General features: G+C 45.8%; 3 protein-coding genes across 7 annotated transcripts in view; all 3 read right to left on the minus strand.

Moving 5' to 3' along the window:
* Window positions 1–49,801, minus strand: part of LOC144687964 (scavenger receptor class B member 1-like) — an 84,449-nt gene extending 34,648 nt beyond the window's left edge. The window contains exons 1-9 of one of the 2 annotated variants that reach the window (XM_078554621.1): window positions 49,570–49,801; window positions 33,367–33,527; window positions 22,302–22,443; window positions 18,746–18,949; window positions 15,321–15,416; window positions 15,028–15,143; window positions 8,121–8,287; window positions 4,926–5,044; window positions 1,071–1,144 (exon numbers count right to left, since the gene is read on the minus strand). In XM_078554621.1, coding sequence (XP_078410747.1) covers window positions 1,071–1,144; window positions 4,926–5,044; window positions 8,121–8,287; window positions 15,028–15,143; window positions 15,321–15,416; window positions 18,746–18,949; window positions 22,302–22,443; window positions 33,367–33,527; window positions 49,570–49,686 — 1,196 coding nt within the window. In that variant the 5' untranslated portion in view covers window positions 49,687–49,801. The remainder of the gene's footprint in view (window positions 1–1,070; window positions 1,145–4,925; window positions 5,045–8,120; window positions 8,288–15,027; window positions 15,144–15,320; window positions 15,417–18,745; window positions 18,950–22,301; window positions 22,444–33,366; window positions 33,528–49,569) is intronic. The other variant, XM_078554620.1, reaches the window with a different exon arrangement.
* Window positions 49,802–72,203: 22,402 nt separating this feature from the next.
* Window positions 72,204–243,244, minus strand: scarb1 (scavenger receptor class B, member 1). Of its 4 annotated transcripts, none has more exons than XM_078554622.1 (12): window positions 242,947–243,244; window positions 228,122–228,282; window positions 187,690–187,831; window positions 178,931–179,134; window positions 174,096–174,191; window positions 168,918–169,033; window positions 147,680–147,846; window positions 139,276–139,394; window positions 122,614–122,687; window positions 121,177–121,228; window positions 119,542–119,697; window positions 72,204–74,294 (listed from the first exon to the last, which is right to left on the minus strand). In XM_078554622.1, exons 1-12 carry the CDS (start codon window positions 243,052–243,054, stop codon window positions 74,178–74,180), a joined length of 1,512 nt encoding a protein of 503 aa, XP_078410748.1. In that variant the 5' UTR covers window positions 243,055–243,244; the 3' UTR covers window positions 72,204–74,177. The 4 variants fall into 4 exon arrangements, with proteins under 4 accessions (XP_078410748.1, XP_078410751.1, XP_078410750.1 ...); XM_078554624.1 differs by lacking the exon at window positions 72,204–74,294 and adding an exon at window positions 88,268–88,446 and having other exon boundaries at window positions 242,947–243,227; XM_078554623.1 differs by lacking the exon at window positions 72,204–74,294 and adding an exon at window positions 100,096–100,194 and having other exon boundaries at window positions 242,947–243,226.
* A 34,721-nt stretch (window positions 243,245–277,965) lies between these two features.
* Window positions 277,966–278,910, minus strand: LOC144687967 (polyubiquitin-B). Its single transcript, XM_078554626.1, has one exon. It carries the CDS (start codon window positions 278,765–278,767, stop codon window positions 278,075–278,077), a length of 693 nt encoding a protein of 230 aa, XP_078410752.1. The 5' UTR covers window positions 278,768–278,910; the 3' UTR covers window positions 277,966–278,074.
* Between the last annotated feature and the right edge of the window lie 885 nt (window positions 278,911–279,795).

The following is a 279,795-nucleotide window of genomic DNA, read 5'->3' on the forward strand; positions in this document are numbered from 1 at the left end:
CGGGCCTCTGTTCAAGGAAGAAGCTAAGGGCCCTCAGACCATCCTGGTGGGGGATGGAGGTGTAGAGGGATTGGACGTCCATGGTGAAGAGGAGGCGGTTGGGGCCAGGGAACTGGAAATTGTTGATATGATGTAGGGTGTCAGAGGAATCACGAATGTAGGTGGGAAGGGACTGGACAAGGGCAGAGAGAAGGGAGTCAAGATAGCATGAAATGAGTTCCGTGGGGCAGGAACAGGCTGACACGATCGGTCTGCCGGGACAGTCCTGTTTGTGGATTTTGGGTAGGAGGTAGAAGCGGGCCGTCCGTGATTGGGAGACTATGAGGTTGAAGATTTTTAAACGTATTTCCATCCATTGTTTTATCTCTACCTTTTAGCCTTTTTCGATTCCTTCACCCCACCCCCACTAGGGCTATCTGTACCTTGCTCGTCCTGCTTTCTACCCTTAATTAGCACATTCCTTCAGATAATATCACCACCTTCAACACCTCTTTGTCCTTTTGTCTGTGACATCTTTTGGTTATCTCCACCTATCACTGGCCCTCTATCCAGCTCTACCTGTCCCACCCCCCCTTAAACCAGCTTATATTTAACTCCTTTTCTATTTTTCCTTAGTTCTGTTGAAGGGTCATTCGGACTCGAAACGTTAACTGTGTTCCTCTCCGCCGCTGCTGCCAGACCTGCTGAGTTTTTCCAGGTAGTTTTGTTTTTGTTTTGGATTTCCAGCATCCGCAGTTTTTTTGCTTTTATTTCATAAGTGGGGTCCTGATTCTCTCAACTCCTGAAAATTGATTCCTCATTCCACATACAAACCTCTCTCTCCATTACACTCATTCACTCAATTTCCAAAATTCTAAATGATGAGTACGTTTTATATATTCTCAGCTTTAACCAACTTTTCCTCTTCACATTCTCCTTGTGCAAATCCCGTCTGATCGAGTTTGGGTGGTTCGGGTTAGGATTCGTATTATTTTCCTCTTGATTGTCACAGCCTTCAGTTTTAAACTGCAGTCACTTTTCCCTGCTCTTTAAGTAGCCAGAAGTTTATAAAAATGATCTAATAAACTCACTTTATTCCTTTTGCAGATTTCAGGAACAGGTTTAACTGTAATTTAATTGAGACATTCATTGGGATTCCAGATTCCTGCAAGAGAAAAATAAAAAGACCGACTTTCAAATATTTTCTCTGAAGTGTCAGTAGTTGCGCTTGTTCAGTAATTGCTCATGTTAATCAGTGTTAACTTCTCCTAACTTTCCATTAGTTTATTCTTGCCTCAAATGGCTAAGTTAAGAGGCAAAGTGATCACTAAGTTGGATATAACTTTCACATTCCCTTTTTCCAGAAATATATCCCTCAGGATTTGCCGGTCACTCTGACTTCATCAGATAGAGAAATCCAAAATTTACTGAGCTTTTTATAACATGTCAGCAGCTCCATTGAAAAGCACAGGTCCGACCTCGACGGGACAGTCCGACTGCAGCAGGGGTGGAGACAGCCTGTGCAATGGTTGACCCTGTTGCCTCTGGTGTCCAGCTGCTGCTCCTCCTCCCTTTGGGTGCGCAATGGTCCTGGCCTGACTTCTTGAGGCTTCTCTTCTCCTTCCCTCAGGCAGCCAGTCCCTCAGCTCCATCCACTTCCTCACCTCCAGCCAAGGGGCCACCTCCTCCATTGAAGAGCTGGAAATAAGCAGCCTGGAAGACCCCTCACAGCGCTTACCCTCACCCTCCACCAGCGCAGAGACACACACCTCGGTGGGACCTAGATCTATAGCAGGCTCGGGTTCACAATCTGGTGGTTACTGCACGGACACCTGTCCTCAGCAGGAGGAGGCAGGTTCAGCCGAGCTCCCCGGCACTCGGAGAGCTGCTGGGGAAGAGGCATCTGTGAGGTCCCAGTCAGATGATGAGCCCCTGGATTTGACTCCCAACTCATCGTGGAGAGTCAGCAGAAGGTGGGGGAACATCACATAGAGCTGTTGGAAACCCTCACCAGAGTGGCCCGCAAATCGGAGGAGTGCATCTGCCTGCTCTCTGATGAAATGGTGCCCACATGTGCGCGTGTGGGGAGGATGGAGGATGCCATGGAGACCCTGGTACGCAGAACGCAGGGATGTGTGCAGACCTGCACTCCATTGCGGAGCCATGGATGAGTCCCTGCATTGGCAACACGAGAGGGAAACGGGGCACCTCGATGTCCCTTCAGGTGCTCCTTCCCCTCAAGAAGTCAGGCCAGGACCATTGGGCACCCAAAGGGAGGAGGAGCGGCAGCTAGACACTCCTGGGTCATTCCCTTAGGAACCTCAGAGGCTGTCCTCTCCCTCCGAGTCCCCTTTGCCTGTGACTCCCTCAACCTCGTCCTCTGTAACCACAGAGGGAGCAGCTGGCCCACAGGAGGACAACTAGAGCAAGTCAGGGCCCCCAAGGCCCCAGCTCTCCAGAGGACCCACGCCAAAAGCATCAGAGGCAACAGGGTCAACCATTGCACAGGCTGTCTCCACCCCTGCTGCAGATGTCAGGGCAGCACCTAGAAGTCTAAAGCTGAGAAAAGTTAAGAATTTTTGATCACAAGCAGTTGAATGGGTGAACACATTTTCTTACATTATAATCTGAAAATATATTCACTTTAATGTGTAATGGTGTCTTTCAACTTCATTGACAGGCTCTGCGAGTCCTCTCCCACCACCCACCCCGATCACTAGCCGTTCAGCTGCACGCAGTTGGCCCACGAGTGATTCTGGAGGGAGAAGCGTGTGTGTGTGTGGCAGGGTCTTTTGGAACCTCATGCAAACACTCTCCCACGCACGCGGATCCTTCACGTATCAAACTCACCTCAATGTCCCGAGCATTTTCAATGCTGCCCGCTGGGGTTTGCTTTCAGTTGTCCATCTGAGCTGAACGGCATCTCCGCCCACCCACTGACCACACTCCCCTGCAGCACCCGTTCCCACCCAGCATGAGGCTCCATTCACTTTCAATTTTGGAAGGTTTGTCTTCAGCTCCCCTGTCCTTTCCCCTCCCCCAGTCACCCATTTCCTTTCCTCATCACAGTTTACCCCCTCCTGGCGTCACCTTCCACCCCCCCACCATCATCTACCAGCCACAAGCCTTTTCCTTCTGGGATATCCAGGTGAATGTGCACGTTCCCTACCTTCCCGAATTTCCCACCCCCATCCACATTCACCTCCCCGCCCTCCTCCTTCCCACCCCAGGGTCAGTGTCTGTCTCCGAGTCCCCACCAACCACCCTCGCTTTCCCTTCTAGCGATACTGTCACACCCTCACCCACCCAGCAGACCGGCTCACTCTGCCCTCTCTCATTCTCACCATTCCCTCCTACCACACCCACCCTCAGTTCGCTCCCCAGGAGGCAGCCATCAACTTCACACATCCCTCCCTTGCATGTTCATCTGGACATCAACCCCCCCCCCCCCCCCCCCCCTCAACCTTTACTCCTTCCTCACCCCCGGGCTCCTTCCTCACCCCTGGACTCCTTCCTCACCCCCGGACTCCTTCCCCCCTCCGGACTCCTTCCTCACCCCCGGACTCCTTCCCCCCTCCGGACTCCTTCCTCACCCCTGGACTCCTTCCTTCCCCTGGATTCTTCCCCCCTCTGAACTCCTTCCCTTACACCTTCCTCCCCCCTTTTACCTACCTCCCCAGTTGCCGTATTCTCCCCCATTACAACCTCCTCCCCTTGACTCCCTCCCCCCTAACCTTACCCCCACCCCGACACCATTGTGCCCCCTTCCACACCTCACTCCTCCGTGTCCCTGGTACACCTTCCCCTCCCTGTCAAACCTGCACCTTCCTCTCCAGCCCCTCGCTGATCATCCGGAGCAGACCATGGCCGAGACTCTGATGTCCTGAAGCAGACCCTCACTGGTGACCTTCCACCTTCCGTGAGCTGCTTCGCGGTGGAGCCATGTCCATGAGAATCCAGCCGGCATGTCATGGACGTTCCTCCAGGGTCCCGTTGCTGTCGGGCTGCAGAATCTCCTGCTCCTCGGATGTCCAAGATGTGAGCAAGGCCCTGGTGGTAAATCCCGACTTCCACATGTCACACTTGTCAAGGTGTGTTCTACACCGGCGTGTTTTGCCGATGTGGGTGATAAGTGTGACCTCGGGGGGTGATTCCGACGGGCTGACCTTATAAAGATTATGCAGATATATTAATGAATTTCCTGATGTCTGACGGTTGGAAACATGGGCGCCATCGACGGGCAGAGTGGACAATCGCAAACTGGTTTCACAATGGCATGAAACTGGTTTTTGGCCTTCCCGCCACATTGTCCGCTCACGCCCACCATGACCCCCATTGCCAGAGGGCAGCGAAAATTCCACCCTAAGTCTTTTCAAGAGGGCATTGCTGGTCTGATGGGTTAGGCAGATGGGTGTCAGCTAAAACTTAATGCAGAGACACAAGGTGATAATTCTGAGATGAGATAAGAAGAGGAAATATACCTCAAATGGCAAAGCGTGAAAAGGAATATTGGAGCAGAAATTTTTAAAGGTTAAGGTAGTAAAATTTAAAAACTATAATAAAAGCAATGAGTTCTTAAGTTCTAAAAATAGGGACATTAAGGACAAAACCAGAAAGTTAATGTTAAACCAAATGAACTCAGCTGTTAATTGTAGTTTAAATTTTAGGTCCAGTTCTGTGCACCATTTTTCAGGTAAGCCAATGAGAAGGCTCTGAAGATTCACTAAGATGATCCCAGGGATAAGAGGCTTTAGTTATGAGGGAAGACCAGGGAAACTGAGGAACTATTTGTTTTGGAACAGAAAAGGATGAGGGAAAATTATCTGCTCTGCGTTGGGATCACATTAACTTATCACAGAGTCATTCTTGAGATGCCAGCTACCTTGACGCGGTTGGTTAGTTTTGCTAGTTTTATTGATTGACCTGTCTGTAAAGATCTTACTTACAGGATGGATGTCAATGAAAAGTGCATGATCTTTCTCATTGGGATGTAATCCATCGACAGCCTCCAACAGGACTGGGTCAGCATTGTAGAAGTGCGGGTGCGAGATGAAGATTTGAGCATCTGAAGATGAAAAATTTATAATAAGCCCAAAATAAACTATTACTGTTCTTCCCAACTGAATTATACAAGACAAATCATGCACACAACTCAGCAGCAACCCATTCTCCTCAGATCTGAAGGAAAGATATCAGGTGAGCATTTCATTGAGGAATATTAAAACTCATCACTCCTACCCTGGCCCTGAACTCACATCTTCCTCTAGTTTGTCTTATCTCCTCTCATGCTTCACCAAGTTCATCTTGTTGATGAAATCCACCTCTTGTTCCTTCTCCCTTTTGCCCACTAAAGAGCTTCAACTTCCAAGTTCCCTTCCTGGTGCCCACATTGGCTGTTATTGTTAATGGTTCCCTCTTTTCAGGTACTGTCCCTCTATCCTTCAAACCCTCATCTCAAAACAATCCTGACCCCTCCAATCTTGCAAACTACTGCCCCATCTCCAACCTTTCTTTCCTTTCAAAAGTACCTCTTACATGTCGCCACCTCCCAAATTTGTGCCATCTTCATGGAGCTAAGAATTTGAATGTCTTTAATCATTGTACCAAAGCGACTCTCATCAGAGTCACAAATGACATCCTATATGACTGACAAATGTGAACAATCCCTCCCTGTCCTCCTCGACTTGGCTGAAGTTTCTGACTAAGTTGGCCAAACCATCCTCCTCTAATCTGGTTTGATTGTTTCACCTTTCTTAGATCATGGAGTCACATTTCCAATTTTCCAACCAAACTCCTGAATTGAGAGAACTTTGGAAGATTATGGCTGGAGCATCTGCAATTTCTTCACCTACTTTTCCTTTATAATCCTGGGGTGGAAAGGTCTCAGTTCCCGGGGCAGGATTTTTTGCTTGGTGTGTCGGCGCGCACCTGATGCAGCTGAGCATAAGATAGCACACAATGACATAGGGCAAGCATCCCGACATCCTCGCGCACTCGCATGACATTTCGGTCGACGGGTGCATGCGAGAGTTGCCAGTGTGCCTGCCGACAATTAAAAGGTCAATTAATGTATTAATTAACTGCGATTTTTTGCTGCCTGCCCAAGGTTACGGATGGCTGGTGAGCGAATCAGCCAGGCAGCCTTTGGATTTTTGAGGAATCCTCATCCAAAGGCAGGTTAAGGCTTCCGATATAATTAAAAAATAATAAAAATGTTTGGGCAGAATTTTTCTAATCTATACGTTTAGGTGAGAGAGTTCGAGGTGTGGACATTTTTTTCGCAATTTAAAATCTTTATTTCCTGGTTTGAAATTCTTCACTCTGAGGCAGCTCTCTGCCCTCAGGGAGCTTTCATTCTGCGCTCCCCTGTGCCCACGCTGACCTCAGTGCCCACCCTCCTCCTGCCCCCCTACCCCGGCAGTGCTGGGCCTTTCAGCCGTTAATTGACCAGCTGGTGTGAAATCGCGGTCAGGGGCCAATCGCAGGTGGTGACCCATTTCCCAGCCTCTCCAGGGCCTGTCCACTGCGCCCACCCGATAACCTCAAAATTCAGCCCCTGGGGATTTGCCAGGCTGTCGTTTCATTTCTTCATCTCGTACCGTTATCTTGCCTACGGTAACTTTAGTGAGTTTTAGGCCCAGATTAATTTTCATAGCTTTATGTTCTCCCACATCAACATTAAATCATCAAATTGTAGAATGATACAACATGGAGGAGGCCATTTGGCCCACTGTGCCTGTGCCAGCTCTTTGCACGATTAACTTAGCTAGCTCCACTCCCCTGCTCCCTCCCCACAGCACTGCATATTTTCTCCCCTCCAAGTATCCACTCGGAGAGTCTGCTTCATCCCTCTTCCAGCAGATGATTCCAGATCACAACAACTTGTTGTGTAAAGACAGTTTCCTTGTCTCCACTTTGGTTCATTTGCCAATCAGCTTCAATCTGTGTTCCTCTGGTTACCGACTCTCCTGCTCGTGGGAACAGTTTCTCCTTATTTACTCTATCAAATCTCCCCTTAACATTCTCTCCTCGAAGGAGAACAATCCCAACTTCTCCAGTCACTCCACATAACTGAAGTCCCTCATCCCTGGCACCATTCTGGTAAATCTCCGCTACACCCTCTCCAAGGCCTTGCCTAAAGTCTGGAGTCCTAGAGCCTGGAACTGGACACATCAGTCCAGCTGCATTGGGCCTAATCAGTGATTTTACAGGCTTCATGTAACTTCATTCTTTTTCTATAATTTAATGTAATATGATGCACCGATGTTGTTTAGTTGTTCCTTTTCAGAATGATGGAACTAAACAGCATGTCTGATAAACACATATCTTCAATGTCATTTCTGTTGAAGCAATGTGGTTCTGTCTGATTATGAAAAGCAAAATCCCTAATATAAATGTGATAATGACCCAGTCCTGGTAAATTTCTCTAAACCCTCTCCAAAGCCTTGATCTCCTTCCTTAAGTGTGGTGCCCAGAATTGAACCCAATACTCCAACTCGAACCTAACCAATGTTTGTAAAAGTTCAGCATCACTTCCTTACTTCTGTACTCTATACCTCTATTTATAAAGCTAAGGTCCCGTATGCTTTTTTAACATCCTTAACTTGTCCTGCCAACTTCCAACATTTGTTTAGACACCTCCAGCTCTCTCTGCTTCTGCAGCCTCATTTAAACTTGTACTATTTTGTTTATATTGTCTCTCGTTGCTCTTCCAGCCAAAATGCATCGCTTCACAATTGTCTGTCACCAGGTGTCTGTCTGTCCTCTTCATCGTTTATTACATTGCTGAGTTTGGAGCCTCTGCAGACTTTGAAATTATGCCCTGTCTATCCAAGTCCAAGTCATTAATATTTATCAAAAAAAGCAGCGGTCCTTATACTGACCCCTGGGAACACCCCTGTACAATTCCCTCCAGTCTGAAAAACATTTCACCACTACTCTCTGCTTTCTGTCTCTTAGTCAGTACTGTATCCACACAGCCACTTTCTCTTTAAAGGTTTCAATTTCGCTAATATAATCATTACTGTCATCATCAACATAAAAGCAAATCACAATTGAGGAAAAGTTGAAATGTTAATATGATTTCTTGCATCCATTTGGTTTTCTTTTTTAACTGGGCATTATACAGATTATATACTCACAGTCTCTGCATGTGCTCACATTCAGCACCCCGGACTGCCTGCAGGGACAGAAGCCTTCATTGGGGGGATACACTGTCCCATTCGCAAACATTGTCTTCGGAGCAATGTATCGGAAAGAAGGTATCCCAAAGGTCCTGCCTGATTGTTGGTAAACTAACTCTAATGACCTGTTCAAATTTAAAAATAAGATTGTTTAATGATCAATTTCCTGCCAATGCTATAACTGCAAAGTGAAATAATTAATCTAAAGGACATAGCTGCTAGACTGGGTCTGCGACAGGTGGTGAGGGAACCAACAAGAGGGAAAAACATATTTGAACTCATCTTCACCAACCTGCCTGTCGCAAATGCATCTGTCCATGACAGTATCGGTAGGAGTGACCACCACACAGTCATTGTGGAGACGAAGTCCCACCTTCACATTGAGGATACCCTCTATCGTGTTGTGTGGCACTACCACCGTGCTAAATGGGATAGATTTCGATCAAATCTAGCAACTCAAGACTGGGCATCCATGAGGTGCTGTGGGCCATCAGCAGCAGCAGAATTGTACTCGAACACAATTTGTAACCTCATGGCCTGGCATATCCCCCACTATACCATTACCACCAAGCCAGGGGATCAACACTGGTTCAATGAAGAGTGCAGGAGGGCATGCCAGGAGCAGCACCAGGCACACCTAAAAATGAGGTGTCAACCTGGTGAAGCTTTAACAGGACTACTTGCGTGCCAAACAGCATAAGCAGCAAGCGATAGACAGAGCTAAGTGATCTCATAACCAATGGATCAGATCTAAGGTCTGCAGTCCTGCCACATCCAGTCGTGAATGGTGGTGGGCAATTAAACAACTCACTGGAGGAGGAGGCTCCACAAATATCCCCATCCTCAATGATGGAGGACACCAGCACATCAGTGCAAAAGATAAGGTTGAAGCATTCACAACAAACTTAAGCCAGAAGTGCCGAGTGGATGATCCATCTCGGCCTCCTCCGGAGGTCCCCAGCATCACAGATGCCAGTCTTCAGCCAATTCAATTCACTTCACGTGATACCAAGAAATGGCTGAAGGCACTGGATACTGCAAAGGCTATGGGTCCTGACAATATTCCGGCAACAGTACTGAAGACAAAAACAGAATTACCTGGAAAAACTCAGCAGGTCTGGCAGCATCGGCGGAGAAGAAAAGAGTTGACGTTTCGAGTCCTCATGACCCTTCATGAGGACTCAAAACATCAACTCTTTTCTTCTCCGCTGATGCTGCCAGACCTGCTGAGGTTTTTCAGGTAATTCTGTTTTTGTTTTGGATTTCCAGCATCCGCAGCTTTTTGTTTTTACAACAGTACTGAAGACTTGTCCTCCAGAACTTGCTGCACCCCTAGCCAAGCTGTTCCAGTACAGCTAGAACACTGGCATCTACCTGGCTATGTGGAAAATTGCCCAGGTATGTCCTGTACACAAAAAACAGGACAAATCCAACCCGGCCAATTACTGCCCCATCAGTCTACTCTCCATCATCAGTAAAGTAATGGAAGGGGTCATCGACAGTGCTATCAAGCGGCACTTGCTTCGCAATAACCTGCTCACTGATGCCCAGTTTGGGTTCCGCCAGGGCCACTCAGCTCCTGACCTCAATACAGCCTTGGTTCAAACATGGAAAAACGAGCTGAACTCCTGAGGTGAGGTGAGAGTGACTGCCCTTGACATCAAGGCAGCATTTGACTGAGTGTGGCATCAAGGAGCCCTAGCAAAACTGGAGTCAATGGGAATCAGGGGGAAAACTTTCCGCTGGTTGGAGTCATACCTAGCACAAAGGAAGATGGTTGTGGTTGTTGGAGGTCAGTCAGCTCAGCTCCAGGACATCACTGCAGGAGTTTCTCAGGGTAGTGTCCTTGGCCCAACAACCTTCAGCTGCTTCATCAATGACCTTCCTTCCATCATAAGGTCAGAAGTGGGGATGTTCACTGATGATTGCACAATGTTTAGCACCATTCGCAACTCCTCAGATACTGAAGCAGTCCATGTCCAAATCCAGCAAGACCTGGACAATATCCAGGCTTGGGCTGACAACTGGCAAGTAACATTCATGCCACACAAGTGTCAGGCAATGACCATCTCCAACAAAAGAGAATCCAATCATCGCCACTTGATGTTCAATGGCATTACCATCACTGAATCCCCCACTATCAACATCCTGGGGGTTACCATTGACCAGAAACTGAACTGGACCAGCCATATAAATACTGTGGCTACAAAAGCAGGTCAGAGGTGAGGAATTGTGTGACGAGTAACTCACCTCCTGACTCCCCAAAGCCTGTCCACCATGTACAGGGCACAAATCAGGAGTGTGATGGAATACTCTCCACTTGCCTGGATGAGTGCAGCTCCCACAACACTCAAGAAGCTCGACACCATCCAGGACAAAGCAGTCCGCTTGATTGGCATCACATCCACAAACATTCACTCCCTCCACCACCGACGCACAGTAGCAGCAGTGTGTATCACCTACAAGATGCACTGAAGGAACTCACCAAGCTTAGACAGAACCTTCCAAACTCATGACCACTACCATCTGGAAGGACAAGGGCAGCAGATAGATGGGAACACCACCACCACCTGGAAGTTCCCCTCCAAGTCACTCACCATCCTGACTTGGAAATATATCGCCGTTCCTTCACTGTCGCTGGGTCAAAATCCTGGAACTCCCTCTCTAACAGCACTGTGGGTGTACCTACACCACATGGGCTGCAGTGGTTTAAGAAGGCAGCTCACCACCACCTTCTCAAGGGCAACTAGGGATGGGCAATAAATGCTGGCCCAGCCAGCGAAGCCCATATCCTGCAAATGAATAAAGGAGACTTGTGTGGTGCCTGAGCACTGAAGTATATTTACTGACGTGTGCAGCTTGTGTTTGCTTTATGTAGTCTAGAGACCAGCAAAATGACAATCGCTCAACAAATTACACAAAATGTCAAATGCAGTCCAATTAGGCAGCATCTTTGGAGGATGAAACAGGGTTAAGAGGAGTGAAATTGGATAGCCCCTGACACTGGCTGCAGTGATCACAATGTGCAATGAATCCATGCCCAGTTGAAGTGATGCAGGCAAACTTCATGCTCCTGACCATTTGCAAGGCTGAGCTGAGCAGCCCAGGGCCAAACCTTCTGTTGAATGGCTGCACAGCTCAACAGGGGCCCAGGGTTGTGTGAGGCCAGCACCAATTAAAGTTCACCTGCAATACTTAAAGCCAGACAGAACCGCTTAAAGGTAAGGGTGTGTTCCAGCTGAAGCAGGCCTAGAATTGGCTGGACAAAACTGGAAGAGCTACAGCAAGTACACAAAATGGCATAACAGGCAAGGAAGTGCCCCCCAGGTTTGCAAATGATGCAAAGGATCTGGATGCAATGCTGCAAGAAGTTTAATAACATCACAAGAGTGGTCAAGGTCAGTGAGTGCATCCTTAAAGTGCACCCTTAAGAGCAGTGGGAAACCAGGGGATTGGGAAGCCTACAAAGACCAACAGAGGACAACTAAAAAATAAATAAGGAGAGAGAAGATTAAATATGAGGGTAAACTAGCCAGTAATATAAAAGAAGATTGCAAGAGTTTTTTTAGATATATAAAGGGTAAGAGAGAGGCAAAAGTGGACATTGGGCCGCTGGAAAATGACGCTGGAGAAGTAGTAGTGGGGAACAAAGAAATGGCGGAGGAACTGAATAGGTGCTTTACGTCAGTCTTCACAGTGGAAGACACGAGTGACATCCACAAAGTTCAAGAGAGTCGGGGGGCAGAGGTGAGTATGGTGGCCATTACCAAGGAGAAGGTGCTAGGAAAACTGAAAGGTCTGAAGGTGGATAAATCACCTGGACCAGATGGATTACACCCCAGAGTTCTGAAGGAGATAACTGAAGAGATAGTGGAGAGGGTATTGGTGATCTTTCAGGAATCACTGGAGTCAGGGAGGGTCCCAGAGGACTGGAAAATCGCTAATGTAACCCCCCTGTTTAAGAAGGGAGTGAGGCAAAAGATGGGAAATTACAGGCCGATTAGCCTGATCTCGGTCGTTGGTAAGATTTTAGAGTCCATTATTAAGGATGAGATTTCAGAATACTTGGAAGTGCATAATAAAATAGGGCAAAGTCAGCATGGTTGCATCAAGGGGAGGTCATGCCTGACAAATCTGCTAGAATTCTTTGAGGAGGTAATGAACAGGTTAGACAAAGGAGAGCCAATGGATGTTATCTACTTGGACAAGGCCTTTGACAAGGTGCCGCACAGGAGGCTGCTCAGTAAGTTAAGAGGCCATGGTGTTAGAGGCAAGGTACTAGCATGGATAGAAGATTGGCTGTCTGGCAGTAGGCAGAGAGTGGGGATAAGGGAGTCCTTCTCAGGATGGCGGCCAGTGACTAGTGGAGTTCTGCAGGGGTCAGTGTTGGGACCACAACTTTTCACTTTATACATTAATGATCTAGATGAAGGAACTGAGGGCATCCTGGCTAAGTTTGCAGATGATACAAAGATAGGTGGAGGGACAGGTAGTATTGAGGAGGCGGGGAGGCTGCAGAAGGATTTGGACAGCTTAGGAGAATGGGCAAAGAAGTGGCAGATGGAATACAACGTGGGGAAGTGTGAGGTCATGCACTTTGGTAGGAAGAATAGAGGCATAGACTATTTTCTAAATGGGGAGAGAATTCAGAAATCTGGAGTGCAAAGGGACTTGGGAGTCCTAGTCCAGGATTCTCTTAAGGTTAACTTGCAGGTTGTTAGGAAGGCAAATGCAATGTTGGCATTTATTTCGAGAGGACTAGAATATAAAAGCAGGGATGTGCTGCTGAGGCTTTATAAGGCTCTGGTCAGACCACATTTAGAATATTGTGAGCAATTTTGGGCCCCGTATCTCAGGAAGGATGTGCTGGCCCTGGAGAGGGTCCAGAGGAGGTTCACGAGAATGATCCCAGGAATGAAAGGCTTAACATATGAGGAACGTTTGAGGACTCTGGGTCTATACTTGATGGAGTTTAGAAGGATGAGGGGGGATCTGATTGAAACTTACAGAATGCTGAAAGGCCTGGATAGAGTGGACGTGGGGAAGATGTTTCCATTAGTAGAAGAGACTAGGACCCGAGGGCACAGCCTCAGAGTAAAGGGAAGATCTTTTAGAACAGAGATGAGGAGAAACTTCTTTAGCCAGAGAGTGGTGAATCTATGGAATTCATTGCCACAGAGGGCTGTGGAGGCCAGGTTATTGAGTGTATTTAAGACCGAGATAGATAGGTTCTTGATTGGTAAGGGGATCAAAGGTTACGGGGAGAAGGCGGGAGAATGGGGTTGAGAAACTTATCAGCCATGATTGAATGGCGGAGCAGACTCGATGGGCCGAATGGCCTAATTTCTGCTCCTATGTCTTATGGTCTTATTCCAAATCCCACCAACTGCACCTCCAGCATCAGCCACTGCTTCATTACCCACACCCAATTCACTCACCTACCAATAATCTCAACCAATCACAACTCAAACCTCACATTCATAGCCTCAGCTCAACCTCACACACCGAGCACACCCACATATCACAGCTCCTACACACCAGCGATACCACTAGGAAGGCAAATCATCCACATGGACAAACCTCCCCGTCTCTTGGAAGGAAAGTTGCCCAGCAGTAAAGCAGGGAGGACAGGCAGGCCTGCATGTACTGACCCTCATGGGGAAGACAATTCCTTTCATAATTCCGTGGTGATACTGCTTAATCAGATTATGATATTTTAAGTGCCTTTTACCATGTCCCGAATAGTACATTCTGGCATTTTCCATATTACTAATGTCAGTGAAAATTGGACTATATACCCATGTTTTCTCTCTCCCTCCTTTCTTAAATAATGGGGTCGCATTTTCTACTTTCCAATTCTTCAGAGTGTTCTAGAATCTAGGGAATTATGGAATATTGAAAAAAGTGCATCCACTGTCTGTATAGTTATCATCTTTAGAGGATTTATCAAATTTTAGTGCCACTAATTTCTCCAACTTTTTTTCATTAATAGTAATTTCTTTCAGTTCCTCATTCTCATTAGACACTTGATTTTGGTAATATGTCTGGAATGTTTTTGGTGTTTTTTACCATGAAATATTTAGCATTCTGCATTTGTGATTAATGCCTAGAAACACACTGCCCATGATGTCCTCACTGAAAATTGTGCTTGTAGCGGATAATTTCAGTTAAAACTCTGACTCCATCGATTGAATTTTACACCAGCCCCCACCTGACCCCCTTTACATTTTAAACTTTGACCTTTTACCAAAAATTTTATTTACAACCATTCCTTCACCATCTACAAGGCACAAGTCAGGAGTGTGATGGAATACTCCCCACTTGCCTGGATGAGTGCAGCTCCAACAACACTCAAGAAGCTTGACACCATCCAGGACAAAGCAGCCCCGTTTGATTAGTACCCCATCCAGAAATATTCACACCCTCCACCACCGACGCACAGTAGCAGCAGCGTATACCATCTACAAGATGCACTGCAGGAATTCACCAAGGCTCCTTTGACAGCACCTTCCAAACCTATGACCACTACCATCCTGAAGGACAAGGACAGCAGATAGATGGGAACACCACCACCTGGAAGTTCCCCTCCAAGCCACTCACCATCCTGACTTGGAAATATATCGCCGTTCCTTCACTGTTGCTGGGTCAAAATCCTGGAACTCCCTTCCTAACAGCACTGTGGGTGTACCTACACCACAGGGACTGCAGCGGCTCAACAAGGCAGCTCACCACCACCTTCTCAAGGGCAACTAGGGATGGGCAATAAACGTTACCCCTAGCCAGTGATGGCCACATCCCACGAACAAGTAAAAAAAAATATTTCTTGAGTCTCACAAATCTTTTCTGATGACATTTTGATTCATACCTACAGGCATCAGGGCTAAAAAACTTCAACGTGTCAGATGGGTCCATGAATGGAGGCCACAGTTCACCTGCTGTTCCATTCAACATGTTGCACTGGTCAGAATGCCAGAAGTTTACCTGGAATACCAGAAATGCATTTATAATAACTCCCATTTGTTGATATACAAAATAAAGGTTTCAAATATGGCGCTTGATTGATATTATCAGACAGAAACCCTGATGGGGCTTGTGCTGCCCACTTGTCTGTTCCCATTATCCGCTGTTTACTCACTGTTCTGCAGGGAGGGACTCTACCTTTTTAAGACCATTCCAGGTGCTAATTTTATGGGCTTTATTAATGTCATCAACTCCTGTATTAATTGTGAATAATCCAGTATCTGTGTTGTTCAACTGTAACAGAATTAGAGAATAGGCTGTTAGATCATTTATACTTCACATGAAGAAACAGTTTAAATCTACTTACTAGCAGAGGAATTTTCAGATAAGTAAAGTTAATCACATCATGATAGGAAGATAGAATAAATGACTAATTCTGACATGTCGTTTCCTATCTCCAGCTGCAGTTTCGCTGGAAGTGGATTAATTAATTAAGGCCATTTGCATTTGATAATGTAAAACCAGTCACTAACAGGAGCCCTGCTCACTTCCTGCACTGTGAGAACATGAGGCTGAGGAGTGTCCATTACATTGTGAGCAGCAGAGTTGAGTGGAATAGGAGCCAACACTTTGAATGAGGCAGGTAATGGGAAAAGCCTTTGGCAGCTGTGTCAAGGTGGCCACCTGGAGGATCAGGCATGTGGACCAAGACCACTCGAGTAGCACAAAGATCCTTCTCACAGCAGGGTTGGAATATTCACTGCTTCACCTTGTGTGAGAGAGTCATGCTGCAGGAGCCAGTGACCACACAAACGTCTCCTCACCATCATTAATGCTCTTTTACCATGATGGATTGCTGCCTTCTGACTTGCACTAGGAAATATAAACCATATCCCTAACATACAGCAACAAGGAGCCAAGTTTTTGTGGGATTTATCTTAATAATCATTCAGGGGATGTGGGCTTCGCTGGCTGGGCCCAGCATTTATTGCCCTTCCCTAGTTGCCCTTGAGAAGGTGGTGATGAGCTGCCTTCTTGAACCACTGCAGTCCATGTGGTGTAGGTACACCCACAGTGCTGTTAGGGAGGGAGTTCCAGGATTTTGACCCAGCGACAGTGAAGGAACAGTGATATATTTCCAAGTCAGGATGGTGAGTGACTTGGTGGGGAACTTCCAGGTGGTGGTGTTCCCATCTATCTGCTGCCCTTGTCCTTTCAGATAGTAGTGGTCATGGGTTTGGAAGCTGCTGTCTAAGGCGCCTTGGTGAATTTCTGCAGTGCATCTTGCAGATGGTACACACACTGCTGCTGCTACTGTTATATTGTTAAAAGGTGGAATTCAAAGGGGCTGGTGATACAATGAGAATTTACATTCAATGAGCTGTGTTGGATATAACAGGCAGCAGTTTTTGTGTGTGCAGGGCAGAGACAATGTAAGATCAAAGCAGCTGTAAGCCTACAATTGTCTCCACTGGGGCCAAAGTGAAAGGAACCTCATTTTGAATTTGTAAGATGAAAATACTTTGCCTGGTGTCTGGTTAAGTCTATGGGTTGCTGTTGCCTTAATGGAGATTAGTCTGGGAATTTGTTAAAAGTTATGACAGTAGTAATTTTTTTTCATTCATGTGATGTGGGTGTCACTGGTTTGACCAGCATTTATTGCCCATCCCTAATTACCCTTGTTCACAGGGCATTTAAGAGTCAAGTACATTGCTGTGGGTCTGGAGTCACATGTAGGCCAGACCAGGTAAGGACAGCAGATTTCCCTCCCTAAAGGACATTAGTGAACCAGATGGGTTTTTACAACAATCGACAATGGTTTCATGGTCATCATCAGACTTTTAATTCCAGATTTTTATTGAATTCAAATTTCACCATCTGCCGTGGTGGGATTCGAACCCGGGTCCCCAGAGCATTACCCTGGGTCTCGGGATTACTAGCCCAGTGACAATACCACTGTGCCATCGCCTCCCCTTTATAAAATAACAACATAATAAATAATAATAACCTAATAAAATGTGGACATAGGAGAGGGTACCACACATCCATTTGTGGAATTCACACATCTCATTGTTTAAGGATGGGCCAACATCTAAAGACTATGGTGATTCCAGGCTGCCTGTCTCCATGTTTCATACTGGACAAAAGGTAAGATCGACATTTAATGGCCACTATCAACTTCCCATTGGATCATGATGGCCTCCCCCATCCAAAATAGCCTGGGTGGACCTCAGAAGTGTAAACCCAGCAGTCACATGATCAAATCTGTTTTCAGGGACTGCACCCTCATTATCCAAGGACCTAGCAGATCCATCAGAACCACAAGTCCTCAGCCAGTCTGAGAACCAGACTTGGAAACTAGCTGCAAATCATAAAGCAGCCAAAGTAGTTAAACCTGTTCTAGTTGTAAAGTTCACCTGAGCACCAACCTCCTAGATATTTGACTACATGAAACCTCACAACCAGCTGTGAACCCTTTGCTTTTCAGGACCATCACTTCAACTTTAAATCATCCATTCAAGGGAGGGGGTGGGGGTTGGGGTGGGGGTGGGGTGGGGGTGGGGGTGGGGGTGGGGAGGGGGTGGGGGTTGGGGTGGGGGTGGGGCCGGGGTGGGGGTGGGGGTGGGGCGGGGGTGGGGGAGGGGGTGGGGGTGGGGGTGGGGGTGTGGGTGGGGGTGGGGGAGGGGGTGGGGGTGGGGGTGGGGGTGGGGGTGGGGGTGGAGGTGGGGGTGGGGGTGGGGGAGGGGTGGGGTGGGGGTGGGGGTGTGGGTGGGGTTGGGGGTGTGTGTGGGGGTGTGGGTGGGTGTGTGGGTGGGGGTGGGGGTGGGGGAGGGGTAGGGTGGGGGTGGGGGTGTGGGTGGGGGTGGGCGTGTGGGTGGGGGTGGGGGTGGGGTGGGGTGGGGGTGGGGGTGTGGGTGGGATGGGGTGGGGGTGGGGGTGGGTTCGGGGTGGGGGTGGGGGTGGGGGTGGGGGTGGGGGTGGGGTGGGAGAGAGGCGGTCAGCACAAAGGGCAGGTGGTGGCTCTCAGCCGCCTCCCTCTTTACCAATTCTGGGTCCCTTAATTACGCATCGAGTGCCTTAGAACAAGGAACATCACCCACCCACCCCACCCCACCCCTGGGAGTCTCCAAGCAACCCCACAGGGGTTTGTTTGTAGTGCCCCCTGCATGGTGAGCTCCCCAGCCATCGCTGGGTTCATACCAGCAGTGGATGAGGCCCTTTAGTGGGCATTAATTACCTACTTAAGGGCCTCAGTTGGCAGTGGGATGGGAGGGCCATCTGCTGGCCTTCCTGTCACAGACTGACTCAGGGCAGAGGTAGGAAGGTGGCACGGTCACCACCAGCCCCTTCCCACCTGATTTAATACCCCCGATACCAATCCTACCACCTGGGAGGACACAAGATTCTATTCTTCATGTCTGGGTCTGTGGTCGACTCCTCGATAGAGACCGGTCACTGTGAATAACACCATTATCATTGGATCATGTGGTCAGGGTGGCAGCAGGTGAACGAGATGGAACCTGACACTTTCCAGCTCCCAATTCCCTTGTTCTATTTTGTTCATTTTATTAAATGTTGAAAGCTACAAACTCTTCCTATCTGATCCTGCAAATAATACTCACATCTGCAAACAAACCAAACTTGTCCTTAAATGGCAGGCGGTTTGGGAAGAGTTTGTGAAGGAAGTTAATAAATTCATCATCGTAGCCCCACATTATCTCATTTACTGTCTTTGTGAAGAAAGCAGTCTGATTAAAATTCCTCATGGCCGTGTTGAACATGACCTTCAATAACAGAGGGAATTTCTCAGCCAAGATCGCTGCTCCCTATAGTTAAAACAAACAACTATTTAATAAATATAAACCAATGATGTGAACTCATGTGACACTGAATTCTAAAGAAAACACAGGAGTTTAAGCAGATATTTCAGTTTCACGTTAGAAAGGTGAATGTATTCCAAGTATCACTGACATTGAGAAAAAGAATGTGCATTTTGGGAGCTGAACTTGTTGAATAATCCAGAAGATCAGACTGACTGTTTTCACTCCCATCCACTGTCAGATTCCGATCAGCCATCCTAATGGGTCAGGGTGTTACTGCCTGAAATTACGCCTCAATGCACACAGTTTACAGCAGAGATAAGTAAGATGAGCAACTGATGGAAACAATTGCAGACAGTGGGACCAAGGTGAAGATATGGTCACCAGTAGTGCAGCAAAGGAAGCTGAAATACCTGTAATGTCAGAATTGGCATTATCTCCTTTTGTGCCAGTTCTGATCAGCTGTCAATGAATCCCACTCTCCTGCCTTTAACATGGTCATGAATCTTTCTCCCCTTCAAGCACTAATTTAATTCCCTTTTGAAAGTTATTATTGAATCTGCTACAATCCCCCCCTGAGGCATTGTAATCCAGATCACAACTCATTGTCTCAAAAACTTCTCCTCATCTCCCCTTCTGCTTATTTTACCAATAGTGTCTTCTGCTCATTAACCTCTCTTGCCAGCAGAAACAGTGTCTCCTTATTTAGTCTCGCAAAACCTTCATGATTTTGAACACCTCGATTAAATCTCCGCTTAAGCTTCTCTGCTCTAAGGAGAACAATCCCGGCTTCTCCAGCCTCTCCACATGATCCAAAGTTGCTCATCTGGGTATTATTCTAGTAAATCTCCTCCCTAATAGCAAAGCATTTTTTCACAGCTCACAAATATATTATAATTTTCAAAGATCTTCACAGCTTCAGATGTAAATTTATTGTGATTTGTAAACGGTAACATCATTAATTAATATCTGATCAGATGGTTTCAAGCTATTCCAGCCTAGTCTCACTGACACCTACCAGACCGAGTCTGGTCACACTGACACCTACCAGACCGACCGTGGTCACACTGACACCTACCAGACCGAGACTGGTCACACTGACACCTACCAGACCGAGTCTGGTCACACTGACACCTACCAGACCGACCGTGGTCACACTGACACCTACCAGACCGAGTCTGGTCACACTGACACCTACCAGACCGAGTCTGGTCACACTGACACCTACCAGACCGACCGTGGTCACACTGACACCTACCAGACCGAGTCTGGTCACACTGACACCTACCAGACCGAGTCTGGTCACACTGACACCTACCAGACCGAGACTGGTCACACTGACACCCACCAGACCGAGTCTGGTCACACTGACACCTACCAGACCGACCGTGGTCACACTGACACCTACCAGATCGACCGTGGTCACACTGACACCTACCAGACCGACCGTGGTCACACTGACACCTACCAGACCAACCGTGGTCACACTGACACCTACCAGACCAACCGTGGTCACACTGACACCTACCAGACCGAGTCTGGTCACACTGACACCTACCAGACCGAGTCTGGTCACACTGACACCTACCAGACCGAGACTGGTCACACTGACACCCACCAGACCGAGTCTGGTCACACTGACACCTACCAGACCGACCGTGGTCACACTGACACCTACCAGATCGACCGTGGTCACACTGACACCTACCAGACCGACCGTGGTCACACTGACACCTACCAGACCAACCGTGGTCACACTGACACCTACCAGACCAACCGTGGTCACACTGACACCTACCAGACCGAGTCTGGTCACACTGACACCTACCAGACCGAGACTGGTCACACTGACACCTACCAGACCGACCGTGGTCACACTGACACCTACCAGACCGAGCCTAGTCACACTGACACCTACCAGACCGAGACTGGTCACACTGACACCTACCAGACCGAGACTGGTCACATTGACACCTACCAGACCGAGACTGGTCACACTGACACCTACCAGACCGAGTCTGGTCACACTGACACCTACCAGACCGAGTCTGGTCACACTGACACCTACCAGACCGAGTCTGGTCACACTGACACCTACCAGACCGAGTCTGGTCACACTGACACCTACCAGACCGAGTCTGGTCACACTGACACCTACCAGACCGAGTCTGGTCACACTGACACCTACCAGACCGAGTCTGGTCACACTGACACCTACCAGACCGAGTCTGGTCACACTGACACCTACCAGACTGAGCCTGGTCACACTGACACCTACCAGACCGAGTCTGGTCACACTGACACCTACCAGACCGAGTCTGGTCACACTGACACCTACCAGACCGAGTCTGGTCACACTGACACCTACCAGACCGAGTCTGGTCACAGTGACACCTACCAGACCGAGTCTGGTCACACTGACACCTACCAAACCGAGCCTGGTCACACTGACACCTACCAGACCGAGTCTGGTCACACTGACACCTACCAGACCGAGACTGGTCACACTGACACCTACCAAACCGAGCCTGGTCACACTGACACCTACCAGACCGACCGTGGTCACACTGACACCTACCAGACCAACCGTGGTCACACTGACACCTACCAGACCGAGTCTGGTCACACTGACACCTACCAGACCGAGTCTGGTCACACTGACACCTACCAGACCGACCGTGGTCACACTGACACCTACCAGACCGAGTCTGGTCACACTGACACCTACCAGACCGAGTCTGGTCACACTGACACCTACCAGACCGACCGTGGTCACACTGACACCTACCAGACCGAGTCTGGTCACACTGACACCTACCAAACCGAGTCTGGTCACACTGACACCTACCAGACCGAGCCTAGTCACACTGACACCTACCAGACCGAGTCTGGTCACACTGACACCTACCAGACCGACCGTGGTCACACTGACACCTACCAGACCGAGACTGGTCACACTGACACCCACCAGACCGAGTCTGGTCACACTGACACCTACCAGACTGAGCCTGGTCACACTGACACCTACCAGACTGAGCCTGGTCACACTGACACCTACCAGACCGAGTCTGGTCACACTGACACCTACCAGACCGAGCCTAGTCACACTGACACCTACCAGACCGAGTCTGGTCACAGTGACACCTACCAGACCGAGCCTAGTCACACTGACACCTACCAGACCGAGTCTGGTCACACTGACACCTACCAGACCGAGACTGGTCACACTGACACCTATCAGACCGACCGTGGTCACACTGACACCTACCAGACCGAGTCTGGTCACACTGACACCTATCAGACCGACCGTGGTCACACTGACACCTATCAGACCGACCGTGGTCACACTGACACCTACCAGACCGAGCATGTTTGGCAGGACAATCTGGTCGCTCTCATTGCCAACCGACCGCTCAGGAACAAAGTGAAACTGGCGATAAGTCCGATATGAAACGGTGTAATTCTCATGAAAGGTTATGTTGCCTTTTGGTCTGTTTTCTCTGTCAAAGGAGAAACATGGCAATAATTACAATATTTCGTTTTATTTCATTATTTAATTGGAAGTTTCACAACCGTTAAATGATAACTTATCCCGTCTGTTAATGCAAAATCTGTAACACTTGTTAGGAAATAGGGATAGTTTAAGTCAGTTATTTGTGTATTTGGAGGTGTTAGGAATGGATTTGAGCTTTAATGTTTTGGTTTGAGTTGTGTTTCTGTATTTTGTGGGTTAAAAGTTTGAGGCTGAGTTTTAATTCCACTTTAAAAGATCCCTGCATTCTAATGAGTTCTATGACCCTTGAAGTGGGGAGCTGTGTTATCACGGGGTGGGGGGTAGTGATTTAGGGTAGTTAAAACAAAGCAGAAAAACTGTGCTCTTGCCTAGCAACAGGGGTCCAGAGAGAGACCACCCCCCCCCCCCCCCCCCACACACACACACACACACACACACCCACAGGGAAACTGAAAGCAGTTTGTGCTCAAAAGTTGAAAGAGGTTGGCAGCTGAAGTAGTAAAGGAGAGAGACAGATAACAAGTCACAAACTAAAGCTGAAACCAGCTGCCAGGAGAAGCCAGCAGGAGAGGGAACTGCAGGAAGCAGATTTCCCCAAAGAACAGAAGAGGGGTCCTGAGAAGACCTTCTAGTCAAAGGGAACAAACAGGAATCTGGGAAAGGTCCTGTTAAGTGAAATTAAAAGTGAGGAGCAGAGAAAGGCTCCAAGCTTAAATGGAGAAAGCTGCAGAACGCAGATTTAAAGCAATGTAGGCTTGGGAGAAGCCAGAAGATCCAAAGAGACAGTTGAAGCTCTGTAACTCTTTACTATGGGCATGTGAAGCTGCGTTGTCCTGTTCACATGGGCTGAGTCAGAGAGAGAGAGTGCGTAGAAGGAAGTGAGTGAGTGTGTGTGAGTGTGTGTGAGTGTGAGTGAGTGTGAGTGAGTGTGAGTGAGTAGTGACCCAGGGTAGAGGAACATCGGAAGTAGAGGTCAAAACCATGGAGGTGAACCCTTGTGGAAGGCATCTGAGAGAAAACGTTAGTTTGGGAGAAGATTCCAAAGTGAGTTGTTTGAGAGTGGAGAGTGGAATCCCTCGTGTGAAAGACGGAGTTCAGTGAGACTGGTTGGCTCACAGTGTGACAAGTGTCTGGGGGGCCTTGAGGAGGATCCATAGCATCTGTCTGGGGTGACACCTATCACTTGGTTTCAGAGTGTGGTGTGTCTGACCACAGGTCACCTATTGGTTTACCTGGACTGTGTATTTACTGTGGACATTAGAGTATCAAATAGCTTTTGTAACTTGTGTTATCCTCACAGATCTGTATATATCTGTAAAGGTATAGTTGTGGGTGAAGGAGTATTGTAATATAGCTCAACTTTATTTGTTTAATAAATGTTTTATTCTTTTGTTAAAAGTTCATGAGCGGACTCCTGTGACTCTGTTCAGTGGCCACTCTCCACCTATCTAAACAAAAAATAAAAGTTAGGATCTATCAGGCCGGGTTCCACCCTGGGATCTGGCTTATCCAGGGGTAATCTCAGCTGGGATCATAACACATTGTTCATTATGGAAAGTAGATCCTCAGTTAAAGTCACTGTGCTCCTGAAAAGTGCAACTTTAAGTGAAACAATTTAAAACCAATCAGATTTTTCCATAAAACCCATGTAAAAGCTCCAGTTTGGTTCTGTACCTATTCATCAGAAGACAAAAAACACTAACACATTATACCCTGTAAGTTGAAGCACTACATTGCCAAATTCCTGTATTGGTAAGTGAAATAACTTTTAAAATAAAATACATTAAAAAAAAGAAATATGGTAAGTTTCTACTAACCTCCCACTCACCACGTGTCCCACTCCCTGTGCACTGTCCCTCTCAATCTCAATCACTCTCCGCTTCATGACCTCCATCGCTCCCTGACCCTCCCAGTCACTGCAGACCCTTCCTCTCACTTAACCTCCTGCTCCCCACCTCTTCTACCCTCAGCCTTCCTCTCCTGAACCCTCCCAGTGAGTGAGGACTCTGGAGATGAGGGAGAGGCAGGAAGAGGAGTGTCAGGTTGCCGGAGCTGAACCACGGGCTGGTGAGGTGAAGGGAGGTGGGGGTCAGGGAGAGATGCAGATTTGGTCACCCGGCCATACTTCAGGTCAGGTGTGAAACAACTTTAACAGGAAATTCCTGATCCTAAAGGAGAATGTGCAGGTCCCATTAACTGGCCAACATTACATCGAAATGACTTAAAATGTGGCAACTTTAAGACAGGGAGTTACCGTACAGGGAAAGGATTTCACTGTCCTCAGGTAGCCCAATCTGACATTCTAAACCAAGCTTGTACAACATGCTACCATCCACTCTCCGCCCCTCCATCCAACCTGTGGACCAGGCGGCAAAATGCCAGTAAGTGAAGTCAGAGATCCTGCGAGGTGATGCTCCTCCAATCACAGGCCGTTTCTCTCCCACATTTGCTATTGATAGGTTCACTAGGGAGCCTATCAGTAGCAAACATGGGAGAGAAACTATCTCTGATTGGAGGAGCTGCTTTCTTCATCCTGAAGCCTGAACACCGGAGCATGGCAGTGATGAGCCTGGTGGGGAGAGAGGGAGAGAGAGAGAGGGAGAGGGAGAGAGAGAGAGACTGCTGGTGCGGAGAGAGAGAGAGAGGGAGAGAGAGAAAGAGAAAGAGAGACTGCTGGTGGGGAGAGAGGGAGAGAGAGAGAGAGAGAGAGAGAGAGAGTGATGGTGGGGAGAGAGGGAGAGAGAGAGAGAGAGAGAGAGAGACCCCTGGTGGGGGTGGTTGTGAGTGAGTGTATGTGAGTGAGCGTGCGTGAGTGTGTGTGTGAGCGTGCGTGAGTGTGTGTGTGAGTGAGCGTGTGTGAGTGTGTGTGTGTGAGTGAGCGTGTGTGAGTGAGCGTGTGTGAGTGTGTGTGTGTGAGTGAGCATGTGTGAGTGAGCGTGTGTGAGTGAGCGTGTGTGAGTGAGCGTGTGTGAGTGAGTGTGTGTGTGAGTGAGCGTGTGTGAGTGAGCGTGTGTGAGTGAGCGTGTGTGAGTGAGCGTGTGTGTGAGCGTGAGTGTGTGAGCATGTGTGAGTGAGCATGCGTGAGTGAGCGTGTGTGAGTGAGCGTGCGTGAGTGAGCGTGAGTGAGCGTGTGTGAGTGAGCGTGCATGAGTGAGTGTGTGTGAGCGTGCGTGAATGAGCGTGTGTGAGCGTGTGTGAGTGAGCGTGTGTGAGCGTGTGTGAGTGAGCGTGTGTGAGTGAGCGTGTGTGAGCATGTGTGAGTGAGCGTGTGTGAGTGAGCGTGCGTGAGTGAGCGTGTGAGTGAGCGTGTGTGAGTGAGCGTGTGTGAGTGAGCGTGAGTGAGCGTGTGTGAGCGTGCGTGAGTGAGCGTGTGTGAGCGTGTGTGAGTGAGTGTGTGTGAGTGAGCGTGAGTGAGTGAGCGTGAGTGAGCATGTGTGAGCGTGTGTGTGAGCGCGTGTGTGTGAGCGTGTGTGAGTGAGTGTGTGTGCGTGAGCGTGAGTGAGTGAGTGTGTGAGCATGTGTGAGTGAGTGTGAGTGTGACTCGATGGGCCGAGTAGTGCAGTGTTTGGACCTCAGATCCAGGATCTGAAAATTTCAATGGTCTGAATCCAAATCCAATGTTCATCTGAATCCCTTTAAATAGAGAGAAATCAACAGTTAAACATTATACAAAGCAGTTATCATAAATATATCTGCACTTCAAGAACGAACCAATGACACCAAGGTTTACAACAATATTTTATTTACCCACCTAATAATGAGGAGTCATGGGATCCAATTACTAATACTCACTTATAACTACATTACTTATGAATCATCAGGGCAGCCCACTTGCAAGGTACCAATCATATCCCACTGCTCATCATTTAATTTTGCTTGCATAATTTTGCAGCATTTAGATAGTGCAGGACTGAGACAGACTCCGGCAATGCATATCATTGGCTTCAATTAGCAACCAACAACAGGAAACTGAGTGATGCAGTAGCAGTCACTGAGACCTGACTTTAAATCCAGCCTGGATCAAGCAGATGAAATTCTCCAGTGTCTGCTGCATGGATCCCACATGAAATAAGTTTGTAAAGTTTCAAGACAGTATTTAATGGGCAGAGAACAAAAATACCTCACAATCTGCCCCTGACACTCACTCATAGGAGGAGTAGGCCATTTGGCCCCTCGAGCCTGCTCCGCCATTCAACTAGATCATGGCTCATCTTCTATTTCAATGCCATCCCCGTATCCCTTGATGTCACTGGTATCTGGAAATCTATCAACCTCTGCTTTGAACATACTCAATGACTGAGCCTCCAGGGTAGGGAATTCCAAAGATTCACCACCCTCTGAAGAAATTCCTCCCCATTTTGGTTCTAAATGGCCTACCTCTTATTCTGAGACTTTGTCCCCTGGTTCAGGTTCCCCCAACCAAAGGAAACATCCTTCTTGCATCTACCCTGTTGAGCCCTGTAAGAATTCTGTACACTTCAATGAGGTCACCTTGCATTCTTCTAAACTTTAGAGAATACAGGCCCAGTCTCCTCAACCTCCCCTCATAGGACAATCCCACCATCCTAGGGATATGTCTGCTAAACCTTCTTTGCACTCCATCTATGGCCAGTATATCCTTCCTTAAGTGAGGGGACCAAAACTGCACACAATGCTCCAAGTGCGGTCTCACCAAGGCTCTAAACAACGGCAGCAAGATTTCTTTACTCCTGTACTCAAATCCTCTTGCAATAAAGGCTAACATACCATTTGCCTTCCTAATTGTTTGTTGCACCTTAGATTTCAGTAACTTATGAACAAGAACTCCCTGGTCCCTTTGGACATCAGCACTGAGAACCATCATACAAAGGTAATCATGTCTGGATTATTACCTCAATCACATGCAAATTGGCATCGGGCAAATAAGATTAGAGAGATGAACATGTGGCTCAAAGTCAAAGGTGTGGGGAAAGTGGGTTCTGGTTCATGGGACACTGGCACCAGGTACTGGGGAAAGTGGGTTCTGGTTCATGTGGCACTGGCACCAGGTACTGGGGAAAGTGGGTTCTGGTTCATGGGGCACTGGCACCAGGTACTGGGGAAAGTGGGTTCTGGTTCATGGGGCACTGGCACCAGGTACTGGGGAAAGTGGGTTCTGGTTCATGGGGCACTGGCACCAGGTACTGGGGAAAGTGGGTTCTGGTTCATGGGGCACTGGCGCCAGGTACTGGGGAAAATGGGGCCTGAGCTATGCTGGGACCGATGTTCTAATGAGCCGCATAACTGGGGAAGCAGAGGGGGCTTTAAACTAAACAGTGGGGTAAGGGATCAAACTTGGGAAGACGTGGTAAACAGAAGAGTAGAGACAAGGCAAGAGAGAGACAGGTATTAATATAGGAAATGATAAACAGACTGTGACAGGAAGGGACGGAGATACAAACCTAAGAGTTAATCAGCAGATAAGGCTAAACATTACAAAAATAATAAAAGGAGAAAATTAAAGGCTCTGTATCTGAATGTGCATAGCATTTGAAATAAAACAGATGAACTGATAGCACAAATAGAAATAAACAAATATAATTTAATAGCCAATACAGAGATATAGCTACAGGGTGACATTGATTGGGACCTGAATATTGAATGTGACATTTAGGAAGGACAGGAGGTTAAGAAAAGGTGGAGGGGTAGCTCTGTTAATTAATGATGGTATTAGCACATTAGAGAGGGGTGACCTAAATTCAGGAAACCAGGATGTAGAAGCAGTTTGGGTTGAGATGAGGAATGATAAAGGCAAGAAGTCACTTGTGGGAGTGGTGTACAGGCCCCTAATTGGACAGAGTGAAAAGGAAGAGATGATGGGAGCTTGCCAAAAAGACACTGCGATAATCATGAAGGATTTTAATCTACATATAGACTGGAAAAATCAGATGGGCAAAGCTAGCATAGATGAGGAATTCATAGAATGTTTTTGGGATAGATTCTTAGAACAGCACGTTCTGGAGCCAACCAGAGAGCAGGTGATACTAGGTCTGATATTGAGCAATGAGATAGGATTAATTGATAACCTCATAGTGAAGGTACCCCCAGGTAGCAACGATCATAATGTTATTGGATTTTACATTCAGTTTCAGGGAGAGAAGAGTTGGTCCAAGGCTAGTATTTTAAACTTAAATAAGGGCAGTTGTAGGGGCATGAAAGCAGAGCTAGCTAAAGTGAACTGGCAAATGAGGTTAAGGGATAGGTCAATAGAAATTTGGTGGTGGACATTTAAAGGGATATTTCAGAAAACACAGAATAGATACATTCCAATGAGAAAGAAAAATCCCAAGGGGAGGGCCCACTATCCATGGTTAACTAAAAAAGTTAAAGACAGTATCAAACTTACAGAAAAAGCAAATAATTACGCAAAGATGGGTGGCAGGTCAGAAGATTGGAAAGAATAAAAAGAACAGCAAAGAATGGCAAAAAGATTAATAAGGAGGGAAAAACTAGAGTATGAGAGAAAGCCAGCTAGTGATATAAAGACAGTTAGTAAGGGGAAAAGAGTTAACAAAGTGAGCGTTGGTCCTATAGAGAGTGCATCTGGGGAATTGATAATGGAAAGTAGGGAGATGGTGGACGAATTAAACAGATATTTTGCTTCTGTCTTCACTATAGGGGATACAAGTAACATCCCAGAAATAGCTGTAAATCAGGAAATGGAAGGGAGGGAGGAACTCGGGAAAATTACAATCACTAGGGAAGTGGTATTGAGCAAATAGTTGGAGCTGTGGGCTGATAAATCCCCAGGTCCGGATGGACTTCACCCTAAGGTCTTGAAAGAAGTGGCTAGTGAGATAGTTGATGCACAGGTTTAAATTTTCCAAAATTCCCTAGATTCAGGGAAGGTTCCATTAGATTGGAAAATAGCAAATGTAACTCCTTTATTCAAAAAGGGAGGGTGACTGTAAACAGGAAACTACAGGTTAGCTTAACTTTCATCACAGGGAAAATGGTAGAAGCTATTATTAAAGTTGCAGGGCACTTAGAAAAGTTCAAGGCAATCAGACAGAGTCAACATGGTTTTGTAAAAGGGAAATCATGTTTAACCAACTTATTGGAGTTCTTTGAAGGAGTCACATGTGCTGTGGATAAAGGGGATAAAGGTGGATGTACTGTGGATGATAAGGAGCCACATGAAAGGTTATTGCAGAAAATAAAAGTTCATGGTGTAGGGAGTAACATATTGGCATGGATAGAAGATTGGCTAGCTCACAGGAAGCAGAGAGTTAACATGAATGTGTCTTTTTCTGGGTGGCAGGATGTGACGAGTGGTGTGCCACAGAGATCAGTGCTGGGGCCTCAACCTTTTACAATTTATAAAATTGTAATGGATGAAGGGACTGAAGCAGTGGTGGCTAAATTTGCTGATGACACAAAGATAGGTAGGAAAGTAAATTGTGAAGAGGATGTAAGGAGGTTACAAAGTGACACAGATAGGTTAAGTGAATGGGCAAAGATCTGGCAAATGGAGTATAAGGTGGGAAAATGTGAAATCATTCAGGCAAACCTGGAAGGAAGAATAAAAATCAGAATAATAAATTTTTAAAAATTCTTTCATGGGATGTGGGCATCACTGATCAGACCACTTCAATAATTACCCTATTCAGAGGGCATTAAAAGCCAGGCCAGGTAAGGACAGCAGATTTCCTTCCCTAAAGGACACTAGTGAATCAGATGGGTTTTTATGACAATGGTTTCATGGTCATCATCAGATTTTTAATTCCAGATTTTTATTGAATTCAAATTCCACTACCTGCTGTAGTGAGATTCGAATGCAGATCCTGAGAGCATTACCCTGGGTCCCTGGATTACTAGTCTAGTGACAATACCACTACACCACCACCTCTCCAGAGTACTGAGATTCAGAGGGATCTGAGTGTCCTAGTGCATGAATCACAAAAGGTTAGTATGCAGGTACAGCAGGTAATTAGGAAAGTTAATAGAATGTTATCATTTATTGTGAGGGGAATTGAATACAAAAGTAGGGAGGTTATGCTTCAGTTGTACAGGGCATTGGTGAGACCACATCTGGAGCATTGTGTACAGTGCTGGTCTCCTTATTTAAAGAAAGATGTAAATGTGTTGGAAGCAGTTCAGGGAAGGTTTACCAGACTAATACCAGGAATGAGTGGGTTGTCTTATGAGGAAAGGTTGGACAGGCTAGACTTGTATCCACTGGAGTTTAGAAGGGTAAGAGGTGACTTGATCAAAACCTTTAAGATCCTGAGGGGTTTTGACAGGGTGGATGTGGAGAGGATGTTTCCTCTTGTGGGAGAATCTAGGACTAAAGGTCACTGTTTAAAAATAAGGGACTGCACATTTAAGACAGAGATGAGGAGAAATTTTTTCTCTCAGAGGGTCGTGAGTCTTTGGAACTCTCTTCCTGAAAAGGTGGTGGAAACAGAGTCTTTGAATATTTTTAAGGCAGAGCTAGATAGATTCCTGATTAACAAGGGGGTGAAAGGTTATCGGGGGTAGGAGGGAATGTGGGATTGAGGTTACATTCTGATCAGCCATGATCTTATTGAATGGCGGAGCAGGCTCGAGGGGCCGAGTGGCCTATTCCTGTTCCTAATTCGTATGTTTGTATGTATGTATGTATGTACATATGAAACAGAGGAGGAGCAGCAGCAGAAAGCTGAGCCCGAACTTCAGAGTCAAACAGACAGAACTCAGAAAAACTACAGCAACGAAGCTGGAAAGCTGGAGTTTCGAACTTACACACACAACACAGAGTCGATCCTGGAGCAGGACAGCAGCGACCATCAACCCACCAAGACAAAACTCAGGGAGGCACACGTGCACGTGAAGAAACAGAGCGCAGCATTAAAAGCCAAACTGCAGGCTGAGCTCAAGGCTGAGAAACATACAAACATAACAGTGATAAGCCTTTAACTTCCAGGAAGAACCTGGTGGACCCATGAAAAAGAAAACCCAAGTCCACTCGATGAACAGGAAACATTCCCTCCGGATGAAGAGGGTTAATCCCTGGTATCCATTCCCTCCGGATGGAGACGGATAATCCCATGGTATCCATTCCCTCCGGATGGAGAGGGATAATCCCATGGTATCCATTCCCTCCGGATGGAGAGGGATAATCCCATGGTATCCAACCAAGGAAAACAGATTGTCAACAATGAAAAATACAACAAAGGAGTGCAAAAAGTGAACCAGATGTTGACACCCGAGTATTTGAAAACCAAGTACTGCAACTTCAACTCCAGTTCAACAAAGTCAGCCCAAAGCAGTCGAGACTATCACTCCTCCAAACATGAAAAGAACAAGATCTGGAAGAATGTGAAAACCTCCAGACCATCTGAATCTGTAAAGTCAGAGACTTGGGGAGGGAAGGAGTAACATGTAAATATTATAAATACATTTGGGTAAAGACTTGGGGGGAGGTGTAGTATTAGGGTGTTCAGGACTGTAAGATTTAATGTGGGACTGGGGAAACAGCACCGCCTACATTATGATGTAGAGAGTCACATGGGGTAGTAGAGTGTAGGAGTGAGTCTGGTAAAGGCATGGGGATAACACCTAGTCAGGACTGTATCCTGCATATATGAATGAGGTGATGTGTTTTTAATGAACAGTTATTGTTCAACCATACAAACCTCTAGACCTCTTCATGAGAGGACATACAACCTTACAACACTTTCTTCCAGGAGGCAGTTACACCCCTTACAATCAGTTCTTCTGATTTAGTTTGTACTCAGCAGTAGGAGGGTGTGACAGTGAGTGAGGCAGGTAAGGGGGGGAGAGGTAGCAATGCAGGAGCTTCAGCCCTTGCAATTGTCCAACAGGTTCAATGTCCTTGCAGCTTGTGTGAATGAGAGAAGGGATTACCAGGAGGATGAGCAAACTGACCACGGCACAATGTACAGAAAGTGATTCAAGTGGGAGTGTAAATAGGGATGTCGTTGTATTAGGGGACAGTCTAGTCAGGGGAATGGACACTGTTCTCTGCAGCACAAAGGCTGTGCTGCCCGACCAGTGCCAGGGTTAGGGACATCTCCCCAGACCTGGAGAGGATGGGTGGCAGGGAAAGGATCCAGTTGTCGTGGTTCACGTGGATACCAGCAACATCGGTAGGATTAAGAGAGGTTCTGCTGAGGGAGTATACGTAGCTCAGGGCTAAATTAAAAAGCAGAACCACAAAGGTAATGATCTCTGGATTACTATCTGAGCCACAAACAATTTGGAGTAGAGTAAATCAGATTAGAGAGTAAATCAGATTAGAGAGCTAAATGACGGGTGTGGGAGAAATGTGTTTCAGTTCATGGGGCACTGGCACCAGTGCTGGGGAAAGTGGGAGCTGTACGTTGGGATGGTCTACACCTGAATTGTGCTGGGACCTCTGTCCTGGCAAATCGTATACTCGGGCTCTAGAGAGGGCCATAAACTAAGGGGGTAAGAGTTCACATGAGGGAAGATTTGGATGGTTGCTATGTAACTATGCATGCCTCACTCGGGCACAACCTTTGTTTCTTTACTATACCCATTACCACTCTCTTTGGCTCTTGTGCCATGAAGCTTTTTGTTCTTTAATCTCTCCTGCCCTCCGCCCTATCACAGAGTTTCCCTTTCTTCTTCCTACCCCCTCCCCAATTCTGCTGATGGGGAAACTCTGACATTTCCATCTTTCTTCATTTCTAATGAAAGGTCATCTTGACCTGAAACTTTAACTTGATTTCTCTCCACAGGTGCAGCCTGACCTGCTGAATATCTCTCGTCATTTTTATTCTTATTGTTAATTAATTTTCTCTCCATTTTCTATTCTCCCAATTCCTATAGAGATGAATATAAATATCTACAATTCCTGGGAGCATACCATTTCGTTTTGGGATAAACACTAAAGTAATAAACGATGCTAAGTGACAGCAGGTACCTGTAAACATATGGTCCACGTTGTGCAAGAACAGGTTTCTCTCCACGGAGAACTCCCTCGGGATTCATGATGTGAAAGAAATAGATGGACATGTAGAATGGAACAGGCACATCCTGCCAAAACTTGTAAGCAAATCCATTGCTGGGGTCAATCTGGACATTCTGGATCCAGAAACAAAACAAAAAGATTAAATTCCAACTTACTGCATAGAAAGAGGCTATTCAGCCCCACCAGTCGTGCTGTAGTTTACCCACCTACAAGCAGCGTCCTCATCCCATGTTTTCACTTTGTTCCCATTCCCTTTGTTCCCCCCTTTCTTCAACTTGTCTAATCGGCTCCATAAATTTTCCCAACAACGAGTGGGAAGAGGGGGATAAAAAGGTGAACGAGGAAGAGGAGAAGAAGGAGTTGAGAGAGCAGCGTGAGGAGTGTTATATATTGTTGGACTATCTGTAAATATCAGTAAGAAGCTAGGAGCTGATGTGTTATGTATAAGTGTTCCAGGGGGCCACATTTCACAGCTGCACCAGAGACTGAAGTGATGTGTATGTAGGCTGTTCAATCCAGACAGCTTGGAAAAATTAAACATAGAGTTTCTCATCTCTATAAACCGTAAGTGTGATTATCAACACCATCTTGGAACCAAAAAACAAGAACCCATAGTAAGTAGAAAGGGGCGGGGGGGAAGAGGAAGAGAAGGAGGCAGGGAAGAGGATGAGGAAAAGGAGAGGAAGAGGAGGAGGTAATGAGGAGGAGGAGGAGGTAATGAGGAGGAGGGGAAGAGGATGAGGAGGAAGGAGGAGGAAGAAGAGAGGGAGGAGGATATGCAGGAAGAGCAAGGCCACCAAATCTCAACAGCTGCCAGAAAATGGCCCAACTGAGGGTTTAATATCGCCAAATCCCTCCTGATCCAACTCAGCCATCACACTGTTAACTCTCTGGACTCCGTTCTATTCCAGAAAGTCAATTAGTGAAGGATAGAACTGAAACCAATCTTTACACATATGTCTAATTACATAAAGAGTGTTACTTTGCAAACAGACAGATTCTAACCCAGCAACCAGAGTTTTGGTCTATGTCTAGTCGTATCAGGTCAACTGTATCCCCAGTTAATATCCACCACCTAAATACAATGAAACACATCAGATTCCCTTCTCTCACTTTAAACAAAAATTGGAGTTAATATGTAAATTTTCCAAACAACTTAAACCACAAGCCTCCATATTCTGCATCAATCGTTTACACTAAGACACTGCCCCTCCTCAAAGACCCTCAACAATCGTTTACACTGAGACACTGCCCCTCCTCAAAGGCCCTCAACAATCGTTTACACTGAGACACAGCCTCTCCTCAAAGACCCTCAACAATCGTTTACACTGAGACACTGCCCCTCCTCAAAGACCCTCAACAACCGTTTACACTGAGACACAGCCTCTCCTCAAAGACCCTCAACAATCGTTTACACTGAGACACAGCCCCTCCTCAAAGACCCTCAACAATCGTTTACACTGAGACACAGCCCCTCCTCAAAGACCCTCAACAATCATTTACACTGAGACACAGCCCCTCCTCAAAGACCCTCAACAATCGTTTACACTGAGACACAGCCTCTCCTCAAAGGCCCTCAACAATTTATTGGCATTTTGTAAAACAAGCTGATAGTTGATCATTTGCATTCTCCAATTTAATTTTAGAGATTTCCTTTCTCTCCAGCATTTGCTTCAAGCCAACAAGTTCAATCTGTAACCTTTCCTCACTCTCACCTTCCTCCGAGTGTACATTATCCAACAATGAACAATTATCTACATAATATTCAACAGGTAAACCATCTTTGGTGTGCTTCATTGTACAGATCCTCACTCAAACTGTTTGACAAATAAATCTGATATCCACTGTCTTGATAGGAGCCAGTGTTTCAGCAGCTAAAGTGCTTTTGACAACCTTTTATTTAATTGTATTAGCACCCCTGCTAAAGGACAAGTCTCATTTTCACCCATCAGAAATATTACAAAACCAGCTGCACATGAATATTCACCACGAAGATTAACATATGAAGCATTGCTAAGAATGACGACTTCCATGTTCTTTGGGTCACCGAGGGATGGGAACTCGGGTACACATTTCACCAGACTGAATTTTTAAAATGTTTTATTTGACCTTAATACTAGGCATCCATGAGGTGCTGTGGGCCATCATCATTTGACAAGGTGCCACAACAAAGATTATTACAGAAAATAAAAGCACATGGTATAGTGGGTAACATATTAGCATGGATAGAAGATTGGCTGGCTAGCAGAATGCAGAGAGTGTGCATAAAAGGGTCTTTGTCTGATTGGCAGGATGTGATAAGTGGAGTCCCGCAGGGGTCTGTGCTGGGGCCTCAACTTTTTACAATTTACATCAATGACTGGATGAGGGGAGTGATGGCATGGTAGCTAAATTTGCAGATGACACAAAGATAGATAGGAAAGTATGTTGTGAAGAGGACACGAGCAGATGGATATGGATGGGTTGAGTGAGTGGGCAAAGATCTGGCAAATGGAGTTTAATGTGGGAAAATGTGAAGTTGTTTACTTTGGAAGAACAAAAAAGCAGAGAATTGCTTAAATGGAGAACGGCTGCATAATTCTGAGGTGCAGAGGGATCTGGGTGTTCTAGTACATGAGTCACAAAAAGTTAGTATGCAGGTACAGCAAGTAATTAAGAAGGTTAATGGAATGCTATCCTTTATTACAAGAGGGATTGAACATAAAAGTAAGGATGTTATACTTCAGTTATACAGGGCATTGGTGAGACTGCACCTCGAATACTGTGTGCAGTTTTGGTCTCCTTATTTAAGGAAGGATGTAAATGCATTGGAGGCGGTTCAGGGGAGGTTTACTAGATTGATACCTGGAATGAGTGGGTTGTCTTATGAGGAAAGGTTGGACAGACTGGGCTTGTTTCCACTGGAGTTTAGAAGAGTGAGGGGTGATTTGATTGAAGTTTACAAGGTCCTGAACAGCCTTGACAAGGTGGATGTGGAAAGGATGTTTCCTCTTGTGGGTGAGTCCAGAACTAGGGGACACTGTTTTAAAATTAGGGGTCGCCCTTTTAGGACAGAGATGAGGAGAATTTTTTTTCTGAAGATTGTGCGATTTTGGAATTCTCTGCCTCAGAAGGTGGGGTGATTGAATATTTTTAAGGCAGAGGTAGATAGATTCTTGTTAGGCAAGGGAATCAAAGGTTATGTGGGCTCGATGGGAATGTGGAAATTGAAACACAAGAAGATCAGCCATGATCTTATTGAATGGCGGAGCAGGCTTGAGGGACTGAATGGTCTACTCCTGTTCCTATTTCTTATGGTCTGACAATAATGGATGTGTCTACCAGGTTTCCTGAAGCAATATCTTTGAGAAATATTATAACAAAGAAAATTGTGGAAGAGCTAATTAAATTATTTACAAGATATGGTTTACCTGAGGAAATACAATCAGATTAGGGTTCAAATTTCATGGCACAACTATTTAAGGAAGTAATGGACAGTTTGGGGATAAAACAGTTTAAGTCAACAGCTTATCATCCAGAGTCACAAGGAGCTTTGGAAAGATGGCATCAAACTTTAAAAACTATGAGAATGTATAGTCAGGATTATCCACAGGATTGGGCTGGGGAATTCCATTCTTGTTATTTGCTATCAGAGACATTCCTAATGCATCGACTGGTTTTAGCCCTTTTGAACTAGTCTATGGTCATGAGGTAAGGGGACCACTGAAATTGATTCATGAGAAATTGGTGAGGGGATGGGGGTCAAAATTCAGAAACTACTCTCCTGAATTATGTATCAAACTTCAGAGAAAGATTGGACAAAGCATGTGAGTTGGCCAGGGAACATTTAAAGATATCACATGGGAACACCAACACCTAGAAGTTCCCCTCAAAGTCAGGATGCTGAATGGCTTGGAGTGGAACTTCCAGGTGGTGGTATTCCATGCAGCTGCTCTTGTCCTTCTAGATGGTCGTGGTCGTGGGTTTGGAAGGTGCTGTCTAAGGAGCCTTGGTGAGTTCCTGCAGTGAATCTTGTAGATGGTATATACTGCTGCCACTGTGCATCAGTGGTGGAGGGAGTGAACATTGAAGGTGGTGGATGGGGTGCCAGTGAAACAGGCTGCTTTGTCCTGGATGGTGTCAAGCTTCTTGAGTGTTGTAGGAGCTGCACTCATCCAGGCAAGTGGGGAGTATTCCATCACACTCCTGACTTGTGCCTTGTAGATGGTGGACAGGCTTTGGGGAGTCAGGAGGTGAGTTACTCGCCACAGGATTCCCAGCCTCTGACCTGCTCTTGTAGCCTCAGGTTATTATATGGGTAGTCCAGTTCAGTTTCTGGTCAATGGTAACACCCAGTGTAATGATATGCCTAGGTAGGAACTTTAGTCATAGGAAATTTTGTAGTCCGGGAGTGCTACTGCGTGGGGGCAATATTGTGTGACACATTCCTCACTGTAGGAGTCCACGTTTGCTCTTGTCTGTATTCTGTGTGCATTCAATAAAGCACTGTTCATTCTCATAAACGTCTCCGAATATTTCAACTAGGTACAAATCCCAATATGGTGTCAGAGGTAAACATCAGCTAAATGTAAATACTTACGGAGGACAAACTACACGTGAATACCAACGCTAAAAAGAAAGATACATGGCACCTGGGAAAATTCAGCCCGCCAGACAATTTCGACTTTAACCACCCGGAGCAGTGGCCTAAGTGGAAGCAGTGCTTTCACTGGTACAGGATCACCACCAGGCTAAACAAGGAGCCTGGTGAAGTCCAGGGATGCACACTAATTTATGCACTGGAGAAGGAGACAGAGGAAGTCATTAAAATGTCCTCATTTGAGGCAAGTGAGGAAAATGATTTTGACAAAGTGCTCGGGAAACTGACTGCATATTTTGTGCCTGGATGTAACATCATTCATGAAAGAGCTAGATTTCACCAAAGAGTGCAAAAAGAGGGCGAGTCAATAGCAGAGTATAACAGGAGCTTGAATGGACTCGCAGAAACCTGCGAGTTTGGGGAAAGGGGAAAGGAAAATATCTGGGAGAGGCTTATAATTGGGATTATTGATAAATAATCTCCAGCTACAGTTACTGCCCAACTTGGCACTGGAGAAATCTGGACAGCTAGCATGTCAGTCAGAAAAGGTAAAATTGAGACGCAGTAACAATGGCTAGCAATGCACTGTGTGGAGAGTTTTGGAAAGTTGATAAACAAACAGGGGCTGAGTGGATGAAAAAGGAGCAGAGGAAGGCGCATACTAAGAAAAATGCACATTTGAAACATGGTGATGACAGCATAATTCACAAGCAAGGCCAGACATTCACAGCAACAAAAAGCTTGAAATATACACAGAATCTCACAGTGCAGAAGAGGCCCTTCGGCCCATCGAGTTTGCACCGACACATGAGAAACACCTGACCTACCTACCTAATCCCATTTACCAGCACCTGGCCCATAGCCTTGAATGTTATGATGTGCCAAGTGCTCATTCAGGTACTTTTTAAAGGATGTGAGGCAACCCACCACCACCACCCTCCCAGGCAGTGCATTCCAGACCGTCACCACCCTCTGGGTAAAAAAGTTTTTCCTCACATCCCCCCCCAAACCTCCTGCCCCTCACCTTGAACTTATGCCCCCTTGTGACTGACCCTTCAACCAAGGGGAACAGCTGCTCCCTATCCACCCTGTCCATGCCCCTCATAACCTTGTATACCTCGATCAGGTCGCCCCTCAGTCTTCTCTGCTCCAACGAAAACAACCCAAGTCTATCCAACCTCTCTTCATAACTTAAATGTTTCATCCCAGGCAACATCCTGGTGAATCTCCTCTGCACCCCTCCAGTGCAATCACATCCTTCCTATAATGTGGCAACCAGAACTGCACACAGTACTCCAGCTGTGGCCTCACCAAGGTTCTATACAACTCCAACATAATCTCCCTACTTTTGTAATCTATGCCTCGATTGATAAAGACAAGTGTCCCATATGCCTTTTTCACCACCCCACTAACATGCCCCTCCGCCTTCAGAGATCTATGGACACACACGCCAAGGTCCCTTTGTTCCTCAGAACTTCCTAGTGTCATGCCGTTCATTGAATACTTCCTTGTCAAATTACTCCTTCCAAAGTGTCTCACCTCACACTTTTCAGGGTTAAATTCCATTTGCCACTTATCTGCCCATTTGACCATCCCGTCTATATCTTCCTGTAGCCCAAGACATTCAACCTCACATTAACCACCCAGCCAATCTTTGTGTCATCCGCAAACTTACTAATCCTACCCCCCACATAGTCATCTATGTCGTTTATCTAAATGAATAATAGGGGACCCAGCACAGATCCCTGTGGTACGCCACTGGACACTGGCTTCCAGTCACTAAAGCCATTGTTGCAGAGCACATGCACAATGAGATCATTGCATTGCAGGGTACGTGGAGCGCTACAAATGTAAGAAAGTAGGCTATTTTGCCGTTGACCGTGTGGTCAACAAAGTAACTGCAGGCGATGTGAGAAATGAAGATGATGAATGTCTTTTCCTTGGCTCTGTCATGCAGGTAAGTGATGATAGCAAGCCTTGGAGACTGGACCTTCCAATTCAAGGAGCAGTTGAGAGTTTCAAAATAGATACTGGAGCAGACACTGGTATAATTCCCGACAAAACACACTTTGCCTTGAGGACCGGCATCATACTGCACCATCAGTGAGTGCAGGTTTCAGTCATGCTCTTCTCTTTCCCATCCTAGCAATATTATCAATGTTGCATACATATCCAGGGATATCTTCTCCCATTCTGTCCATATACTGCTGGAACAGGCCCTGACTGATGGATAAACCAAAGGGCAATCTCTGGAAGCAGTATCTTCCAAATGGTGTCCTTAAATTCCTCTGCCAAGTGAACCATGTTTGGCATCCAACTTAGAAGAAAACCTTGCTCCTGTGAATTTGGGATTCAATTCCTCTAATGTTGGGATCTTGTGAGGGCATCTCTTTTAGAGTGAGGGTTAGACGTCTTGTGTCTAAGCATGCCTGGGTTGTGCCTTTTTTCACTGCTCACGTGATGGAGCTGGAGTGTGCTGATGAACATGATGGATAATGCCATTCCACTCCACGTCATCTAACTCATTCTTTAGCTGCACTTTCTAGGAGGGTTGGTCGATGGAATCTCATTTTCTCTGAGGTGCAGTACAGCATCAACATCAACTCTGAAATCCCCTATGGTGCTGAATCTGTCTGGGATTATTCTTGGCCTTTCCTGCGCGATTAGTATCTTGGTGATCATGTATATGGTCACAACATTGAGTTCCGTACATACCAGTGATTCTGCTACTGCTGCTCTGCTCATGTCCACCTGGTAGAATACTTGTGGTTTCCATGGAGACTTGCGATAGTTGCATTTCAAGGTCAATGTACCTATGCAATAAATGGGTGATACATTGTACACAGTTAGTTGGTCGTAGGTTGTATCATCGACTTCCAATGATCCAGATAGATATCCTTCAGGATTCTGACTGGGATGATGTTCACATTCACCCCTGTGTTGACTCTGGCTGTCAGTCTGTGTTTGCTGCTTTTCTCTGGGTAATAATGATATTGACAGTAACAAAACCTTCTGATTGTTTGACTTCATCCACACTTTGTGTCCACATTCACAATGTGGAAAACCTGTTCATTTTCCAGTTGAAGATCTTTCTGTTCTGTATCTTCTTCCTGTTCTGTCTTGCCACTAATCTGGAGGATACGCTTGTGTTTGTGCAGGTCTCTGGCACACTCCCTGCTGTTGCTGCCAAGGTGCTGCACATACTTTTTGTTTGGTTGCATCAAATCCCAGGTCACACCTCCGGAGGTAGGTTTTCTATGTAGCCAAGCCCAAAGTCCTCTTACACCTCATAACTTACAAAGGTCCTGGAACATGAGAGCTTCTCGGTGGGTGCATCAGACTGCACTTCACACAAGACTTGCTTACTGCCTGTGTCCTGGCTACTGTATCAATCCTGTTCGGTTTTTTGAGGTGTGGTTACCCAGTTTCAATGGCTTCATATTTTCTGCCATCTTTTAGCTGTGTGTCAATATCGTGACCTTTCTTTTTCTCTAAAAGATCTTTTTGGAAAGTTTCAATTGATGCTGAAGTTACAGCCAATTCCATTGTCCATTTGGACAGCTCAGCTTCTGAGAAATCACAGTCCTTGCCCTTATCATGGCACCTGCTGGAGAACTGATCGATTGCCTCTCATGGCTGTTGTCTATAAGCCATCAGCTCAGTGTATTCTAAAGTTTGCCTTCACACGAAGCTGATCCTGCAGCCTGTTCCCCAGCTCGACAGGGTCCTGCTGATCCTCCTCAGACAGGCCCAAAGTGCTGACTCTGTGCAACTCCCCATTTCCAATGGCTATCTATATTTTCACCACTTGTTTATCCAGTTCTGTTACGGATAAATCTAAGAAGAATTGCTCCAACCTTTGTTTAAACATCCTAAATTCAGATGAGACATCTATGGCCTTCCAATTCATGCTGATGTTATGATCCTAGCTGGGGTTACCCCTGGACAAGCCTGATCCCAGAGTGGATCCCCGGCTTGATAGATCCTAACCTTTATTTGTTTAGATACGTGGAGAGTGGCCACTGAACAGAGTCACAGGAGTCAGCTCATGAACTTTTAACAAAAGCATAAAACATTTATTAAACAAGAAAAAGGTGAACTGTATTACAATACTCCCTCACCCACATCTAAACCTTTACAGATATTTACAGATTTGTAAGGATAACACAAGTTACAAAAGCTATTTGATACTCTAATGTTCAAAGTAAGTACACAGCCCATGTAAACCAATAGGCGACCTGTGGTCAGACACACAAAACTCTGAAACAAAGTGACAGATGTCACCTCAACCAGATGCTATGGATCTCTCCTCATCTCCCCCCCGAGACGCTTGTCACACTGTGAGCCAACCAGTTTCACTGAACTCTATCTTTCACACGAGGGTTTCCAATCTCCACTCTCCAAGAACTCGCCTTGGAATCTTCTCTCAAATCGTAATTATAATACAGTTCACCTTTTTCTTGCTTTCTCTCAGGCGTCTTCTGCAAGGGTTCACCTCCAGGGTTTCGAACTCTCCTTCTGATGTTCCTCTTCCCTGGGTCTCCACATGCATTCAAGCTGTCTTTCACATACTCTATCTCACTGACTCAGCTGTCAACAGTACATCACTGCTCCACATGCCCATTGCAAAGAGTTACTGACCTTCAGTTGCCTTTTTGGACCTTCTGACTTCTCACAAGCTTTTATCTCACTTTGACTCTGCTTCCTGCAGCTTGGAGCTTTAAGATTGAAGCTTGGAGCCTTTCTCTGCCCCTCACTCTTAATTTCACTTAACAGGGCCTTTTCCAGGTTCATGTCCTTCCTTTGACTGGAAGATCTGCTTGGGACTTTCCCCTGTTCCACTCCCCCTGGATTCTTGGGGTCTTTCTTGTTTAGCTTGGGGCTTGCTATCAGTCTTTTCTGGGGTGTGTCAGCTTAACAACTGTCTTCAAAACTAGACTCAAAAACTGCTGTTTCTAGTTTCTTCTGCATTTGTCTGTGAAAGGGACCTGCCTCCCTAGACACCTGTTGCTAGGCAAAACAGCCCAGCTTTTCTACTTTTGTATTTGCTGAACTTGTCTTACAGTTGTAAACTCTCATTAGAAATGCAGGCACCTTTCAAAGTGAAACTAAAACTCAACTTGACTTGTTTTTAACACAGACACAGAAATACAAATCAAACTTAAACTTTAAAGTTAAAACTCATTCCTAACACCTACAAATACCAATACAACTTATTTAAACTGTCTCTATTTCCTAACACTGGGGAGTTTGATGGTCATTTTCCTGATGTTTCCTGACTTTTACGAATGCTGTCAATGTCTTGGTGATTTGTAGCTTCTCTGCTCTGTGGGGAGATTCAGCAACGGAAATGATCTGTGATTTCTTTTTCTCTCTCCCTCTTTTCCTTCTGGTGTGAGCTCAGGTTTCTTTTGCTCTGCACATGTCCTGTCTTTTGTGCAGGAATGATACCCGGGAAACTGCAGCTAAACTGAAGGCTCCTCTGAACAAATCTGCTGCACCATGTGATTTACATCCTGGCTACTTATTTATTCACATATTTTCAATTAAAGTGATATCACAAGAGGTTCGAGCTACGCCTGCCTTTTTGTGGGATATATGGAACATTCTTTGCTCCAATCCACAGGTTCTTCCTTAATTTCTTTACCCAGTACATTGATAACCGTATCACTGCTCTCCCTCTCAACAGGAAAATTTCATCAGTAAGAATTCCATTTCACTGTTCCTTGAACTTGCCCCCAGAAGCAGCATTCCTGGAGTTGCCACTGGGGGCAGCGTTCCTGGAGTTGCCACTGGGGGCAGCGTTCCTGGAGTTGCCACTGGGGGCAGCGTTCCTGGAGTTTCCACTGGGGGCAGCGTTCCTGGTGTTGCCACTGGGGGCAGCGTTCCTGGAGTTGCCACTGGGGGCAGCGTTCCTGGTGTTGCCACTGGGGGCAGCGTTCCTGGAGTTGCCACTGGGGGCAGCGTTCCTGGAGTTGCCACTGGGGGCAGCGTTCCTGGTGTTGCCACTGGGGGCAGCGTTCCTGGAGTTGCCACTGGGGGCAGCGTTCCTGGAGTTGCCACTGGGGGCAGCGTTCCTGGTGTTGCCACTGGGGGCAGCGTTCCTGGTGTTGCCACTGGGGGCAGTGTTCCTGGAGTTGCCACTGGGGGCAGCGTTCCTGGAGTTGCCCCCAGGGGCAGCGTTCCTGGAGTTGCCACTGGGGGCAGCGTTCCTGGAGTTGCCACTGGGGGCAGCGTTCCTGGTGTTGCCACTGGGGGCAGCGTTCCTGGAGTTGCCCCCGGGGGCAGCGTTCCTGGAGTTGCCCCCGGGGGCAGTGTTCCTGGAGTTGCCACTGGGGGCAGTGTTCCTGGAGTTAGCTGCTTGTTCTATGGTTGATTGTATGATGTCGTTGTTGCCAATGGGATCCCATTCAAGTTGAATCACAACGCCTCTATAATATCTGCCATTATGGATCATCTAATTGGTGGGTTGTCAAAGTTCCTGGTGTACAGCAGTCAGTCTCCTTTTATAGACTATGCAGTTTCACCATCTCATACAGTGTGTGTGAAGTGGGATTGCTGTAAGACAGGGAAAAGAGGCTTCAGCATTCTGCTTCTGAGCAGAGCCCTGCTATATGTTGTCTGTCCTATAATGGTATTTGGGACCCTGAGTCCATTACCTGCCAAACAACCCAGGTGTCACATCCTGAGGATGGTGCTGATCACATGGTCAATGACAATGAACAGAGAGTCAGTTCCCAACCTCAGGACCCCTGGTTTCTGTCTAAAATGCAGCTCAAAATTTCCCCAGTTTCCATCGCTCAATCGAGTGTTATTGTTATCATTGAACCCAATGCAATTAATTGAGTTTTCTTATTTTTACTAAATGAATATCGAAGATTTAGTTCATGTGCAAAGTTTGGTCTGGAATAAAGTTTATGGTAATCACAATGTTAAGAGTCATTACATTAAACTTTAGGGCCCATTAAACCCTCATGTCATCTTTGGAGGGCAATTTATGTAGGTTTCAGATAAAAAAAGCAATTGAAAATCTTAATAGTCCTAAGGTTAATTTCTTTGTCTTATACAATATGTTGACTCAGGCTTTCAAACGTGATGGAATATTGCTGCTTGCTGGTGAATTAATCAGCAGAGACCTATCCAGCTGCTCTACCATTTTGTTACCCAGGGCAGTTTAGATTTTTGGATTTTTATTCTCTGCCTTTTGTGAGTGCAGTTGGAGAGGATTTAAACTACCTTAGCAGGAAGATGTAACAACAAAGTGCACAGAGGATTAGAAGAGACAGATAGCACTAGAGGAAGAAATAGAAAGGGTTCAAGTGAAGTCCCAAGTAAGAGGAAATGAAATAAGGTCTCAATTAGATTTACTGAGCATGTAGTGAATATACGGAGTGTAGTAGATAAGGCTGTTGGCACAGATAGACACATGGGAATATGACATCATGGCAATAACAGAGACCAAGCTCAAAAAAGGGCAGGACTGGGTACTAAATATTCCTGGATAGAAGGTGCTCAGGAAAGATAGGGAAGGAAAGAAAGTTAGTGTGTTGCAGAACTGATTAAGGAGAACATTACAGTGCTGGAGAGAGAGGATGTCCTAGAGAGGGCAGGAAAAAAACTATTTGGTTGGAGTGAAGAAACAACTGATGTTGTATTACACCAGTGGGTGTAAACCATAGGCCATCATCTGGTGGGAAAGATACAGAGGAAGAAATTTTCAAAGAAATTTGTTATGAGATCCAGCTTACCATCTCGTGGAGTGGGGACCCAGAAACGTCAAGTCCTGACAGGCCTCGGGAGTAGTGCACGTGCAGGCCAGGAGGGGGCGGTACGTGTGCGGGTCGGTACATGTGCAATCTGACAATTAAAGGACTCAATCATCCATCTGGGTAAAAAGAAATGAAACAGCACAAAAACCCAGGTCATGTGACTGGGAGTGGAGTGCCATAGTCACAAAGAGTTCCAGACAGGGGACAGGGAGAGGGGACAGGGAAAGGTTCCAGGTAAGTTAAAGAAAAAAGGGGCAGTGTAATAGGCTCCAAGCAGAAAAGGGCTGCAGTTAGCAGATGTTAAGTGAAGAGGGCTCAGGAGAAGCCTTGAAGATGAAAGAAGGCAGCAGAAGGTTGGTGACTCCGGACTGTGGGCCTTTGGGGTGAAGGCGAACCCTTTGGAGCAGGAGTATTCTGCTCGGCACGGCCGAAGAGCTAAGGTGTGCTTGTAGGTTGACACTGGAATGCAGACTCAGGGATCCAGGGGAACGACTGTCATGAAGAGATATTAAAGTATATAATGTTATTGGAATTTTTTTTAATAGAGGTTTAGTCTGTGTGTGTGTTAATTGGATTAAAGCCAGCTAGTCTGGGTGCTTTAATGTATAGTAGTTTTGAGATGCGAACAATAAGGTAGAGGATGCATTTGTATTTTGTTGAATAAACCATTCAAAGACTGGGGGTGAAATCTTGCACCTAGCTGGAAGACACCAAGCAATGTTTATATTACTAATAAAATTGGTACTATGGAAGGGGTTCAAAGGGTCTGGTGATACAATGAGAATTTACATTCAATGAGAAAGGCTGGGTATAACAGAAAGGAGTTTGTGTGTGTAGGGCAGAGGCAATGTAAGATCAAAGCCTGTAAACCTACCACTGTGTCTGCAAAGGGACACATTGACAGGAACCTCATTTTGAATTCATAAGGTGAAAATGTTTTGCTTGGTGTCTGTTTAAGTTTATTGGTTATTGTTGGCTTAGTGAATATTAATTTGGGAATTTGTTAAAAAGCTGTGATAGACGTAATTTGTAACCATGTGTATGTGTTTAATTTGTTGTAAATTAATAAATGACTCATTTAGTTTGATATAAAAACCTCTCGAGAACTGGTGGTCTTATTCCTGAATTTAGAGCTGCAACTCAAAACAAACCAATTGAAAATATAGGTTATGACAGTTGCTTAATGTTTCCCTCTGGGATTTTAAGTAACTCAGCCTTTACAAGCTGGTGTGTCATAACAGCGGCATCTCGGGAGACGAGATTGAAACACTGGGATGTGTACCGTCGTTGAGGCTGTCTGAGTTAGACAGACTTTAGGAGAACGTGCCAAGGTGAGATTTTTGAAGCTGAAAACCAGAATCCCTTGTGAGAGAGAAAGAGTTTCAACAAGATTTGTTGACTCAGTGTTTACTGATGTCTGGGTGGGTTGCTGAAAAATCCATGGAAACTATCTTGGTCGCATCTGGCATTTGTTGTGCAGTATGGTGTGTTCAACCAGAGTTTGCCTATTAATTCACATGTACCTCATATCATCCCTGAATGTTAGAGTATAAGATGGATATTGTAAATTGTTTTATCTTTTTGACCTTGTTTAGTAAAGTTTATTTTTGTTCAAAACCTGTGGAACCTTGCAGCTTTATTCACTGAGCAAATCTCTTAAATCTCAAACTCTGTCAACTTTAAACAAAATGTTACTGGTCTTGAACCAAATAATACCAAGAACTTGGTGGTTTGGCCAAGCATCATAACAAATTACACAGAGATGCAAGAACTATAGAGTAGTTATGAGGGGGAAACTTCAATTATCCTTAAAAGACTTGGATAGTGATAGTGTAAAGAGCAGAGAAGTGGGGGAGCAATGCTGAAGTGTGCTCAGGACAATTTTCTTGATCTGTATATTTCCAGTCCAATGAGAAAGAAGGTACTGCTGGATCCGGTTCTGGAGAATCAGATGAACCAAGTGGATCATGTGTCAGTTGGGGAGCATTTAGGGAACAGTGATCATAGTATATAAGGTTTAGGTTAGCTATGGAAAAGAACAAAGAGAAACCCAGAGTAAAAATAATTAACCGGAGGTGGGGGGTGGAATTTCAATGGGTTGAGAATGGAACTGACCTAGATAAATTGGAATCAATGTTTAGCAGGCAAAACTGTAACAAAACAATGGGCTACCTTTAAAGAGGGGATGGTAAAGAGAGGACAGTTGAGGTACTCATGAGGTTGGGCAAGCAAATCCAGAGCTCCCTGGATGATGACAGAGAATAAGGGAAACCAGAAGAAAAAGGTGCATGATAAGGATGTTGGGTTGATAAAATAAGTGAGAACCAGACTTAATATAGAAAGTTAAGAGGGAAATGTGAAAAAAGAAATAAGTGAAGCAAATAGAGAGGATGAGAAGAGGTTTACAGTTAATATAAAAGGGAATCCAAAAATCTTCCAAAGGCAAAAGGAGGAGTTGGGCCAATTAGGGACCAAAAAGGATTCACAGACGGAGGAAGGAGGCATGGCTGAGGAATGAAATGAATACTTTGTCTTGACCAAGGAAGAAGATGCTGTCAAAATCATGGTGAAAGAAAAGTAATTGAGAAACTGGATGAGCTAAAAGTTGATAAAGAGGGAATATTAGAAAGGCTGGCTGCACTCAAAGTTGATAAATCACCAAGACTGGAACAGGTGTGGGAAATAAAGGTAGAAATTACAGAGACATTGGCCATAATCTTCCAATCCTCCTTAGAATTAGGGGTGGTGTCAAAGGACTGGAGAATTGCAAATGTTAAGCCCTTGTTCAATAACAGGTTTTTAAAGATTCTTTCATGGGATGTGGGCTTTGCTGGCTGGGCCAGCATTTATTGCCCATCCCTAGTTGCCCTTGAGAAGGTGGTGGTGAGCTGCCTTCTTGAACTGCTGCATGTGGTGTAGGTACACCCACAGTGCTGTTAGGGAGGGAGTTCCAGGATTTTGACCCAGTGACAGTGAAGGAACGGCGATATATTTCCAAGTCAGGATAGTGAGTGATCCTCAACACCATCCAGGACAAAGCAGCCCACTTGATTGGCACCCCATCCACAAACATTCACTCCCTCCACCACCGACGCACAGTAGCAGCAGCGTGTACCATCTACAAGATGCACTGCAGGAATTCACCAAGGCTCCTTAGACAGCACCTTCCAAACCCATGACCACTACCACCTAGAAGGACAAGGGCAGCAGATAGATGGGAACACCACCACCTGGAAGTTCCCCTCCAAGTCACTCACCATCCTGACTTGGAAATATATCACTGTTCCTTCACTGTCTCTGGGTCAAAATCCTGGAACTCCCTCCCTAACAGCACTGTGGGTGTACCTACACCACATGGATTGCAGCGGCTCAAGAAGGCGGCTCACCACCACCTTCCCAAGGGCAACTAGGGATGGGCAATAAATGCTGGCCCAGCCAGAGAAGCCCACATCCCGTGAATGATTAAAAACAAGTAACACTCTCCCCCTGAATCTAACACTGCCGCTTGGACAGAATAGACTGAATAAAATGTTAACATTTCGAATCAGTTTATTGCAATCAGGAACATTTATCTCCCGCTCTGAAAGCTGACAAATGCAGAACATCACAATAAACAATCCCCAATAAACAATCCCCAAACACTAAAGAGTTGGTTTTCATTAAATAAAACTGCAAGTTGCTGGAAATTATAATTAGGAGGTTGCAATAAATTAAAGGTCATTAGTTAAAGGTCATTCTTCCAAGTATTAACAAACTTTTCTTGTTATGATTCAGACGCGATGTTGATGCCGGATCCTCTAGTTTTACCTTAACAATCTGGTCCCGGATAATGAGCGGACCGACAATGAGGAATATGAGGCCGAGGCCGGTTAAGAGGGAGCCGGTGACCAGGAGGCAAACCACCTTCCCCCGGGGGATCCTCATTGTCCAGCCGGCGGCAGCAAGTCACAAACTGCCTGAAGGAGCCCGGGATGTGATTTCCAGTCACTGTCCCAAACTCTGGCCAGTCACACCCAGGCTGGAGATAGAGGTTAACATCAAACAGTAAAAAGAGAATTGGTGACGATTGCAACACACGAACATCAGGAGATAACCACGCAGTCACTAAAAGTACAAAGAGCACAGAATAAGATTGAGAGGAGGGCAGGAGATTAGTTTAGTGATTAACATTACAGGGAACTCAAAAACCCTCTACATCTAAAAGTCAAGAGAAGGAAATCATGTGGAGGGGAAAGATCACTAAGATACACCTTCAACACCTCTTTGATCCTTTTGTCTGTGACATCTTTTGATTATCTGCTCCTATCACTGCTTGCTTGTCCCCACAATCACCCCCCCACCTCAACTTCTCTCTCCCCCTGCCCCCCCCACCTTAGACCAGCTTATATTTCACCTTTCTCCTAACTATACTCAGTTCTGCCGAAGGGTCATGAGGACTCGAAACGTCAACTCTTTTCTTCTCCACCGATGCTGCCAGACCTGCTGAGTTTTTCCAGGTAATTCTGTTTTTGTTTTAGCTTCTGTGGAGGTTGTTTCTCTCTCCACAAACCTACTGAGGTTCCCCAGCATTTCCTGCTTTTATTTCAGATTTCCAGCATCCACAGTATTTTGCTTTTATCACTGGAGGGAGACATGGAGACAAAAATCTGAGAGAAGATTCATTGTCAGTCGAAGATAAGTGAGCTAGTTAATGAGATTATCAATTCTTGAAAGGAAATTGTATTTGAGTAATTGGAGTGAGTTCTTTGATGCTGAAACAGAGGATTAATCATAGAATTCCTTTCTCCCTCGTGTGAGGGGGTGAAAGAGGACCCAGAGACACTGACCCCCTCATCTAGAAGAACTATCCAATCAACTCCAGCCTAGTCTGTGACTCCAAAGCCGATTGGCTGCATTCTGAAAGAAATCAAAGTGTGACATCGCAGGAAAACAGAAAAGTGATTGGTATTATAAAGGTTATTGGGTGTAGCAGTGTTTATTAATTATGAATTAATTAAAAATAAATTACTTCACACATGATGAAGATGGCAGGACAAGTGAAGTGTTGCACCTGCAGAATGTGGGGTTTTCTGGATTGATCCAGGGCAAAGATAGCTGCAGTAATGTCTGCAGGTTGAGGAACTTCGGCTCAGAGTCACTGAGCTGGAGGCTGAGCTGCAGACACTATGATGCATCAGGGGGAGGGAAATTAACCTGGATACTTTGTGCCTGGAGGCAGTCACACAACTTAGCATAGGGTCTTCTGATGTGGTCAGTGGTCAGAGACAGGAGGGCGTGACTGCAAATGAGGCAAGTATGGGGACCCAGAATGTTGAAGTGGAGGAGCCTCAGCCTTTCCAATTATCCAGTAGGTTTGAGGTTTTTGCAGCCTGAATGGATGAAAATGATGGCTGCAGGGTAGGCACCTTGGTACAGGAAGCCATTCAAGTGGGTTAGTCGTATAACTAGGGCAGTAGAGAGGGCTTTAAACTAATTAGTGGGGGAAAGGGATCAAGGTTAGTCATGTGATAAATTAAATAGAGAAGACAGGGCAAGAGAGCAAGATGGGAATAAGAGAACTGATGATCAGAGTGTACAAACCTAAGAGTGCACCAGCAGATAAAGCTAGAGGTTGCAAAAATAGCAAAAAGATAGAACTAAAGGCTCTATATCTGAATGTACGTAGCATTAAAAACAAAACAGATGAATTGGCAGCACAAATAGAAATAAATATGTATGATCTGATAGCCATTACTGAAACATGTCTACAGGGTGACCAAGACTGAGACTTGAACACTCAAGGGTTTATGACATTTAGGAAAGACAGGAAGCTAGGAAAAGATGGAAGGTAGCTCTTTTAGTTAAGGATGACACTGGTGCAATAAAGAGATATGACCTTAGTTCTGGAGAACAAGATTTAAAATTGGGTAGAGATGAGAAATAGTGATGGTAAGAAGTCACTTGTGGCTAGGGGGTTCATAGGCCCCCTAACAGTAACCGCATTGTAGGACGGGGTATACAGGAAGAAACAATGTGGTTTGTGAGAAAGGTATGGTGATGATCATGGGTGATTTTAATTTACATATGGATTGGATGAGGTAGCCAGGATGATGAGTTCATAGAGTGTTTTTGGGACAATTTCTTAGAGCAGCACATTTTAGCACCAACCAGAGAGCCGGCTATACGAGATCTGGTAACATGCAATGAGACAGGATTAATTAATGACCTCATAGTGAAGGCACTTTTAGGTAGCAGTGATCATAACATGGATTCACATTCAATTTTAGGGAGAGAGGAGCGGACCTAAGACTAGTTTTTTAAACTTAAATAAGGATAGTTATGAGAACATGAAGGCAGAGCTGCCTTAAGTGAATAGGAAATTAGGTTAAGGGATAGGTCAGTAGAGATGCAGTGACAGACATTTAAGGAGTATTTCAAAATACTCAGAACAGATACATTCCAGTGAGAAAGAAAGAGTCTAAGACAAGACACACCATCCTTGGCTAACTAAAGAAGTTAAAGATAGTATTGTTATGGACAGGAGTGGTTTAATTTAAACAGTCCAGATTTCTCCTCCTACCGTCCATCTGTAAACAGAAAGTTGGTTTTAATTTTTGATTTTTCCCTTTATAAGTGGTAGCATATTTTCCCCAACCCTCAGTTTTGGTGTGATCCAATTTCTATTAAGAACCCCACAGCAAACTCGAGATAGGGTAAACTCAGAGGATTAGTTTATTCGCACATGTTCAAAACACGGGGAGAGAGTGTAGCTACATAGCCCCCGATACATTCATACAATAAAAGAGGGATAAGGAAAAGAAAGAGGAACAGGACAAAGACCACACAGAAGATAAGAATTATTTGGCGGATTAGGTGGGGGTGGCAGGTGGGAAAAAGGACGTTTTGTCTGTTGGCCACAATGGTGGGTTTTTGTGCCATATTGTCCCATTCCCGCCTCATTCATTATGCGTTCCCAGGAAACACACTGGGTCACTGGCCTCTCATTCACCTGCCCCGCTGTTACCTCAAGCCTTCGGTAAACTGAGCACCATATCTAAAGGCCCCCACTGCACAAAGCAAGCACTCTCCAAGGGATAGGAAGCTGCTGGGAACTGATGGCTGCCAAAGGGAGGAAACATGCTGCTCCCAGGTTTAGCGACGCCTCCCTCGAGCACCTACTGGACCCAGTGGAGACTCCACCGCGATGTCCTCTAACTCTACTCTGGGCAAAGGCCAGGAAGCAAGGCCACCAATCCAGCATGGAAGGCAGTGGCAGTGGTGGTCAGCACCAATGCCCTGCAAAAGAGGACAGCCACCCAATGCCGAAAGATGAATGATCTCCTCCATTCCACCAGGGTAAGTAACTCTTCTCATCACTCAACTCACACACTCACAAACCCATCACACGCCCACAAGGATCTCACTCACTGCCAGTTCAAGAGGCATCACCATTCACTCTTACACTCACCTTCATCTGCCCTGTGGGTTGTGTCCTCATCCTGTCCATGGCACCACTCACCACCCACACAGGCCAGGCATCCTTCACATCTGGCCTGACAGGCACCCTGCTTACACTCCATCTCTATCCATGCAGGACAAGCTGGCACACAACAAGAGGGAGAGGTTTCAGACCGGTGGTGGAATGCCCAACATCAAGATCCTCACAGACTTTGGAAACAGAACCATCCAGCTGGCCGGAGATGACCGGGACCGGTCCTGTGCTGACAGTGAAGTCGGAGCTGCTCAACCAAGTGAGGATCCAGCAGTGCAACATCCACCAGACAGCCAGGCAGTGAGTGATGTGTCCTCGTTCACAGGCCACTGCCCTGCACCGATTGTCTCCCCTTTGCTGTCACTGGCACATCTGGGAAGTTACCGAGGGGTCCACAAGCCAGGCCCTCAACTCAAGCCCTGAAGACACCTCAGAAGAAGAATCTGATGAAACCCTAATTGAAAATCCATCACAGTGTCACCCACACCCTCCACCAGACCCATCACAGCCTCACCCACACCCTCCACCAGACCCATCACAGCCCCACCCACACCCTCCACCAGACCCGTCACAGCCTCACCCATATCCCCCACCAGACCCATCACAGCCTCACCCACACCCCCCACCAGACCCGTCACAGCCTCACCCACACCCTCCACCAGACCCGTCACAGCCTCATCCACACCCTCCACCAGACCCGTCACAGCCTCACCCACACCCTCCACCAGACCCGTCACAGCCTCACCCACACCCTCCACCAGACCCGTCACAGCCTCACCCACACCCTCCACCAGACCCGTCACAGCCTCACCCACACCCTCCACCAGACCCGTCACAGCCTCACCCACACCCTCCACCAGACCCGTCACAGCCTCACCCACACCCTCCACCAGACCCGTCACAGCCTCACCCACACCCTCCACCAGACCCGTCACAGCCTCACCCACACCCTTCACCAGACCCGTCACAGCCTCACCCACACATTCCACCAGACCCGTCACAGCCTCACCCACACCCTTCACCAGACCCGTCACAGCCTCACCCACACCCTCCACCAGACCCATCACAGCCTCACCCACACCCTCCACCAGACCCATCACAGTGTCACCCCCACCCTCCACCAGACCCATCACAGCCTCACCCACACCCTCCACCAGACCCGTCACAGCCTCACCCACACCCTCCACCAGACCCGTCACAGCCTCACCCACACCCTCCACCAGACCCGTCACAGCCTCATCCACACCCTCCACCAGACCCGTCACAGCCTCACCCACACCCTCCACCAGACCCGTCACAGCCTCACCCACACCCTCCACCAGACCCATCACAGTGTCACCCACACCCTCCACCAGACCCATTACAGCCTCACCCACACCTTCCACCAGTGCAGAGACACACATCTTGGTGGGTCCTAGCTTTAGAGCAGCCTCGGGATCACAATCTGGTGAGCACATCGCACTGTCTGATCCACAGCAGGCGGAGGCCGGGACTTCCCAGATCCCCGGCACTCGGAGGACTGGAGGCCAGAAATTTGCTGAGTCCGAATCAGATGAGGAACCTCTGGACTCGGTCATGTCACAGTTGCTGGAGCTGCAAAGACAGCTCGGGAACATCAGGAAAGGATGTCCGCTGCACTCCTCAGATTGTAAGGCACGATGGAGGAGTTTGTCCACCTTCAGGCTGAGGCGATAGCGCCGGCATCGCAACACACCGAGGTCAACACTGGTAGGATGGCGACCGCCATGGAGACCTTGGTCCAGGACATCGCTCCTGCTCTGCTGCACGGGCTCAACTCCATCACTGATGCTATAGTTGGCCTCTATCAGTGTGTACACGAGAGGGGTGCCGGGCAGCTCCATCTCACTCCAGATACCCCTTCTCCTTACGGAGTCAGCCTGGGGCCCTCGGGCACCCATAGGGAGGAGGGTCAGCAGGCGCACAGTCCCGGGCCATCAGAAGAGGAATTTCAATCTGTATTAGTAGCTGTTGTAGGTTGTATCGGTGCATTAAGTATTGTTGTAGGGAGACTTTTCAGTTTTTGTTTTATTTGTATCTCAATGGTGTCTGATTACAAATGTTGTAGAGACTGTTGATGGTGCCTGTATTCTGTGTATGTACAAACAGACTGTAGGATGCGGCGGGGGGGGGCTGGAGTTTGCCAGGGTGGGGGGGTGGGGGGGTGGGGGGTGCAAGACGGCTGGGGTTTACCCACAGCAGACGGGGTGGGGTCTGGGGCTACTTCAGAGATGAATTACCTGAGGGAGGTGTTACTGAGGGAGGCGGTACTGAGGGAGGTGTTACCTGAGGGAGGTGTTACTGAGGGAGGTGTTACCTGAGGGAGGTGTTACCTGAGGGAGGTGTTACTGAGGGAGGTGTTACTGAGGGAGATGTTACCTGAGGGAGGTGTTACCTGAGGGAGGTGTTACCTGAGGGAGGCGTTACTGAGGGAGGTGTTACCTGAGGGAGGTGTTACCTGAGGGAGGTGTTACCTGAGGGAGGCGTTACTGAGGGAGGTGTTACCTGAGGGAGGCGTTACTGAGGGGGGTGTTACTGAGGGAGGTGTTACTGAGGGAGGCGTTACTGAGGGAGGTGTTACTGAGGGCGGCGTTACTGAGGGAGGCGTTACCTGAGGGAGATGTTACTGAGGGAGGTGTTACCTGAGGGAGGTGTTACTGAGGGAGGTGTTACCTGAGGGAGATGTTACTGAGGGAGATGTTACTGAGGGGGGTGTTACTGAGGGAGGTGTTACTGAGGGAGGTGTTACTGAGGGAGATGTTACTGAGGGAGGTGTTACCTGAGGGAGGTGTTACCTGAGGGAGGTGTTACTGAGGGAGGTGTTACTGAGGGAGGTGTTACCTGAGGGAGGTGTTACCTGAGGGAGGTGTTACTGAGGGAGGTGTTACTGAGGCAGTGGTTGAGGCAGTGGTTAGCAGTAGTAACTGGTTGAATGAAGGGACTAGTTAAACAGGGTAATCTCATTCCTGTCTGTTGCTGATGTTTTGAGATTTTTAAAGAAACCTGGGACCTGTTTCCCTCACAGTTCAATCTTCTTTTGTTCGGTTGACTGATGCCAAAGCCTGACTGGATAAAGCAACTCATACTTCATTCCCACATTCAATATTCCCTTTCCATGAAAGGTCATCCTTTCAGGATTTGAAATTACAGCCCATCTCATTACTTATTGATGTATCAGGCTCAGTTGGAAGTGAGCATTGAGATACTTCATCTGGACTCATTGATAACATTATTCCTAATATTCCATCATGCCAATGTTCTAAACAAAATGTTCTAGAATATCATCAATTCATCCTTATTATCATTTTAATTTTTGTAAACATCCTCCTCTGCATTTTGTGTGTTTTATGGCACTTTTAAAATATATTAATTGTAACAAAACTCCCAGCCCATTTGGATCCCAGCCCCCTTTCAGATAAAGATCAATAGTCCACTCGGGTCATATTTACTTTTTGCTGTTGTCACCTGAACACCTGACCTGTCAAAGATATTTGTGAAATACACAACAAGTAAAGCTCTTCACTGACAACAAATGTAACCTTTGGACGAATTCAATGTTGCCTAATTTCTTTAATTTAAGGCAAACTTTACACCCCCTGTGCTGGGGCATTCCTGTCTCTGGGGGTTCCTGACTCACCCAGGCCAGCACATTCTGGATGGTGAGGTTTCCTGGTCACTGGAGAATGTATCACCGCTGATACTGGCTGCCCCACAGCCATTTAACACCCCTGACCCGGGAGGAACTCCTGCAGCCTGAGAAGCTGCAGTAGACAAGACTCAAACTACAAACTGCCCCCAGAGTCCAGGACCAGGTAAGTGCCAGTGTCTCAGGGCACATGTGCCAAGGGAGGTCCCGGCGGTTGGGTAGAGGGGGCTGGGGAGTTGGTGGAGAGCCCGGGGGTGAGGGACGACCTGCAGGGGACAGAACTTGTTTGCAGTGTGGGTACCAGGTGTTGAAAGAAAGCCATTGATGGAGATATCCCCCTGCCTTATCGCTTGAGGTTTATTGGGACTTGTGAGTGCCAATTGCAGGCTTGTTGCAGGGTGACCGAGTGGGTACTTTAGACAGAACAGTTCAGCAGACACTCTTAGGTGGAGCACATTCTGTTTATTTACAAAGTACTCAGCAGCTACACGTGTGTTTCTCCACCAAACTCAATCTCCATATTTCTGCTGCTCACTTGCAGACCACTGACTTCCAACTAAACATGGAGCAGGATTTTTACCTCATCGGACGGGTCTTGGAGTGGTCACAACAACAACTGCCGCCCGCGATCGGGTCCTGGCTGCGATTTCATGCTGGCTGGTCAGTTCATGGCAGCCTGTGTGAAAGGTGCTGGAACGCTGAGCGCTGCCTGGATGGGGGCTGGGAGGAGTGCGAGTGGAAACCCTAACGCGTGACGTAGTTAACTGCTTGTTGCGACGGAGATCTAAATGCCACGTAAGCGCAGTCGACACCCTGCACCTGTGGGAAACCTGAGATCTGGGAAAATCCCAGCGCTCTTGCATCCTGTACAAAGTCGTGTGCCTTCGCAAAGATGGCGTCGGTGACCTCATGGATGTATTTGTCGGTGGAGGCTTGTGGTATCTCACAGAGGTCACCTGTGGAGCCCTGAAAGGAGCCACTGGCATAGACATTGAGCGCCGCGATGTGACCGACCTGTTCCCTAGTCTTCAGCAACAATGGTTCTCAGCCGTCTGCGGGAATAACAAGCACTGTCTACATACCCTGCGTCTGGCTGGCGCTGACCTGCGATGGCTCACTGTGGCTCTTCAGCGCTGTGTGCGGGAGTCCCAGCCACCCCGACTTGAGGGTGCTGCCTCTCCCTCTGACAAGCCAGGCACCTCTGTCACTCTCTCCTTCGTCCCCACTCCCTGTAAGCCATGAGATATACAGCTAGGTCACCAGGCTCCATGCTGCTGACGCACTCCTCCTGCAGGGTGAAAGAGAGAGAGACACATGGGTTAGCTTCCTTCATCTCCCTTTGAGGATTGAGGCAAAAAACTTCACATACTGCAAATAATCACCAAGCTTAAAGTTCAATCTCTGCTACCATGTTCCTTGCAATAAGTGCTTGTTGTGGAAGAGTGAGTCCAAACTTAGTCTTTTATCTCATGCTGGTTTATTCTCAAGCGAGCTATTCACTGTAGCAGACTCTCCTAGTCCCTTCCACCCTGGAGCAGACTCATAGACTCACAGACGTTTACAGTACAGACAGAGGCCATTCAGCCCATCGTGTCTATACCAGTCAACTAAGATCTGACTACACGAATTCCACTTTCCAGCACTTGGCCCATAGCCCTGGAGGCTATGACAATTCAAGTGAATATCTAAATACTTCATAAATGTTATGAGAGTTTCTGACTCAACCACCCTTTCAGGCAGCGAGTTCCAGACTCCCACCATCCTCTGGGTGAAAACATTTCTCCTCAACTCCCCTCTTAACCTTCTACCTCTTACCTTAAATCTATGGCCCCTGGTTATTGACCCCTCTACTAGTGGAAAAAGTGCCTTCCTACCCACCCTATCTATGCCCCTCATAATCTTATACACCTCTATCAGGTCCCCTCTCAGCCTTCACTGCTCCAAGGAAAACAACCCCAGCCTATCCAATCTTTCCTCATAGCTCAGACCCTCCAGCCCAGGCAGCATCCTGGTAAATCCCCTCTGCACCCTCTCCAGTGCAATCACATCCTTCCTATAATGTGGTGACCAGAACTGCACACAGTACTCCAGCTGTGGCCTAACCAGAGTTTTATACAGTTCCAGCATAACCTCCCTGCTCTTGTATTCTATGCCTCAGCTAATATAGGCAAGTATTCCATATGCCTTCTTAACCACCTTATCTACCTGCCCTGCTACCTTCAGGGATCTGTGGATGTGCACACCAAGGTCCCTCTGATCTTCAGTACTTTCCAGGGTCCTACCATTCAGAGTGTAATCCCTTTCCTTGTTAGCCCTCCCCAAGTGCATTACCTCACACTTTTCCGGGTTGAATTCTATTTGCCACTGCTCTGTCCACCTGACCAGCCCATTGATATCCTGCTGCAGTTTACGGCTATCCTCCTCACTATATACCACCCGACCAATTTTCATGTCATCCGTGAACTTCTTGATCATACCCCCTACATATTGTCCAAATCATTTATGTACACCACAAACAGCAAGGGCCCCAGCACTGAGCCCTGTGGAACCCACTGGAAACAGACTTCCAGTCACAGAAACATCCCTCTACCATCACCCTCTGCTCCCTGCCTCTCAGCCAATTTTGGATCCAATGTGCCACTTTGCCTTGGATCCCATTGGCTCTTACTTTCTTGACCAGTCTGCTATGAGGTCCTGGAGTGGTCACAACACCAATTGAGTGAAAGGGTCCTGGCTGCGATTTCATGCTGGCTGGTCAGTTAATGGCAGCCTGTGTGAAAGGTGCTGAAACGCTGAGCGCTGTCTGGATGGGGGCTGGGAGGAGTGCGAGCGCTAACGTGTGCACATGTGTGGGGGGGTGGGCTCAGTGAAAGCTCCCTGAAGACACAGAGCTGCTTCAGGCAGCTGAAGAATTTTAACAACATAAAGAAAGAATTTAAAAATGTTAAAAACATGTCCCCTCATGTGTCTCTGTCACATGAGGTGAGGTGATGGTGTAGCGGTATTGTCACTGGACAAGTAATCCCGAGACCCAGGTTAATGCTCTGGGGACCCGGGTTCGAATCCCACCACGGCAGATAGTGGAATTTGAATTCAATAAAAATCCGGAATTAAAAGGCTGATGATGACCATGAAACCATTGTCCATTGTTCTGGTTCACTAGTGTCATTTAGGGAAGGAAATCTGTCATTCTTACCTGGTCTGGACTACATGTGACTCCAGACCCACAGCAATGTGGTTGACTCTTAAATGCTCTTTGAAATGGCCGAGCAAGACACAAAAAAGGAATGAAACATTGACCCAGGCACCGGAAACGACAACGACAATGGCAATCGCAGCCCTGTCAACCCTGCAAAGTCCTCCTTACTAACAGCTGGGGACTAGTGCAAACATTGGGAGAGCTGTATCACAGACTAGTCAAGAAACAGCCTGACAGAGTCATCTTCACGGAATCATACCTTACAGATAATGTCCCAGACTCCACCATCACCATCCCTGGGTATGTCCTGTCCCACCAGCAGGACAGACCCAGCAGAGGTGGCAGCACAGTGGTATACAGTCAGGAGGGAGTTGCCCTGGGAGTCCTCAACATCGACTCTGGACCCCAGGAAGTCTCATGGCATCAGGTCAAACATGGACAAGGAAACCTCCTGCTGATTACCACATACCGCCCTCCCTCAGCTGATGGATCAGTGCTCCTCCATGTTGAACATCACTTGGAGGAAGCACTGAGGGTGGCAAGGGTGCAGAATGTACTCTGGGCAAGGACTTCAATATCCATCACCGAGAGTGGCTCGGTAGCACCACTACTGACCGAGCTGGCTGAGTCCTAAATGACATAGCTGCTAGACTGGGTCTGCGGCGGGTGGTGACCTCATCCTCACCAACCTGGCTGCGCAGATGCATCTGTCCATGACAGTATCGGTAGGAGTGACCTCCACACAGAAGTCCCATCTTCACATTGAGGATACCCTCCATCGTGTTGAGTGGCACTACCGCTGTGCTAAATGGGATAGACATCGAACAGATCTAGCAACTCAAGACTGTGAATCCATGAAGTGCTGTGGGCCATCAGCAGCAGCAGAATTGTACTCGAACACAATCTGTAACCTCATGGCCCGGCATATCCCCCCCTCTACCATTACCATCAAGCCAGGGGATCAACCCTGGTTCAATGAAGAGTGCAGGAGGGCATGCCAGGAGCAGCACCGGGCATACCTAAAAATGAGGTGTCAACCTGGTGAAGCTATAAAACAGGACTACTTCCGCGCCAAACAGCATAAGCAGCAAGTGATAGACAGAGCTAAGAGATCCCACAACCAACGGATCAGATCTAAGCTCTGCAGTCCTGCCACATCCAGTCATGAATGGTGATGGACAATTAAACAACTCATTGGAGGAGGAGGCTCCACAAATATCCCGATTCTCAATGATGGAGGAGCCCAGCACATCAGTGCAAAAGATAAGGCTGAAACATTTACTACAATCTTCAGCCAGAAGTGCTCAGTGGATGATCCATCTCGGCCTCCTCCGGAGGTCCCCAGTATCACAGATGCCAGTCTTCAGCCAATTTGATTCACTCCACATGATATCAAGAAACAGCTGAAGGCACTGGATACTGCAAAGGCCATGGGCCCTGACAATATTCTGGCAATAGTACTGAAGACCTGTACTCAAGAACTTGTCGTGCCCCTAACCAAGCTGTTCCAGTACAGCTAGAACACTGGCATCTACCCGGCTATGTGGAAAATTGCCCAGGTATGTCCTAAACACAAAAAGCAGGACAAATCCACCCAGCCAATTACCACCCCATCAGTCTACTCTCCATCATCAGTAAAGTGATGGAAGGGGTCATCAACAGTGCTATCAAGCAGCACTTGCTTAGCAATAACCTGCTCACTGATGCCCCAGTTTGGGTTCTGCCAGGGCCACTAAGCTCCTGACCTCATTATAGCCTTGGGTCAAACATGGATAAAAGAGCTGAACTCCCGAGGTGAGGTGAGAGTGACTGCCCTTGACATCAAGGCCGCATTTGACCGAGTGTGGCATCAAGGAGCCCTAGCAAAACTGGAGTCAATTGGAATCGGGGGAAAACTCTCCACTGATTGGAGTCATACCTAGCACAAAGGAAGATGGTTGTGGTTTTGGAGGTCAGTCATCTCAGCTCCAGGACATCACTGCAGGAGTTCCTCAGGGTAGTGTCCTCGGCCCAACCATCTTCAGCTGTTTCATCAATGACCTTCCTTCCATCATAAGGTCAGAAGTGGGGATGTTCACTGATGATTGCACAATGTTCAGCACCATTCGCAGATCCTCAGATACTGAAGCAGTCCATGTCCAAATGCAGCAAGATCTGGACAATATCCAGGCTTGGGCTGACAAGTGGCAAGTAACATTCACACCACACAAGTGCCAGGCAATGATCATCTCCAACAAGGGAGAATCTAACCATTGCCCCTTGACATTCAATGGCATTACCATCACTGAATCCCCCACTATCAACATCCTGGGGGTTACCATTGACCAGAAACTGAACTGGACTAGCCATATAAATACTGTGGCTACAAGAGCAGGTCAGAGGCTAGGAATCCTGTGGCGAGTAACTCACCTCCTGACTCCCCAAAGCCTGTCCACCATCTACAAGGCACAAGTCAGCAGTGTGATGGAATACTCCCCACTTGCCTGGATGAGTGCAGCTCCCACAACACTCAAGAAGCTTGACACCATCCAGGGCAAAGCAGCCCCGCTTGATTAGCACCACATCCACAAACATTCACTCCCTCCACCACCGACGCACAGTAGCAGCAGTGTGTACCATCTACAAGATACACTGCAGGAATTCACCAAGGCTCCTCCGACAGCACCTTCCAAACCCACGACCACTACCATCCTGAAGGACAAGGACAGCAGATAGATGGGAACACCACCACCTGGAAGTTCCCCTCCAAGTCACTCACCATCCTGACTTGGAAATATATCCCCGTTCCTTCACTGTCACTGGGTCAAAATCCTGGAACTCTCTCCCTAACAGCACTGTGGGTGTACCTACACCACATGGACTGCAGCGGTTCAAGAAGGCAGCTCACCACCACCTTCTCTAGGGCAATTAGGGATGGGCAATAAATGCTGGCCCAGCCAGTGAAGCCCACATCCTGTGAATGAATAAAAAAAAACATGAGCAGGGATATGTTATAAATAAGATTTAAACATTTTTAATTTATTTTTAATTCCTGTTGGAAAGCTCATCCTGGCCATGGATCTTCTTATCTTGTCCACGGATAGTCTGTACATGGCCCAGCCAGAACTGGACACATTATTGCACCTTGTTCTTGAATTCGGCAAGATCTGCAGCAGTGCAGGGTACCTCCAGAGATAGACATTGCAGGAGATGTTGCATAGTCTGTGGCTCAGTTCCACATTCACAAGTGTCGGCCCTGGATCAGGTCTCATAAAATATCCAAAGGCCGTCTGCCCACCAACTGTAAGGTTGGATGTGCAGTGACAAAGTGCATTGAGTTATTACTTTAATGGCCTCAACGGGCCTGTTAATTGTTGGCGGGCATGTTACTGACTCCCACATCTACCCGCCCACCGAATCATCACGCACCATTTTACACTTTGGGTTGGCCATGCGCCCGCCCACTCAGCAAAACATTCTGGCCACAGTTAGCCCACGCTACTCTTCTATTGGTCGCACAAGATCATGTGATTTCCCATTATAGCATCCTTCTTAAAGGTATACTACCCATCATATAAAACCATAGTTACCATGTCCCTCCCCCTTTACTTGGAAATACATTTTACATTTTCAATTACATCTTTTTCAAAATAGCAAATTATTTACACTAGTGAGTAATTTACAAATTCAGTCTTTCTGACAGTTTCCTTACGCGTGTAGAACGTCTCAGCTCCACAGTTTCAGTTGCTTTGTCAGGAACCTCCTTTCCCGGAGTTGTCTGAACAGCCGGGTCTTCAGTGGGCCCCTGCACATCTGTATCCTCAACTCTTGTACATACAACAAGCACTTCAGACACACCCGTACTGGGTTGAGTTCCCTCAACAGGAAACACTGACCCGCTTGTGAACACGGGTGGGATCAATTCTTGGTGATTTGTTTCTCTCTTCCTCAGATGATCCACATGTCTCTGTATGACTCAGCCTCCCACCTCCACGTGGTAAGATAGAGGTCCAGTCACTGCAATTATTTCACCCGGTAACCACTTTGGTCCTTCTCCAAAGTTTTTCACGTATCCCAGCTCCCCGCAGTAAATTTCCTGTTGTGACTATACCAGTCGTGTCCAGTTTCCTGACTTCCCCGACTCCTTTCCACCTTCCCCCCCTAAATTCGGCATTAAGCTCAATCCTCGTCCTGAGACAGCGTTTCATTAATGATTCTGCAGGTGTGACACCTGTTGTTGTCTGAGGGGTGGTCCTATAATGGAAAAGAAAGCCTGCTTGCTTTGTTGCTAGGAATCTCCAGTTAACTCTTTCATGCCAGACTTGAACATTTGAACCCCCCTTTCAGCCAGTCTGTTTGAGGGAGGGTAGTACGGTGAAGTTTTTACATGAGTGATACCGTTGAGGCTGATAAACCAACAAAACTCAGCACTCATAAATGCTGTGCCCTTATCAGAAACGACCACTTCTGGTAGTCCATTAATGGCAAAACTTTGACGTAGTTTCTCAATTGTAGCAGAGACATTGGTGACTTCATCTCATACATGTCCATCCATTTTGAATGGGCATCAACAATGAGCAGAAACATTGTTCCCATGAAAGATCCCACATAGTCAATGTGAAACTGCACTCATGGCCTTCCTGGCTACTCCCAAGGGTGTAATGGAGCTGTTGATAGTAACCTTTGCACTTGCTGACACTACACACAATTCTTCACTAAGCTCTCTATTTCTCCATCCATCCCAAGCCACCATTGATAGCTGCGCGCTATGGTCTTCATTCAGGAAATTCCTGGATGTACGCTATGTAGCTCAATTAATAATGGCTCTCTTCCCTTTGGAGGAACTAAGCAGGGGCTCTTTGAGTTCATTTTGCTGTTCTACCACATTCTGACTGAAGATAGCCTGCTTCTCTTCAGGTTGTTGACTCCCTACACACTCTTTTTCCAAAACAGGAATGTTTTCAGCTTCCTTTTGGAATCTCAATGTTGATTTCCCTCATCCAGTTTTGCCCTCGGAGGTTTGGTCCTCTGCCTCTCAACACCAACACTGGCAGCTTTACCAATTGGCTTCCATAATGGACAGTGACTCTGCTTATGCCTTTTACAGAATCACAGAATCACACAGTGCAGAAGAGGCCCCTCAGCCCATCGAGTCTGCACCGACACATGAGAAACACCTGACCTACCTACCTAATCCCATTTACCAGCACTTGGCCCATAGCCTTGAATGTTATGACGTGCCAAGTGCTCATCCAGGTACTTTTTAAAGGATGTGAGGCAACCTGCCTCCACCACCCTCCCAGGCAGCGCATTCCAGACCGTCACCACCCTCTGGGTAAAAAAGTTTTTCCTCACATCCTCCTAAACCTCCCGCCCCTCACCTTGAATTTATGCCCCCTTGTAACTGACCCTTCAACTAAGGGGAACAGCTGCTCCCTATCCACCCTGTCCATGCCCCTCATAATCTTGTACACCTCGATCAGGTTGCCCTCAGTCTTCTTTGCTCCAGCGAAAACAACCCAAGTCTATCCAACCTCTCTTCATAACTTAAATGCTTCATCCCAGGCAACATCCTGGTGAATCTCCTCTGCACCCCTCCAGTGCAATCACATCCTTCCTATAATGTGACGACCAGAACTGCACACAGTACTCCAGCTGTGGCCTCACCAAGGTTCTATACAACTCCAACATGACCTCCCTACTTTTGTAATCTATGCCTCAATTGATAAAGGCAAGTGTCCCATATGCCTTTTTCACCACCCCACTAACATGCCCCTCTGCCTTCAGAGATCTATGGACACACACACACCAAGGTCCCTTCGTTCCTCAGAACTTCTTAGTGTCATGCCGTTCATTGAATACTTCCTTGTCAAATTACTCCTTCCAAAGTATATCACCTCACACTTTTCAGGGTTAAATTCCGTCTGCCACTTATCTGCCCATTTGACCATCCCGTCAATATCTCCCTATAGCCCAAGACACTCAACCTCACTGTTAACCACCCGGCCAATCTTTGTGTCATCCGCAAACTTACTAATCCTACCCCCCACATAGTCATCTATGTCGTTTATCTAAATGAATAATAGGGGACCCAGCACAGATCCCTGTGGTACGCCACTGGACACTGGCTTCCAGTCACTAAAGCATCCTTCTGTCATCACCCTCTGTCTCCTACAACTAAGCCAATTTTGAATCCACCTTATCAAATTACCCTGTATCCCATGTGCATTTGCCTTCTTTATAAGTCTCCCATGTGAGACCTTGTCAAAGGCTTTGCTGAAATCCATATAAACTACATCAACTGCATTACCCTCCTCTACACACCTGATCACTTCCTCAAAAAATTCAATCACATTTGTTAGGCATGACCTCCCTCTGACAAAGCTATGCTGACTATCCCTGATCAAACCTTGCCTCTCCAAGTGGAGGTAGATTCTCTCCTTCAGAATTTTCTCCAATAGTTTCCCTACCACTGATGTGAGACTCACTGGCCTGTAGTTCCCTGGCTTATCTCTACAACTCTTCTTAAATAGCGGAACCACATTAGCTGTTCTCCAGTCCTCTGGCACCTCCCCCGTGGCCAGAGAGGAATTAAAAATTTGGGTCAGAGCCCCTGCGATCTCCTCCCTTGCCTCCCTCAGCAGTCTGGGACACAAATCATCCAGACCTGGAGATTTGTCCACTTTTAAGCCTGCCAACACCTCCAATACCTTGTCACTTCCTATATCAATATGCTCAAGAACCTTGCAGTCTCTCTCCCCGAGTTTGATACCTTCATCCTCATTCTCTTGGGTGAAGACGGATGTGAAGTATTCATTCAACACTCTAGTGATGTCCTCTAACTCCACCCATAGATTGCCCCCTTGGTCCCTAATGGGCCCTATTCTTTCCCTGCGCTAGTGCTTTGAAAGAGTTATCCAATTAGTCCCACCTTCTCCAATATTGCCCCTTAGAGCTTTTCCGTTCACATATTTACCCAATTCCTTTCTGAAAGTTAACACAGCTATCCCTTGTTTAGAACTCCTAATGTATTCCTAAAAAACAATGTGCCAAATATCATAAGGGTGGTTTATGTTCCTGACCTGTAATTTTTACATTAAAATCCTATTGTCTGTCTTGAATCTAACTGCTCCAAATATCCTCCTTCAACTTACCTGTTTCTCGCTGCTTGTCACCCCTCTTGCTCCCGCACACTGCACCTCTCCCGAGCACTCACCCACAGGGAGGTAGTGAAGGGGTTGGGAGAGGGAAGCAGCAAACAGATTGGGGAGAGGTGTAGAGCAGGAGGGAATGAGGGGGGTGGGTAAGAGAGAGAAGTGGTAAGCTGGGAGCAAGAGCGGCAACGAGTAGGAGGTGAGAAATGTTTAAGTAGCTCTTGGTGCATGAACAGTAACTGTGGAGAAACAAAGTTAAGGACAAGGCCAGTATCATTCCATTCCCTAACTTACAAACAGTATTAAAATGAAAGCACGCTATTAGAATGTACTTTAAAGTAAAGGAAGCTATCTGTATTGGAGTCGTTTCCACTGCCCCATCAGGCAGCACATTCTCGATCACAGCAACTCACTAAGTTCAAAAAAAAGTTTCCACAAATTGCTTCAGGTTCTTTCACATTCTGGACAAGGAGAATCTTTTTCAAACTGTGAACAGATGTTAGATCTGAGAACGACAGCAAATTATAACAAGGCATTAATACTCTTGCAGAATGGGTGTACAACTGGCAAATTAATTTCAACACAGATAAATGTGAGGTATTAAATTGTGGTAAGAAACAGAGGAAGGTTGCATATTAATTTGCAAATAAGAATTTAAACGGGGTAGAGGAACAAAGGGACCTGGAGTAGAACCACATCGATCATTAGAAACAGCAACACAAGTTAATGAGGCTGTAAAATACAAACCGAGTAGGAGGGTTTATTTCTAGCGGAATAGATTGAACAGGAGAGAAATTATGCTGAACATTTTTGAATCTTGGATTTTTGGGACACTGGGTGGGCGGGTGTGGGGGGTCGGCCGTGATCGGCCCCTGAAACAGCCAGCGTGAAACACGCGCTGAAAGGCTCAGCGCTGCTGGGGTGGGGGTGGGGGTGGGGGTGGGGAGGGGGATGGGGTTGGGGTTGGGGGTGGGGGTGGGGATGGGGTTAGGGGTGGGGTGGACGTGGGGGTGGGGAGGGGGATGGGGGTGGGGTGGGGATGGGGTTGGGGGTGGGGATGGGGTTAGGGGTGGGGGTGGGGATGGGGTTAGGGGTGGGGTGGAGGTGGGGGTGGGGAGGGGGATGGGGGTGGGGTGGGGATGGGGTTGGGGGTGGGGGTGGGGGTGGGGATGGGGTTAGGGGTGGGGTGGAGGTGGGGGTGGGGAGGGGGATGCGGATGGGGTTGGGGATGGGGGTGGGGGTGGGGATGGGGTGGGGGTGGGGGGTGGAGGTGGGGAGGGGGTGGGGAGGGGATGGGGTGGGGGTGGGAGGAGGGTGTGAGGGTGGGGGAGGGGGTGAGGGTGGGAGGAGGGCGGGTGGGGGTGGGAGGAGGGCGGGGGTGAGGGTGGGGATGGGGTGGGGTTGGGGATGGGGGTGGGGGGTGGGGATGGGTGTGGGGTGGGGAGGGAGGTGGGGGGTGGGGAGGGGGGTGGGGTTGGGGATGGGGGTGGGGTTGGGGATGGGGTTGGGGGTACGGTGGCGGTGGGGGTGAGGTTGGGGGTGGGGGTGGGTGTGCAGGTGGGGATGGGGGTGGGGATGGGGTGGGGGTGGGGTGGGGTGGGTGTGCAGGTGGGGTGGGGTTGGGGGTGGGGGTGGAGGTGGGGTGGGGTGGGGGTGGGTGTGCGGGTGGGGCGGGGTTGGGGATGGGGGTGGGGGGGGGTGGGGAGGGGGTGGGATTGGGGATGGGGGTAGGGGTGGGTGTGGGGTGGGGAGGGGGGTGGGGTTGGGGATGGGGGTGGGGGTGGGGATGGGGGTGGGGATGGGTGGGGGGTGGGGGTGGGTGTGGGGTGGGGAGGGGGTCGGGGGTGGGGAGGGGGGTGGGGTTGGGGATGTGGGTGGGGTTGGGGATGGGGGTGGGGGGGTGGGGATGGGTGGGGGGTGGGGGTGGGTGTGGGGTGGGGAGGGGGGTGGGGTTGGGGATGGAGGTGGTCGCACCGAGCAGCAGAAATATGGAGATTGAGTTTGGTGGAGAAACACACGTGTAGCTGCTGAGTACTTTGTAAATAAACAGAATGTGCTCCACCTAAGAGTGTCTGCTGAACTATTCTGTCTAAAGTACCCACTCGGTCACCCTGCAACAAGCCTGCAATTGGCACTCACAAGTCCCAATAAACCTCAAGCGATAAGGCAGGGGGATATCTCCATCAATGGCTTTCTTTCAACACCTGGTACCCACACTGCAAACAAGTTCTGTCCCCTGCAGGTCGTCCCTCACCCCCGGGCTCTCCACCAACTCCCCAGCCCCCTCTACCCAACCGCCGGGACCTCCCTTGGCACATGTGCCCTGAGACACTGGCACTTACCTGGTCCTGGACTCTGGGGGCAGTTTGTAGTTTGAGTCTTGTCTACTGCAGCTTCTCAGGCTGCAGGAGTTCCTCCCGGGTCAGGGGTGTTAAATGGCTGTGGGGCAGCCAGTATCAGCGGTGATACATTCTCCAGTGACCAGGAAACCTCACCATCCAGAATGTGCTGGCCTGGGTGAGTCAGGAACCCCCAGAGACAGGAATGCCCCAGCACTGGGGGTGTAAAGTTTGCCTTAAATTAAAGAAATTAGGCAACATTGAATTCGTCCAAAGGTTACATTTGTTGTCAGTGAAGAGCTTTACTTGTTGTGTATTTCACAAATATCTTTGACAGGTCAGGTGTTCAGGTGACAACAGCAAAAAGTAAATATGACCCGAGTGGACTATTGATCTTTATCTGAAAGGGGGCTGGGATCCAAATGGGCTGGGAGTTTTGTTACAATTAATATATTTTAAAAGTGCCATAAAACACACAAAATGCAGAGGAGGATGTTTACAAAAATTAAAATGATAATAAGGATGAATTGATGATATTCTAGAACATTTTGTTTAGAACATTGGCATGATGGAATATTAGGAATAATGTTATCAATGAGTCCAGATGAAGTATCTCAATGCTCACTTCCAACTGAGCCTGATACATCAATAAGTAATGAGATGGGCTGTAATTTCAAATCCTGAAAGGATGACCTTTCATGGAAAGGGAATATTGAATGTGGGAATGAAGTATGAGTTGCTTTATCCAGTCAGGCTTTGGCATCAGTCAACCGAACAAAAGAAGATTGAACTGTGAGGGAAACAGGTCCCAGGTTTCTTTAAAAATCTCAAAACATCAGCAACAGACAGGAATGAGATTACCCTGTTTAACTAGTCCCTTCATTCAACCAGTTACTACTGCTAACCACTGCCTCAACCACTGCCTCAGTAACACCTCCCTCAGGTAACACCTCCCTCAGGTAACACCTCCCTCAGTAACACCTCCCTCAGTAACACCTCCCTCAGGTAACACCACCCTCAGTAACACCTCCCTCAGGTAACACCTCCCTCAGTAACACCTCCCTCAGGTAACACCTCCCTCAGTAACGCCTCCCTCAGTAACGCCTCCCTCAGGTAACACCTCCCTCAGTAACACTTCCCTCAGGTAACACCTCCCTCAGTAACACCTCCCTCAGTAACACCCCCCTCAGGTAACACCTCCCTCAGTAACACCTCCCTCAGTAACACCTCCATCAGGTAACACCTCCCTCAGTAACATCTCCCTCAGGTAACACCTCCCTCAGGTAACACCTCCCTCAGTAACGCCTCCCTCAGTAGCGCCTCCCTCAGGTAACACCTCCCTCAGTAACACCTCCCTCAGGTAACACCTCCCTCAGTAACACCTCCCTCAGGTAACACCTCCCTCAGGTAACACCACCCTCAGTAACACCTCCCTCAGGTAACACCTCCCTCAGGTAACACCTCCCTCAGGTAACACCTCCCTCAGTAACGCCTCCCTCAGTAACGCCTCCCTCAGGTAACACCTCCCTCAGTAACACTTCCCTCAGGTAACACCTCCCTCAGTAACACCTCCCTCAGTAACACCCCCCTCAGGTAACACCTCCCTCAGTAACACCTCCCTCAGTAACACCTCCCTCAGTAACATCTCCCTCAGGTAACACCTCCCTCAGTAACACCTCCCTCAGGTAACTCCTCCCTCAGTAACATCTCCCTCAGGTAACACCTCCTTCAGTAACACCTCCCTCAGTAACACCTCCCTCAGGTAACACCTCCCTCAGTAACACCTCCCTCAGTAACACCTCCCTCAGTAACACCTCCCTCAGGTAACACCTCCCTCAGTTACACCTCCCTCAGTAACACCTCCCTCAGTAACACCTCCCTCAGTTACATCTCCCTCAGTAACACCTCCCTCAGGTAACACCTCCCTCAGTAACACCTCCCTCAGTAACACCTCCCTCAGTAACACCTCCCTCAGGTAACACCTCCCTCAGTAACACCTCCCTCAGGTAACACCTCCCTCAGTAACGCCTCCCTCAGTAACGCCTCCCTCAGTAACACCTCCCTCAGTAACGCCTCCTTCAGTAACGCCTCCCTCAGTAACACCTCCCTCAGTAACACCTCCCTCAGTAACACCCCCCTCAGTAACACCTCCCTCAGGTAACACCTCCCTCAGTAACACCTCCTTCAGTAACGCCTCCCTCAGTAACGCCTCCCTCAGTAACACCTCCCTCAGTAACACCTCCCTCAGTAACACCTCCCTCAGTAACACCTCCCTCAGGTAATTCATCTCTGAAGTAGCCCCAGACCCCACCCCGTCTGCTGTGGGTAAACCCCAGCCGTCTTGCACCCCCCACCCCCCCACCCTGGCAAACCCCAGCCCCCCCCCGCCGCATCCTACAGTCTGTTTGTACATACACAGAATACAGGCACCATCAACAGTCTCTACAACATTTGTAATCAGACACCATTGAGATACAAATAAAACAAAAACTGAAAAGTCTCCCTACAACAATACTTAATGCACCGATACAACCTACAACAGCTACTAATACAGATTGAAATTCCTCTTCTGAACTTGGGTCTCAAACAGAACATTGACCTGATATTTCACAAACTCATTGCCTAGTCTGTATTTCTGGAGCTTGAGGTTTTATTTGGAGTTTTTCATTTCAGTTTAAATTAGCAGCTCGTCTCTAGAACTTGTATTGTTGAATTACAATGTACCAAATTTAAGAGAAAAAGACATTTTTATAAAACTTGATAAAAGTGTGCATTAGAGTGAGTGTGTAACTGCAGGTAATAAAATATTAATACAAGATTTCTGCTCCAAACTTCTCCAACATGCTCAGCGAATTCAATTTCTGAATTCTGAATAGGTTTCTAACATGAATTCTATTTTCTGGAACACTCAAATGTCTGGTGACGTTTTTACAATGAAAGATTGTACATCAAGGTCCCACAAAGACCATAAGACATAGGAGCAGAAATTAGGCCATTCGGCCCATCGAGTCTGCTCCGCCATTCAATCATGGCTGATAAGTTTCTCAACCCCATTCTCCCGCCTTCTCCCCGTAACCTTTGATCCCCTTACCAATCAAGAACCTATCTATCTCGCTCTTAAATACTCTCAATGATCTGGCCTCCACAGCCTTCTGTGGCAATGAATTCCATAGATTCACCACTCTCTGGCTAAAGAAGTTTCTCCTCATCTCTGTTCTAAAAGGTCTTCCCTTTACTCTGAGGCTGTGCCCTCGGGTCCTAGTCTCTCCTACTAATGAAAACATCTTCCCCACGTCCACTCTATCCAGGCCTTTCAGTATTCTGTAAGTTTTAATCAGATCCCCCCTCATCCTTCTAAACTCCATCGAGTATAGACCCAGAGTCCTCAAAAGTTCCTCATATGTTAAGCCTTTCATTCCTGGGATCGTTCTCGTGAACCTCCTCTGGACTCTCTCCAGGACCAGAACATCCTTTTTGAGATACGGGGCCAAAAATTGCTCACAATATTCTAAATGTGGTCTGACCAGAGCCTTATAAAGCCTCAGCAGCACATCCCTGCTTTTATATTCTAGTCCTCTCGAAGTAAATGCCAACATTGCATTTGCCTTCCTAACTACCGACTCAACCTGCCTCTTAACCTTAAGAGAATCCTGGACTAGGACTCCCAAGTCCCTTTGCACTCCAGATTTCTGAATTCTCTCCCCGTTTAGAAAATAGTCTATGCCTCTATTCTTCCTACCAAAGTGCATGACCTCACACTTCCCCATGTTGTATTCCATCTGCCACTTCTTTGCCTATTCTCCTAACCTGTCCAAATCCTTCTGCAGACTCCCCGCCTCCTCAATACTACCTGTCCCTCCACCTATCTTTGTATCATCTGCAAACTTAGCCAGGATGCCCTCAGTTCCTTCATCTAGATCATTAATGTATAAAGTGAAAACTCCAAACTGCTTTTTGAAAAGAAACTGCGGTGAGATGAATGACTGATTTGTTTTTTGAAAGGATTGGAAGAGGAAAGAATATTAGAGACATCACCAGTAAAATCCCCACTCTGAGAATCACCACTTCAGCCATCAGACTGGATAGATTGTTTCAATGTTTAAACCAAAGGACAGAACTCCAAAAATGGATTAACTCCTTCAATCGCGCATGGTGTTAACAACCATTGTGGGATCGACAACCCTCGTATCGAGCCACATCAGCAGACCAGGCAGTGGACGCTGGAAATGTGTTCAGATGTCCGTGAGCTCTATGCAGCATTGGCAAGGCTCAGAGTAGATCTTAAACCCATCACCTACAAGCCAAAGGGATGAATGTGACCAAGCAATGTGGCTAATACTTGATAATTACAATAATGCAACTTGTAACTAAATAGAATTTAATAAGAAACAATGGCTGCAATAAGCTTTGTGTAATGTTTCTCCACACAGTGTGTTACTGTGCTTGTCACAATGGCTATACTACAAATATGTAAGTTGGCATGTGGAAATGTTTTAGTTAGCAGGAGTCATGTATTCGGTGCAGGTTCAAGAAGGAACATCGATGGAACATTTAAAAACAGGCCTTGTGGTCAAAAACTGTTCAATTTCCTATTCAGATGTTCAAAGATTCAGTCCAGCAGATATGAAGGTTGTTGAAGGAAGGTGTAATTAGATTCACCAGCCGGTAGTAAACTTGCAGAAGTTTCTTGACTTTCTTTATCAGAGGAAATCCCTTTGACAGAAATCTGAATAAAAATAAAGTTATCTCAAATTGTAACAATGTTTTAAGGGGAAACAGATAAACAATAAACAATGCACAGGATAGCAAGCTAACTACAGAAATAAAAACAAAAATACCTGGAAAAACTCAGCAGGTCTGACAGCATCTGCGGAGAGGAACACAGTTAACGTTTCGAGTCCGTGTGACTCTTCATCAGAACTTGCTTTTATCTACAGAAATATTTCAACATTATCTTCAAAGCTGAACTGAAACATAGGATAAACACTAATGATGGGTTCAGAGGCTTTGAAAGAATGAAATTTCACCAAGATTTATCGGAATTTGTTCAGTACATTAGTTCCACTTGGTAAACACTAGTTAGTGGGATTTGCAAGCATTTAGTTATTATGCTGGAATGGTTCCTAACGATTGATCGGGTGCAATTAAATACTTGGGTAACGAACAACAAAGCATCAGTTAAAGGTGCTACATGCTTCAAGTTGGTATTTGAAAAAACAGTAAATATTTTAGATGTAATTATGATTAGGTTCAGGTAAGTAAGGTGGCAGGGCCATGGGGATAGAGTACGGGAATAGGACCGAATGGAAAGTTCAGCAAACAGCTTGCTTAGGTTTGATGGGCCGAGTAGCCTCATTCTGTGCTGTAATTACTCTAAGAAGTTATTTTGTGCCTCAAAATTTCAATACAGATTTACACAAAAAGACAGTAGCAGTTAAAGATAGTTACTCAGTCTGGGAAAAGGTGGAAAGTGATATTACACAAGGATTGGTGCTGCAAGCACAGGTTTTCTGATAAATGCTCTGGATTCAGGAATCAGAAGTACAATTTCAGAATTTGCAGAATTGGAAGAATGCAACAAAATATTAATATTACTCAGCAGAGGTTCACTGCAGCTGGTACTTTAACTCAGGACAGTCTAACTGCAGACAGCATTGTTACTCACCACAGTCTCACTGCGACCATAACTGTTACTCACCACAGTCTCACCGCGACCATAACTGTTACTTGGCACAATCTCACCGCGACCATAACTGTTACTCAGCACAGTCACACCGTGACCATAACTGTTACTCACCACAGTCTCACTGCGACCATAACTGTTACTCACCACAGTCTCACCGCGACCATAACTGTTACTCAGCACAGTCACACCGTGACCATAACTGTTACTTGGCACAATCTCACCGCGACCATAACTGTTACTTGGCACAATCTCACCGCGACCATAACTGTTACTCAGCACAGTCACACCGTGACCATAACTGTTACTCACCACAGTCTCACTGCGACCATAACTGTTACACAGCACAGTCTCACCACGACCATAACTGTTACTTGGCACAATCTCACCGCGACCATAACTGTTACTCAGCACAGTCACACCGTGACCATAACTGTTACTCAGCACAGTCTCACCGCGACCATAACTGTTACTCAGCACAGTCTCACCGCGACCATAACTGTTACTCGGCACAATCTCACTGCGACCATAACTGTTACTCAGCACAGTCTCACCGCGACCATAACTGTTACTCGGCACAGTCTCACTGCGGCCAGTACTGTTAATCAGTATGGTCCCACCACAGCCAGTACTGTTACTAGGCACAATCTCACCACGGCCAACAGTGTTACTCAGCACAGTTTCACCACGGCCAGCACGGTTATTTGGCATAGTCTCACCGTGGCCTGTACTGTTCCTCATCGGAGTGTCACCGTGGCCTGTACTGTTACTAGGCACAGCCTCACTTTGGCTAGAAATGTTACTGGGCACAGTCTGAACATGGCCAGTTCTGTTGTTCGGCACAGTTTTACCCAGTTAGTACTGTTACTGGGCACTGCTTCACTGTGGCCAGTACTGTTACTCAGCACAGTCTGTACATGGTCAGTACTGTGACTAGGCAGTCTCACCACGGCCGGTACTGTTACTAGTAACCGATGCGGTTAGTCATTTTTCACTTTGTCCATTAAATTTCCTTCTGACTTTGCCATTGATTATCTCAGTTTTGAGTCAGTCAATGTGACTTTTACATAAGTGTATTCAGCTGCTCCAATTTTATTTGGGCCTTTCTATATCTCGGGACAGAGAAGCAAAATTACTTTGTCGAGAAAGCCAGTGTGTATCATAATATCAGGAAATTGTGGACTTAGGACCCTCAAACTCCCCCTTTACCTGAACTGCCTGTACCCAGCTTCCTGATAATCCTTACTAAGTATTACTTTCCACCAGTCCTCAATTGTCCCAATTTTCTCGTCATCTCTGGTATCAATTTTTCGAGAATGGGTAGGACGTCCAGGAGTCTTAGTCTTCAATATAGACAAGGACTGAAGCATCTAAAAGAGAAAGCTATTAATTAGCTATTCTCACCTACACTTTCCTGACTTCTCTGAGAATGGATGTTGTTGTAATATTTTGGGGGGTTATTGTGTAAAGAAGGCTGGTGTGTGTGTGTATATGCGTGTGTATGTATGTGTGTGTATGCGTATGCGTGTGAGTGTGTGTATGCATGTTTATGCGTGTGTGTATGCGTGTGTGTGTGTATGTGTGTGTATGCGTGTGTGTATGCATGTGTGTGTGCGTATGTGTGTGTGAATGCGTGTGTGTATGTGTGTTTGTGTATGCGTATGCGTGTGGGTGTGTGTGTATGCGTGTGTGTGTATGCATATGCGTGCGGGTGTGTGCGTATACGTGTGTATGCATATGCATGTGGGTGTGTGCATATGCATGTGGGTGTGTGCGTATGCGTGTGGGTGTGTGTGTATGCGTGTGGGTGTGTGTGTATGCGTATGGGTGTATGTGTGTATGCGTGTGGGTGTGTGTGTATGCATATGTGTATGCATATGCGTGTGGGTGTGTGCGTGTGGGTGTGTATGTGTGTGGGTGTATGTGTGTATGCGTATGTGTGTATGAATGCATGTGTGTGTGTGAATGCATGTGTGTGTATGCGTGTGTGTGTGTATGTGTGTATGCGTGTGTGTGTGCGTGCATGTGTGTGTATGCGTGTGTGTGTTTATGCGTGTGTGTATGCGTGTGGGTGTGTGTATGCATGTGGGTGTGTGTATGCGTGTGTGTGGGTGTGTATGCATGTGTGTGTATGCATATGCGTGTATGTGTATGCGTGTGTGTGTGTATGCATGTGGGTGTGTGTATGTGTGTGGGTGTGTGTGTGTATGCTTGTGTATGAGATTTAATTAAGCTGGGCAGAGTTGATAGGAGTCAGGTTGTCTGGTGGTTTGGAAACATTAAAGGAATAAAGGTGTTGGAGATAACATTTGCATTTTTAGATAAGTTGAGAAGTTGTTTGAATTTCAAAGGGGAATCAGAGGTAGGAAGGAAAATACTTGCATCTTGCAGGAATCCAGAAGTAAATAGTAGTGGGGGAATTCTATTTTTATTGACCCTAAAGCAAAGACAAGATGGAAACATGAAAGATCTTATATTGGGAAGGGTTTGAGTTTCCGAGAGGTGTGAGAACAATGGGACTGAGATGAAAGAGGGAAAAGCTATATTAGAGTTACTGTGGATAGCTGTTTTTAACCATTGAGCTGTTCAGCTGGAGATAGCTGGAGCTGTTTGAGCTGTTGAGAAGCCTCGGGCTGCAGCGAGCAGTGTTATTCTGAAGTGAATTCCAAAGCAAAGTGGAAGATGGTACAGGTTTATATGCTACAGCTTTATTGAAGCTACAACCTTGTGTGATATTACTGATTCCATATTTCAATGTCTGTAAGGGAATGTTGCCTGGAAAGTGTTTTCTTGTGGGTTTTGACCAAGTCGAGTGTTTTGAAGGAATGTTTTGTGAGACTAATCTTAATTGTGTAACTGTCATCTTGTGTGCTTAAGTTTTCTTTTCTTTTTGTTAATAAAACTTTTACTTTTAATTTTTAAAAACCCAGAAGTATTACTGGGCCTCTTATTGCTGAGATTGGTACATCATCTTCTCGTTATTAGAATACAGGAAAAAAGGTTGTGGCCCATAAGCCAAGTTTCCCACTGGGATTTGTTTTGTGCAGTGATTAACACCGGCTGTAGTCATAACACTTCACTAGAATATACATTGTGCCCAGGGGATTTATTCTAATTCACAGAATCACAGTGCAGAAGAGGCCCTTCGGCCCATCGAGTCTGCACCGACACATGAGAAACACCTGACCTACCTACCTGTTCCCATTTACCAGCACCTGGCCCATAGCCTTGAATGTTATGACGTGCCAAGTGCTCATCCAGGTACTTTTTAAAGGATGTGAGGCAACCTGCCTCCACCACCCTCCCAGGCAGTGCAATCCAGACCGTCACCACCCTCTGGGTAAAAAAGTTTTTCCTCACATCCCCCCTAAACCTCCTGCCCCTCACCTTGAACGTATGTCCCCTCGTGACTGATTCTTCAACTAAGGGGAACAGCTGCTCCCTATCCACCCTGTCCATGCTCCTCATAATCTTGTACACCTTGATCAGGTCACCCCTCAGTCTTCTCTGCTCCAACGAAAACAACCCAAGTCTATCCAAACTCTCTTCATAACTTAAATGTTTCATCCCAGGCAACATCCTGGTGAATCTCCTCTGCACCCCTCCAGTGCAATCACATCCTTCCTATAATGTGGCGACCAGAACTGCACACAGTACTCCAGCTGTGGCCTCACCAAGGTTCTATACAACTCCAACATGACCTCCCTACTTTTGTAATCTATGCCTCGATTGATAAAGGCAAGTGTCCCATATGCCTTTTTCACTACCCCACTAACATGCCCCTCTGCCTTCAGAGATCTATGGACACACGCCAAGGTCCCTTTGTTCCTCAGGACTTCCTAGTGTCATGCCGTTCATTGAATACTTCCTTGTCAAATTACTCCTTCCAAAGTGTAGCACCTCACACTTTTCAGGGTTAAATTCCATCTGCCACTTATCTGCCTATTTGACCATCCCATCTATTATCTTCCTGTAGCCCAAGATACTCAACCTCACTGTTAACCACCGGCCAATCTTTGTGTCATCCGCAAACTTACTAATCCTACCCCCACATAGTCACCTATGTCATTTATCTAAATGATGAATAATAGGGGACCCAGCACAGATCCCTGTGGTATGCCACTGAACACTGGCTTCCAGTCACTAAAGCAGCCTTCTGTTATCACCCTCTGTCATCTAAGAAAATGATTTTGGAAGAATTCCAATTTGGGGATGTAATTTTCCAGTTTCCAATTTACATCCTCAATCTTTTCCTCGCGTTCAATTATACACATTTCATACCATTCTCTATCATTCATTAAAGATTGAAAAGAGATTAAAAATTCTCACCTGCTTCAAGATACCAAATTTTGTTGATTTTGGAGGGTCTTTTATTTCTCGTAACATTACGCCTGAGTCCATTTTTAGTTCAAAATGATCTCAAATCTAAAAGAACAGTCTTTTTGAACTGTAAGGACTTGTCAATCTTCTGTTTTATTTTCCCAAGTTTAATTCCTGGTGCAGGGATATTATCAGGTGATTCCAAAGCACCTCTTCCTCAATTGCATTTACTTATCCTCTAACTGTGGCAGAATTGAATGGGCAGTGATTTACAACACAAATCAACAAGGGTACACCGTTAAACCTTTACCCACCTACAGAGAGGCTTCGACCTCCAGTTTCTTGTTAGAAGTCACAGGATTTGATTTTTCTGAACTGAATGGTTTGTCCTCAGTGCATTGTTTACTAGTCCAAAATAAAATGTTTTTGTCCTACAAACAATCACTCAGAATTTACAGTAAGAAGTTAATTTGTTTTTAAAATTCAGAATGTGAGTTATGAAATGCTAACTTCAGGTATGATTTAGTTTATTTGATGTTTATAGTCATATTTTGAGACAATATGCAATATTTAAGAATATTTAAGAACCATGCACAAGATTACTTTATCGATATGTTATATTATTTAATCATATCTTAAACGTGTTAAGTGTCTTACTGATTTTATTCATTGTTATGCTTCTCAAAACCACCATTAAAAGGCAGCCATTCAGCCCATCATCTATCTGCTGGATCTTTGAACAAGCCATCGGATTAGTTCCACTCACACGCTCCTTCCCCATAACCATGTGAAATGTGTCATTTCCTGTACTTATCCAATGCCCCTTTGAAAGTTGCTACTGAATCCGCTTCCCACCCCTTTCAGTCAGCACATTCCAATCACAACGTTGTCAAAAAACATCTCCTTGCTGACTTTTTTGCCACTTACCTTAAATCTGTTACTTTCCAGTTACAGACCCTCCTATTAATGGAAACAGTTTCTCCCTCTCTATTTTATCAAAGCCTCTCATAATTTGGAACACGTCTAAAAATCTGTCCTTAATCTTTTATCAGGACAATTAGCAAGAAAATTCCAATGTTGGGGAAACAATATATGGGGCGGGATTTTCAGGTTGTTGAGTGGGCCCAGGAGTGGCTGAGGAACAGGTTCCCACCCGACCGGGATTTCACATCGGCTGGTCAACCAGTCAGCCTCAACCACGCACTGAAAGGCTCAGCGCTGCCGGGGTGGGGGTGGGGAGGGGAGGGGAGGGGTTAGGGGCCGGGGTAGGGGTGGGGGTTGGGTGGGGGTAGGGGGTGGGTGGGGAGGGGAGCGAGTGCTGCAGTCTGTGTGGTCACGGGGAGTGCGCAATAAAATCTCCCTGAAGGCAGAGAGTTGCCTCAGGGGCTGAAGGATTTAAAACTGAGACGATGTAAAAATGCAGAAAAAAACGTACACACATTGGACTCACCCACCGAAACACACAGGTCATAAAAACTCTGCCCAGTTTTATTTATTTTTTAATTGATATTGGAAACCTTATCCTGCCCTTGGATGAGGTTTCCTCAAAAATCCGAAGCCCACCTGGCCGAATTGCCCGTCCGCCAACCATAACATTGGACGGGCAGCGAAAAATCACCGCTAATTGAAGCTTTAATGGCCTTAATAAGCCTGTTAATTGTTGGCAGATGCGCTGCCGACTCTCGCGTATGCCGACCGACCGAAATATCGCGCCAGTGCACGATGATGTTGGGATGCTCACCTGGCATCATCACAGACTATTTTATGCCAGATCGGGTGTGGCACACGCCCACCTGCGGGATGTAAAATTCTGCCCATGAATACTGTATGAGTAGAGAGTGCTGATTGGTTGGCAAATGGACTCTGATTGGTAGAGGTGTTGCCATGGAGAATGCGCCAGTTGATTGTGACTGACAGTTAACTGCCAAGCATTGTTTAAAATTTAAATCAGGCAGCTTGACTCCAATTGGTCGAGACACTGCCATGGGGAATGAACCAGCAAATGGCTGTCACTTATTTTGTTTAGCTGAAATGGTGCAATGTGTGTATATGTTCTTTCTGTCTACAAAGATCAGCGCCCTGTGTATTAATATATGTAGCTTCCAGTACAGGTAAATGCACCACACTGCGAGTCGAATTGACAATCTTAAGTTGGTTGTCAGCCTAATTCTTAGCACACTGAGGATTATTTAGCAAATGTTGTCGAATCGCAGAATCACATCGAATGTTGGACAGTGTGTTTTGAGTTTTGCTTGCACGGGCTGGTTGGGTACAGTCTGTACCTTGCCCATTGTGAATGGCGGCTGGGACATGCTGTTTGTTATGATCTGCCAGTCTTTGGGATGTACAGACTGCATACCCAGCATCACACTGGCACTGAAATTCATAAAGCACATTACTCATTTGTGTGATAGGCAGTGTGAGTTTTGTCTTGACGGCAGCATCCTGTTAGTGGGGAACACCACTCGTGTTGCTGCTGCATAGCAGCAGCTTCATCCGTTGCTCTGGAGGGCAAGGTATCTCAAACATTTGAGCAGCAGGTGAAGTTAGTTGTTTCAGCTAAACAAAATAAATGATAGCCATTTGCTGGTTCATTCCCCAGGTCAATGTCCTGACCAATCAGAGTCAAGCTGTCTGGTTTAAATTTCAAACAATACTTGGCAGTTAACTGTCAGTCATAACCAATCAGCACTTTCTTCACATACAGTGTAAGTATATTGTTTCCTCGGATATTGGTATTTTGTTGTGAATTGTCCTGATGAGTGCAAGATAAAAAGCTTCAACAAAAAATCTCTCTTTTTTCAGCAATACTCAAGTTCTGTAAACTCGCAAACGACTAAAATCTTCAATACTCCAACACATCATCAAAGGCACAGCCTTCATCAACCCTCTGTTATTGCACTGAAGAACTCAATTGTGACAGACCAGCACAATTTGCTTTTATTATCATATAGAATCACATAACCTAAAAATCATAATCATTAAGAATGAAGGTCTCAAGCGACAGTCGTTCCTTTTATACTCTATGATGTGCTTTTATGAAAATTTGCAGACGATACCATTTGAACAAGTTATGTTTGTTTAGAATGAAAATGCCTTTTTCAAATTTGGTTGATATGAAGGACTTTCATGATGACGCAAGATGTGGTTTATTAGGTGGACCTTTCAACTCACCTTTACTCAAACATCCAGAACTTTCCCACAGCCTCACATAATAGCCAATAGGTAATTAAAGAATTCAGAGTTTTGATTCTGCTATCCTACCTGGGAGTTCATTCATTAATCTTGTTCCTGCCAAAGATGGTTGGGCTGGGAAGGGAAGCACAGTCCAACCTTTCTCACTCCCAGAAAATCAGCCAGTTTCTAGCTGCTCTGTACTTGTCGCTCGCTGCAGCTCATAAAGGCTGAAAACGCGAAACTGTAACAAGGGCTGGGAAATTTAAGGTGTTTAGTCACCTAAAGGTAAATGATTGGATTTGGGGTAAAACACTGTTAAGAGTATTTCTAAAATAAAAATGATTCAGGAATATTGCTTAAGTGTCTGAAAGATTGCATGAGGCATTAGCCAAAGGTTGAAGGGGACTGGGTCAAAGAAATGGCAGATCAATAGCAAAAAGGAGAAAAAGCAAAGCTAACATAAGGGGAAGAAAGGGAATCCAGGGGAGAATGGCAGAACAGCAGGATCTCTGATCCAGCCCCAATGACTGGTAGGATCAGTGTGTGACTGAGTGAAATGGAGTGCCTGAAGCAACAATTGTACAACTTATGTCTCAAGTGTAATCCTCTGCTTGCCTGTCCAAATGATACTTGTCATGGGATCTGGACATTGCTGTCTAGGCCAGAATTTATTGCCAATCCCTAATTACCCTTGAGAAGGTGGTGGTGAGCTGCCTTCTTGATCTGCTGCAGTCCATGTGGTGTAGGTACACCCACAGTGCTGTTAGGGAGGGAGTTCCAGGATTTTGACCCAGCGACAGTGAAGGAATGGTGATATATTTCCATATCAGGATGGTGAGTGACTTGGAGGGGAACTTCCAGGTGGTGGTATTCCCATGTATCTGCTGCCCTTGTCCTTCTAGATGGTAGTGGTCGTAGGTTTGGAAGGTGCTATCTAAGGAGCCTTGGTGAATTCCTGCAGTGCATCTTGTAGATGGTACACACACTGCTGCTACTGTGCGTCGGTGGAGGGAGTGAATCAAGAACTAGATTCCTTGTCGCAGAATTCCCATCCTCTGACCTGTTCTTGCAGTTACTTATACGGCTAGTCCAGTTACGTTTAAGTTGACTTCGATTTTACTAGAGTTCCTTAAATACCTTACTCTCACTTCACCACTGAAACTCAGCTCATTTGTCCACGTTTATAAAAGGCTGTCATAAAATCTGGAGGCAAGTGGCCCTGGCAGAACCCAAACTGAGCATCAATGAGCCAGTTATTGGTGAGCAAGTGCTGCTTGATAGCATTAAAAGCAAAATACTGAGGATGCAGGAAATCTGAAATAAAAACAGAAAATGCTGGAAAAACTCAGCAGAGTGACAGCATCTGCGGAGAGAGAAACAGAGATAACGTTTTGAGTCTGTATGACTCTTCTTCAGAGCTAAAGAGAAGTAGAAATGTGATGGATTTTATACTGTTTGGTTGGGGGGGCGCGTGGAGCAGATGGAGCAAAATAGAAGGACAGCAATAGGAGGGGGCTTAGGAGAGATTGACAAAGATGTCATGGACACAAGTCAAAGGGAGTGTTCATGGTGGTGTTAAAGTCCAAAGAAGGTACTGATAATGGCTTAGAGGCAAAATCGCAGAATGTGCTAGTTACAGAACAAGGGCCAATGCTCTGTGAAAACACAACATACAAACAAGTGACAGGGACCCTGTGGGGGGGGGGGAGGGTGGGTAAAGGGTGGGGTTGGGGGAAAAAGGATTAAAAAAACATAAATTAATAAAGATTTTAAGAATTGGATTAAAAAAGGGGTAAAGATGGAGGGGAGAGTTCATGACCTGAAGTTGTTGAACTCAACATTAAGTCCGGAAGGCTGTAAAGTGCCCAGTCGGAAGAGGAGGTGCTGTTTCTCCAGTTTGCGTTGGGCTTCACTGGAACAATGCAGCAGACCAAGGAGGGACATGTGGGCATGAGAGCAGGGTGGAGTGTTGAAATGGCAAGCGACAGGGAGGTCTGGGTAGGGGTGTGCTTAGTTCAGAAGCATAAGTCTTCAGTACTACAACCAGTACTCACCCATTGTATACAGAAAGGTTCAAAGCTTCTCCTTAGAGCTGTAAAGGTGTCATCTAAAATACTTATACATGCTTACAGGCTAAGTATTTCAGTATGCATCTCCAACGGACCAACAAACCCTTGATTAAATCTAGCAATTCACTGCAAATCAATCAGTAGCAATCGGCCTTGATCAATCAATGCCTGTTATAGCTTCACTGAAATGGATACAAACAAGATAAGGTATAAAACAGTAAACAGGAAGTTCCAAATGTTGAGGCAGAAAGAGTCCTGAGGTCAATGCTTCTCCTAACAGGGTCAAGTAAAATAGTTTTGGTCGCATCAGATCCTTTAACCTGTTGAAATTACTGAGCTTTTCTTGAGCATAAGAATCAGGCTTTGCCAGTGAATCTGCCTCTTATCCCAGTGGCTGCTATGAACAGCCATTGACTATGAACAAGATACGCCCTGCATCTGTCTCTCAACACTTGCAAGTATCAACACAGCTAAACATACCCAGCAACTAGACAGAAGTAACTCTGGGACTACCAGTGGAGAAGAGGGGAGAAACTGCTGCTGGTGGAAAAGGATCCAGCTGTATGGTTAACACATCGAATATTGAATCAGCGTTAACTGTATATGAATTGTCTTTAATTGTATGTAGATGGTGGGCATTAACTGGGGAATCACTCGTGCTCCTATAATTTTAAAAAAAGGAACAGACAAGCTGTGGTTGCTGGGTGAGGAGGTGCATGCTTGTAATGTTCATCTCTGCAAATAAATGCTGATAAAAGTTGTAAAGATTGATCCTGGTTCTATCCTTCAACACCTGGGTTACTGCAACACCTGGATTACTGCAACGCCTGGATTACTGCAACACCTGGATTACTGCAACGCCTGGATTACTGCAACACCTGGATTACTGCAACACCTGGATTACTGCAACGCCTGGATAACTGCAACACCTGGATTACTGCAACACCTGGATTACTGCAACACCTGGATTACTGCAACGCCTGGATAACTGCAACACCTGGATTACTGCAACACCTGGATTACTGCAACACCTGGATTACTGCAATGCCTGGACTACTGCAACACCTGGATAACTGCAACACCTGGATAACTGCAACACCTGGATTACTGCAACGCCTGGATTACTGCAACACCTGGATTACTGCAACACCTGGATAACTGCAACACCTGGATTACTGCAACGCCTGGATTACTGCAACACCTGGATAACTGTAACACCTGGATTACTGCAACACCTGGATTACTGCAATGCCTGGATTACTGCAATGCCTGGATTACTGCAACACCTGGATTACTGGATTATAACATGGTAGCAAAGAATGGTTGTCTAAAAGTGAAAAGTTGGAAACTATGAACAATTTTTCAGACAGAAAATTAAAATCCCTAGTGGAAAATATCAGAAAGCAAATGCAAATTGTCAGGGTACGATTATCCTCTGACATTCTCGGAGTCTGAACCATTTGAATAGTGGAAGAATAGGATGGATATGTGGAGACCGGATACATCCCTACCAAGAGGAATCTCAGAATCACAGAATTTTTACTGTGCAGACGGAGGCCATTTGGCCCATCGTGTCTGCACCAGCTCTCCGAAAAAGCAATTCCCTTCGTATCACTCTTCTGTCTACTCCCCATAACTCTGCACTTGGTCCTTTTTTAAATAACAGTCCAATTTCATTTTGAATGCCTTGATTGAAACTGTCTCCTTCAGACTCCCGGGTATAGTCGGTCAGTTCAGAGAAGTTCTGCTGGTTCTTGGGATGAAGTGGTTGTCTTATGAGGGTAGGTTGGGCCGATACTCACTAAAGTTTAGAAGAATGAGAGGTGGTCTTTCAGAAACAAGTAAGATTCTGAGGGGTTTGACAGGGTAGATGCCGAGAGGATGTTTCCTCTCATGGGGGATCCTAGAACCACGGAGCACAGTTAAGAAATAAGGGGTCTCCCTAGACAGAAATGAGGAGGAATTTCTTCGCTTAGAGGGTCTTCAGTCTTTGGAATTCTCTTCCACAGAGAGTAGTGGAGACTGAATCATTGAATTAATTCAAGGCTAGAGTTAGACAGATTTTTGATCGACAAAACAGTCAAGTGTTATGGGAGACAGGCAGGAAAGAGGAGTTAAGGTCACAAACAGATCAGCAATGATCTCAGTGAATGGTACAGGAGACTTGACAGGGTTGATGCTGAGAGGATGTTTCCCTTTATGAGACAGACTAGAACTAGGGGACACAGTTTATAAAATAAGAGGTCTCCCGTTTAAGAAATGAAGAGATTTTTTTTTCTCTCAGAGGGTCATTAGTCTGTGGAATTCTCTTCCCCAGCACAGTGGATTCAGGCTCATTGACTATTTCTAAGGCTGAGTTAGACAGATGGTTGAGTGATAAGGGAGTGTAGGGGGTAGACAGGAAAGTAGAATTAAGGCCACAGTCAAATCAGCCATGATCTTATCAGAAATGGCACAGCGGGTTGAGGAGCTGAAAGGCCTACTTCTCTTAATTCATATCCTCATATCTATGACAAATGAACTGAATTCCAGAGATGAGGTGAGAGTGACTGGTCTTGATATCAAGGAGTCCTAGCAAAACTGGAGTCAATGGGAATCAGGGGGAAAGCTCTCCATTGGTTGGAGTCATACCGAGCACAAAGGAAGATAGTTGTGGTTGTTGGAGGTCAATCACTGCAGGAGTTCCTCAGGGTAGTGTCCTCGGCCCAACCATCTTCAGCTGCTTCATCAATGACCTTCTTCCCATTATAAGGTCAGAAGTGGGGATGTTCACTGATGATTGCACAATGTTCAGCACCATTCACAACTCCTCAGATACTGAAGCAGCCCATGTCCAAATGCAGCAAGACCTGAATAACAATCAGGCTTAGGCTGATAAGTGGCAAGTAACGCTTGCGTCACACAAGTGCCAGGCAATGACCATCTCCAACAAGAGAGAATCTAACCAACGCCCCATCACATTCAATGGCATTACCATCACTGAATCCTCCGCCATCAACATCCTGGGGGTTACCATTGACCAGAAACTGGACTGGATGTTATGACCCAGCAGCTTGTAAAGCTGAGATATTTAAAAATCCCAGGGTGGAACTTTAAACAACTGTCATAACCTATACTTTTATGTGGTATGTTTGAGATGCAACTCCAAATTCAGGAATCAGGCCACCAGTTCTCGAGAAGTTTATATTAAACTTGAAACATTTTATTAATTTACACAAGTTAAATATATACATGGCTACAAATTACTATTATAACTTTTAACAAATTCCCAAACTAATCTCCATTAAGGCACCAGTGACCCATACGGCAGAATTTTCTGTTTGCCGTGTGTGGGAGGAGGGGCCGTGCACGCTGACGTGTAATATGATGCGTGGTGAGGTTGGGCGAGTGTCCTGACGTCACCTCGCGCCATCGCGGTATCTCGGTGGGTGGGCGCGCGATGATCTCCATTGCGCGACAGCCGTTAATTAACGAGCCACTTAAAGCCCTTGAGGCTCCAACTGACCTGGATTTTGTGGCGCCCGTGGAATCTTCGGCTCATCGAACGGGCACCTCTGGCAGTCGGGGAGCAGAATTTTGTATGAATCTCACCCGTGAGCGGGAGAAGAGGGCTCAGTGGGGTCGCGATTCTACAGATTTAAAAGTTATTTCACAAAAGTGACTGATACTTGCCTGTGCGGCTGGAAAAGCTGCAAACACAGCCCAGCTGCTCGGTCTGGACTCACAACCTCCAGGTCAGATCTCTGCAGTGAGGAATCTTTACCGGGCCTGCAGGTTTCAGGGAGCCTCCCTTAGCCTGGGAATGGGAGCTGAACTCTCCACTGGAGACAGCTCCTCTGAGGAGGAAGGGAGGGCCAGAAGGGGGAGGAGGCCAGGAGTGAACATTCAGCCTCCAGGGGAGCCACCTTTGGGAGGCCAGGCGCAGGCACAAGGGGCGCAGGGCCAAGAGGTTGTCCAAGGTGGAAGGGGCTGCAGAAGACGCCACTATCCTGCTGCCAGGGTTTACAGGCGACGAAGCAGCTACCTCAATATGCCTGAGGTGCAGGGCCGAAGGAGGCTCCGACTGTCAAGGGAGACAGTCAACTATATCTGTCAGATGATTGACCCTGAGATCTCCCCTAACTGTGTGGGTGGACATCCCATGCCAATGGCTCTAAAGGTCACAGCTGCCCTCAACTTCTATGCCTCTGGCTCCATCCAGGGGTTAGTGGGTGATCTTTGCCGTGTCTCCCAATCAGCTGTCCACACTTCCGCTGGGACCAGGCCAGCCAGACAGGCCGAGCCAGAGGCTTCGCGGCCATTGCTGGCTTCCCCCGTGTCCAGGGTGCTATAGACTGTACACATGTGGCCATCAAGGCGCCAGCGGGTGAGCCCGGTGCCTTCGTCAACAGGAAGGGCTTCCACTCCATGAACGTGCAGATAGTGTGTGATCACAGGATGCAGATTCTACAAGTCTGTGCAAGGTACCCAGGCAGCTCCCACGACGCCTACATCCTCAGACACTCCCAGGTGCCGGGGCTCTTCAGTGCTCCAGCCCGGCTGGATGGATGGCTGCTGGGTGACAAGGGCTATCCCCTCAGAAGGTGGCTCATGACCCCTCTCCACCATCCAAGAACAGAAGCTGAGCAGCGGTACAATAGGAGCCAGGGCACCACAAGGGCTGTGGTGGAGAGAGCCATCGGTCTTCTCAAGATGCGCTTCCGATGCCTGGACCGCTCAGGGGGCGCACTCCAGTACCCCCCAGACCGTGTCTCGGTGATAGTGGTTTCATGCTGCACTCTCCACAATCTTGCGCTGGAAAGGGGGAGACACAGTGGACGATGAAGACATTGACTCAGTGGCTGCGTCTGCACACGCTGACAGTGAGTCCGAGGATGAGCACAGGGAGATGCTGAGGGGGTAGACGCTGACCTGGGAATACTCCAGAGAGACAGGGACACCCGGGAGGCTTTAATTCAACGAATCTTCAGCTAGCACAGCACAGATGGATCTCCAGGACCTGCCTGGGCTGCAGGCTCCATACTGGAGACATTGGTGCAAAATCTGTCAGGAGAGGAGCATTGACAATGGACCCAGTCAATAAATGTCAATGACACACAAATCACTCCTAACATCTCAGGAATCCATCCACCTGCCTGAGAAAAGAGGCACCTCAGCCATGTTAGACGATATAAATTTAATGCTTTCACAAAAGGCTCTTAACATAGCACAAATAAAATGGTGTCGCACTGCAGACACAGTCAGGAGGGACTCATAGGGAGGCCAACACCAGTGATGAGCCCGGGGTGTGCCTAAGGTGCCTTATGTTTATGTTTCCGGGCACTCCGTCTTGGTGCTGCCCCATCGCTGGGAGTGGTATCTGAGACAGCTGCTGACTCAGCTGTCCTGTTGGCCTCAATGACCTTGGCAGACGTCCTCTGGCCCGTGGAGCCTGTGCTGGCCGTGCCTGGGAGGGAGCTGCCAGTTCCACAGCTGGCATCTCCCCAGTCATCGCAGCCTCATTGGGTGCTATGGTCACTGGGAGAGGGGCGGAGGAGCTGCCGCCCTCATCTGGAGCGCCCTGAAAGGTGCCCGCAGAGACCGACAGGCAGCTGCTGCGCCGACATGAGGTATGTTTGGCCCTCCCTGCTCTGCGTAGATGGATGGGCACCGAGCTGGGAGACCTGGTGCCCAAACCATCGCCCACACGGGCACTGACCACATGAAGACAATGTCGCTGTGAGGGATTGGAGGTTCGAGTGCAACCCCAGGAACCCCTGATCCTGTCCCTGGAGCTGCCTCTCCATGAGAGTCACCACTCTCTCCATGGAGGAAGCTTGGTACTCAGCCATGAGGCTCAATGCATCGGCTCCGGTCCACATAGACTCCTCCACCACTGACACCAAGCCAGGCACAGCCTCATGTATCTCCCCCAGATGGTCCCGCACACCCGGCCGCATCTCATGAGTTGGCTGCGTCGCGGACGACACCAGAGGCTCATCACCAGCCGCGGACTGAGCATGTGCCTGGGACCCTGCAGTCCTCCGACTGCTGGTGCCATGGGCAATCTCTGTCTCCGCCAGCTCCTCCAGCGACTGTGAAGTGCCCTCACTGCTGTGCCCCGGGACACTAGCCAAAGACCTGATGCCCACCTAGGTGCCTGTATCTGTGCTGGTGCCTGCCTGGCAGACATGGTGTGACGCTGGTGATGTTGACAGTCCATGGCCCTCAGGTGTCAGAGGGGCCTCTGCTGCTCCGAGTCCCGGCCCTGTGCCGATGATGCTGAAAGGAAGAGTAAGGACATTCGATCAGTTAGCGTGTGGGCAATGTCACTGTACATGCCTGTCCCCCGGATCATCACGTGCTCATCATTCCACACGCAGTGGGTGAGCCATGTTGGTAACGCCACTCACTCAACAGTCAGCACTGCCATGGATGTTGGGAGATGACTGGTGAGGTGGGTGCTGGCCACACATACCTGCCCGTGGAACCCCAGCCTCTCCGGCTCTAGTGGGCCTGAGTGTGTGCTGCCTCTCCAGGTCGAGGGCCTCCTGCTCAACACGGCTAAGCAGCAGAATCTGGCCTGGCCCACTGCCAGTCCCCACCCGCCCGGTGGTGAGAATTCGATTCCTCGAAACGAGAAAAGAGCATCGATAAGTGATGCTTGTTCCGTGATTCTCCTGGCGGCCGGCCCACCCCAAGCCCAGTTGGCCATTGCAGGGGTCCAATGCATCCTTACCCTGCTGCTGCCGAACTTTCACACAAAAACACCAGATGTGTCCTTCCCCACCCCTCCTTGGCCACATGCGGCCTTCATCACCGTTGGGAACACACAGTTTAAGCTGTAACAAGGAGGCGCAGTGACCTGGATGGCAGAGGGCAGCAGATCGATCTGTGCCATGCCATCTTGATACCCTCACCCACCATGTCATCACCCTGACTTCCACATGTCCTGGAGTTGGAGCACTGCGCCTGGGGGCAGATCCTCCAGTTTGCCCCCGTCAGTCGTCTGGGTCTCAGTCCACCACACGCAGCAGGTACAGAACCCATCTCATCACCACCCTCTCAGGGTGACCAACGCATGGGGAATCTCTGCTGGCCTGGCCCAGCCAGATAAGGACACAAGGCGTCAATGACTCATTGTATTCAGGTCAGTCAGACATGGGTGGGGGGCCGGGGGTGGGGGGAGAAGCTCACACGATGGGTGAAGTGAACGATGCCAACATGTTCCTCCCCCTCCCCATGGGCAGCAGGTCATTGAAGCGTTTGTGGTGCTGGGTCCATGGGCACCGCACCACATGGTGGGAGCTCCCCACCCCCGTTACCCCCACCCCTGCAGGTTTGGCCAAGTGGGGGGGTCTCCACCTCCCATCCTGGGGGACGAGCACCTCCCCCACCCCCCCCCAACCCCCCCACCCCTGCCCCGCCCCTCTCCCCCCCCCACCAGCCACCCCTCTCCCCCCTGCCCCGCCCCTGTCTCCCCCCCCGCACTGCCCCCCACCCCGCGCGCCCCCTCTCCTCGAGGAGGGCAGCAAGGCACTGGTCTGCAATCCTGGATTCACACTGACCACCTGCCCTGCCCTCCTGCTTGACCAGCCTGGATTTACATTAGCCTCGACCTCTGGCCATGTCCAGCAGCCTTGGAGCGGCTGCAGTTTGGCCTTTAAACAGGCGGCCAGGTCGCCATTGGACCCAGCGGCGATTGCCGATTGCCGCTGCCCACCCACTCCCACCGTCCCCGGGAGCCGGGGAACACGCTGGGCCCTAATTGGCCCGCTTGCTTAAAATGGCAGCGCACACCCAATCGCCGATGGTGATTGGCTCTGCCCACTCCCGCTCCCACCAGGCAGAAAATTCTGCCCATAGACTTAACCAGACACCAGGCAAAGTATTTTCACCTTACAAATTCAAAATGACATTCCTCTCACTTTGGCCCCTGTGGAGACAGTTATAGGCTTACAGCTGCTTTGATCTTACATTGCCTCTGCCCTGCACACAAAACTACTTTCCTTATACCCAGCACAGCTCATTGAATGTAAATTCTCATTGTATCACCAGCCCCTTTGAATCCACCTCTTCTAACAATAAAACCCCTTTCACTGTACCAATTTTATGAGTAATATAAACATACTGCATGGTCTCTGCTAGATAGGTGCCAGATTTCACCCCACTTCGAGTTCTCTATTCAAAAAAATTGCAAATGCTCTCTACCTCTCTTACATATCAAAACTAGTACACATCAAAGCACCCAGACTAGCTGGCTTTAATCCAATTAAGACACATTCACAGACTAAACCTTTATTTTAAAAGAAAAATATTTTCCAATAATATTACATACATTAATAGCTTTATGACACGGGAGTAGCCATATAAATACTGTGGCTACAAGAGGAGGCCAGAGGCTGGGAATCCTGTGATGGAATACTCTCCACTTGCCTGGATGAGTGCAGCTCCCACAACACTCAAGAAGTTTGATACCATCCTGCGAAAGAATTAAAAAATGCAGATGGTGGGTATTAACTCGGCATTCACTTGTGCCCCTATTAAAAGGGAATAGATTGAAATTGTGGTTGCCGGGTGAGGTTGTGCACTGGGTAGGGAAGAAACCCCACTGCTGGCTTGCGCTCCAATGGGGAGAGTTAAAGTTGGAGGCCACCTGGGCTCCCTCAGGTCAGCCACTGGGTACCTGCCAGGCTCGGTCTTCAATGGGAACCCATCCCCTGCTGGGACAGTCCGGGTAGCAGCCCCAGTCAGCCCACAGTTAATGTAGTCTGGCCATCTGGTATTGCTGGCTCAGTAGCCTCTACAGATGTTGTCCTGTTCCCATCCCGAGATGGGAAGATGTTGGGTCACTGATGATGCATCTCTTTCAGAAATTTCTCCTGGTCCCATCTTGAAGCTCATTCCTACAGGGCCTGTATGATTCCAACAAATACAAGCCGATTGTATCATCAGACCCTTGGAAACCCCCACAGACATCCAGGCAGGTATACATCCTCACCGAGGAAGAGAAAAATCCTTGGGGCAAGTTAGGAAATTGTTCTCTGCACTCCAAAGCAATCAAACTCCAGGACACTACAGGAAAGGGCATCATTAATCCCCAGGAACTGACCTATTTTCTATGATGTCTTTCACACTCAAACTCACCTTGTTTGCCTGTTAAAATTCATGATAAATTCTCACAACTTTGTCCAGAGATGGACAACTTTGCAAAAATACCTCCCTGGTATCCAATCTAAATCTATTCTCTCATAATTCATCTTTTCCCCTTTCCTATCTACATATGAGGAGAAAGTCAGTCAGCTTCTTCTGGGAGGAGGCCCGAATAGAACATAAACTCTGGCACTGAGTCAAATGGCCCATTTCAGTGTTGCAAACATTATGTAATTTCATGTAATTATTCTGATGAACCTGCACTGCACCCTCTCCAAAAACTGTGTCCAGAACAGTGTCTGGAACTGAACACAGCTGCTCCAGACTGGATCTGAACAGTGCTCTTCATAATTGTAACTAAACTCCCAACCCTTTGGATCCCAGTCCCCTTTCAGGTAATGGGCAACATTCCATTCGGGTCACATTTACTTTTTGCAACTGTCACCTAAACACCTGGCTTGTCAAAGACAACTAGTGAAATACAACTAGTAAAGCTCTTAACTGACAAAAAATTAATCTTTTGGATGAATTCAATGTTCTCTAATGTCTTCAATTTAAAATTTACTTTATACCATCAGTGACAGGGCTCCTGACTCAGAGTTTCACTGGTAATTTCATTCTGAGGACAGGTGATCGAGGCACTTGATACTTGTGACTGGAGCACTATGAAGAGCAGAGCTAAATCTTGGGGAATATTTACCCTCATTTGTAACAAAAACTTCTACAAATATTACTATATATGCAAGGCATTGGGTTCCTACAACATGAAACACAATACTGTATGTTCAAAAACTTTATCCTAATTGCTATTGTTTTTTAATGGACTTTTCTGCTGTAATTCAGCTAACCACAGAGTTGCTCCTTTGTCTGGGAGCTGCCCCAGCAGTTTCAAGAATAAAAATGATTTTTTCAGCTTGTGGAATTTCACACGTCATTGTACAAACCCCTTGTGGTCAATGAAAGCAGAGGAAGTGCAGACAATCTGGTTCCTCCATCCTGAACTACCACAAAAGAGGGAGATTGAAACCTGTTACACTGAAAGAGATGCTTATAGCATAAACGTCAACTGTGTTCCTCTCCGCAGATGCTGTCAGACCTGCTGAGTTTTTCCAGGTATTTTTGTTTTTGATGCTAATCGCCACCTCATTTCTCTCTCTCCTAAGGAGGAACAATGGAATTCTGGCCAGAAGCTCTGGAACTGGTTGTTAAGCTGCAATTAACTATTAATAGGCCATGTCACATGATGCAAGTCTCTGGCCTTTTGGACAGGTTTAACATTGCCTCACAGCAGTCTGCTGTTTTAACATCCACCTGGTGAGCCACAAAAAGCAGGCTCCTCCAGGCAGAACAACATGCCCACCGAGCCTAACTCTAGTGGAAGATTTCATACCAGCCTACAGAGTCAATGCAATCTGCATATCTACTTCATCCTGCAGTATCAGCGTCAACTGAAAAAGTGAATCCTGCATCACTCCAGTCTTCAGCCAGCTGACCTCAAATGCCTATGTGAAAGAATTCCACATGGGACTCTGGAACTCACGTAAACTAATATTTATTTTCTGTGCTTCTTGTATGTAAAGCTCCTTTTCTCCATCTCCCCCTTTACTATGTGTGAGTGCAGAGTGGGATATAGCGAACACGCTTTTCACAGGTTTAAAAAATAAACGAACCCTCTGAGTTAATCCTAACTCAGCTTTGCTGTGGATCATTATTAAAACTGGATCACGAAAGATGAGGGATTGGGAAAACTCCTAGAATTATTTTTTAAAAATAATTCAAAACACCTTCTGTTTAGGGATAGGTGGTAAGAGGAAACCAATGCAGTCTGACTGTCTCTCTCCTGTCCGTAACATAGACAAAACAGTTTTCACATAAGAATAAAAACAAAAAACTACTGCGGATGCTGGAAATCCAAAACAAAAACAGAATTACCTGGAAAAACTCAGCAGGTCTGGCAGCATCGGCGGAGAAGAAATCACATAAGAAAACTCTTTTTGGCCTGGAATTTGTTGCTAAGTTTGTACATTTCCTCAGTACTATCCATATCGTTTGTAAAAAACATTGAATTATCTTTATCTTCGTTATAAAAATTGGCTTTGAATTGTTTTTTGTATTTGGGATCTGGGCCTCACTGGCTGGGCCAGCATCGATCGTCCATCCCAGGCTCGGGGCAGACAAGTGGCAACTAACATTCGTGCTACACGAGTGTCAGGTAATGACCATCTCCAACAAGATAATCCAACCATCACCCCTTGATGTTCAATGGCATTACCATCACTGAATTCCCCACTGTCAACATCCTGGGGGTTACCATTGACCAGAAACTGAACTGGACTAGCCATATAAATACTGTGGCTACGAGAGCAGGTCAGAGGCTAGGTATCGTGCAATGAGTAACTCACCTCCTGACTCCCCAAAGCCTGTCCACCATCTACAAGGCACAAGTCAGGAGTGTGATGGAATACCCCCCACTTGCCTGGATGAGTGCAGCTCCCACAACACTCAAGAAGCTTGACACCATCCAGGACAAAGCAGCCCCGCTTGATTGGCACCACATCCACAAACATTCACTCCCTCCACACCAACGCACAGTAGCAGCAGTGTGTACCATCTACAAGATGCACTGCAGGAATTCACCAAGGCTCCTTCGACAGCACCTTCCAAACCCACAACCGTTACCATCTAGGACAAGGACAGCAGATAGATGGGAACACCACCACCTGGAAGTCCCCCTCCAAGTCACTCACCATCCTGACTTGGAAATATATCGCCGTTCCTTCACTATCACTGGGTCAAAATCCTGGAACTCCCTCCCTAACAGCACTGTGGGTGTACCTACACCACATGGACTGCAGCGGTTCAAGAAGGCAGCTCACCACCACCTTTTCAAGGGCAATTTTAAAAAATTCATTCTTGGGATGTAGGCTTCACTGGCTGGGCCAGCATTTATTGCCCACCCCTAGTTGCCCTTGAGAAGATGGTGGTGAGCTGCCTTCTTGAACCTCACTCCACCCACAGTGCTGTTAGGGAGGGAGTTCCAGGATTTTGACCCAGTGACAGTGAAGAAATGGACCGAGCTGAATTCATACTTGCTGATCTCAGGGAGAATGGTCAGTAATTCTACCGAGACTGGGATACACAACGTCCAGTATATCAGGAGTGACCTTGTGTGGATGGGAGGAGTTACAGAAATTCTGGGATGGAGGTGGTGGGGTTTAATGCTGAACTCCAGTTTCTCTAAACTCAGTGAATCTGAAGGTGGGTCTGTCGATAGAGTTGTGGAAGTTTGGCTGTGAGAATCATGCAACTGGGCACTGACTGGGGTGGGTGAACTCAGAGTTGTTCTGGACCCCTGACAATAAACCTTTCCTTTTGCAAAATAAATTTGTAATACCCAATTCTGTACAAAAAGGGATTCAAACATTGTTTCTCATAGAGATGGGCACCCTTGTTTGTCAGATCAGCTCACCCGCTTCCCCTTTCCCTGTCCCTGGCGTGTGTGCCAGAGTTTTCTCAGTATTAGGCAGTGATGAGGTACTGTTAAACAGTAAGATAAAAGCAAAAACCTGTTAAACAGGTTACTCTGGCTGGGTCAGTTAACAGCTCAGAGGCAAAGTATGTTTTCCCCTTTGTGCAGTATTCATTTGGTTAGCTGTTGTGTCAAGACATTTGAAATAATTGGTTTTATAACAGTGCTCCAAGGTGCAGATATTAACCATTAACCAGATCAAACTGCATTTTATGTTAACCCTGCCACGTATTCCATTCTGGATTGATGAGTTGTTGGGTTCTGATTACCCAAGACCGAGTTGTAAAGTGATTGTTAAAAGGTTAATTTCAAGGGGACTGGACACTAAAGCTGACATGTATTAGATCTTTGATTAATGTGTGTACTTGTTCACTGGCATTTAATGATTTGCATACATGCACACCCTACCAGTAAACTTTGGCATAATGTGTTCAATGGGCATCACATGTGCTCATTTATGATCATCTACACTCGAAAGTGATCACTTTATATCATTTGACATCCCAATAGTGATCAATTGACATCAAATGAAATTGCACAGCAATCAAACAATATCATTTAGCATCATATAACTACCTTAAAAGTGGTCAGAAGCATTCAACTGACACAAAAAGTGATGATAGAGTTTGTTTGCGAGGAAAACTAAGTTCTAGTGATCACAACAAAGTCTGACTAAGTGGCAGACATCAGTTGACATCAACAATATTCTGCCATGGATGTTTCCCAGTCCCAGCTGACGCAGTATGTTATCTATGCACTGAGAGCTCATCCAGAGCTCATTGAGGCACACCTCAGAGGCCAAGCTGAGGTGGCTGCAAAAGTGTAATCATTTCATATTATTCTGGTTTGTTGTAAAGTAGGTTTCTCGGTGTGAGTGTAGATGGTTCTGTTAATTATCAAAAGAAGCTAGGTGTAGAGGTGTACTTGAAATGCTAATGAGTAAACATGGATGTTGTCTTTATATATAAGTTGTGAAGGGAATTTGCATTTTTAGATAAGTGAAGGGGTTGTTTGGATTTCAAAGGGATTAAAGAGAGAGAAACATATATAAAGGAGAATGAAAGGTTATGTTCAGGGGGTATGTGGGATCTAACAGCCTTTGGGAAGCCTCCAGCCATTTGCACATAAGTCTGCTCTGTCCAGTAACTAAAGTTGGCGAAAAGCCTCTGGGAATTCCACTGTCAAGTGAGAGTCAGGTTAATTAGGAATTTTAGGATTTGTTATAGTATTATGCAGTTGTAGTCTTATGTATGTGCTTGAAATCTTTTCTTTTGTTAATAAATATTTTCATTTAATTTTTTAAATCTCTAGAGGTCTTAGTGGACTCATTACTTCTGAATTCAGTTCATATATCTTCTCGTAATAAATACAAATTGCTAAACCATTGTGATATCGTGCTCAAGTTTCCCTTATGGATTTGATCTTAGGGTACATCATCTGCCACATCATAAATAGATGAAATAAAGTTCTAAATGTCTATTGATGACATCAAAGACTTTATAATCATTTAGAGCTGTCAATCAAACTGTGAGTTTACAAGATCCCCACCTCCCACTGTGATAATGATAGGTTGTGGAATCAGTCATGCAACATTAATCCTATAATGATAGCCCTCAGTCTTACATCAAATGACAGTGAGTGAAATTGCAAGCAGTCACAGCAGGCTGTTCTTTTTAATTAAAGAGCTTGGGGATTTAAACACCATGACAGTCTCAATGAGTTTATTCACTTTTTACTCACATTCATGTCTAACTTTAATAAACCCAAAGGGCACCTTGCCTCTCTCAAAGATATCCTGGACCCATCCAAAATGGCATCTTACCTCTCCAAATGACTCTGGCAGCTTTAGACCTATTGCTCAGATGTCTAGTGCCCACAAGTCATGTTTTGTACATCCCACTAAACAAAAGCTACAATTGTTTGAAGGCAGCTGCACTTTTCAATGTGCAGCTCCCTCCATGAACTATGGATGTGCAAATACAACCCACTCCCATTCCCCCCGCCGCCCCGGCAAAAACGGTGGATGCCAGGGTCAGGGGTGGAAATTCTGGAATCGAGGCTCCAGCACCATTTTAGCTAAAACAGAGACCCCCATCTGGCCCTGTGAAAATCCAGTCCTGAGTTTGCACAAACTTGTGCTGTGCTCACCACCCCCTCACTGTGATCACCCCCCCCTCACCCCGATCACCGCCCCCTCACCGCCCCCTCACCCCGATCACCCCCCCCTCACTGTGATCACTGCCCCCTCACTGTGATCACCGCCCCCTCACTGTGATCACCGCCCCCTCACTGTGATCCAATCAGAAGATTCAGATATGCAGCATCCTGGCTTTGGGTGATGCAAAGTCAATCCCAGTATATCCACCCCCATCCCCCAAATCTCATCACCCATATCAGTATTTTCAAACAGCGACAGGAGCATCGTTTGCAATTGAGACTAATCCCAGTGAAACTCAGCAATGCTAATCTACACCTGAGCCTTTCCCATTTTCCAGGGGAATGAGCCAGAAACTCTGGCTGTATTACAACATTTATTTCTCTGTCAGTCCATAGGACATGATGACATGTCATATGACTTAATGATGCAAATTTGAGAAATGCATAACAATGGATAAAGTCACTTTAATTACTTTAATGCAAAAGCAAATTATCACAGATTCTGGACATCTGAAATTAAAAACAAAGTGCTGGAAATACTCCGGAGGTCAGGAAGCATCTGTGGAAAGAGAAACAAGGATTAACGTTTCAGATTTCATCAGAGCTGGGAAACGTTCGAGTGGTTGTGAACAAGTACAGAGGCACGGAAAGAGGGAGGGGAGGAAAAAACTAAAGGGAAGGTCTGAGATAGGATGGAGGGAAGGAGAGATTAAATAACAAAAGGAATGTTGGTGCAAGGCAAAAGGAGGTGGTAATGGGACAAGTAAAGAAACAAAAGATGTGTCAAGAGGAGGTGTAACTGGTAACAGCAGAACCATTGTCCAAAAAACTGGGAGGAGTGGTTATGATCTGAAATGGTTGAACTCAGTGTTGTGTTGAGTTGCCCATTGGAAAGATGAGGTGCTAATCTTTGAGCTTCGTTGGAACAATGTTAGAAGCTGAAGATAGAGAGGCCAGAGTGTGGGAGCAAGGTGGGGAATGAAAATTAAAAGTGACTGGAAGCTCAGAGTCACGCTTGGGGACTGAACAAAGGTCTTCAGCAAAGCTGTCACCCAATCTGTGTTTGGCCTCCATGATGTAGAGGGGACTGCATTGTGAGCAGTGATTACAGCATTTTAAATTGAAAGAAATACACATAAATGGCTGTTTCACCTGGAAGGAGTGTTTGGGGCCTTGGACAGTGAGGAGAGAGGAGGTAAAAAGGGTGTTGAGGGTGACTGTGGAGTAAACAAGGATGTCATGGAGGGAACAATCCCTCAGAATGCTGAATGGGGAGGAGGGAGGAAGATGTCTATGGTGATGATTTCATGCTGGAGGGGTGGATATGTTAAACATGGAGGATGGTGAGATAAAGGGGAATCCTATCAGGTAAGGGTGGGAGCATAAGTGTGGGAAATGAGATGACGACGCCTTGAGAATGCAGGTGGAAAGGAATCCTCGGTTGAAGAACAAGAAAGATACATCGGGAGAATGTACGGAAAATGACACTGTCAGAACAGATGAGACAGAAAAATTTGGAGACAAGAACAGGAAGAAGGATGGGAGAAAGTGTAATCATTGTAGCCAATGGGAAAGGGGCTTCCGTGTAAGTACTTGTGATATTTCTTCCTTTTTTATCAACCAAGGACTTGCATGGTAGATAAGGCCCTTAACCTTTTCCATCTGAATTCCTGCTCTTACCTCTTCCCCTCCCTCCCAGAACCACACTAAGGTTCCATAAAAACATAAGAACTATGTGCAGGAGTAGACCCTTCGGCCCCTTGAGCCTGCTCTGTCATTTCATACTATCATGGCTGACCTTCCGCCTCAGTTACACTTTCCTGCCCATTCCCCATATCCCTTGATTCTCTGACAAACTAAAAATCTGTCTATCTCAGCCCTGAATATGCTTAATGACTAAACACCAACAACACTCTGGGGTAGAGAATTTGAAAGATTCACAACCCTTTGACTGAAGAAATTTCTCCTCATCTATAAGACCATAAGACGTAGGTGCAGAAGTAGGCCATTCGGCCCATCGAGTCTGCTCCACCATTCAATGAGATCATGGCTGATCTAATAATCCTCAACTCCACTTTCCTGCCTTTTCCCCATAACCCTTGATTCCCTTACTGATTAAAAATCTGTCTATCTCAGCCTTGAATATACTTAATGACCCAGCCTCTATAGCCCTCTGCGGTAAAGAATTCCACAGATTCACTACTCTCAGAGAAGAAATTCCTCCTCATCTCTGTCTTAAATGGGCGATCCCTTACCCTGAGATTATGCCCTCTGGTCCTAGACTCTCCCACAAGGGGAAACAACGTCTCAGCATCTACCCTGTCAAGCCCACTAAGAATCTTATATGTCTCAATAAGGTCACCTCTCATTCTTCTAAACTCCAATGAGTACAGGCCCAACCTACTCAACCTCTCCTCATAAGAAAATCCCTCCCTACCCAGGATCAACTAGTGAACCTTCTCTGGACTGTCTCCAATGTCAGTATATCTTTCCTTAGATAAGGGGACCAAAATTGTTCACAGTATTCTAGGTGTGGTCTAACTAATGCCTTGTATAGTTTTAGCAAGACTTCCCTATTTTAAACTCCATTCCTTGTGAAATAAAAGCCAACATTCCATTTGCCTTCCCAATTACCTTCTGAATTTGTATGTTAGCCTTTTGAGGTTCATACACGAGGACTCCCAAATCCCTCTGTGCTGTAGCTTTCTGCAGTCTTTCTCCATTTAAATAATATTCAGCTCCTCTATTCTTCCTGCATAACCTCACACTTTTCCACATTATATTCCATCTGCTACATTTTTGCCCACTCACTTAACCTGTCTACATCCCTCTGTAGACTCTTTGTGTCATCCTCACCACTTGCCTTCCCACCTATTTTTGTGTCATCCACAAACTTGATGATAGTAAATTAATTTCTATCATCTAAGTCATTAATGTATATTGTAAATAACTGTGGCCCCAGCACTGATCTCAGTGGCACTCCACTAGTTATAGGTTGCCATCCTAAAAATGCTCCCTTTGTCCCAATTTCCCGTCTTCTATTAGTTAGCCAATCCTTTATCCATGCTAATACACTACCCCCAACACCATGGGCTCTTATCTTATTAAGTAGCCTTATGTGTGGCACCTTATCAAACACCTTTTGGGAAATCCAAATATATTACGGCTACAGATTCCCCTTTATCTATCCTGCTTGTTACCTCCTCAAAGAATTCTAATTAATTTGTCAGGCATGATTTCCCCTTCATGGAGCCATGCTGACTCTGCTTGATTATATTATGTATTTCTAAATGCTCTGCTATTGCATCCTTTATAATAGACTCCAACATTTTCCCAATGACAGATGTTAAGCCAATGGCCTATAGTTACCTATTTTTTGTCTACCTCCCTTTTTTGAATAAGGGTGTTACATTGGCTGTTTTCCAATCTTCTGGAACTTTTCCAGAATCGAAGGATTCTTGGAAGATTACTACCAGTGCATCTGCTGTCTCTGTAGCTACTTCCTTTAATATCCTAGGATGCAACCCATCAGGTCCAGGGGGCTTATTGGTCTTTAGCCCCATTAGTTTCCCTAGTACGTTTTCTCTAGTGATAGTTATTGTATTTATTTCCTCCCCTGCTTTTGCCCCCTGATTATTTAGTAATTTTGGAATGCTATTTGTGCCTCCTACCATGAAGACTGAAGCAAAGTATTTATTCAACTCCTCTGCCATTTCCTGGTTCCCCATAATTACATAAAACATAAGAACAAGGGCCAAATTTTCTGCCTGTCGGGCGGGCGGGCCCAACCCAATCCCTGGCGGGCGGGGAGCCAATCCCTGCCGGAGAAGCAGGCCGCGCTGCCATTTTACGCGGGATGGCCAATTAAGGCCCGTCCAGCGTGACGTCCGGTGGGAAGCACTATGTGCTCCCTGTGAGGGCGGGGGTGGGGGGTGGGGGGGGGGATTCCCTAAAAGCGAGAGTGTGCTCTTTCGCACATGCGCACGATAGAGTGTACATCTCTCCCTGAGGCTAAGCGCTGCCTCAGGGAGATCGCTGACACTTTGAAAAATATTAACAGGAAAAAAAAATCCCTAACATGTCCCCCTCATGTGACAATGTCACATGAGATGGGACATGTTCATAATTTACTGTCTATCTCCTCCTTAAATTTATTCAGCGTCCCGGCATCCACTGCACTCTGAGGTAGTGAATTCCACAGATTCACGACCCTTTGAGTAAAGTAATTCCTCCTCATCTCTGATTTAAATCTACCACCCCTTAGCCTAAAACTATGGCATCTCATTCTAGAATGCCCCAGAAGGGGAAACATCCGCTTCACGTCTACTTTATCTATCCCCTTTAGCATCTTATATACCTCAATTAGATCTCCTCTCATCCTTCTAAACTCCAGTGAGTATAGGCCTAAACTGCTCAATCTCTCCTCATAAGACAAGCCCCGCATCTCTGGAATCAATCTAGTGAACCTCCTCTGAACCGACTCCAATGCAACTACATCCTTCCTCAAGTAAGGGGACCAAAACTGTGCACAGTACTCCAGGTGCGGTCTCACCAACGCCTTGTACAGTTGCAACAACACTTTCCTATTTTTATACTCTATTCCTTTAGCAATAAATGCCAAAATTCCATTTGCCTTCCTTATTACCTGCTGTACCTGCATACTAGCTTTCAGCAATTCATGCTTAAGGACACCCAGATCCCTCTGCACTGAAGCATTCTGAAGTTTCTCTCCATATAAATAATAAGTTGCCTTTTTATTCTTCCGACCAAAATCACACTTATCCACATTAAACTCCATCTGCCAAATTTTGGCCCATTCACCTAACCTGTCCATATCCATTTGTAAATTTCTTATTTCTTCATTGCAACTTACTTTCCCACCTATTTTGGTGCGATCTTCAAATTTAGCTACAGTACCTTCTATCCCTGAATCCAAGTGATTAATATAGATTGTAAATAGTTGGGGCCCAAGGACCAAACCCTGTGGCTCCCCACTAGTTGCAGCTTGCCATCCAGAAAAAGACCCATTTATCCAGACTCTGCTTTCTGTTGGTTAGCCAATCCGCTATCCAAGCTAATATATTATCCCTAACTCTGTGTGATCTTATCTTGTGTATGGCACCTTATCAAAGGCCTTCTGGAAGTCCAGATATACTACATCTACAGGATCCCCATTATCCACTTTGTTTGTCACATCTTCAAAGAACTCTAGCAAATTAGTCAAACACGATTTACTCATAAAACCACGCTGACTCTGATGGATTGCATTTTGACTTTCCAAATGCCCCATTACTACTTGCTTAATAATGGATTCCAACAATTTCCCAACGACAGACATTAAACTAACTGGCCTATAGTTTCCTACTTTCCCCAGCCTCATTCTCTAAGTGGCCTATGTTCACTTTGGCCTCTCTCTTCCTTTTTATATATTTAAAGAAGCTTTTACTGTCTGTTTCTTTATTACTTGTTAGTTTACCCAAAAAGTTTATTTTCTCCCTCTATTTTTTTTTGGTCATCTTTTGTTGGTTTTTTAAAAATTTCCCAATCCTCTGGCTTACCGCTAATCTTTGGCACATTGTATGTGTTTTCTTTCAATTTGATACTATCCTTAACTTCCATGGTTAGTTTATCCCCTTCCTAGAATCCTTCTTTCTCACTGGGATATATCTTTATTGTGAGTCATGAACTATTTTCTTAAATGTTTGCCATTATTCATCAACCATCTTTTCTACTAAACTCCTTTCCTAGTCCACTCTAGCCAAACCTTTGTAATTACCCTTATTTAAGTTTAGGACAGTTGTTTCTGACCCAAATTTCTCGCACTCAAACTGAATGCTAAATTCTATCATGTTATGGTCACTGCTTCCTTTGGGATCCTTTACTCTGAGATCATTTATTAAATCTGCCTCATTACACATTACCACATCCAAAATAGCCTGATCCCTGGTTGGAACCATAACATTTTGTTCTAGGAAATTGTCCCGAATACACTCTATGAGTTTTTGCTCGTGTCTACCTCTGCCAATTTGATTTTCCCAATTTACATGAAGATTCAAGTCACCCACAATTAATATACTGCCTTTTTTACATACCCTCATTATCTCCTGATTTATTGTCTGTCCTACAGAATAGCTACTGTTAGGGGGGCCTAAAGACTACTCCCACCAGCCTCTTCTTCCCCTTGTTATTTCTTACCTCCACCCAAATGGATTCTACATCTTCTGATCCAACACTCTGTCCCTTCCTGTCATGCTCTGGGTATCATTACCTAAATAGTTACAATGCAATGCTGTCATATCCTTTTGCTTTGTTAGCCTATGTATCCCCTCTGCAAAACCCTCCCCCCACCCCATTTAGTTTAAAGCCCTCCCTACAGCCCTAGTTATTCAATTCGCCAGGACACTGGTCCCAGCACGGTTCAAGTGAAGCCCGCCCCACCGGAACAGCTCCACTCTACAAGGAACTCAGTCCTATCTCAGTCCTAAATGATCTCCCTTTATCTTGAGACTGTGCTCCCATGTTCTAGATTCCCTAGTCAGTGGAAATATCATCTCAGTGTCTACCCTGTCAAATCCCTTCAGAATCTTGTATGTTTCAATGAGACCACCACGGGAGATGATGGAATTTGAATTCAATAAAAATCTGGAATTAAAAGACCACAAAACCATTGTCGATTGTTGTAAAAACCCATCTGGTTCACTAATGTCCTTACCTGGTCTGGCCTACGTGCGACTCCAGACCCACAGCAATGTGGTTGACTCTTAAATGCCCTCTGAAATGGCCAAGTAAGCCACTCATTTGTAACAAACAGCTACAAAGACACAAAAAAGCAATGAAACCAGATGGACCACCCGGCATCGACCTAGGCACCGGAAACAACAACGGCAAACTCAGCCCTGTCGACCCTGCAAAATCCTCCTTACTAATATCTGGGGGCAAGTGCCAAAATTGGGAGAGCTACCTCACAGACTATTCAAACAACAGCCTGACATAGTCAACCTCACGGAATCATACCTTATAGATGATGTCTCAAACTCCACTATCACCATCCCTGGGTATGTCCTGTCCCACCGGCAGGACAGATCCAGCAGAGGTGACGGCACAGTGGTATACAGTCGGGAGGGAGTTGCCCTGGGAGTCCTCAACATAAATTCAGGTGAAATGTGTGCAAGGAAACCTCCTGCTGATTACCACGTACCGCCTTCCCTCAGCTGATGATTCAGTGCTCCTCCATGTTGAACATCACTTGGAGGAAGCACTGAGGGTGGCAAGGGTGCAGAATGTACTCTGGGTGGGGGACTTCAATGTCCATCACCAAGAGTGGCTCAGTAGCACCACGACTGACCGAGCTGGCCGAGTCCTAAAGGACATAGCTGCTAGACTGGGTCTGCGGCAGGTGGTGAGGGAACCAACAAGAGGGAAAAACATACTTGACTTCATCCTCACCAACCTGCCTGTGCAGATGCATCTGTCCATGACAGTATCGGTAGGAGTGACCACCACACAGTCATTGTGGAGATGAAGTCCCACCTTCACATTGAGGATACCCTCCATCGTGTTGTGTGGCACTACCACTGTGCTAAACGGGATAGATTTCAAACAGATCCAGCAACTCAAGACTGGGCATCCATGAGGTGCTGTGGGCCATCAGCAGCAGCAGAATTGTCCTTGAACACAATCTGTAACCTCATGGCCTGGCATATCCCCCACTCTACCATTACCATCAAGCCAGGGGATCAACCCTGGTTCAATGAAAAGTGCAGAGGGACATGCCAGGAGCAGCACCAGGCACACCTAAAAATGAGGTGTCAACCTGGTGAAGCTATAACACAGGACTACTTACATGCCAAACAGCATAAGCAGTAAGTGATAGACAGAGCTAAGCGATCCCACAACCAATGGATCAGATCTAAGCTCTGCAGTCCTGCCACATCCAGTGGTGAATGGTGATGGACAATTAAACAACTCACTGGAGGAGGAGGCTCCACAAATATCCCCATCCTCAATGATGGAGGAGCCCAGCACATCAGTGCAAGAAATAAGGCTGAAGCATTTGCAACAATCTTCAGCCAGGAGCGCTGAGTGGATGATCCATCTCAGCCTCCTCTGGAAGCTCCAGCATCTTCAGCCAATTTGATTCACTCCACGTGATATCAAGAAACTGCTGAAGGCACTGGATACTGCAAAGGATATGGGCCCTGACAATATTCCGGCAATAGTACTGAAGACTTGTGCTCCAGAACTTGCCGCGCCCCTAGCCAAGCTGTTCCAGTACAGCTACAACACTGGCATCTACCTGGCTATGTGGAAAATTGCCCAGGTATGTCCTGCACACAAAAAGCAGGACAAATCCAAGTCGGCCAATTCCCGCCCCATCAGTCTACTCTCCGTCATCAGTAAAGTAACGGAAGGGGTCATCAACAGTGCTGTCAAGTGGCACTTGCTTAGCAATAAACTGCTCACTGATGCCCAGTTTGGGTTCCGCCAGGGCCACTCAGCTCCTGACCTCAATACAGCCTTGGTTCAAACATGGACAAAAGAGCTGAACTCCTGAGGTGAGGTGAGAGTGACTGCCCTTGACATCAAGGCCGCATTTGACCGAGTGTGGCATCAAGGAGCCCGAGCAAAACTGGAGTCAATGGGAATCAGGGGAAAAACTCTCCGCTGGTTGGAGTCATACCTAGCACAAAGGAAGATGGTTGTGGTCGTTGGAGGTCAGTCATCTCAGCTCCAGGACATCACTGCAGGAGTTCCTCAGGGTCGTGTCCTCGGCCCAACCATCTTCAGCTGCTTCATCAATGACCTTCCTTCCATCATAAGGTCAGAAGTGGGGATGTTCGCTGATGATTGCACAATGTTCAGCACCATTCGCGACAGACACCTCAGATAATGAAGCAGTCCATGTCCAAATGCAGCAAGACCTGGACAATATCCAGGCTTGGGCTGACAAGTGGCAAATAACACTCACCCACATAAGTGTCAGGTAATGACCATCTCCAACAAGAGAGAATCCTTCCCAACATCCAATGGTGGGAAACACAGCCCCTCCCCCCATTGACGGAGCTGAGCAGGTGACTGCAAACTGGTTTCACGCTGTCATGAAACCAATTGCGCTATATTGTCTGCTCACATCACCAAACACGCCCGATACCAGCGGGCACGCAAAATCCCAGCCAAAGGCTTCTTACTTGGGACATGCAAACGGTTTTCTTCCTGTGAACTCCTGAGCATTCACTTGATGCTTTTCACCCAACTCGTATCTCTCCCTGAGACACCCAAAATCCACACTCTAAACTCACTGTTTGTTCAACTGCAGAGCAAACAAATGAATTCCCTGAACTCAAGTCTTCCAGTTGCACCTCTGCTAAACTGATCACTTTACTGAGTCCTATAGCTGATTATTAAATTAACTACTGTCCCCAGTAGCTTTGTAGTTTTTCTAATCAGAGAGTTTAAAATTCCTGTCCCCTCTCTCTGACACTCACTGAATTCTCGTTTCTGCCTTTTTTCTGTGTCTGTGGATTGCTGGATCACTGGATCCCTGGATCACTGCCATTAGCAAAAGTAAAATTTTTTCTACTTGGCGTTTTCCCCAGAATCACTAAACTTTGAACTCCTTTTAATCTATCCCTTTACAGTCAGGGGTTGTAACACCTCATTAAAAATGTATATATACAAACAAATCCAAAATACCTGACCTTATACTCAGGAGTCTATCCAGATTCCCAGGCACCAAGACTCACATCAAAGGTTACTGTGGAAAATAAAAGCTCATCATACAGAGGGTAACATATTGGTATGCATAGACAATTGGCTGGCTAACAGGAAACAGAGAGTAGGCATAAATGGGTCTTTTTCAGGTTGGTAAGATGTAATGAGTGGAGTGCCACAGGTGTCAGTGTTGGGACCTCAATTGTTTACAATTTACATCAATGACTTGAAGAGATGGATGGGATTGTTGCCAAATTTACTGATGACACAAAGATAGGTCGGAAAGTAAGTTGTGAAGAGGACATAAGGAGGCTACAAAAAATATAAATAGGTTAAGTGAGTGGGCAAAGATCTGGCAAATATAGTATAATGTAAAAGCGAAATGGTTCATTTTGGCAGGAAGAATAAAAAAGAAGCTTATTATCTAAATGGTGAGAAATGGCAGAGCTCTGAGATTCAGAAGGATCTGGGTGTCCTAGTGCATGAATCACTAAAGGTTAGTATGCAGGTACAGCAGGTAATTAGGAAAGATAACAGAATGTTATCGTTTATTGTGAGGGGAATTGAATATAAAAGTAGGAAGGTTATGCTTCAGTTGTACAGGGCATTGGTGAGACCACATCTGGAGTATTGTGTACAGTACTCATCTCTTTATTTAAGGAAAGATGTAAATGCGTTGGAAGCAGTTCAGAGAAGGTTTACCAGACTAATACCAGGAATGGGCGGGTTGTCTTATGGGGAAAGGTTGGACAGACTAGGCTTGTATCCACTGGAGTTTAGAAGAGTAAGAGGCAACTTAATTGAAAGATAAGATCCTGAGGGGTCTTAACAGGGTGGATGTGGAGAGGATGTTTCCTCTTGTGGGAGAATCTAGAACTAGGGGTCAGTGTTTAAAAATAAGGGGTTACCCATTTAAAACGGAGAATGAGGGGAATTTTTATCTTTCAAGAGGGTTTTGAATCTTTGGAACTCTTTTCCTGAAAAGGTGGTGGAAGCAGAGTCTTTGAATATTTTTAAGGCAGAGGTGGATAGATTCTTGGTGAGCAAGGGGGTGAAAGGTTATCAGCAGTAGGTGGGATGCAGATTTGAGGTTACTGTCAGATCAGCCATGATCTTATTAAATGGTGGAGCAGGCTGGAGGGGCCGAATGGCCTACTCCTGTTCCTTGTTCATATGTTTGTAACCTACATGAAACTGAAACCATTTTACTTTTAATAACACACATATTGTACGTATGTGTATATGCATGTATAAATGTATGTATAAATGTATGCATGCCTACAGAGCCTAACTTGAGTGTTTACATTGGTTTTAATGGGAAAACTCACTTAAACTTGTTTCTCTTAAGGGTGCACTTTCCAGGAATGTAACTACAAGTGTGGAATTACTGTACCTCCTTCCCCTATTTATGAAGCCCAGGATCCCAAATGCTTTATTATCGCCCTCTCAATGTTTCCTGCCACCTTCAATGAATTATGCACATATACATCCAGGTGCCTCTGCTCCTCCATCTCCTTTAGAACTGTACCCTTTATTTTATATTATCTCTCAATGTTCTTCCTACAAAACTTCACTTCACACTTTTTTGTATTAAATTTCATCTATTGCCTGCTTATCCATTCTACCAGCCTCTGTCCTCTTGGAGTCTATCACTATTTTCCTCCCACTTCCTGCAGGTACTTGCCATTTGCAAACTTTGAAATTGTGTCCTGCACACGCAAGTCTAGGTCATCAATATAGATTGAGAAAAATAGTGAAGAAAACTAGTGGTGTTAACACTGACCCCTAGAGAATTCCACTGTACCTGTAAACCTTTCTCCAGTCTGAGAAAGAACTGATCACCACGACTCTCTGTTTAATGTCACTGAGAATACTTCATATCTATGTTGCCACTGCCCCTTTTATTCAATGGGCTTGAACTTTACTGGCAAGTCTGTCATGTGGCACTGGAGCAAATGCTTTCAGAACTCCATCTACGTCAACTGCATTTCCCTATCAACTCTCCCTGTTTCCTTATTAAAAACTCAACTCAGTTAAGCTTGATTTTCCTTGAGCAAATCCATGTATTCCAAAATTAATCTATATTTGGCTGCCAATAATAGACCGATTAAAATTGAGGCTGCTCAACAGGCCAGATTTAGAGGAGAGCAGATACCTTGAGGGTTGTAGGGCTGGAGGAGGTTATTGGAGATGGAGGAAGAGTAGGGAGGAGTGAGGTCATAGAGAGATTTGAAAATAAAAGTTTTAAAATCAAGGCATTGCTGACTGGTAATTGTCCCAGATTAGTGTTTATAAAAGCTTTTCCATGAACTGATTGGCCTGTAGTTGCTGGGTTTATTCTTGCACCCTTTTTGAACAAGGATATAACATTTGCAGTTCTCCAGTCCTCTGGCGTCATCCCTATATTCCCCTCTGTATCTAAGCAGGGTTGGGAGATTTTGGCCAGAATTTCTGAAAGCACCTTTGCTTTCCTCAGTATCCATGGATGAATCCCATCCGGTCTTAGTGCCTTATCAGCTTTAAGTGTATCCAGCCTTTCTAATATTTCCTCTATCAGTTTTTAGCACATCCAGTGTCTCAATCAACTTCTTTGACAATATGACTGTGGTAATATCCTCTTTCTTGGTAAAGACAAATGCAAAGTACTCATTTTGTACCTCAGTCCATGCTCTCTGAATTCATGCATTAATCTCCCGACTGGGCTCTACCATAGAAGACAACATTTGGATTCTCTTTTTTTCTTGGCTGCCAGTCTCTTCTCATACTCTCCCTTTGCTTCTCTTATTTATTTTTAAATTATTCTCTGAACTTTCTATATTCAGCCTGGTTCTCACTTGTACTACCAACCTGACATCTGTCATATACACTATTTTCTTCTTCATATTACCCTCGATGTGATCTGTGAGGAGGACACAGAGACTGTACAGAGATATGGACAGGTTAGGTGAGCAGGCAGCAAAGATGCATCAAACCTACAGAAAAACTGAATGCAAATAAAACTGGACAGAACATCTGATATTGGTCTCAGCACTAGAACCAACATAGGCACATACAACCCAGTCAAGGCTACAAACGTCTCCTCATTAATAGCTGGAGCATTTGTCAACTTTGGGAGAGCTGTCCTGCAGACTTAAGTTAGGCAGCAGCCTGACATAGTCATCCTCACGGAATCGTACCTTACAGATAATGTCCCAGACTCCACCATCACCATCACTGGGTATGTCCTGTCCCACCGGCAGGACAGGCCCAGCAGAGGTGGCGGCACAGTGGTATACAGCTGGGAGGGAGTTGCCCTGGGAGTCCTCAACATTGACTCCGGACCCCATGAAGTCTCATGGCATCAGGTCAAACATGGGCAAGGAAACCTCCTGCTGATTACCACATACCGCCTTCCCTCAGCTGATGAATCAGTGCTCCTCCATGTTGACCACTTGGAGGAAGCACTGAGGGAGTCAAGGGCGCAGAATGTATTCTGGGTGGGGGACTTCAATGTCCATCACCAAGAGTGGCTCGGTAGCACCACTACTGACCGAGCTGGCCGAGTCCTAAAGGACATAGCTGCTAGACTGGGTCTGCGGCAGGTGGTGAGGGAAGCAACAAGAGGGAAAAACATACTTGAATTCATCCTCACCAACCTGTCTGCCGCAGATGCATCTGTCCATGACAGTATCAGTAGGAGTGACCACCGCACAGTTCTCATGAAGACAAAGTCCCATCTTCACATTGGAGTGGGGTGGAGGGAGGGGGTGATGGTGTAGTGGTATTGTTGCTGGGCTAGTAACCCAGAGACCCAGGCTAATGCTCTGGGGACCCAGGCTCCCACTCCTACATTCTCAGTCGGTCACAAATCCCTGATGTATTCCAGTGTCCACAGAGGCTGCAGGGTTGGCTCCTCGGGAACAAGGGCCACCCACAGAGGCCGTGGCTGATGACACCCATGCGGTGGCCTCAGACTGCAGCAAAGCGACGCTATAATGAGGCTCATGCAGCAACTCGCAACTTGGTGGAGCCTTCGGGACTCTGAAGATGAGGTTCCGGTGCCTGGACCAGCCTGGTGGAGCCCTGCAATACAGTCCGCAGAGGGTGTCACACATCGTCATCGTCTGCTGCGCCCTTTACAACCTGGCGCTGCAATGGGGAGAGGAGCTGGCTGAGGAGGGAATGGAGGAGCTGCACGTCTCCTCCGATGAGGAGGACGCTGACAGGGATGAGGGTGAGGGGATCGTCAGTGGTGATGAGGACAGGAATGAGGCTCTCGCACTGGCTGGGTGAGGCAGGTGCACTCAGGAGGCTCTCATAGCTGTCAGCTTTGTGGGGGATGGTGATGACCTGCAGTGAGGTGACCCCATAGATCCTCACATCGCATCTGTGAACGTTTGACTCCAGCCTGACTTATCCACCGCCAATACCCTCTGTGAGAATGCTCCTGTCATGGAGATGCAGTGGAGGCCCTAATAGTCACTCGATCGCAGGAGGATGATGACAACATGCGGTGAGGACACTCCATAGATCTTCACACAGCCTCTGAGAATGTCTGATCCCTGTCTGACTGAGGGCAGCTCACTTGCTCCATGATCAGGGCCATCTCAGAGACGCAGCCATGAAACTTTAGGTGCATCTGATGCTGTGTCTGCCTTTAGCACCTCAGCCCTTCAGGAGCTGGTGCACAGCATCACTGGTCACAGATGCTGGTGTGATGGGGGCTGAGAGCACAGAGAGAATGAGGGAACTTTGTGGCACCTGCCCACTACATTCTGGCAGCAATGACCAGCACCACCGAGGTGCAGACATCAGTAATGTCTCCAGTGAGTGTGAGGCTGGACCATCACTGTGGTTTGAAGGCTGCAGAAAGCACAAGGAAGAGACCCTGGACTGAGACACCTGCTTTTATCTTGTGCAGGAAGGTTTCACATCTGAGTGACAAACACTGCTCATCAGGACAAGGAGCCATAGGCAGGGAGACATTCTTGGGAGTTTATTGACAATAGTGAACATTATGTACAAGAGATTAACACCCGTGCCCAGGCTGTGTAACTAATTCTCCTTAACTTTCCTAACTCTGCCGCTATTTCTTGGTGCTCCCTGGACACCCACAGTGGAGGTGGAGGCAGCTGCTGACTGTGACGCCCTGTCTGTGATGACCTTGGCGGGCGTCCTGTGGAGGGCTGAGACCTGGAGGGCCCCGGCCTGCTTTCGGGGTCCTGCTGTGTGGCAGTGACACCCTCCTCAGCCTGTGGAGCTGGAGCTGCTGGGGTCACAGGGAGAGGGGATTCGGATGGTCTGGACACTCCCAGAGTCACCTGGGTGGATGACCCCGGACTGTGCACCTGCTGATCCTCCTCCCTATGGGTGCCTGAGGGCCCCAGGCTGACTCCGTGAGGATAAGGGGTAGCTGGAGTGAGATGGAGCTGCCCGGCACCCCTCTCGTGTACACACTGTTAGAGGCCAACTATAGCATCAGTGATGGAGTTAAGCCCGTGCAGCAGAGCAGGAGCGATGTCCTGGACCAAGGTCTTCATGGCGGCTGCCATCCTGCGAGTGTTGATCTCGGTGCGTTGGCAATGCCGGCGCTATCACCTCAGCCTGAAGGTGGACAAACTCCCCCATCGTGCCTTGCAACCTGAGGAGTGCAGCGGACATCCTTTCCTGATGTTCTCGAGCTGCCTTTGCAGCTCCAGCAACTGTGACATGACCGAGTCCAGAGGCTGTGGCGGGACTTCAGGGAGCATGCCTCCAGGTTCCACTTCAGAGGTTTCTTCAGGGTTTGATTGGAGGCCCTGGGTCATGGACTCTGTCGGCTGTTTGGCAGATGTGCCTGTGAAAGCAAGAGGAGATAATTAGTGCAGGGCAGTGGCCGGTGAAAGAGGACACATCACTCACAGCCTGGCTGTCTGGTGGATGTTGCACTGCTGGATCCTCACTTGGTAGAGCAGTGCTGACCTCCACCATCAGCACAGGAATGTCTAGATCGTGGCCGGCCTGCTGGATGGCTCTGTTTTCAAAGTCTGTGAGGACCTTGATTTCGAGCATTCCGCTGCCAGTCTGTGATCTCTCTCTCTCTCTCTCTCTTGTGTGCCAGCTTGTCCTGCATGGATAGGGATGGAGAGAGTGTAAGCAGCACGCCTGCCAGGCCAGATGATAAGCATGCCTGGCCTGTGTGGGTGGTGAGTGGTCCCACGGATGGGATGAGGACAATGACGGTAAATGCGAGAGAGTGAATGGTGATGTCCCTTTGAACTGGCAGTGAGTGAGGGCCCTGTGGATGTGTGATGGGTTTGTGAGAATGATGAGAAGAGTGACTTACCCTGGCGGAACGGAGGAGATCATTCATCCTCTTGTGGCACTGGGCAGCTGTCCTCTTCTGAAGGGCATTGGTGCTGACCACCTCTGCCACCACCTCCCAAGCCAGGTTGGTTACGTTGTTATCCATCCTCCGGCCTGAGCGGGGGTACAGGACATCCCGGCCGCCTCCACAGCGTCCAAAAGGCGTTCCTGTGACACGTCACTAAACCTGGGGGCTGCAGTCTGTTTGCCTTTTGTGGACATCTTCCCTGCAGCAGTTGTGGGCTGGAAGCACCGAGATGTGTGCCCGCGGCAGGACTTTAAATATGGCGCCCGGCGTGAGGAAGGGGTGAGGTGATGGCGGGCGGGGGAATGAGAGCCCACCCACCATGGAGACAGCGTGTTTCCCGGGAATGGGTAAATAATGGGCGGGTTTGGGACGATGCGGCGTGAAAACCCACCCATCACGTCCGCCGTGTAAAACGTCATTTTACCCGCCCGCTACTGCACTTAGCTGATGGAATTTGAATTCAATAAAGTCCAATGATGACCATGAAACTATTGTCGATTGTTGTAAAAACCCATCTGGTTCACTAATGTCCTTTAGGAAGGAAATCTGCTGTCCTTACCTGGTCTGGCCTACAGGTAACTCCAGATCCACAGCAATGTGGTTGACTCTTAAACGCCCTCTGAACAAGGGCAATTAGGGATGGGTAATAAATGTTGGCTTAGCCAGTGACGCCCACATCCCACAAACAAACAAAAAAGACATTCCTTCTGTTTCCGGAGACCAGCTCCCTGAGGATGAATGCATGTTACTTCTAACAAGCGTAAACGGGTTACGTTATGAGCTCAACTGGTTATCTTAAGTTGGTTGTTCGTGTAGCTATTAGCACACTCAGGATTGTTCAGTGAGTGCTGTCTAATCATGGATTCACACCGAACAGATATGAAAAACAAATATATGTTAACTTTCTACTTACCCCAGTTTGCTGCCTCTTGCTCAGCATCCCTCCCACTCACACACATTCTGCTCCCCGACCCTCACAACCTTTGCCACTCCCGACCCTCCCAGTCACTACCAGCTCCCCGACCCTCACAGCCTCTGCCACTCCCCTGACCCTCCCAGTCACTACCAGCTCCCCGACCCTCACAGCCTCTGCCACTCCCCTGACCCTCCCAGACATTGCCAGCTCCCCGACCCTCACAGCCTCTGCCACTCCCCTGACCCTCCCAGTCACTGTCAGCTCCCCGACCCTCACGACCTCTGCCACTCCCCTGACCCTCCCAGTCACTACCAGCTCCCCGACCCTCACAGCCTCTGCCACTCCCCTGACCCTCCCTGACCCTCCCAGTCACTACCAGCTCCCCGACCCTCACAGCCTCTGCCACTCCCCTGACCCTCCCAGTCACTACCAGCTCCCCGACCCTCACAGCCTCTGCCACTCCCCTGACCCTCCCAGTCACTACCAGCTCCCCGACCCTCACAGCCTCTGCCACTCCCCTGACCCTCACAGTCACTGCCAGCTCCCCGACCCTCACAGCCTCTGCCACTCCCCTGACCCTCACAGCCTCTGCCACTCCCCTGACCCTCCCAGTCACTACCAGCTCTCCGACCCTCACAGCCTCTGCCACTCCCCTGACCCTCCCAGTCACTACCAGCTCCCCGGTTCACAGCCTCTGCTGCTCCCCTGACCCTCCCAGTTGCTGCAGATCTTTGCTCTCGCGAACCTCCACTCCCCACCTCTCCCGTTCTCTACTTCGATCTCCTGTACCCTCACTGTGACCAAGGGCTCTGGAGATGAGCGGTGAGAGGCAGCATGAACAACTTCAACTTCTAGGAGGTGAGCCGCAAGTCAGAGAAGCAGTTAGAGGAACAGTCAGGGAGCAACAGAGACCACTCCAAAATGCCACCAAGTGGGTCATGTGGCCCCACATCAGATCTGGCACCAAACAAATGTAACAGATAGCTCACAATGCTGAACACAAAGACAGGCCCCATTAACTGACCAATGTTAAAGCAGAACAGCTCCAAACAGGGCCAGTTAAAATGGAGACCCTGTTGTACAAAAGCAGGAGGTTATGATGAGATTTTATCAAACACTGTGGCCTCAACTGGAGGATTGTATCCAATTCTGGACCATGCCTTAGGAAGGATGTGTTGGCTTAGAGAGGGTATAGAAAAGATTTACGAGAATGACTGAATGACTCTATGGTTCCAGGGATGAGGGGCTTCAGTTATGCACATAGATTCTTTTCTTATTATTCTTTTAGGGGACTTGAGCATTTTTATTGCCCTTGAGAAGGTGGTGGTGAGCTGCCTTCTTGAGCCGCTGCAGTCCATGTGGTGTAGGTACACCCACAGTGCTGTTAGGGAGGGATTTCCAGGATTTTGACCCAGCGACAGTGAAGGAACGGCGATATATTTCCAAGTCAGGATGATGAGTGACTTGGAGGGGAACTTCCAGGTGGTGGTGTTCCCATGTGTCTGCTGCCCTTGTCCTTCTAGATGGTAGTGGTCGTGGGTTTGGAAGATGCTGTCTAAGGAGCCTTGGTGAGTTGCTGCAGTGCATCTTGTAGATGGTACACACACTGCTGCTACTGTGTGTCGGTGGTGGAGGGAGTGAATGTTTAAGGTGGTGGATGGGGTGCTGATCAAGCGGGCTGCTTGATTGGAGAATTTGGGACTGTTTTCCTTGGAGAAGTGAAGGTTGAGAGGAGATTTGATAGAGGTATTCAAAACTATGAGGGGGCTAAGCCAGAGCGGATAAGGAGAAACTGTTCCCACTGGTGGAAAGATCGTGAACCCAAGGGCCCAGATTTAAGATAATTGGTGAAAAAAGCAATGGTGACATGAGGAAAAACTTGCACACAGCGAGTAGTTAGAGTCTGGAACGCACTGTCTCAGTGAGTGGTAGAGGGAGATTCAATTGAGGCTTTCAAAAGGACATTGGGCAAATATCTGGAGGAAATATTCGCAGGGATGTGGGAAACAGGTGGGGAAGTGGGACTAGCTGAGTTGCTCTTGCAGAGAGCTGATACAGGCATGAAGGGCCGAATGGCCACCTCCTTTGCTGTGTAACCATTCTACATTCCCATTGTCCTCACCTTGCAATGCAATCTCTCGGAATTGGGAGAGGGTACATAGACAGCTTTCCATGTGATTTTGGCTTCCGATCTCATGTCATTTTAATTCTCCATCTCCCCCTGCTGTCTTTTTTGTCAGTCTCCAACACTGTCCCAAGGATTAGCACCTCATCTTTCCAATGGGCACTTCCCAACTCAACACTGAGTTCAACCATTTCAGATCATAACCACTCCTCCCAGTTACTGGACAGTGGGTGTTGGTGATGATTCTGTTCATGGGATGTGGGCTTCACTGGCTAGGCCAGCATTTATTGTCCATCCCTAGGTGCCCTTGAGAAGAGTACCTAGGGATGGGCACCTATTTACACCTCCTCTAGACATCTTGTTTCTTTACTTGTCCCATTACCATCCCTGTTGTTATTTAATCTCTCCTGTCCTCCATCTCATCTGAGACCTTTTTGTTTTCCCTCCCCTGCTCTTTCCCTCCAGCTGTACTTGTTTAAAACCGGTTTCATCTGGAACTTTTCCCAGTTCTGATGAAAGGTCATCAACCTGAAACATTAATCCTTGATTCTCTTTCCACAGATGCTGCCTGACCTCCGGAGTATTTGCAGCACTTTCTGTTCATTCATTTAATGTGGATTAAAATTAAATTTTATGTGGGTTAATAATTTTAATTCATTTAATGTGGGACAAAACGTACTTGATTTTTATATTTCATTACATGGTTTCTCCTTTAACATTTACTTAAATCACAGCACTATCTACAAAAACGTTAAAGTTTAGGTGTCTCTTTATGCTTTTATAAACAATTAAACGATCTTACCTGCTGTTTCCAGTGCACAATTTTAAGAACTACAGCAATTAGCACCAAAAGGCAGCCAACAGCTATCAGAGTGTACTGAAGATATTCAAATACAATCGGCACCAACACCAGGAAGTTGTAGAAAGTGTGCAAAGGTGGACCATCGATATATCCCATCTGCAGAGAGGATGAAATGTTCAATTGGCATCATTTGCTTAACTGAACGTAGATGAGGTGCTGTATCTCCATCCCACATGTATAACCAGTTGTCTCTATTCTTACACCAAAGCACAAAGCCTTTTGGAATTTTTGTTATAGATTTATTTTGCACATGGTCTCAATTTAAAAAGTTTCTGTTTCTTCCACTCCTTCATAAGGTGAAAAAACCCAGTAACTAATAGCAACAGGGATCCCCTTCACCCACCCCAGTGAGGGTCAGCGCCGTGAGGGTCAGCGCCGTGAGGGTCAGCACGGTGCGTTACCCCTGTGAAGAAATGAAGCAATTGTATCTGGAGTCAATGAGCAAGGTGCTGTTATGACCAAAGCCGGTGTTAATCACTGCACAAACCAAATCCCAGTGGGAAACTTGGCTTATGGGCCACAACCTTTTTTCCTGTATTCTAATAACGAGAAGATGATGTACCAATCTCAGCAATAAGAGGCCCAGTAATACTTCTGGGTTTTTAAAAATTAAAAGTAAAAGTTTTATTAACAAAAAGAAAAGAAAACTTAAGCACACAAGATGACAGTTACACAATTAAGATTAGTCTCACAAAACATTCCTTCAAAACACTCGACTTGGTCAAAACCCACAAGAAAACACTTTCCAGGCAACATTCCCTTACAGACATTGAAATATGGAATCAGTAATATCACACAAGGCTGTAGCTTCAATAAAGCTGTAGCATATAAACCTGTACCATCTTCCACTTTGCTTTGGAATTCACTTCAGAATAACACTGCTCGCTGCAGCCCGAGGCTTCTCAACAGCTCAAACAGCTCCAGCTATCTCCAGCTGAACAGCTCAATGGTTAAAAACAGCTATCCACAGTAACTCTAATATAGCTTTTCCCTCTTTCACCTCAGTCCCATTGTTCTCACACCTCTTGGAAACTCAAACCCTTCCCAATATAAGATCTTTCATGTTTCCATCTTGTCTTTGCTTTAGGGTCAATAAAAATAGAATTCCCCCACTACTATTTACTTCTGGATTCCTGCAAGATGCAAGTATTTTCCTTCCTACCTCTGATTCCCCTTTGAAATTCAAACAACTTCTCAACTTTCTAAAAATGCAAATGTTATCTCCAACACCTTTATTCCTTTAATGTTTCCAAACCACCAGACAACCTGACTCCTATCAACTCTGCCCAGCTTAATTAATTCCCCCCCACCGAGCGCACACGCACACCCCCCCCCCCCGCGCGCACACGCGCACCCCCCCGCGCGCACACCCCCCCCGCGCGTACACACCCCCCGTGCGCACCCAACTTCTTTATAGAATAACACAATATTCCCCAAAATATTTTTTAAAAACATCCATTCTCACACTGTACAGAATTCACTCCCCACCCCCGCCACCCCCAAACCTTTATATACATTGGAGAGAAGATGTTTTTCTTTCGTTAATTTTTAATGTAAAAGCTTTTATGACCTCACCTCATCAAACCAAAGCAATGGCAGCAGCACAGGCTGAATATTTCCTGTTTCCCTTTAAATATAAAATATAAAAAACATCGTTAAGAACAAACCAGAATTACAACTCTCGCAATGCAGAACATCATCCTGAGCTCAACAGCCAGAAGGTCCTCGTCAGGAGCGGGGAAATGGTGACCTTGAATCCTTTAGACTGTCCCCAGCCCCTGAGTGAAGTGTAAGACAGCGAGTGGTTAGGATCCGGAATGCAGTTCCTGAGGAATCTCAGCTCGTTTCAAGGCCTTTGCCCATCCTGCATAGGCCATGGGTGCAGACACAATGCAATGCGGATTGTCAGAGTTTCTAACCCTATCCCTGAGACAAGGTACCAAAGAACCATAGAACACTACAGCACAGAAAACAGGCCATTCGGCCCTTCTAGTCTGTGCCGAAATATTATTGCGCTAGTCCCATTGACCTGCACCTAGTCCATAACCCTCCAGACCTCTCCCATCCATGTATCTATCCAATTTATTCTTAAAACTTAAGAGTGAGCCCGCATTTACCACGTCAGATGGTAGCTCGTTCCACACTCTCACCACTCTCTGAGTGAAGAAGTTCCCCCTAATATTCCCCCTAAACCTTTCCCCTTTCACCCTAAAGCCATGTCCTCTCGTGTTTATTTCTCCTAATCTAAGTGGAAAGAGCCTACTCGCATTTACTCTGTCTATACCCCTCACTATTTTGTAAACTTCTATCAAATCTCCCCTCATTCTTCTACGCTCCAAGGAATAAAGTCCTAAGCTGTTTAATCTTTCCCTGTAACTCAACTCCTTAAGGCCCGGCAACATCGTAGTAAATCTTCTCCGCACTCTCTCAATCTTACTGATATCCTTCCTGTAGTTAGGCGACCAGAACTGCACACAATACTCCAAAGTTGGCCTCACCAATGTCTTATACAACCTCACCATAACATCCCAACTCCTATACTCAATACTTTGATTTATGAAGGCCAGTATGCCAAAAGCTTTCTTTACAACCTTGTCTACCTGTGACGCCACTTTCAGGGAATTATGTATCTGAACTCCCAGATCCCTTTGTTCCTCCGCACTCCTCAGTGCCCTACCATTTACTGCGTATGTCCTACCTTGGTTTGACCTTCCAAAATGTAACACCTCACACTTTTCCGCATTAAATTCCATCTGTCATTTTCTGGCCCATTTTTCCAGTTGGTCCAGATCTCTCTGCAAGCTTTGAAAGCCTTCCTCGCTGTGAATAATATCTTTTGTTAAAGTGGAGATTTAGTGAACTGTCAGGCAGAGAATGGAAGCTCAATACTCTGCTGCTGCTATTTCTTCAAGTTGAGATTGATTAGCAGTTTAACCTGTAGCCCAAGGAGTCACTGTTATAACATAACTAACAGAGAAACATTAAACAGCGGCAGTGATGAATAATACTCACTTTATTCCATGCACCGCTTTCACAAACAAATTTAGTTGTAATTTGATGGAGATTTTCAAAGGGATTCCAGTTAACTGAAAGGAATGAATAGAATAAATTTTAAACTGATAAATTTGTTAGACAGAAGCCAGTTACCCAAAGAATACGAGAGCAGGACCATGTGGTTCACCCAAACTTCGCAATAGGAACCCCTCCTGGCATTCACTGCTCAAATGATTTTTGGAATGAAATGCCTTCCAACTCCAATTAAACACCACAAAATACAGAATGCGAATCGGCCATTCAGCCCATCAATGTCAGTCCATACATGATTATGGAAACTGTAGTGTAGTGGTAATATTACTGGACTTATAAGGCAGAGGCCCAGACTAATGTACCAGACACGAGTTCAAATCCCACTGCATCAGCTTGGGGGAATAAAATCTGGAAGAAAAAGCAAGTCTCAGCAATAATGATTATGAAACGACTGGATGAGTATGACCAGGTCAGCTTGTAAAACCAATGTCTTTCAGGGAAGAAGCTCTATCTTTCTTACCCAGTTTAGGTCACATATGATCCTGAGCAATGGAGTTGACTTTTAACTGCCCTCCAATATGGTGCAGCAAGTCAGTTATATCAAATCACAAAGAAAGCTTGAAGATGAATGGATCAGATGGACCACCCGGCATCGACCTAGGCACCGGAAACAACAACGGCAAACTCAGCCCTGTCGACCCTGCAAAGTCCTCCTTACTAACATCTGGGGGCTGGTGCCAAAATTGGGAGAGCTGCCTCACAGACTAGTCAACCAACAGCCTGATGTAGTCATCCTCACAGAATCATATCTTACAGATAATATCCCAGACATCGGGGGAGGTGGTGGAAGAGCAGTATTGTCACTAGATTAGTAACCCCGGGACCCAGGGTAATGCTCTGGGGACCCGGGTTTAAATCCCACCACGGCAGTTGGTGAAATTTGGAATTTAAAGTCAGATGACGACAATAAAACCATTGTCAATTGTTATAAAAGCCCATCTGGTTCACAAATGCCAAAAGGGAAGAGCATTAGCCATTAGGGCAATCTGTCATCCTTACCTGGTCTAGCCTACATGTGACTCCATACCCACAGCAACCTGATTGACTCTTAAATGCCCTCAGAACAAGGGTAATTAGGGATGGGCAATAAATGCTGGCCTAGCCAGCCCTGTGAATGAATAAAGGAGGAAAAAAACACCATCACCATCCCTGCAGATGTGGTGGCAGCACAGTGGTATACAGTCAGGAGGGACTTGCCCTGGGAGTCCTCAACATCGACTCTGGACCCCATGAAGTCTCATGGCATCAGGTCAAACCTGGGCCAGGAAACCTCCTGATTACCACGTACCGCCCTCCCTCAGCTGATGAATCAGTGCTCCTCCATGTTCAACATCACTTGGAGGAAGCACTGAGGGTGGCAAGGGCGCAGAATGTTCTCTGGGTGGGGAACTTCAATGTCCATCACCGAGAGTGGCTCGGTAGCACCACTACTGACCGAGCTGGCCGAGTCCTAAAGGACATAGCTGCTAGACTGGGTCTGTGGCAGGTGGTGAGGGAAGCAACAAGAGGGAAAAACATACTTGACCTCATCCTCACCAACCTGCCTGCCACATCTGTTCAGGATGGTATTGAGGAGATGTGGAGACAAAGTCCCATCTACACGTTGAGGATTGCCTTAGTACTATCACCATATTAAATGGGAGAGTTTCAGAGCATGTCCAATAGCTCAAAACTGAACATCCATGAGGCGCTTTGAGCCATGCACAGCATCAGAATTGTATTCAAGCACAATGTGTAACCCTCATGGCTCAGCACCTTCCCCACTCTAGCATTAGCATCAAGCTGGGGGATCAATCCTGGTTGGATTGGGTTGAGGACTGCAGGAGAGCAGAAACTGTATCCGGCATTCCCAAAATTGAGGAGCCAACCTGGTGAAGTTAAAACCCAGGGTTCTCATTGGAAGCCTTCAGTCTCGTGAGAAAATGGCTTGTGCTTTGGTAGGCAACTCTCTGCTAACATTGCCTGGTGAGCTCAGTAGTCCCCATTCTGAAATGGCAATCTCTGTCCCGTCTACCCCGCCAAACAGTCAGCCTCCAGAGGTCAAGGCTGTCGGCGATTGTCTCCCAGTTGTTGGTGTCAATGTCCACCATCTTCATATCTCACTTGCAGGACACAGGCTTGGTAAACTCGCAGTTTGGTTTCTCAGTCAGGTTACTGTTGTTCCAAACTCTCTTACTCAGCTTGGACACAACAGCTCCAGCTTTTGCGATGTGTGTGTTGATTTAGCATCAAGTGACAGATTGCTGGTGATTGCGGAGCCTAGATATGTGAAACTATCAACAATCTCCAGCGTCACATTGTCAATGCTGATAGCTGGGGCTGTGACAACATGCTGGGCCGTGACATTTGTCTGCCTGATGCTGATGGTCAGACTAAACTCTTCACAGGCATGAGACAGTCTTTGTTTGGAATGCTCGTGCGGTATCGTCAGCGTACAGCAACTCTCTGATGTGGATTTGGGGCACCTTTGTCTTGAATGTCAGGTGAGTGAGGCTGAATAGCTTTTAGTCAGTTCTGGTATGTAAGTCAACTCCCTCTGTAGGTGACCTGAAGGAATATGACAGCAGCAAAGAGAAGAATAGGCCAAAGAGTGTCGGTGCCGGAAAACAACCTTGTTTGACTCACTGTGGAACTCCGAGGGTTCCGATGTTGCCCTGTCATAGCTGACCTTACCCAGCATGTTGTCTTGGAAAGAGGAGATCACATTGAGCAGCTTCAGTGAGCAGCCAGTTTTCTCCAGCAGCTTAAATAGTCCACCTCTGCTCACATGGTTGAAGTCTTAGTGAGATTGTTGAGGGCAGTTTAGAGTGGTCTCCTTTGTTCCTGGCATTTCTCTACCAGACTGAGAAGATCATGTCAATTGTAGGCCTTCCAGTTCTGAAACCACACTGGGATTCTGGGTAGATACGTTCAGCCAGGATCTGACTAGTGTGAGTCATCTCAGCTCTATTTAAGAAAGGGACTATTTAGAAGCACACTACAGTGAGCTTGCACAAGAACAGGGGAGACCCCTCATCCTGAGTGAGGTACAGCCAGAGTGAGTGTGGGTATTGGCAATTTGGTGCAAAGTGGGAATTTGGTGCAGAGGGGAAGAGGTGCTCATTACATTTTTTCTTGGCTATCCAACTTCTTAAATCTTCAGAGAGTGGTCTTGCCCTGCTGCAGCAGTAGAGGCTACAAGGGAAAGGAATGACTGGTAAGTAGTGGGTCAGGTTGGGTAAGTATTTACTACTTTAATTGCTTATAGTTTAAAGGTCATTTTGTGGTTTATAGTTTGTATATTCTATAGTAACGAAGATCAGGTAAGAAGGACCCTTGAGTAATTGATTTAAAAGGATTAATTTAAAGGGAAAAGTCATGGCAGAAGAGCTCAAAGCCATGGCATTTCCAGTGCCCGGGACCAGCATTTGTGCAGCAATTCTGTCCAGCTGCAGCTCCTGGAAGCTTGGGTTTCAGAGCTGGAACGGGGGCTGGGGACACTGTGGAGCATCCCTGAGTCTGAGAGCATCGTGGATAGCACGTTTAGAGAGGTGGTCACACTGAAGATGAAGGGACTTGAGGAAGGAAGGGAACGGATGACCACCAGGCAGCCCAAGAGAAACAGGCAGGTAGTTTAGGAGTCCCCTGGGGTCCCACTCACAAATCGGTATTCCACTCTGGAGGCTGGTTCCTCCAGGGAGTGCGGACAGAGCCAAGTTTCTGGTACCACAAGCAGCCTGTCTGTACAGGAGGGGAGGAAGAGCAATAGTAATAGGGGATTCTATAGTCAGGGGAACAGATAGGTACTACTGTGGCCGTCAACGTGACTCCGGGATGGTGTGTTGCCTCCCTGATGCCAGGGTCCGGGATGTCACTGAATGGCTGCAGGGCATCCTGAAGGGGGAGGGTGATAAGGCAGAGGTCATGGTACATGTTGGTGCCAATGACATAGGTAGAAAGAGGGATGAGGTCTTGCATCAAGAATTCGGGGAGTTAGGCAGTAGACTAAAAAGCAAGACCTCTCAGGCTGTAATCTCTGGATTACTCCCAGTACCACGTGCTAGCAAGCTCAGAAATAGGAGAATAGCACAGATGAATACGTGGCTTAAGAGTTGGTGCAGGAGGGAGGGTTTTAGATTCCTGGATCACTGGGACCGTTTCTGGGGAAGGTGGGACCTGTACAAGTGGGACGGTCTACATCTGAACCAGAGCGGGACTAACATCCTTGCGGGCGGTTTGCTAGTGCTGTTGGGAGGAGTTTAAACTAATTTGGCAGGGAGAGGGGACACAGAATGTTAGCAGAATAGGGACACATCATAATACAGTAAAACAATCAAGTCAGAGGGAGTGCAGCTGCATTAAGTTTCAAGGGAGTAAGGCAAGGCTGGATGGCCTCTACTTTAATACCAGAAGTATTACAGGGTAAAACGGATGAGTTAAGGGTGAGGACTGACATGTGGAATTGTGATATAGTAGCCATCACTGAGATGTGGTTGAGGGAGGGGCAGGATTGGCAGCTCAACATTCCGGGATATAGAATCTTCAGACGAGATAGGGGAGGGGGTAAAAGAGGAGGAGGTATTGCATTATTAGTAAAGGAGTCAGTTACTGCAGTAAGGAGAGATGATATCTTGGAGGGGGCATCGAATGAAACTTTGTGGGTAGAGCTTAGGAGTAAAAAAGGGGCAGCCACATTGTTAGGTTTATTATAGACCCCCAGATAGTCAGCAGGAAATTGAGGAGCAAATATGTGCACAATTTGCGGAAGTGTGTAAAAACAATAACAATAGGGTAATTATATTAGGTGATTTCAACTTTCCCAACATTAATTGGGATAGATATAGTCTTAAGGGCTTGGATGGAGTGGATTTCTTGAAATGTGTCCAGGAGAACTTTTTAGGTCAATATGTAGAGGGTCCAACAAGGGACGGTGCAGTGCTGGACCTAATTCTGGGGAATGAAGCCGGACAGGTGGCTGAGGTGGTGGTGGGCGAGGATTTTAGCGATAGCGACCACAACATGGTACAGTTTAAGCTTGTTATGGACAAAGAAATAGACAAGTTGCAAAAAAATGTTTTGGATTGGGGGAGAGGGGATTTTAGTAAAATAAGGCAGGACCTGGCCAAGATAGACTGGGAACAGTTACTTGTGGGGAAATCTACAGAGGAACAGTGGGGAGTGTTCAGAAAGGAAATGGGGAGGGTACAGGCTCAACATGTTCCCTCTAGGGTGTTAGGAAGGAGTAACAAGCCCAGAGAACCATGGATGACCAGAGATATTCAGGTTACGATGAGAAGGAAAAGAGGCTTTTAGCAGGTACAAGGGGAGCAAATCAGCGGAGGCATTAGTGGAGTACAGAAAGTGCAGGGTGGAGCTTAAGAAAGCCATTAGGAAAGCAAAGAAGGGGATATGAGAAAGCTCTGACTGGTAAAAGTAGGGAAAATCCCAAGATATTCTATAAGTGTATCAGTGGGAAGAGGATAACCAGAGAAAGAGTAGGGCCCATAAGGGACCAATGGGGGCAATCTATGGGTGGAGCCAGAGGACATCACTAGAGTGTTGAAGGAATACTTTACATCTGTCTTCACCCAAGAGAATGAGGATGAAGGTATCGAACTCTGGGAGAGAGACTGCAAGGTTCTTAAGCAAATTGATATAGGGAATGACAAGGTATTGGAGGTGTTGGCAGGCTTAAAAGTGGACAAATATCCAGGTCCAGATGATTTTGTGTCCCAGACCGCTGAGGGAGGCAAGGGAGGAGATCGCAGGGGCTCTGACCCAAATTTTTAATTCTTCTCCGGCCACGGGGGAGGTGCCAGAGGACTGGAGAACAGCTAATGTGGTCCCGCTATTTAAGAAGGGTTGTAGAGATAAGCCAGGAAACTACAGGCCAGTGAGTCTCACGTCAGTGGTAGGGAAACTATTGGAGAAAATTCTGAAGGAGAGAATCTATCTCCACTTGGAGAGGCAAGGTTTGATCAGGGATAGTCAGCATGGCTTTGTCAGAGGGAGGTCATGCCTAACAAATTTGATTGAATTTTTTGAGGAGGTGACCAGGTGTGTAGGTGAGGGTAGTGCAGTTGATGTAGTTTATATGGATTTCAGCAAAGCCTTTGACAAGGTCCCATAGTGGAGACTTATAAAGAAGGCAAATGCACATGGGATACAGGGTAATTTGAGAAGGTGGATTCAAAATTGGCTTAGTTGTAGGAGACAGAGGGTGATGACAGAAGGATTCTTTAGTGGCTGGAAGCCAGTGTCCAGTGACGTGCCACAGGGATCTGTGCTGGGTCCCCTATTATTCATCATTTATATAAACAACATAGATGACGATGTGAGGGGTAGGATTAGTAAGTTTGGGGATGACACAAAGATTGGCCGGGTGGTTAACAGTGAGGATAAGTGTCTTGGGCTACAGGAAGATATAGATGGGATGGTCAAATGGGCAGGTAAGTGGCAGATGGAATTTAACCCTGAAAAATGAGAGGTGATGCACTTTGGAAGGAATAGTTTGACAATATTCAATGAACAGCAGGACACTAGGAAGTTCTGAGGAACAAAGGGACCTTGGCGTGTGTGTCCATTGATCTCTGAAGGCGGAGGGGCATGTTAGTGGGGTGGTGAAAAAGGCATATGGGACACTTGCCTTTATCAATCGAGGCATAGATTACAAAAGTAGGGAGGTCATGTTGGAGTTGTATAGAACCTTGGCGAGGCCACAGCTGGAGTACTGTGTGCAGTTCTGGTCACCACATTATAGGAAGGGTGTGATTGCACTGGAGGGGGTGCAGAGGAGATTTACCAGGATGTTGCCTGGGATGAAACATTTAAGTTATGAAGAGAGGTTGGATAGACTTGGGTTGTTTTCATTGGAGCAGAGAAGACTAGGGGGGGGCGACCTGATCGAGATGTACAAGATTATGAGGGGCATGGACAGGGTGGATAGGGAGCAGCTGTTCCCCTTAGTTGAAGGGTCAGTCACAAGGGGCCATAAGTTCAAGATGAGGGGCAGGAGGTTTAGGGAGGATGTGAGGAAAAACCTTTTTACCCAGAGGGTGGTGACGGTCTGGAATGCACTGCCTGGGAGGGTGGTGGAGGCGGGTTGCCTCACATCCTTTAAAAAGTACCTGGATGAGCACTTGGCACGTCATAACATTCAAGGCTATGGGCCAAGTGCTGGTAAATGGGACTAGATAGGTAGGTCACGTGTTTCTCACGTGTTGGTGCAGACTTGATGGGTCGAAGGGCCTCTTCTCCTCTGTGTGATTCTGTGATCTGCACTCTGACCAAGGCAGTGGGCGAAAACGTTTCCTGTGATGCTCAGCAGGGAGATGCCTCGCTGGCTGTTGCAATCGCTGCAGGTGCCCTTGTTCTTGCACTGGGTCACAATCTTCACATCTTGCATATCCCGGGGCACTGCCCCTTCCCTCCAGCAGAGACAGAAGTTTGTGCAGTTGCTGCAGGAGTGCCAGTTTCCTATGCTCAATGAGTTCAGGCGGTGTAGTATCAGCACCTGGAGCTTTGTCCGTGGGTAAGGGAGTCAATAGCTTTGCTAAGCTCCTCCACTGTGAGTTCGATATCCAGCTCTGCCCTGACAGGCAGGCTTACTGTGGTGTCTAGAGTTCCCCAGTGCCAGTACTCTCTCAAGAATACAGCTCAAGGTGGTGTTCCACCCATCTCTCCAACTGTTTATAGCAGTCGGTGATGACCTCCCCACCTTTGTTTTCAATGCAGCCATTTTCTTTGCTGACAGGCTTGTTGCCTTTTTGATGCCTTCATAATGTCCCTAACATTCCCTGTGTCAAAGAATGTCTGGATATTCTGGCCCAATTGTAACCAGTCATCACTGACATACCGCCTCGCAGTCTGTTGGACTTTACTTCGGAAAGTTCCAAACACATTCAGAATCTTCTTGCTCGGACCTTTCTTGTAATTAATGAGCATGGATCACTTGTCTTCAATGATCAATCCCAATGCAGTGATGTTAGCCTCAAAGCAGTCAGCATTTTTCTGTTCTTGCTTCTCCTCCACAGATCACCACCTTGGCATGGTGGAAAGGCGTCTGCGCTCTGTCAATTCGTTAAGCAATGCTATTGGGAGCTCCTTGCTCCTGGTAGGGTCGCCCATGATGTCAAGGATGTGGGGAGGTACTAAACAAAGCACAGTCCAAATTGTCCTCACTGGTAGAGCAGCCAAAGGAAGTGTGGAAGTATTCGACCACAGCTGATGTTATTGCTGAGAAAAACAGTGCCCAGAGTGAAGTCTGTCTCGCTGATCATAAATCTTTCTTATTGCGAAAATGAGGAGGAAGAGCTACTGACCTCAAAAGCACAGAGCCCCAGTGACACCATTAGAATTTGAAAAATTAAAAGGTTTATTAAAAAGAATAAAAACTTAAGCACACAAGATAAAAGTTACACAGTTAAAGAGTCTTACAGTCCCCCAAAATACATTCTTGGTCAAAAGTACACAATTAAACTACCTTTCTGGCAACAACCCTTTATAGATTTTTAACCATAAAAATTCAGTAAATATTCCCCAAGTCAAGGAATTGTTGTCACTTTAACAAAGGTCCACCTCACGACTTCTCAGGCATGTCTGCTCTGAGGTGGAATTCCAAAAGGAGATTCAGAAACAAACCACTTCCTAAAACAAAGACTCTCCTGACTTAACACTGGGCGTCTGCCTCCAATTCAAATCACAGCTTTGCAGCAGCTCACAGAGAGAAGCTGGCCTGGCCCGGCAGTGATTTCCCCACAGCAACTCTCAATAGTTAAACATCTCTTTCCTTAAATATCTTTTCCCCCTTTCATCTTAGGCTCCATTGTTCTCAAACACCTCTTTGGAGCTCAACTTCTCCAAATATAAAAAATATCATGTTTTCTATTTGCCTCAGGTCAATAAAATTTAACATACCTTCCCCTGTTTACTGGAACTCCTGTAAGATGCAAATGTTGCTTGGCACCTCTGAACTCCCTTTTGAAATTCAACAGCTGAAAAATCAATTTCCCCACTTACCTCAAAGTGCAAATTTCAGATCTAACCCATTGACTTGTAACTCAAACCCACCTTAACCCCTCATTACAAATGTACAAACCTACATGCAAACATAGGAATTAGGTGCAGGAGTAGGCCATTCGGCCCCTCGAGCCTGCTCCACCATTCAATAAGATCATGGCTGACCTGTTGTAACCTCAACTCCACATTCCCACCTACCGCCGATAACCTTTCACACCTAACACCTTTAACCTTTCTTAGACCTCACAAGCAGCTCATCTCTAGCAACCTTCCCCCTGTTTAATTAACCCTGGACACACACACACCCCCACAGCTTTCTACACAGAAAACATGATCACAAAAATATACATTTCTTATCATACAAGACTGTCTGACTCCCCGGCTACCAAGGAAAAGGTACCCCCAGTGGCAACATGGTCCCAGCCATTGTAGTTTGACACAACATCGAAATCTTTCAATATTGTGTAGATGATGACAGCATCCCAAGGCCCCCACATTAAATGAATTCACGCACAGGCTTCCACTAGGGTCCAGTTGCCAAGTCCTGTGGCGATGGAGGACTGGCGATGGGGACAGGGCTGTGATCCTGGGAGATCCTAGTCAAGAATCTACACACAGGCAACATATGCAATTAGGTCCTTGGATACCTGTGCTGGGACTGAGCATGCAGCACGTTCTGGAGAACATTCACGCTTAGGCTAGTAAGTGGCAAGTAACATTTGTCCACACAAGTGCCAGGCAACAACCATCTCCAAGAAGAGAGACTCAAACTACCTCCTCCTGACATTCAATGCCATTACCATCAGATCCATGGGAACACCACTGCCTGCAAGTGCCCCTTCAAGCCACTCACCATCCTGACTTGGAAATATATTGGCTATTCCTTCACTGTTGCTGGGTCAAAATCCTGGGACTCCATCCCTAACAACACTGTGGGTGTACCTACACCACATGGACTGCAGTGGTTCAAGGCGGCAGCTCACCATCACCTTCTCAAGGGCAATTAGGGATGGGCAATAAATGCTGGCCCAGCCAGTGAAGCCCACATCCTGTGAGTGAATAAAAAAGTCTTATCACTGTTGTTACTCACACTTCACCTGTTGCTCTACTAATTTAGGGAACTCTTATTTCCTTCCTCTCTTGCTGCTGGGAGAAATATAATGCTAAACAAAAACAGAATTACCTGGAAAAACTCAGGTCTGGCAGCATCGGCGGAGAAGAAAAGAGTTGACGTTTCGAGTCCTCATGACTCTTCGGCAGAACTGAGTAAAGTTAGGATAGAGGTGAAATATAAGCTGGTTTAAGGTTGGGGGAGAGAAGTTGGGTGGGGGTGGGGTGGTTGTAGGGGCAAGCAAGCAGTGATAGGAGCAGATAATCAAAAGATGTCACAGACAAAAGGATCAAAGAGGTGTTGAAGGTGGTGATATTATCTAAGAAAATGTGCTCATTAAGAATGGATGGCAGGATACTTAAGGTACAGCTCTAGTGGGGGTGGGGTGGAAAGACTGACAGGGTATTACAGTTATAGATTTAAAAATAATGGAAATAAGTGGGAAAAGAAAAATCTATATAAATTATTGGAAAAAACAAAAGGGAGGGGGAAGAAACGGGGTGGGGATGGGGGAGGGAGTTTAAGATCTAAAGTTGTTGAATTCAATATTCAGCCCGGAAGGATGTAAAGTGCCTAGTCGGAAGATGAGGTGCTGTTCCTCCAGTTTGCGTTGGGCTTCACTGGAACAATGCAGCAAGCCAAGGACAGACATGTGGGCAAGAGAGCAGGGTGGAGTGTTAAAATGGCAAGCGACAGGGAGGTTTGGGTCTTTCTTGCGGACAGACCGCAGGTGTTCTGCAAAGCGGTCGCCCAGTTTGCGTTTGGTCTCTCCAATGTAGAGGAGACCGCATTGGGAGCAACGAATGCAGTAGACTAAGTTAGGGGAAATGCAAGTGAAATGCTGCTTCACTTGAAAGGAGTGTTTGGGCCCTTGGATGGTGAGGAGAGAGGAAGGGAAGGGGCAGGTGTTGCATCTTCTGCGTGGGCATGGGGAGGTGCCATAGGTGGGGGTTGAGGAGTAGGGGGTAATGGAGGAGTGGACCAGGGTGTCCCGGAGGGAACGATCCCTGCGGAATGCCGCCGGGGTGGTGAAGGGAAGATGTGTTTGGTGGTGGCATCATGCTGGAGTTGGCGGAAATGGCGGAGGATGATCCTTTGAATGCGGAGGCTGGTGGGGTGATAAGTGAGGACAAGGGGGACCCTATCATGTTTCTGGGAGGGAGGAGAAGGTGTGAGGGCGGATGCGAGGGAGATGGGCCGGACACGGTTGAGGGCCCTGTCAACGACCGTGGATGGAAAATCTCGGTTAAGGAAGAAGGAGGACATGTCAGAGGAACTGTTTTTGAAGGTAGCATCATCAGAACAGATGTGACGGAGGCGAAGGAACTGAGAGAATGGGATGGAGTCTTTACAAGAAGCGGGGTGTGAGGAGCTGTAGTCGAGGTAGCTGTGGGAGTCGGTAGGCTTGTAATGGATATTGGTGGACAGTCTATCATCAGAAATTGAGACAGAGAGGTCAAGGAAGGGAAGGGAAGTGTAAGAGATGGACCATGTGAAAATGATGGAGAGGTGGAGATTAGAAGCAAAATTAATAAATTTTTCCAGGTCCCGACGAGAGCATGAAGCAGCACCGAAGTAATCATCGATGTACCGGAGAACGAGTTGTGGGAGGGGGCCGGAGTAGGACTGGAACAAGGAATGTTCCACATACCCCATAAAGAGACAGGCATAGCTGGGGCCCATGCGGGTACCCATAACCACGCCTTTTATTTGGAGGAAGTGAGAGGAGTTAAAGGAGAAATTGTTCAGTGTGAGAACAAGTTCAGCCAGACGGAGGAGAGTAGTGGTGGATGGGGATTGTTCGGGCCTCTGTTCAAGGAACAAGCTAAGGGCCCTCAGACCATCCTGGTGGGGGATGGAGGTGTAGAGGGATTGGACATCCATGGTGAAGAGGAAGCGGTTGGGGCCAGGGAACTGGAAATTGCTGAAGTGACGTAAGGTGTCATAGGAATCGTGGATGTAGGTGGGAAGGGACTGGACAAGGGGAGAGAGAAGGGAGTCAAAAGAACGAGAAATGAGTTCCATGGGGCAGGAACAGGCTGACACAATCGGTCTGCCAGGACAGTCCTGTTTGTGGATTTTGGGTAGGAGGTAGAAGCGGGCCGTCCGAGGTTGGGCGACTATCAGGTTGGAAGCTGTGGGTGGAAGATCTCGAGAGGAGATGAGGTCAGTGACAGTCCTGGAAACAATGGCTTGATGTTCTGTGGTGGGGTCATGGTCCAGGGAGAGGTAGGAGGAAGTGTCTGCGAGTTGACGCTCAGCCTCTGCGAGGTAGAGGTAGAGGTAAATATAATGCTAAACATCTCAGATCGCTCACTTCCCTCAGCTGCCTTGACCTGAGAGGTTTGCAGTCAGGTATCTGGAAATTTGCCATGTGATACTGACTCAGCTGCTTTCACTGGAAGCCAAATCATGCAGAAGGTTGTGAATGTTGTACTTGTTTCCCTCGACCCATGTGTTGTGTCTAAGTTAACTGGTGTACTTGCTCCAATCCCTTCCAAAATCCTAATTTCTTGTACACCTGGTTCACATCTTCTGCAGCAACAGCAACGTTTCTATAAGAGCTTTCCTCAAATACCTGAAACCAACCAGGTAGTTTTGCTGAACCCTTTCAATGCATCGCTCCTTTTTGTTGTAGTGTGACCTAAACTGCACCCAAGAGTTGGCCTCTGAATTAAGTTGTAAAATGTGTAACATTTTCTCACCAGTCTCTTTCTCTCGAACCTGAACCCCACTTTTCTGTTTCCTGCCCTTGACTCCCTTGCCAAATCAAAATTGCATCTAATTCAGCCTTGAATATTTCAGTGGCCCAGTCTCCATTGTTTCAAAGATTTCCAAAGACTAAGCAACACTCAGAAGAAATTCCTCATCACCATCTTAAATGGGAGACCCCTTATTTTTAAACGGTGTTCCCTAGTTCTAGTCCCCCCTACAAGAGGAAATATCCTCCAGGTATCCACCCTGTCGAGCCCCCTCAGAATCCCGTTTCAATAAGATCATGTCTCATTTTACTAAACTCCAATGAGTATAGGCTCAACCTGTCCAACCTTTCCTCATAAAACCATCTCTTCATCTCAGGAATCAGCCGAGTGAACCTTCTCTGAACTGCCTCTAACACAAGTATATCCCTCCTATAATGAGACCAAAACTACACAGTGCTCCAGGTGTGATTTCACCAACACCCTGTACCACTGTAGCAAAACATCCCTACTTTTATATTCCATCCCCCTGGCTATAAAGGCCAACATTCCATTACCTTCCTAATTATACTGTACCTGTAGGCTGACTTTCTGGGATTCATGTATTTAGAGGTTCATATATTTAGTAATGGCAACTAAGAGGCAACATGTGAATGGTGGGATGTGGGGGTGGGGTGGGGGGTTGGGGACGCGAGAGGGGAAAAACAAGGTGGGAGGTACATTGGAGTTCCACTGGATAGTGTGCTGGGCCCTACTATTTTCAGCTGCTTCATCAATGATCCTCCCTCCATCATAATGATGTGGGGATGTTCGCTGATGATTGCACAATGTTCAGCACCATTAAAGACTCCTCAGATACTGTAGCACTCTGTCCATACGCAGCAAGACTTGGAAAACATTCAGGTTTGGCCTGACAAGTGGCAAGTAACATTTGTGCCACACAGGTGCCAGGCAATGACCATCCCAACAAGAGAGAATCCAACCACCTCCCCTTGATGTTCAACAGCATTACCATCACTGAACTCCCCACCAACAACATCCTGGGGGTTACCATTGGCCAGAAACTGAACTGGACTAGCCATATAAATACTGTGGCTACAAAGAACAGGTCAGAGGCTAGGAATCGTGCGACGAGTAACTCACCTCCTGACTCCCCAAAGCCTGTCCACCATCTACAAGGCACAAGTCAGGAGTGTGATGGAATATTCTCCACTTGCCTGGATGAGTGCAGCTCCAACAACACTCAAGAAGCTTGACACCATCCAGCACAAAGCAGCCCCGCTTGATTGGCACCACATCCACAAATATTCACGCCCTCCACCACCGACACACAGTAGCAGCAGTGTGTGTACCATCTACAAGATGTACTGCAAGAATTCACCAAGGTTCCTTTGACAACACCTTCCAAACCCATGACCACTACCATCTAGAAGGACAAGGGCAGCAGATGCATAGGAACACCACCACCTGGAAGTTCCCCTCCAAGTCACTCACCATTCTGACTTGGAAATATATCACCGTTCCTTCACTGTCGCTGGGTCACAATCCTGGAACTCCCTCCCTAACAGCACTGTGGGTGTACCTGCACCACATGGACTACAGCGGTTCAAGACGGCAGCTCACCCCCACCTTCTCAAGGGCAATTAGGGATGAGCAATAAATGCTGGCCCAGCCAGCGAAGCCCACACCCCACGAATGAATTTTTAAAAACTACACGTGCAAAGCTTTGCTCTCAACCACTGGCAATGGCCTAGCTAGTTTCCTTCCTAATTGGCTGTCAGTTGCAGGGGTGGTCCTTCCAGAGTTGTAGCGTGGATTCCAATCTGCAGAGAAACAACCAACATAAACTTCACTGCACACCAACTTCTGGAAAGATGCAGAGAGCAGAACATGCCTTTGTACATGGCTTCCTGTGATCTCACCAAAGCCCTCGAGTAGTGAACCAAGCCTCCCTTTCAAAGGTGCTACAGCAAAATGGATTCCCAGCTAAGGGGCAGAATTTTGCCCTTGATGGGTGGGCGGGGCCCACCGGTTCGGCAGCGGGCAGGCAGCCGATCGCCGCCGCCGAAATGGGCCCCGCCGCCATCTTAAGTGGGCGGGCCAATTAAGGCCCACCCAGCGGCATCCCCGACAGGAAGCGCTGTGCACTTCCTGTGAGTGCAGGGGGGGGGGAATTCCCCATCTGTCAGAGTGCGCACATCTCCCTGAGACTAAGCGCTGCCTCAGGGAGAGCGCTGAAAGTGTTTGAAAGTTTAAAAATAGAAAAATAAAAAAATTCATAGCATGTCCCCCTCATGTGACAATGTCACACGAGATGGGACATGTTAATAAATATCACAGAAACTTTATTAAAGTGTTTTAAAACAGACATGAAACCTCATCCCGCCGGTGGATGAGGTTTGATGTTTTTCTATTGCCCCCTGGGGCTCCTGGCCGACCCACCAGCCTTAAGGTTGGACGGGCAGGTCCTTTAACTGTTTTAATTATCCTGTCAAAGGCCTCAATTGGCCATTGACAGGTCGGTGGGCAGACAGCTGATCTCGCTGTGCCCCCGCCTTCCTGAATATTTAAATGGGGCGGGATGATGTCGGGGGTTCCTCCCAATGTCATCCCCCCGTTGGTGAGTGGGCCCCGCCCCCATCTCACCAACAGAAAAATTCTGCCCAAGGTCACAAACGACATCCATCTTCGACATGACAAATAACAGCAACTGTGCAACAGTCCCAATGCAGATCCCTTCCCTCTCAAAGCAGAAATAAAACAGGGGGGCATCATTGTACAAACACTGTCGGAGCAGAGGCATCTGGGGCTATATGTGTAAAGTCATTGCATGAGGCAGGTCAGGTTGAGAGCATGGTTAATAAAGCAAACAGTACTCTGGGCTTTATTAATAGGGGCATGGAGCACAAGAGCAGGGAGCTTATGTTGAACTTGTATAAGAAACTAGTTTGGCCTCAGTCAGTATTGTGTCCAGTTCTGGGCACCGCACTTTTGGAAGGATGTGAAGGTGTTGGAGAGACTGTAGAAAAGATTCACGAGAATGGTTTTAGGGATGAGGAACTTCAGTTCCGTAGATAGATTGGAGAAGTTGGGGCTGTTTTCCTTGGGGAACAGAAGGTTGAGAAGAGATTTGATAGAGATATTCAAAATCATGAGAGGCCTGGACAGAGTGGATAGGGAGAAGCTGCTCCCATTCATGAAAGGATTGAGAAAGCGTGGTAGAGGCAGAAACCCTCATAACATTTAAGAAGTATTTGGATGTGCACTTGCGATGCCATGGCATACAAGGCTATGGGCCTAGTGCTGGAAAATGGGATTAGAATAGTTAGGTACTTCTTTGACTGGCGCACACTCAATGGGCCAAAGGGCCTTTTTCTGTGCTGTAGACCCCTATGACTCTTTGAGAATGAGAGGACACAGATTTAAATAATTGACAAAAGAAGCAATAGTGATTTGAGGAAAAACCTTTTCACACAGAGAGTGGTTATGGTCTGGAATGCGCTGCCTGAGACACAGTTAATGATGTTGTTCCACGGCTGTGATATGACATCTCTAAGCTGTACTGCAAAAAAACGTGGGGAAAACCACTGCCCAATAGACTTTCAATTCAGTGTCAGCTCTGATATCACAATTCTGAACTCAAGTACACAAATGACCATTGGCTGAGCTGGTACACTGGGGACTACAGACCTTCTGTAATCGGCAATTAGGAGTAAATGAAAAATGGAAAAATTAATCCCCAACACAGACAGCTAAATATCACTGAACTACAATACTTACAGGATGGATGTCAATGAAAAGTGCATGATCCTTCTCATTGGGATGTAATCCAGAGACAGCCTCCCACAGCGCTGGGTCAGCATTGTAGAAGTGCGGGTACGAGATAAAGACTTGAACATCTGAAGAACAGAAAAGACAAAACTGAAAACCTGACTTCACACAGTGTGTGAAGCTGTGAAATACACCAGCAAAGTTAATGACTGAAGCAGAGATCACTGCAAATTTTTTTTGTCCATTCACGGGATGTGGGCTTCGCTGGCTGGGCCAGCATTTATTGCCCATCCCTAGTTGCCCTAGAGAAGGTGGTGGTGAGCTGCCTTCTTGAGCCGCTGCAGTCCATGTGGTGTAGGTACACCCACAGTGCTGTTAGGGAGGGAGTTCCAGGATTTTGACCCAGCGACAGTGAAGGAACGGTGATATATTTCCAAGTCAGGATGGTGAGTGACTTGGAGGGGAACTTCCAGGTGGTGGTGTTCCCATCTATCTGTTTCCTTTGGCCTTCTAGATGGTAGTGGTCATGGGTTTGGAATGTGCTGTCGAAGGAGCCTTGGTGAATTCCTGCAGTACATCTTGTAGATGGTACACACTGCTGCTGCCACTGGTGGTGGAGGGAGTGAATATTTGTGGATGTGGTGCCAATCAAGTGGGCTGCTTTGTCCTGGATGGTGTCAAGCTTCTTGAGTGTTGTGGGAACTGCACTCATCCAGACAAGTGGGGAGTATTCCATCACACTCCTGACTTGTGCCTTGTAGATAGTGGACAGGCTTTGGGGAGTCAGGAAGTGTGTTACTCGCCACAGGATTCCTAGCCTCTGACATGCTCTTGTAGCCATAGTATTTATATGGCTAGTCCAGTTCAGTTTCTGGTCAATGGTAATCCCCAGGACATTGATAGAGGGAGATTCAGCGATGGTAATGACATTGAATGTCAAGGTGCGAGGATTAGATTCTCTCTTGTTGGAGATGGCCATTGCCTGGCACTTGTGTGGCGCGAATGTTACTTGCCACTTGTCAGCCCAAGCCTGGATATTGTCCAGGTCTTGCTGCACTTGGACATGGACTGCTTCAGTATCTGAGGAGTCGCGAATGGTGCTGAACATTGTGCATTCATCAGCGAACATCCCCACTTCTGACCTTATGATGGATGGAAGGAAGGTAATTGATGAAGCAGCTGAAGATGGTTGGGCCGAGGACACTACCCTGAGGAACTCCTGCAGTGATGTCCTGGAGCTGAGATGATTGACCTCCAACAACCACAACCATCTTCCTTTGTGCTAGGTATGACTCCAACCAGTGGAGAGTTTCCCCACTGACTCCCATTGAATCCAGTTTTGCTCGGGCTCCTTGATGCCACACTCAGTCAAATGCTGCCTTGATGTCAAGGGCAGTCACCCTCACCTCACCTCGGGAGTTCAGCTCTTTTATCCATGTTTGAACCAAGGCTGTATTGAGGTCAGGAGCTGAGTGGCCCTGGTGGAACCCAAACTGGGCATCAGCGGGCAGATTATTGCTAAGCAAGTGCCGCTTGACAGCACTGTTGGCGACCCCTTCCATTACTTTACTGATGACCGAGAGTAGAATGATGGGGCAGTAATTGGCCGGGTTGGATTAGTCCTGCCCATTGTGTGCAGGACATACCTGGGCAATTTTCCACATAGCCGGGTAGATGCCAGTGTTGTACTGGAACAGCTTGGCTAGGGACGCGGCAAGTTCTGGAGCGCAAGTCTTCAGTACTATTGCTGGAATATTGTCAGGGCCCATAGCCTTTGCCGTATCCAGTGCCTTCAGCCGTTTCTTGATATCATGTGGAGTGAATCAAATTGGCTGAAGGCTGGCATCTGTGATGCTGGGGACCTCTGGAGGAGGCCGAGATGGATCATCCACTCGGCACATCTGGCTGAAGATTATAGGAAATGCTTCAGCCTTATCTTTTGCACTGATGTGCTGGGCTCCCCCATCATTGAGGGTGGGAATATTTGTGGAGCCTCCTCCTCCAATGAGTTGTTTAATTGTCCACCACCATTCACGACTGGATGTGGCAGGACTGCAGAGCTTAGATCTGATCGGTTGGTTGTGGGATTGCTTAACTCTGTCTGTCACTTGCTGCTTATGCTGTTTGGCATGCAAATAGTCCTGTTTTATAGCTTCACCAGGTTGACATCTCTTCTTTAGCTATGCCTGGTGCTGCTCCTGGCATGCCCTCCTGCACTCTTCATTGAACCAGGGTTGATCCCCTGGATTGATGGTAATGGTAGAGTGGGGGATATGTCGGGCCATGAGGTTACAGATTGTGTTCGAGTACAATTCTGCTGCTGCTGATGGCCTACAGTGCCTCATGGATGCCCAGTCTTGAGTTGTTAGATCTGTTTGAAATCTATCCCATTTAGCATGGTCGTAGTGCCACACAGCACGATGGAGGGCATCCTCAATGTGAAGGTGGGACTTCGTCTCCACAACGACAGTGTGGTGGTCACTCCTACCGATACTGTCATGGACAGATGCATCTGTGGCAGGAAGGTTGGTGAGGATGAGGTCAAGTATGTTTTTCACTCTTGTTGGTTCCCTCACCACTTGCCGCAGACCCAGTCTAGCAGCTATGTCCTTTAGGACTCAGCCAGCTCGGTCAGTAGTGGTGCTACCGAACCACTCTTGGTGATGGACATTGAAGTCCCCCACCCAGAGAACATTCTGTGGCCTTGCCACCTCAGTGCTTCCTCCAAGTGATGTTCAACTTGGAGGAGCACTGATTCATCAGCTGAGGGAGGGCGGTACGTGGTAATCAGCAGGAGGTTTCCTTGCCCATGTTTGACCTGATGCCATGAGACTTCCTGGGGTTTGGAGTTGATGTTGAGGACTCCCAGGGCAACTCTCTCCCGACTGTATACCACTGTGCCGTCACCTCTGCTGGGTCTGTCCTGCCGGTGGGACAGGACATACCCAGGGATGGTGATGGCGTGTCTGGGACATTACCTGTAAGGTGTGATGCTTTGAGGATGACTATATCAGGCTGTTATTTGACTTGTATGTGAGACAGCTCTTCCAATTTTGGCACAATCCCCAAGATGTGGGGTGTTTAAGTTAATTTGGAGGGGCATGAGACACAGAGTGGAGGTACAGTAGGGGGTGACGCACAGCCAAATATAGAAGAGAAACTAAGTCAGTCTCGAAAGCAGAGCCAATATAGACCTGTTAAGGCACAAGGGAACAATGCAAGGCTGGATTGTATCTATTTTAACACGAGGAGTCTTACAGGTGAGGCAGATGCATTGAGGGTGTTAATTAACACATGGGAATATGATATTGTTGCTATCACAGAGACATGGTTGAGGGAAGGGCAGGACTGGCAGCTCAATGTTCCAGGGCATAGAACCTTCAGGTGTGATAGGGGGGTGGGGTGTAAAAGAGGAGGTGGCATTGCATTATTGATCAAGGAGTCAATTAGCTCAGTAAGGAGGGATGGTATCTTAAAAGGTTCCTCAAATGAGGCCATATGGGTAGAACTTAAAAACAAAAAGGGAGTAATCACTTTGCTGGGAGTGTACTATAGACCCCCAAACAGTCAGGGGGAGATAGAGGAGCAGATATGTAGGCAAATCTCAGAAGTGTCAAAATAATAGGGTAATAGTAATAGGGGATTTCAACTTCCCCAGTATTAACTTGGATAGCCTTAGTGTGAAAGACTTAGAAGGGGGAATTGTTAAAGTGCACCCAGGAGAGCTTTTTGAGCCAGCACATAGAAAGTCCTACAAGAGAAGGTGCGATACTGGACCTAATCTTAGGGAATGAAGCTGGGCAAGTGGTAAAAGTGTCAGTGGGGGAGCATTTCGGGGACAGTGACCATAACTCTAAGATTTAAGGTAGTTATAGAAAAGGACGAAGATGGGCCGGATATAAAGGTCCTGAATTGAGGGAAAACTGATTTCAATATGATAAGACAGGACCTGGCCAAATTGGATTGGGAGCAGCTACTTGTAGGAAAGTCTACATCAGACCAGTCGGGGCCATTCAAAAAGGAGATAGTGAGAGTTCAGGGCCAACATGTTCCTGTAAAGGTGAAGAGATTGGACCAACAAGTCCAGGGAACCCTGGATGTCAAGGGTTATGGCGGATTGGATAAGGGGAAAAAAGGAGGCTTATGGCAGATACAGAAGGCTGAAGACACCGGAAGCCATAGAGGAGAATAGAAAGTGTAGAGGGTACTTTAAAAAGTAATTAGGAGAGTGAAGAGGGGGCATGAAAAAACACTGGTGAGCAAGATAAGGAAAATCCCAAGGCATTTTATAAATATATTAGGCACAAGAGAATAACCAGGGAAAGAGTAGGGCCCATTAGGGACCAAAGTGGCAATCTGTGTGTGGAGCCAGAGAATGTAGGTGAGGTTTTAAATGATTACTTTTCATCTGTGTTCACTATAAAGAAGGATGATGTAGGTGTAGAAATCAGGGAGGGGGACTGTGATATACTTGAACAAATTAGCATTGAAAGGGAGGAGTATTAATGGTTTTAACGGCTTAAAAGTGGATAAATCCCCAGGCCCAGATGAGATGTATCCCAGGCTGCTGTGTGAGGCATGGGAGAAGATTGCAGGGGCTCTGACACTAATTTTCAAATCCTCTCTGGCCACAGGAGAGGTGCCAGAGGACTGGAGGACACGAATGTGGTACCATTATTCAAGAAGGGTAGTCAGGATAAACCAGGGAATTACAGACCAGTGAGTCTAACATCAGTGGCAGGGAAACTATTGGAAAAAATTCTGAGGGACAGGATTAATCTCCACTTGGAGAGGCAGGGATTAATCAGGGATAGTCAGCATGGCTTTGTCAGGGTGAGGTCATGTCTAACAAATTTGACTGAATTTTTCGAGGAGGTGACTAGTTGTGTAGATGAGGGTAGTGCAGTTGATGTAGTCTACATGGACTTCAGTAAGGCTTTTGACAAGGTCTCGCATGGGAGAATGGTCAAGAATGTAAGAGCCCATGGGATCCAGGGCAATTTGGATCCAAAATAGGCTTAGTGGCAGGAGGCAGAGGGTGACGGTCGAAGGTTGTTCTTGCGATATAAACAACATAGATGACTATGTAGGGGGTAGGATTAGTAAGTTTATGGGTGACACAAAGATTGGCCGGGTGGTTAACAGTGAGGTTGAGTGTCTTGGGTTACAGGGAGATATAGACGGGATGGAATAAGTGGCAGATGGAATTTAACCCTGAAAAGTGTGAGGTGATATACTTTGGAAGGAGTAATTTGACAAGAAAGTATTCAATGAACGGCACGGCACTAGGAGGTTCTGAGGAACAAAGGGACCTTGGCGTGTGTGTCCATAGATCTCTGAAGGTGGAGGTGCACGTTAGTAGGGTGGTGAAAAAGGCATATGGGACACTTGCCTTTATCAATTGAGGCATAGATTACAAAAGTAGGGAGGTCATGTTGGAGTTGTATAGAACCTTGGTGAGGCCACAGCTGGAGTACTGTGTGCAGTTCTGGTCGCCACATTATAGGAAGGGTGTGATTGCACTGGAGGGGGTGCAGGAGGTCACCAGGTTGTTGCCTGGGATGAAACATTTAAGTTATGAAGAGAGGTTGGATAGACTTGGGTTGTTTTCGTTGGAGCAGAGAAGACTGAGGGACGACCTGATCAAGGTGTACAAGATTATGAGGGGCATGGACAGGGTGGATAGGGAGCAGCTGTTCCCCTTAGTTGAAGGGTCAGTCACAAGGGGCCATAAATTGAAGGTGAGGGGCAGGAGGTTTAGGGGGGATGTGAGGAAAAACTTTTTTACCCAGAGGGTGGTGACGGTCTGGAATGCACTGCCTGGGAGGGTGGTGGAGGCAGGTTACCTCACATCCTTTAAAAAGTACCTGGATGAGCACTTGGCACATCATAACGTTCAAGGCTATGGGCCAAGTGCTGGTAAATGGGATTAGGTAGGTAAGTCAGGTGTTTCTCACATGTCGGTGCAGAGTTGTTGGGCCGAAGGGCCTCTCCTGCACAGTGAGATTCTGATTCTGTGATTGGAAGCCTGTGACGAGTGGTGTATTGCAGGGATTGGTGCTGGGACCCTTGCTGTTTGTAGTGTACATTAACGATTTAGATGTGAATGTAGGAGATATGATCAGTAAGTTCGGAGATGACATGAAAATTGATGGGGTGGTAAAGTGAGGAATAAAGCCTTAGATTACAGGATGATATCAATGGGCTGGTAAAATGGGCAGAGCAGTGGCAAATGGAATTTAATCCTGAGAAGTGTGAGGTGTTGCATTTTGGGAGGACTAACACAGCAAGGGAATGCACACTGAATGGTAGGACCCTAGGAAATACAGAGGATCAGAGGGACCTTGGTCTACATGTCCATAGATCCCTGAAGGCAGCGGCACAGGTAGATAAGATGGTTAAGAAGACATATGGGATACTTACCTTTATTAGCCGAGGCATTGAATAAAAGACCAGGGAGGCTATGTTGGAACTATATAAAACATTAGTTAGGCCACATCTGGAGTACTGTGTGCAGTTCTAGTCGCTACAACTTAAGGAGGATGCAATTGCACTGTAGAGGGTGCAGAGGAGATTCACCAGGATGCTGCCTGGGCTGGAGTGTTTAAGTTATGAAGAGAGACTGGACAGGCTGGAGCTATTTATGGAGCCTCCTCCTCCAGTGAGTTGTTTAATTGTCCACAACCATTCACCACTGGATGTGGCAGGACTGCAGAGCTTAGATCTGATCTATTAGTTGTGGGATCGCTTAGCTCTGTCTATCACTCGCTGCTTATGCTGTTTGGCATGTAAGTAGTCCTGTGTTATAGCTTCACCAGGTTGACACCTCATTTTTAGGTATGCCTGGTGCTGCTCCTGGCATGTCCCTCTGCACTCTTCATTGAACCAGGGTTGATCCCCTGGCTTGATGGTAATGGTAGAGTGGGGGATATGCCGGGCCATGAGGTTACAGATTGTGTTCGAGTACAATTCTGCTGCTGCTGATGGCCCACAGCGCCTCATGGATATCCAGTCTTGAGTTGCTGGATCTGTTTGAAATCTATCCCATGTAGCACGGTGGTAGTGCCACACAACACGATGGAGGGTATCCTCAATGTGAAGGTGGGACTTCGTCTCCACATTGACTGTGGGGTGGTCACTCCTACCGATACTGTCATGGACAGATGCATCTGTGCAGGCAGGTTGGTGAGGATGAAGTCAAGTATGTTTTCCCCTCTTGCTGGTTCCCTCACCACCTGCCGCAGACCCAGTCTAGCAGCTATGTCCTTTAGGATTCGGCCAGCTCGGTCAGTAGTGGTGCTACCGAGCCACTCTTGGTGATGGACATTGAAGTCCCCCACCCAGAGAACATTCTGCACCCTTGCCACCCTCAGTGCTTCCTCCAAGTGATGTTCAACATGGAGGAGCACTGATTCATCAGCTGAGGGAGGGCGGTATGTGGTAATCAGCAGGAGGTTTCCTTGCCCATGTTTGACCTGATGCCATGAGACTTCATGAGGTCCAGAGTCGATGTTGAGGACTCCCAGGGCAACTCCCTCCTGACTGTATACCACTGTGCTGCCACCTCTGCTGGGTCTGTCCTGCTGGTGGGACAGGACATACCCAGGGATGGTGATGGTGGAGTCTGGGACATTATCTGTAAGGTATGATTCCGTGAGGATGACTATGTCAGGCTGTTATTTGACTAGTCTGTGAGACAGCTCTCCCAATTTCGGCACAAGCCCCCAGATGTTAGTGAGAAGGTCTTTGCAGGGTTGACAGGGCTGAGTTTGCCGTTGTTGTTACCAGTCCCTAGGTCGATGCCGGGTGGTCCATTCGGTTTCATTCCTTCTTTGTGTCTTTGTAGCAGTTTGATACAACTGAGTGGGTTGCTGGGCCATTTCAGTTGTCAGTTAAGTGTCAACCACATGGCTGTGGGTCTGGAGTCACATGTAGGCCAGACCAGGTAAGGACAGCAGGTTTTTTTCCCCATAAGGGCATTAGTGAACCAGATGGGTTTTTACAACAACCGACAATAGTTTCATGGTTATCATTGGGACTATTAAGTCCAGAGTTTTATTGAATTCAAATTCCATCATTGGCTGTGGTGAGATATGAACCCAGGTCCCCAGAGCATTACCTTGAGTCCTCGCATTAAACTAGTCCAGCGACAATGCCACTGCCTCCCCATCATGGGCTGCAGCGGTTCAAGAAGGCAGCTCACCACCACCTTTCTCAAGGGTGATGAACAAATACAGAAACCTCCTTGTTCCTGCTCTGTAGTTTGCTCCCTAGCTCCCGCCCACATGGACATAATGAGAACTCATTTCAAAATTTAAGTCATTGCTAAGGAAAGCACTTTGAGATCTCATGAGGACAAATAAATCAAAAGTTTTTCTATTTCTGTCCCGTGTGAAGAAGCTCAGATACTTACTGTGTCTGCATGTGCTCACATTCAGCACCCCGGACTGCCTGCAGGGACAGAAGCCTTCATTGGGGGGATACACTGTCCCATTCGCAAACATCGTCTTCGGAGCAATGTATCGGAAAGAAGGTATCCCAAAGGTCCTGCCTGATTTCTGAAACACCAGTTCCAATGTTCTGTTTATAAAAAAAAATGAATTTTAATAATTTTGTTACTAAATTTCTTTCTACACTCAGGAAATTGGTAAGTTCCTGAGCAAAATCTCAACAGAACAAAGGTAAGGTGTATAGAAAGATCCAACACAAATAGCTCATTTAGCCCATCAAGTCTTCACCAGTGATTGTCTCCAATTGATCCACAAAGTGAAACCCCACTCTTCTCTCACTCCCCATCTAATTCTGCTCACACCCTGCACTGTTTAACTTGTAAGACACGTAAGAATATAGGAATAGGAGGAGGACCCTAATCCCTCAAGCCTACTCCACCATTCAATACAATGACAGCTGTTCTCCTGCCTCACCCAACCTTCTCATCCACTCCCCATATTTTGAAGTCTTGAAAGCAAAAATCTCTCTATTCTATCCTTAAATATATTCAATAATGGAGCTTCCACAACTCTCAGAGGTAGTGAATTCCAAAGATTCACAACCCTCTCAGTGAAGTAATTTCTCCTCATCTCAGTCCTATATGATCGACCTCTTATCCTGAGACTGTGCCCCCGTGTTCTAGGTTCCCCAGCCAGGGAGAGGCAGCCTCTCAGCGTCTATCCTGTCAAACCCCTTCAGAATCTTGCATGTTTCAATGTGATCACATCTCATTCTTCTAAACTCCAGAGAATATAAACCCAATTTACTCAGCCTCTCACCCCACGAACCAGTCTAGTCAACACTCATTGTACCACCTCCAAGGCAAGTATATCTTTCCGTAGGTGTGGATACCAAAACGGCACACAGTGCTCCTGGTGTGGTCTCACCAAAGCCATATACAACTTTAGCAAGTGTCATTAGCACTTTAACCATGGAAAATGGTTCATCTTTAAGGTCTAAGAACATTCCGGAAGAATTTGTGTTTTAAAAGACACTGCCCCTTAAAGGGTTAATGCGAGGACTCTGGTTGTTGCTGTTCCTGGAAAAGACAGCATTTTACAGGAAAAGGTAATTAAGCAGTTTTAAAGAAGCTGGAAACCTCTTGACCCCAATGGACTGTTCACAAAAGGGTGGTTTATGGCTTTGGGAAAAAAACATGCCCGGAAAACTGAATTTAAAAGTTGGTTTTGCTTTGGAGAAAAAGATCAACTGCTTGGGGAAAGAAGACAACAGCTCCTGAAGCTCCAGACCCAGTCCAAAGTGAAAAGTGATGCAAGTTGCTCCGAAGTCACTCCAAGTTCTGAAATCGACTGACTGCAAGTTTTCCACAAAGTCTGCTTGATAAATAGTGCAAGAATCATCGATTGTTTCCCTGACCAGCGCTGAGAAACCAGCTGTGGAACCCGGACACCATTTCAAGGACTCCACCATCTATCCATTGACTTTTATAATAAACTAATAATTTTGTCTTTTATTGCAGAAACCTGGGCATTGAGTGGTCATTCTGCGATTATAGGTAAAGCACATAATCCTATACAGTATCCTCAGATACTGAAACAGTCCACATCCAAATGCAGCAAGACCTGGACAGTATCCAGGCTTGGGCTGACAAGTGGCAAGTAACATTCGTGCCACACGAGTGTCAGGCAATGACCATCTCCAACAAGAGAGAATCCGACCATTGCCCCTTGATGTTCAATGGCATTACCATCACTGAATCCCCCACTATCAACATCCTGGGGGTTACCATTGGCCAGAAACTGAACTGGACTAGCCATATAAATACTGTGGCTACAAGAGCAGGTCAGAGGCTAGGTATCGTGCAATGAGTAACTCACCTCCTGACTCCCCAAAGCCTGTCCACCATCTACAAGGCACAAGTCAGGAGTGTGATGGAATAATCTCCACTTTCCTGGATGAGTGCAGCTCCAACAACAGTCAAGAAGCTCGACACCGTCCAGGATAAAGTAGCCCACTTGATTGGCACCACATCCACAAACATTCACCCCCTCCACCACCGACGCACAATCGCAGCAGTGTGTGCCATCTACAAGATGCACTGCAGGAATTCACCAAGGTCCCTTTGACAGCGTCTTCCAAACCCACGACCACTACCATCTAGAAGGACAAGGACAGCAGATAGATGGGAACATCACTAACTGGAAGTTCCCCTCCAAGCCACTCACCATCCTGACTTAGAAATATATCGTCGTTCCTTCACTGTCGCTGGGTCAAAATCCTGGAACTCCCCCCCTAACAGCACTGTGGGTGTACCTACACCACATGGACTGCAGCGGTTCAACAAGGCAGCTCACCATCACTTTCTCAAGGGCAACTAGGGATGGGCAATAAATGCTGGCCCAGCCAGCGATGCCCACATCCTGTGAATTATTTTTTTTAAAAATTGGCCAGATAGCTGGCTGCAGAAATCATTAAAATATATGTTGTGGCCCATGGAACTAGAGATAGACAGTGAACTCCTCCTATCTCAGCTGTAATAGATAACTGGGGGCTTATCCCGTTAATGACGAAAGTGTATAATTGTAAGCAGAATAATAATTGGGAAAAGATAAAAGGGTAAAAGGCAACAATCAGGTTTCTTCCATATTCAAGTTTATGTTGGTGGAATGGCCACTTTTGATGCAAGTGTGTTTTGGAGCAGCCTGGGTTAAATGATGATTCTTCAATGACATTAACTGTTACACAATTGGTGAGTGTGGCAGTAGGAGTTAGAGCGAGAGCTAAGAAAACAGACCTTCAAAAGTGGCCAAAAAGCTGAAAATGGATGTGAAAGAACCAGAGGGTGCTGCAAAATCAGAAGGAGACAAGTTCCCATGGGCACAGTTTCAGTTAGAACAGAGGAAGTTGGAACTGGAATTTTGGGCAAAGGAAAATGCAAGGGAATGAGAGGAAAAATGAAAAGAGGGAGAATTTCAAAGGGAACAAGCAGAAAGGCAGGAGAGAGGAAAAGAGCAAGGAAGGGAATAGCTGGGAATGCTGGAACAGAAACAACAGGCTGGCCTGACTCGAGAGGAAATATTAATGAGGAAGACCTGGCTGGAACCGAAGAGCCAGTGAGGAGCTGTTTAAATTTGTGCAAATCCTCCTGAGGTTTGAGGGAAGGGACAGAGAGGCACTTTCATTTGCTAAGCAGATGGAGCAGCAAAAAGCAAACTGGACATTGGCTGGCAGAGCTCACGAAGTTTATGCCTTGCTTTCCGAAGAGGCTTCTACAGATGATGAGGTGGTAATAAAGTCTATTCTCGCTGCTTATGAGTTGGTCCCTGTAGTTTACAGGCAGAAATTTCAGAATCTCCAGAAACAGCCTGGGCCGACTTTTATAGAATTTGAGAGGGTAAAACAAACTCATTTTGATCGTTAGATACAGGTACTGAAGGTAGAGGCCACGTATGAGACCCTTAGAGAAATAATTCTCCTGGAGGAATTTAAAAATTCATTCCCTCCATTAACAAGATCCCATGTCGAGAACCAGAAGGGCTTCAACAGCTGGACAGGCTGCTGATGATTACAAATCTGTCCACGAGCTGAAGCCTTTACACTGTCATCTCCATAAACCCAAAAAGGGTAGAAGGTGGGAAAAGACAAGTAGCCAAGGATGAGAAGGGACAACTAGGAATGTGCCGGAATCTCCTCCACAAACCATAAACGAGGGCATCAATGATGTCCAAAGACCCAAGTGTTCCCATTGCCACAAGGGAGGACACCTTCTTGCAAATTTCTGCAAGTTATAGATAAACCTATGGGGCTTATTGGGGTACACAAGGTTGATGCAGAGAAAGGGGCCCAGACCAAGAGTACTAGAAACCAAGCTGTAGCTCCGACTGCAGCTGTAAGGCCAAGTACGAATACTGCTGTGAGTGTGGAGAAGATGAGCAAGATACCTCAAAGCTACAGGGACTTCTTGTCAAAAGGAAAAGTAACTCCTTATCCTTCATGTGAAACAAGTAAATCTATAACAAAAACAGAAAATGCTGGAAAAGCTCAGCAGGTTTAACAGCATCTGTGGAGAAAAAACAGAGTTAATGTTTCAAGTCTGTGTATGACTCTTCTTCAAAGCTCTGAAGAGTCATATGGACTCGAAACGTTAACTCTGTTCTTTCTCTTCAGATTCTGTTAAACTTACTGAGCTTTTCCAGCATTTTCTGTTTTTGTTTCAGATTTCCAGCATCCGCAGCACTTTGCTTTTAACTTGGGTAAATCTATAGCTATACTTAGGGACACAGGGGCTTCCCAAACTCTTTTGCTGGGGAGAGGCCTGACTTTTCCACCAGAGAGTTTGCTAAATGCCAAGGTTTTAATGAATGATATTGGCTGTGAAAATATACCTGTACTATTGTATCAGATGCACCTGGAGTGTGACCTAACGCCTGGAACGGTAATGGTAGGAGTTGTTCATAGTGTGCCTGCAGACAGAGTTGACTTACCCCTTGGAAATGATCTGCCTGGAGTGTAAGCAGTAGCTTCTCTAGTAGTTACAGAAAGACCAAGTGAAGTCAAGGAGACAGAGCAGTTACAGGGAATGGTTCCAGGAATTTTTCCTTCTTGTGTAGTGACCTGAGCAGTATCTAAACAAGTCCCATCGCCTGAGGTAAAACTGGCACCACAAGCAGATATTTGGCTATCTGAAGCTTTCTTTGGGAATTTGGATAATCTGAAGGAAATGTTCAGTAAGTCGTCTCTGATTGAGGCTCAGCAAGCTGATCCAGAGTTAAGTAAAGTGGCACAATCAGCTCAAACCGAAACTGAAGCAGAACGAGTTCCGGAATGCTGCTATATTAAAAGTGGGATTCTGAAGAGGAAATGGAGATCTCCTCACAGACCTGCGGACAAAGAGCAGATGATGGTTCATCAGGTACTAGAACCACCCAAAAATGGTCAGGAAATATTAAGGGTAGCTCATGAAATTTCTCTGGCAGGACATGCAGGGATCTGAAAGACCCAAGCACGTTTAAGGTGACATTTTTACTGGCCAGGTTTTCACTAGGACATGGTGCAGTTTTGTAAAGTGTGCCATACATGCCAGATTGTGGGAAAACTGCAACCTGTGATCAGAACGGTACTGCTAATTCCCATGCCAGTTTTGGAGAACCACTTAATAGGGCATTGGTGGACTGTGTGAGACCTTTGCCAAAAACAAAAGCAGGACACCAATATATACTCATTATTTTGGATATGGCTACTTGGTTGCCAGAAGCCATTCCCTTGAGAACAATGTCTGCCAAGGTAGCAGTAGAGAAATTGACCCAATTCTTCACTCGATAAGGATTACTAATTGAGGTCCAATCGGATGAAAGTTCCAATTTTGTGTCTAAAATTTTTCAGGAAGCTATGAATAGTCTGGGAATAAAACAGTTATAGTCCTCAGCATACCACCCACAAACTCAAAGGAGCTTTAGAATGATACCATCAGACTCTCAAAACGATAAGGCATCCTGTCAAGACTATCCCCATGATTGTGAAAAGGGGTTAGAATTTATTTTGTTTACTGCTACAGGAGTACCTAACAAATGTACCAGTTTTAGTCCTTTTGAGTTAGTTTATGGACATGAGGTGAGATGTCCTCAGAAACTCAAAGAAAAGGTTTTAGAACAGAGGGATGAACATTCCAGGGTAGATTATGCGTCCGGGTTCAAGGAGCAGTTCACAAGTGCCTGCAATGTGGCTCAGAAACTCCTTAAAGCTTCCCAAAGAATCACGAAGAAATGGTAATCTTGCTAATCACTTTGTCCTGATGCAAGGCATTGATGAATCTGCAACCAGCCATAAAGAACTATTAACAGCCTTTGATGAGTATTTTAACCTTCAAGCTGAGGACAGTTTCAAAAGAGGCATAAAAACCCCTAGCAAAATGATGAAAAGGCAAAAAACAACACCTGGACAAACCACATGAAGGTGCCATAGAGGCACAGAACTTTCTGGAACCCCCAATAATGTACCTTTATGAGAAGGCCAAGGCAGAAGTCTCAAATTGATGAAGAGTCATACGGACTCAAAACGTCAACTGTGTTCCTCTCCACAGATGCTGTCCGACCTGCTGAGTTTTTCCAGCTATTTTTGTTTTTGTTTCAGATTTCCAGCATCTGCAGTATTTTGCTTTTATCTTAGTGTTTAATTCACTGCCACTTTGTTCCAGGAATGCCAACCCTGAAGTAGTATTGCTCTTCTCTCCACAGGATTTCCGTTTGCCTCTTTTGCCCTGTTCACCTTCATTGCTTTCCATTTCCCTCTTGGCGTTTGACAAGGTGTTTACTAAAACCCGCTTTCACAGCCATATTTCCTTCCTCAGTGACTGTCTCCGTCTCCGACTCCGACTCACCCCACGTAGATTCCAACTGAAGTTCCATCCCTCATGTTTCGAATCCACCCAGGATTACCGGTATCTCCCGGACATACGACGCTCCTCGGACTGCTGTTCTCGCCGCATCCTAAGATCCACACTCAGTGCCATGTGTCGCCGCACAAACACACTCGACCTCTCCCTCCAGCAGCACCGACTCACCCTATCTCTAAGCTACCCTTGCCCCCAGTTTCATTTTATTCTTTGTCTCATCTGAAGCCCCAACAAGAAACTTTGTCTCTTTCTTTCAGGTGCTAAGGAAAGCAAGCTCCAACAACTCATCGACACCAACACCCATCCAGGACCCTCCACCCCTGCCTGTCCCTCTGTCCTCATCCCGTCTTCCAATCCCAGCCACGGCCATGTATTCACCATACCCCCTGACCTTTCCCTCTCCGATGCTGAATATTCAGTGCTCAGCAAAGGACTTAGTTTCATACCCTTACGCCCTCATCTCAATGAATTTTGGGCTCGGCACGATGCTGAACTCTTCTTCCGCCGTCTTCGTCTCCGTGCTCACTTCTTTGGGCAGGAGTCCTCTCCCCGTTCAACGGATCCTTTTACCCACCTCCAATATTCTCCCTCCACCTGGACCCCTCCCTCTGGATTCTTACCTTCTCTTCATCTTTTCATTGAGAACTGTTGGCGTGACATTAGCCGTCTCAATTTCTCTGCTCCTCTCACCCATTCTAACCTGTCTCTCTCTCTGAACTCGCTGCACTCCATTCTCGCAGGTCCAACCCTGACTATGTTATCAAACCTGCCGACAAGGGTGGTGCTGTTGTTGTCTGACGCACTGACCTCTACCTCGCAGAGGCTGAGCGTCAACTCGCAGACACTTCCTCCTACCTCCCCCTGGACAATGACCCCACCACTGAACATCAAGCCATTGTTTCCAGGACTGTCACTGACCTCATCTCCTCTGGAGATCTTCCCTCCACAGCTTCCAACCTGATAGTCTCCCAACCTCGGATGGCCCGCTTCTACCTCCTACCCAAAATCCACAAACAGGACTGTCCCGGCAGACCGATTATGTCAGTCTGTTCCTGCCCCACGGAACTCATTTCTCCTTATCTTGACTCCCTTCTCTCTCCCCTTGTCCAGTCCCTTCCCACCTACATCCGTGATTCCTCTCACGCCCTACATCATATCAACAATTTCCAGTTCCCTGGCCCCAACAGCCTCCTCTTCACCATGGAGGTCCAATCCCTCTACACCTCCATCCCCCACTGGGCTGGTCTGAGGGCTCTCCGCTTCTTCCTCGAACAGAGGCACAAACAATCCTACTCAGGCCCCCTCCTACAACTCTTTCTCCGGTACATCGATGACTGCTTCGGTGCTGCTTCATGCTCTTGTCTGGACCTGGAAAAATTTATTAATTTTGCTTCCAATCTCCACCCCTCCATCATTTTCACATGGTCCATCACTGACACTTCCCTTCCCTTCCTTGACCTCTCTGTCTCAATTTCTGGTGAGAGACTATCCACCAATATTCATTACAAGCCTACCGACTCCCACAGCTACCTCGACTACAGCTCCTCACACCCCGCTTCCTGTAAGGACTCCATCCTATTCTCTCAGTTCCTTCGCCTCCGTCGCATCTGTTCTGATGATGCCACTTTCAAAAACAGTTCCTCTGACCTGTCTTCCTTCTTCCTTAACCGAGGTTTTCCACCCACGATGGTTGACAGGGCCCTCAACCGTGTCCGGCCCATCTCCCGCGCATCCGCCCTCACACCTTCCTCTCCCTCCCAGAAACATGATAGGGTCCCCCGCGTCCTCACTTATCACCCCACCAGCCTCCGTATTCAAAGGATCATCCTCCGCCATTTCCGCCAACTCCAGCATGATGCCACCACCAAACACATCTTCCCTTCACTGCCCCCGGCGGCATTCCACAGGGACCGTTCCCTCCGGGACACCCTGGTCCACTCCCCTATCACCCCCTACACCTCAACCCCCTCCCACGGTACCTTCCAGTTCCTTGAGAAGGTGCCACACCTGCCCCTTCACTTCCCCTCTCCTCACCGTCCAAGGGCCCAAACACTCCTTTCAAGTGAAGCAGCATTTCATTTGCACTTCCCTCAATTTAATCTACTGCATTCGCTGCTCCCAATGCGGTTTCCTCTACATTGGAGAGACCAAACACAGACTGGGTGACCGCTTTGCGGAACACCTTCGGTCTGTCCACAAGCATGACCCAAACCTCCCTGTCGCTTGCCATTTCAACACTCCACCCTGCCCTCATGCCCACATGTCTGTCCTTGGCTTGCTGCATTGTTCCAGTGAAGCTCAACGCAAACTGGAGGAACAGCACCTCATCTTCCAACTAGGCACTTTACAGCCTTCCGGACTGAATATTGAGTTCAACAGCTTCAGATCATGAACTCTCTCCTCCATCCCCACCCCCTTTCCAATAATTTATAATAAATATATTTTTCTTTTGCCACCTATTTTTAAATTTCTTTCGATCTATTGTTTTATTTCTACCTTTTAGCCCATTTCGATCCCTTCCCCCCATCCCCACTATCTGCCACTTGGTTGTCCAGCTTGCTACCGTTAATGTACCTTGCATCAAAAAGGAAACCCCATTGAAGCACATTCACATGCTACAAGGATCCCTCAGGTCCGAGTTTATCCCTCGGGAACGTTATGAAGCGAAACAAAATGAATTTAATGCCATTCTGAGAGAACCGATGACCCAATTTTCAGAGAAGACTCAGGAATGTTCACTATTCTGAGAGGAAGCCGAGAGCTACAAGAAAGAGACTGCAGCACTGAAGAAAATAGCTGCACGTGTGGAAGGAACCTTGGAAAAACATTACATTCCCAAAGAGGTATACAAGGAGATGAAAATGAAGAACATAGAATGGTAAGCGAAGGTAGAAGTTCTCACTAAACAGCATGAGCGATTTCAAAAACAATTGGCAGAAGCGTAATTACAGAATGTTTGCTTGAACGATAGCACAGAGAAATTACATTCTGCCAAGGAAAAACCGATCAGTGAAGAGAATACAACATGGGGCAGCAAACAAATCTTTGCGCTGATGTACGTCATCCGTAACCAGCCTTTCTCTCTCCTGAGCAGAGATGCCTGTGTAGCCCTAGATCTCCTCCAGACAGTGGAGGATGTAAAGACTACCACTGCTATTAGCCAACCAGAACAGCGCAGCCCTGAATGCTCAAACACTACAGAGTATTCAGACTCAGATTTCACTTTCCATCTCTTTTATTTCTTTGGGGAGCAGGATTTTCCATTATCATTCCAGGTCCTGGAGAGTCCCCAGTGGTCAGATCAACCTACCGCCCAAGAGATTATCACCTCTGATGGAAGTGGTATCAGAGAATGATCATCATAGGAACATTAGCCTGAATTTTACCCGAGGCTGGAAGGCGCGATTGGTGGGCCTGTGACCAGTGGGGAAACTGGCCCCCACCCACGATCGACCCCCAACTACGATTTCATGCTGGCCAATTAAGGCCCGTCCAGTGTGAAACAAGTCTTCCCAATGGTCGGGAAGGGGCGGGCGGGGGATGGGGCCTGTCTGGCATCAGGTCCAAAGGCGACCCACCGGCTGGTTTAAAAACGGCACAGTCAGCTCCTTGAAGGCTGCCAATAAACGACACATCTTCTGCGTGCTGAACACCGAAGATATGGCCTCAACTGCGGCTGGAGACACCAGGCTGGAGGGCAGGTCAGATAGGCACTCAGTACCCCCGGCTTTCGGATGAGTGTCTCGCGGTCCTCCTGGAGAAGGTGGCTGCCAGGAGGGACACCCTCATCCTCAGGGTTGGAAAGAGGAGGTCACCGCACCGGACAAAAAAAGTCTTGGGAGCTGGTGGCCCAGGTCAGCATCCACGACGTTGTGTGGTGCACATGGGTGCAGGGCCGCAAAAGGTTCAACCAGCTGCTGTGCTGGGGAAGGGTGAATACTGTATTGGCATGAATCAGTGTGGTGAAGTGTTAAGGGTTGGCCATTCCCCCCTCCCCCTTTGGAGCTCAGGGGTGTGAGAGTCTGAGTGCCAATTGTCAATGACGCCGGAGCTGGCCAAGGGGATGAGCCCTGGTTGCTTAGGCTGAGTGTCTTGTGGCTCGAGGGCCACGACTCAGATGTGCCCTGCCAGGTGTTCCTCAGGCTGCAATGGCGCTGCAGGTAGAGAGTGGGCTAGTCAATGCTCCTCTGCCCTTTCAGGAGAAAACATCCCATAACAACATCGAGAGGTCACGGACAGGCAGAGGTCCCGCAAACCTCCTAATCCTTACAAGATGTTCTTTACGGAAGGAAATCTGCCGTCCTTACCCAGTCTGGCCTATATGTAACTGCAGACCAACAGCAAGGTGGTTGACTCTTAACAAGGGTTATTAGCAACACTCTCATCCCAGAAACGAAACATAAAAAAAAAGATTTGAGCAGGATGTCCTGGAGCTGGATGGGTACTACACATCTCGGTCACCCGGTCAAGGAGATGCTGGGGTGTCAGGCGAAGGGAAGAGTGCAGTGAACTAAGGTGAGAGTTTCGGATTGTGCAAACATTCTCGTGTAGTCTTGTCACTGATGGGAGCCTCAAAATTGGAGTCCCCATTGATCATTGAAAGACAGTGGCACCATGATGCAGATCTCCATTGTCTCACCAGGGTGCCTGGCATGCACAGTGACAGTGTGATGACTTTAACTAATAACAGGTCCTTGTTCTCCCTTAGATTCTCCAGCACGCGCTCAATCGCAGGACCCTGATGGGCCACTCCCGACACCAGAGGACCATCAGGCTTCACATGCACCTGAGTTACACCCGCTCTCTGAACCAGACACCACCTTCACATTGAGGATACCCTCCATCGTGTTGTGTGGCACTACCACCGTGCTAAATGGGATAGATTGTAAACAGATCTAGCAACTCAAGACTGGGCATCCATGAGGCACTGTGGGCCATCAGCAGCAGCAGAATTGTACTCGAACACAATCTGTAACCTCATGGCCTGGCATATCCCCCACTTTACCATTACCATCAAGCCAGGGGATCAACCCTGGTTCAATGAAGAGTGCAGGAGGGCATGCCAGGAGCAGCACCAGGCACACCTAAAAATGAGGTGTCAACCTGGTGAAGCTGTAACACAGGACTACTTGCGTGCCAAACAGCATAAGCAGCAAGTGGTAGAGAGAGCAGAGCAATCCCATAACCAATGGATCAGATCTAAGCTCTGCAGTCCTGCCACATCCAGTCATGAATGGTGGTGGACAATTAAACAACTCATTGGAGGAGGAGGCTCCACAAATATCCCCATCCTCAATGATGGAGGACACCAGCACATCAGTGCAAAAGATAAGGCTGAAGCATTCGCAACAATCTTCAGCCAGAAGTGCCGAGTGGATGACCCATCTCGGCCTCCTCTGGAGGTCCCCAGCATCACAGATGCCAACCCTCAGCCAATTCAGTTCAATCCATGTGATATCAAGAAACAGTTGAAGGCACTGGATACTGCAAAGACTATGGGCCCTGACAATATTCTGGCAATAGTACTGAAGACTTGTGCTCCAGAACTTGCCGCGTCCCTAGCCAAGCTGTTCTAGTACAGCTACAGCAATGGCATCTACCCGGTTATGTGGAAAATTGCCCAGGTATGTCCTGTACATAAAGAGCAGGACAAAATCGAACTCAGCCAATTACCGTCCCATCAGTCTACTCTCGATCATCAGTAAAGTGATGGAAGGGGTCATCAACAGTGCTATCAAGCAACACTTGCTTAGCAATAACCTGCTCACTGATGCCCAGTTTGGGTTCCGTCAGGGTACTCAGCTCCTGACCTCATTACAGCCTTGGTTCAAATATTGACAAAAGAGCTAAACTCCTGATGTGAGGTGAGACTGCCCTTGACATCAAGGCAACATTTGACCGAGTGTGGCATCAAGGAGCCCTAGCAAAACTGGAGTCAATGGGAATCAGGGGGAAAACTCTCCGCTGGTTGGAGTCATACCTAGCACAAAGGAAGATGGTTGTGGTTGTTGGAGGTCAATCATCTCAGTTCCAGGACATCACTGCAGGAGTTCCTCAGGGTAGTGTCCTCAGCCCAACCATCTTCAGCTGCTTCATCAGTGACCTTCCTTTCATCATAAGGTCAGAAGTGGGGATGTTAACTGATGATTGCACAATGTTCAGCACCATTCTCAACTCATCAGATACTGAAGCAGTCCATGTCCAAATGCAGCAAGACCTGACAATATCCAGGCTTGGGCTGACAAGTGGCAAGTAACATTCGTGCCACACAATTGTCAGACAATGACCATCTCCAACAAGAGAGAATCCAACCATCGCCCCTTGATGCTCAATGGCATTACCATCACTGAATCCCCCACTATCAACATCCTGGGGGTTACTATTGACCAGAGACTGAACTGGACTAGCCATATAAATACAGTGGCTACAAGAGCAGGTCAGAGGCTAGGAGTCCTGCAGCGAGTAACTCACCTCCTGACTCCCCAAAGCCTGTCCACCATCTACAAGGCACAAGTCAGGAATGTGATGGAATACTCCCTACTTGCCTGGATGAGTGCAGCTCCAACACTGAAGAAGCTTGACACCATCCATGACAAAGCAGCCCCGCTTGATTGGCAGCACATACATAAATATTCACTCCTTCCACCACCGACGCACAGTGACAGCAGTGTGTACCATTTACAAGATGCACTGCAGGAACTCACCAAGGCTCCTTAGACAGCACCTTCCAAACCCATGACCACTACCATCTAGAAGGACAAGGGCAGGATAGGTGGGAACACCACCAACTGGAAGTTCACCTCCAAGTCACTCACTATCCTGACTTGGAAATATATCACCGTTCCTTCACTGTGGCTGGGTCAAAATCCTGGAACTCCCTCCCTAACAGCACTGTGGGTGTACCTACACCACATGGACTGCAGCGGTTCAAGAAGGCAGCTCACCACCACCTTCTCAAGGGCAACTAAGGATGGGCAATAAATACTGGCTCAGCCTGCGAAGCCCACATCCCATGAATGAATTTTTTAAAAATCAGCACAGATACCAGCACCTTGGTGGGTGTTAGATATTCAGCTAGAATGTCGGTGCACATTGGTGAGGGCACTTCACACTCGCTTGAGGTGCAGGCGGAGGCAGAGAGTGCCCAGGGCACCGGCAGTAGGAGGACTGCTGGGGGCCAGGGCGATGCTGGGTCGAAGGCAGTTGATGAGCCTCTGGAGTCATCCATTAGGCGGCAGATGTTGGATGTCCAGCAGGGTGTGCAGGAGGATCTGGCGAAGGTCCATGAGGGTCAGCGTGCCATGGTCTCTGTTGTGGAGGAGTCCATGTGGAGCATGAGCACTGCGTTGACCCTCATGGTCAAGCACACTGCCTCCTCCATTGAGAGAGTGGCGACTCTCATGGAGAGGCAGCTCCAGGGACAGAATCAGGGGTTCCTGGTGTTGCGCTCGGACCTGCAGCTCTCACATAGGCAATGACGTCAGGTGGTCAGTGCCAATGAGGGAGATGGATGAGGCACCCAGTGTCCCAGCTCGGTGCCCGTCCATCAATGGTGAGCAGAGAGGACAACAGAGACATCACGTTGGCACTCGAGCTGCTTGTCGTCTCTGCGGGCTCCTCTCAGGGTGCTCCGGATGACGGCAGTAGCTCCTCTGCCAGTGACCGTGGCATCTGATGAGGCACCGGTGACTGGGGAGATGCCAGCTGTGGCACTGGCCGCTCCCTCCCAGGCGGGGCCAGAACAGACTCCTCGGGCCTGAGGACGACTGCCAAGGTCATCAAGGCCAACAGGACAGCAGAGCCAGCAGCTGGCTCCAATGTCGGTGCCAGCGAGGGGAAGGGGCAGCGCCAAGATACAGCGCTCAGAAACGTAAGTTTAAAGCACCATAAACACAAGAGGAACTGGTCATGGGTGATCTTCTATTCTGTGGTGTTTTGTTTATGTTAACTGGTCTGGGAATGAAGATCAGACAAGGTTATGTAAATTTGTTTGGATTGTGGAAATGAGATAAATTTTGTTTTTGTCGTAATGGCCTGAATATACTTCACCTTCTGTCTTCCTGGTGCAGGGTGCGCCAGTGTGTAATGCGGGACGCGAGGGGCTGGATGCTCTATTACACAGGCATTGAGTGGGCTTTGGGTTCACATGACAGTCATTTCAGACATCCTGGATGGAGGCAGCAGCCCTGGCGTGAGGTGGAAGCAGATCTTTGGCAGCCTGAGCTGAAGGAGCGTTGGATCAATGTGTCCCTGGTGTCCTTGTCTCCCTGGAGGTTCCTGGGGTCTGCCTCCACACCCTCAGCATTCTCATCACTCTGCTCCTCGTCTGACTCACTACTGGGTTCATCCTCTGTGGCCTGTGGAGCTGCCTCAAGATCCTCTTCCTCCAGTGGGTTCCCCCTTGCCAGTGCCAGATTGTGGAGAGCACAGCATGAAACCACAATCAGTGATACCCGCTCTGGGGGGTATTGTCGTGCTGTCCCTGAATGGTCCAGGCATCGGAAGCACATCGTCAGAAGATCGATGGTCCTCCCTATCACCGCCCTCGTGGAGGCTCCTATTGTACCGCTGCTCAGCTTCTGTTCTTGGATGGCGGAGAGGCGTCATGAGCCACCTTCTGAGGGGATAGCCCTTGTCACCCAGCAGCCATCCATCCAGCCGGGCTGGAGCACTGAAGAGCCTCGGCACCTGGGAGTGTCTGAGGATGTAGGCGTCGTGGGAGCTGCCTGGGTACCTTGCACAGACTTGTAGAATCTGCATCTTGTGATCACACACTATCTGCACGTTCATGGAGTGGAAGCCCTTCCTGTTGGCGAAGGCACCGGGCTCACCTGCTGGCGCCTTGATGGCCACATGTGTACAGTCTATAGCACCCTGGACACGGGGGAAGCCAGCAATGGCCGCGAAGCCTCTGGCTCGGTCTGTCTGGCTGGTCTCATCCATGTGGAAATGAATAAATGTCAGTACCCACCTGAACAGAGATTCAGTCACCAGCTTGACACAACCGTGGACAGCTGATTGGGACACTCCACACAGATTCCCCACTGAGCCCTGGAAAGAGCCGGAGACATAGGAGTTGAGGGTCACTGTGACCTTCAGAGCCACTGGTATGGGGTGTCCACTCACACAGTCGGAGCTGATCTCAGGCCCGATCATCTGACCAACGGAGACCACTGTCTCAAAACAAAAACAGAATTACCTGGAAAAACTCAGCAGGTCTGGCAGCATCGGCGGAGAAGAAAAGAGTCAACGTTTCGAGTCCTCATGACCCTTCGGCAGAACAAGTCGCTGGAGAGGCGGAGCCTCTTTCGACATTGCACCTCGGACATATTGAGGTAGCTGCATCGCCGCCTGTAAACCCTGGCAGCAGGATAGTGGCACCTTCTGCAGCCCCTTCCACCTTGGACTACCTGCTGGCCCAGCTCCCCTTGTGCCTGCGCCTCTCCTCCCACAGGACCCTCCCCTGGGAGCTGCATTGGGACCCCCGGCCTCCTCTCCCTTCTGCCCCTCTCTCCCTCCTCAGAGGAGGCCACAATCCCCATTCCCAGGGTAAGGGAAGGCTGCCTGATACCTGGAAGGGTCCACACGGTCTGTGGCAGTGCTGACTGTTGAGTGAGTGGCGTTACCAACATGGCTCACCCACTGCGTGTGGAATGATGAGCACGTGATGATCCGGGGGACAGGCATGTACAGTGGCATTGCCCACACGCTAACTAATCGAATGTCCTTACTCTTCCTTTCAGCATCATCGGCACAGGGCCGGGACTCGGAGCAGCAGAGGCCCCTCTGACACCTGAGGGCCATAGACTGTCAACATCACCAGCGTCACACCATGTCTGCCAGGCAGGCACCAGCACAGATACAGGCACCTAGGTGGGCATCAGGTCTTTGGCTAGTGTCCCGGGGCACAGCGGTGAGGGGGCACTTCGCAGTCGCTGGAGGAGCTGGCGGAGACAGAGAGTGCCCATGGCACCAGCAGTCGGAGGACTGCAGGGTCCCAGGCACATGCTCAGTCCGCGGCTGGTGATGAGCCTCTGGTGTCGTCCGCGACGCAGCCAACTCATGAGATGCGGCCGGGTGTGCGGGACCATCTGGGGGAGATACATGAGGCTGTGCCTGGCTTGGTGTCAGTGGTGGAGGAGTCTATGTGGACCGGAGCCGATGCATTGAGCCTCATGGCTGAGTACCAAGCTTCCTCCATGGAGAGAGTGGTGACTCTCATGGAGAGGCAGCTCCAGGGACAGGATCAGGGGTTCCTGGGGTTGCACTCGAACCTCCAATCCCTCACAGCGACATTGTCTTCATGTGGTCAGTGCCCGTGTGGGCGATGGTTTGGGCACCAGGTCTCCCAGCTCGGTGCCCATCCATCTACGCAGAGCAGGGAGGGCCAAACATACCTCATGTCGGCGCAGCAGCTGCCTGTCGGTCTCTGCGGGCACCTTTCAGGGCGCTCCAGATGAGGGCGGCAGCTCCTCCGCCCCTCTCCCAGTGACCATAGCACCCAATGAGGCTGCGATGACTGGGGAGATGCCAGCTGTGGAACTGGCAGCTCCCTCCCAGGCACGGCCAGCACAGGCTCCACGGGCCAGAGGACGTCTGCCAAGGTCATTGAGGCCAACAGGACAGCTGAGTCAGCAGCTGTCTCAGATACCACTCCCAGCGATGGGGCAGCACCAAGACGGAGTGCCCGGAAACATAAACATAAGGCACCTTAGGCACACCCCGGGCTCATCACTGGTGTTGGCCTCCCTATGAGTCCCTCCTGACTGTGTCTGCAGTGCGACACCATTTTATTTGTGCTATGTTAAGAGCCTTTTGTGAAAGCATTAAATTTATATCGTCTAACATGGCTGAGGTGCCTCTTTTCTCAGGCAGGTGGATGGATTCCTGAGATGTTAGGAGTGATTTGTGTGTCATTGACATTTATTGACTGGGTCCATTGTCAATGCTCCTCTCCTGACAGATTTTGCACCAATGTCTCCAGTATGGAGCCTGCAGCCCAGGCAGGTCCTGGAGATCCATCTGTGCTGTGCTAGCTGAAGATTCGTTGAATTAAAGCCTCCCGGGTGTCCCTGTCTCTCTGGAGTATTCCCAGGTCAGCGTCTACCCCCTCAGCATCTCCCTGTGCTCATCCTCGGACTCACTGTCAGCGTGTGCAGACGCAGCCACTGAGTCAATGTCTTCATCGTCCACTGTGTCTCCCCCTTTCCAGCGCAAGATTGTGGAGAGTGCAGCATGTAACCACTATCACCAACACACGGTCTGGGGGGTACTGGAGTGCGCCCCCTGAGCGGTCCAGGCATCGGAAGCGCATCTTGAGAAGACCGATGGTTCTCTCCACCACAGTCCTTGTGGTGCCCTGGCTCCTATTGTACCGCTGCTCAGCTTCTGTTCTTGGGTGGTGGAGAGGCGTCATGAGCCACCTTCTGAGGAGATAGCCCTTGTCACCCAGCAGCCATCCATCCAGCCGGGCTGGAGCACTGAAGAGCCCCGGCACCTGGGAGTGTCTGAGGATGTAGGCATCGTGGGAGCTGCCTGGGTACCTTGCACAGACTTGTAGAATCAGCATCCTGTGGTCACACACTATCTGCACGTTCATGGAGTGGAAACCCTTCCTGTTGATGAAGGCACCGGGCTCACCTGCTTTAAGTGGCCCGTTAATTAATGGCGGTTGCACAACGGACATCGTCGCGCACCCGCCCACCAAAATATGGTGATGGCGCGCAGTGACATTGGGAGGCTTGCCCGAGGTGTGCGGGTCCTGACCCCCACATGCTGATGGAAACATTCTGCCCATAAACTAGGAGGAGTAGGCCACTCGGCCCCTCGAGCCTGCTCTGCCATTCAATATGATCATGGCTGATCCTCTATCTCAACGCCGTACTCCTGCTCTCTCCCCATACCCCTTGACGACTTTAGAGTCCAGAAATCTATCTACTTCCTTCGTAAATATATTCAGGGACTTGGCCTCCACAAGCTTCTGTGGTGGAGAATTCCACAGGTTCACCACCCTCTGAGTGAAGAAGTTTCTCCTCATCTCAGTCCTAAATGGCCTACCCCGTATCCTGAGATTGTGACCCCTTGTTCTAGATCCCCCAGCCAGAGGAAACATCATCCATGTATCCAGTCTGTCCAGCCCTGTCAGAATTTTATACATTTCAATGAGATCTCCTCTCATTCTTCTAAACTCCAGTGAATACAGACCTAGTCGGCCCAATCTCTCCTCATATGACAATCCTGCCATCCCAGGAATCAGTCTGGTGAACCTTTGCTGCACTCCCTCTATGGAAAGTATATCCTTTCTTAGGTAAGGAGACCAAAACAGCGCACAATACTTCAGATGTGGTCTCAACAAGGCCATATACAGCTGCAGTAAGACATCCTTGCTCCTGTACTCGAGTCCTCTCACAATGAAGGCCAATGCACCATTTACCTGAACTGCTTGCTGCACCTGCATGCTTGCTTTCAGTGATTTTTTTTATTCTTTCATGTGATGTGGGTGTCACTGGCCAGACCAGCATTTATTACCCATCCCTAATTGTCCTAGTTCAGAGGGCATTTAAGAGTCAACCACATTGCTGTGGGTCTGGAGTCACACGTAGGCCAGACCAGGTAAGGACAGCAGATTTCCCTCCCTAAAGGACATTAGTGAACCAGATGGGTTTTTACAACAATGGACAATGGTTTCATGGTCATCATTAGACTTTTAATACCTGATTTTTATTGAATTCTAATTTCACCATCTGCCGTGGTGGGATTCGAACCCAGGGGCAGAACTTTCCCATTGGCACACGGGGGTGGGGGAGGGGGCTGGGGCGGGGGAGGGGGCGGGGGCGGGGGAGGGGGCGGGGCCCTGCACGTCCGTGTGTAAAATAATGCACAGTGACCTCGGGCGAGTGTCCTGACATCACCGCGCCCATCGCGATATTTTGTTGGGTGGGTGGGGGATGATCTCCGATGCGAACCCGTCATTAGTTCACGGGCCACTTAAGGCCCTTGACTCACCAATCGACGCAGATTTTTCGGTGCCCGTGTGATCTTTGGGTGCGATGGGCAGGCGGGTAGGACACATTTGTATAAACCTCACCCACGGGCAGGATAAGAGGACTCAGTGGGGGTGGCGAGTGGGCTCAGTGGCGTATTTATTTTTCAGAGTTACTGAGACTTGCCTGTGTGATCTGCAATACTTCAAAACACAGCCCAGCTGCTCGGTCTGGACTCAACCTCCAGGTCAGATCTCTGCAGTGAGGAATCTTTACTGGGCCTGCAGGTTTCAGGGAGCCTCCCTTAGCCTGGGAATGGGAGCTGAACTCTCCACTGGAGGCACCTCCTCTGAGGAGGAAGGGAGGGATAGAATAAGGAGGAGGCCAGGAGTGCACATTCAGCCTTCAGGGGAGCCACCTTTGGGAGGCCAGGCGCAGGCACAAGGGGTGCAGGGTCAAGAGGTTGTCCAAGGTGGAAGGGGCTGCAGAAGATGCCACTATCCTGCTGCCAGGGTTTACAGGCGGCGAAGCAGCTACCTCAATATGTCTGAGGGTGCAGTGCCGAAGGAGGCTCCATTTGGCACTCATCTGCGCCCACGTTGGTGTCAACACCTCTTCCTGCCCCACCCCGGCAGCGCTGAGCTTTTCAGCACGCGTTCCACACTGGCCGTTAATTGGCCAGCCAGTGTGAAATCGTGATCGGAGGCCTATCGCGGTTGGTGGTCCATTTCCCGGACACTCCCGGGCCCATCGACGGTGCCCGCACACTGATCTAAAAATCCTGACCTATAGAAACTTAGAAAATAGCAGCAGGAGTGGGTCATTCAGCCCCCCCAAGCCTGCTCCGCCACTCAATATGAACATGGCTAATCCTTTATCTCAACGCCCGACTCCTGCACTCTCCACATACCCCTTCATGCTTTTAGAGACCAGAAATCTATCTATTTCCTTCTTAAGTATATTCAGTTACTTGGCCTCTGAAACATTCATTCCCTCCACCGACGCACAGTAGCAGCAGTGTGTACCAGCTACAAGTTGCACTGCAGCAACTCACCAAGAGTCCTTATACAGAACCTTCCAAACCCATGACCGAAGGACAAGGGCAGCAGATAGGTGGGAACACCACCACCTGGAAATTCCCCTCCAAGCCACTCACCATCCTGACTTGGAAATATATCACCGTTCCTTCACTGTCGCTGGGTCAAAATCCTGGAACTCCCTCCCTAACAGCACTGTGGGTGTACCTACACCACATGGACTCAAGGGCAATTAGGAATGGGCAATAAATGCTGGCCTAGTCAGTGATGCCCACATCCCATGAAACAATGAAAAATGTTCCTTAAGTTCTCCAATATTTTCTCTACTAATTATTTCAAGTTCCTCACTCTTATTCACCCCTTGATTACCCTCTATTTTTGGTATGTAATTTGTTCCTTTGACTATAAATTCTCTCCACACATTAGTGTCAACAGACACAACAAATATATCGTAAATTATCATGTAGTCTGAGGTAACAGTGCATCAGATATCCAGTAGGTGCTTTGTAATGTGGCAGGTTTGCTATTTAAATACCGATTGTACCAGCAATAACTTTAATCAAACAATCTTCAGCACAACAACAGGGTCACTCCCTCTGAATAGGATTCAGCCCAAATGGAAACACAACATAGGTTTTCTCTTGATTTCCAGCCTGCATTTCTCCAAACAGACACAAGTATTACTTTGAGCCTACAGTTGCCAACTTGTATTTGGTTTTATCCCACAGAGCTTGTTGTAAGAAACCGGCATATTTTTGTGATTTAGATCAGTCAGTAATTGTTTCCTACCTGCAGGAGTCTGGGCTGAAAAAAGTTAATGCGTCTGAAGGAGTCATGAATGGAGGCCACATTTCACCTGCTGTTCCATTTATCATGTTGCACTGGTCAGAACGCCAATAGTTCACCTGGATTTAGAAAGAAAGGGATAAAATCAAATGGTATTAAGTTCAACATGTCTCGAATATTAGGCTGCATCAGTGCAAAGTGTCTTATCTCCTACTCTGTACCAATGAGCAGATGATTCAACCCAGCTCAATAAACACTGCCAATCATACTGTTTTTATTTCCAATTTCCAAATAATTTCACTTTTGTATTGAACAGTAATATTTTATTTCATTGCATTGCATTTTGTTATGATTCCCCAGCTGAGATTACCCCTGGACAGGCTTGATTCCAGAATGGAACCCAGCTTGAGAGACCCTAACTTTTATTCATTCGTTTAGATATGTGGAGAGTGGCTACTGAACAGAGTCACCAGAGTCAGCTGATGAATGTTTTGCAAATGAATAAAATATTTAATGACCAAGAAAAGGTGAATTCTATTACAATACTCCTTCACTCACAACTATACTGTTATAGATGTATACAGGTTTGTAAGGATAACACAAGTTCCAAAAGCTATCTTATACTTTAATATCCACAGTAAGTGTACATTCCATGTAAATCTTTGGCACCCTGTTGTCAGACACACCAAACTCTGAAACCAAGTGACAGATGCCACCTGAACCGGATGCTATGGATCTCTCCTCAACTCCTCCCTCCCCCCCACCCACCAGTGATTGTTACACCATGAGCCAAATGGTTTCACTGCAGTCCATTTATCACATGAGGGTTTCCAATCTCCACTCTCCAAGACCTCACCTTGGAATCTTCTCCCAAACCGATGTTTTCTCTCAGACGCCTTCTGCAATGGTTCACCTCCAGGGTTTCAAACTCTCCTTCTGATGTTCCTCTCCCCTGAGTCACCACATGCATTCAAGCTGTCTTCCACACACACTCTCACCGGCTCAGCCGTCAGCTGTATCACTGTTTCACAAGCCTATAGCAAAGAGTCACAGATCTTCAGTTGACTCTTTGGACCTTCTTTGGACCAAGCTGTTCTCGCTTTAAATCTGCTTTCTGCAGCTTTTGTCTCTTTAAATCTGAAGCTTGGAGCCTCTCTCTCTGCCCCTCACTATTAACTTCAATTAACAGGACATTTTTCCAGGTTCCTGCCCTTCCTTTGACTAGAAGGTCTGCTTGGAACTTTCCCCTGCTTCTGCCCCACTCCTTTGGCCTTGGGACCTTTTTGGGAAATCTGCAGCTCCCTCTCTCAGTGTCCAGTCTCTCTGGAGTCCTGGCTTCAAATTGAACTTAAAACTGCTGTTCTTTAGTTTTTCTGTGCGTGTCTGTGGGAGGGAGCCGCTTCTTCAGGCCCCCTGTTGCTCGGCAGCAGCCCAATTCTGCTACTCCTGTTTGTTTAGCCTAGCTGCAACAGCCATAAGAAACCTCATTAGAAACACAGTCACCTTTTTAAAGTGAAACTAAAACTCTATTTGACCTTTAACACACACATACAGAAATACAAATCAAACTTAAACTTTAAAGCTAAAACTCATTCCTAACACCCACAAATACAAATATAACTTACTTAAACTGTCTCTATTTCCTAAAAGCTTGCAGAACCATAATCAAGTCTTACAAAAACAAGATGATTGCTTATAACCTGTGTGTGTGGGGGTGTGGGATGCTGGGGCGTGGGAGAGGAGAGAGTGGGTGGGGAAAGGGTAAAGCAGCAGGGCAGGGGGCAGTCACAAGGAGGAAAACTGGGGCAGGCAAAGAAAGGGACAATGCAAGAATGTCAGATGTTCCAATGCATCTTACAGTCCATCAAGTTGTTTTGCAGTGTCATTACTGGTATAATACAGAAAGCTTTGCTGGAAAACCAAATGTTTCTGAAATTCCAGCTATTATTTGAAATGCAGGCTGATGTGTTTGGAGAGTGGCAAAGAAATGTAACCTCACAGCAAGATAAGAAAGGTGAGCAACTATTATTTAACAACAACAACTTATATTTATATAGTACTTTTCTTTATTTGTTCATGGGATGTGGGCTTCGCTGGCTGGGCCAGCATTTATTGCCCATCCCTAATTTCCCTTGAGAAGGTGGTGGTGAGCTGCCTTCTTGAACCGCTGCAGGAATAAAACATCCCAAGGTGCTTCACAGGAGCATTATAAAACCGATTGATACCGAGCCACGCAAGGAGATATTAGATCAAATGACCAAAAGCTTGGTCAAAGAGATAAGCCATTCCTTAAAGCCTCAGGGAGGACAGTGAGTTCGAGGGATTCCAAAGCAGCTAAAGGCACAGCCACCAAAGTTGGATGATTAAGATTGGGGTGGTCAGAATTCGGACAGGGCAGATTTCTGGGAGGGTTGTGGGGCTGGAGTTTAACAGATTTAACAGGAAGGACGAGGCCATGGAGGGATCTGAAAACCCAAGGATGAGAATTTTAAAAATCAAGACGTTGCTTAACCGAGAACCAATTGAAGTCAGTGAGCATATGGGTGATAGATAAATAGGATTTAATGTAATTTAGGAGACAGACAACAGAGTTTTATGAGCTAAAGTCTGCAGTGGTCTGACCAGAGGAACATTGAAATAGTCAAGTTTGTGAACTCAATGCGAAATTCACCAGAACGGCATTTATTGCCCACCCATCTGATAAACCTTGACATTAACAAAGCTGTTGGGTTTTTATGACAATCCAAAAGAGACATGATCACTTTTACTGGTACCAGCTTTGCTTTTTAAGACAAATTTAAGATTTTGGGCAAGGGATGCGAGGGATGCAAGGAAAAATTGTTTATGCAGTTAGTGGTACAGACCTGAAATTCACTGCCAAAACTGATGAATGATTTCTAAAGGAAATTGGATGGGAACTTGAAGGGAATAAACTTGCAGTATTATGGAGAAAGAGCGGGGGAATAGACTGACTTGATTGCTCTACGGACAGTAGACGTGGGCTCAACGGGCAAAATGGCCCCCTTCTGCTGAAATAACTCTGTCTCCATCGCCAGTAGAAATGATGAAGCAGTTGGGTTTTAACTAAGATATGGTCCTGCCGCCACCTTAAACATTCATTCCCTTCAGTGGCGACACCACCAGCTTCCCAAGGGCAATAAACAATGGACAATAAATGCCTGGTCTTGCAAATTCCACATCCTGAGAATCAATATAAAAAATACATAACCTGGGGCATCATAATCCAAACGCAATTCTGTTTGAGTTATGTCACTGACAAGTACACTTCACCAATCTTAGTGAACAGATGGGAAAGTGTGACTGATAATTGTTATGTTAGGTTTTACAAAGTGAACACTTTAAAGCAAATTATTTAATTCAATCTCATACAGGTAAAAACATACCCTGTCCTTTTTCTGGGCTAATTTGCTTGTTTTACACATTTCTATGCAACATCTAATGGCAAAGAATGAAAGACTACACCTCAACTTCCAGCTTCAGGTTCAAGGCTCCATCTTGCATTCTCCTTGTTGAAATGTGACCAAAAATCCAAGTGTCTCACTTTTCCTGGCAAACTCAGCCCTGTCGACCTTGCAAAGTTCTCCTTACTAACATCTGAGGGCTAGTGCCAAATTTGGGAGAGCTGTCCCACAGACTAGTCAATCAACAGCCTGACAGTCATCCTCACAGAATCATACCTTACACATAATGTCCCAAACACCACCATCACCATCCCTGGTTATCTCCTGTCCCACCGGCAGGACAGACCCAGCAGAGCTGGTGGCACAGTGGTAAACAGTCGGGAGGGAGTTGCCCTGGGAGTCATACCTGGCAAAAAGGAAGATGGTTGTAGTTGTTGGACGTCAGTCATCTCAGTTCCAGGATATCACTGCAGGAGTTTCTCAGGTTAGTGTCCTCAGCCCAACCATCTTCAGCTGCTTCATCAATGACCTTCCTTCCATCATAAGGTCAGAAGTGGGGATGTTAACTGATGATTGCACAATGTTCAGCACCATTCGCGACTCCTCAGATACTGAAGCAGTCCATGTCCAAATCCAGCAAGACCTGGACAATATCCAGGCTTGGGCTGACAAGTGGCAAGTAACATTCGTGCCACACAAGTGTCAGGCAATGACCATCTCCAACAAGAGAGGATCCAACCATCACCCCTTGATGTTCAATGGCATTACCATTACTGAATCCCCCACTATCAACATTCTGGGGGTTACCATTGACTAGAAACTGAACTGGACTAACCATATAAATACTGTGGTTACAAGAGCAGGTCAGAAGCTAGGAATCCTGTGGCGAGTAACTCACCTCCTGACTCCCCAAAGCCTGTCCACCATCTCCAAGGCACAAGTCAGGAGTGTGATGGAATGCTCCCCACTTGCCTAGATGAGTGCAGCTCCCACAACACTCAAGAAGCTTGACACCGTCCAGGACAAAGCAGCCCCGCTTGATTGGCATCACATCCACAAATATTCACTCCCTCCACCACCGACGCACAGTAACAGCAATGTGTACCATCTACAAGATGCACTGCAGGAATTTCCCAAAGCTCCTTAGACAGCACCTTCCAAACCCACGACCACTACCATCTAGAAGGACAAGGGCAGCAGATACATGGGAATACCACCACCTGGAAGTTCCCCTCCAAGTCACTCACCATCCTGACTTGGAAATATATCGCCATTCCTTCATTGTCGCTGGGTCAAAATCCTTGAACTCCCTCCCTAACAGCACTGTGGGTGTACCTACACCACATGGACTGCGGCGGTTCAAGAAGGCAGCTCACCACCACCTTCTCAAGGGCAACTAGGGATGGGCAATAAATGTTAGCCAGGCCAGTGAAGCCCACATCCTGTGAATGAATTTTAAAAATGACGCTTGCAATGCATCTCCTGGAGATCAAGAGATTGAAGGTGAACCAAGTGGACAGACTAGTCAAAATAATTAATTGTAATCTTAGATTTCAACCCAAATGGATTAAAAGGAGCAAAAAGTAAGAGAAGCACACAGGATCAATTCAGGTGCTGAAAGAAAAGCTACTGGTTTTATTGAGATGTGTGTTAGGGGTTAATGTGACAGAATAGAAAAATGATTGAAAAGTTGAGAGCTGCTGTAGCCAACAACGATACAGATTTAGCCTGAGCAAATAACACTTCATGATTCACAAACCTCTTTAAGACCATTCCAGTTGTCTACTAGATGAACTTTAGCAATATTATTGACTCCTGTATAAACCGTGAATAACCCAGCATTCGAGTTGTTCATCTGTAAAGAAATAGGAAAGTCAGTATCAAGTACAACTATCTTATGCAATATAAAGCTATACAATTGTCCAGTCTTCAAAGTGTTACTTAGAAATTGCAAAATGGAAAATGGCCGTTCAGTTCACCCAGTTCATCCTGAGGCTCCATCTTCAACCCCAGGAGTAATCCTCTTCCAAAAGCCTTGTTTGACCAACCTTCTTGTATTATTTGAAGTACTAACAAAAAGAGAAGACGAGGGCACTGCAGTGGATGCAATACATTGGCTACAGAACAGGGGACAGAGCTTATGTAAGTGACTCAGACTGTTGGTCCCCATTTACATAGGATCACAGAACGAGACATTCGGCCCATAAAGCCTGTGCTGGCAATTTGAAAGAACTATTGCTGTGAATATCTAATTTCACATGTTTTAGGAATATAACGTAAGTGTGGCCTATGCTTATTTAATCAGGCCAGAGTTGGAAGTGGGAAAAGACTAAACATTGGGTGGTCCCCTTTCTGAGTCCTGGTAGAGATGGGGTGTCTATAGCTGTCTTCATAAGGGGTTTAAATTATTCATATGATTTCCCAGAACAAAGGGAAGGTTTGGGAATTGCAGATAATTAATTTTAATCTCCATCTGGGACATCCAGAGAATGCCTTGTTCCTGTGGAGATAGATTGCAGAGAGGTTTTTTTGGGTTTTGGGTTTAGTTGTGTGATTTCTCACAGAGGCAGCCAGTTGAAGTCTGGGAACAGCTTTGTGATAGGCAGAGAGAGAATTTGCTAGGAGCTGTAGACCAGGAGCAAAGGGCTATCAGAAACCAATCTGATTTGGAGTCACTAAGCAAGAAATCAGTGAGGTCAATGCTTGTGTGGGGTGGTCACAATCATGAGGTGTTGAAGGAGGGTTGGAGCGTTTGTCTGGCCAGATGCGAGTGAAAGGGCCCCAAAAAATGTCATTTCTCAGAATAGTGGGAACACTGAGGAGAATCAAAGGCCAGAATCTTCTGTTCGGGCCCCACTCGCCGATGTGTAAAATGACACGCTGTGATGTCAGGCATGCGTCCCAATGTCACCGCGCATCATTCAGATCCTCAGTTCAGTGAGCTCGCACCGGAGTGAGCTGCGCGTCCGCTGAACTGTCAAAAGCCTATTAAGGCCATTTAGATTCCAATTAAGATCATGAACTGAGCTGCCCGTCCAATCTTAAGGTCGGGGGGGCAGGTGAAGAGCCCAGGCGGCCTTTGCATTTTTCATGAAATCTCATCCACGGGCGAGATGAGGTTTCATAAAAGGTTTATAAATTAAATAAATTTTTTAATTAAAATTCATTGACATGTCCCAGCTCATGTGACAGTGTCACATATGGGGACATGACTTGATTTTTTTTTCTTCATTAAAATTTTTTAAAAATCAAAATAATCTCCCTAAGGTAGCTCTGTGCCTCAGGGAGATTTCTGCGCTCTTTCACACACATGCACGAAAGAGCAGAGGCCCCGAATCAGCCTACTCCCCCACCCCTGCCCACACAGGGAGCGCTCAGCGCTTCTGGATGCACATCATGCTGGGCAGGCCTTAATTGGCCCACCCATGCAAAATGGTGACGCCCAGCTGATTGTGGGTGGCGATTGGCTGTGTGCCTACCTGCGCCCGCTCCCGCCCAACCCCCCACAATGGGGGGAAAATTCTCCCCAGAGTGAATTTTTGAGAGCTGTGACACATCTTGGCTTGGTCCCAGGTGAAATGAAGGGCCCCTCAAGATCCTGGAAGTACAGGGGAACTCTTGGGTGGCAATAAAAGTTGAACTGGTAGTGTGCTGTTGACGTTTTCAGGTGTAAAGTATGAGTGTTTACAAAATATAGTGTTACTTTATTAGTACTTACTTTGTTTAACTCTTGTACAGTAAAAGTGTTTTGTTTAAAATATGAAATCTGGTGGCATAATTCTTTCAGTTACTAACTGGGAGTTCAACTCTTTTTTTTAAAGTTCCTGGTCTCCGCTAAGATCGTAACACCATCTAATTAGTTCCTGCTCTTTTCCCATAGCCCTAAAAATTATTACTTCAAGTATTTATCAAATGCCCTTTGAAACTTATTCTTGATTCTGTTTTCCACTACCCTTTCAGGCATTGCATTCCACATCAAAACCACGAACTGCATTATTACTTTCCTCTGGCTTTTTTGCATTATTTAAAATTTGTCCCCTGTTACTTGCCCTCCTGCCACTGGAAACATTTTCTTCCTATCAGCTTTATCAAAGCTCCTCAGAATTTTGAATTTGTCTATTGAATCTCCCCTTAACCTTCTCTGCTCTAAAGAGAACAATCCCAGCTTCTCCAGTCTCTCTGTATAACTGAAGTCCATTATTCTTGGTTCCATTCTAGTAAATCGATTTCATACTTTCTCCGAAGCCGTGAGATCCTTCCTGAATTGCAGTGCCCAGAATTTTATTCCAATACTCCAGTTGAGGCCAAATCAGTCTCTTATAAAGGATAACCCTAACCTCCTTGCTTTTGGACTCTTATGCGTCTATTAATAAAGCCAAGGATTCTGTATATTTTAACAACCTTCTCAACTTGCCCTGCCACCTTCAAGACTTTGTTTACATACACCCCTATATCTCTCTGCTCCTACACCCCCATTAAAATTGTACCATTTTGCTTATATTGTCTCTCTCATTCTTCCTACCAAAATGCATCATTTCACACTCCTCTGCACTAAATTTCATTTGGCTATTCTACCAGCCTGTCTATGTCTTCCTGAAGTCTGTTACTATCCTCCTCACTCTTTACTACATTTCCAAGCTTCATCTCATCTGCAAACTTTGAAATAATTCCCTGAAAACCCAAGTCTAGGTCATTAATATACATCAAAAAGAGTTGTGATCATATTGCTGAACCTTGGGGAAGAGAGGCACAGAAACATGGATCTATATAGCACCTTTCACAAGCTCAGGAAAACCCAAAGTGCTTTACAGCCAATCTGGTACTTTTGTAGTCAATTCTGTAACACAGGGAGCACGCCAATCAATTTGCACATAGCAAACTCTCACAAACCACACTGCCCTCATCAACGTTCATAATTCCTTTATCAAAGAGCACAATCAAGTCAGACAGATATGATTTGCCTTTAATATGTCTGTGCTGGCTTTCATTAATTAACCCATGCTTTTACATCTGTCAATTATCCTTGGCTCAGATTATTGTCCCAAAGCTTCTCCACCACTGGGTGATCGACATGTACTTGTTGGATTTATGCCTCTTCCCTGTTTTTTTGAGCAGGGAGGTAACACTTGCAATCCTCCAGTCCTCTGACATTACTCTCATCCAAGGAAGGTTGTAAGATTGTGCACAGACTCTGCATCAATTCCATTCTTACCCCTCTCAGTATCCTAGGCTGCTACCCAGCTGGACAGAGTGACCTTTCTATTTTAGGGACTATCAGCTTTAAGTACTTCTTCTTTATCTATGTTTATTCTACCCAATTTCTCTATTCCTCACCAGCTAAGGCAGCTCAACATCACCTTCATGGGAAATTAGGATTAGATAACAAATGTAGGCCTTGCCAGCTACACTCAACCCAAATGTGAATAAAATAAAAAAAACTTTGTCCTTCACTGCAACATTGCCAGTGTTAGTGGACAGAAATGCAAAGTAATCATTTAGTAGCTCAGCCCTGCCCTCTGCTTTGACTTTCATATTCTGAACCTCAGGCCACAAACTCCAGAATCTAATTAGCTTTTCTTTAAATAGCTTTACCTGAAGTATTGTTTTAATGTCTCATGAGCTCCTAAATTTCTTCATCTCCTTCCCATCACCCACAGCCTTCCCCAAAAATACAATGATTGATGTCTTAACCAAAATGCAGATCCTCGAATTATTCCATCTCCTGTTGCAGAATCATATCAACATCTCCTTCAGTTTGTTCTGTTCCTCAGATATACAGAAGGAATTGACTATAAAGACACATGTTGGTAATATTGTCCAGCCCCAGTTTGTAATTTCCCTGGTGCATTCTCCATGGCAATGCCTCATCCAATCAGAGTTGACTTGCTAACCAATCAGCACTCTTTTCTCATGCGGTATAATTGATGCTCTTTTTGAAATTTGGAATTCTTGTGTTTGTCCTGATGAGTGTAAGATGAAAAGCTTCAGCAATATGTGTCTCTTTTCAGCAAAACACAGAAAAGGTTCAATTTCAAATCCTGGGAACTACAGTGTGAATTGAAATCTTTGGGGAAGTAGATGGAATGTTAGAAAACATTTAGAATGCAGAAGGGTTATGGGAATTACAAGGTAGTCTCAGAAGTGCGGTGCTGCACTCGACAACCTGAAGCAGTAACAAGAACATCTGGTCAAGGATTAGATAAAATCATTAGGATTTCCAAGTAGTTTCTGATAAGGCCCTCGGCGGGAGGTGCACTTAGGCTGGGGAAGCAGCCAAGGCTGAGGGGGTGGGGGAGGTGGAGGGGAAGAAAGCGGCAGGTGATAGCTTTTTGGAAATCAAGAAGAGTCTGTGAGCTGGGTGGTGACAATAAGTGACTCCAGACAATAATGGAAGGCAATTCTTCAGGTTCGATTGATGTATAAGGACAATGTTTGACCAATCCTGAGCTGGTTATAGGATTAGTTTTAGTCTTTTCTAGAAGGCACATGGAAGGGGTTAACTCCAAATTAAGCTACGCATTAGACAGGACTTGCCCAGAATGTAAACATTTACTCATTTTTGATTTACTTTTTAGTCTTAAAAAAAATACTCACTTCAACGAACAAACCAAACTTTCCTTTAAATGGGATAATGCCTGGAAATATTCTATTAAGAAAGTCAACAAGTGGATCATCATATCCCCACATTATCTCCTTCACAGACTTCTTAATAAATGGAGTCTCATTAAAGGTCTTCAAAGCAGTGCTGAAGATAAGTTTCAAAGCGTAGGGCAAATCTTCAGCCATTAAGGCTGCACCCTGGAATTAAATCATAAACATTGTAAGAAAATTAAAAATATTAAAAACATAAAACTAATATACAATCACTGCTCACGGGTTGTCAGTCCCTTCCTCAGGGAATTTCAGCCTTTTACCTTCACCACTAGTTCTATCAGATCAGTACAATGTCACAAAAAGAACGCATCATATTTCTCCTATTAATGAATCAATCTTACTTCAAACAAAATTCACAGCTCTCCTCCAGCACATCTAATCTCTTCCTCAATGAAGGCTCTGAGTTTTCCATTTTAATGAGGCCCTTTCAGATGCCTCATTTCACATACTTGTCCGTGTCTATTCTGGACTCTCTCTCACTCTTCACAGTGAGATCAAAACAGTTTCAATTCGGAGTCATGAAGTCCTTTGCCATCACTCAGACAAACAAACTATTCCTTTGCTTTGTCCTTGAGGATTCACTTTGCTTATAAAAACACACTTTCAAATCCTTTCAGATGAATCCAGAAACGGGATTCCTGGGATTGCAGATAAATAACCTTTCTGAAACATTTCTGGGATAACCGAAGAGGGAAAAAAAGTAACTTCAAAGCTCCTATAATCACCACCAAGTCATGAATATTGGCAGCAAATGACAACTGCCCACAACGGGTTCTGCCAGGATTGCCCATTCCAGACCTTGTCGCTGCCTTGCACCGGTCATGGGCAGAGCTAAATGTTAGCAAAGTAGCAGGGGTAGCTGCTCGGAATATGGCAGAGTTAGGCACCAAATAATCCTCATAAAACTGTGGCCAGTGGCTATGCTGGGAAAGCTCATAGAAAACCCTCCTGTAGCTGCAGTTATCGGAGGAAGGGAGAAAAAAAATTGAGAACTGAGGGCATCAGTCCTCAGGCTAGTGCCCTCATTTACCCTCCTCCCATCATTGAATCAGGAGCATTGGTCCTTGCTGAGGGTTCCAACGTTCAGCCGTATTCACTATTCTGATACTTTAGTGTCAGAACTAGAACAAGGCCTGGATAATGTCCAATGTTAGGTTGGCCAATGGCAGATAAAATTTGTGCTAAGTAAAGACCATCTCCAAATGGCACAACTAACAGCCATCAACACCTTGGATGTCAACATGGACAAGAAGCCAAAATGATGCAATAAGATTAACACCATGGTGACAAGAGCAGGCCAGAGCTTGGATGAATGACCCACATCCTGACTCCTCATAGGCTTATCACCATCATCAAGGCTCCAGGCAGGAGCAGGAAGGAGCTGTGGCTCATTGGGTAGCACTGTTGCAAGAGGTCACAGGTTGAAGTCCCACTCCAGAGCAGTACAGTGGGAGCTCAGTGCTGTTGGAGGGGGACTGAGGGAGTGCTGCAGAGTTGGAGGTGGCATTTTTCAAATCAGATGTTAAACCCAGGCCCCATCTTCCTTCTTAGGTGAAGGCACAGTAGCACTATTCAAAACAAAGCATGAGAGAATTCTTCCAAGGGTTCTGGCTAACACTTGTCCCTTAAGCAACATTAAAACAGATTATCTGGCTGTTATAACAGTTAATGTGACTTGTTGAGTTCAAATTGACTCCCACATTTCACAACAGTGACTACACTTCAAAAGCACTTCATTGGCTGCAAAGTTCTTTGAGATGCCCTGTCGTGAAAGGCACTATAGAAATCCAAGTTGCTTAAGAATTTCTGTATAAGTTTTCTGAAAAGAATGCCTGAGATTCACTGTTAAAAATGTGTTACTGATGAAGGAGCTTGCTGTGGTTCTCATTACCTTACATACACACAGATGCCTCGTGACCTGCAGGCAGTCACACAATCATTTGCAAAAATAAGTAAACAACAACAGACAAAAGGCCAGACATCCTATGGCTAAAAGTGTAGGAGGTTCACGTGAGAAAAAAAACTCTATGGATTAAGTCAAGCGGGACTCGGACCAATCAAAGGCCAATCGAGTGGCTCAGAAGCCTCGAGCACGAGGTCAGTTGCTGCACAGCCAAAGTTTAAAATCAGGCTGAAAACTCTCATCGATACAGCGTTGTCAGGAGTAAGACCATCTTTCAAGTTTACGTTTTTAGCACTAACGCTGTTGGATTTGTAGTGAAATTGTGCCAGTTGTGATTCTCAATCTCTTGGACATCACAAACTCTTTTTTTTTCAAACCCATCCTTACGTCTGTGGTTGCAACATTTGGAAGTTTCATACCAACCAGAAAACAAGAGTTTGTTACACTGGTTCCTTCACAGTTGGAATCTCTATCCACCCACTCCATCACTGGCACACTGCGGCAGAGAATGTGCACTGAACAGTATGGGCTGAATTCTCGGCCTGTCGGGTGAGTGGGCCTGACCCAATCTCCGGCGGGCGGGGATCTGATCCCCGCCGGAGAAGTGGGCCCCGCCGCCATTTTAAGTGGGCGGGCCAATTAAGGCTCGCCCAGCGTGACGCCTGGCGGGAAGCGCTATGCGTTTCCTGTGTGGTGGGGGTGGAGGGGGATTCCCCAATTGTCAGAGTGCGCTCTGTCGCACATGCGCATGATAAAGCGCACATCTCCCTGAGGCTAAGCGCTGCCTCAGGGGGATCACTGACAGCTGCACAAACTTTAAAAATAGAAAAATTTAAAAATCATTTACATGTCCCCCTCATGTGACAATGTCACACAAGATGGGACATGTTAATAAATTTCACAAACACTTTAATAAACTTTTTTAAAACCCTGCATGAAACCTCATCCCGCCGGTGGACGAGGTTTCATGTTTTTTCTATTCCCCGCTGGGGCTCCTGGCATTTCGCCAGCTTTAAGGTTGGACGGGCAGGTCCTTTAACTGTTTTAATTATCCTGTCAAAGGCCTCAATTTGCCATTGACAGGTTGGTGGGCAGACAGCTGATCTCGCTGTGTCCCCGCCTTCCTGAATATTTAAATGGGGCTGGATGATGTCGGGGATTCCTCCCAATGTCATCCCGCATCATTTTCCCATTGGTGAGCGGGCCCCGCCCCCAACTCACCGACAGAAAAATTCAGCCCTATGTATTTCCGGATGAAGAACAAGCTGCTGTGCCCTTACTTAATGAATCAAACATTTTAGGCAACGTCCATAAATTGCAACAGAAGAGCTAATCCTTCTTCAGTACCCAAGTCAGCCACATCCAGTTCCAAAAATACTTCTATATTACTTTTCCCTCAATCATAAAGCCAAAGCCATACCTCACTTCTTCTGGGATAACAAAGTCACCCATGTCCACATTTCCACTGCTCATACGGTTCAGACACCAAAACAAGTGGTGCAGAAATAAAGCTGGAGAATTTGCATTGGGACTCAGCCATTTGCACCAGAGGTTACAGAAATAGGAGGTTTAATTTTTTCAGAAGGTACAGACAGAAAAACTCCTTATTTAACTTTCATTCAGCAGAGCTCGATGTTTATCCTTTGCTACCAGGTGAAAATCACTGTTCACACATGAGGAAAGGATGATTTTGGAGCCAGTCTTTTCCTTAATCCGGGTTTATTCACAAGATGACAGAGTACAGGCACTGTACACCCACTCCGACACCCAGTGTAACCTGGCTTTTACGCATTTGGATTATTCCCTGATCTTTCCCCAACTGGTGGCAGTTGCCCTCGATTACAAACTGAAGCACGCACTCCATTGTAGCATAATTCCAACATTAACACTAGCACACATTAACATTAACACCACTTCAGTTCTGTTGAAGGGTCATGTGGACCCGAAATGTCAGCTCTTTTCTTCTCCACCGATGCTGCCAGACCTGCTGAGTTTTTCCAGGTAATTCTGTTTTTGTTTAACACTACGTGTCCTGGTACATGAATCACAAAGTTAGTATGAAGGTACAGCAAGTGATTAGGAAGACAAATGGGGTGTTGGCATTTATTCAAGAGGAATAGAATATAAAAGTAGAGATATTTTACTACAGTCATACAGGGTATTGGTGAGGCCACATCTGGAGTACCGTGTAAAGTTTAGGTCTCCTTACTTAAGAAAGGATGTAAGAAGCAGTTAAGAGAGGGTTCACTCAACTGATTCTTGGAATGAGGCATTTAACTAATGAGGAAAGGTTGGAGAGGCTGGGCCTGTATCCATTGGAGTTTAGAAGATTGAGAGGTGAATTTATTGAAACATATAAGATCCTGAGGGGGCTTAACAGGGTGAATGCTAAAAGGATGTTTCCCCTTATGGGAGAAAATAGAACAATGGGACACAGTTTAAAAATAAGGGGTCTCCCATTTAAGATGGAGATGAGAATTTTTTCCTCTCAGAGGGTTGGTTAGTCTGTGGAATTTTCTTCCCCAGAGAGCAGTTGAGGCAGGGTCATTGAATATTTTTAAGGCTCAGTTAGATAGATTCTTGATTGACAAGGGAGTCAAAGGTCATCGGGGGTAGACAGGAAAGTTGAGGCCACATTCAGACCAGCCTTGAACTTATCAAATAGCTCGAGGGGCTGAATGGCCTGCTCCTGCTCCTAATTTGTACCCCAGAACTTCTAATCTGGGCCAGGATCTCTATTTCAAACCCAGATCAGACAAAGTGTTACTTACTTACCCTCCTATGATTGTTCAGGCATGTCTTCTAATAGAGGACCCTTCCAAACTCGGCAGGGCAGGGGAGGCAGTGGTGTAGTGGTATTGTCACTAGATTAATAATCCAGAGACCCAGGGTAATGCTCTGGGGAACCGGGTTCAAATCCGAATCCCACCATAGCAAATGGCAATAAAAGTCAGGAATTAAAAGTCTTAATGATGTCGACTGTCAGAAAAACTCAGTTGGATCAAACCATCAAAAAGTCAATAAAAAGGAATGAAACCGGACAGACCACCCGGCATTCCCCTAGGCCCCGGAAACAACAATGCAGCCTGGTCGACCCTGTAAAGCCCTCCTTACATCTGGGGGCTTGTTAGAGAATCTCACAGACTAGTCAACATCCTCACAGAATCGTACCTTACAGATAACGTCCCAGACACCAGCATCATCATCTCTGGGTATGTCCTGTGCCACCGGCAGGACAGACCCAGCAGAGGTGGCAGCACAGTGGTATACAGTCAGGAGAGAGTTGCCCTGGAAGTTCTCAACATCGACTCCAGACCCCATGAAGTCTCATGGCATCAGGTCAAACGTGGGCAAGGAAACCTCCTGCTGATTACCACATACCGCCCTCCCTCAGCTGATGAATCAGTGCTCCTCCATATTGAACACTACTTGGAGGAAGCACTGAGGGTGCGGAATGTACTCTGGGTTGGGGACTACAATGCCCATCACCAAGAGTGGCTTGGTAGCACTATTGCTGGCTGAGTCCTAAAGGACATAGCTGCTAGACTGGGTCTGCGACAGGTGGTGAGGGAAGCAACAAGAGGGAAAAACATACTTGACCTCATCCTCACCAACCTGTCTGTCGCAGATGCATCTGTCCATGACAGTATCGGTAGGAGTGACCACCCCACAGTCGTTGTGGAAATGAAGCTCTGTCCCCACATTGAGGATACCCTCCATCGTGTTGTGTGGCACTACCACCGTGCTAAATGGGATAGATTTCAAACAGATCTAACAAATCAAGACTGGACATCCATGAGGTGCTGTGGGCCATCAGCAGCAGCAGAATTGTACTCGAACACAATCTGTAGCCTCATGGTCCGGCATATCCCCCACTCTACCATTACCATCAAGCCAGGGGATCAACCCTGGTTCAATGAAGAGTGCAGGAGGGCATGACTGGAGCAGCACCGGGCATACTTAAAAATCAGGTGTCAACGTGGTGAAGCTACAACACAGGACTACTTGCGTGCCAAACAGCATAAGCAACAAGTGATAGACAGAGCTAAGAGATCCCACAACCAACGGATCAGATCTAAGCTCTGCAGTCCTGCCACATCCAGTTGTGAATGGTGCTGGGCAATTAAACAACTCACTGGAGGAGGAGGCTCCACAAATATCCCCATCCTCAATGATGGAGGAGCCCAACACATCAGTGCAAAAGATAAAGTTGAAGCATTCGCAGCAATCTTCAGCCAGAAGTGCTGAGTGGATGATCCATCTCGGCCTCCTCCGGAGGTCCCCAGCATCACAGATGCCAGTCTTCAGCCAATTCAATTCACTCCGTGTGATATCAAGAAACGGCTGAAGGCACTGGATACTCCAAAGACTATGGGCCCTGACAATATTCCAGCAATAGTACTGAAGACTTGTGCCCCAGGACTTGCCGCGCTCCTAGCCAAGCTGTTCCAGTACAGCTACAACACTGGCATCTACCCGGCTATGTGGAAAATTGCCCAGGTATGTCCTGTACACAAAAAGCAGGACAAATCCAAGCCGGCCAATTCCCGCCCCATCAGTCTACTCTCCACCATCAGTAAAGTAATGGAATGGGTCATCAACAGTGCTATCAAGCAGCACTTGCTTAGCAATAAGCTGCTCACTGACCACTTTGGGTTCCACCAGGGCCACTCAGCTCCTGACCTCATTACAGCCTTGGTTGAAACATAGACAAAAGAGCTGGACTCCTGAGGTGAGCTGAGAGTGTCTGCCCTTGACATCAAGGCAGCATTTGACTGAGTGTGGCATCAAGGAGCCCTAGCAAAACTGGAGTCAATGGGAATCGGAGGGAAACTCTCCACTGGTTGGAGTCATACCTAGCACAAAGGAAGATGGTTGTGGTTGTTGGAGGTCAGTCATCTCAGCTCCAGGACATCACTGCAGGAGTTCCTCAGGGTTGTGTCCTCGGCCCAACCATCTTCAGCTGCTTCATCAATGACCTTCCTTCCATCATAAGATCAGAAGTGGGGATGTTCGCTGATGATTGCACAATGTTCAGCATCATTCGTCACTCCTCAGATATTGAAGCAGTCCATGTCCAAATGCAGCAAGACCTGGACAATATCCAGGCTTGGGCTGACAAGTGGCAAGTAACATTCGCGCCACACGAGTGTCAGGCAATGACCATCTCCAACATGAGAGAATCTAACCATCGCCCCTTGACATTCAATGGCATTTCCATCGCTGAATGCCCCACTATCAACATCCTGGGGGTTACCATTGACCAGAAACTGAACTGGACCAGCCATTTGAATTCTGTAGCTACAAGAACAGGTCAGAGGCTCGGAATCCTGTGGTGAGTAACTTACCTCCTGACCCCTCAAAGCCTGTTCACCATCTACAAGGCACAAGTCAGGAGTGTGATGGAATACTCCCCACTTGCCTGGATGAGTGCAGCTCCTACAGCACTCAAGAAGCTCGACAGAATCACACAGTGCAGAAGAGGCCCTTCGGCCCATCGAGTCTGCACTGACACTTGAGAAACACCTGACCTACCTGCCTAATCCCATTTACCAGCACTTGGCCCATAGCCATGAATTGTTATGATGTGCCAAGTGCTCATCCAGGTACTTTTTAAAGGATGTGAGGCAACCCGCCTCCACCACCCTCCCAGGCAGCGCATTCCAGACTGTCACCACCCTCTGGGTAAAAAAGATTTTCCTCACATCCTCCCTAAACCTCCTACCCCTCACCTTGAACTTATGTCCCCTCATGACTTACCGTTCAACTAAGGGGAACAGCTGCTCCTTATCCACCCTGTCCATGCCCCTCAATCTTGTACACCTCGATCAGGTCGCCCCCTCAGTCTTCTCTGCTCCAACGAAAACAACCCAAGGCTACCCAGCCTCTCTTCATAACTTTGTCCTGGACACATCCAGGGCAAAGCAGCCACTTGATTGGCACCACATCCACAAACATTCACTCCCTCCACCACCGATGCACAGTAGCAGCAGTGTGTGTACCATCTACAAGATACGCTGCAGAAACTCACCAAGGCTCCTTGGACAGCACCTTCCAAACCTAAGTCTGTTACCATCTAGAAGGACAAGGGCAGCAGATAGATGGGAACACCACCATCTGGAAGTTTCTCTCCAAGCCACTCACCATCTTGACTTGGAAATATATCACCGTTCCTTCACTGTCACTGGGTCAAAATCCTGGAACTCCCTCCCTAACAGCACTGTGGGTGTACCTACACCACATGGACTGCAGCGGTTCAAGAAAGCAGCTCACTACCACCTTCTCAAGGACAATTAGGGATGGGCAATAAATGCTGGCCCAGCCAGCGAAGCCCACATCCTGTGAATTAATTTAAAAAAATGTGGGGAAACTCTTCACTTGTGGACGAATCATGAACAAGGGGAGTAGATATAAAGTAATCACTAACAGATCAAATAAAGGAATTAGGACAAATTTCCTTACGAGTTGAGAGAATGTGAAATTGTCTGCCACATGGAATAGTTGAAGCAGAGAATGTCATTGCATTAGCAGGAGGCTCAATGCAAACATGAGGGAGAAGGGGAATGTGGAGAAAAGATAATTAGCTAGGGGGAAACTTTGGATAAACACCAGCACAAGCCAGTTAGAACCCACAGAACAGAAAGAGGACATCTGGCCTAAGTCATCATACATCTCTGTAAAAGCTAAGTCACCAATATTTAGCAGGTCATCAGACACTCAGGACCAGTGCAGCCTTATAATGTATTCAACTGAACTCTTACTTGTGTTAGAGAACGGATATAAAGCATGTACCTACCAGGGCAAGCACGTTGGGCAAGACAATCTCATCACTCTCACTGCCAGCTGACCGTTCAGAGCAGAAATGGTAGCGCTTATATTCACGGTATGAGACAGTGTAATTATTGTGGAAGGTTATATTGCTTTTCCATCTGTATTCTCTGTAAATCAGAACCAATAATCAGTGCTGAAAACAAAACACATCCTAGCAATGGCAGAATAACTAAATGCACAAACATCAACTCAGCCAAGCTTGTAATAATGCAGGAGTTTCCAATATGTATGAGATGGCTTGGAGCTAATCACACTCGAGGAAGTCAGTTGTATTCCAGAAAGAAATTAAGAATCAATCATGTATACAACTTGAGTCACTCATGGACCAGGCTGGTTAAGGGCCGCAGGTTTCCTACTCCCATGGACATTGCTTTTCTTCCAACAGCTTCATGGTTACTTTTACTGAAACCATCTTATTATTGCCAATTTTTTTTTAAAACTTAATTCAAGTTCTCAGACTACTCTGGTGGGATTTGAACTTGCATTTTCTGGATTATTAGTGCAATCCAGTCCCCCAACCTAGTCCTGTTCCCTCCTTGGAAGACAAAAAGCCAGTAGTCCAGCTGCAGTACATACCATAAAGTGCAATCAGCACCATGTCCCTGAATAGGAAGGTTACATATCCATTTGTTGCTGACCTTATTTCTCCTTCCCTGCACTTAACTTGCACAAGTCAAGAAATTTCTTCCAAAAGCAAATCACAAATCAATGATGTTGAAAAAAAAAATGGACAAGAAAATAATGCTCAGAGAAAATACTTACATTGAAACTGAATGAATTTGGTCCACTCTCAGACAGCACATGTGTGATAAGAGGAAAAAAAGACCAGGGAGTGAGCAGAAATGTTTGTTATAGGAGGATTTAATAACACACTTATTGGGATAGGGAAACCGTAAACAGAGAAAAAGTGCATGTGTCTGTAGGTATTTGCAGAACTCCTTCCTCAAGGACTGTGTCATAAGCTTACACACTGAGGAGTGCAAGGTAGTGTTTTTAGAAAATCATTATTGGAATGTGGGAGCCCTGGCAAGACCAGCATTTATTGTGCATCCCAAATTGCTCTCAAAGTGCACGGCCACCTTGAACCGCTGCAGTCCATGTGGTGTAGGTACACCCACAGTGCTGTTAGGAAGGGAGCTCCAGGGTTTTGACCCAGCGACAGTGAAGGAATGATGATATATTTCCAAGTCAGGATAGCGAGTGACTTGGAGGGGAGCTTGCAGGTGGTATCTGCTGCCTTTATCCTTCTAGATGGTAGAAGGACTAATCGTTTACATCAGTGGACTGACTAAGTGAACTGCTTTATGTGGGCATGACATTCCTGGGCAATTTTCCACATTGGTCAGGTAGATGCCAGTGTTGTAGATGTACTGGAACAGCTTGGCTAGGGGTGTGGCTACTTCTGGAGGACAAATTTTCAGTGCTACTGCTGGAATATTGTCAGGGCCCATAGCCTTTGCAGTATCCAGTGTCTACAGCTGTTACTTGATATCATGTGGAGTGAATCGAATTGGCTAAAGACTGGCATTTGGAGGAGGCCGAGATGGATCCTCCACTCAGCACTTCTGGCTGAAGATGATTGCAAACGCTTTAATGTTATATTTTGCACTAATGCGTTGGGTTCCCTTTGAGGAAGGGGATATTTGTGGACCCTCTTCCCTGGTTAATGGTTTAATTTTCATCACATTGAGGATACCCTCCATCGTGTTGTGTGGCACTACGACCATGCTAAATGGGATAAATTTCAAACAGATCTAGCAACTCAGGACTGGGCATCCATGAGGCACTGTGGGCCATCAGTAGGAGCAGAATTGTACTCGAACACAATCTGTAACCTCATGGCCCGACATATCCCCCACTCTACCATTACCATCAAGCCAGGGGATCAACCCTGGTTCAATGAAGAGTGCAGGAGGGCATGCCAGGAGCAGCAGCAGGCATACTTAAAAATCAGGTGTCAACCTGGTGAAGCTATAACACAGGACTACTTGCGTACTAAACAGCATATGCAGCAAGTGATAGACAGAGCTAAGCGATCCCACAACCAACGGATCAGATCTGAGCTCTGCAGTCCTGCCACATCCAGTTGTGAATGGTGGTGGACAATTAAACAACTCACTGAAGGAGGAGGCTCCACAAATATCCCCATCCTCAATGATGGAGGAGCCCAGCACATCAGTGCAAAAGATAAGGTAACAACCTTCAGCCAGAAGTGCCGAGTGGATGATCCATCTCAGCCTCCTCCGGAGATCCCCAGCATCACAGATGCCAGTCTTCAGCCAATTCAATTCACTCCACGTGATATCAAGAAATGGCTGAAGGTGCTGGATACTGTAAAGGCTATGGGCCCTGACAATATTCCAGCAATAGTACTGAAGACTTGTGCTCCAGAACTTACTGCACCCATAGCTAAGCGGTTCCAGTACAGCTACAACACTGGCATCTACCTGGCTATGTGGAAAATTGCCCAGGTATGTCCTGTACATAAAAAGCAGGACAAATCCAACCCGGCCAATTACTATCCTATCAGTCTACTCTCAATCATCAGTAAAGTAATGGATGGGGTCATCAAAAGTGGTATCAAGCAGCACTTGCTTAGCAATAACCTGCTCACTGATGCCCAGTTTGGATTCTGCCAGGGCCACTCAGCTCCTGGTCTCATTACAGCCTTGGTTCAAACATGGACAAAAGAGTTGGACCCCTGAGGTGAGGTGAGAGTGACTGCCCTTGACATCAAGGCCGCATTTGACCGAGTGTGGCATCAAGGAGCCCTAGCAAAACTGGAGTCAATGGGAATCAGGGGGAACATTCTGCTGGTTGGAGTCATACCTATCACAAAGGAAGATGGTTGTGGTTGTTGGAGGTCAGTCATCTCAGCTCCAGGACATCACTGCAGGAGTTCCTCAGGGTAGTGTCCTCGGCCCAACCATCTTCAGCTGCTTCATCAATGACCTTCCTCCCATCATAAGGTCAGAAGTGAGGATGTTCACTGATGATTGCACAATGTTCAGCACCATTCACAACTCCTCAGATACTGAGCAGTTCATGTCCAAATGTAGCAAGACCTGGACAATATCCAGGCTTGTGCTGACAAGTGGCAAGTAACATTTGTGCCACACAAGTGTCAGGCAATGACTATCTCCAACAAGAGAGGATCCAACCATCACCCCTTGATGTTCAATGGCATTACCATCACTGAATCCCCCACTATTAACATCCTGGGGATTATCATTGACCAGAAACTGAACAGGACCAACCATATAAATACTGTAGCTACAAGAACAGATCAGAGGCTAGGAATCCTGTGATGAGTAATTCATCTCCTGACTCCTTAAAGCCTGTCCACCATCTACAAGGTACAGGCCAGGAGTGTGATGGAATACTCCCCACTTGCCTGGATGAGAACAGCTCCTACAACACTCAAGAAGCTCGACACCATCCAGTGGAAGATACACCATCAGGAAGATACAATAATTCTCAATGTTATTGGAATTTATTGTAAAATTGTGGTATCTGTGTCTGTGTGGGAGACTTAATTGGATTAAAGGCAACTGGTCTGAAGGCTGTGATGTGGTAAAAAATAAGCGCGGTTTGAAATGTTAAGTAGGTAAATATAGGTGGCAAGGGAACATTTGCATTTTCAAATAAACCAGGTTAGATTGATTCCAAAGGAGGGGTGAAATGTGTCACCTAGCCAGGTGAAGAATAGAAACAGTGTGTTTATTTTTCCCCAAGATTACTGGTAAAACTTAGTACTACGAGAGATTTTTAATATCAGAAAGGTAAAGTCCAAAGCCATAGTGAAACAATGGGAATTTGCATTCAAAGGGGGAAATATGTATAAAGGAGCTAAGGCTGTGTGTAAGGGTAGGCATTCTAAGATCTAACAAGTGTAAAAAGCCTTCAGCATCTACACCTCAAGCTGTTGTCTACAGAGAACTGAAGTTAAGGAAATGCAGCTGCCTTAGGGAGATTAGTCTGATCTTTAAAAATTTTCATAAAAGAAAAAAAACATTTTAAGGCATTTCCCCTCATGTAACAGTGTCACATGAGCTGGGACATGCCGATGAACTTTAATAAAAACATTTATTTAATTTATAAACCCTTCATAAAACCTCATCCCACCCGTGGATGACGTTTCATGATAAATGCAAAGGCCGCCTGGGCTCTTCGCCTGCCCTCCAACCTTAAGCTCAATTAATTACTTTAATTAGTTTTTAAATGGCCTTAATAGGCCTTTGACAGTTCGGCGAGTGTGAAGCTGACTCCGCCACGTGCCCACTGAACTGAGGATCAGAATGACGTGTGGTGACATGAGGACACATGCCTGACATCACTGCACATCATTTTACCTGTCGGCGAGCGGGGTCCGGGAGATTCTTCCCCATGTTTCTTTGCCTGGGTCTTTTAAAATCTGTCTCTTACTGTTGCCTTAACAAAAGTGTAACTGGGAGTTAGATTAATTGGGGGATTTAGAAATTATTATAGTAGTAATTTGTAGATCTATGTATGTATTTGAAATCATTTCTTCTATTAATAAAAGGTTTAATTTAGTTTTGTAAGAAGCCGATAAGACTTGGTGGTCTTATTATTACTGATTTCAAGGCACACATCTCAAAATTTATACAAATTGCAAAACAAATTGTGGTAGTTGTTTCAAGTTTCCCTTCGGGATTTTGAGCAGCTCAACATTTACCATCGATTGTGCCATAACATCGTTGGGGGCTCTTTGTGGGATATATTTGAAATTCCTTGATTGGTTTGGAGTTGGTGAATCTTAAGGTTATGAGTATGAGAAGTACTTTGAATTCAGGAGTTGGTGTGAGGTTTTTTTAAGTGGTGAGACTGTAAAATGGCTTTGGCAGTTGCTCAGACTTGTCTGGGAGTTGAATTTATATCTTTGGCTGGTTTACAAAAGATAAATGAAGTTAAGTTACTGGAATTGGCAGATAATTTACAATTGGGGTTACCTGCAGGGGTGAAGAAAGCAGATAAAGGTGAAGGTATAGCACAGCATTTATAATTGGACATGACACCTGACACTAGTGAGTCACAGCTGGAGGTAGTGAGACCTCAGTTAGAAATGAAGAGGCTTGAATTTGAACGAGTGAAGGAAGGAACTGAAAAAACTTGAATTAGAGGCAAATGAAAACAAAAAAATTGGAAATGACAAACTTGAGCGAGAGGCAGCAGAAAGAGAAAGAGCAGAGAAAGAAAAGGAAAGAGAAAGGGCATTTCAAAGAGAGCAAGTGGAAAGGCAGGGGAAAGAAAGGAAGATGAAACAGGAATTCAAGGCGAGAGAGAAGGATAAAGAAAGAGAGGCAAATGAAAGGGAGAAAGAAAGAGAAAGAGAATACTAGCTCAAAAGGCTGTAAGTTAAAAAAGAGATGTCAGATTCTGAGGAAAGTCCTGATGAGAACAAAACCTTTAACTTAAAACCCAGTGGGTAGATGTTTAAATTTATACAAGCTCTACCAAAGGTTGAGGAAAGAGATGTGGAAGCATTTTTTATTTCATTTAAGAAGATAGCTAAACAAGAAAACAAGCCACAGGAAAACTGGACATTGTTGTTACAATACAGGATGGCGGGTAGAGCACCTGAGGTTTATGCTTCACTGTCAGAAGAAATGTCAGTGTACTACGATGTGGTAAAAAAGGCTATTCTGAGTGCACAAGAGTTGGTTCCTGAGGCATTGAGGCAGAAATTTAGGAATATGAGAAAACAGCCTGGGCAAACTTATATTAAATTTGAAAGAGTAAATAAAACAAAGTAATTTTGACCGGTGGTTACAGGCATTAAAAATAGAAATGTCATATGCAGCTCTTAGAGAAGTAATTCTTTTGGAAGAATTTACAAAAGAACAAAGAAAAATACAGCAGAGGAACAGGCGCCGATCATATTGCCCGTCAACTAAAACATTTTGCACTTCCGGGGTCCGTATCTCTCTATTCCCATCCTATTCATGTATTTGTCAAGCTGCCTCTTAAACACCACTATCGTACCTGCTTCCACCACCTCCTCTGGCAGTGAATTCCAGACACTCACTACCCTCTGCGTAAAAAACTTGCCCCACACATCTCCTTTATAGATTTCTCCTCTCACCTTAAATCTATGTCCCCTAGTAATTGAAAATTTAAAGATTCAATTCCTTCAATAGCGAGAAACCAGAGGGGGAACAGAGGGTTGAAACAGTAAGACAAATAGCAGAGAAAGCTGATGATTATGAGTTAGTTTATAGAGCTAAACCTTTTTATCATCACCCTTTCGAATCAGAAAAGGATAGCAAATGGGAAGGTGAAAGGAAGGTAGGTAGTCAGGGAAGAGAAGGAATAGCTGGAAATTCCCAGGAAGTTTTTTCTCAGAATAAAAAGGAAGTTGCTAAGGGTAGAAGTGACATTTGAAAATTGAGGTGTTTACATTGTAATGAAGTTGGACATAAGAAACCTGTATGCTGGAAATTGCAGGGAAAATCTGTTGGAATTATAGAGGTGCAGAAAGGCTCTGGAAGTAAAAGTACTGTGGGTTCTGAGGTTCAGGCACAGGAGAAACCAGTGGTTTGTGTACAGGTAAAACAGGGACAATCAGTGATAGGTAAAGTGGGAATGTGTTCACAATTTACCCAAGAGAATTTGGAGGAGCAGGTTGCAGAAACGGTTAAAGATTTTGGGCTGAATTTTGCCTTTATTGGGTGGGTGCAGCAGGTGGGCCTGACCGCTGCCTGCGATCGGACCCCAACCACGATTTCACACTTGCTGGCCAATTAACGGCTTGTCAGTGTGAATCGCGTGCTGCACCACTGAGCGCTGCTGGGGTAGGGGCGGGGGGAGAGCAAGCACAGAAGTTTGTGCATGTGCACAAGTGTGTACACTGAAAGCCCCCTGAGGGCAAAGAGTTGGCTCAGGGAGCTGAAGATTTGGAACAGTACAAATTAAGGTTTAAAATATAAAGGTAAACGTGTCCCCTCATGTGATTCTGTCACATGAGCAGGGACATGTTATGAATGAGATTTAAATATTTTAATTTTATTTATAATTCCTGTTGGAAACCACATCCTGCCCGTGGATGAAGTTTCATAAAAAATCCAAAAGTTGCTTGGCCTTTTCGCCCACCCGCCAACCGAACGGTTGGACAGGCAGCGAAAAATCAGATTTAATTAATTGATTAAGGGCCATAATAGGCCTCTTCATTGTAAGTGGGCGCATGCCCGCCTAGCAAAATATCAAAAGAGTGCGCAATGATGTCAGGACGCTCGGCCAACATCCTCGTGCACTATTTTATTCTTGCTTGGGTCGGGCACGTGCCCGCCTGACAAGAGAAAAATTCTGCCCTTTGTGTGTGAAGGGAAAGTTTTTCCATGCGTACAGGGTGGAGTGGGTAAAGATGTTAAAATTTTAAGAGACATAGGGGCTAATCAATCCTTAATGTTGTGGGATCGTGACATTTGTTGTTCAGAGGGAGTATTGCAGGAACAGCTGATAATAAATGGCGTTCATGGGGATGATAAACCTATTCCATTGTGGAAGGTAAATTTAAAGAGTAAGTGGAAAACAGGTGATGTGATTGTTGGAGTAGTGGAAAAATTGCCCGTTGCAGGGGTTCGATATATTCTGGGTAATGATACAGCTGGATCACAAATGTGGGTGATGCCTATGGTAGTTGAGCAGCCTATAGATGTGTTTTCAACAGAAGAGTTGCAGAGGGATCTGACTCATTTCCACATTGTGTGATAATGAGATCACAGGCTCATAGATTGAAACAAGAAGGACAGGAAGTTCAAAAGCAGGGAAAAGGTGTGGAAATCCAATTAGCTGACATTGTGTTTGATAACATTGTTCAGGAAGAAAGACTGGAGGACCATTCAGCTAAAGTGTTTAACCCAAGGAGGTTAGTGGAGTTACTGAAAAAAGGTTTGCAAATAAAACGTTTATATCAGAAAGCTTACTCAGAAACAGAGGCAAAATGTATTCCAGGATGTTATTACCTTAAAGGTAATATTTTAATGAGAAAATGGAGGCCTTTTTATGCTTCAGCAAATGAAAGCTGGAGGGAGGTGCATCAGATTGTACTACCATTTGGGTATAAAAATGAGATTCTGAGAGTAGCTCATGAAATTCCAATGGGGGGGCATACTTAGGAATTATAAAGACACAGGTGTAGATACAAAAACAATTTCTTTTGGCCTGTATTGCAAAGGGGTGTAGTCAAACTCTGTAGAACATGTCACACATGTCAGGTGATAGGAAAACCACAAACATTGATTAAACTGACACCTTTAATTCCAATACCAGCATTTGAAGAACCTTTTACTAGGGTCATAATTGATTGCGTAGGACCCCTCCCTAAGGCTAAAAGTGGAAATCAGTACTTACTGACAATAATGACTGTGTCTACCAGGTTTCCTGAAGTGATAACTTTGAGAAATATTACAACAAAGAAAATTGTGGAAGAGTTAACTAAATTTGCTTACTAAATTTGTTTACAAGATATGGTTTACCTAAAGAAATACAATCAGATCAGGGGTCAAAGGGGTCATGTCACAGCTGTTTAAGGAAGTAATGAGCAGTTTGGGGATAAAATAGTTTAAGTCAACAGCTTATCATCCAGAGTCACAAGGAGCTTTGGAAAGATGGCATCAAACTTTAAAAACTATGATGAGAATGTATAGTCAAGATTATCCACAGGATTGGGATGGGGGAATTTCATTCTTGTTATTTGTTATTAGGGATGGTCCTAATACATCGACTGGATTTAGTCCCTTTGAACTAGTCTATGGTCATGAGGTAAGGGGACCACTGAAATTGATTCATGAGAAATTGGTGGGTCAAAATTCAGAAACTACTCTCCTGGATTATGTATCAAACTTCATAGAAAGGTTGGACAGAGTGTGTGAGTTAGCTAGGGAACATTTAAAGATATCACAGCAAGTGATGAAAGTGAAGGCAGACAGGAAGGCTACAGCTTGGAATTTTTTTGCTGGGGAGAAAGTGCTAGTTCTGTTACCAGTTCTGGGTAACTCATTAAAAGCAAGGTTTAGTGGGCCTTAGAGGATTGAAAGAAACTGAGTGGTGAATTATTTAATAAATACTCCAGATAGAAGCAGAGGGTGTTCATGTAAATATGCTTAAAAAGTACTTTGACAGGGAAGACGACCAAAAAGAGGTATTATCGGTGATAGACAATGAGAAAGCGGTAGAAATGCAGGATTCTGAAATTGATTTTCCTCTAATCAAATTGGATAATGAGGGGGTGCTTGAAAATTTAAATGTAATATTGAGTTACCTTCCAGACAAGTGTCAAAGGGACTTGGAAAAGCTATTGGAAAAGATATTTATGGAAATAAGACAGATTTAGCTATACGTGATGTGTCTGGAGAAGTTTCATCTTCGCTAAGGCAACTTCCTTTTAGATTAAATCCGGTAAAGTTATCACAAGTACAAAAAGAAATTGACTTCATGCTTCAAAATGATATAATTTAGTTTAGTTGCAGTAACTGGAGTTCACCTATTGTGCTGGTACCAAAAGCGATGGAACACAAAGACTGTGTGGACTATCGAAAGGTGAATGTGGTGACAGAAGTGGCGCACACATCCTACATCACGGAAAGTGGCGCACACATCCTACATCACAGAAAGTGGCGCACACATCCTACATCACAGAAAGTGGCGCACACATCCTACATCACAGAAAGTGGCGCACACATCCTACATCACAGAAAGTGGCGCACACATCCTACATCACAGAAAGTGGCGCACACATCCTACATCACAGAAAGTGGCGCACACATCCTACATCACAGAAAGTGGCGCACACATCCTACATCACAGAAAGTGGCGCACACATCCTACATCACAGAAAGTGGCGCACACATCCTACATCACAGAAAGTGGCGCACACATCCTACATCACAGAAGGTGGCGCACACATCCTACATCACAGAAGGTGGCGCACACATCCTACATCACAGAAAGTGGCGCACACATCCTACATCACAGAAAGTGGCGCACACATCCTACATCACAGAAAGTGGCGCACACATCCTACATCACAGAAAGTGGCGCACACATCCTACATCACAGAAAGTGGCGCACACATCCTACATCACAGAAAGTGGCGCACACATCCTACATCACAGAAAGTGGCGCACACATCCTACATCACAGAAAGTGGCACACACATCCTACATCACAGAAAGTGGCACACACATCCTACATCACAGAAAGTGGCACACACATCCTACATCACAGAAAGTGGCACACACATCCTACATCACAGAAAGTGGCACACACATCCTACATCACAGAAAGTGGCACACACATCCTACATCACAGAAAGTGGCACACACATCCTACATCACAGAAAGTGGCACACACATCCTACATCACAGAAAGTGGCACACACATCCTACATCACAGAAAGTGGCACACACATCCTACATCACAGAAAGTGGCACACACATCCTACATCACAGAAAGTGGCACACACATCCTACATCACAGAAAGTGGCACACACATCCTACATCACAGAAAGTGGCACACACATCCTATATCACAGAAAGTGGCACACATATCCTATATCACAGAAAGTGGCACAATCAAAATTTATCACAAAAATTGACTTGCTAAAAGGATATCGATAAGTACCATTGTCGGAGAGAACAATGGGGATATCGGCTTTTGTGATGCCAGATGGACTATATCAGTTTAAAGTCATACCGTTTGGTATGAAGGATGCACTTGCAGCATTTCAAAGACTGACCAACAAAGTAATTGCACATCTGAGCAATTGTGCTGTTTATATTGACGACTTGATAGTTTTCAATCAGACGTGGGAGGAGCATTTACAACATCTGGAAGAATTATTTTCTCGATTATAAGAAGTTAATTTGATGGTGAACTTAGCTAAAAGTAAATTTTCAAAAGCGCAAGTTCCATATCTAGGCCATACCATTGGACATGGTAAGGTGGCTCCAAGAGATGTGAAAGTCAAGGCTATCATGGATTTCCCAGTGCCTACAACAAAACAAGATGGTTTGAGATTTCTGGGCATAAGTGGGTTTTTATCGGAAATTTGCACCAAATTTTAGCCAAGTGGTTGCTCCACTGACTGAAATATTTAAAAAGAACAAGAAGTTTGAATAGACACTGGAGTGTCAGAGGCACTTGGCAGTTTGAAAACTGTATTGACGACAGCACCAGTTTTGGCAGTACCCAATTACGCCAAGCAATTTAAACTGTCCGTTGACACAAATGTTATAGGCATCGGGGCCGGACTGTTACAAGAAGGTGACAATGGAACTGAAAAGCCAATAGGGTATTTTTCACAGAAATTGAACGTACAACAGAGAAGATATTCAGTGATCTAAAAAGAGACTTTGGGTTTGGTGCTAGCACTGCAGCATTTTGAAATTTATGTGGCAAACAATTTGTCAGAAACAATTGTTTATACAGACCATAATCTTTTAAAGTTTCTGGGCAAATTTTGAGACAGAAGTGCAAGGCTATTCAGATGGAGTTTATTGTTGCAACCATTTAATCTACAGATTATACATGTAATAGGATGAAAAATATAATTGCAGATGCGTTATAAAGAGTTTGAAGCTTAAAGGGAAAATTGGACATTTAAAACCTGGACACTGAACTGAAATGATTTCTGTTGATTTGTAGGATTTATATATATATTATGTTAATGCATGCATCAATAATGTAATTGTGTAAGTATACAGATAAAGATAGGAGATAGTTTAAGATGGGTTCATAAAAATGAAACGATCTTATTAAATTATAACAGTTCATGTTTTAATAAGGAGGGGGATGTCGGGAAGATATAATAATTCTCACAATGTTACAGGAATTTATTGTAAAACAGCGCTGTGTGAGTGTGCGTCAGTGAGTGTGCGTCAGTGAGTGTGCGTCAGTGTGAGTCTGAGCGTGTGTGACTTAATTGGATTAAAGGCAGCTGGTCTGAAGGCTGTGATGTGGTAGAAGATGAGCTAGCTTTGAAATGTTAAGTAGGTAAATATAGGTGTCAAGTGAACATTTGCATTTTTAAATAAACCAGACTAGATTGTTTTCAAAAGAGGAAATGAAATGTATCACGTGGCCAGATGAAGTTTAGAAACAGTGTGTTTACTTTTCTCAAAGGTTACTGGTAAAACTTAGTACTATGAGAGATTTTTATTATTAGAAAAGTAAAGTACAAAGACATAGTAAATCAATGGGAATGTGCATTCCAAGGGGAAAATATGTATAAAGGAGCGGAAGCTGTTTGTAGGGATAGGAATTCTAAGATATAACAAGTGTGAAAAGCCTTTAGCATCTACACCTCAGTTGCTGTCTAAAGAGAACTGAAGTTAAGGAAACTCACTTTGAATTCCCACATGGGCCCCAGCTATGCCTGTCTCTTTATGGGGCATGTGGAACATTCATTGTTCCAGTCCTACTCTGGCTCCCTCCCACAACTCTTTCTCCGGTACATCGATGATTACTTCGGTGCTGCTTCATGCTCTCGTCTGGACCTGGAAAAATTTTATTAATTTTGCTTCCAATTTCCACCCCTCCATCATTTTCACATGGTCCATCTCTGACACTTCCCTTCCCTTCCTTGACCTCACTGTCTCAATTTCTGGCGATAGACTGTCCACCAATATCTATTACAAGCCTACCGACTCCCACAGCTACTTCGACTACAGCTCCTCACACCCCGCTTCCTGTAAGGACTCCATCCCATTCTCTCAGTTCCTTCGCCTCCGTCACATCTGTTCTGATGATGCCACTTTCAAAAACAGTTCCTCTGACATGCCCTCCTTCTTCCTTAATCGAGGTTTTCCACCCACTGTGGTTGACAGGGCCCTCAACCGTGTCCGGCCCATCTCCCACGCATCCGCCCTCACACCTTCCTCTCCCTCCCAGAACCATGATAGGGACCCCCTTGTCCTCACTTATCACCCCACCAGCCTTCGCATTCAAAGGATCATCCTCCGCCATTTCCGCCAACTCCAGCATGATGCCACCACCAAACACATCTTCCCCTCACCCCCACTGTTGGCATTCCGCAGGAATAGTTCCCTCCGTGACACCCTGGTCCACTCCCCTATCACCCCCTACACCTCAACCCCCTCCCATGGCACCTTCCCATGCAACCGCAGAAGGTGCAGCACCTGCCCTTTTACTTCCCCCCTCCTCGCTGTCCAAGGGCCCAAACACTCCTTTCAAGTGAAGCAGCATTTCACTTGCACTTCCCTCAATTTAGTCTACTGCATTCGCTGCTCCCAATGCAGTTTCCTCTACATTGGAGAGACCAAACGCAGACTGGGTGACCGCTTTGCGGAACATCTTCGGTCTGTCCGCAAGCATTACCCAGACCTCCCTGTCGCTTCCCATTTCAACACTCCACCCTGCTCTCATGCCCACATGTCCGTCCTTGGCCTGCTGCAATGTTCCAGTGAAGCTCAACGCAAACTGGAGGAACAGCACCTCATCTTCCGACTAGGCACTTTACAGCCTTCCGGACTTAATATTGAGTTCAACAACTTTAGATCATGAACTCTCTCCTCCATCCCCACCCCCTTTCCGATCCCCCCTTTTTTGTTTGTTTTTCCAAAAATTTATATAGATTTTTCTTTTCCCACCTATTTCCATTATTTTTAAATGTATTTCCATCCATTGTTTTATCTCTACCTTTTAGCCTATTTCGATCCCTTCCCTTCACCCCACCCCCACTAGGGCTATCTGTACCTTGCTCGTCCTGCTTTCTACCCTTAATTAGCACATTCCTTAGATAATATCACCTCCTTCAACACCTCTTTGTCCTTTTGTCTAGGACATCTTTTGGTTATCGCCACCTATCACTGGCCCTCTATCCAGCTCTACCTGTCCCACCCCCCCTTAAACCAGCTTATATTTCACCTCTCTTCTATTTTCACTTAGTTCTGGTGAAGAGTCATACGGACTCGAAACGTTAACTGTGTCCCTCTCCGCAGATGCTGTCAGACCTGCTGAGTTTTTCCAGGTATTTTTATTTTTGTTTTCTCACTTTGAATTCGACTGGTTCAGGGTATCATGTTTCTTTGCCTGGGTATTTTAAAATCTATGTGTCTTACTGTTGCCTTAACAAAAAAGTATAACTGGGAGTTAGACTAACTAGGCGATTTAGAAGTTATCATAGTAGTAATTTGTAGGTCTATGTCTATGCCTAAAATCATTTCTTCTATTAATAAAAGTTTAATTTAAGTTCATAAGAAACCTATAAGACTTGGTGGTTGTATTATTACTGAATTCATGGCACATCTCAAAATTTATGCAAAACAAAAACAGAATTACCTGGAAAAACCCAGCAAGTCTGGCAGCATCGGCGGAGAAGAAATCAGTTAACGTTTCGAGCCCTCATGGCCCTTCGGCAGAACTGCAGCATAGTTTCAGCAAGGGAGAAATATAAATTGGTTTAAGGTGGGTGGGGGGGGGGGTGGGGGGAAGAGACACATTGAGGGTGTGGTGTGAGCAGATAATCAAAGGATGTCACAGACAAAAGGGTCAAAGAGGTGTTGAAGGTGGTGGTCTTTGTCTGAGAAAAGTGCTAATTAAGAATGGAAAACAGGATATTCAAAGTACAGCTCAATTGGGGGTGGGGTGGAAAGACTAAAGGTTTTAGTTTTAGATTTAAAAATAATGGAAATAGGTGGGGAAAGAAGAATCTATATAAATTATTGAAAAAAAAGCGGGTGGGGGGGAAAAAGAAATGGGGTGGGGATGGGGGGAGGGGGAGTTTAAGATCTAAAGTTGTTGAATTCAATATTCAGCCCTGAGGGCTGTAAAGTGCCTAGTCGGAAGATGAGGTGCTGTTCCTCCAGTTTGCGTTGGGCTTCACGCAAACTGGAGGAACAGCACCTCATCTTCCGACTAGGCACTTTACAGCCCTCTGGGCTGAATATTGAATTCAACAACTTTAGATCTTAAACTCCCTCCCCCCATCCCCACCCCATTTCTTTTTCCCCCCCCCACCCGCCTTTTTTTTCAATAATTTATATAGATTCTTCTTTCCCCACCTATTTCCATTATTTTTAAATCTAAAACTAAAACCTTTAGTCTTTCCACCCCACCCCCACTAGAGCTGTACTTTGAATATCCTGTTTTCCATTCTTAATTAGCACTTTTCTCAGACAAAGACCACCACCTTCAACACCTCTTTGACCCTTTTGTCTGTGACATCCTTTGATTATCTGCTCACACCACACCCTCAATGTGTCTCTTCCCCCCACCCCCCCCCCCACCCACCTTAAACCAATTTATATTTCTCCCTTGCTGAAACTATGCTGCAGTTCTGCCGAAGGGCCATGAGGGCTCGAAACGTTAACTGATTTCTTCTCCGCCGATGCTGCCAGACTTGCTGGGTTTTTCCAGGTAATTCTGTTTTTGTTTTGTTTTGGATTTCCAGCATCCGCAGTAGCTTTTAGCTTTTTGTTTTTATCAAAATTTATGCAACTTGCAAAGCAATTGTGGCAGTTGTTTCAAGTTTCCCTTTGGGATTTGAGCAGCTCAGCATTAACCATCGGCTGTGCCATAACATCAGGACAAAGCATTGGCACTCCTTCCACAAACATTCACTCCCTCCAGCATCAATGCACAGTAGCAACAGTGTGTACCATCTACAAGATGCACTGCAGCTCACCAAGACTCCTTAGGCAGCACCTTCCAAACCCACGACCACTACCACCTAGGAATACCACCACCTTGAAGTTCCCTTTCAAACCACCCACCATCCTGACTTGGAAATATATCGCCGTTTCTTCACTATCACTGGGTCAAAATCCTGGAACTCCTTCCCTAACAGCACTGTGGGTGTACCTACAGCATTGGGACTGCAGTTCAAGAAACACAGAAACTAGGAGGAGTAGACCATTCGGCCCTTTGAGCCTGCTCTGCCATTCAATATGATCATGGTTGATCCTCTATCTCAATGCCATACTCCTGCTTTCTCTCTATACCCCCTGATGCCCCTAATATCCAAAAATTTAGCAATTTCTTTCTTGAATATACTCAGTGACCCGGTCTCCACAGCTTCTGTGGTAGAGAATTCCACAGGTTGACCGCCCTCTGAGTTAAGAAATTTTCCCTCATCTCAGTCTTAAATGGCTTGCCCCATATCCTGAGACTGTGGCCCCTGGTTCTAGACCCTCCAAGCAGGGGAAACATCCTCCCTGCATCCAGTCTGTCCAGCCCTGTTAGAATTTTATATGTTTCAGTTAGATCCCCTCTCATTCTTCTAAACTCTAGTGAAGACAGGTCCAGTCGAACCAATCTCTCCTCATATGACAGTCCTGCCATCCCCGGTATCAGCCTAATGAACCTTCGCTGCACTCCCTCTATGGCAAGTATATCCTTCCTTAGGTAGGGAGACCAAAACTGCGCACAATACTCCAGGTGTGGTCTCACCATGGCCTTGTATAACTGCAGTAAGACATCCCTACTTCTGAACTCAAATCCTCTTGCAATGAAGGCCAACATACCATTTGCCTTCCTAACTGCTTGTTGCACCTGCCTATTTACTTTCATTGACTGGTGTACAAGGACACCCAGATCCCTTTGTACATCCACGTTTCCCAGTATATCACCATTTAAATAATACTCTGCCTTACTGTTTTTCACACCGAAGTGTATAACTTCACATTTATCCACGTTATACTGCATCTGCCATGTGTTTGCCCATACACACAACATCTAAATTGCCCTGAAGCCTTTTTGTCTTATCAGTAAATTTGGAAATACTGCATTTGGTTTCCTCACCCAAGTCATTTATATATATATTGTGAATAGTTGGGGCCCAGGCACTGATCCCTGCGGGTACACCACTGGTCACCACCTGCCATCCGGAAAAAGACCCATTTATTCCCACTTTCTGGCCAGGGTTTTACATTCGTTGAGCGGGCTCGGTGGGAGTGGTCGGGAACCCAACCGCCACCCGCGATTGGCTCCGCACCGCCATTTTACGTGGGCGGGCCAATTAAGGCCTGATCAGCGTAATACGCGACAGTGGCATCAGCAAGGAGTGGGCAGAGGTGGGAGCTCAACGTTCGCCAGGTCCAGTGGCGGCTTGGCAGCCGATTCAGAAACGGTGCAGGCAGCCGTGTGAAGCCTGCCATCGACTCGGAGGGCCGGTGTCATACAGAACATCTGTGCTCAACACAGCAGGCGGGAGGGCAGCTCAGCAGTGCTGTCGGCCCTGTGGATTTCCGATGAGTGTCTCGCTGCCCTCCTGGAGGAGGTGGCAGCACGGAGAGATATACTTGTCCCCAGGGACGGGAGGAGGCGGCCTCCCCACCTCACCAAACATTCCTGGCGGGAGGTGGCATCCAGGGTGAGCTCCCAGGATGTGGTGAGGCCCACATGGGTGCAGTGCCATAAGCGCTTCAATAACCTCCTGCGATGGGGAAGGGTGAGTACCATGCTGGCATGGGTCACTTAGCACCCCCCATCCCCCCCTGGACCTCAGAGATCTTATAGAGTGAGTGGCAAATGTCAACGAGGCAGCATCTGGCCAAGGGGCTGAGCCCTGGCTGCTTGGCCTGAGTGCCTTGTGGCTCCAGGGTCACGAATGGGCTGAGCCCTGTGAGGTGTTCCTCAGGTGGGGTTGGCCAGGCTGCAATGGCGCTGCAGGTTCAGGGTGGACTAATCAATGCTCCTCTCTCCTTTCAGGAGAAGACAGCCCATAACAATGCTGAGAGGTTGCGGACTGGCTGGGGGCCACACCACCTATTCATCCTCACTCGATATGAGCAGGAGGCCCTGGAGCTGCAGAGGTGCCATATGCCCGGGTCAGCCGGCCGCAGTGAGGTTGGGGTGTCACTGGGAGGTAAGAGTGCAGTGCACTGAGGTCAGACTGTCTGAAATAGCAACCATTCCACTGTTGTCTGTATCCTGATGTGAGCCTCGAACCTGGAATCCCCATTGATAATGGAAAGACGAGGGCCCCCTGATCCGGGTACCAGGCATGCAGAGTAGATTGGGGAAGGTGAGATTAAGAACTTTATTCATGTTGACCATGGCTCAGTTGTTAGCCTTGACACTTCGGTGCAGACTGAGGTAACACTGGGAGGTGTCATCTTTTGGAAAAGACATGAAATCAATTTGCCCACTGGAGATGAGTGTAAAAGAATGCATGGTACTATACTGAAGAGCAGGAGAACTCTCTTATACGTCCTCAGCTGATGTTAATACCAGGCAAGTCAGGTCCCAAAGTGAAACATGCGAACTTACAAACAAGGAGGAGGAGGCCATTCAGCCCCTTGAGCCTGCTCTGCTATTTAATAAGATCATGGCTGAACTGATAGTAACCTGAAATCTGCATCCCACCTACCGCCGATAACCTATCACCCCCCCTTGCTCACCAAGAATCTATCCACCTCTGCCTTAAAAATATTCAAGGATTCTGCTTCCACCACCTTTTCAGGAAGAATCCCAAAGACTCACGACCCCGAGTGAAAAAACTAGGCCTCATCTCAGTTTGAAATGGGCAACCCCTTATCTTTACAGTGACCCCCTAGTTCTAGATTCTCCCACAGGGGGAAACATCCTCTCCACATCCCCCCTGTCAACACCCCTCAGGATCTTATATGTTTCAATCAAGTCGCCTCTCACTCTTCTAAACTCCAGCAGATACAAACCTAACCTGTCCAGCCTTTTCTCATAAGGCAACCCGCCCATTCCTGGTATTAGCCTCATAAACCCTCTCCGAGCTGCTTCTAACGCATTTACATCCTTCCTTAAATAAGGTGAAACTCTGTCTTTCTCACGAGGGTTTCCAATCTCCATGTTTGAAACTCGCCTGGGCATCTCTCCCACACATCGTTCCCACTCGGACAGCTTTAACCAGGGTTCACCCCCAGGGTTTCAAGCTCACCTTCGGAGATTCTTTTCCCCTGGATCCATGCATTCACTCAAGCTTCCATGCACACTCTCAGATCTCCGGCTGTCTCAAGCAGAACACCACTGCTCCAAAGGCCTGCAGTAAGGAGTTACCAACCATTGGACGAGACGAGTTAAGGGTGAGGATTGACACGTGGAATTGTGATATAGCGGCGGTGAGCTGCTGATGATGAGCGTTCTGCCTTTTAAAGATGACAGCCGACGTGATGCAACAGCAGGGTGATGGTGGGCGGGCGAATGAGAGCCCACTTGCCATTGAAACAGTGTGTTTCGCGGGAGTGAATAACTAATGAGGCAGGTTCGGGATGATACAGCGTGAAAACCTGCCATTTTCATCGGCAGTTGGGGCTCCATTTTATGCGCCTGCTGCCACATTTAGTGCAATTCTTGGAAAATTCCACCCTGTGTGTGTGAAGGGAAAGTCTTTCCATGTGTACAGGGTAGAGTAGGTAAAAGATGTTAAAATTTTAAGAGACACAGGGGCTCATCAATCCTTAAATGTTGTGGGATAGTGATATTTGTTGTTCAGAGCGAGTAGTGCAGGAGGTGGTGATAATAAGTGGGGTTCATAGAGATGCTAAACCTATCCCCTTGTGGAAGATAAATTTAAGAGGAAATGGAAGACAGGTGAAGTTATTGTTGGGGTGGCAGAAAAATTGCCTATTGCAGGGGTTCAATTTATGCTGGGTAATGGTATAGCTGGGTCACAGGTGTGGGTGATGCCTGTGGTAGTTGAGCAGCCTGTGGAAGTGTTTTCAACAGAGATGTTACAGAAGGAGCATCTTGGATTGCTTCCAAATTGTGTGGTAACAAGATCACAGGTACACGGGTTGAAACGAGACAAACAAGAAGGGCAGGCAGTTCAAAGGCAAGAAGAAGGCGTAAAAATCCAATTCGCTGGCACCATGTTTGATAACATTGTTCAGGAAGAAAGACTACAGGATAATTCAGCTGAAGTGTTTAACTCAAGGAGGTTAGTAGAGTTACAGAAAAATGATTTGCAATTAAAAGTTATACCAGAACGCTTACTCAGAAATAGAAGCAAAACGTATACCAAAATGTTCTTGCCTTAGGGGAGATGTTTTAATGAGAAAAGAGGGGCCAGGTCATGTCTCAGCAAATGAAAGCTGGAGTGAAGTGCATCAGATTGTTATCCCATTAGGATATAGAAAAGTGATTCTGCGGATTGCTCATGAAATTCTGATGGGAGGACGTTTAGGAATTAGGAAGACAGGAAAAGGTAAAGGTTTTTTTTGGCCAGAATTGCATAGGGATATAGTCAAATTCTGTCGAACACCACACCTGTCAGGTAATAGGGAAACCACAAGCAGTGATTAAGCCAGCTACTTTAATCCCAATACCAGCATTTAAAAAACCTTTTACTAGGGTCATGACTTACTGTGTAGGACCCCTCCCTAAGACTGAAAGTGGAAATCGGTATTTACTGACAATAATGGATGTGTCTACCAGATTTCCTGAAGTGATACCTTTAGGAAATATTTACAACCAAGAAGTTTGTGGAGGAGTTAACTAAATTGTTTTTATGAGATATAGTTTACCTAAGGAAATACAATCAGATCAGGGTTCAAACTTCACAGCCTGTTTAAGTTATGAACAGTTTGGGGATAAAAGAGTTTAAGTCAACAGCTTATCATCCGGCGTCACAAGGAGCTTTGGAAAGATGGCATCAAACTTTAAAAACTATGATAAGAGCGTACTGTCAGGATTATCCACAGGATTGGGTTACGGGAATTTCATTCTTGTTATTTGCTATTAGAGATGCTCCTAATGCTTCGACTGGTTTTAGCCCCTTTGAACTAGTTTATGGTCATGAGGTAAGGGGACCACTGAAATTGATGGGTCAAAATTGAGAAACGATTCTCCCGGATTACATATCAAATTTCAGGGCGTGTGAGTTAGCTAGGGAACATTAAAGACATCACAGCAAGTAATGAAAGTGAAGGCAGATAAGAAAACTACAGCTTGCAGTTTTGTTTCTGGAGAGAGAGCATTAGTTCTGTTACCAGTATTAGGTGATTCATTAAATGCAAGGTTTAGTGGGCCTTACAGGATTGAAAAGAAATCAAGTGAAGTAACTTATTTAATAAATACTCCAGATAGAAAAAAAGCAGAGGGTGTGTCATGTAAAAATGTTTAAAAAGTACTTTTAACAGTGAAGAGGAACAAAAAGAGGCATTAGTGATGGTGGATGATGAGAAAGAGATCGAAGTGCAGGACTCTGAAATTGATTTTCCTCAAGTCAAATTAGATAATGAGGGATACTTGAAAATTTAAATGTAATAATGAGTTACCTTCCAAACAAGTGTCAAAGTGATTTGGAAAAGCTATTGCAGTCACACAAACCTATTTGTGGGGATAAGTTGGGAAAGACACATTTAGCTTTACATGATGTGTCTGTACAAGTTTCATCTTCAATAAGGTAACATCCTTATAGATTAAATCTGGCAAAGTTATCACAAGTACAAAAATAAATTGATTTCATGCTTCAAAATGATATTATTGAGTTTAGTTGCAGTAACTGGAGTTTGCCTGTTGTACTGGTACCGAAACCAGATGGAACACAAAGACTGTGTGGACTCTCGAAAGGTGAATGTGGTGACAAAAGCAGATTCCTATCCTATACCACGGTTGCATTGAAATTTATCACAAAGATTAGCTTGCTAAAAGGATATTGGCAGGTACCATTGTTGGAGAGAGCAAAGGAGACTTCGGCTTTTGTGACGTCAGGTGGACTGTATCAGTTTAACGTCATGCCATTTGGTATGCAGAATGCACCTATGACATTTCAAAGACTGAAGCAAACAAATTAATGCAGGTCTACGCAATTGAGCTGATCTCAGGCCCAATCACCTGACCAATGGAGGTCACAGTCTCCCTGGAGAGGCAGAGCCTCCTTTGGCATTGTACCTCAGACATATTGAGGTAGCTACATCGCTGCCTGTAAACCCTGGCAGCAGGATAGTGACATCTTCTGCAGCCCCTTTGCCCATCTGATGCCGTGGTCGGATCACTTTTCCTGCTGGCTTTTTGTACCTTAAAGGAATATAATTTTGTTGCAAACCATGTAAATGCTAGCTATTGCCCATCTACTGTCATACAGTTTTATGTAGTTCCCAAATCTATCTCAGCCAACTTCATGGTTTCCTTTACTTAGATTAAAGACCCTAACATATGAATTAGGAGCAGGAGTAGGCCACTCAGCCCTTTGAGCCTGCTCTGCCATTCAAAAAGATCCTGGCTGATCTGATTGTAACCTCAACCCCACATTCCTGCCTATTCCTGGTAACCTTTCACCCCCCCACCCACCACTGGCCACTGCCTTGTTAATCAAGAATCTATCCTGCTCTGCCTTAAAAATATTTAAAGGCTCTGCTCCCGGTGCCTTTTGAGGAACAGAGCTCCTAAGACTCATGGCCCTCAGAAAAAATTCTTTATCTCGGTCTTAAAGGAGCAACCCCTTATTTTTAAACAGTGACCCCCAGTCCGAGATTCTCCCTCAAGAGGAAACATCCTTTCCACATCCACCCTGTTTAGGCCCCTCAGGATCTTAAAGGTTTCAATCAAGTTGCCTCTTACTCTTCTGAACTCCAGGGGGTACAAGCCCAGCCTGTCCAACCTTTCCTCATAAAACAACCCACCCATTCCTGGTATTAGCCTAGTAAACCTTCTCTGAACTGCTTCCAATGCATTTACATCCTTCCTTAAATAAGACGACCAGTACTGTATGCAATATTCCAAATGTGGTCTCACCAATGCCCTGTACAACTGAAGTATAACCTCCCTACTTTTGTAATAAATTCCCCTCACAATGAATGATAACACTATTAACTTTCCTAATTACCTGCTGTACCTGCATACTAACCTTTTGTGATTCATGCACTAGGACACCCAGATCCCTCTGAATCTCAGAGCTCTGCAATCTCTCACCATTTAGATAATAAGCTTCTTTTTCATTCTTCCTGCCAAAATGGACAGTTTCACATTTGCCCACCTTATACTCCATTTGCCAGATCTTTGCCCACTCACTTAGCCTATTGGTGCTAGGGAAGGAAACAATTAACTCACAAGGAGCTTAATTGCTAATTATCAGTTAACAACCAAAGTACCCATTTAGTTGTATACAAGGGAAATCAGGTGAGGCAAGCTCTCTGTAGAGAGTTTTATGCACCAGAGATAAAACTCTATCCGAAGGTGGTGATCTCCAAACAACTATTGGAGCATAACAGTGGTAGCAGAGGATAGTTGCTGCTTGTAAGTAAAAAGATTGGAAACTAAGCTTTCTTTGGACAAAAGACTGTATTTGGAGTTAACTTTAAGAGCAGAGTGGTTTGAAGTCACTCAAAAATGGCTGAATCAAAATGTAGAGTGTTGGGGCATGATTACATGATTACCCACTGATATTTTGAGTGTCAACCATATGACCAATGAAAGGATGAAGTAACCATATGGACAAGGGTTATGTCCTCGCCAAAGAAAAAACAGGGAATGACCTTGGCACTTTCGAGGTGCTAAATCAAAGTAGAGATGAGTTAAAAGAAAAGGTATTATTACAGGAAGGGATAGAGAGTACAAATCCATTAGTAAATCACAGATGAAACTTGTTATAAAAAGGATAAAGCTAAAGGCTCTGTGTCTGAATGGATGTAGCATTTGAAACAAAATAGATTAACTGAGAGGGCGCAGAAATAAATAATGATGATTTGATAGCCATTATGAAGACATGGCTATAGGAGGACATTGATTGGGACCTGAATTTTGAAGGGTACAGGATATTTAGGAAGGACAGGAAGCAAGGGAAACTCTTTCGAGTTACCAACAGTCACAGATTGCAACTCTTTCGAGTACAATCACAGTTCTTGGTTTCCGGGAGTGGGACATGAACCCACAACCCTCTGATTCAAAGGCGAGGGTGCTATGGACTGAGCCACAGCTGACACCTCCAAGCAAGGGAAAGGTGCAGGGGTGGCCCGGTTAGTTAATGATGGTGTTAGCACAATAGAGAGGGATGACCTAAGTTCAGGAAACCAGGATGTGGAAATGGTTTGGGTTGAGATGAGGAATGGTAAAGGCAAGAAGTCACTTGTGGGAGTTGTGCACAGGCCCCCTAACAGTAACCACATGGTAGGGTTGAGCATAAAGGAAGAAATAATTGGAGCTTGTCAAAAAGGTATGGTGATAATCATGGGAGATTTTAATTTACATATAGACCAGAAAAGTCAAATGGGCAAAGATAGCCTAGATGAAGGGTACATTGAATGGTTTTGAGAGAGATTCTTAGAACAGCACGTTCTGGAGCCAACCAGAGAGCAGGCGATACTACACCTGGTATTGTGCAATGAGATGGGAGTAATTAATAATCTCATAGTGAAAGTGCCCCTAGGTAGCAGCAACCAAAATTATTGAATTTTGCATTCAGTTTGCGGGAGAGAGGAGTGGGTCTGAGACCAAGTTTTTAAACTTAAATAAGGGCAATTATGAGGGCATGAAAGCTGAGTTGGCTAAAGTGAATTGGCAAATTAGGTTAAGGGATAGGTCAATAGAGATGCAGTGGCTAATATTTAAGGGAATATTTCAGAATGCACAGAATAGATACATTCCAACGAGTAAGAAAAGTCCAAGGGACGGACACACCATCTGTGGTTAACTAGAAAGGTTAAAGATTGTACAATTATATGCTTTTTCTTTAAGTTTGATACTAAGACAGGTGGCAAGTCAGAAGATTGGACAGAATATAAGGAACAGCAAAGAATGACAGAGACTAAGCGGGGAAAAGTTAGTGAGGGAAATCTAGCCAGAAATATAAAAACAGGTAGTAACAGTCTTTTATAAAAACAAAAAGCTAAAAGCTACTGCGGATGCTGGAAATCCAAAACAAAAACAGAATTACCTGGAAAAACTCAGCAGGTCTGGCAGCATCGGCGGAGAAGAAACGTTAACAGTCTTTTATATTTTTTTTAAAAAGAGTTAATAAAGTGAGCGTTGATCCTATAGGAAGTGAGTCTGGGGAATTGATAATTGAAAGAAGAAATAGCAGATGAACTGAACAGGTATTTTGCATCAGTTTTCACTATAGAAGATACAAGTAACATCCCAAAAGCAGCTACAAACCAGGATATGGAAGTGGGGAAGGAAGTCAGGAAAATTACAGTCACCAGGGAAGTGGTACTGAGTAAACTGTTGGAGCTGTGGGCTGACAAGCCCGGGTCCTGATGGACTTCATCCTAGGATCTTAAAAGAAGTGGCCAGTGAGATAGTTGATGCATTGGTTTTAATTTTCCAAAACTCCCTAGATTCAGGGAAGGTCCCATTAGATTGGAAGATAGCGAATGTAACTCCATTATTCAAAAAGGGAGGGAGACAGAAAGCAGGAAACTACAGGCCAGTTAGCTCAACTGCTTCTAACATTTTCCCTATGATCTCTATTATTAAAGAAATTATAGCAGGGCTCTTGGATAAGCTCAAGATCATCAGACAGAGCCAACATGGTTTTGTGAAGGGAAATCATGTTTAACCAATTTATTGGAGTTCTTTTGGAGGAAGTAACATATGCTGTGGATTAAAGGGAACTGGTGGATGTACTGTATTTGGATTTCTAGAAGGTATTTGATAAAGTGCCACGTCAAAGGTTACTGCAGAAAATAAAAGCTCAGTATAAGGTGTAACATACTGGCATGGATAGAAGATTGGCTGGCTAACAGAAAGCAGAGAGTTGGTATAAATGGGTCTTTTTCAGGTTGGGAAGATGTGGTGGGTGGTGTGCCACAGGGATCAGTGCTGGGACCTCAACTGTTTACAATTTACATAAATGACTTGATGAAGAGATGGTTGCCAAATTTGCTGATGACAGATAGGTAGTAGAGTAAGTTGTGAAGATGACATAAGGAGGCTACAAAAAGAGAGGTTAAGTGAGTGGGCAAAGATCTGGCAAATGGAGTATAATGTGAGACAATGTGAAATTGTCCATTTTGACAGGAAAATAAAATAAGATTATCATCTAAATGGTGAGAAATGGCAGAGCTCTGAGATTCAGAGGGATCTGGGTGTCCTAGTGCATGAATCACAAAAGGTTAGTATGCAGGTACAGCAGGTAATTAGAAAAACTAATGGAATGTTATCATTTATTGTGAGGGGAATTGAATACAAAGGTAGGGAGGTTATGCTTCAATTGTACAGGGCACTAGTGAGACCACATTGATCTCTGTACAGTATAGGACACTTTATTTAAGGATGTAAATACATTGGAAGCAGTTCAGAGAAGGTTCACAAGACTACTAGCAGGAATGGGTGGGTTGTCTCGAGGAAAGGTTGGACAGGCCAGGCTTATATCTGCTGGAGTTTAGAAGAGTAAAAGTTGATACCTTTAAGATGCTGAGGGGACTTGACAGGGTGGATGTGGAGAGAATGTTTCCTCTTGTGGAAGAATCTAGAACTAGGGGTCACTGCTTAAAAATAAGGGATTGCTCCTTTAAGACAGAGGAGGTCATTTTTTTTTTGCCACTCGGAGGGTTGAGAGTCTTTGGAACACTCTTCCTGAAAAGGCAGTGGAAGCAGAGTCTTTGGGCAGGATCTCTGCTGACCCCCCTGCCCCACCCCAACCGGGATGTGTGGGAGCAGGTACGAGCTTCCTGATCAGTGCCCCTGGTCGGGGGTGCGCCACTTTATGTGGGTGGGGCCAATTAAGGTCCGCCCAGCTATGCACTCCCTGCGCGGGCGGGGGGAGAGATTCCGTGAGCCGGGAGTGGCTCTTTTGCACAGATCTCCCTGAGGCAAAGTGTTACCTCAGGGAGATCAGCTCAGGTTTGAAACATTAAATAAAGATGAGAAAAAAAATTACTGACATGTCCCCTCATGTGACACTGTCACACGAGCTGGGACATGTCAATTTCTTTTATTTATAGGTTTCATACAAATTTTAATACCCTCATGAAACCTCATCCTGCCCGTGGATGAGGTTTCATGTTTTCTCAGAAGCCTGCCTGGGCTCCCGGCCTGTCCAGGTTGCATGGGCAGGTCCATTGATTAGTTTAATTACATTAATGGCCTTAAGTGGCCGTTGACAGGTCAGCGGGTGCACAGCCGAATCGGCTCTGCGCCCGCTGACCTGAAAATGTGGGTGACATCGGGATACCCGCCCGACATCACCCCTCGTCATTTTACGTGTCAGTGAGTGGGCCCCGCCCCCAACTGGAAGATGCAGCCCTTTGAGTATTTTTAAATGAGAGAGAGTAAGGAAGGGGATGATAGGTTATCGGGGGTTAGGCAGGATGCAAACTTCAGGTCACTATCAGATCAACCTTGATCTTATTAAATGGCAGAGCAGTCTTGATCATATTTTGCTTTTGTACGGTAGCAAACAAGTGCAAAGTATTTTTGGAGTTGGAGCCGAGCATTTGAACGCAGATGAAGGTTTGGAAACATTATTAGATTTTGTGGATAAGATCTATGAAAAGGATGATTTATTAAGTGCCTATGAGGTGTGGTCAGATTGACAAAAATCAGCAAGTTGGAGGATAGTCCCACAGTTTACACAATGGAATTCAATGGACTATATGCAAGATTGCAGTCATTCCCCAATCAGTGCTGACATTTAAGCCACTAAGACTGTGCCAGAGTATGGGATATGGACAGGCTTCTAGTTCTAACAGGAGTTAAATTTAACACACAGTTGGAAAACATTCCTTTCCAGCAGCGGTCACAGCACAAATGAGCCATTCGGCAGTAAGACAGAAAATGGAGGATGTTAATGGATGGTGAGCTCATTTAGAAACAGGACACAGGCGTCAGTGAGAAAGGAGATTTGTAACTAGGAGACAATGAGGACAATAACATCTTGGACAATTATAGCAAGAGAAAAGAATTGGGGAATTGCAACAAAAGGATGAACCCCAGAAATGCCCAGGATGTGGTCAATCGGTGTTTTAGATGTGATTCAAAATACCATTATGCAATGAACTGTCCTAAATGATATAATAAGGTGTTTGAAATTAAACATGAGACACAAGATTCAGAAGATGGAGATATTGACCAAAGAGAGGGCACTGTGTTAGTTGCAAGAGGTTTCAGCCCAGTGATGAATGTCTTGGTTGCAGAGTCCTTCAACTGTGCAGTGCTAGACAGTGGATGCACGTATACAGTCTGTGGAATAGACTGGTTAAAATGCCACCTGGACTCCTTAAATGGCAAGGCCCAGAATTTGAGTTCCACCAGTCTTAGATTTGGAGATAATATCCTGAAATCTTTGAAAAGGGTAGCGATTCCCTGTAAGATAACTGGAGTCAATTGTTTCATCAGCACGGACATAGTATCTAGTGAAATACCATTACTGTTGAGCAGACCATTGGTGAAGAAAGCGCAAATGAATCTGGACATGGAAAATGACAAGGCCAATGTATTTGGAAAACCTGTGGATAGTAGGGGTTTTTAAACTTCCCCAGTATTAACTGAGATAGCCTTATTGTGAAAGGCTTAGAAGGTGGGGGAATTGTTAAAGTGCACCCAGGAGAGCTTTTTGAGCCAGCACATAGAAAGTTCTTCAAGAGAAGGGGCAATACTGGACCTAATCTTAGGGAATGAAGCTGGGTAAGTGGTAAAAGTGTCAGTGGGGGAGCATTTCGGGGACAGTGACCATAACTCTAAGATTTAAGGAAGTTATGGAAAAGGACAAAATGGACTGGAAATAAAGGTCATGAATTGAGGGAAAGCTGATTTCAATATGATAAGACAGGATCTGGCCAAAGTGGACTGGGAGCAGCTACTTGTAGGAAAGTCTACAAGACCAGTAGGGGCCATTCAAAAAGGAGATAGTGAGAGTTCAGGGCCAACATGTTCCTGTAAAAGGTGAAGAGATTGGACCAACAAGTCCAGGGAACCCTGGATGTCAAGGGGTATAGAGGATTGGATAAAGGAAAAAAAGAGGCTTATGGCAGATACAGAGGGCTGAAAACAGCAGATGCCCTAGAGGAGTTTAGAAAGTGTAGGGTGGGGTACTTTTATTTTTTTTTTAAATTAGGAGAATGAAGAGGGGGCATGAGAAAACACTGGCAGGAAAGATGAATGAAAATCCCAAGGCATTTTATAAATATATTCAGGGCAAGAGAATAACCAGGGAAAGAGTAGAGCCCATTAGGGACCAAAGTGGCTATCTGTACGTGGAGCCGGAGGACGTAGGTGAGGTTTTAAATTATTACTTTTCATCTGTGTTCACTATAAAGAAGGATGATGTAGGTGTAGAAATCAGGGAGGGGGACTGCGATATACTTGAACAAATTAGCATTGAAAGATAGGCGATATTAGCATTTTTAGCGGCTTAAAAGCGGATAAATCCCCAGGCCCAGATGAGATGTATCCCAGGCTGCTGTGTGAGGCAAGCAAGGAGATTGCAGGGGCTCTGACACTAATTTTCAAATCCTCTCTGGCCACAGGAGAGGTGCCAAAGGACTGGAGGACAGTGAATGTGGTACCATTATTCAAGAAAGGTAGTAGGGATAAACCAGGCAATTTCAGGCCAGTGAGTCTAACATCAGTGGTAAGGAAACTATTGGAAAAAAATTGAGGGACAGAGTTAATCTCCATTTGGGGAGGGATTAATCAGGGATAGTCAGCATGGCTTTGTCAGGGGGAGATCATGTCTAACAAATTTGATTGAATTTTTCGAGGAGGTGACTAGTTGTGTAGATGAGGGTAGTGCAGTTGATGTAGTCTACATGGATTTCAGAAAGGCTTTTGACAAGGTTCCGCATGGGAGAATGGTCAAGAATGTAAGAGCCCATGGGATCTAGGGCAATTTGGCAAATTGGATCCAAAATTGTCTTAGTGGCAGGAGGCAGAGGGTGATGGTCGAAGGTTGTTTTTGCGATTGGAAGCCTGTGACGAGTGGTGTATCGCAGTGATCGGTGCTGGGAACCTTGCTGTTTGTAGTGTACATTAATGATTTAGACGTGAATATAGGAGATATGATCAGTACGTTCGCAGATGACACTAAAATTGGCGGTGTAGTAAATAGCAAGGAGGATTGCAAGACTATATAGATGGGATGAGCAGTGGCAAATGGAATTTAATCCTGAGAGAAGTGAGGTTATTCATTTTGGGAGGACTAACACGGCAAGGGAACACACCATGAAGGTAGGACCCTAGGAAGTACAGAGGGACCTTGGTGTACATGTCCATAGATCCTGAAGGCAGCAGCACAGGTAGATAAGATGGTTAAGAAGGCACATGGGATACTTGCCTTTATTAGCCGAGGTATAGAATATAAGAGCAGGGAGGTTATGTTGGAACTGTATAAAACGCTAGTTAGGCCACAGCTGGAGTACTGTGTGCAGTTCTGGTCGCCACACTATAGGAAGGATGTGATTGCACTGGGAAGGGTGCAGAGGAGATTTACCAGGATGTTTCCTGGGCTGGAGCATTTCAACTATGAAGAAACATTGGATAGGCTAGGGTTGTTTTCCTTAGAGCAGAGAAGGCTGAGGTGGGGTACCTGATTGAGGTGTACAAAATTATGAGGGGCATAGATAGGGTAGACAGGAAGAAACTTTTCTCCTTGGTGGAGGGATCAATAACCAGGGGGCATAGATTTAAGGTAAGGGGCAGGAGGTTTAGAGGGGATGTGAGGAAACATTTTTTCACCCAGAGGGTGGTTGGAATCTGGAACACACTGCCTGAGAGGGTGGTAGAGGCAGGAACCCTCACAATATTTAAGTATTTAGATGAGCACTTGAAATGCCAAAGTACACAGGGCTATGGGCCAAGTGCTGGAAAATGGGAATAGAATAGATAGGTGCTTGATGGCCGGCATGGACACGATGGGCCGAAGGGCTTGTTTCTGTGCTGTAAAACTCTGACTCCAGGATTTACAATTTACACAATCTGGACACTACTGCATTCCTTTAATGAAACCTAACTTTTCTACTAAGGAGATTAAAGTGCAATTAGCATCAGGGGATAAGAATTTACAGGACAAAAAGCTAATTGTGTTAAAATTGCATCAGCAGTTTTCCCACCCTTCTTCCTAAAGATTAAGCTTTGCTAAGGAATGGAAAGTACACTATATCACATCTTTCACTTTTCTCCTCTGTAGGAAATGCAGAAGGACACCATTGCAGTCAATAAGTGGGTCGACCGTTAGTGAGGGATTTCAATGAAGTTGTGACGGTGGATTTAAAAGTGTGGGATGAAGAAAAGAACATTTTTATTTTACATTTTGTAGATTTGACAACAAGGTATAGCCAGTCGACAGTCACATACGGTAAAGAAAAAATAATTGTGGATCAGGTAATGGAGAAGTGGATTGGGACCGGATTGGGACCACAGGTAAAATTCCTCCCTGATAACATGGGGGGGGGTGGGGGGTGGAATTTGCCAACGACGAGTTCTGGGCTCTGTGTGAAAATCTGAATATAATAGTTATGAATACAGCAGCTGTAGCTCCTTCAGTAATGGAGCGTGTGAAAGGAATCACCTGGTTATAGATGAGATGCTTCGTAAAACATTGACAGACCGAGCTGTAAATTAACATCAGCTCTAGCATGGACTGTCCAGCCAAGAATTCAATGCACATGGTGAGGGCTATAGTCCATATCAGTTGGTTTTTGTTAGAAATCCAAAAATTCCTTCAGTCCTGAGTGATCATCCCACAGCTTGGGAGGGAATTACAATTAGCTTTACCTCATCTGTGCATTTAAACGCACTGCACATGGGTGGAACAGCATTTCTTAAAGCCAAAGTTTCAGGATTCAGCAAGCTTTAAGACACAATATACGTCCACTGGAAACTATTTTCAATGGGGGAGACATGGTATACTATAAAAGAGAAGGACTTAACAAGTGGAAAGGCCCGGGAAAGATTATTGGTAAAACAGTCATTTTACAACATGGGAACCAGACTCATCAAGGTTAGTTGCACAGATTATAAATTTGTGGGTTTGGAAAGTGTTGTAGGAAGCGACGAGGAACTGTGTACTTCTCATACCCGTGTGTTGCAGGATTGTGAGGACCAGGTAGCTGAGGTTGACAGGGTATCTGAATATGGAGACAGTGATTCAGACGAAGAAGATGAGGCGATTCCTCCCAGAGGACAACTGCTGAGAGCTGGCACTAAAGTTACATAACTTGACTGGCCCCTTCTGGCAATTATGAGGAGAGATTGGATAGACTGGGGTTATTTTCCCTGGAGCAGAGGAGATTGAGGGGGGACATGATTGAGGTGTATAAAATTGAGGGGCATAGATAGGGTAGACAGGAAGGAACTTTTCCCCTTGGTGGAGGGATCAATAACCAGGGGGCATAGATTTAAGGTAAGGGGCAGGATAAGGGGCAGGAGGTTTAGAGGGGATGTGAGGAAGAATTTTTTCACCCAGAGGGTGGTGGGAATCTGGAATTCACTACATGAAAGGATGTTAGAGGCAGATATCCTCCTTTAAGAAGTATTTGGATGTGCACTTGCGATGCCATGGCATACAAGGCTATGGGCCTAGTGCTGGAGAATGGATTAGAATAGTTAGGTACTTGTCTGACAAGGCGCAGACTCGATGGGTCAAAGGGCCTTTTTTCTGACTAATAGTGGGAAGTGACGATTGTAGGTAGAGCAGGGAAGGCCAGTAGAAAATTTTAAAACTACTCAAATGTACACAATAAAGGATAGGAAATTAGGCCTATGGATTGGGAACATGAAGTACAAAAATGGAAGGCACAGAAACGCAGTATCAGTTCAGAGAGTGGGTCTGGGGGTGAACATGCCTCTAGTCAACGTGACTCCAGGATGGTGTCCAGGGTGTCAGTGAACGGCTGCAGGGCAGGGTGTCAGTGAACGGCTGCAGGGCACCCTGAAGGGGGAGGGTGATAAGGCAGTGGTCATGGTACATGTTGGTACCAATGACATAGATAGAAAGAGGGATGAGGTCTTGCATCAAGAATTCAGGGAGTTAGGCAGTAGACTAAAAAGCAAGACCTCTTGGGTTGTAATCTCTGGATTACTCCCAGTGCCAAGTGCTAGCGAGCACAGAAATAGGAGAATAGCGCAGATGAATACGTGGCTTAAGAGTTGGTGCAGGAGGGAGGGTTTTAGATTCCTGGATCACTGGGACCGTTTCTGGGGAAGGTGGGACCTGTACAAGCGGGACAGTCTACATCTGAACCAGAGCGGGACTAACATCCTTGCGGGCGGGTTTGCGAGTGCTGTTTGGAAGAGTTTAAACTAATTCGGCAGGGGGAAGGGACACAATATTAGCAGAATAGGGAGACATCATAATACAGTAAAACAATCAAGTCAGAGGGAGTACAGCTGCATTAAGTTTCAAGGGAGTAAGGCAAGGCTGGATGGCCTCTACTTTAATGCCAGGAGTATTACAGGTACAACGGGTGAGTTAAGGGTGAGGATTAACATGCGGAATTGTGATATAGTAGCCATCACTGAGATGTGGTTGAGGGAGGGGCAGGATTGGCAGCTCAACATTCCGGGATATAGAATCTTCAGACGAGACAGGGGAGGGGGTAAAAGAGGAGGTGGTGCATTAATAGTTAAGGAGTCAGTTACTGCAGTAAGGAGAGATGATATTTTGGAAGGGGCATCGAATGAAGCTTTGTGGGTAGAGCTTAGGAATAAAAAAGGGGCAGCCACATTATTAGGTGTTTATTATAGATCCCCAGATAGTCAGCAGGAAATTGAGGAGCAAATATGTGTACAATTTGCAGAGGTGTGTAACAACTATAACAATAGGGTAATTATATTAGGTGATTTCAACTTTCCCAACATTAACTGGGATAGACATAGTGTTAAGGGCTTGGATGGAGTGGATTTCTTGAAATGTGTCCAGGAGAACTTTTTAGGTCAATGTGTAGAGGGTCCAACAAGGGACGGTGCAGTGCTGGACCTAATTCTGGGGAATGAAGCCGGACAGGTGGCTGAGGTGGTGGTGGGCGAGGATTTTAGCGATAGCGACCACAACATGGTACAGTTTAAACTTGGAGTTCTGTTGAAGGGTCATGTGGACCCGAAACGTTGACTCTTTTCTTCTCCACCGATGCTGCCAGACCTGCTGAGTTTTTACAGGTAATTCTGTTTTTGTTATGGTACAGTTTAAACATGTTATGGACAAAGAAATAGACAAGTTGCAAAAAAATGTTTTGGATTGGGGGACAGCGGATTTTAGTAAAATAAGGCAGGATCTGGCCAAGGGAGACTGGGAACAGTTACTTGTGGGGAAATCTACAGAGGAACAGTGGGGGGGTGTTCAAAAAGGAAATGGGGAGGGTACAGGCTCAACATGTTCCCTCTAGGGTGTTAGGAAGGAGTAACAAGCCCAGAGAACCATGGATGACCAGAGATATTCAGGATACGATGAGAAGGAAGACAGAGGCTTTTAGCAGGTACAAGGGAAGCAAATCAGCAGAGGCATTAGTGGAGTACAGAAAGTGCAGGGTGGAGCTTAAGAAAACAATTAGGAGAGCAAAGAGGGGATATGAGAAAGCTCTGGCTGCTAAAAGTAGGGAAAATCCCAAAATATTCTATAAGTGTATCAGTGGGAAGAGGATAACCAGAGAAAGAGTAGGGTCCATTAGGGACCAAGGGGGCAATCTATGGGTGGAGCCAGAGGACATCACTAGAGTGTTGAACAAATACTTCACATCCGTCTTCACCCAAGAGAATGAGGATGAAGGTATCGAACTCGGGGAGAGAGACTGCGAGGTTCTTAAGCAAATTGATATAGGGTGTGACAAGGTATTGGAGGTGTTGGCAGGCTTAAAAGTGGACAAATCTCCAGGTCCAGATGATTTGTGTCCCAGACTGCTGAGGGAGGCAAGGGAGGAGATCACAGGGGCTCTGACCCAAATTTTTAATTCCTCTCTGACCACGGGGGAGGTGCCAGAGGACTGGAGAACAGCTAATGTGGTTCTGCTATTTAAGAAGGGTTGTGGAGATAAGCCAGGGAAGTCTCACGTCAGTGTTAGGGAAGCTATTGGAGAACATCCTGAAAGGAGAGTATCTATCTCCACTTGGAGAGGCAAGGTTTGATCAGGGATAGTCAGCATGGCTTTGTCAGAGGGAGGTCATACCTAACAAATTTGATTGAATTTTTTGAGGAGATGACCAGGTGTGTAGATGAGGGTAGTGCAGTTTAAGTAGTTTATATGGATTTCAGCAAAGCCTTTGACGAAGTCCCACATGGGAGACTTATAAAGAAGGCAAATGCACATGGGATACAGGGTAATTTGATAAGGTGGATTCAAAATTGGCTTAGTTGTAGGAGACAGAGGGTGATGACAGAAGACTGCTTTAGTGACTGGAAGACTGTGTCCAGTGGCGTACCACAGGGATCTGTACTGGGTCCCCTATTATTCGTCATCGATATAAACGACATAGATGACTATGTGGGGGGTAGGTTTAGTAAGTTTGCGGATGACACAAAGATTAGCTGAGTGGTTAACAGTGAGGTTGAGTGTCTTGGGCTATGGGAAGATAATAGATGGGATGGTCAAATGGGCAGATGGAATTTAACCCTGAAAAGTGTGAGGTGATCCACTTTGGAAGGAGTAATTTGACAAGGAAGTATTCAATGAACGGCATGACACTAGGAAGTTCTGAGGAACAAAGGGATCTTGGCGTGTGTGTCCATAGATCTCTGAAGGCAGAGGGGCATGTTAGTGGGGTGGTGAAAAAGGCATATGGGACACTTGCCTTTATCAGTGGAGGCATAGATTACAAAAGTAGGGAGGTCATGTTGGAGTTGTATAGAACCTTGGTGAGGCCACAGCTGGAGTACTGTGTGCAGTTCTGGTCGCCACATTATAGGAAGGGTGTGATTGCACTGGAGGGGGTGCAGAGGAGATTCACCAGGATGAGGTTGGATAGACTTGGGTTGTTTTCGTTGGAGCAGAGAAGACTGAGAGGCCACCTGATCGAGGTGTACAAGATTATGAGGGGCATGGACAGGGTGGATAAGGAGCAGCTGTTCTCCCTAGATGAAGGGTCAGCCACAAGGGGGCATAAGTTCAAGATGAGGGGCAGGAGGTTTAGGGAGGATGTGAGGAAAAACTTTTTTACCCAGCAGTGTAGAATGCACTGCCTGGGAGGGTGGTGGAGGCGGGTTGCCTCTCACATCCTTTAAAAAGTACCTGGATAAGCACCTGGCACATCATAACATTCAAGGCTATGGGCCAAGTTCTGGTAAATGGGATTAGGTAGGTATGTCAGGTGTTTCTCACGTGTCAGTGCAGACTTGATGGGCCGAAGGGCCTCTTCTGCACTGTGAGATTCTGTAATTCTGTGATGCCAAACAACAAGAACTACATAGCTGGAAAGAATTTGGAATATATAGAGGTGCCAGAGAGGGGACAACCAGCTCTGTCTCACAGATGGATATGCACTGAAAAGGTGCTTCCTGATGGGACTTATAAAGCTAAAGCCAGGCTAGGGGCACAAGGGTTTGAAGAAAAACTGGGTGACAGGGATATAAGAGCAGATTCACCTACGGCAGGAAAAGTTATGCTGAAGATCTTTTTGGCTCTAATAGCTACAAATGCTTGGGACTGTTTTTCCATTGATATTAAAAGCTGCCTTTTTGCAGGGGCAGCAACTTCAAAAGGGAAATTTTTCTCCATCTATTGAAAGGCACCAAACACAGAAGGGACTCTCTGGAAGCTAAATAAATGCGTATACAGTTTAAATGAGGTCCCCAGAGTTTGGTATTTCTCAGTGAGGTCAGTTTTGTTGAAGTTGGGCTGTCTTCAATTGGAAGCAGAACCGGCAATGTTTTATTGGCAAAATGAAGGGAAACTTGCAGGCATCTTTATGATGCATGTAGATGATTTTTTTTTTGTGGGGTGGTAGTAGCCAATTTGAAACTGTTGTCATTAATGGGCTCAGAACGGAATTCAAAATTGGAAGTCAGGCCTCTGGTGCGTTTCAGTACATTGGATTGGAAATCAGGCAGAGCAGATCACACGTCCTTTTACATCAGCAATCTGGTTTAGAGAATGTCAATCCCATTGCAATTAGTCATGGTAGGGCCTCACAAAAAGATACAGCGGCTCCTGAAATGGAAAAAGAGGAACTCTGGAGTCTAATTGGGCAACTCAATTGGCTGTGCAAACAAACCAGGCCGGAAGTCAGTTTAGGCATTTAGGGATTGGGTGCTGAAATTAATGATCCCAAGGGTGAAAAAATCATTCGAGCAAACAAAACTTTGATAAAATTAAAAATAGAGCATTGTGTTTTGAAATTCCCATCTTTGGGTGAAGTTAGAGAAATGAAACTGTTGAAAAAAAAATGAAACCGTTAAGTGACGCGTGTTATGCAAATTTGTGATGGATTGAGTGCAGGAGGATTTATAATATTTCTTATGGAGGGGGAAAAAGGCAAATGTTACCCTTTAGCGTGGGAATCTTAAAAGATACAAAGAGTTGTAAAAAGTATGTTGGCAGCGGAGACTCTTGCCCTTGTTGAGGTGATAAATATAGCAGTCTTTATATCAAAGATACTGGCAGAAATGTTAAATGGAAAAGGGTGTTTGGGAATGGTACCTATCGAATGTCTTTTAGATAATAAGTCACCTGGGGGAAAATGTTCACTATGAAGTGCATTAACAAAGAGATTGCAAATTGACATTGTAAGCTTCAAGCAGATGCTAGAGAATAAAGAGAGTGCCAAGATCAAATGGATTGATAGCAGCTACCAATTGTCTGTTTCACAAGAGGAGCAAGCTCCAAAGGACAAAAAGGAAATCAATTGAACTACTTAACAACCTAAGTATCCATTTGGATGTACAAAAGGGAAAACAGGTAAGGCCAGCTCTCTCGAGTTTTATGCACCAGAATTAAAACTATCTGAAGGACTCAGTCTTGGTCTCTCTCTATTGCCAAACAGCAGTTGGAGCTTAACATCTATGTCCCTTTGTAGCCTCCTTATGTCCTCTTCACAATTTCCATTCCTACCTAAGTTTGTGGCATCAGCAAATTTCACAACCATTCCTTCAGTCCCTTCATCCAAATCATTTATATAAATTGTAAAAAGAAAATTGAGGCCCCAATTTTCCCTGGGGCACACCACTGGTCACATCCTGCCAACCAGAAAATGACCCATTTATGCCAACTCTGCTTCCTGTTACATGGGCCAATCTCCTGTCCGTGCCAATACATTACTCCCTACACCATGAGCTTTCATTTTCTGCGATAACCTTTGTTGTGGCACTTTTATCAAACACCTGGATTTTCAGATTGAACTACATAACTTTCAAACTTCATGAAAATTCTATCATTATTGCTCAGTCTTCTCTAAAGGCTCCTTTATAACTAGATTATTAATTATCCCTTTCTCAATATGAGGTCTAAGGTAACCTGTTCTCTAGTTTTGTGGGAGGTGGTGGCATAGTGGCATTGTCACTGGACTAGTAACCCAGAGACCCAGGGTAATGCTCTGAGGACCCAGGCAGATGGTGGAATTTGAATTCAATAAAAATCTGATGATGACCATGAAACCATTGTCATAAAAACCCATCTGGTTCACTAATGTCCTTTAGGAAAGGAAATCTGCTGTCCTTACCTGGCCAATGTGGTTGACTCAAATGCCCTCTGAACAGGGCAATTAGGGATGGGATGGGCAATAAATGCTGGCCTAGCCAGTGACATACCTATATCCCACGGATGAATATTATTATTTTTTTTATAAAAGTTGGTCCCTCAATGTAACTGTTCTAGAATACCATCTCCCATCATTCCAGGAATTCGTCCTCCTCCACATCAGTGCTCATTAGGTTTACCCAGTCTATGTAGATTAAAGTCCCCCATGATTACCGTATTACCTTTATTCCATGCACTAATTTTATGATTTGTATTGTTCCCAACATTACTAGTACTATTTGGTGGCCTATAAACACCTACCAAAGGTTACTGCCTCTTGTTGTTTATGAGCTCCACCCAAACATTCTACATTTTGATCCTCTCTCTAATGTACTGAATCCATCCTTTAACAGTGCAACCCCACCTCCTTTTCCTTTTTGCCTATCCTTCCTAAATGCCGAATACCCTTGAACTTTCAGTTTCCAGTCTTGGTCACCTTGCAGCCATGTCTCCGTAATGGCAATTAGCTTATACCTGTTCACTTCTGTTTGTCAACAATTCCTCTATCTTTACGTTCTTGTGTAGCAGATTAGTGAACCAAATGGGTTTTATTGACAATTGATGATAGTCTTATGGCACTATTACTGAGGCTAATTTTTAGATTTTTATTAGTTATGAATTAGGAGTAACCCATTTGGCCCCTCGAGCTTGTCCCACCATTCAATAAGGTCATGGTTGATCTGATTGTAACCTCAACCCCACATTCCTACCTATTCCTGATAACCTGTCACCCCCCTTGCTCACCAAGAATCTATCTACCTCTACCTTAAAGATATTCAAAGATGCTGTTTCCACCTGTCTATATCCCTTTGTAACCTCCTTACATCCTCTTCACAAATTACTTTCCTACCGATCTTTGTCTCATCGGCAAATTTAGCAACCATTGTCCCTTCATCCAAGTCATTTATATAAATTGTAAAAGATTGAGACCCCAGCACTGATCTCTATGGCACATCATTTGTTACATCCTGCCAACCTGAAAAAGACCCATTTATGCCTAATGTTTCCTGTTAGCCAGTCAATCTTCTATCCATGCCAATATGTTACCCCCCTATTTATTTTATTTTCCACAATAACCTTTGTGGCACCTTATCAAATGCCTTCTGGAAATCTAAATACTGTACATCCACTGGTTCCCCTTTATCCACATCACAGCACATGTTGCCTTGAAAGAACTCCAATAAGTTGGTTAAACATTATTTCCCTCTCTCAAAACCATGTTGACTCGGCCTGATTACCTTGAATGTTTCTAAGTGTCCTGCTATAACAACTTTAACAATAGCTTCTAACATTTTCCCAATGACAGATGTTAAGCTAACTGGCCTGTAATTTGTTAATTAAGTTAGTTAATTGAATTTAAGTTCTACCAGCTGCTGTGGTGGAATTTGATCCTATGTCCCCAGGGCATTAGCCTGGATCCGCTGCATTATTAGTCCAGTGATGTTACCACCATGCCACTGTCTACCCATTTAGTCATGTGTTTAGTATACGATCTGTCTGAACTGAGTAACAAGTACAGATCATGGTTGAATCCATCCACAATGACTTCCTACCTTCAGGACTGCTAACCTCTTATGGAACATTCTCTTTATTTTTATCCTATCCAATATCACTACTTGTCACACCTTTATTCCTACATTAGCAACTCCTTTCTCTAGTGAAAGAAGATCAATGCACCTTGTTATGGTGCAAAAGCTGCTGTAGTGTGAATCAATCTTTTCATACAAAGTATCAAATACAAATCTACAGAAAATTTCACAAATGTGAAATACAAAAGACTCCAAATCAAATGGTTGGGTTTGCCATTTGGGAATTGAAGCCAGAATACAACTTGAGGCACGCACCTGTAAACATAAGGCCCTCGCTCCTCCAGAACTGGTTTCTCACCATACAGAATTTCCTGTGGATTTTTGACCTCGAACAAGTAGAGTGACATGTACAATGGTACAGGAATATCTCGCCACATGGTGTAAGCCAGGCCACTATCAGGATCAATCTGAACTTTCTGTACACAATAAGGATATAAAAATTTGGTTCACATAAATGGAAAACTAGTCAAATTAAATTACAAAAGTTAGCATCTTCTCAAAAGGCCTCAAATCAAAGTTAATTTTCCAATAATTATCGACCATATCAATGTATCTATGTTAAGAACATAGGAACAGGAGTAGGCCATTGAGCCTGCCCTGCCATTCAATATGATGGCTGATCAATCACTTCAATGCCTCCTCTACCCCTCTCACTATCCCCAAATCCCTTTGACAGATTTCTAAATACCAATGTCAATCTCGGTTTTAAACATACTCAGTGACTGAGCTTCCACAGTCCTCTGGGGTAGCGAATTCCAAAGCTTCACAACCCTCTGAGTAAAAAAAATTCTCATTTTGGTCCTAAGTGGTTCCTCCCTTATTTTGAAATTGTGTCCCCTGGTTCTAGACTCCCCAACCAGGGGGAAACATCTCACCTGCATCTACCCTGTCTAGTCCTTTCAATGAGATCTCCTCTCATTCTTCAAAATTATTAGAAATCAGGCTCAGTTTCCCCAATCTCTCGAGACATCCCTGGAACAAGTCTGGTGAACCTTCATTACACTCCCTCTATGTCAATAATATCCTTTGAGGTATCCAGGTGTGGTCTAACCAGCTTCTATACAATTGAAGCAAGACTTCACTACTCCTGTGCTCAAATCCTCTTGCGATAAAGGCTAACATTCCATTAGCTTCCTCATTGCCTGTTACACCTGCATGTTAGCTTATTGGTGACTTATTAACAAGGACACCCAAGTCCCTTTGTACATCTACACTTTCTAATCTTTTACCATTTAGGAAATACTCAGCACATCTGTTCCTTCTGCCAAAGTGGATAACCTCACATTTTTCACATCCCTTCGATCTGCCATGTTCTTGCCCACTCTAAGTCTGTCCAAATCCTCTTGTAGCTGCTTTACATCTTCCTCACAACACACATTCCCATCTAGCTTTGTATCATCTGCAAACTTGGGAATATTGCATTTGGTCCCCACATTCAAATCATTGATATATATTGTGAACAGCTGGAGCCCAAGTACTAATCCCTGTGGTACCCTTCTAGTCACAGCCTGCCAAAGTGAGAATGACACATATATGCCTATTGTTTTCTGCCTGTTAGCCAATCCTTAATCCATGCCAGTATACTACCTCCTATCCCATGTACTTTTATTTTGCTAAACAACCTCCTGTGCAGAACTTTATCAAAAGCCTTCTGAAAATCCAAGTATACTACATCCACTGACTCCCCTTTGTCAATTCTGTTAGTGACATCTTCAAAAAAACACTCAAAGGTTTGTCAAACATTATTTTCTATTCATAAATCCATATTGCTTCTGGCCAATCAGATCATTATCCAAGTGCCCACTTATCACATCCTTAAAAATAGATTCTAGCATTTTCCCTGCTAATGGAAGGCTAATAGGTCTGCAGTTTCCTGTTTTCTCTCTCCCTCCCTTCTTAAATAGTGGGGTGATATTTGCTACTTTCTGGTCTGCAGAAACCATTCCAGAATCTGTAGAATTTTGGAAGATGATCACTAATGCATCCACTATCTCCATAGCAACCTCTTTCAACACATGGAATATCAGGTCCCGGGGACTTATCAACCTTCAATCCCAATAATTTCTCCAATACAACCTTCTTACTTATACTAATTTCCTTCAACTCCTCATTCTCCCTAGTCCCTTGGATAATTCTGGGAAATTTCCTGTCTCTTCCTCAGTGAAACAGACACAAAGTAATCATTTAGCTTCTGTGTCATTTCTCTGTTCTCCATTAATGAATCCTCCTGACTCTGCCTGTAATGGATCCACATTTGTCTTAGCCAAATGCTTCCTTTTTACATACATATAGAAGCTTTTACAGTCTGTATTTTTTGCTAGTTTACATTCAGTCTATTCTCCCTTTATCAGCTTCTTGGTCCTCTTTTGCTGTATTCTAAAATTCTAAATATTCTAAAACCCTCCCAATTGTCAGGTTTACTTCCATTTCTGGCAACTTTTATAGGCCTTTTCTTCAAATCTTATACAATCCTTAACTAACTTTGTTAGCCATGGTTGACTCACTTTTCTTTTTGGGTTTTTGTGTCTTAAAAGATTGTATAATTGCTGTAAATTATGCCATAATTCTTTAAAGACTATCCATTGCCTATGACCATCAGACCTTTTAACATATTTTCCAATCCACCTCAGCCAATTTTCCCCTCCATTTCCTTTTTTAAATTTAACACCGTGGCTTCAGATTGAACTACCTCACTTTCAAATACAATGCAAAATTCTATCAACCCTAAAGGCTCTTCTACAAGATTGTTAATTAGCCCTTTTTGTTACATAATACTAGATGTAAAATAGCCTGCTGTCTAGTTGGTTTCTCAAAATATGCTCTAGAAAACCATCCCTAACGCTCCAGAAACTCGTCTTCCCCAGTATTAGTGTTCATTAGGTTTACCCAGTCTATATGCAGATTGAATGATGACTGTGTTACCCATACTACATGCTTCTCTAATCTCCTGATTAATACCAGGCCCCACATTACCACTAAGATAAAAACAAAATACTGCAGATGCTGGAAATCTGAAACAAAAGCAGAAAATGCTGGAAAAACTCAGCAGGTCTGACAGCATCTGTGGAGAGAGACAAGAGTTAGTGTTTCGAGTCTGTACGACCCTTATTCAGAAGGGTCACATTACCACCACTTTTGGTCTTAACAACTGCTACCAATGTTTGCTGCCCCTTGCTGTTTCTTAGCCCCGCCCAAACAGATTCCACATTTTGATCTTCCGATCCAAGATCCTGCCTTACTGATCCCATCCCTTATCATCAGCGTAACTCCACCTCCTTTTCTTTTTTGCCTGTGCTTCCTAAACGTTGAATATTCAGTTCAGTCTTGGTCACTGTTGTAGGTTGAATAACCAGAAAACCCCAACTGAATTATCCTAACATTTCTCATCCAGGCCATGTCGACATTTACATTCCACACAAGCAGCTGGTCCTCATCATATTTACCAGCCCTGCTTCCATATCCTTTTATAATCCTTTTTGCTTAACCTACTTATTCAATCCAACTTTGAATGTTATCAACAGCTGTTTTTTTTTTCTAAATTGAAATTCTTCCATTGGATGTGAATGTTGTTGGCGAGGCCAGCATTAGTTGCTTATCCCCAGTTGCACTGACGATGGTGGTGAGCTGCCACCTTGCACTGAACATGTGCAGAGTGCAAAAACTGGATCCTTTGCACCGTCTCTCGTGGAGCTACAGAAGTTGAAGCCCCACCTGGTGGGCTACGGTGTGCCTCCAGCCACTTCTGCTGTGGCTCCCAGTGCTCCAGGTTCAGGAAATTCTCAATGCTCTCAAAGGGTGACAGCAGTATGGGATTACACATTCAAGCCAATAGCCAAGTGGACAGTATGCTACACAAGGCAAAAACTCTGATTCTAAGTTTATTCTCAGATCCCTCATTCCTTGCAGACTCCCTATCCACATCCTGCTGTCTGTCTAAACTAGCTACATCCATCCCTTGGTCAAATACGCTATGGCTGTTGACACACTGGCCTCACACATGCACAAACTACTCACATCGAAAGAACACTGACATGTGCTGAAATTGATCTTAGGCCCTCAGTACCAGGTGTATGACAACACCCTTCATGTCACAAAGCTTGAAACTCTACACACAAGGAGTTAATATTTGTACCAAATTTGGAAAATCCATTCTGCTACCTACCCAATTCCAGAACTGGTTACCCCCACCACACCCACAGCAATCAAGGCAACTTATGGGGTTGAATTTAATTGAACCCCTAAGATGCAGGATGGAAAGGTATGGATGTAGCCCTAAAAATTACAAACATACGTATGTATTAGGAGTAGGTCACTCAACCCTTCAAGCCTGCTCAGCCATTCAGTAAGATCATGGCTGATCCAATTGCAACCTCAACCCTACATTCCCACCTACTCCCGATAACCTGTCACCCTCTTGCTTATCTAGAATCTATCTACCTCAGCCTTAAGAAATTTTCAAAGACAGCTTTCACCGCCTTTTGAGAGAGTTCCAAATACTCATCCCTCAGAAAAAACTTCTGTCCTAAATGGATGACCCCTTCTTTTTAAAACAGTGGTCCCTGGTATTATATTCTCCCAAGAGGAAACATTCTCTTCACATTAACTATGTAAAGTCCCCGCAGGATCTTCCGTTTCAATCAAGCTGCCTCTTACTCTTCTAAACTCCAGCAGATACAAGTCTGGTCTTTCCTCATAAGGCAACCTGCCCATTCCAAGTATTAGTCTAGTAAAGCTTCCCTGAACTGCTTCCAATGCTTTAACATCTCTCCTTTAAATGAGACTAGTACTGTACACAATACTCCAGATGTGGTGTCACCAATGCCCTGTACAACTGAAGCATAACCTCCCTACTTTTATGTTCAATTCCCCTCACAATAAATGATAACATTCTATAAGTTTTCCTAATTACCTGCTGTACCTGCATACTAACCTTTTGTGATTCATGCACTAGGACCCCTAGATCCCTCTGCATCTCAGAGCTCTGCAATCTCTCACCATTTAGATTATGCTTTTTTTATTTTTCCCTGCCAAAATGGACAATTTCACAATTTCCCACATTATACTCCATTTGCCAGGTCTTTGCCCACTCACTTAGCCTATCTATATCCCTTTGTAGCCGCCTTGTGTCCTCTTCACACTTTACTATCCTATCTTTATGTCATCATCAAATTTAGCCACCATTCCTTTGGTTCCTTCATCCAACTCATTTATACAAATTGTAAACAGTTGAGGCCCCAGCACTGATCCCTGTGGCACACCACTCGTTACATCCTGCCAACCAGAAAAAGACCCACTTATGCCAACTGTTCACCATTAGACAATCTTCTATCCATGCTAATGTTACCCCCAAAGCATGAGCTTTTATTTTCCACAATAACCTTTGATCTAGCACTTTATCAAATGCCTTCAGGAAACGTAAATACAATTCATCCACTGGTTCCGCTTTATCCGCAGCACACTCCAATAAATTGGTTAAACCTGATTTCCCTCTCTCAAAACCATGTTGACTCTACCCGATTACCTTGACTTTGTCCAAGTGCCCTGCTATAATGTCTTTAATAACTAACATTTTCCCTATGACATGTTAAGCTAACTGGCCTGTAGTTTCCTGCTTTCTGTATTCCTGTTTTTGAATAAAGGAGTTACTTTTTCCATTTTCCAATCTAATTGAATCTAGGAAATTTTGGAAAATTAAAACTAATGCATCAACTATCTCACTGGACACTTCCTTTAAGGATGAAGTCCATCAGGACCAGGGAACTTGTCAGCCTGCAGCTCCAACAATCTTGTCATAACCCTGGTGATTGTAATTTTCCTGAGTTCCTCCCTCCCTTCCATTTCCTGATTTACAGATTTCTAGGAGGCTGCTTCTATCCTCTATAGTGAAGCCCAATGCAAAATACTGGTTCAATTCATCTGCCATCTCCTTATTTTCCATCATTAATTTCCAGACTCACTTTCTATAGGACCAATGCTCACTCTGCATTAACCTTTTTCTTTTTTTAAATATCTATAGAAACTCTTACTATCTGTCTTTATATTTCTAGCTTTCTTTTATACTCCTAAATTTTCCTTCCTTATCAATCTTCGTCATTCTTGGCTGTTTTTTTATGTTCTGTCCAATTTTCTGACCTGCCACCCGTCTTTGTGCAATTATATGCTTTATCTTTAAGTATGACACAGAATCACAGTGCAGAAGAGGCCCTTCGGCCCATCAAGTCTGCACTGACACGTGAGAAACACCTGACCTACCTACCTATTCCCATTTACCAGCACTTGGCCCATTGCCTTGAATGTTATGATGTGCCAAGTGCTCATCCAGGTACTTTATTAAAGGATGTGAGGTAACCTGCCTCCACCACCCTCCCAGGCAGTGCATTCCAGACCGTCACCACCCTCTGGGTAAAAAAGTTTTTCCTCACATCCCCCATAAACCTCCTGCCCCTCACCTTGAACTTATGTCCCCTCGTGACTGACCCTTCAACTAAGGGGAACAGCTGCTCCCTATCCACCCTGTCCATGCCCCTCAATCTTGTACACCTCGATCAGCTCGCCCCTCAGTCTTCTCTGCTCCAACGAAAACAACCCAAGTCTATCCAACCTCTCTTCATAACTTAAATGTTTCATCCCAGGCAACATCCTGGTGAATCTCCTCTGCATCCCCTCCAGTGCAATCACATCCTTCCTATAATGTGGCAACCAGAACTGCACACAGTACTCCAGCTGTGGCCTCACCAAGGTTCTATACAACTCCAACATGACCTCCCTACTTTTGTAATCTATGCCTCGATTGATGAAGGCAAGTGTCCCATATGCCTTTTTCACCACGCCACTAACATGCCCCTCCGCCTTCAGAGATCTATGGACACACACGCCAAGGTCCCTTTGTTCCTCAGAACTTCCTAGTGTCATGCTGTTCATTGAATACTTCCTTGTCAAATTACTCCTTCCAAAGTGAATCACCTCACGCTTTTCAGGGTTAAACTCCATCTTACCTGCCCATTTGACCATCCCATCTATATCTTCCTGTAGCCCAAGACACTCAACCTCACTGTTAACCACCCGGCCAATCTTTGTGTCATCCGCAAACTTACTAATCCTACCCCCCACATAGTCATCAATGTCGTTTATGTAAATGACGAATAATAAGGGACCCAGCACAGATCCCTGTGGTACGCCACTGGACACTGGCTTCCAGTCACTAAAGCATCCTTCTGTCATCACCCTCTGTCTCCTACAACTAAGCCAATTTTGAATCCACCTTCTCAAATTACCCTGTATCCCATGTGCATTTGCCTTCTTTATAAGTCTCCCATGTGGGACCTTGTTAAAGGCTTTGCTGAAATCCATATAAAGATACTATCTTTAATTTTTTTAAGTTATTTTCCAAACATGGTTGGTAGGTCCTCCTCTTGGAATTTTTCTTTTTTGGTTTGAATTTATCTTATGTGCTGAAATATCCCCTTAAATGTCTGCCTCTGCATCTCGATTGACCTATCCTTAACCTCATTTGCCTGTTCACTCTAACCAGCTGTGCTTTTATACAGGCTCCCATGATCTCTTCTGTTATAGCCTGTCCTACTCTGCAGTTACTGTTAGGAGCCTGTACACCAATCCAAAGGCAGAATCTTCTGTTCGGCGAGCGGGGGCGGGGCACGCTCACCAACGTGTAAAATGACGCAGGGTGATGTCGTGCGTGCGTCCTGATGTCACTCCACGTCATTTAGATTTTCAGGTCTTGTCAATGGCCTATTAAGGCCATTAAAAAACTAACTAAAATCATTAATGGACCTGCCCGTCCAACCTTAAGGCTGGCGGGCAGGCCGGGAGCCCTGGCGGGCTTCTGAAAAAGCATCCAAACTCATCCACAGGCGGGATGAGGTTTCATGAGGATTTAAAAATCTGAATATTTCAAAATAAAAGTTATGACATATCCCAACTCATGACAGTGTCACATGAGGGGACATGGCAGGGAAATCTTTTTCTCAGGTTTATCTGGAGTTTCAAATTGGAGCTGGTCTCCGAGGCAGCACTTAGCCTCAGGGAGATCTCTGTGCTCTTTTGCACACTTGCACGAAAGAGCGCACTCCCGGCGGAGGGAATACCCCCCCGGCCAGCACAGGGAGCACTTAGCGCTTCCTGGCAGACATCGCGCTGGGCGGGCCTTGATTGGCCTGCCCAAGTAAAATGGCAGCACCGATCAGGAACCCGCCCGCCCGCTCCTACACATCACCCCCAGACGGGGAGAAAACGTTGCCCCAAGTGAGTTCTTGCCTTTATTATTTCTCATCTCTACCCAAATTGTTTCTACATCCTGATTTCCTGAGCTGGGGTCATCCCTCTCAATGTGTTAATACCATCATTAATTAACAGCCACCCCTCCACCTTTCCCCAGCTTCCTGTCCTTCTGAAATGTCATGTACCCTTTATTGTTCAGGTCCCAACCTGTCATCCTGTAGCCATGTCTCTGTAATGGCTATCAGATCCTACTTGTTTATTTCTATTTGAGCTCTCAGTTCATCTGCTTTATTTTGAACACTAGATGCATTCAGACAGAGCTTTAGTTTTGTCCTCATTATTTTCTTTGTAATCTCTAGCCTTATCTGCTGATCTTACACTTAGGAAGGGATAGAGTACAAATCTGCCAGTCGCTATCATTCCTCACATTAATACATTTCTCCCATCTTTTCTCGACTCTTTGATTTACCACATCTTCCCAAATTTGATCCATTGCTATACTACTTAGTTTAAAATCCTCTACTTCCCTAGTTATGCAGTTTGCAAGAACACTGGTCCAGCATGGTTCAGGTGTAGACTGTCTCAACAGTACAGCCCCCACTTTATTCCCAATACTGGTGCCAGTGCCCCACAAACGGGAACCCACCTCCCCCATACCAGTCTTTGAGCCATGATTCATCTCCCTAATTTTATGCATGTCCCCTATGTCAATTTGAGGTCCCACTCGCAAATCGGTATTCCATTTTGGAGGCTGATGAGGGCACTGGTTCCTCCAGGGAGTGCAGACAGAGCCAAGATTCTGGCACCACAAGCAGCCTGTCTGTACAGGAGGGGAGGAAGGGAGGAAGAGCAATAGTAATAGGGGATTCTATAGTCAGGGGAACATATAGGTACTACTGTGGCCGTCAACGTGACATCAGGATGGTGTGTTGCCTCCCTGGTGCCAGGGTCCGGGATGTCACTGAACGGCTGCAGGGCATCCTGAAGGGGGAGGGTGATAAGGCAGAGGTCATGGTACATGTTGGTACCAATGACATAGGTAGAAAGAGGGATGAGGTCTTGCATCAAGAATTCGGGGAGTTAGGCAGTAGACTAAAAAGCAAGACGTCTCGGGTTGTAATCTCTGGATTACTTCCAGTGACACATGCTAGCAAGCTCAGAAATAGGAGAATAGCGCAGATGAATATGTGGCTTAAGAGTTGGTGCAGGAGGGAGGGTTGGTGCAGGCAGGTTTGCTAGTGCTGTTGGGAGAGTTTAAATTAATTCGGCAGGGGCAGGGGACACAGAAAGTTAGCAGAATAGGGAGACATCATAATACAGTAAAACAATCAAGTCAGAGGGAGTACAGCTGCATTAAGTTTCAAGGGAGTAAGGCAAGGCTGGATGGCCTCTACTTTAATGCCAGGAGTATTACAGGTACAACGGATGAGTTAAGGGTGAGGATTGACACGTGGAATTGTGATATAGTAGCCATCGCTGAGACGTGGTTGAGGGAGGGGCAGGATTGGCAGCTCAACATTCCGGGATATAGAATCTTCAGGTGAGACAGGGGAGGGGGTAAAAGAGGAGGAGGCGTTGCATTATTAGTTAAGGAGTTAGTTACTGCAGTAAGGAGAGATGATATCTTGGAGGGGGCATCGAATGAAGCTTGTGGGTAGAGCTTAGGAATAAAAAAGGGGCAGCCACATTGTTAGGTGTTTATTATAGACCCCCAGATAGTCAGCGGGAAATTGAGGAGCAAATATGTGCACAATTTGTGGAGGTGTGTAAAAACAATAACAATAGGGTAATTATATTAGGTGATTTCAACTTTCCCAACATTAATTGGGATAGACATAGTCTTAAGGGCTTGGATGGAGTGGATTTCTTGAAATGCGTACAGGAGAACTTTTTAGGTCAATGTGTAGAGGGTCCAACAAGGGACGGTGCAGTGCTGGACCTAATTCTGGTGAATGAAGCCGGACAGGTGGCTGAGGTGGTGGTGGGGGAGCATTTTAGCAATAGCGACCACAACATGGTACAGTTTAAGCTTGTTATGGACAAAGAAATAGACAAGTTGCAAAAAAAATGTTTTGGATTGGGGAGAGTGGATTTTAGTAAAATAAGGCAGGATTTGGCCAAGATAGACTGGAAACAGTTACTTGTGGGGAAATCTACAGAGGAGCAGTGGGGGGTGTTCAAAAGGAAATGAGGGGGTGAGGTACAGGCTCAACATGTTCCCTCTAGGGTGATAGGAAGGAGTAACAAGCTCAGAGAACCATGGATGACCAGAGATATTCAGGTTATGATGAGAAGGAAAAGAGAGGCTTTAGCAGGTACAAGGGAAGCAAATCAGCGGAGGCATTAGTGGAGTACAGAAAGTGCAGGGTGGAGCTTAAGAAAGCAATTAGGAGAGCAAAGAGGGGATATGAGAAAGTTCAGGCTGGTAAAAGTAGAGAAAATCCCAAGATATTCTACAAGTATATCAATGGGAAGAGGATAACCATGGAAAGAGTAGGGCCCATAATGGACCAAGGGGGCAATCTATAGGTGGAGCCAAAGGATATCGCTTGAGTGTTGAATGAATACGTCACATCTTCACCCCAAGAGAATGAGGATGAAGGTATCGAACTCGGGGAGAGACCGCAAGGTTCTTAAGCAAATTGATATAGGGAGTGACAAGGTATTGGAGGTGTTAGTAGGCTTAAAAGTGGACAAATCTCCAGGTCCTGATGATTTGTGCCCCAGGCTGCTGAGGGAGGCAAGGGAGGAGATCACAGGGGCTCTGACCCAAATTTTTAATTCCTCTCTGACCACGGGGGAGGTGCCAGTGGACTGGAGAACAGCTAATGTGGTTCGCTATTTCAGAAGCGTTGCGGAGAAAAGCCAGGGAACTACAGGCCAATGAGTCTCACGTCAGTGGTAGGGAAACTATTGGAGAAAATCCATCTCCACTTGGAGAGGCAAGGTTTGATCAGGGATTGTCAGCATGGCTTTGTCAGAGGGAGGTCATGCCTAACAAATTTGATTGAATTTTTTGAGGTGACCAGGTGTGTAGATGAGGGTAGTGCAGTTGATGTAGTTTATATGGATTTCAGCAAAGCCTTTAACAAGGTCCCACATGGGAGACTTATAAAGAAGGCAAATGCACATGGGATACAGGGTAATTTGAGAAGGTGGATTCAAAATTGGCTTAGTTGTAGGAGACAGAGGGTGATGACAGAAGGATGCTTTAGTGGCTGGAAGCCAGTGTCCAGTGGCGTACCACAGGGATCTGTGCTGGGTCCCCTATTATTTGTCATTTATATAAACAACATAGATGATTATATGGGGGTAGGATTTGTAGGATAAGTTTGTGGATGACACAAAGATTGGCCAGGTGGTTAACAATGAGGTTGAGTGTCTTGGGCTACAGGAAGATATAGATGGGGTGGTCAAATGGGCAGGTAAGTGGCAGATGGAGTTTAACCCTGAAAAGTGTGAGGTGATACACTTTGGAAGGAGTAATTTGACAAGAAAGTATTCAATTAATGGCATGGCACTAGGAAGTTCTGAGGAACAAAGGGACCTTGGCGTGTGTGTCCATAGATCTCTGAAGGCGGAGGGGCATGTTAGTGGCGTGGTGAAAAAGGCATATGGGACACTTGCCTTCATCAATCGAGGCATAGATTACAAAAGTAGGGAGGTCATGTTGGAGTTGTATAGAACCTTGGTGAGGCCACAGCTGGAGTACTGTGTGCAGTTCTGGTCGACACATTATAGGAAGGATGTGATTGCACTGGAGGGGGTGCAGAGGAGATTCACCAGGATGTTGCCTGGGATGAAACATTTAAGTTATGAAGAGAGGTTGGATAGACTTGGGTTGTTTTCGTTGCAGCAGAGAAGACTGAGGGGCGACCTGATCGAGGTGTACAAGATTATGAGAGGCATGGACAGGGTGGATAGGGAGCAGCTGTTCCCCTTAGTTGAAGGGTCAGTCACAAGGGAACATAAGCTCAAGGTGAGGGGCAGGAGATTTAGGGGGGATGTGAGGAAAAACCTTTTTACCTAGAGGGCGGTGATGGTCTGGAATGCACTGCCTGGGAGGGTGGTGGAGGCGGGTTGCCTCACATCATTTAATAAAGTACCTGGATGAGCACTTGGCACGTCATAACATTCAAGGCAATGGGCCAAGTGCTGGTAAATGGGAATAGGTAGATAGGTCAGTCAGGTGTTTCTCACATGTCAGCACAGACTTGATGGGCTGAAGGGCCTCTTCTGCACTGACTCTTAATTTGGGACCTAGTCCTTAAACTGACTATGCAGAACCTCCTTCCTTTTCCTACCTATGTTATTGGTACCTACATGGACTATGACAACGGGATTCTCCCCCTCCCACTGCAAGTTCCTCTCCAGCCCTGAGCAGATGTCCCAAACCCTGGCACCAGGCAGGCAACACAACCGTCTGGACTCTCGCTGTTTGCTGCAGGGAACAGTGTCAATCCGCCTCACTACACTATCCCCTACTACCATTACATTCCTGTTTGTTTTCCCCACTTGAATGGCTTCCTTTACCACAGTGCCACGGTCAGTTTACTCATCCAAAAAAGTTGGGAACCTCAAACCTATTGGACAATTGCAAAAGCTGAGGCTCCTGCACTTCTACCTTCTGGGTCCCCTTACCTGCCTCACTCAGTCACACCCTCCTGTCCCTGTCCACTGACCAAATCAGACACCCCTATCCTCAGGGGCGAGTGTGCCTCCTGGTATCAAGCATCCAGCTAACTTTCTCCCTCCCTAAAGTGTTGCTGTGTCTGCAGCTCCGTCTCCAGCCTTACATGGTTCAGGTCCTCTCAATTAAGTACTTAAATGATGAAAGTAATGTATTTCAGTGACTATAAAAGTAGGAATGATGGATTAGTGTATTCATTTTAATTCAATATTCCTCCTTTTAATATCCCATCCACCACTTGCCTATTACATTTGAATTCGGCTTGTTACTACATTGTCACATGTTCCTATGTTTTTAACATGATTACTTAGTTTATTTTTTGACATAAGCTACACTGCAATTCAGTTTTTAGACTACCAAGGTGTTTCTTGAATAAAATACCATTATTAACATTTTCTGCATCAGTCATTAATTCTAGAAGTGAAACCAGTCTCTCGATTGGATTTAATCTTGTATCTGTGGTCCTTCATTCTAGATCCCTCCAGTACTGGAAACAGATCTGCTCCAACTACCATAAGGATCTCTCAATAATGCAGCTGATCACTGCCTGGAACACCACTTTAGTGCAATGTCAGTGCCTGGTGTTGAAAGTTGGAGACCAGTGGGTCTTCTGGACAGATTATAAACTGAAGCTGAGCATGTTTAATAGTTGAATAGGTAAGAACAATCTCTGTACAAATGCATGTGAAACTAAACTTGTTACAGAGATTAAGCAAACCTAGGCTGACACTGCACTGCAGTACAGAGGGAGCACTATACTGTCAAAGGTGATAGCTTTCAGATAACTTTTAATGAAGATCAGGGCAAAATGCAAAACATTGGGCTGTTTAGCAAAGACTGAACAGGTAGGAGGGGGTGGTACAGTACAGTGACAGCTAAGAGCAGCACCTATAGGATCCAAATTAATCAGTAATTCTGCCCTCCCTTTCCTAGATTTTCCACATCACTTTGAACACATTTAAATAGCAACAATTTGTTTTTAAGTGGAGTGAAAAGCCTCAAATTGCCAATAGTGAGTTACAATTCCACCAGGAACCCAAGCTGCACACACTGACTCACTGAGGCCCAGGTTTAGGGACAGGTAACTGAAGGCGGAGGGGTATGTTAGTGGGGTGGTGAAGGCAGCATTTGGGACACTTGCCTTTATCAAATCGAGGCACAGATTACAAAAGTAGGGAGGTCATGTTGGAGTTGTATAGAACCTTGGTGAGGCCACAGCTGGAGTACTGTGTGCAGTTCTGGTCGCCACATTATAGGAAGGATGTGATTGCACTGGAGAGGGTGCAGAGGAGATTCACCAGGATGTTGCCTGGGATGAAACATTTAAGTTATGAAGAGAGGTTGGATAGACTTGGATTGTTTTCATTGGAGCAGAGAAGACTGAGGGGTGACCTGATCGAGGTGTACAAGATTATGAGGGGCATGGACAGGGTGAATAGGGAGCAGCTGTTCCCCTTAGTTGAAGGGTCAGTCACGAGGGGACATAAGTTCAAGGTGAGGGGCAGGAGATTTAGGGGGGGATGTGAGGAAAAACTTTTTTACCCAGAGGGTGGTGACGGTCTGGAATGCGCTACCTGGGAGGGTGGTGGTGGCGGGTTGCCTCACATCCTTTAAAAAGTACCTGGATGAGCACTTGGCACGTCATAACATTCAAGGCTATGGGCCAAGTGCTGGTAAATGGGATTAGGTAGGTAGGTCAGGTGTTTCTCACGTGTCGGTGCAGACTTGATGGGCCGAAGGGCCTCTTCTGCACTTTGAGATTCTGTGATTCTGTAAACATTAACCAACCGTTCACATCCCGAGAACGAAACAGTATTAAAATACAGTCAGTCCCGTTATAAGACACGTGTTTTAAACCCCTGCGCAGAAAAGAGTTCTTAGTCACCTAAGAAATGAGGCAAATACCAATCTCTCAACTTGTAAACACTGAATATGCCAAAGTTGCATCTTCTGGAAGCAACAACAAGCAACTAGAGTTTGCCTTGATTCTGCACCTTATAAACAGGACCAAGGGCCCCAGTGATCCTGATGTTCATATATCTTCGTGAAAGAGAAACATTTGCAGGGAAATAAGAATTTGAAATCAAAGTAATCCTAAATCCAAGCGAGAGAGAGAGAGAGAGAGATCCGGCGGCCGGTTAGCCACACTCACCGCTGTCACCTGCTGCTTCAGTATCACTGGGACAGTAACTAACAGCCCCACAGCGAATATCAGCAGCAAAACTCCAGCCAGCCCCAGAATCCACGACCGGACCTTCATCTCGTCCAGTTACTGAAAAAGGAGCAGAGACAACCTTTAATTTAATAGCTGAACAACAAAAGGCTTTGTTTCATTTTAGGTCGACAAAGCTAATATGAGCTGAGGCTTCGCTTCCGCATTTTATAAAACCTCCAAACTGGCACAGAGCCAAAGGCACAGGCACATCCTCCCTCAGTTTCCACCATCCTTATGTTCACAATGGAGCAGATTAGACACATTTAGATCATGTGATACTTGATCACGTGACACTAACCTTCACTCACATGACATTTAATTTCAGCAACATTTGCACATTTAACCTGGGTTTGCTCTTCAGAGTTTATGTTGGCTCCCAGAATCAGGAGGTTTATATCAGCTGATCCACTTGAACTTTTACATTAAAACCCAGCGCAAGTGACCGACCTGAATCAGCCCGAGATCATACACAGGGCAGCGGACCCGAAGTTTAGGGCTAGTTTGTAAAACTTCTCTCTCCCAATCGCCCCTTTACTGGCTATCCACAGTCACAGAATCTTTACAGTGCAAAAGGAGGCCATTCGGCCCATCAAGTCTGCACTGGCCCTCTGAAAGAGCATTCCACCTAATCTCACTCAGAGTCATAGAATTGTACAGCACAGAATCAGGCCCTTCAGCCCATCATGTCTGTGCTGGCTGTAAAGCACCTATTTATTCTAATCCCATTTTCCAGCACTTGGCCCATACCCCTGTATGCTCTGGCGTTTCAAGTGCTCATCTAAATACTTATTAAACGTTGTGAGGGTTCCTGCCTCTACCACCCTCTCAGACAGTATGTTCCAGATTCCAGCCACCCTCTGGGTGAAAATATTTTCCTCAAATTCCCTCTAAATCTCCTGCCCCATACCTTAAACCTATGCCCCCTGGTTATTGACACCTCCACTAAGGGGAAAAGTTTCTCCCTGTCTACCCGATCTATGCCGCTCATAATTTTGTATACCTCAATCAGGTCCCCCCCCCCCCCTCTCTCAGCCTTCTCTGCTCTAAGGAAAACCACCCTAGCCTGTCCAGTCTCTCTTCATAGCTGAAACGCTCCAGCCCAGACAACATCCTGGTGAATCTCCTCTGCACCCTCTCCAGTGCAATCACATCCTTCCTATAGCGTGGCGACCAGAACTGTACACAGTACTCCAGCTGTGGTCTAACACTCCCCTGCCTTATCCCTGTTACCTTGCACATTCTCTCTTTTCAGATAGCAACCCAATTCCCTATTGAATACAGAGATAAAAACAAAAAACTGCGGATGCTGGACATCCAAAACAAAAACAGAAATACCTGGAAAAACTCAGCAGGTCTGGCAGCATCAGCGGAGAAGAACAAAGTTGACGTTTCGAGTCCTCATGACCCTTCAACAGAACTAAGTAAAAATAGGAGAGGGGTGAAATATAAGCTTATCTCGATCGAATCTGCCACCACCGCCTTCTCAGGAAGTTTGTTCCAGACTCCAACCACCCTGTGGGTGAAAACATTTACCTCACTTCACATTTACTCCGTTGCCAGTTATTTTGAATCTGTGCCCTCTAGCTCTCTCTGTGTCACCCCCACTTGCCACGTTGCTGCTACTGCTCCCAGATCTTTGGGGAATTACTGGTCCCCACACCTAGCTCCTCCCCATTTAACTCCCAATCCTTATATCCCCCCCTATTCCCAGACTCCATCTCTTGACCAAGTGTTCACTCTTTTTTCCCCTCTTCCCCCAAACCTTAATTTGCCCAGTTTCCCAGGCAGAGAGTTATTATTACAGCACAGAAGGAAACCATTCAGCCCTTGGAGCCTATGTTAGGCTTTGGCAAAGTAATCGAGTTATTCCCATTCCCCTGCTCGATCCCTGTAGCCCTCCAAATTTATTTCACTCAATATACTATCCAATTTGCTTTTGAGATCATTCATTATCTTAACTTGCACCACTCTCATGGGCAGCGAGTTCCAAGTCATTACCACTCGTTGTGTAAAAAAAGTTCATCCTCACATTCCCCTCTCCCCTCCATCTCTCGCTTAAAACCTTAAATCTGTGTCCCCCAGTACTTTTACCATCAGCCAATAGGATCAGCTTTTCTTTCTCTACCTTACCTAATTCTGTCATTATCTTGTACACCTCTATCAAATCTCCCCTCAATCTCCTTTGCCCCAAGGAGAAAAACCCCAACTTCTCCAACCTAACCTTGGAGCTAAAACCCCTCGTCCCTAAAACCATTCTGGTAAATCTCCTCTGCACCCTCTCAAGGACCCTCACAAACTTGGTTACAACATTCTAGTTGTGGACTAACCAGAGTTTTATACAAGTTCAGCAGAACTTAAAACCATAAGAAATAGGAGCAGGAGTCGGCCATTCAGCCCATCGAGCCTGCTCTGCTATTCAATAAGATCATGGCTGATCTAATTGTGGCCTAAACATCACTATCTTGCCTGTCCCCCATAACCCTTTTACACCCTAACTCAGCCTTGAAAATATTCAACGTTTCAGCCTCTACTGGTCTCTGTGGAAAATAATTCCAAAAATAACAACACTCTGAGAAAAGAAATTCCTCTTTATCTCTCTCTTATATGGGAGATCCCTTATCTTTAAGTTGTGTTCCTAGTTCTAAGTTCCCCCATGGGAAGGAACATCCTCTCAGCATCTACTCTATCAAGACCCGTTATACTCGATACCTCTTTCTATGAAGTCCAAGATATCCTATGTTTTGCTAACTATTGTTTCAGTGTGCCCTATCACCTTCAAAGATCAATGCACATGAACCCCCAGGTTGTCTCTGTCCCTGAACACTCTTTAGAATTGTGTCAAAAGGTATATATTCCCCCTTGTATCAAAATTCATCACCTCACACTTCTTTGATTTAAATTCCATCTGCCACTTGTTTGCCCTTTCTGCTAAGTCTCCCTGTGTTCTGTTGCAGCTGATTGCTATCATCTACACTGTCTGAAGCACTTGCAAGTTTGGTACTATTGGCAAACGTTGAAATTTTTCTCTGTATTCCAATATCCAAGTCATTTGTATATCAAAGAAAACAGTGGTCCTGGCACTGACCCTTGGGGACTGTCCAGTCTGAAAAGCCATCATTTACCGACATTCGCTGTTTCCTGTCTTAAATGGTTTTTATTTAAGCTGACACTGATCCTCATATTTCTTGAGGGCCAATTTTGTTAACTAGCCTTTTATGCTATACTTTGCCACTGAATACTTTCTTAAAATCTATATTTTTTGTATTAATTCACGGAATGAATAGACATTATCCACTGATTATCTTTCATTAAACTTCTCTTTTACTTTATCAAAAATTCAATTAGCCAAACAGAATCTGCCTTTTACAAATTCATGCTAATTCTCCTTAATTAACTCCAACCTCTCCAAATGCCTGGTGATTCTTTTCCCCCGATTACTTTGTCTAAAAGCTTACCCAATACTAATGTTAAACCTCTAGTTACAAGGAATGTCCTTACATCCTTTGAATGAGGGTGTTACATTTGCCATTCTCCAATCCTCTGGCAGCTCCCCAGTATCTGGGGAAGATTACAAGATTATGACAAGCCATTCCACAATCTACCCTCATTTCTTTTCACAACCTGGGATGCTACCCAGACCAGGCGACTTATCCACTTTAAGCATAGTCAGCCTTTCCAGTGCATTCTGCCCATCAATTTTCACCCCATCTATTACCTCTACCATCTCTGCTTCTATCAATATTTTGTCAGCCATCATCCTCCTCTTTAGTAAACACTGATACAAAGTGCTCATTAAGTTTCTAGCCTTGCTCTGTCCTTCTAAGCATATATCATCCTCTTTGTACCAAAATCCCTGCCTTTACTGTCTGCTTACTATTTACATGCTGGAAGAAGATTTTTGGGTTACCTTTCATGTTCACTGCCATTCCATTCTCATATTCTCTCTTTTTGAGTTTTACTTTCATCTTCACTTCCCCTCTAAACTTATAATATTTGCTCTGGTTATCACTTGAAGAATTCACCTAATATGTATCATTTGCCCTCTTTTTGGTTAATCAAATTTCTATTTCCCTCATCATCCAAAGAGCCTTGGTTTTGGTTCCCCTATCTTTCACTCTTGTTGGAATGTACCTAGCCTTTACCTGAAGCATCCTGTTGTTACAGTTTTTCCTGTCAGCCTTTGGTTCAATTTTATCCTGACACAATCCCCTCTCATCCCATTGAAATTAGCCCTTTTCCAATTTAGAAGTTATACTTTGGATTGTTCCTTACTCTTCTCCGTTACTAATCTAAACCATATAAAACAATGATCACTCTTACCCCAGTGTTGGCCACAGACACTTTGTCCACTTGGCCACCTCATTTCCAGCACCAAGTGCAGCGATGCCTCCCTCTTAGTGATATGACACAGCAGATGGTAAATGCTGAGCTGTTCAAATCCCAGAAGGAAACTTGAAACAACTGTCACAACTAATTTTCAATTTGTATAAATTTTGAGATGCGTGCCTTGAATTCAGTAGTAATAATACCATCAACTCATAGGTTTTTTATAAAACTAGATTAAACATTTATTAATAAGAGAAATTATTTTAAATACATACATAGATCTACAAATTACTACTATGATAACTTCTAAATCCTCAAATCAATCTAACTCCCAGTTACACTTTTGTTAAGGAACAGTAAGACACACAGATCTTAAAGGACCCAGGCAAAGAAACATGATACCCTGAACAAGTCGAATTCCAAGTGAGTTTTCTTAACTTCAGTACTTTGAAGACAGCAGCTTGAGGCATAGAGGCTGAAGGCTTTTCATGCTTGTAAGATCTTAAAAATACCTTCAGTTCCACACAGCCCTTGCTCCTTCTTTATACATATCTTCCTCTTTGAATGCAAATACCCATTGTTTCACTATGGGCAGGTTTTTCCAGTCGGTAGGCGGGGGCCAATGTGTAAAATGATGCGGGGATATGTCGGGCGTGCGTCCTGACGTCATCCTGCGTTATTTAAATTTTCAGTTCAGCAGGTGCGCAGCCAAAACAGCCGCGCGCCCGCTGAACTGTCAACGGCCTATTAAGGCCATTAAAAAACGAATTAACTTGATTGATGGACCTGCCCTTAAGGTTGGCAGGCAGGCCGGGAACACTGGCAGCCTTCAGAAAAAGCATGAAACTTCATCCACGGGTGGGATCAGGTTTCATGCGGGTTTTAAAATTTTTATCAAATATTTAAACAAAAGTTATGGACAGTGTCACATGAGGGGACATGGCAGGGAAATGTTTTTATTACCTTTATGTCAGCTTTTGAATAGGAGCCGATCTCCCTGAGGCAGCACTTTGCCTCAGGGAGATGATTGTGCTCTGTCCCGTGCATGCACGAAAGAGCAGACTCTCGGCTGAGAGAATCCCCCACCCGCCCGCACAGGGAGTGCAAAGCGCTTCCTGGCGGACGTCACACTGGCCTGGCCTTCATTGGCCCGCCCACGTAAAATGGTGGTGCGCCCCGATCAGAGGCCTACCTGCCCACTCCTGTACATCCCCCCCAACGGGGGGAAAATGTTACCCTATGTCTTTGGACTTTATCTCACTGATAATAAAACCCTCTCATTGAACTAAGTTTTACCAGTAATCTTTGGGGAAAATAAGCACACTGTTTCTAAACTTCACCTGGTTAGGTGACACATTTCACCCCTCCTTTGAAAACAATTTAGTCTGGTTTATTTAAAAATGCAAATGTTCCTTTGACACCTATGTTTCTAAACTTCCCCATGTTTATCTAACTAAAATTTCAAACCTACTCTCTCTTCATAGGTCAAAGCACCCAGACTAGCTGCCTCTAATTCAATCAAATTACACACACACACGCACATAGACACACACAGACGCACACACATAGACACACACGCACACACACATGGACACACACAGACGCACACACATAGACACACACGCACACACATGCACACACACACATAGACACAGACGCACACATGCACATAGACACACACAGACGCACACACATAGACACACATGTACACATGCACATAGACACACACACACACACTTAGACACACACACATAGATACACGCATACACATAGACACACACACACATAGACACACACACACACGTAGACACACACACATGCACATAGACACACACAGACACATCCCACTATTACTCTATTTTACAATAAATTCCAATAACATTATGAGAATTATTATATCTTCTTGACACTAGTTGGACTGTGAACATACAAGTTCAAGAAGTTGTCCTGAACACATTTCATAAATTCATCCCCTTCCTCATCCTTTACTCTAATATTATCCCAATTTATATTTGGATAATTAAAGTGTCTCAGTATCACCACTCTATAGTTCTTGCACATCTGTGATTTCCCTACAGATTTGCTTCTCTCACACACAATTTTGAGGCCTACAGAATACCTCCAGTAGCATGATCACATCCTTTTTGCTTCTCAACTCTAATCAAATGGATTCTGTTCTTTCCCCTCAAGGACATCCTCTCTTTCAACTACAATGTCTTTCCTAATTAGTGCCTCCACCTCACCTCCTTTTTTCCCTTCCCTATCGTTTCTGAACACTTTGTATTTCCGAATATTAAATGTCCAGTACTCTCATTTTTAAGCCATATTTCCATTAATGCCACTACATAATATTCCCACATTGATATTTGTGCTTGTAGCTCATCAACCTTATTAACCATGCTTTGTGCATTTACATACTTGCATTGCAATCTTGCCTTTGAATTCCTTGCAGCCCTTCTTAGACTGCTCCTATCTAACATGATACCACTGCCTTCTCTGGTACTGCCCAGCACTCTTACTTTATGCATGTAGTCCTCTTTTCTACTTCAATATGCTTGAGCCCACCCCCCTGCCAATTTAGTTTAAACCCTCCCCAACCACACTAGTGAACCTCCCCGTAAGGATATTGGTTCCAGTTGAGGTGCAGCCTGGGTGACTAGATGCCCCCTGCCACAGAATGGGTCTCAATGTCCCAAGAATGTGAAACCCTTCCTCTTGCATTATGCTTCACGCCACACATTGACCCTCCCTATCTTCCTATTTGTACTCTTGTTAACATGTGACACTGGGAGTAATCAAGAGATTACCACATTTGAGATCCTACTTTTTAAACTTCCTCTCTAGCTTCTGAAAATCTGACTGTTGAACCTCAATATTTGCTCTTTCTATGTCATTGGTACCAGTGTGTACCATAACTTCTGCTTCATTTCCTTCCCTTGTAGAATATTCCACACCATCTCCATGATGTCCTTTACACTAGCACAAGGGAGGCGACACACCATGTGAGATTCACAATTACGGTTATAGAAATACCTATCTGTCCCCGTGAGTATGGAATCTCTATAACGACTATGTTTCTACTGTTTGTTGTTCCTTCCTGTCCAGTTCCCTGTCCATTGGTGCCATTCTCTGGACTGCACTCCTTCAGGGTATCATCACTGCCAGCAGTTTCTAATACTGAGTATCTGTTTGAGAGTGGCAGACACCCTAAAGATTCCTGCACTTCCTACCTCTTCCTACTCTTCCGGCCACCCACCTACTATCACGACGTTCATTGTCTTTGGGGTGACCACCTCCTGGAACATATGATCCAGGAAACTCCCATCCTCCTGATGCTCCACAGTGACTCCAGCTGCCCCTCAAGCTCAGAAATCCTGACCTCGAGCTCCAGTAGCTGGAGTCACTTCCTACACACGTAGTCCCCAAGATACATGAAATGGCCTAAAGTTCCCTGATGGCACAGGAATAGCTATCAACAGTCTCAACTGCACACCCATGACCTAAACTAAAATCTCCATTCCCTTTATAGAATCTAGTTTCCACCTTTATACCAAGAGAGAGAGGACAGCTGGCCTTGTTTAAAGCCTCTGGACATACAACTGAAAACAATAATGATTGAATTTCAAATATTCATTGCCTGGCACTTGCGTGGTACAAATGTTAGTTCCACTTAACAGCCCAAAGCAGAATATTGTCCAGGTCTTGCTGCATTTGGACATGGACTGTTTCAGTATCTTCAAATGCAGACTGGGTGTCCATGTTGAAGAGCACTTCTGTTCAGTCCACAAGCATTACCCTCAGCTTCCAGTTGCCTGTCATTTTAATTCTGCATCTTGCTCCCATTCTGACATTCCTGTCCCTGGTCTGCTGTAAAGATGCAGTGAAGCTTAACACAAGCTCAGGAAACAGCACCGCGTTTTTTGGCTGTCGGCCATCCAGACTTAATGTTAAGTCCAACAATTTTAGATCCTAGCCATACCCCATTTTTTTCCTTTTTCATTGCTGGATTGATTTAGTCTCTCTTCTCTCTCTCATCTGCTTGGATTTTGGATGGTAGCTTTTCACCATCCTGCCATTCACACCTCCCCTAGACACACCTTTTGTTTCTTTACTTGTCCTATTATCACTCCCTTTGACCTTTTACTCTATCATTTAATTTCTCCTGCTGTTCACCCAAGACCTTCCCTTTTGTTCTTTTTCCCACCCTCCCCTCTCTCACTTGCTCAGACCTTATTACATTTCTAACTTTTCCCACTTCTGTTGAAAGGTCACAGAACTATGTTTGGAACCATCCTATAGTCTGATATACTTTGATTTAAATCAGAGACTTCGGATGGTTCCGACTCTTTTTTTATTTCTTCGTTCATGTGATGTGGATGTCACTGGCCAGACCAGCATTTATTGCCCATCCCTAATTGCCCTTGTTCAGAGGGCGTTTAAGAGTCAACCACATTGCTGTGGGTCTGGAGTCACATGTAGGTCAGACCAGGACATTAGTGAACCAGATGAGTTTTTACAACAATGGACAATGGTTTCATGGTCATCACCAGACTTTTAATTCCAGATTTTTATTGAATTCAAATTCCACCATCGAACCCGGGTCCTCAGAACATTACCCTGGGTGTCTGGATTACTAGCCCAGTGACAATACCGCTATGCCACCATTTCCTCCTCTCTTAGCAGAATACGTACCCAGGAAAAGTTGCAAGGATTAAAACCACTTCCATCTCATGGGCAACAATGGTACTGACTCCCCACTGGAGCCGTCAACTACCCACCCGTCTCATTCTACCCACTTACCTTCTCTCCTGTCAAAGTGGCTGGGCCATTTAAACTTACCTATTTTACAACATCGAGAGCTGTAATAAGTGGGCGTGAATTCATTGCCCCAACACTCCGATCCTGTACTGCACAGAAAGGACTCCAGGAGCTGCTGGGCTGCACCTTCCTGAGGAGGTCCTGCTCAGAGGTCCGAGCAGAGAATGTGCAGCTTCAGTCTAGGGTAAGTAAAAAGGAGGAGAGTGGCAAACAGATGGTGATTGCCACTCTGTGGAAGATTAATTCTGCTTCTCTCTGCACAGCTGCTGCCTGACCTTTAGAGTGGTTCCAGCACTTTCTATTTTTATTTGATTTCCAGCAGTCTGAATTTTGCCTTTGTATTAGTGTTCTGCCCTCTAGTTTCCACTTCTCTTTCTTTCTCTGCTGTCTCCTCAGTGACAACAACGGTTCCTCTCCATATGAGGCCGCCATCTCTGGCAATCTTTCAAATTTTAAGAAAAGTACAAAGGGAAAATTGCCTTTTGGTGCCATGAGTTTCAGTCACTTGTGGAAGATTTAATGGACTCCTAACTTTGCCTGACTGGTAAAAAAAATAATGACATTTCTTGTGCTACTCAGATACTATGCATTGCATCATGGAGTTTGCACTGACTGCTCTGGCTACCTCCTTCCACTAGCTATGAGCACATCACCAAAATCCCATACAAAAATAAAGATACCTGGAAAAACTCAGCAGGTCTGGCAGCATCTGCGGAGAGGGACACAGTTAACGTTTCGAGTCCGTATGACTCTTCAACAGAACTAAATAAAAATAGAAGAGAGGTGAAATATAAACTGGTTTAAGGGGGGGGTGGGACAGGTAGAGCTGGATAGAGGGCCAGTGATAGGTGGAGATAATCAAAATATGTCCTAGACAAAAGGACAAAGAGGTATTGAAGGAGGTGATATTATCTAAGGAATGTGCTAATTAAGGGTAGAAAGCAGGATGAGCAAGGTACAGATAGCCCTAGTGGGGGTGGGGTGAAGGGAAGGGATCGAAATAGGCTAAAAGGTAGAGATAAAACAATGGATGGAAATACATCTAAAAATAATGGAAATAGGTGGGAAAAGAAAAATCTATATAAATTTTTGGAAAAAAAAAGAAAAGGGGGGGATTGGAAACGGAGTGGGGATGGAGGAGAGAGTTCATGATCTAAAATTGTTGAACTCAATATTCAGTCCGGAAGGCTGTAAAGTGCCTAGTCGGAAGATGAGGTGCTGTTCCTCCAGTTTGCGTTGAGCTTCACTGGAACAATGCAGCAGACCAAGGATGGACATGTGGGCATGAGAGCAGGGTGGAGTGTTGAAATGGCAAGCGACAGGGAGGTCTGGGTCATGCTTGCGGACAGACCGAAGGTGTTCTGCAAAGCGGTCACCCAGTCTTAATCCCATGCTTTGTTAAATTTCACCCTACTTTCAAAACCAACATTTTCACCCTGGCCTTTTGTCACCCAGTTTCCCCAGTTGTTGCTCCGTGTCTCATTCTCTCCCAACCAAACAGCAAAGTGCAGTTGCCCAATTCAGTACATTGTTGTGGCTGTTGCATGCTATTAGAATTGGCTGGATTCAAGCACAAGACCAAGAGATGAAAGGAGAGTGATCTCCGTCATCCACATGCCTGTTAATGTTATGTGAGAACCTTTATGCCATTTTAAATGCTGAAACCTGTGAAAATTAACAGGCATCAATTCTTAAATTTCCAAACTAGCTTTGAACCATAATGCAGATCTAATGTCAGACATGCACATTTATTACGGACAGCATAGAAGCTGCCATTCTAATATATTACAGAACTGATAATTTGTTATCTCATTTGTTCACAAGTGCCCTTGGGAATCTTTATCCTGCGATTAAAAGGCCTTATCATTAACCAAGTGTGTCATTTGGACTGTTAAATTTCAGAATTTTATGCAGTGGTTATGTTCAAAGTAACTGTTACAATTTGGGCTCTCTCCCAACACTTCTAACTTAGTTGACAGCAAGACATTCATTTCCATTAGTATGCTGAACTGTAAATGAACTAAAATTTGTCCCCTTATGTATTTTGTGAATGGAATAATATGAAGGGTTTGATAGAGTAGATAGGGCAAAGGAGGGTTGGTAACAACAAGACAACAATTTAAGTTAATTGACTAGAGGGGAAATGTGGAGAATTTTTTATGCAGCAAGTTGTGGTGATCTGGAATGTGCTGTCTGAAAGGGTGGTGGAAGCAGATTTAATAATAACTTTTAAAAGAGAATTGTATAAATATTTGAAAAGGAGAAATTTGTAAGACTATGAAAAAAGGGCAGGAGGGTAGCACTTATTACGTAGCTCTTGCACAATGACTCACAGAGGACCTCTTCCTTTGTTGTATCATTCTATGATTTTATGAACGAGATGTCAATTACCTTTTTCCTACAGGATTTAAAGTTACATTTTTACTCTATATTTTAGCAGCTATATTTTGCTTGGGCTGTCTTTCCACCCTCACATGCCCACTCCAAAATATATTCAATATATTGTCAGACTAAAGTAATCATCAGATTTATTTATGTGCAATGATTACACAAGAGCATAAGAACACAGCAGGAGACACTTTCTTTCCACCAGTGCGACTCCACCCTAATTTTCTTATCTCAACCTTATTTTAATGCAGTTATTATACTGGCTACCTTTTGCTACTAACATGACTCATTGGGGTTAGTGTGCTGCAATATCAAGCGCCACTGCTCTCCGAGCCATGACAAATGTAAAAAGATTTGATCAACCCACCTAACTGTATAATTTAGGTTAACAGAATACAAGCACCAGGTTTGTAAACTTAATAAGTAAATAACTGTTTATTGAACAAATTGTCTTTAAACAGTGGCAAAAGAAAGAAATATGAACTAATTTCTAACTCTATACCCTAAACTCTATCCCTTCTTAAGTCCCTACACACACACATACAAGACACATAAGACACACAAAAATATGTATTTTAAGGGTAGGATTCGAAGAGTTGATTTTGATCAATGTCTTCCAAATTCCTTTCAATTCTTCGTCGATGACATGAGGTGGTCTTCCAGCACCTTCAGTCTTTAGTTCACTGGTTGTGCACTTGCTTTTCAATGTCTCTAACAGTGATTTTCCCCTTTTCCTCTTGACATGGATTTGCAGAGAAAGAGAGAGTGCATTATAGAGATATGAGGAGAAAAAGCCAGCTAGCTATTATTGTAGATTACTGGAATCTGATGCATACAGGAGCAAGAGGTTTTAGGCCTTTTTCTTTTCAGGCTAGGAGCTATTCTGCTGCACTGCTCTCACACAAAACCTGGTCACTTGGTTAGGAGCCAATTAAAATGTTGTAGCCAGGCACTTCCCTATTAGACCGGGCTCCTCCTTAGCACCATCTTGTCTTTCATGGCACACTCTGTTCTGGGACAGCAACATTGTATATATCCCGCATACTGTTCCAGTAGGCATGTCTTTCAAATTGCAGCCATTGTAATTTTAATCCACAGTCCAACAGAAATAAAAAGATCTGTTCTTTATATGCCTCCACCCTTAAAAGAGATGAAACCCATTTCAAAAATGCGTTTCATCACAAGGTCTGTGACACATGGACAACAAAACATGGGACTTACTTCCATCCATCTTTCCTCCCCCTTATACAATCTTATACAATCTTCAGCATTTCTTACCCCTTTAACTTATTTCAGTATTTTACACCTGGGACAATGCATCCGTGATCACATTATCTTTATCGGCAATGTGAACAATCTTTACATTGAATGGCTGAAATAATGGACTCCATCTAAACCTTCTCACATTTCGAGTTTTAAACTTTTCAATGAATGCCGGTGGATTATGGTCAGTGTGGATTAGTGTTGGACATAGACTTCAAAGTGTTGAAGAAACAAACAACAATGCTAGAGATTATTTTTCTACTGTAGAGTACTTCCTCTGGTATTGATTTAGTTTCTTGGAAAAGTACCCCACTGGCTTCTCTATCCTCAATTGATCATCTTGTAATCGGACTGCACCTATCCCCAAGTCACCAAAAGGCTGCACTGGGTCACTGTTGAGGTTCTGAATCTCCCCCTTATGTAGGGCAGTTAGGTGCTGGTCTGCCAATGTACCCAGATGATGACTTTCCACCTTCAGACCCTGAGGTGATACCTTTACGTTGAGCCCACACCGAGATGGTTGCCTTGGCGACGTATTTCTTCCGCCAGGTGCATGGCCTGAATTATGACGTGCAGCTCCTGTTTATAGAGTAGAGGGGCCCCGGTGGCTCCTTGCAGATGTTGCCCGTCTTTTATCAGGACCTGATCAAAGTCTGGAACATGGTCACCACGCAATGTAGCTCTCCGCCATCAGGAGCAGTGTCTGTTGCGAGAGAGCCACTGCTCAGGAATCTGCCCCCTCCCTACCCTTTTCAGTATCTGGCGGAGAGGAGGGCTGTGGCTGCCGGGGTGACCAGGATTGGGGACGTGCTGGGTGGCGGAGGAGTGGGCTGGATGCTCCCACAGGAGTTGGCGCATCGTGTGTCTGTGGATGTCCAGCTCGAGGCCAATGCCATTCAAGACCTTAGGATGGTTGTACTTGGTCCTGACGTCATTCTGGGTCTCGGTGGGTGGTGCGCGGTGGTCTTCTGTCCGAGTGTACCCTTGTTCGGACGCAATTCCACATTGGCCCCAAGCCCCGCACCCTCCCTCAGGAGCCACTATCCCGCAACCTGAGTCACCTCGAGGAAATGCCCTCCGTGCCCTTTAGCAAGGCGTGGAGGGGTTTCCTGTATGGGCTGCTGCTGCACACCCTTCACTTCCTTGTCCATGCCCGCCGCCCGGACACGCCCTGGCTGCCTTGTTGCCGTCCGTCGGCGGAGGCCCCCAGTGCGGTACCCTCAACGGCGGCGTCCCCTCACTTTCCATCGGGGACCTGGGGTGGAGCGTGTTGCACACAGCAGCCCCTGTACAACCACAGGATGTGTCAGTTCACGCACTCTCAAGATACCTGCATCTTTTGCGGCCTTGTGGAGTCTGTGGACCATGTTTATATTGGGTGTTCTCGGCTACACTCCCTTTTCAGTTATTTAAAAAACCTTTTATTGTTGTTCTGTTTGCATTTCAGCCCCACGCTCCTGATCTATGGACACCCGGTGCGGAGGGGGCCAGGAGGGAGGAGGACCTTCTCGTGAACCTGCTCCTGGGCCTGGCCAAGTTGGCCTTTAACAGGTCCAGTCAGCGGGCGATCGAGGTGGACGTCCGACCCGACTGTCTGTTCAGCGTCCGTGGCTACGTTCACTGCCGGGTGTCCCTGGAGAGGGAGCACGCGGTGTCTGCAGGCACTGTCGAGGCCTCCCATGCTCGGTGGGCACCCTGGGGGCTGGGGTGTTTTATTAACCCTGTTAATCACATTTTGGTTTATTGTTTGCAAGTTTCCTTTAAATTTTGTCTTTGTTTTTGCAGTTTCCCTTTAAGAGGCTGCCTTTTACTTTGTCCCTAATTTTGTTAATTTAGTTTACTTGGTTGACTCAAAAGAGTTACCCCCAAGTCACTCACATCAGTTGCCATTTTAAAAGGTTTGGTAAAGTCAGGGGCGGCCAACACTGGTTCATTTATTAAGATTGTCTTCAGCTTTTCAAAGGCTGCTAGGCATTCTGCCGATCATACCACTTTTGCTTGGGGAGAGGTACAGTTATTGTGCTGAAGTTAGGCATAAACTTCCTATAAAACCCACACATTCCCAAAAGTGTCATGATTTCCTGGGCTACTTTACCTGCTCCTGTGAGTCTTTCTAGAAACATGAACACGTAATCCAACATGGAGGATTCGTCTTTCTGCTTTAGGAACTTTTCCTTAATCACTTTTAATGGGCCTCTTAGTTCATGACCATAGATCAATTCGAATGGACTAAATCCAGTAGATTCATTCGGAGAATCTCTGGGAGCAAATAGTAAGAAATGTAATCCTTTGTCCCAATCCTTTGGGTATTCATGGCAACAGGTCTTAATCATGGTTTTGAGAGTCTGAATGTATCTCTCTAAAGCTCCTTGTGCCTGTGGGTGATAGGCGGTAGACTTTAGTTGTTTGATATCCAATTGCTGATTATGGCCTGGAAAATTTTAGACTTGAAGTTAGGACCTTGGTCAGATTGTATTTTAATTGGCCATAACAAGTGAAAAACTGAGTTAACTTTTCCACTACCACCTTAGCTGTAATTGTCCTTAAAGAAATAGCTTCTGGAAATTGGGTTGTCATATCCATGATTGTAAGGATATATTGATGTCCTGCTTTCATTTTAGATAATGGTCCAACACAATCAGCTAATACCCGACTGAAAGGTTCTTCAAAAACTGCTTTGGGTATTAAAGGTGCTGGTTTGATTACATTTTGAGGTTTACATACTACCTGACATGTATGACACGTTTTACAAAATTGCACTATGTCCTTGGCCTGTTTATTGATCCTTGGGTTTTCCGTATTACTACATGTCCTGCCATAGGAATTTTATGTGCTACTTACAATATCTCCATACGATATTTGGGCAGTGCCACGATCTGATGAACAACCATCAATTCCTCATCTGCAGGTCTGTGAGGGCATCTCCACTTCCTCATCAGAGCTGTTTTTAATGTAATAGCCTCCAGAACTCCTTCAACCTCAGCTTCAGTGTGAGCTGATTGTGCTAACTCGTTTAACTCTGGATCTGCTTTCTGGGCCTCAATTAATGAAGACATTCCAAACCCTTCCTTTGAATTATCCTCATCCTCAAAGAAAGTTTTGGCTACTCTAACATCTGCTCGTGGTATTACTTTGACCTTTAGTGATGGACTTTGTTTAGCCATTTCTCTGGCCACCACACATGATGGAAAAATACCAGGAACTTGTTCTTGTAACTGCTCCGTCTCTTTAGCCTCTCTCGGACTTTCTGTAATTCTGGGTGAAGCTATAACCTTCACTCCTGCCAAATCATTCCCCAGGAGTAAATCAACTCCATCCACGGGTAATTTCTTAACCACTCCTACAACCACCGACCCAGACAACAAATCACAATCCAATTGCACTTTGTACAATGGAACTGGGATATACTCTCCACTTATCCCGTTTACCAATACTTTAGCTTTCATTGAACTCTCTGGAGGGAAAACTAGGTCCTTCTCCAGCAAAACATTTTGAGTAGCTCCTGAGTCCTTAATGTAGTTATGGGTTTAGCTGCATCATTTGATGAAAAAGGGGTTATCTTTCCTTTAGACAAAAAACCCTTTATATCTCTCATCTACCTCATTTACTTCACCTGCATTCACAGCAGTGTTTACCTCCAGTCCCTTATTTGTAGTTAAAGCTACAATTTGATCTTGTGGCATTTTCTTTTTGAGTTTCCTTTTCCGACTCACTCTTATGAACTCAATAAGTCCAATCGGGAGGCTTCCCTGGAACTTCCAGCATTCTGAATGAATGTGTCCACTTTATTACAATGGAAACACCATTCGAGTTTCACCACCACCCTCAATACCTTCCTTCCTGATCTGGGGAGGAGATCTCAAGGTATTCCCAGCTATCCATTCTTTACTCTGGCTACTTGCCTTCCTTCATGCTCCCTTTTTTTTATCCTTTTCAAATTTATGGAGATGATGGAAAATAGGTTTAGTTTTATGGATCAGCTCATAATCGTCAGCCATTACTGCTGCCTGTCTAGCAGTTGCAACCCTTTGGTCTTCAACATGGGTTCGTATTACAGAAGGTAGGGAGTTTTTAAATTCTTCCAAGAGAATGGTCTCTCTGGGAACTTAAGAGGTAGTTTCAACTCCTAATGCTCATATCCACCTGTCGAAACTGCTTTGCTTAAACCTTTCAAATTCAATGTAAGTTTTCACAGAATCACAGTGCAGAAGAGGCCCTTCGGCCCATCGAGTCTGCACTGACACGTGAGAAACACCTGCCCTACCTACTTAATCCCATTTACCAGCACTTGGCCCATAACCTTGAATGTTATGACGTGCCAAGTGCTCATCCAGGTACTTTTTGAAGGATGTGAGGCAACCTGCCCCCACCTCCCTCCCAGGCAGTACATTCCACACTGTCACCGCCCTCTGGGTAAAAAAGTTTTTCCTCACATCCCCCATAAACCTCCTGCCCCTCACCTTGAACATATGCCCCCTTGTGACTGACCCTTCAATTATGGGGAACAGCTGCTCCTTATCCAACCTGCCAATGTCCCTCATAATCTTGTACACCTCGATCAGCTCGCCCCTCAGTCTTCTCTGCTCCAATGAAAAAAACCCAAGTCTATCCAACCTCTCTTCATAACTTAAATGTTTCATCCCAGGCAACATCCTGGTGAATCTCCTCTACACCCCCTCCAGTGCAATCACACCCTTCCTATAATGTGGCGACCAGAACTGCACACAGTACTCCAGCTGTGGCCTCACCAAAGTTCTATACAACTCCAACATGACCTCCCTGCTTTTGTAATCTATGCCTCAATTAATAAAGGCAAGTGTCCCATATGCCTTTTTCACCACCCCACTAACATGCCCCTTCGCCTTCAGAGATCTATGGACACACATGCCAAGGTCCCTTTGTTCCTCAGAACCTCCTAGTGCCATGCCGTTCATTGAATACTTCCTTGTCAAATTACTCCTTCCAAAGTGTATCACCTCACACTTTTCAGGGTTAAATTCCATCTGCCACTTATCTGCCCATTTGACCAACCGGTCTATATCTTCCTGTAGCCCAAGACACTCAACCTCACTGTTAACCACCCGGCCAATCTTTGTGTCATCCACAAACTTACTAATCCTACCCCCCACATAGTCATCTATGTCGTTTATATAAATGACAAATAATAGGGGACCCAGCACAGATCCCTGTGGTATGCCACTGAACACTGGCTTCCAGTCACTAAAGCATCCTTCTGTCATCACCCTCTGTCTCCTACAACTAAGCCAATTTTGAATCCACCTTATCAAATTACCCTGTATCCCATGTGCATTTGCCTTCTTTATAAATCTCCCATGTGGGACTTTGTCAAAGGCTTTGCTGAAATCCATATAAACTACATCAACTGCACTACCCTCATCTACACACCTGGTCACCTCCTCAAAAAATTCAATCAAATTTGTTAAGCATGACCTCCCTCTGACAAAGCCATGCTGACTATCCCTGATCAAACCTTGCCTCTCCAAGTGGAGATAGATTCTCTCCTTCAGCATTTTCTCCAATAGTTTCCCTACCACTGACGTGAGACTCACTGGCCTGTAGTTCCCTGGCTTATCTCCACAACCCTCCTTAAATAGCAGAACCACATTAGCTGTTCTCCAGTCCTCTGGCACCTCCCCCGTGGTCAGAGAGGAATTAAAAATTTGGGTCAGAGCCCCTGCAATCTCCTCCCTTGCCTGCCTCAGCAGTCTGGGACACAAATCATCTGGAACTGGAGATTTGTCCACTTTTAAGCCTGCCAACACCTCCAATACCTTGTCACTCCCTATATCAATTTGCTCAAGAACTCTCTCTTCCCGAGTTCCATACATTCATCCTCATTCTCTTGGGTGAAGATGGATGTGAAGTATTTTTCAACACCCTACTGATGTCCTCTGGCTCCACCCATAGATTGCCCCCTTGGTCCCTAATGGGCCCTATTCTTTCCCTGTTTACCCACTTCCCATTGATATACTTGTAGAATATCTTGGGATATTCCCTACTTTTACCAGCCAGAGCTTTCTCAATCCCCTCTTTGCTCTCCTAATGGCTTTCTTAAGCTCCACCCTGCACTTTCTGTACTCCAGTAATGCCTCTGCTGATTTGCTCCCCTTGTACCTGCTAAAAGCCTCTCTTTTCCTTCTCATCGTATCCTGAATACCTCTGGTCATCCATGGTTCTCTGGGCTTGTTACTTCTTCCTATCACCCTAGAGGGAACATGTTGAGCCTGTACCCTCCCCATTTCCAAAGCCATCCAGCCTTGCCTTACTCTCTTGAAACCTACTGCAGCTGCACTCCCTCTGACTTGATTGTTTTACTGTATTATGATGTGTCCCTATTCTGCTAACATTCTGTGTCCCCTGCCCCTGCCGAATTAGTTTAAACTCCTTCCAACAGCAGTAGCAAACACGCCCGCAAGGATGTTAGTCCCGCTCTGGTTCAGATGGAGACTGTCCCGCTTGTACAGGTCCCACCTTCCCCAGAAACAGTCCCAGTGATCCAGGAATCTAAAACCCTCCCTCCTGCACCAACTCTTAAGCCACATATTCATCTGTGCTATTCTCCTATTTCTGAGCTTGCTAGCACGTGGTACTGGGAGTAATCCAGAGATTACAACCTGAGAGGTCTTGCTTTTTAGTCTACTGCCTAACTCCCCGAATTCTTGACGCAAGACCTCATCCCTCTTTCTACCTATGTCATTGGTACCAACATGTACCATGACCACTGCCTTATCACCCTCCCCCTTCAGCCGTTCAGTGACATCCCGGACCCTGGCACCAGGGAGGCAACACACCATCCTCGAGTCACGTTGATGGCCACAGTAGCACCTATCTGTTCCCCTGACTATAGAATCCTCTATTACTATTGCTCTTCCTCCCTTCCTCCCCTCCTGTAAAGACAGGCTACTTGTGGTGTCAGAAGCTTGGTTCTATCTGCACTCCTTGGAGGAACCAGCACCCTCATCAGCCTCCAAAATGGAATACCGATTTGCGAGCGGGACCCCAGGGGACTCCTGAACAACCTGCCCATTTCTCTTGGACTGCCTGGTGGTCACCCATTCCCTTCCTTCCTCAAGTCCCTTCAGCTGCGGTGTGACCACCTCTCTAAACGTGCTATCCACGATGCTCTCAGACTCAGGGATGCCCCACAGTGTCCCCAGCCGCCGTTCCAGCTCTGAAACCCAAGCTTCCAGGAGCTGCAGCTGGACACAATTGCTGCACACATGCTGGTCCTGGGCACTGGAAATGTTCCCGGCTTCCCACATGGAGCACGAGGAGCACACCACGGCTTTGAGCTCTCCTGCCATGACTTATCCCTTTAAATTAAACCTTTTAAATCAATTACTCAAGGGCCTTTCTTTCCTGATCCTCGTTACTACAGAATATACAAACTATAAACCACAAAAAGACCTTAAACTACAAGCGATAAAAGTAGTAAATACTTACCTGACCTTACCCACTACTTACCAGTCATTCCTTTCCCTTGTAGCCTCTACTGCTGCAGCAGGGCAAGACCACTCTCTGAAGATTTAAAAAGTTGGATATCAAAGAAAAAATGTAATGAGCACCTCTTCCCCTCTGCACCAAATTCCCACTGTGCACCAAATTGCCAATACCCACACTCACTCTGGCTGTACGTTACTCGGGATGAGGTCTCTCCCCTGCTCGTGTCCCAGGCTGTTTCCTTAAATTTCAAAACTTCTGTCCGTATGTTTCAGGGACCAACTCATATGCACTCAAAATGGCCTTTTTCACCACATTAAAGTCCCTAGAAACCTCCCCTGACAGTGAAGCATGAATTTCCTGTGCACTACCTGTTCTGCCCAGTTTTCCTTTGGCCTGTTTAGGTATCTTCTCAAATGAAATAAAGAATGCTTCAACATTCTTTTCCTCAAATTTTGGAAGAGCTTGTACAAATTTAAACATCATCCCACTGGATTCTGATCTGGAAAGAAGTTCTGCCTCACCACATGGTGTCTCTTTTTTAATTGCCAGCATTCTAAGCTGGAATTCTCTCTCTTTCCTCCTTTTCTAACCTTGCCATTTCTAATTCTCTTTCTTGTTTTCTTTCTCTCTTCTGCCTTTCTGCCTGTTCCCCTTGGAATGCCCTTTCCCTTCCCTTTTCTGCTGCCTTTAGTTCCAATTTTTTCATTTGCGACTAAATTTGAGCCTTTTCCAATGAACCACCCCTTGGAGAACTTTGTCTCTTGGTTATTCCTTCCAATTTCAAATGCTGTGCCATCCTTTTGATTATCTCTGCCTTCCTAGCTTTGGCAGGCAATCCTACTCATGACTTACTTGCCAATTCAATTAACCTGGCTTTTGGGATCCCTTGTAAAATCATCAAGGACATCTCTTCCACTTGCAGGAAAGCTTTAGCATTTTCCATTGCCATCTTATGTTTGCTAGTACAAACCTGGTGTTTCCTTCTAGCTTTTATTACTTACTAAATCTACACCCAAATTGTCATTGTCTTTTGTTCCAAAATACCCCAGACCTGAGCCCCTAAACTTTGTCATGACTCATTGGGGATAGTGCGCTGCAATGTCTCTGAGTGATTTTCCCATTTTCCTCTTGACAGGGGTTTTCAGAGAGAGAGCAGATTATGGAGGTATGAGGAGAAAAAGCCAGCTAGCTATTATTTAGAATTACTGGAATCCAACACACAGCAGCAAGAGATTTTTCTTTTCAGGCTATGAGTTTGATATTAAGTATCTTCCAAAAGGTTTAATTTAATTTAAAGGGGTAAGTCATGGCAGGAGAGCTCAAAGCCATGGTGTGCTCCTCCTGCCCTATGTGGGAAGCTGGGAACATTTCCAATGCCCAGGGCCAGCATGTGTGCAGGAAGTGTCTTCAGCTGCAGCTACTGGAAGCCGGGGTTTCGGAGCTAGAGCAGCGGCTGGGGACACTGTGGAGCATCCGCGAGGTGGAGAGTATCGTGGATAGCATGTATAGAGAGGTGGTCATATTGCAGGCTAAGAGTCCACAGGCAGGAAGGGAATGGGTGACCACCAGGCAGATCAAGAGGACTAGGCAGGCAGTGCAGGAATCTCCTGTGGCTATTCTCCTGCAAAGCTGATATACCACTTTGGACACTGTTGAGGGGAATGGCCTCTCAGGGGAAAGCAGCAACAGCCAAATTTGTTGCACCACGGTTAGTCCTGCTGCACAAGGGAGGGGTAAAATGTGTGGGAGTGCAATAGTTATAGGGGATTCAATAGTAAGGGGAATAGATAGGTGTTTCTGTGGCCACAAACGAGACTCCAGGATGGTATGTTGCCTCCCTGGTGCTAGGGTCAAGGATGTCTCAGAGCAGCTAGAGGACATTCTGAAAGGGGAGGGTGAACAGCCTGTGGTTGTGGTACACATTGGTACAAACGACGTAGGTAAAAAAGGGGATGAGGTCCTAAAAGCAGAATATAGGGAGTTAGGAAGTTGAAAAGTCGGACCTCAAAGGTAGTGATCTCAGGATTACTACCAGTGCCACGTGCTAGTCAGAGTAGAAATAGCAGGATATATCGGATGAATACATGGCTGAAGAGATGGTGTGACGGGGAGGGTTTCAGATTCCTGGGACATTGGGACTGGTTCTGGGGGAGGTGGGACCAGTACAAACTGGACGGGTTACACCTGGGCAGGACCGGGACTGATGTACGAGGGGGAACATTTGCTAGAGTGGTTGGGGAGGGTTTAAACTAAAATGGCAGGGGATTGGGAACCTATGCAAGGAGTCAGAGGAAGGGGAATCAAAGACAAGAACAAAAGACAGAAAGCGGAATAAGAAAAGTGAAAGGCAGAGAAATCAAGGGCAAGAATCAAACAGGGCCTCAGTGAAAAATAGTGGGAACGGGACAAGTAATGTTAAAAAGACAAGCCTTAAGGCTTTGTGCCTTAACGCGAGGAGCATTCGCAATAAAGTGGATGAATTAACCGCGCAAATAGATGTAAACAGGTATGATATAGTCGGGATTAAGGAGATATGGCTGCAGGGTGACCAGGGATGGGAACTGAACATCCAGGGGTATTCAGAATTTTGGAAGGACAGACAAAAAAGAAAAGGCGGTGGAGTTGCATTGCTGGTTAAAGAGGAAATTAACGCAATAGTGAGGAAAGATATTAGCTCCGACGATGTGGAATCGACAAGGGTAGAGCTGAGAAACACTAAGGGGCAAAAAGCATTAGTAGGGGTTGTATATAGACCCCCAAACTGTAGTGGTGATGTTGGGAATGGCATTAAAGAGGAAATTAGAGATGCATGCAATAAAGGAACATCTGTAATTATGGGCAACTTTAATCTGCATATAGATTGGGCAAATCAAATTAGTAACAATACCGTAGAGGAGGAATTCCTGGAGTGTATACGGGATGTTTTTCTGGACCAATATGTTGAGGAACCAACTAGAGAACAGGCCATCCTCAACTGGGTATTGTGTAATGAGAAAGGAATAATTAGCAATCTAGTTGTGCGACGCCCCTTGGGGATGAGCGACCAGATAGAATTCTTCATCAAGATGGAGAGTGACATAGTTGGTTCTGAGACTAGGGTCCTGAATCTTAATAAAGGAAACTGCAATGGTATGTAAGACGCAAGTTGGCTATGATGGATTGGGAAATGTTACTTAAAGGGATGACAGTGGATAGGCAATGGCAAACATTCAAAGAGCACATGGGTGAACTGCAACAATTGTTTATTCCTGTCTGGCGCAAAAGTAAAATAAAAAAGGTGGCCAAACCATGGCTTACAAGGGAAATTAGAGATAGTATTAGATCCAAGGAAGAGGCATACAAATTGGCCAGAAAAAATAACAGACCTGAGGATTGGGAGCAGTTTAAAATTCAGCAAAGGAGGACCAAGGGATTGATTAAGAAGGGGAAAATAGAGTATGAGAGTAAGTTTGCAGGGAACATAAAAACTGACTGTAAAAGTTTCTCTAGGTATTTGAAGAGAAAAAGATTGGTGAAGACAAATGTAGGTCCCTTACAGTCAGAAACAGGGGAATTTATAATGGGGAACAAAGAAATGGCTGACCAACTAAATACATACTTTGGTTCTGTCTTCACAAAGGAGGATACAAATAACACACCAGAAACACAGGGATAGTGAGAGGGAGGAACTGAAAGAAATCAGTGTTAGTAGGGAAATGGTGTTGGGGAAATTGATGGGATTGAAGGCTGATAAATCCCCAGGGCCTGATAATCTACATCCCAGGGTACTTAAGGTAGTGGCCCTAGTAATAGTAGATGCATTGGTGGTAATCTTCCGAGATTCTATAGACTTTGGAACAGTTCCTACAGATTGGAATGTAGCTAATGTAACCCCACTATTTAAAAAGGGAGGTAGAGAGAAAACAGGGAATTATAGACCAGTCAGCCTGACGTCGGCAGTGGGGAAAATTCTAGAGTCCGTTATAGAACCATAGAAAAGTTACAGTACAGAAGGAGGCCATTCGGCCCATCTTGTCTATGCCAGTCCGAGGATACCCAGGTGCCCTTTCTAATCCCACCTTCCTGCACCCGGCCCATAGCCCTGCAGCTTACAGCACTTAAGGTGCAGATCCAGGTACTTTTTAAAAGAGTTTAGAGTTTCTGCCTCTACCACCAACTTGGCAGTGAATTCCAGACACCCACTACCCTCTGCATAAAAAAGTTCTTCCTCATGCCCCCCCCACACCTTCTGCCACTTATCTTGAATCTATGTCCTCTGGTTCTAGAATTCTCCACCAAGGGAAACAATTTTATCCTGTCCACTCTATCTATCCCCCTCATAATTTTGTACACCTCAATCAAGTCACCTCTCAGCCTTCTTTGTTCTAAGGAAAATAACCCCAACCTATCCAATCTCTCCTCGTAGCTACACTTTTCTAACCCTGGCAACATTCTTGTAAACCTCCTCTGCACTCTGTCCAGAGCTATTAAGTCCTTCCTGTAATGTGGTGACCAGAACTGCACACAATACTCCAGTTGTGGCCTCACCAGTGTTTTATACAATTTCAACATTATATCCTCACTTTTATATTCTATACCTCTGCCAGTGAAGGAGAGCATTCCATATACCTTCTTTACAACCTTGTCTACTTGAACTGTTGCCTTCAGGGACCTGTATACTTGTACACCAAGATCTTTCACTTCATAAAAGATTTAATAGCTGAGCACTTGGAAAACAGTGGCAGAATCGGACAGGGTCAGTATGGATTTATGAAAGGGAAATCATGCTTGACAAATCTACTGGAAATTTTCGAGAATGTAACTAGTAGAGCTGATGAGGAGGAGCCAGTGGATGTGGTTTATTTGGACTTTCAGAAGGCTTTCGACAAAGTCCCACATAAGAAGTTAGCGTGTAAAATTAAAGTGCATGGGATTGGGGGTAGTGTATTGATAGAAACTGGTTGGCAGACAGGAAACAAAGAGTAGGAGTAAACGGGTCTTTTTTCGAATGGCAGGCAGTGACTAGCGGGGTACCGCAGGGATCGGTGCTGGGACCCCAGCTATTCAAAATATACATTAATGATTTAGATGAGGGAATTAAATGTAATATCTCCAAATTTGCAGATGACACAAAGCTGGGTGGGAGGGTGAGCTGTGAGGATGATGCAGAGATGCTTCAGTGTGATTTTGACAAACTGAGTGAGTGGGTAAATGCATGGCAGATGCAGTATAATGTGGATAAATGTCAGGTTATCCACTTTGGTAGCAAAAACAGGAAGGCAGATTATTATCGGAATGGCTATAAATTGAGAGGAGGGAATGTGCAACGAGACCTGGGTGTCCTCGTACACCGTCGCTGAAGGTAAGCATGGAGGTGCAGCAGGCGGTAAAGAAGGCAATTGGTATGTTGGCCTTCATAGCCAGAGGATTTGAGTACAGGAACAGGGATGTCTTGCTGCAATTGTACAGGGCCTTGGTGAGACCACACCTGGAATATTGTGTGCAGTTTTTGTCTCCTTATCTGAGGAAGGATGTTCTTGCTATAAAGGGAGTGCAGCAAAGGTTTACCAGACTGATTCCTGGGATGGTGGGACTGACATATCAGGAGAGATTGAGTCGGTTAGGATTATATTCGCTGGAGTTCAGAACAATGAGAGGGGATCTCATAGAAACCTATAAAATTCTAACAGGACTAGACAGGGTAGATGCAGGAAGGATGTTCCCGATGGTGGGGGAGTCCAGAACCAAGGGTCACAGTCTGAGGATACGGGATAGACCATTTAGGACTGAGATGAGGAGAAATTTCTTCACCCAGAGAGAGTGGTGAGCCTGTGGAATTCGCTACCACAGAAAGTAGTTGAGGCCAAAACATTGTATGTTTTCAAGAAGGAGTTAGATATAGCTCTTGGGGCGAAGGGATCGAGGGATATGGGGAGAAAGCAGAAGCAGGCTATTGAGCTGGATGATCAGCCATGATGATAGTGAATGGGGAAGCAGGTTCGAAGGGCCGAATGGCCTACTCCTGCTCCAATTTTCTATGTTTCTGAGTTATTCTGCTGCACTGCTCTCACACAAACCCTGATCACCTGGTTAGGAGCCAATTAAAACGTTATTGCCAGGAGGTTCACCTCCTTGGCACCATTCTGTAGTTCATGGCACACTCTGTTCTGGTACCAGCAACATTGTCTATATCCCTCACACTGTTCCAGTGGACATGTCTTTCAAACTGCAGCCATTGTAATTTTAATCCACAGTCCAACAAAAATAAAAAAAATGTTCCTTACACTAAGTTCAGGAAATAAAGGGATGAAATTTAAAAATAAAATATTTTTGAAGTAATAAGCTGAGATATTTGCCCTACAGGCATATTGACTGAATATCCAACAGAATTTATTCAACAGTTTGCTTAATTATCTTTCACAATTATTTTAATTAACAATTTTTTTTCATTTGTTCACGTGATGTGGGTGTCACTGGCTAGACCAGCATTTATTGCCCATCCCTAATTGCCCTTGTTCAGTGGGAATTTAAGAGTCAACCACATTGCTGTGGGCCTGGAGTTAAATGCAGGTTAGACCAGGTAAGGACAGCAGATTTCCTTACCTAGAGGACAATAGTGAGCCGGATGGGTTTTTACGCCAATTGGCAATGGTTTTGTGGTCATCGTCAAACTTTTAACTCCAGGTTTTTATTGAATACAAATTTCAAATATGAAACACATACCAAAATCTGGGAGAGTGGTTCAGATCCTGCCAAAAGGTAATGCATCCTCCTTGTTGAGGTCTACAGGGGATCAAGGGATAAGGGATATAGACAATGTTGCTGGTCCCAGAACAGTTCCCAATGCCCCAAAAATCTAAAGCCCTCCCTCTTCCACCATTTCTCCAACCATGTGTTCCTTTGCTTATTCCTATTTCTACACTCGCCAGCACATGGTGCCAGGTGAAATCCTGATGTTACTGCCGTAAGTCCTGCTTTTCAATACCTTTCCTAGCTCCCTAAAACTCTTATTTCAGGACCCCATCCCTCTTACTACCCATGTTATTACCAATGTGGGCCATGATCTCGACTGTTGACCTTCCTGAAAAGAATGTCCTGCAGCTGATGTGACATCCTTGCCCCCAGCACCAGAGTTAACATACTATCCTAGTCATGTTTACAGCCAGACACTTGTCTGTCCCCCTAGTGAATCTCCCACCATTATTGCTCTTCCATTTAATTTCCTACCCACCTGTGCAGTCAAACATACGCACTAGGAAGAGTAGGCTACTAGTGCCCTTGAACCTGCTCCATCATTTAATAAGATTATGGCTAATGATTGTAACCTCAACTCCACATTCCCACCTACCCCTATAACCTTCCACCCTGAGCCACCCATGGTGCTACAAACTTGGCTCTTGCTAGAGGAACCATTACTCTCAGCAGTATACGAAATAAAAACTGGTTAGCAAACAAGACACTCAGGACTTGTTCCTTGTGTGGATAAGGAACAGGGCTGTAGGGAGGATGAGCCAGCTGACCACAGCACCGTGGCACAGGAGGCCATTCAAGAGGGGGGAGCAAAAAGACAAGTGGTATTTGTAGGGGATTCTATAATTAGGGGAATTGATAGCATCCTCTGTAAGCAGGATCGAGAGTCCCGCATGGTATGTTACCTGCCCGGTGCCAGGGTGAGGGACATCTCTGACCGGCTTGAAAGGATATTGGAGAGGGAGGGGGAGGATCCAGTTGTTGTGGTCCACGTCGGGACAAATAACATAGGTAAGACTAGGAAAGAGGACCTGTTTGGGGATTATCAGGAACTAAATTAAAGAACAGGTCCTCAAGGGTTATAATCTCCGGATTACTACCCGAGCCACGTGCAAATTGGCATAGGGACGCGAGAATAAGGGAAGTAAACACGTTGCTAAAGGAGTGGTGCGGGAAAGAGGGGTTCCATTTCGTGGGGCACTGGCATCAGTATTGGAACAGGAGGGATCTGTACCGTTGGGACGGTCTCCACCTGAACTGATCTGGGACCAATGTTCTAGCGAAAAGGGTAAATAGGGTGGTCAACAGGACTTTAAACGAGAAAGTGGGGGGGGGAGGGAAGGGTGAAACACCAAGAAATATGACTAATGGGAAACAAAGCAGCAGGTTAGCGTGTGGGGGGGTGGATTCAACTTCATGGAAAATTATGAAAAAACTGAAAAGAAAGGAGAGCCCAGGAGAAGCTATTAAAGTCTCCAGAACACAAAATAGGACAGAGTGTTTGGAAAGGGCTAGGAATCTAATTTCAAGCACATCAGATAAAGGGACGACAATGAGAAAGGGGATGGGAAATACAGGACTGAAGGTGTTGTATCTGAATGCACGCAGTATACGAAATAAGGTAAATGAGCTTGTGGCGCAGATTGAAATTGGCAGGTATGATGTGGTGGGCATCACGGAGACATGGCTGCAAGGGGATCAGGACTGGGAGCTAAATATCCAAGGATATACATCCTATCGAAAAGATAGGCAGGTTGACAGAGGGGGTAGGGTCGCTTTGTTAGTAAGAAATTAAATTAAATCGATAGCAAGAAATGACGTAGGGTCAGATGATGTAGAATCTGTGTGGGTAGAGTTGAGGAACCGCAAAGGTAAAAAAACTATAATGGGAGTTATGTACAGGCCTCCGAACAGTAGTCAGGATGTGGGGCACAAGATACACCAGGAGGTAAGAAAGGCAAGGTTACAGTGATCATGGGGGATTTCAATATGCAGGTAAACTGGGAAAATCAGGTTGGTAGTGGATCCTAAGAAAAGGAATTTATGGAATGTCTACGAGATGGCTTTTTGGAGCAGCTTGTGGTGGAGCCCACTAGGGAACAGGCAATTCTAGATTTAGTGATGTGTAATGAGGCAGATTTGATAAGGGAGCTTAAGGTGAAGGAACCCTTAGGAGGAAGTGGCCATACTATGATACAATTTACCCTGCACTTTGAGAGGAAAAAGCTGGAATCAGATGTAAAGGTATTACAGTTGAATAAAGGTAACTACAGAGGCATGAGGGAGGAGCTGGCCAGAATTGACTGGGAGATGAGCCTAGCAGGAAAGACAGTGGAACAGCAATGGCAGGAGTTTCTGGGAGTAATTTGGGAGACGCAGCAAAAATTCATCCCTAGGAAGAAGAAGCATACTAAAGGGAGAACGAGGCAACCATGGCTCATAAGGGAAGTCAGGGACAGCATAAAAGCTAAAGAGAAAGCATACAATGCGGCAAAGAGCAGTGGGAAACCAGGGGATTGGGAAGCCTACAAAGACCAACTAAAAAAGAGATAAGGAGGAAGAAGATTAAATATGAGGGTAAACTAGCCAGTAATATAAAAGAAGATTGCAAGAGTTTTTTTAGACATATAAAGGGTAAGAGAGAGGCAAAAGTGGACATTGGACCACTGGAAAATGACGCTGGAGAAGTAGTGGGGAACAAAGAAATGGCAGAAGAACTGAATAGATACTTTGCATCAGTCTTCACGGTGGAAGACATGAGTAACATCCCCAAAGTTCAAGAGAGTCGGGGGGGCAGAGGTGAGTATGGTGGCCGTTACCAAGGAGAAGGTGCTAGGAAAACTGAAAGGTCTGAAGATGGATAAATCACCTGGACCACATGGATTACACCCCAGAGTTCTGAAGGAGATAGTGGAGACGGTATTGGTGATCTTTCAGGAATCACTGGAGTCAGGGAAGGTCCCAGAGGACTGGAAAATCGCTAATGTAACCCCCCTATTTAAGAAGGGAGTGAGGCAAAAGACGGGAAATTACAGGCCGATTAGCCTGACCTCGGTCCTTGGTAAGATTTTAGAGTCCATTATTAAAGATGAGATTTCAGAATACTTAGAAGTACATGGTAAAATAGGGCAAAGTCAGCATGGTTTCATCAAGGGGAGGTCATGCCTGACAAATCTGTTAGAATTCTTTGAGGAGGTAATGAGCGGGTTAGACAAAGGAGAGCCAATGGATGTTATCTACTTGGACTTCCAGAAGTCCTTTGACAAGGTGCTGCACAGGAGGCTGCTCTGTAAGATAAGAGCCCATGGTGTTAGAGGCAAGGTACTAGCATGGATAGAAGATTGGCTGTCTGGCAGGAGGCAGAGAGTGGGGATAAGGGCGTCCTTCTCAGGATGGCGGCTGGTGACTAGTGGAGTTCCGCAGGGGTCAGTGTTGGGACCACAACTTTTCACTTTATACATTAATGATCTAGATGAAGGAACTGAGGGCATCCTGGCTAAGTTTGCAGATGATACAAAGATAGGTGGAGGGACAGGTAGTATTGAGGAGGCGGGGAGGCCGCAGAAGGATTTGGACAGGTTAGGAGAATGGGCAAAGAAGTGGCAGATGGAATACAACGTGGGAAAGTGGGAGGTCATGCACTTTGGTAGGAAGAATAGAGGCATAGACTATTTTCTAAATGGGGAGAGAGTTCAGAAATCTGGAGTGCAAAGGGACTTGGGAGTCCTAGTCCAGGATTCTCTTAAGGTTAACTAACAGGTTGAGTCGTTAGTTAGGAAGGCAAATGCAATGTTGGCATTTATTTCGAGAGGACTAGAATATAAAAGCAGGGATGTGCTGCTGAGGCTTTATAAGATTCTGGTCAGACCATATTTAGAATATTGTGAGCAACTTTGGGCCCCGTATCTCAGGAAGGATGCGCTGGCCCTGGAGAGGGTCCAGAGGAGGTTCACGAGAATGATCCCAGGAATGAAACCCATAACATATGAGGAACGTTTGAGGACTCTGGGTCTATACTTGATGGAGTTTAGAAGGATATGGGGGGATCTGATTGAAACTTACAGAATACTGAAAGGCCTGGATAGAGCGGACGTGGGGAAGATGTTTTCATTAGTAGGAGAGACTAGGACCCGAGGACACAGCCTCAGAGTAAAGGGAAGACCTTTTAGAACAGAGATGAGGAGAAACTTCTTTAGCCAGAGAGTGGTGAATCTATGAAATTCATTGCCACAAAAAGCTGTGGAGGCCAGGTCATTGAGTGTATTTAAGACAGAGATAGATAGGTTTTTGATTGGTAAGGGGATCAAAGATTACGGGGAGAAGGCGGGAGAATGGGGTTGAGAAACTTATCAGCCATGATTGAATGGCGGAGCAGACTCGATGGGCCGAATGGCCTAATTTCTGCTCCTGTCTTATGGACTCCTGCACCACCTGGCTAGTATTCCTAGGCAGTCTTGCAGTCACCCATTCCCCCTATGCCTGCATGCTCCTAACCTAGTATTGAATTAAACTAAAAGCAAAGTACTGCGGATGCTGGAAATCTGAAACAAAAACAAAAATTGCTGAAAAACTCAGGTCTGACAGCATCTGTGGAGAGGAAGACTGAATTAACGTTTCGAATCTGTATGACTCATCAGAACTAAAGAGAAATAAAAATATGGTGAAATATAAGCTGTTTTGGGGGTTGGGACAGGTGGAACTGAATAGAGGGCCAGTGGAGGCAAAGGAGAGATTGTGAAATATGTTATAAACAAAAGGTCAAAGGGATGTTGACGGTGGTGATATTAGCTAAAGAATGTGGTAATGGTGACATTAAAGGTTGAAAGCAGGATGAGCAAGTGACAGATAGCCCCAGTAGGGGGTAGAGTGGGGCAGGGATTGAAATAGGCTGAAAGGTGGATGGAAATAAATTTTAAAAATAGGTGGGAAAATAAAAAAAAAATTAGAAAAAAGGGGGGGAAGAGGATGGAGGAGAGTGTTCACAGTCTGAAGTTGTTGAATTCAATGTTAAGTCTGGAAGACTGCAAAGTACTTAGCCGGAAGATGAGCTGCTGTTCCTCCAGTTTGCATTGAGCTTCAGCGGAACTTTGCAGCAGGCCAAGGACGGACATACGGACATGAGAGCAGGGTGGTGTGTTGAAATGGCAAGTGATAGTAAGGTCTGAGTTATGCTTATGTAATTAAACTAGCTATTTACACGAAGGCCGTTACAGTAGATGCTCACTGACCAATCAACTGATGACTTGGCTGTGGTGTCACTTCCCCCCCACCCACTCCCGCCTTCCTTTGAACTTATGCTCATCCAAACAGTTGACTGTTACCTAGATTCCTAGGTAAGCATAGGCCTCAAGCCCCATCCCAATTTATACCCTCCTGCTCCTGATAAGTTTCTGCACAAGTTCACCTCTCAACCAGCCAAGTGCCTGCTTTACAGACTGCAAGATCCTCAAACAAATCAACCGTTTTCCTGTGACCATCACTCTCGGAACACAGATAAAAGCAAAAAACTACTGCGGATGCTGGAAATCCAAAACAAAAACAGAATTACCTGGAAAAACTCAGCAGGTCTGACAGCATCGGCGGAGAAGAGTTGACGTTTCTAGTCCTCACGACCCTTCAACAGAACTGATGTTGAAGGGTCATGAGGACTCGAAACGTCAACTCTTCTTCTCCACTGATGCTGCCAGACCTGAGATTTTCCAAGTAATTCTGTTTTTATTCTCGGAACACTGTTGGCTTGCTCTGGAATCTCAGACTGAGACAAGACAGAGTTAAGCTAGCTTTTTGACAAGGGTGGGTGCAGATGGTAGAGTTGAGATCACAGGAGGCCAGGCATCATCTTGATCAGAGCCTACTCCTAAGTCCTATCTTCCAATGTTATGCAATAATAGTCTAAAGCTGGGACTCACCTAATTGACAATGATAAAATGCAATTCGAAATTGATAATCCTTCTATACATGACAACTGATAGTATAAATTGAGTGTGGGCTTCACTGGCTGGGCCAGTATTTATTGCCCATCCCTAGTTGTCCTGAAGTTAGTGGTGAGCTGTCTTCTTGAACCACTGCAGTCCATGTGGTGTACAGTGCTATTTGTAAGTTTCAGGATTTTGACCCAGAAACAGTGATATATTTCCAAGTTAGGACGAGTGACTTGAAAGGGTGTTCAAAATTTCATTTAGGTAGGCCTATGCCTTGTAACTTTGATTTGAGCTCAAGTGGTTTACACAAACCCAATTTCCCCAAATCAGTTTCTTAACCAGCTTCTCTCCTTGGTGTTGAGAGATAAATCTCCAGCCTCCACTGGGAGACAATGTCTTTGAATGTGCTGTCACCTCCCAGTTAGCCCATCTCCCCAAACAAGCTACCACTCTTGTACCTGCATTAAAAAATTCTTTCGAGTTATCAACAGTCACAGATTGCAACTCGAGTACAATCACAGTTCTTGGTTTCCGGGAGTGGGACATGAACCCACAACCTTCTGATTCAAAGGCGAGGGTGCTATGGACTGAGCCACAGCTGACACCTCTGTACCTGCACTAAGGTGGCCTTAATCAAATTTGCAAACAATTATCAGTGACAATGGTGCAATTTCCTCAACCTTCATAGCCTTTGACATGATTAGTTACAAACTTGGCCTCCAAGATCTAGTCAATTGGACTGTCTTTCTTCATTTGGTTACACTAGCTCTGCAGTTTGATTCACATCTTCAAGAATTGAAATAGCATTGGCCTTATCCATCCTATTCATTGTGTCCCTTGACAACATCCAAACTGAGCATCTACTTTTCCCAAGACTACAGCATTAATCTTCAGCCCCTGCCACAAATCCTTCCCGTTATCACAAGTTGAAAGAATGGTCAACCTTGACCTATGACTCCAACTCTTGGAGAAGGAACTGTGGCATGTTGTTATTAATGGACAAACAATCCAGACTGCTGTACTGGGGAAATAAGGGTTCAAATCCCACCATGGCAGCTGGAGGAATTTGAATTCCATTAATAAATGGAAACATAATAAAATCAAGCAGCCTGCTTCATTGGCACCACATCCACTCACCCTCCACCACTGACACAGTAGCAGTGTGTACAATCTACAAGATGTGCTGCAGGTAATCACCAAGGATCCTTAGACAGCACCTTCCAAACCCACAACCATCTAGGACAAGGGTAGCAGATAGATGGGAACACCACCACCACCTATAAATTCCTCTCCAAATCACTCACCATCCTGACTTGGAAATATCACCATTCCTTCACTGTCACTGGATGAAAACCCTGGAACTCCCAAAACAGCATTGTGGGTGTACCTATACCAAATGGACTGCAGCAGTTCAAGGAGGCAGCTCACCACCCCCTTCATGAGCAACTAGAGATGGGCAATAAATGTGAAGTCCACATCCTATGAATAAAAAAAGTCTGGAATATAAAGCTAAGTCTCAGTAATGGTGACCATGACATCCCATCACCAATTGTAAGATCTAGTTTACTAATACCCACCATCACTTGTCTCTGCTCCCACCTGAGCTTATTTTATGAAATTCAACAAGCATCAGCTCTGAACTCCACTATCATCTTTCATTTGTAGCTTCAGCTCAGAGTTTTAGATGTTCATTTTAAACAGGTCCCACTTATGTCATTTGTGTTCTTGAGCTACATCAGCTCCAAAATATACTCAATATCTGAGCAGAGTTCTTTGGATAAAAAAAATCAAAAATTATACAACTGGTAAGGACTAAGGCAATAAACTAAAAGCGGTTTAGTGTTGAGTGCTCATTAAAATCTATTTTACAATACACTTTAGTGTCTGAGAAGTAACTTACTAATGATTTAGCAATGGTAATCTTTAACCATTCAATTGATCTTCTGAAATTATTTCTAGTTTATAATATAACTCAAATCTTAAGACACTATTGCATCAATATGTGCAGATATTTTTTCATCTTCAAATAATTTACCCAAGACCAGAGTAAGCTTGCAACAATTTTATTTTGAATGACATGGGAACACACTTTAATGAACTTTTAAGCTAGAGGCAAGATGACTACCAACAACAATGAAGCAAAGTACAACAGTAGTTTAGCAATTGCCCCCTCTCAGACGAAGCACCAAATGCAAAGTTGATTCTTTCTGGATGTTGTAGTCAGATAGTGTGCGACCATCTTCCAGTTGTTTGCCTGCAAAGATCAAACGCTGCTGGTCAGGTGGGATTCCTTCTTTATCCTGAATTTTTGCTTTGACATTTTCAATGGTGTCACTGGGTTCCACTTCAAGGGTGATGGTCTTGCCAGTCAGGGTTTTCACAAAGATCTGCATGCCCCCTCTCAGACGAAGCACCAAATGCAAAGTTGATTCTTTCTGGATGTTGTAGTCAGATAGCGTGCGACCATCTTCCAGTTGTTTGCCTGCAAAGATCAAACGCTGCTGGTCAGGTGGGATTCCTTCTTTATCCTGAATTTTTGCTTTGACATTTTCAATGGTGTCACTGGGTTCCACTTCAAGGGTGATGGTCTTGCCAGTCAGGGTTTTCACAAATATCTGCATGCCTCCTCTCAGACGAAGCACCAAATGCAAAGTTGATTCTTTCTGGATGTTGTAGTCAGATAGTGTGCGACCATCTTCCAGTTGTTTGCCTGCAAAGATCAAACGCTGCTGGTCAGGTGGGATTCCTTCTTTATCCTGAATTTTTGCCTTGACATTTTCAATGGTGTCACTGGGTTCCACTTCAAGGGTGATGGTCTTGCCAGTCAGGGTTTTCACAAATATCTGCATGCCTCCTCTCAGACGAAGCACCAAATGCAAAGTTGATTCCTTCTGGATGTTGTAGTCAGATAGTGTGCGACCTTCTTCCAACTGCTTGCCAGCAAAGATCAAACGTTGCTGGTCAGGTGGAATGCCTTCTTTATCTTGAATTTTAGCCTTGACATTTTCAATGGTGTCACTGGGCTCAACCTCAAGTGTTATGGTCTTGCCTGTCAGGGTTTTAACAAAGATCTGCATGTTCTGAAAAGCAAGAGAGAAGGAGTCACAAACTGGATAGTCATTCTAATCAAATGTTAAGCTATTGAATTGTAAAGACAAAAATGTTACAGAAGTAGCGCAGCCTCAATTAAAAACTATCCACATTGATGGTTGACTTTACCCTTCTGCACCATCTACCCTGTCAACACCCAGTATCAGGAAGGCTTTTTTTGAAGGTTTCCTGTGGCTACCCAAACCGAATACGACTACATAGAGAAAGATGAAACTGCAGCTTTTAATGATGACTCACCAACTGTACAAGTCAAAATTAAACTGGCCCAAGTCTCCTTGGCGTCTGAAAACACTAAAACTGCGACAAACGGAACCCATTGTGACGCCCCTCGCCCCGCCTCCCCACCGCGCGCGCTGACGCCCCTCGCCCCGCCTCCCCAGCGCTGACGCGCAGACGCTCCTCGCCCCGCCTCCCCACTGCGCGCGCTGACGCCCCTCGCCCCCCCTTCCCCACTGCGCGCGCTGACGCGCAGACGCTCCTCGCCCCGCCTCCCCAGCGCTGACGCGCGGAACGGGATTTGTAAAGTCCCGCGATAAGTGAGCGGCCAAGACGGAAAACAGCTGCGTCACCGGTTCCGCCATTTTTAATATAAATTTAGTCACAAAAATGTATGTGAAATGGGTTTGGAGGCTTTGAGGTTCAGTTAAAACTCATGAAATACGTTAAAATTACGTAGAATGAGTCACACATGATTAAAGTAGAATCCTGTAAACACAGGTCGAACAGCCTCAGAATCAATGTTCACAGCATTTTTTTTTTATTTACC

This window comes from Cetorhinus maximus, chromosome 12, assembly GCF_964194155.1.
Source record: "Cetorhinus maximus chromosome 12, sCetMax3.hap1.1, whole genome shotgun sequence".
Lineage (NCBI taxonomy): Eukaryota > Metazoa > Chordata > Chondrichthyes > Lamniformes > Cetorhinidae > Cetorhinus > Cetorhinus maximus.

Excerpts from the sequence above, each read along its gene's own strand:
- scarb1 (XM_078554622.1), bottom strand. The coding sequence starts at position 243,054 with ATGAAGGTCCGGTCGTGGATTCTGGGGCTGGCTGGAGTTTTGCTGCTG. Across the intron at positions 179,135-187,689 it reads TGCCCAACGTGCTTGCCCTG|GGTGCAGCCTTAATGGCTGA; the intron begins GTAGGTACATGC and ends ATTTAATTCCAG. Across the intron at positions 174,192-178,930 it reads AGTTTGGTTTGTTCGTTGAA|ATGAACAACTCGAATGCTGG; the intron begins GTGAGTATTTTT and ends ATTTCTTTACAG.
- LOC144687967 (XM_078554626.1), bottom strand. The coding sequence starts at position 278,767 with ATGCAGATATTTGTGAAAACCCTGACTGGCAAGACCATCACCCTTGAA.